The following is a 284,370-nucleotide window of genomic DNA, read 5'->3' on the forward strand; positions in this document are numbered from 1 at the left end:
CTGTGCCTGGAGCTGTGTGCTGCTGTGTTTGCAAAATTTACACAGGATGTTTCCAACTTCAAAATGGACATGCCCACATACAGGCTGAAATATTACTTGTTGCCTGCTGTGTTTGCAAGTCTAAAATAGCCCAGAACAATTTATGTCAACATCTATATTTACTGAACTCAAACATCTGTTTTTCCTTAGTAGCTATGGACACCCACCACTGATGCAAAAGCCACCTGCACAGTGACTCACCTGCACAGCAGTCACTTCAGTCATACCACTGGACTTGGCTCCCATTGCCAAAAATAAGACTCTTACATAGGCAGCTTCACTACCCATGTTATTAGTAATGTATCTGACAAATGCTCTAGCAGCTTTTTCTGTGAAATTTGTACCTTAAAAAGACAGTGAACGTAGAAAGAATTCACTAAGACAAAAGTAAAATGGGAAAGAAACGAGTTTAGTGAAATATGTTTCTGAAATCTCTGTTTTGGTCAGAACTGCAGCTTTTGAAGTGCACAGATTGTTTCCATTCTTTCTACCAGACATTTATGCCCTGACTCTTTGCTGCTGCATCTCCCAAATTTGTGCTGTGTATTCTGACCTTCTATACAAAAAAAAAAAAAAAAAAAAAAAAAAAGCTGAGATAAATCTAAGTAAGTCATGTCTGCCATGGGGAATCTGTGATGTCTGAGAGAGGCCAGGGAGCAAGAGATAGGAGAGTGGATTTGCCAACTGTTCCTGCCCAGCTCTAGCTCCTGGTGGCAGGATTTAGTGAGAAATGGGAACTGAAGCTTCCAGGGAAATGACTGCAAGGGCAAAATGCACCTCTGTTTCTCTACCAGGCATTATGCTATAAGCAGTGAGAAAAGACCCAAATTTTTGTATTTTCTGCATTAACAGTGCTTTCAGCAGAAGAAAACCGGTCTTCATGAGTAAAGAAATGCATTTATAATTTATATTGCTAGGTCCACTAAAAAACATTATCTTAGGAGAGAAATTTAATTCCATTGGCAAATGCAGCAGCAGCAATGCTCCAGAGTCACACTAACAAAAATGCTGATATTACATTAGCAAATAATTGATACATACTTGGGCCCTACTCTTGCAAAAATATTTGTGCAGAACCTCTGTAGAACTGGACTGTTACTGGATTTTGGGACTTCTCAAAATGGGCAGGTGAAAACTTCCTAATTACAATAAATCACCTTATATATTCTTTGCTTTATGCAAGTAAATTCTTTGCACATGATTTTCTGCCTAGTGGGTATTTTTCAGCCATACTAACAAAAGCAAAGCTTTAAATATTCAACTATTTCTAGTTGAATAAACATCTCCTAAACAATGCAGTTGGGTTGTAATTACCTAAAAAACTTGAAAGGATGGTTTGAAATGAAATAGTCCAAAAATTGGCCTTTCTCCTTGATCAGCCTGTTTCCCTTAATCCCACTCTCATCCAGATCCCAGATGGACTCTTATTCCTCCCACACTTGTGTTCCTCACTTCTACCAGTGAGTCAGTCCAGCCCACCCCAGCAGGCAGCTGCACTGTCACCCAGAATCAGCTGTGCAGAGTCCTGCCACCAGCTCTTCTGCTTGACTCACAGCTCTGTTTGGGCTCTGGCTCTAAAGGCCAAGCCAGCGAGGATGAGGCACTGCACAGCCAGCGAGAGCTGTTCTAGCACGTCTGGTGCTCAATTCATGGCACATCTCTGGGGAGCTCAGCTGACAGAGAGAAATCAGAGTGCCCTGAAGATGTCCTAAAACTGTCTAGCTCTTCTTGTTGGCTAATTCCAATTCTCAGGAAGACAAGTAGAGAAATTTTCAGTTACAGTTTTAAAAGCAATGTGGAGGTGTTCTTGCCTCCGGCATGTGAAGTACTCCTCAAACAAAATTGCTCACACAATAGCATCAGTGTGTGCCAGTCCAATTAGTAAGTGTACCACTGAATCCAGAGGTATTTCTGAAGTATTAATGATTAAGGACAAGACTTTGCAGGCAAAAGTAGGTGACAAACAAGTGAGTTTTCCCAGTATTCACCCAGAGTACCCCATGATTCTTTATAGGTGAGGCAAAAAGTGTTAAACCCCTGATTTGCAGTGGGGCTCTGGACAGCCTGTCTAACTCCTGCTTCATTGTCTTTATGTGAGAAGTTGTGCCACTCACAGTAAAGTGCAATGTGATCTCACTAGGAAAGGTAGGCTCCAACTGTAAAATGCTGTTCAGGGATTTCAACTATATAACCTCCCCTACAACAAAAGAAAAAACTTAGTAATAACAGTAATAATCACCACACTTGTGCTTCCTGCAAAGTCATTTCCTTTATTCCCAGCAGGCTGCATAAACAGCAAAGCTGCATGCTGATGAAAAATGAGAGACACAAAATTGCATCACTTGTTTGAGTGCTGTTCTCTTGCTTCTGGCAACGTGATGCTGGAATGAGCGTCATTCCAGTCAGTGCAGGACTTTTAGGGAAGCCAAAGGCTGCGTGCACAGTAGCCTGAGATGTGTTAGACTGCAAAAGCCGTGAGTGGCTGTGGATGTCACCACTATTCCCCAGCTGCTCAGGTCAGAAATGTGCTCAGCGCTGCGCCGGCCACAAGATGGACAGTTCTGCTGTGCTCTGGCAGCGAGCGGGTTTGTGAACCTGGCCGTGTAAGGGGAGCAGGGCTGGGCTGGGCTGGGCTGGGCTGGGCAGGGCAGAGCAGAGCAGGGCTGGGCTGTGAAGGGCAGGGCAAGGCTGGGCAAAGCTGGGCAGGGCTGGGCAAGGCTTGGCAGGGCACGGCTGGGCTGGGCAGGGCTGGGCAGGGCAGGGCTGGGCTGGGCTGGGCAGGGCAGGGCTGGGCTGGGCTGGGCCGAGCCGCAGCAGCGAGCCGCGGGCGCGGAGCTCCGGGCAGCAGCCGGGGCGGGCAGTGCCCACCGAGCGGAGGCAGGACCGAGCGGAGGCAGGACCGAGCGGAGGCAGGGCCGGGCGGGCGGGGCGTGTGTGCAGCATGTGCGAGGTGTGACACGGCTTTGTGCGGCGGCTCCCCCGCCCCGGCCCCGCACTGAGCATGTGCCGGAGCCCCTGCCCGCCCCCCGCCCGCGGGCCCCGCGCCGCGCGCCGAGCGCCGAGCCCCGCGCAGCAGCGCCCGCGCCGCCGCATGGGCTGAGGGTGCCGGCCATGGAGCTCCGCAGGTCCATCTCGGCCAGCGCCGAGGCCGAGAGACCCACGCGGCGCTACGGGGCGGTGGAGGAGACGGAGTGGAAGGCGGAGGCGCTGGGCAGAAGTGAGTGGGGGCCGCGGGTGCGGGTCCGGCCGGCCGGGGAGCCCCGGCTGCGGCGGGGCCGGGCGGTCCCGGGGGCTGCTGGCGGGGCGAGCCCAGCCCGGGCCGCTCGGGGAGCGGGGTCCGTGTGACCGCTTTGCCCTCTGAGCCGGGGCTTGGCCGGGGGCTGTGCGGGGCTCACGGCTCGGCTGTGCCGGGCGCTCCAGCCCCGCCGGGCCGGCTCGGGCTCCAGCCCCGCCGGGCGCTCCAGCCCCGCTCGGGCTCCAGCCTTCCCTCCCTGCGGCACGGGCGGCGCAGAGCCCGGCGGGGAGCGGGTGCCCGAGCCGGGATCACCGGGACCTTTGCTTAGCAGGTGGGATTTAACATAAAGATTTTCATAAACGTTGGTAGTCTTTAACGTGTTTCAGGTTTGGAAGCGCAGATGACGATCACTTTATTCCCTCGTTATCTCGGGCAGAGGGTGCAGCAATACAGCACTTAATTCACACCTTCAGTGGTTGCACTGTATTGACGAGCTCAACAAATGTTCTGTGCTGGGAGAGCTTTCTTGAAATCGTAATTTACCAGGAAGCAGCAATTGACATAACCTGTCCAAAGTGCTGATGGAAAGAGTAGTTGAAACATACATCACTGCCAATTCACATTATCCATGGGACCTCGTTGTCTGTAAGGTACCAGCTATTATTCTTCTACTGGCAGCACTGTCTTCTTTACAACCTAATAAGCTTGCGAACCTGTTATAATTTTCCAGGTAACCACTGAGACAAGAGATCTTGAAAAGCTAGTCACAAAAACTGTATTAGGCAGTATCAAGAAAAATATTTTCTAAGTTTCATCAAGTGTTTGGTTTAGCCACAGGAATTTAAGCTTTGTGTGCTGTTTGTTGTGACACCTTCAACTTGGCTGGTACTGGGGTTGCTGATATCTTTGGTTCCCCACCCATCTTTTGATTTGAATTGTGAAGTCCCACCTGGCTGCTTTTAAACATGGCATAGCTTTGCAGCACCTTGGTAGCAGATTTTAGCCACTGCATCTGCTATGTTTACATTTCAGAGAGTGCTGTGTTCTGGAATGATGCTTCACCTCTAGCTCCAGTTTTCCATGGCTATGTTATTGTCTACCATATGCTGATGACAGGGTGTAATTCTCCAGCTGATGCTTCAGTTGCAGTGTTGGTTTTGTTGCAGTGCCTGGCACAGATTCAGCAGTGAGAAACTCCACACTTTCTAAAATGGACTCAAAGACTGAAATCTCTGTTGACTGAGTTGGTTGAGTCAGACACATGCAACAGTTTTGCAGGTTCCCTGGCACGATACAGACGTGCTTTTCTTGTTCTCATAACTGGGTCTGGTTTTGTTCCAGCACTCAGGAGCTGAGTGCAGTGCAGCATTGTAATAATAACAATAATAAAAACTGCTATCCTGAGGTGCCAGGAAAGGTTATGTCTTGTAAGTTTTGAACAAAAAGTGGTCTGTTTGGAAGAGAGCAATGTGCAGGCTGAGAGGGAGATCTGATCTGCTTAAAAATATGTGCTCAGCCCTGAGCTGCCACCCAAATCACAGCTTGGTACCAGCACCAGAGTGGGCTGTTGGCAGGACTAGGAGCCAGTGTCCAGGTGTGCTCCCTGGCTCTGCTCTGAGCTCCTATTCTGCACACTACTTTCTGTTTAATGAGAGTATTTCTCTGTGTATAACATTTTGGATAGGAATAGGAATTAATCTAGAGATCATGATCTGTTCTTTGAAAAGGAGAAAATTATTATATTATATATTTGAATAATTGATTTCTTTTGTTTGCTCTTAGGCTTCAGCTTTTTAAAAATACTGTGGAAAATGCTATTTATAGTAACTGGTTTAGATGATTCCTGCCTATCTTCCCTATTTAAATACTAACACTGACTTCTGGTCACACTTTTGCATTGATTTAAAATAAATAGATCTTACTATTTACTGTAATGCTTCCTTACAGTCATCCTAAATTGCATGGCATGATGACAGTAGTTGCCAGACTGTCTGTGAAGGAGCTGAAAAACTGTCATCCCCTTTTTTACTGATGTTAACAATTAGCCTTTGGTATTTGCATATTGTTTGAAATATGAAATGCTCGTTAAGAGTATTAACAAAAGCAGAAGTTTATTACTGCATATGAATTTGCCCTTTTTACTCTGAGGATTTGTGGTATTAAATCAGGATGTCTTTGGAGGCAGAACTTGTGTATCTGTGCAGCGCTGCACAGCAGAGTGCTGCTCCCTGTCAGTGCCTGTGATGGGAGGGCAGTCTTATCACACGGGAATGTACATCCTGATTATGTCCATTGCAGGGAGAACGAACGTCATGGAAGTCAGGCAGCTGCTCCTCGGTTTGTCGGATGGATGGGAGCTCTGTGCTGGCTTCTCTGTCCGTGGTGCTGAAAGCATTGCTAGGGGTTGGTTATGAACGAAGATGAGTTACTTCACAGCAATGGAACGTACATCATGTATATTTCTATCCTACCATGGCCTCTTTCAGCCAGGTCATCTGTGGAGTTAAGCTGGTTCAGAGCAGCTGAGGATCTGATGCCCTGTGACCTGACTGTGTCAGGATCTGTGCAAGCTTAAATTACTTAAAGGTGTCTCTTTAACAAGTCCCTGAAGCCTTTCTCTTCACATACAAGAGGAAATTTCCAAGGACTAGAGAACACTAAAAATGGTGGTTTACTATGTACAGGGCAACTCATCTGTTTTCTAGTGCATGCACATAGAATACAAGCTTAGGAATTGTCAGGTTTGTATAATAATAATGTGGTTACAGCCTTCCCAGTAAATGATTTTTACAACATAGACTTTGGGAGCCTGCTCTGAGGCAGAGCACTGGAGCACTTTGGTCAGTCCTTATTAGTGAGTGCACAGCTTCATTTAGAATCATCTGTCTTGCTGCTGGCAGAGGCTCATAAAGCCCTGATTAAATAACTGCATGCACACCAGGCAAAGAGCCACAGAGAAACAAAGCAGTTTTTCACCGTCCTTTTGGACACTGCACTTCTCAGATACATTTCTGCTGAGCTTTTCTGTCCTCTTGCAATTTATATGAGGGCTGGAGCTAAATGCAAAATTTGCCAGGAATCCTCCAGCTTGAATCAGCATAAGGAAGCAGAAATGCCAGAAAACTGCAAAGGTTATGTTTGGATGCAGTTTAGTGCACCATGAAACTTGTGTATTTTATTTGAAAGGTAACTCAGCATTGGAGGTGAGCTGCCACACTCCTGTATTGCAGAGATCCACCTTGTTGACTGTTCTGGGATATGATGTGGAGAATAGAGCAAAGGGACTCTGTTACAGCTCAGTACTACAGAAGGTGGAGATTCCCATCATGAGATTCAGCAGTAGCATGAACCCTTCACAGGTGGCTTTTCTTGCTCTCCCTTCTTGCTGTGGGTGCTGTAGCACAGGTTCTGTCCAGGCAAGGAGCTGTGAGAGCACTCCAGAACAGCACCAGTGGGGTGAATCTAGTTCTGAGATCACTCTGATTTGTTCCAACAGCAGGAAGACAGAACAGGTCCCAGGTTCACTGAGATCCTGGACTGACACATGTGAATACCTATTTCACCATATTCACTTAGTTTGTCTTCAAAATCTTTCTAAATTTGTTAGCCAGAAAGACTCTTGTTTGCATTTACGTGCTCTGCTGCTGAGCGCTGAAAACACAGACTATTTAATATTTTGTTTCTGTCATCTGATAGTTAAATATTCAAACAAATACCTTTGGGCCTTCTTTCTCAACACCCCACATATTGCATAGACATCCACAAACCCATGTTGGTGCTTTGCATAAAAACTTCCTGTTGCTTCAACCCCTCCCCAGTCAGTCAGGGATGCAGTGTGACCCTGCCCATCATACTCTCATAACCCAAGCTCATCATGTTTTAACTCTGATTTAAAATAGAAAAAAAAAAAAAAGCTTCAGAGGCAAAAAGAATTTATGACCCTACCACCCCTGCTGTTCATTCAGTGAGCAGTCATGCCCTTGTGTCACTGTAAATTCCCCATAATTGTTAATTGTATCTATTACAGGCAATAAAAGACACAAAACAAATTAGGCTTATTCAGGCCATCTATTAAATAGGTGGGAAAGAGGCTAACTGAAGGATACACACAGTTATGCTGCTTTTTATAGAAACAGCAAGAATGCTGGCTTTGTGAAGGTCTGAACATGGGCTTCCAACAGAGAATGTAATTAATATTCTTTCCATGTCTCCATTAAAAAAAAACCCTAACTCACAACTGTGTAAAATTTTTGAAAAGAGAGTGACCAAAAACTGGAAAGTGACAATAAAATATTCATAGTGAACTTTGACCTTTTTAGAAAATATCAGGCAAAACATTGTCATCAACAAAGACTGATTGGAAGGATGCTGCCAGTTCTAGGTTTTTACCTTATTCATTATTTTTAATGTTATCATATTTGTATTGTACTTCAAGAGGAAAAGCAGCAGTATCTGATCTGTGAAACCAAGACAGAACTCCCACACTGAAAATCAGAAAGGGTTTTCTGGAAAGGATGGAGGCTGTTTTCTGTAGAACAGTTGTAAAGCTCACCTGCTTTGATGGCAATCAGATGGCTCTAAAATTCCTCTATACAGCTTAGTGTTCTTCTAAGTCAATGGTGATTTTGACTAGCAGTGTGTACCTAAAATGTTCCATTTAATAACCTCCACCAGGTCATTGCTGCATCCCCTGTAGCTCATGAAGGAAAGCTGTAACTTGGGTTTTCATTTGCTTCACAAAGAGCCCAGAGAATGATTGACAGAGTGAGACTAATCCAGTTTATGCTATTATACACATTGTCTCATTTTTCTAATTCCCCCTCCCACAGCTGGTTGCTCCAGGCAGCTACTGAGACAGAGAAAGAAGGAAAAGGGAGAACTGGAAACATTTCAGTGCCTCAGAGTGAATTCCTACTAAAATATTGGTCAACAGTGAGGGGAACTAGGTCTCTTAAAGCAGCTTTTTCCAGGTGATACTTTATGTGAGTGTCTCAGGGCCACAGAACAGAAATATATCAGTTAATGGGCCACCCTTGCTCCCATAGTGTCCCTAAAACATTTCATGAGTTTTGCCCTTCCTTCACTTTTTTTGTCTGGCTTTGTGCGTCCAGGGTTTCTCAACAAAAAAATGCAGCTTATTTACTGCCTAACTTTTCCCAAGGTTCTGCGCAACCAAATCCATCCTGATGTAATCAAAGCCAGAGGGGCTGGGAGGAACAAGAAGAGGCTGAAGGAGCTGGGGCTGCTCAGCCTCCAGAGGAGATGGCTCAGAGGAGCCCTCAGCAGTGCCTGTCAGTGTGAGCGGGGAGGGCTCAGAGCAGGGACCGGGCTCTGCTCCCCGGCCCAGCAATGGCACAGCAGGAACGGGCAGGAGCTGATGCCCGGGCAGTTCCACCTGAGCACCAGGAAGAACTTCCCTGAGAGTGCCCGAGCCCTGGGACAGGTTGTCCAGAGAGGCTGGGGAGTCTCCCTCGCTGCAGATATTCCAGACCCATCTGGACACAATCCTGTGCTGTGCGCTCTGGAACGACCCTGCCTGAGCAGGGAAGCGGCACCAGATGAGCACTGTGCTCCCGACCAGCCTGACCCGTTCCGTGTAATCCTGGATAGGGGCTGCTTTGCCAAAACACGGTGGTTATTATGGATCTAGATCTTACTGCTGCACATGCACTCGCATGTCTCAGCAAAGACATTTCTCTCACCTGAGGCACTCATAAATCTGAAGGTTAATGGCATCCAAAACTCTGTGCCCAAGCAGGAAATGAACACTTAACATGTAATGCAGTGTTTATAGGCAAACCAGTGTCAACAATAATTGCTGAAAGAGTCATAGATGAATCTAAAGTGTCTTATTTGAGACTGTTGCTCATGAATTTTCTCATTTCCTTTAAACATATTTTACAGAAAAAATGTGTTAGGTTTGGAAAGTAGGACACTTTGAACTACACAAATCATCCTTGCTGTTGGTAGCCTGTGGGATTATGGACTCAGTCTGTGTAATTTTTTTTTACTGTGTTTGATAACTGATGTCTTAGTTGCATGGCATGTTTTCATCAGAGAAACCACTTGTGAGAATGTGTGTATGTCTGCCTCAAGGGTGGTTATAAAACAAGAATCAAAACTTACATTTGGGATTGGGCATGCACTGCACAGTACTGTGTATCCTGGGTGAGGTTTCTAGAGTTTTCTTGTAGTTACTGAGCACAAGAAAGTTTGGAACTCAGCACTCTTTATTTTCTTGTAGTTACTGAGTACAGGAAAGTTTGGAACTCGGCACTCTTTAATCCTTATTCCCAGAGGGCTTTTCTTCTGTAGCCAAATATGTTCCATTTTCATAAAAATCTTACTTAATAAAATAGACCCAGAGACAATAAATAATGCTGATTTATTTCCATGAAACATGTTCTGCTGTCTGCCTACTTAAAAGGCACAGTATAAATGGATTCAAAACTCAGAGATGAAAAATGCATGCTTGGAGGGTAAACTATGAGAAATCAGGGGGAGCACCCTTGGATAAATTATGTTAGTTGCCCTTCAGGACCAGAAATGAAACATGAATTATCGAAGTTCTGTCAGCTCATAAAGGGCAAAATATCTGAGAAAATAATTTTAAGAGAGCTTGTTACTAAATGAGGATGAATGATTTCCAGTGACACAAACTGCTCATTGCAAAAGCCTAATGACTGCAAACACTACCAAAATGCAAGAGGGAATTTGTCATTGTAAGAATATCAGCAGTGTTTAAAGATCTTTTTATTGCCCTGAATCCTTCCACCACCCAAACCTTCATTGATTAGGGTTTTTAGTAGTTTTTTACACCCACATTTGGGTTTTCTCATATGCTGGTAAAATTAGAACAAAAGATCTCACTATGAAGTGATTTAACAGATTAGTTCATCTTTTGTAGAAAACAACTCAAACCAAGGAAGGAATCAGCAGTCATTTCTACCACTTGTGTCCTTGCAGTCCAGGAGGCCAAAGTGAGTTTTAGAGTAATGGAGTTGAAGCCAAGAGAGCAGGAGAGTGACCTGACCTCCCTGGGAAGGGATGGAGGAGCCTGATTGACACTTTCTTGGTTGAAAATAGAAAACACAGTGCTGGCTCCATTGGCATGAATGGAAATTTCCTCACTGATCTCAGTAAAAGCAAAACTGGACCATCATCTCCTAGAGCCCTGCTCACCTTGGTTCTCTGCAGAAAGCTCTGGGGAGGGAATCTGGGGCTGTGTCACTGCCAGGAGGGCTCTCCTGGGAATCTGTGTCAGGCTGCCCCATGGGCTTGGTGTCTCTGCCCTCACTTGTCCCTGTGGCAAGCAGGGATGAGCATTTGCTCCCTGGAGAACCATTTGCACTGGCAGGGTAGTGGCACTTCAGTCTCCCTGGCTGAGCAGTGAATAATTAGGAAACACATTGGAGCCCCTACAGCGAGCGCTGCTCCTCAAATTATCCTTTTTCACACCAGAGAAAGTTAGTTATGCATTTGTGTCCCCACCTTCCTTATCCAATCTGTAGTTTCTCTCCTCATCCTCTAGCATGGATTCCCAAACAGCTTCCTCTGGGCATGGTGCCTGGGAGGGGATTGAAGTTCTGCAGTTTGGCAGGTTCTGAGCACACATTTTCCTTCAGGCTGATGTTGTCTGTGGCACAGACAGTGTGTGGGATGTGATAGTGAAGGGCAAGCCATGGTGATTTGAAAGCCAGTAAAATCAGGATCCATTTGTCTCTGCCTTGGCAAGGGGTGAAACATCCTGTGATTATGACATTTCTTTCTTTCTGGTATGCAAAGAGAAGGTGACAGCCAGCTATCGATTTGTCTCAGGTATAGATAAGCTCTGCTTGAATTCCTTCATTTCTCTGCCTCTGAGACCTCAAGCAGCTCAAACTCGTAGCTGCCCAGTGCCAGTTGTGAGGAAGAAAGTATTAGTGTATAAGAAAAGTGAATCAAAAGTCAGTATGCAAAAGCAATTTACTTGGTGCAGACAGAGCTTGCTAGAGAATGACTCCACATCCACAGATGAAAGGCAAGTACAAAACATTTTTTTGCCAGCTGTCATAATTTGTGTGAGTTGAAGAGCCCTGTGCTGTTTCACCTCAGAATTCACTGAGAAAGAACCAGATGGTTTTGGCTTTTCTGCTCTGGCTATTTGATCTTTAAGAAAGGACACAGCTTCTGCCTGTGGCTCCCTGCAGGTATTGTGTGCCTCATACACTGAGGAACAAGATCCCAGTAAGAGTCTCTGCTGTCAGACTGTACACATTGTATGCCCATGGCCTCAAGAATAGCAACATTCATCCCTCTGAGAAATTACTTGTCCCATTAAATGAGAAACACCTTTTTTTCCTTGGCTTCTGAAGAGCATTTTCTCAATATTTATTTACTTGCTGGAGTGGGATCTGTTATGTGAACCGGTTTCTTTGCTGTCTGAAGCAGCTCAGAAAGCACAGGAGGAACGGGCAGGAACTGATGCAGAATCAGTTTTGGTCTTTACTGGATTGGACTTGTATGTCTATAATAATTACCCAGTGGTTCTAAGGTTACCTAAAATTACCTACCAGCTAAGCTGTTTAGATCACTGTTAGAAAACTGTGTTAGAGAATCACATCACATGGTGGGGAGAGACAGAAAAGCAAACTCTCTGGTATGCAGTCAGATAATTTCATAGGAGAATGTCTTAAAGGTGTGAAATCTTGAAATGCCTGTGGCCATTTTACTATTATTTCACTTGCACATATGCTGCTTTTATCAACTGATGCTCATATATTTATTCCTAAAGAGGTTTTACAAGACTCTTTGAGAATGAACATTTTGTTGACTTAGTGTTTTGGAATTAAAAAAAAAAATAATAAGGATAGAAAAAGTCTTTTAAAAATACCAAACTAAATAAATTTTAAATCCCTCAACATTAGCTGTAGCTGGTACTGTCACAGCATTTGAAACATAAGTGCTGAAGCTTTTTGTTAGTATTACAGGATCAGCATCTGACTCTGGTGAGGAATAAAATGGAAATCCACAGGCTGTTTCCTTTGACCACTGAGCAAAATGACAGAAGTAAATGAACAAGTAATCTGTGTTTCTTAATACTGCTTTTTAAATCTCCATGATGTAAAATGAAGTGATGTAGCATGAATTGCTTTCCTTGGAGTGTGGCTCCAGCTCAGCCTTGCTGCAGATGGGAATGTGCAATGGTTTCAGTGGAGATCCACACGAGGGAAGGTACCTGCCACAGCAAGGAACTGCTCCAGTTTCTATTTCCAGCCTCATGCAGGGCTGGGCACAGAAACCCCTTCCAGAGCCTTCCTGGCAGCTTTCCTGAGCCACTCTGAAATAGCTCCTCACAGATAAAGCTCTAACCCAGTGCCACTGAATAAAACTGACAATGAGGGCTCCTGGCTCGACCTTCAAAGGCAATTTTCCCTCATTTTTGTGTCCTGCTTTGGATCCATTTTTTCATAGAAAGAGCTGTCAGATCACATCCACTGTGCAAAGCTCCCCACCAGGCTGCACACAGCTGTATGTTCTCCTCGTTCTCTGAAGGACAAACTGCTGTTTAAAGTGCACTAGGTTGTATTTTCAATTCATAGCATCATGGGGAAAGGTGAAAGGAGTATGGAAATCCAATAGCAGCTGCATTGTCAGCATCATGGTTTATTTAAATGTCAAGCAAGTTTTTGTCTCACACAGGTTTATTTTGAAAAACAAAGTATTCTTTTGAGGTCTGTTGCTCTTGTCCTGCGCACTCCCCACCCTGTGTGAAGGTATCAATGACCAGATACCAAGATCTGGCTACTCTGGGATTTGCAACTCCTGACTCTTTGCATTCTCTTTCAATAATTAGAGAGCTACTAGGAAAGCTAGTGCCTGTTCTCACAAATCAGACCTCTAGAAGGAGGTAACTAATGCAGTTTGATTTCAGGCTGTTATTTTCTATGCCTCTGAGGCACTGGAGGTCACTGGAGCGGGGACAAGTGACTGGTTCTTGTGTGTGAGAAGCACTGAGGTGCCTGCAGGCAGCCAGTGACCAGTGTGGTTCTTTATTTCTTTGCTGATCAAGAGAAAAAAGTATTCAAGAGGGATGTAACAGTGGTACTAGGACAATCATTTGGGAAGAAGGGAATATTAAGGCCTATTTCAAGGTTTACATGTTTTGGAACTATTTCCATATACTCCCTGATCAGGATGGTGCCAGCTCCTGCACTGGCTCCAGCAGCATTTCCCCTGTGTTCAGTCTTGTCTTTGATATACAGACACAGTGTGGTGGAATAAATGAGCTTAATTCATCCCACCTTGATTCCTCCTGGCTTTAATGCAGCTTTCTGCCTCAGCTCCTGTGTTCATTCAGAGAAAGAAGCACAGGGTTCAAACCCTGCTCCAGGGTTTGTTTATGCAGAGCTGCAGGATCTGAGGCTGGACACACCGAATGCACAAAAACATTCTCAGCTTGTGTACTCCAAGTTGTGTCTGCTCAGCAGAGATATCCTGCAAGGGAGCTGAAATTTCAGGGTAATTCCCTATCAGAAACAAAAGAACATGTACAGGAGCTCTTCCAACATCACTCTTACCCAGGCAAAGCATTTTTTAATCATCTTTCTGGTTTTATTTAGTTGCAGTCATTTCATAGTAGCTGATGTGAGCTTTTTCCTCAGTAGCTTTTTTTTAATGGATTTTACCTTTTATGTAGAATAGTCTGGATATAAAATATCTTTGTAAAAGCATTCTTGTAGTGGAGAAAATCATAGCACTTAATTTTATTGTTTTGAAATTATGTGGTTAGCCACAACAGAGTAAATCTGATGTAACTGTTCTCATGCTGGGAAGGTGTTACATCACTGTGTTGCAAGCAAGAAAAAACTGTCTCCTGTGAGTCCTCCACATATGTAGGTATTTACAGCAAAGAAAATATTGTCCTTGTGGCATGTTTGCATTCACTCTGCATGAGGGAGAAGAGACACTTCTCTGTGTGTTCATAAGGAGGTCATCCAGTGCCCTTTGCAGTGATGTAAAATATACAAGGAGCAGGAAACAGGATCCCATCTCATGGAATATCCTTTCAATAATTTCCCCAGGTTTCCTCTTTCTGGAGTGGTAGAAAGACAAAATATCCAAGCTAGAAACCATTTTCTGCCTGCTAGAACAAATGATCAGGGTTCTCATCAGTTTCCAGGTCCTGTGGAACGTCCTCCCCTAATAACAGTGGGGAGGTTTTTGTTTGCTCTCCAAGAAGAATGGACAGCATTCTTACAATGACATTTTTGTGGGCTAACCCAGGGCATTATCAGATGCTGGGTAGGATAAATGAGTGTTTGCTAGTGAGTCAAATAAAGAAACAGGCAGCATGGGAGATGGCTGTTTTGAGATGTGTATCTTTCTAAATGAATCAATATTGCAAACAAACTGAAAAATGTGCAAACAGATGCAAATAAAATAGCATGAACTGTTTATAGCAGTACTTGAGCATTGTTTTATACCCCAGTCTGCACCAGGACAAATTAGGTCAAAGATAATCAATTCAGATAAATGTTTGTAGAAATGAGATTCATCACAAAAGGCTTACTTAATCCAGAAGGTCATTAACTTTGCATAATCAGTTCTGAGGAAATAATTAAATGGAGCTTGTATTTTCCTTTTTACAAATAATTTCCCATTAAATGTAAGAATTAGTACACAGAGCTTAAAACTGCAAGCAAAAGGTGAAATCATTATTTAATCCCGTGGAATTTACTGTATGAACAGTGGTCTGAGGCAGGTTATAGTGAGTGGGTTTTGTCTATTCATTCTGTCTGATAACACTTCCTGAAAAGAGCCAATATTATTTTCTTTGCTGGTTGCAAGTTTTCATATAGCAACAGGGGAGATAAACACCTAATGAAATAGGAAAATCTCATTGTAAATCCAGAAAATCAAATAGGAAAGGTTACCTGAGGGGAAAAGAAGAAGGAAAAAGGAAACAATTTAGCTTAATTAATTTTAAAAACCAACAGATTTTATGCTGGTGGCAGTCCAATATTTCACTGAAAGACAAATTTGTTTCTAGCTCTTCTTAGGCTTATATTTAATTCATAAATAGGGGATTTCAACTTATGAAACAGGATTCTGATCTGTTGGGTTTGTGATGGCTAATTCTTAGGGAAGTGTACGTTCAGCATATGTAAAAAATCTTGATCTCACCCTTTGTAATGTGGAGGTGCACTGAGATGAAATTTGTGGCTCAGATGAAAAAAAAAATCATTTTTCTAACATCTGCCTCATTAGAAAGGTGACTTCTCATGGAGGAGACCTCAAACCTTGCACTTTGCATTTGTGTTTGCATTGATTTTTCATTTTTTAAAAATTTTTTATTTTTTTTGCATTTGTATTTGTATTGATTTTTTCAAAACAGAGTGAGTTCATACATGAGTTATGAGGTCACACATTGCCTTGGTACTGAGAATTTCTCTGAGCAGCATTTTAAATGGAACACATTCCAGACTGGTTGTGTAATTAAGAAAATCTTCTCTAAGTCTGTGGTATGTGATATATGAAACAGTATCTTGAGAACTCAGCTGGTTTGTCTCACTTGCAGAGATTTATTTATTTGTTTATCTGTGTGTAGAGGCAGAGAGAAGAGTGAGGAACCAGAAGAAGAGAACATTAGGGGAAGGTTCTGGTTTTAGTCCTGCTGGGATAATGAGGGCACCCTTCCATGTGGTCAGGTCAGTAGGACAATCCCTGATGAAAACGCAGTGGTGCATCTCCTAGAAAGAGGTGGGAAAATGCCATTCTGTTATTTCAGTTCCAGCAAGACAAATTAGGTTGCTTAGTTCCAGGCTGACATGTAATGTGGTCTGGGGGAAATTGCTTTCACACCTCACCTGAAATCACCAGCCAAATGTGTAAGAAGTCCTGTTGTCAGAGCATCTGGCAACAAGGAATGTGGTACTGGTACCCAAACTAGAGTTTATTTAAAATTGGAAACAACAGTAGGAAGTCTGGAAAATGTCCTTGCACAATTCAATTATAGTACTTTGTGAAGTCTGTCATAAATCTCTGCAGACCTAATTATGTGGACAGCTTTTCTTTAAATCCCACTCAAACCCACTTAATCCTTCTTTATGCCCAACAAAATTGGTTGGATGAGATACCATAGGCTATTTTGCAAATGGACTGAAGTTGTCTTGGAGAGTTTGTGGCTCAGTTCAGGCACTGGAAGCTGGACTCTGCAACGGTGGCACCAATCAAGGGTGACAATGCCCTTCCTGTGTGCTGGAATTGCTCTGAAAATTTCTGTGTGTGAGCAAATCCATTTTGCACTCTGTCAGGATTTCTGAGGCTCCAGAACAGACCCACTGTGCTGCTCAGTATTTGTGTTTAATGTGTGAAAGGACTGCACTGGGATGATCCTGAGCTGGCCTCTGAGCAGACATTTGCAGGCCAGCTTGCATCTGAAGGCATGAGCTGGTGTGACCTTATCACAGCCACCAGAAGGGAAAATAAGTTAAATCTGCCAAATTTAGAATCTAGATATTTGAAAACCGCCTCAACTCAGAGATGCAGCTGGTATTAATACAGAGGATTTGGTTTCAGCTGAGTGGAGAATTGTGTGTGAGTCCATGAATAATGTGTCTGGGGATTGTTAATTCGATAGGACTTGAGTTTAAAAAGGTTTTTATAAAGAGATATTAATTCCAACTCCCTTTGCTGTTTTCATGGTTATGTTTTCCTCACTTTTATGCGTTTGCCCTCTAACCAGCTGGAGAGATGTGTGCACCCTTGTTATCACTGAGTGAATGGAAATTGGCTGGGGCATGCAAATTGCCCAGACAGAGTCTTGGAATCGACTTCAAAGTAGCAAAGTTGAGCCCTGTAATTGGAGTGTCAAGGCCCCTGAGGGTTTTCAAGATCCAACCTGTAAGTGCCATTAGGTAATTTATCTCAGTGGACATCCTTCCGCATATCCTGAATTTATTTACATCCTGCAAATTTCTATCACACAAATAAAATCTGTATTTATTACAATATTATGGCATAATCAAATCAGGCCTGGGGCTTTTATTCATTGTTTATGCACAGATTTTATTAGGAAGCTGCTTTTTCCTTATCTTTTCTAAGAAACTTTAGTTCAATGTTAAGTTCTGACTTCTTGGTCATTTATTGCTGTGAGTACTGAAATCCTGTCTCCTGGTCTGTAAATGTGGTTTTGTATTAGCTCTTAAGCTACTGCAAGAGAGGATACTACTGAGGAAAGTCCTCCCAGAGTATCCAGAGTATTGTGAGTCACGAATCAAAGAATGTAAAAATAGAGAAACTCTCAGGAGTAGAAAACACAACCATGAAAATCATACCGATATTGCTACAAACCAGCACCAAATCAAACACAGATTTACAGCTTGAACTGACTCTAGTTACAGATAATTAAGGAGCAAATTGTCCCACTGTACTGAGTCAGTTCCTTGCACACACAAGCACCCTTAGGAGGGAGGAATATAAAAGCAGAGATGGAGCTCTCTGGTGAAGGGAGAGTTTAATTTGACAGGATGGATCCTTATGGCTTCCTGCATGGAGAAAGAGTCTGCAAACTTTGTAGGGGCTGTGAATGACTGCAGTGGACACTGGACCTCAGACAGCTAAATCCTACCTTAATGAGTAAATCCCCAGATAACAGTAAAATTAATCTTCTCTTCTTCCTGAGCTGTTCTGCTGTGCCTGCAGATACCTGAGCTTGTCCACAGGACCTGTCCCCATCACCATGAGCAGGTGACGCCACAAGGCTGACAGCATCACAAGCCAGGAGAGTGCTGAAATCTGAAAGCTGAAGTGCAAGGTAGAACAAATGGAATTTATAATCCAAACATAGGATAGCAGTATAGATTTTGAGGTTCATTAAGTCTGAATATCACATTGAGACCTATGCCTGACATTAAATTTCTGCAAGAACTCCAGCCTGGTGATGATTCACAGGATCCCATTGTCAGGGCAGGAAGAACAACTGTTGCCAGATGAGCTGTTTTTTCAGGATATCATTACAACCAAGATGAGGCTTTCTATGCACAGAGCAGTTCCTTAAGACTAGAGATATCTTTTTCCTGGGGGAAGTGTAAGATTAAAGGGTTGCATAATTACCCACTTAGGAAACTGAAACTGTCATAAACTGACAAAAAACAAAGCCAAGAATAATTACTGCTTATAAATTTTGCAGGATAACAAACCAGACTTTAATTGATGCTTTTTTTAAGAGGCAAGATCTTTATAGATCTTATCATTATGGATTTGTGCTGATATATATATTTTAATAGGGAGCAAGGGCAGAAAATTGTCCCTAAATTAGAAAGTTGCAACCATCATTTAACTGTAAAACTTCTAGTTAGCAAAGTACTGAAGACCATCCTTAATTAGCAATCACTTTTACCACTGACTGTCTATTTCTGCTGGGGCATTTGTAATTCAGTGAGAAAACTCAAAGCAGGATCTCTTTCAGGTTCAGTTTTTAAACCAGCTGTATTCAGTGCAGTGCAACTCGTTCTACAGAAGCACAGCCTAAAAGATGGAAAGCAGCTGAGAATCTTATCTGGGCAGGGGACAACTGCAGGCACCTCCATCAGATGTGACAGGAGACATTGTGTGCAGGTGTTTGAGTATAATAGCACAGGAAAGGAACCAAAAGGGCTTTCAGAGGAAGGAGTTAACATTCAACACTGTGAATCTGGCATTTGTATTTCGAGAGAAAGCTCAGTGAGACCAAGTATACAAAAGGCTGAAATGGGGAAGAATAGACTGCTGCCAACAGGCTTTCTTGCAAAGGTAAATAATAAAAAATAAAAGGTCAAAGCTTGGAGGTAAGAACAAGAACATACAGGATAAGCAACTGAAAGAATCTTTTTATAACCAGAGGCTCTTAGATGTGGAACAGACAGGGCAGTGATTCTGGAAGTGCAGTGGGCAATTGCGCACAGTGCTTTTTATGTTCTCTGCTCACCTAATTTTAAAATGGGGTCATATGCTAGAGTATGAGTGAAATACTTTGGAAGTAGAAACTTATGTGTGAAGATGTCTATGCTGTAAATCTGTGATAATTAAAGAATTTAATAAACTGGACAAAATAAATCCCAATGTTATAATTGTGCTATTACACCCAGACCAGAGCTGGCTGATGGACAGAGCCATCACCAGTCACAGCAGATGATTTAATAGTTCTTGGGGAGGAGATTATATGGCAAACAGAATGATCTGTGCTGGGTTTTGAATGAGCAGAGATGGATGAATAGAGAAAAGAATTAATCATATGTGTCTCTCTACCTATGAAATTCTGATCTCTTGCCTGAGGAGCTGCAGATGCAAAGAACTGCCTGAGTCCAGCAGTTTGTCCCAGAACATAAATGATCTTTACACAGCACAGCACAGGGCTGAGCTGGCCAGTGCTTTGTGCTTCAGGTCTGCTGGAAGCAAAGATGCACCACAATTCCCCACAAATCAGATAAATCCCCCACTTCTTTTCCCCCTTCTCCAAATGGCAGCTGTGAAGCAGGGATATTGGATGGCCACGACACTCCCACAGATCCTGGTGTTTAATCAGCTTTCAGGAGGCATCTCTGGACCCTTCCTGCCAAAGAGGATCCCTGGAGCTGCCAGCTTTCACAGCTGCCTGTTGCAAAACCAAGCTCTAAGGGGACTCAGCCAGCCCAGAGGTTTATGCTGAGGCATGGAGCACGTGAAACCACCTTTGGGATTTCTGGGTGCCCTGCTGTCTGGCAAAAGTATTTGAAGCCTTGATGCCTGGTTTAAGCCAACATCTCAGGGCTCTAAGGTTACCCCCTCTGCATCTGGGAGCTGCATTGCAGTTGAAACTTCTGATTTTTTTTGAAATGTAACATTTCCAGAAGTGCAAAGCTGTTCTGGATTCTCATGCCCTGAAAGGAAACAAGGGTCTTTGGACAGAATTCTTTCTGTACTGAACGCAATGTGTTATCCCCCAAATACTCTGAATGCCACTTCTCTGGCATTTTCCAGCAGACACAGTTTTGTCAGAAAGTTTGGGCTACCACTGCTTGCAGGGACAAAGCACATCTGGCCAGCTGTGAAGGAGCTGTGCTCCTTTGTCAGCCCAAAGTGCAGTTCATGGCTCTACATGCTAGACGCCCAAAATTTAAATGTGTTGCTCCATTCATGGAGAAGTATCAGTAAGGACTCAAAAATGATAACAGGCACAATAATAAGAAAAAACAAATCAGCTTCCTGCTAGAAGCAAAATTCAGCTGTGTTATCTCCTGCATTCAGTGCCACTGACAGCAGTGCAAGCAAAGGGATTCTGAGAACTTTTGCCATCTGAGTGTGACTGGAGCAGCACATCAACTTTTTGCTCCTCCAGTAACAGCCTCTGCACACTCCTATTGCCTTTAGACATTGCTTTTCCACAGTGCTAAAACTCACCAGGTGTTTGTGCTGCCCACTGAGGCCAGATGAACCAGCAGCACCATCCCAAATTTACTGAATTTGTGCCATCACCAACCTGTTCTTGGTGCTAGAGAAGAAATAGGAGAACAAATTGACAGGCAGAGGGAAGAGATTGCCGTGAGGGGAAAGAGGAGATTACAGCGTTTCTGAAAGAACCCCTGAAATGGCCTGTGGGCTGTATTCTGCAGCAGGATGAGGACATTCCTGGGATGTGTCCCAAAGCCAGACTGCTGCCAATGTCCAAACCAAGTGAGGAATGCAGTGAAAGGAGTGTGAGATGTGCCCGCTGCCACTACAACCAGCTCACTGCCCCTTTTTTCCCTTTCCCCCAGTCTACCCATCTGAAATTGCACAAGGCTGCAGCCTCTCAGGCAATGCAGGAACAAAACACATTGCAGCTGTTTGTATTGTATTTATATGGTAATTCCATCACAAAGCATTGAATAAATACAATGTGCTACACACATGCCAAATTCAGTAGTTGTTAGGATTCACAGCAATAGAATGCTGCAGCAGGCTCGATTAGAAATAAGGAATTAAATGTAGTTTTTCCTGTACAGGTTAGTTATTGGCCACTGCATCCTGCACCAGAAGGATTAAATCAAAAGAAAAAAATCAACTTTGAGGCAACAACAGAAGGTACAGTAAAAGGGCTGGCTGCAAGCTAGCCTCCATTCATGCCTCCAGGTGACATGTTAGTGACCAACTATGAGAACAATCTGATTCTTTTCACATGAATATTTTTATCTGGAATATTTTGAACTATAACAAATTCATTTTTCTGCATTATGCAACTATTTAAATTTCCAAGCATGCTCCTTTGAAGAGGCATTAACTGGTTCTCTGTTCATCCATTTCTGACCTGTGCCTCCTGCTTACTTCTGCTTTGTCTCATCAACTAATAGTGGTCTTGAGAGTCTTAATTTTGATATGTGAAGTAGCATTAGGAGTTTACTTGCTGCAGTCTGCTCTATTAGCACTTAATATATTTCAGTGAAACAGGATTATCTTGAGAATTTCACTGAATTCTTTGAAAAAACCCCAAAAGTTCTGACCCAGATTTGGAGCAAAACTTATGCATTAACATTTTCTTACCAAGGATTAGTTTATTATTGGACAATTTAAGGGAGGGGAAGTAAGCTTCAAAGTGCTCAATTTAAGTCCAGTTCAGAACAATGACTTAAAATAATTTTTAACTGGAGCACCATCATTGGGTGGGCTGAAGAGCAGGTTTGCTGCTGGGTTGTTTCCACATCAGAGAGGTCTCACAGCTGGTCTGTGCCACCATCCTCTGAGGAGCTTCAGCAGCCATGGTTGGACAGTCTCATTTAGGATGGCTCAGCCATGGCCAGGATGGAGAGGAGCAGTGGATGGAGCAGTGGAGCCAGGATGGAGAGCTGGGCCATTGCCCTGTGCTGGAGCTCTCCTCCTGCTGGGTCACTGGGGTGGCTCTGGAAGGTGTGTCTGGGTTCCAGAGCAGCAGAGCCATAAAGAAGAGGATCCAGAGGGTCCTGCTGGAGCAGACCCTGCACTTGCTGTGGATCCCACCCTTGCAGCTCCTCCTGCGTGTCCCTTGCCAGTGCCTGAGCTGTTCTGGAGCTCAGCAGTGACAATGACATCGTTTGGTTCCACAGCAGAGATTTGGGGCCCTCTGTGTCACTGCCAGGCCTCCCCTTCTCTGGTTCACAGTGACAATGACAGCCCCAAGTGACAATTAAAGCACTAATGGCTGCTGAGCACAGGGAGCCTGTCCTGGGGGGCCACCACCAGTGACAGCAGCAGGGTCTGGGCTGGTAATTAATCACAGCATCCCTTCCCAATGGCTCTGAAACTATTGACACCAGGTGTGAGGTGTTCTCTCATTTCTCATTGTGTCAATTCAGGCTTCTTTTAACGTTTTCTTTGCACTTATTGACTTAATAGGCAAATTGGATTTTTGTTGCTTTTAAACACAGCTGGCCGCTGTTCTATTTCTGGCTGCCACACTGAGGATGAAGTGTGATCATTAAGTTAATACCCAGTTTAACTATACCAGTCTGTGTCTAAATTGAACCAAAGTTATGCATTAATAACTTCAGGCTTACTTCTTCAGTCCCTCTCACTGTGTGTAATTGCTTGATAATTTTATTTCCCTGTAGTAATTATTTTCATGCTATCTTTTTGTGCATACAGTAATATCATTTTACTTGTTTCTTTGTCACTGAAAATTATCCTGGAGATTGCAGAACAGACAAAATAGTTTAATCCTGTCACTGGCTGTGACTAATCTCAGTGTTGTCTCCATTTTTGCTTTATGAATTTTGTCCCATTACCAGGAAGAAGCTCAATATATGCTAAAAAATAGTTGACTACTACATACCTGCTTTAAATAAAATAAAATGTTCATTCTTTCTTTTTTGAAAATGTGAGAGACTTCTGTGTGAAGCTGTTCTGAACCATGTCTCAGAGGTGTCATTCCTCACTGGGACAGAGTCAGAGCTTTACTTAAAGGCTCAATAATGTTAACATAATCTTCCCCAGTGGTTCACATCCCAGGAGCTCAAACCATTTTATGAAAAATAATTATCCTTCAGCACAGCTGCTCCAGGTGAGCCAGTTATCTTGATGTTAGAAGAGGAGCTGAGAGCCAGAGGTTGGTGTCTGTGGGGAGTGCTGGGGGCTGGGGTGGCAATTCCTGCCCTGGCCTCTCCAGGTGTCCTCACCTGTGCTCCATTCCAGGGTTCAGCCACATCTGCCAGCTTGCAGACAAGCTGTGAACTGATATCTGATGGTTTCTGTGTTTATTTCCCTCCACTTTGAAGCTTCTGCTGCCTTGCTTGCATTCTTGAGTCTTTTGGAAACACTACAGAATTTTGGGTCGGTTTCAAAAATCTTTTCTCTGGTTCAAGGACACGTTGAGTGGGATGTGAAGGAGAATCTCTGTTCTGCAAGGGGTCAGAGCAGACTTCTGCCTGTCACACTAATTCCCATGCTGCTTTAAGCACATCACAAAAAGCTTGTTTGTTCCTGAATTGTTGAAATCAGAGGGTGGAGGCTGACCTCACACAAGGAGTGACACCAGGGCACTTACAGCTAGAGCTGCAGAGTGCAAGTAAATTAGTTACCTTTTTTTCCCCCTGTTTTCTGAGCTCTTGAGAGCTAATTTTATAATATGTATGTGTAATTTATTTATGGTTTATATTCCTCTTTACCAGTATTATTGGCTTTAATTCATGGTAGCATCAGAATAACTTCCCATCTCCTGCTTATATTTCTGGCAAGCAGTGAAAATGAGAGGTGGGCCTGTGAGAACCTCATGACATTTAGGCTACACATCAACTAAATATACTCCAACAAGCACAATGATTTCTAATAGGGAAATCCATCTTGTACAGGCAGCATTTCTGTGTGTACAAGACACCCTTACTTTACAGACCAGTTTTGCAATTTCAGTGTAAAAACGACTTCTGAAACATGGCTGTTCTGTCATGACAGACATTTCAAAATCTGTCTCACTTTTTTTTCTCAAGATTCTGTTATCTTGAAAAAAAAAAAAGATGTTTTATTTTTGTTTCTCCACTTTCTTAATTAAGAAAGGAAGTCAAAACTTGCAGATAATACTAGCAGGGTAACTTTAAAAAATATTTAATCTATTTTTAAATACAAGGGAAATAGATTTTGTTTATATAGTATAGAATGTTTTTCCTTTGCCTCCATTTTGGGAGAACCATGAACTAAGCTCATACAGGAGCTGTTTCCTGAGATTTTGTAGTTTCATTGCTACTCCAAGTTTTTGTCAGAAATTCTTCTCAGTTGTGCTTAGTCTGTCATGAGAGACTTCAGAATTTGTCTCCTCTTAATTAATTGAACAGCTTATTTTCTGATGCTTTTTGTCTGCTGTTTTCTGCATAATTATGCTGAGTGTGTTTTGACCTCTCTATTTTCCCCTTTTCAAATCAATACAGCTGAAACAGGTTTTTTTTTTTCAGGAATATCTCTCCATTTGGGTACCAAGATATGCAGCCAACCTGTTTTTCAGTGTCTAAATTCTTGTTTAACGTGAAGGCCAAGTATGATGAACCCTTGGAATGGGGTTTTCCAGAGGCCAAGCAGTTTCTTTTCCAAACCCATCTCATATAAATTGGTTGCTTTAGGTTCAGTCCATAGCCCTGTTTCTCTCTGGGTTACAGAGATAACACATCAATTATGGAGAAATAATCACAGAAGCACCCTGGCCTTACCAGCTGCCAAGTTATTACTGCAAAGTGCTTTTTCCCATTTTAATACCCTTGCAGGATGAGCTCCTGCATCATTTCTGAGCCCATCCTTGGCTCCTCTTGGTGGGGCTGGGCTTTAGCTCCAGGGTGAGCAGCAGGGAGAGTTCTAGGGGTTAAATGTGGGGAATATTCATGGGTTTATGTTGCCTGCACCAAGGTAGGACTCTGCAGAGCTGCAGGTAATTGCTCTGAGAGGGTTTTGTGGCAGTGATATCAGTTCAGGAATGGGGCTGTGGCTGTGGATGGGGTTGGGATTCCTCAGAGGGATGACTGAGCCTGACTAACAAAATGATTGTCACTTTGGCTTAGGGAGTATTTCACTTCTAAACTGTTACATTGCAAGTAATCAGAAAAAACAATAGAGAAAGCAGTCAGCACAGCATTCAGCTAGAGTATTTTTTACTGCTTGAATTAATTACTCCATAGTTAGGTAGCTCTGTGATTTAATTTACCTGAAAAACACCATTAAGACAGTCTGACTGCCTTAATTCATTTTCTCTGCTTCCACACACAGATCAACTTGACATCATTTCAATGGCTGAAACAACAATGATGCCTGAGGAAATTGAGCTTGAGATGGCAAAGATCCAGAGACTTCGGGAAGTCTTAGTCAGAAGAGAATCAGAACTCAGGTTTATGTAAGTATCAATCCCTCTGGGAAAACACTATGCAAAATTAATCAAAATAGGAAAGAATGGTATTTAGAAGACTTTTATCTGCTTGACATTTTAAAAGGGAGAAAGATAAAGAGCATCCCAGTTAGGTGAGCACTTACAAAATGCCGTTGGGAAATGATTTTTGTAGTTGCAAAGGAAATTACTGCTTTTTTATTCAGCACCTTTTTTTATTCAGCACGATTTGCAGAATACATAAAATGGATCTCTTACTTACAAAAGGAAACTTTAGCAAAGTACCTGTCTCTGCAGCATCTTTTCCTACCTGATTTCAGTCCTTTGTGGCAAGGATATTTGTCTGAACAAAATATCAACAGGTAGGGGATTTGAAGCTTCCACAGTCTAACCTAGTCACGCTTTATTTCTGCTTCATTAGTGGTCTTAGCTCATGTCACAAGAGAGCTGCACACTGTGCTCTGCCCTAATAGCAGCCAAGACTTGACATTTGTTAAATGGAAGCCATTAAGTTATGAACACAAAACACTTTCTGATATATCAAATTAAATAGCAATATTCCAAGAGGGATTTTCAAAATTGCCAAAAAGGTCAGGCATAGGAGCCTCACTGTAGGTTTGTGAATATTAATTCAATTCTGATGGTGAAGGCAATAGGGTTAATATTCCTAAATCATCAGATTTAGAAGTGTATTATTTTGAAGTATCCTCAGTCTGTGAGTATCTGAGGTCAGAAACAAATGCCTTTGCTGACAGGCCAAGAACTTCAGTAGTTCTAAAACCTGCTGAGCTCAGACCCTTGGCATTAATGAAGCTTCAGTAGCCTGAAAAAACTCACTGGCTTTCTGCTTATGTTCAAGTACAGGGATCTGGTACTTTGACCCTTACACTGGAGGTTAATTTTAGTGCCCTGATTGCATTGCCAGAAGCTGGAAGCCTCACCCCTCTGCAAACAGCACATCTCTGAGTGTTATCCCAGAGACTTCTGCCAGAATCACTGCTTAGACACCTTTGGAGTAAGGACTGGTTATAGTGCCACTGACCTTTAGTAATGCCTTTGTGGTGCAAATAAAGTGAACAGGAAAGGTTTTGTCACTCCTGCTCCTGGTAGTCAAGTCACTACTTGGTTATTGGTTTGTACATAAATTTAATGTGGAAGAAGACTCATCATTGAACCCTGCACTTCTCTTGACATTTTCTCTATCAAACAAAGCACTGAAATAAACTGCCCCAGTGAATGAGAGCAATTGTTCTGTTTGTTCTGGTATCCAGTCTGCTCTTTTCATTTCCCCCACGCTCACACTCTTTACTCTGTATTGCCTGGCAGGTGTTTGAGTAAGGGATTTAACACAGGAGAGCTTCTTATTGAAAAGGGAACAGATCTGGTGTTCACACTGTGCAGCTGCTCTCCTCCTGGGCCAGATCTCATCCTCTCACCCTGCCTGGAGCTGCCCAGGGCACTGCCAGCCTCTCCCTGGCACAGGCAGGGAAGCTCCTCTGAGCTCCAGCCTCCAGGAGGTTGGCCCAGGGTCCTGGCAGAGCAGGCAGGGGACAGAGGGGACCCCAGTTTCTGTCTTTTCTGAGCCATGGAGAGCCACAGACCCTCTCATTCCTTCAGCTGCAGCAGATCTAATGACCACTTTTCCAGGGATATTCACACAGCTTCCAGCCCAGCTGCTCCCTGCAGTGTGGCAAAGTGTTCTGACACTGCTCATTAATCCTTGAGGCATGTGGCAATGTGGCAATCCTTCATTGAGTGAATGCCACTGAATGAAATGGCCAGAGAGAAGCAGTGGTACCCAAGCTAGTGATACCCAAATAATACAGCAGCACCTGCTCTTTCCTGCCTCTCATGCTGGGGATTTGCACTGACAGAAGGGCTTGGCTACATTTGTCTTCAATGACAAATGTATTTTAATGACCTGTTGCTGAGATTAACAGCACGTGTCATGGTTACCTTAGTGGTCCAAATTCTGTATCTGTTTCACTAAGCAAATTACATAAACTAATTCATAGACATATTGTGGAAGACTTTATATGTAGCCATAATCTTTTTTTCATTTGATTTCTGGAGTAATGAATTACCAACATCCAAAGACCAGAAGTCTGTATGTAGGTCATGAATTTTAGTAACTGATTTCTTCTGACAGGACTGGATTCCCCTGGGAATGACCTGTCCAACCAACCACATGCAGCTGAGCCTCCTCAGCCAGGTTTAGGCAGGCTCAGCTTTGAACACTGCTAACGAGCAGCTCTACACCTACACTCAGAGCACAGAGTGCCAGGGCAGCTTTAATGAGAGCCACAGCTCTTTAGCTTTTGCATCTGCTTTAGCCTTTCCTTTAATTAGAGCAAAAGGATAAAACACACACTTAGTATTACAGAAACTGTGTGGTATGTTTGTATTCCCTTCTTTGCCTTTCTTGCTGTTAGCAACAGAATAGAAATTCTCTTGGGTTAAATTGGTATTTTTTCAATAGTTCTTATAAAAGCATGAACACAGTGAAAGGATTCTGTAGCACTTGCACATCCAGGCACAGCTCACATTTCCAGCTACATTTTTTTAAAATAATGGTTCTTTCTGCTCACTGTCTGTCTGATCTTTTTATTCACATGTAGCCAGATCCTAAAGCAGGAAGAGCAGACTGTAGCTGTGCTTAAAGAAAGCAGGGCTCTAAAGCTGTGCTCAGTGTCCCCAGCCCTCAGGGTCACAGCACACACAACCTGGCAGCTCTGCTTGCACATGCCAGCAGGTGCCACAGCTCTTCCCTGCATTTAAAAATACTCACTCAAGAATAAGACAACAAACACTGATAAAAAATACCCCACCCTGTGTTTGAAATACTCAAGAATAAGAAAACAAAACACTGCTAAAAAATACCCCACCCTGTGTTTGAAATACTCACCCAAGAATAAGACAACAACACACTGCAAGCTAGGCCTGCTGCTGGTGGAAACCACAGCAAGCTCTTCCTCTGTCAGGTTTAACCCATGGAGGGAATAGGCTCTAAGGCTGCTAATGGAATTTGCTATTTTCCTTGAAGAAGATGCAAATGTGGCTATGAAATAAGGACATTGGGCAGAGAACTGCTCAAGTTTATCAGCCATTAAAACCCCTTAATAAACCCAATTGAAAAAGAGCCCAGCAAGGTCCAGATGCTCACGGACATGGAGTTGGGTTGCATATTTCACACTTCTGTGTGTGACCAAGGGAAAGCTGTTCCTGTGTGAGGTCCTCAGGAAGGTGAGGCTGTTTCTGGCAGTTCCTCAGCTGTGCTTTGTACAGCACCTGTCTCTTCACACAACACAAACTCTGCAGGAGGAGTCCTTGTCTGTACATGCAATCACAGAACAGCTCGGCTTGGAGGGGACCCACAGACTGGACATGTACTAGTACCCATTAAAATTACTTTAAAATTCAGAAGATACATTTATGAACTTGCTGCAATTTCACTGCCTCTCCATGCCAGGCCCACAAATGCTGTCCCCAGTCCCACAGAGCAGCACATCCTGGTTTTTAGTGACAGACCAAGGATTCACTCTCAGACAATCACAGATATTTCTGTAGCCTGCCTATCACTGTATTAAAAAAAAGACTTCACTAAAATAGAGAAAAAACCATCTGTGAGAGCAGTGGGAACAGGTTTTACCCTGTTTAAAAATGAAACAGCAAACAATTTTAAGTGAAGGCCATAAATATCTGTACAGTTTCAATACATGTGATTTTCCACTCTTTTGTGCTACTTTGCAGTCTTTGTACACTCTCTTTCCTCTGCCTTGCAGAGAGAAGTGGAAGTGGAAGTTCCTTATTGGTGCACTAAACATAATGGAACCCTCATTTCAGTAATTAAAACTAAACCATTTAAAGATGAAGTGTTGTCACACAAAGATACATTTAAAGAGTGTGACTTTCTGGAACTCTGAAGTGAAGCAAAAATATACACAACAGAAACTCTAACTGACATCTCTGTTTTTCAAAATGTAATAATTTTTATTGCAAAACACAGCTTTTTAAATTCTCCTGCATGAAACTCAATAAAATTAAATATGTGACAGCTTATTCTTAGCCTGAGTCCAGAAATTTTTTTATTTGAAAAGTAAGGAAAGCAGATGAACTCTTGTCTATTTGCCATATACTATAGTGAAATATTCATCCTGTAGTGTATGCTTTATAAGAGGTCAGTTTTCTGATAATCCTTTTCTTTTTATTAATAAAAAGAAACAAAGAAAGCAAAATGAGCTGAAGCAATGGACTAACAGGTCATGATGTTTCCCAAACCATTGTGCCAATTGCAAGTCAGGTATTAACCTTTGTAAATGTGTCCTTTGCTTTGCTCCTTATTTTTGTTTCCTCCTTGAAAACAAAGAAAGGAGGGCAGCTGAAAGCAGCTGAGCTCTTCATACCCAGGAAACCCACATCACTTCTAGCTGAATACCTGCTTGCTATGAAGAATTACCTGAAGTTTATAAGGAGACAATTTCCAGATTATAAAATCAAGCCTTCCTCAATTAGGTAATGCCACAATTTATGTTGTACAATCATATTTTAGCTCAGGCAACCTCAGTCACAGCAGAGCAGATGCACTGTGCTTTGGTCTGTAATTACATTATCAAATGCTATTTTTGTCTCAGGACAAAAATAGCCTTGCTTGGTGCCCAGGATGGACCTCCTCAGGATATGTGCAGGTTATGTAGGAATTGTGGCTGTTTGTAGCATCTCTCCTTCAGTGATACTGATACTATCAAATTTCATAAAATTATGCCAGGAGCTGTTGTGACTGTCTCCAGCCAGCCCAGGAAATGAAAATATACCTTGAAGCCATCAGATGCTATCTCCAGCTCTTCCTGGTTTGTTTTTGGAATAGCTGAGAGCTCAGCATATATAGATCTGAATGAGACAATATGTACAGACAAGCATCAGTTTACAGCCTGCCAGCATCCCCCTCCTTCACTTCTCAGGCTTCTCTCAGCTCCTTCCTGAAAACATTCTGGATAAAAAGAGTTTTGGGTCAAGCTGTGAATGTTCAATCTGTCTGTGCTGTTGAGGAAGGCAAACACACCACGTCAGAACATGCACACTCTCTCTTCCTTTCCAGTGCTCCTGTCCCACTTCCTTTATTTTCTTCTTTCCTGGTGAGATGACAGACCCAGGAGCTGAGGGAGCTGCTGGGGCAGCATCCTGTGTGTCACACATTTAATGTGTTGCTGCTGTGGATGTGTTTGGCTTCAGAAGCAGTTTAGGACTGCTGGGGGCATGGAAATCTGCTGGTTGTGAAATCTGACATTGTTGTAAAAATGGATGATGCATGTGTTAGCTCAGTTTAGCTGACAGGGACAGGCAGCAAACCCTCAGACCTCTATGTGATACAGAGCAGATAAAAACTGAACTTCAAAATCATTTGTAGTGCAAAGTTCATGCATTTTAAAATGCATGTTGGGACCCAGAAAATATTATTAGTAAAGGTGAGATCATCTCACCAACAGTTCCTCTGGAAAGAGATGGAATTCTTATAAAACAGAATCCACTGTCCTCATGAAACACAGCCTGTGGGAGATCTGCCAGTGCCTGCCACTGCTGGCTTTCCAGATGGAAAGCAAAGCCTGAAGCCAGCTTTATTGGATGACCTTGAACTAAAACTGTGCAAGTTGCTTCCACCTGTGATAGCTGTCTTGGGATGGTTATTTCTGCCATGCAGGTGGCACTGAATGGCAGTTTTTTAATGTGTAGGGAATAGAAGATATTAAACATAAAGCCCTATTAGGTTGCTTTAAGCAATTACTGAAAACATTTTACTCGTTAAACTTTTTTTTTTTTAAATCTGTAAAAATGCTATAAATGCAGCAGTGTATTTGCTTAATGTCTGAGTGGTTATTGCATCTCTAAACTAATACTGTGAAGAGGCCAAATTCACCTCCACACTGGCTCAGAACTAAAGTTGGTCATTGTACACTCTCACTACCCATTAGTAGATGACTCCCTCCTCTCCAAAGTGCTCATAACATCTACATCATCCAAATTCTGCATAGTTCTAGTCAGGATTTTAGACCATCTTACACTATTATGTTTATTTACTTGAAATCCCAGACCTTTTGTGTAGAAAAGTTTGCTGCAACTTGACTTTGCAATCCTACAGCTTCATTAGCTGTCCAGAGTACATCATTTATCCCTAGTTTGGTTTTTTTTTCTTGCTTCAAATCAGGCTTACTTTTTTTTTACTTGTCTTTTTTAACCTTTATCCTTCTGGTCTGCAAACCCCATGAATCTCAGCTGTCCTGCTGTGGTATTGACGTATCCATTGCTGGGAGCAGCTGAGGTGGGATAGTCAGTAATGATCATTCTGGAGGGTATTGAGTAGAATGGTAGAATCTCAAACTTAGGGCAAATTCATGGGGAAAATGTAAACTCTGTGTTCCTTTGAAGAACAACAGGACATTCACAGAGGTCGGATGAAGTCTCGCCTTTATGTCAGTTCAGTATGCACAGCACATTTTATTTGAAGTACAGAATTATTTTATACATGTATATTATTTAAATATGCAGGTGGTATATACAGGTATATTATTTATACAGGTATATTATTTAAATATACAGGTACTTTAAATATAGAAAGGCCTCTCTGCTGATTGCCTGCCTTAATGCAACCCCTGCAAAGGGAAACAACCCCAAAGTACACAAGAACTGCTGAAGTGAGAGCTTAATTCCCTTGGTGATGGCAACCTTAAATAAACCAACTGAGAAATCCCATGTTTTAATTTAAAATGAGTGCAGTAAATCTAGTAGACACAAAGTGGGAATATGAAACAAACAGTCTTATAACTGGCTGAACTCAGACAGTAATTCTGCAAAGTAACAGAAAAATGTGTTCATGGAGGGTTCCATTCTCAGGTGAGAAAAGGCAGCAGTAATTGCTGTATGAACAAAGTTCATTTCAAATTTTAATTCTTTTTTGAACCAAATACTGTAACACTCCTAAAAGTGTCTCACTAATGTGACATCAACTCTGATTTCTCAGTGGCTTCATGCCTTGTGTGGCAACAGAGCCCCACACTGAGCATCACCCTGGGAAGGGTGGGAGGGAGGGATAATGAGAGGAAGGAGATGAAGCAGGCTGTCAGAAGTGTGAGGAGCAGTGGTAACTCACTGCTTATATTATTGCTAAGCAGGCATTCTGCCTTTTGCTTTCTTGGGTACTTTTGATTCTTTTGCTTTTCCTTTTTTCCTTTGTACTGGATGTTATCTGTTTTCTGTCATCTCAGGCTAAGCAGGAATTCCCTTAGGATTGTTTACTTCTGTGTTCATATCTGCTACTTTTCTCTGAGTTTTGCACCTTGCTGTTACTGCAGTGTAAATAAGTAACACCAGCAAAACCAGGTTTTTGCTCATGAATAGAGCTGTTGTTGTCAGTGTTTTCTGATAAGATCTGTCTTTTCATGGAAAGGAGCAATAAATCTTCTCTCCTTCACAGTTCTGAAATCTTAACAATACAGCATCACTTATTGTGATTTCCTTTCTTTTTTTTTTTTTTTTCTTCCTGATTGCATCTTGCTCTCAGAACATGGGATGGACTTGGGGAGGCTGTAGAGGAGGAGGCAGCTGTGTGATGATATATATTGTTCAATAAATAGAATTGTCAGGTTGTCAGCTTCAGAAGATAAGGCACCAGGAGGAAAAACACCCAGCTCAGCTGTAAGATACTGGTGCAGCCTGGTGTGGCACAGGCTCTCCTGCATGACAGGGTGAGATTGAGGCTGTGTCACACTGAGCACTCCCAAGCACACTGGAAACAACCAGAGCCCTCGAGGAAATAACCAGGGAACTGCAAGCTATGAAATGGCACAAGGTGCTTTTGTAATGTCAGATGGTCAAAGCTCGGGGTCCCTGAGATTAGGAACAGCATTTCCAGGGCACTGCCAAGGGTCTGGGAGCCCCAAGGATGTCACTGTGCCTGCTAAGGTCCAGCTCTGCCAAGCCTCCCAGCTCCTCACAAGCCTGCAAGCCTCAAGAACAAGAGCTCAGGACAGAATTGCAAAGTTCTGCACTGTGCACTTGAAGCTCAAAGTACAGGGATCAGCTCTGCCAGAGGAAGGAAAATCCCTTAGTTCAGTTGGATCTCTCTGCAGCCCCATCTCCTTTGCCCTGTTTGACAGCAAACCATCAACCCCAGAGGAAAACACAACATTATACTTTCAATGTGTGGTTGTAAAAATGGTGCATTAAAATACTCTGAAAGGAAAAGCAATTTTAAATGGTATATATATATATATATGTAAAATATATGAATTTGTAAACTTATACTATACATATGTATAATGATAAACTTATCATTTGGAAAGTATTTAATTAATTGTAAACTTGGTAGTTGAGAGGTTTTTGCCTTAGAAAAGATTTTCATTATTGTCTTTGTTGGATAGCTAGAAAAATAGTTCTTTAATAGAGATTTTTCTTTAAACAGCATTTTCTACATTGAATATGTGTTGTGGCTGTCACAAAATGCTGTTAATAGAAGAAGCAGAAGCTTTGATCTTTGACCTTGTCATTGTTAATGCAGAAATTTAGCACTGTATTTCCAGATGTAACCTTTTATCCCAAACTGTTCTTCATTTCCCAGCTCTTGGCTACCGGTGCTGTGGTTTGCAGGAGTGGAAGGTGCAGGGGTTGTCCCCTGGGACCCCCCAGCCCATCAGGCACTCACAGAGCCTGGCCCCCCTTTTGGGCAGCTGGGCTTGCTCCAGGCCAGGATGTTCTGCAGTAAAATGCCCCCTTACCCTGTGGTATTTCACTGGTCCTTCTCACTTGTCTTCTGCTATAAATAGGAGACTAACCAGTGAATTGAAAAGCCCTGGAAGGGAATGTCAGTGTTTAATTTTATACCAGAAGCCTTTACATTCTTTTCAGCTGGGATAACAAATAGTTGCTTTTCTGTTTTTAAAAATAAGAAAAGGTCAGACATGAAGGCAAATGAAGAAGGAAATGTATCATCGATTCTGCTGGAGACAATGACAATGCACAGCCAGACCTAGAGTTTCCTCCTTCCAGTGCCTAATATCCAAAAATAGAACTACCAGAGCAGGTCAGATGAACCAGGCTCTATGCTTTTGTGTAGAATCTTCTGTATGCTGCTGCAAAGGGCTGATACTTGTGAATTTAAATCTGACTTCTCTACTGTCTAAATGTTTTTAGACAAATTAACTTAGTCAATTTTAGCCACATGGAGAAATATTCCCCTCCACAGTGGGGCAATTTCAGGAAAACTCCTCTTGTTACTATTGATCCATAGCAGAACTTTGTAACTGGCAGAGGAGATGGCCAAGCTCAAGAGAACTGAGCAATGTCAGTGAAAATGAAAAGCAAACAGCCTCTCTAGACACTGTTCTGAATTTATGTGAAATATGCCTTAAATGTGACCCTTCTGGGACTGGGAATTTCAAATGCCATCGTCAATTCTCTGAAACAATAGCTGAATTACATTACTGTACAAGCTGTGGCTCAGCAGCTTCTATGCAGTGTTCCTCCAGCAGAGAGCACTTCCAGCAAGGAAAGTCAGACCCATTTCCTTTGGTAGAGCTCAAACAGGAGCTGTGAAAGTCAGACCCATTTCTTTTGGCAGAGCAGGTGAACCCCAGGAGCTGTGAAAGTCAGACCCATTTCCTTTGGCAGAGCAGGAGCTGTGGATTGGGAGCTGCCCTGCCAAGGCTGGCCAGCAATCTGTTCCCTTCACTGCCACCTCTGTGTCCTGCAGCACCAGCAGCACCAGGTGCTGAGCTGAATATCAGTGACAAACACACACCAAAATGACTCAAACAACCTGTTCTGGATTCATTAAATGTTGCCTGTGATCTCACAGATTTATAATTAGCAGATTTAAGGAACTAAGCCAAGCTGACAGGGACAAAAAGGAGCCAAATGTATCATCAGGTGGAGGTTGGTCTCTTCTCCCACGTAACAAGCAACAAGGCAGGAGGAAAGGAAGGGAATAATTAGACTGGATATAAGGAAAAATGTTTTGACTGAAAGGGTGATCAGGCACTGGAACAGGCTGCCCAGGGCAGTGGGGGAGTCACCATCCCTGGAAGTGTTCAAAAGGCATCTGCACGTGGCACCTGGGGATGTGGTGCTGTGCTGAGGTAACTGCTGAACTCCATTGTCTTAGAGGCATTTTCCAACCTCTAAGAGTTCAGTGATTCTGTACATTTATAGTGCTCTGGTAGTCCCAAGAACGCTTCCACCATTGCAGATCCCCCACAGCTCTGGCAGAGCCATGAACACCTGCAGTACCCAAAGGCAGCCTCCCCTCAAGTCCCTCCAGTCTGCAGCTTGACATCATCCCCATCCCTAAAGCAATTCTCTTTATTTCTACACATCTCTTTCCTTCAATCCCCCAAATTTCTCCATCACTACTGATGGTTCTTAGCTGGTTTCAGCCTGCTCACCACCAAGGAGACCAATTTATCCCTGCATGGAGACCTTTGGTTACATAATCCTGTCAGCTGTGACTTAGCATGACACCTGATTCTCTGGCCAGCTCCTGGACTGGCACTATCAAATCTTCAGAAACTCCAACAACTACAAGCATTTTACTCCTGGGGCAGGAATGTATTAAAACAGAACTAAAAATAATCTAAGTGCCTGCAAGCCCTCCTGGAAGGAGGGAAGGAAACCAGCAAACCTGGTCTACATTCCATTTTTACCTTCAAGCACTTTAATCCAATAACAGAAAACAAAGGAAATCTCAGACCTTCTCTTACAGACATGCTGGAGGGAGCACAGATCTATTTCTAGCTTTGAAAGTCATTCAGCAAAGGCAGAAGCTCTCCAGACACACTGAACTGCTCTGCTCATCCTGAAATCAATGAAAATGATATTTGATGTTTATGTTGGTGTTACTAATAGTTCTTACACTCAAGTATGAAGTATTTGTCAGTCTTGTTGGCCATGTCTTTTTTTTGGCTGACCATTAAGGGGGGTGTTAAGTGATTTTTCTCTGAGCTTCCACTGTAATTTTTCCTTTTTTCCTATGCATGTCTCTAGATGGCACCTAGGTCTTACACTGGGGAATTCAGATTTCTTCCTTGGCTGAGAAGAAGATAGAAAAATTCAGCTGTTGAAGAATAATTTCTACTGAAACAAAACAAAACAATTCTTTTGTGTCTGGTACAGAATATCTCTTTTTAAAGTCCTGTCTCCCATTTTCTTGCAGAGCCTCAGGGGCTTGCCAGGCCCAGCTGGAAGGGAGGGCTCCCTTGCCCTGCTGCCCTGGTGCAGATGGTGCCAGCAGAGGTGACTCATGCTGTCACCTCCCTGCAGCACGGCAGTGACAGTGCTCAGGGCACTCTCCCCTGCTGGCTGGACACAGAAACATGTCATGGGGCTGAGTCACAGTGCCAGGGCTCTGCAGGCTCCCCAGCCCACTTATTTTCCTGTCATTTGGTGCCATGTTTAGAAAATCTTCTGCTCCCGCTGTTTATTCATTATGAGGTTTGGGTTTTTTGTTGTTTCTTTCTGGCAAACAGAGAATCTGCTTGTAGGTCGTGATGATATAGCTTGAAATACCCTGAGAGAAAAGACTAATATGTGCTTGTGTGCTGTCTCCAAGCATGCAGAGGGAGTTCTGCAATGAGCCATCAAGAAAGGGAAGAGCAGAAGTGCAGGCAGTGTCAGGAATCCACAAAAGCACACTGAGAACCCATCCCTAGTTCAGTACTGTTGCAATTACTCCAGAAATGGATCTGGGCTCCTAACCAGAGAAATGTTTTATCATTCTCATAACTCATGTGTTTAGGGTTCCTGAGCAGACATTTAAAGCTCAGCTCTGGAGGAAAAACTGCCATATGTAACTGCTGTTTGCTTCACTGGTGTTTTTTGTACAATGTGAAAAGTGTCTTCACAGGGCCTGAAGAGAATGTACCGACTCTTCCAGAGAAGAGAAAGAACTTCTGTAGGTTAAGGGACCCAAAGAATATTTTCTCCTCTACCCTGCAGATTGCTGCATTCCTTAAGATTTCCAAAAGCACTTTTTACTTCCTAAAGAGGTCTGACAGTAATACTAAGATGCTCTCAGTCAAACCCTGCTGACCATTCACATTCAGTATTATTTTCTGGCAGATGTGGGATGTGCTTTATAGTTACAAGGAACCATAGATCCTGCTTTCATTAAATCAGATGGATGAAGCTTTGGCATGGTCCCATATGTCCTTCAACCCTCTCTTTCATCATTTAACCTCTTTTTTTATTACTTTTTTGTTAATCAGCACTGTGGAGTGGATGAAGCACAAAGATTGTTTGACACAGATGGGAGGAAAGATGTTCCATGTGCTTGAGGGGATTGGTGCAGATGGTAGGTTCAGGTTTTGCCCATCAGCACAATGCACCAGCCTGCAGAACTGGGACTCTGGAGAGGTCATCTGACTTTTTGGAATTCATGTGGTCACAGAGCTGTTACAGACCTAAAGTGCTTTGGCCACGGATTTACTTCTCTGCTGTGTGTTACAAGGCAGGAACAAAGTTTAGGTCTCGGGAGAAAGACATGCTGAGAATATATGTGGAGTACCAGCTACATGCTTTGCAATCAGACTGAAAACCAGCCAAAATAATGGGGAGAAAGTGCAACTGAAGTTGCACCATGTGGCCAGTACTTTATCCACAAGTTAGGGACTCTAGGGAGTGCTGAACATGAATGATCTTGCTCAATTGGAAAATACTGCTGGTGGTATTTTAAATTCCTGAAAATCCTCAGAGAAGAGCAGTGCCATTAGCTTTTTAGAGTTCCCTAGCAAGGGCAGGGAGCCAAAGTGATATAGTAAAGTATTTAATTAGCGTATTTCAGAGCTTCTCAGAATGAAGCCAAATCTTTTGAATCAGAAAAAAATCCTCTCTGTCTATCACAGAGATCTCTTTTGTAGAAACTCACTCTTCTCTTTACTAGTTGAGAGTGTGGCCTGATATCATGTGATTACAGCAGTTCAATATTGAACATTTCTTGCCAAGAAAATGTCATCTTTGCTAGGCATGGTCATCCTAGTCAGATGTACCAACATGCCACCCAAGGTGCTTGAGCACTGAATAGATAAAGAGCTGTGAGCCTTGCTCATATCCCAGCACATTTTGAATTCTCACTCTCCTGGGAGGACAGTTTAACATTAATTGATAAAAGTAATTCCAGCACCATTTAGTGTGATGGATCTCAAGAGTAAAGCAGGCTTTGCTTGGGATGAGAGTGAATAATATGGAGAGCCTAAGTCACAATATTCATCAGTAAAAACATCTCTGCCTCCAAGTGTCCTAAACACCCAGAGCAAAGGACCCTGCTCCAGTCCTGAGGCAAACATGCTGCTCTTCCCACCAAAACCAAGTCTTACAAGACAGATGGGCAGTGGAAGAGCAGATCCTTGTGGAAGTGACAGGGGTACACAGAGAAGGAAAAGAGGTCAGCAATAAAGATTATTAGGAGAGGTATTTCATGGTTGTATTTTGGGAGGAGAGGGGTGAAAGGGCAGCAGGAATAGCTGTCATAGCACAGGGAAAGTAGCAGAACAGGCAAGAGGGAGTTAACCCAAGCAGCAAATAACAGAGGGATCAACATGTTTTACTAACAAGAGCAGAGCAGCTGAAGGACAGCTCCCTGCAGAGACCTGCAATCCTGGCAGAGGCAGCATGGAGAATAAAAGCTCTTGGGGTGTGATTAAAGTCTTATTTGTGCCAGAAACACCTACTTTTCCCACTCCTCACTTAATTCAATGATTTGGCTGCATTGTCCTTTGGGGGCTCTCTCACACACACACAGTGCCAGCCCTGCTCTGATGGCACTTCAGCTGCTCCAGGGGCCCAGGCAGCAGCAAATCCCCTCCTCAGGCACAGGATTGTGCAAAACAGAGCCCAGAGATCCATGGGCAGGGAGGGTGTTGGTGAGATCCAAGCTGAGAATGTACAATTAATCACACAGGCTGTGTTTGTGCTCTTCAGGGGGTGATCTCCAAATGAAAGCCCCAGATGTGCCCTTGGAGCCAACACCTGAGCCCTGGCTGCCCCTGTGGCACTGGGATAAAACCTGTGCCAGGAGGATGATGCTGCTGCCTTCCAGGGCAGCTCTCAGGAGAAGCAGCAGTTTCAATGAGAGCTGAAGGTGCAGTTTCTGCTAATGTTATTTTTCTTTTTTTAAGCTGTCTGCTGTGTCTTAATATTAATGGGCTTTCTGCACATATCAAGGATTTAAAGCATTTAACATCAGCCATGGAGGACATTCACCCAAGGCACAGAACCTCAGATAAATGCCAAATTATGTCAGTTTCCAGATCTCTGCTGTTAGAGCTGAATTATTAATAGGGTCTCAAAGAAAACTGGTGGTAGAATATGAACCTTGCCCTGGCTGTGCCAAATAATCTGTCACCCTCTGCTGCCCGTTCCCAGGCTCCGTGCTGTTCTTGCTCTTTCCCTGGTGAAAACTCTTGCTGCAGTAAGTGCAATGTGGCTCACCTGTCTTTTCCCAGGACATTATGGACACAGGTGCCCACTCCAGAATGTTCTCTGGTGTTCAAGAAAGTAAAATCTGAAATTATCCACAGTGACAGGTATGAACCTACAAATTAGTGCCAGTAAGACAAGTAACCAAGGGCTCAATGGGCATTTAGTATTAAATACCCTTTGCTTTCAGTGAAACTTGGTGAGCCAAGAGTGTCAGGATCCCTTTGAGGCTGGCAGCTCCCAGGCAAGGCCATGGCCAGGTACTCAGATCAGACCTGGCCAATCCCATCAACACAGAGTGGGGTTTGCATGTCTGACCATGCTTTTTCTGTTTCTGCAGGATGGATGACATCCAGCTGTGCAAAGACATTATGAACCTTAAGCAGGAGCTGCAGACTTTGGTAGCAATCCCAGGTAATGGCTGTCTCCACCCAGTGTCAGGATAACACCTAATGTGCTCCTGGCACCATCCCCACCCATGCCCCAACAATCTCCTCACAAGGTGCAGTTTCATATCTTTCTCCTCCAGTCCTCATTTTTAATTCCCATTTTCCTGCCCATCTCTAATCTCTGTCTCTAAATTTCTTTTCATGCTGTATTTCCCTGCTCCCATGGCAGCAACCCTGCAGACATCACTCAAACAAGGAGCACATTCCTTATTTCTTGCACTCCCCTGGCAATCTCAAGGGAACCAAGTGGCACAGAGATTGTCAGGTAAAAAAGACAAGTGCTGAGATATCAGAGATGAAAAAAGGAGAGGAGAAGGATTTATAACCATCACTGTGAATGTGATTGATTTTTCCCTTGCCACACCAATCCATTATCACACCTGTAGTTAAATCTACCTTCTAGGATCAAGAAGAACAGGTTTCTATGAAAAGCAAGGCCCAAAACTTTGCTATAAATCTCTGCAAATTCAGTGTTGGAAGGAGGGACAGAGCTGTGGGCAGCTCTGCAGTCTGTGGCTCAAAACTCCAGCTGCCATCAGTGAGGAATTCCATTTCTCTACAGCTTTCCCATTTCAGATGATCCACAACATCCCCACTCTATTCAAGGAAAAAATAGATCCTGCAAAACACTCAGCAACCGCAGCAGGCCAATACACCACATGTTACTGCACAACCTCCAGCACCCTGCAGAAATAATTTGCTTAACTACTCCTGCTTAAATATTAAGTCCAAGTTTTGACTGTCTTTTGGTTATCCTCATTTTTCCTCCTCTTATTTTTTTGTGCAACTTTGAGGGACAACTTTGTCCTCAGAAAGGAGAGAAAGGGGCATTTGTGACATAGGAAAGAGATCTATTCTGAAACCATCACTTTTAGCTGTGTAAAAACTTTGCCACATTTTGCACCTGACAGAAATAGATTAATAATATTTCTTTCTTTTTCTTTCCTTATACTTAGTAGAGGTCACATTTTAGTTTTTTAATAACAACACTGTTGGTTCATTATTCATTCAAATGGAAAGAATTATAAATCCTAGAAAGTGTCTCTGAATGCTGCCCCTTGCCTCACTTTCCTGATCTGCAGCTTTCCTGCACTTTGAACTAACAGATAGGGTTAATCAGCTTTCATTCTTTTGGTGTTCCTGCTGTTTGGGCTTTTTTTATCTTTGATAAGTGATTTTTCCAGTCTCAAGGCCTCAAGCAGAGACCCACAGAGAGCAGTTTCTCCTTAGAACTTCACAAATCTCAGCTCATTTAGGAGTCCAAGAGGTGCAGCTCCAGCAGCAGCATCTGCAGGCAGGGTCACAGGAGCTTGGTCCTGACAAAGACAAAGCAGCTGCTGGCAGTGAGTTTGTGCTGAGACAGCGTGTGCCTGACCTGGAAAAACACTTTCCAGAAATGGATTCATTCACAGGATCTCCACCATAATTCTCCTGTAAGAATACAGGTTTGTATGGAGAGCTGCTCTTTGGTTTCAGTTTAGCCAATTTCAGTAGGTGTGGAATCAGTCTTTTAGTACATAGAATATGAAATATTTTGCCACATATATTAACATTTTTAGTAGACAGTTTCCTGAAGGATATAATGGGAGAGCACATCTCAATTTAGGAAAAGGATAGATTGAGAGGAAGTTGAAAGGATCTTCTGTCTTCAGAAGGTGAGGAGAGTCCTTGCTCCTTAGCCATAACAGACAAAGCAGGAAAAAGCAGCCACTCCTAAGCATTCTTTTTTTTTTTTTAAACTGTACTAAAACCAATTGTTTCCAAGTGTCTGATTAGTTTGGCTATTTAAAGTGTTATATAACTTAATCAGCAGCCACACCACAGCTCAGATGGTCAGACTGCAGAGCTCACTCTGCCTCCCCCACTCCCACTGAACTGAACTGGGCAGTTCTGCTGCCCAAAATCTTGATTTAATACAAAGCATCTTCATAGCTGTTCGAAATTTTCAGCTTCTCAGAGAAATACATGAGCCTGGATTTGCCTCTGGCTTTCTCATCTCTGCTGCACTTGCAAGGTTTGAAGAGTTCTGTCTTAAATACGTTTGCTTTATAGCCTGAAACGACAGCTCTGTAATCCCTAACATTTATGACTTTTAGTTTGCAACAGGCACATCTTTCATGCCACAAAAATTGTTGTTTACAGACAACCTAGCCATTCCAGGCTGGCCAATTAACAAGGACATATATTAATTACTCAGATTTTTGAAGTACAAGGAAAATAAACTGGCATTTATTTTTCCACATTTTACTATTGATGCTGTTGGTGTGGATTTGCAGCTCACCTGCCTTGTCAGAATAGAAAAAAAGGTGTTGTTTTCAACAGCAAAACTGTCTTGAAACACAGAGAAATAGTTCCTTTTGGTGTGATCTCCTTTCCCCTGAGGTCAGATGGAGTTTGTACATTGGATTTTAACAAAGCATCTGGAACTATTTTCTTGCCAAAGCTCTTAAAAATTTTCCAAGCAATGTCTTGAAGAGTCATTGCAAATTAAAAGCAGGCTTAGCAAACCCCACAGAGCCTCAGCCCATTAAGCTGATCAGAGCCAAGAGCAGCAAGAGAGGAGAGCAGAGGCAGTGACCCAGCTTGCTGGGCTTTGGTGACTCAGGCTGGAAAACCATTGACTTCAATCAGCAGCTGATCCTCAGACATCTGCACCGTCCCACACCACCCCCTCACACTCCCCAGAGCCCAAAGTAACACAGTCCTTTCTCTCCTTTTGACCAGAAAAAGAAAAAACAAAGATGGAGAAGCAGAGAGAGGATGAGCTGATTCAGAAGATTCATCGACTGGTACAAAAAAGAGATTTTCTTGTAGATGATGCAGAGGTGGAGAGATTAAGGTAAGAACCAAGAGCATCTGAACTTATTTAGTGGCATTCCACAAGCTTAATAATACAATCGATTAAGTGACAAAATTTAAATTAACATTAATGGGAGAGAACTGGTCCTTCAAAACAACTTACCAAGTTAAAAGCCTCCTCTCCATTCCATAGGAAAACCATTAAAATCAGATTACTCTAATTCTTTGGCTCTTTATCCCATTAATGATTCAGTAATCTCATGAATAACAGTGGGCTTTGGTCTCTTATTTTCCTCCCAGAAACAATCTGGGCATTTACCATTGAAAAGAAAAGGATTTATGCTGCTACCAGGGAATTCTCTTGGGATAAGAAGGTAGACATGAAATGGAATTCTACAAGGGGCATATTTGTAGACATCTAAAATCCTCCTTTTTAAATTTTTCTCGTTGTCAGGTTGATTACTCCTATTCCCATCTTGTCACAGCAAAACAACCCAAACCAACTAAAAAGGACCCAGCAGTACAACCCTACCTAAGACATGGGCAGGCTCTGAAGGGTTTCATCTCCCAAAGTATTAGCCCAAAGTTGTAGGCTTCCTCAAAAGTTCATTTCCAGCACCCAAATCCAATCTTTGGTTTGAGATCAGCACTCTACAGAGTCAGTTTTGCTCTTACTTCCCCCTCATTCAGCAGTAGAGACTCAATCTATTTATCCAAAATGACAGTATCTCCTCCAACACATTGACATTCTGAGCAAGCCAGGAGAGGATTTGGCAAAGCTTCTGCCAGTGCTGCAGCTGATCAAAGAGAGCTGGCCAGAGGCAGCAGCTGACAAGGAGCCTGAGCTAGAACTGAACCAGAGCTCTCACTGAGCCCTGTGTGCACATCACCAAAGCCTCAGCAGCAGTTTTCATTTAGGCAAATATTTTACTTTTCAATAGTAAAATTAAATTAAAATTTACTTTTCAATAGTAAAATTCAAAATTAAATGTTTCTAAAAATAGCAAAGAAATTAATTGTTTACTAGTGACTTTATCCTAGCTGCTCTAGCTTTTGCTGTCCTGTTTGCAGAGAAAACTCATTCCTCTATTTTCCTTTTTTCCACCAGGGAAAAAGAAGAAGACAGGGAGATGGCTGAGTTCCTTCGCACCAAGTTAAAACCCATTGACAAAGCAACACAGTCTCCTACCAGTGAGTGCCTAATCATTAAGAAAAAAACAAGAGCAAAAGGAAAAACTCCAAAGACAACTGATTATAAGAGCATTTTCACAGGGCAGCCCCTGGCAAAAGCTAGGTGAAGCTAACGAGATCACGTAGGAACAGCTCAGGGTGTCAGCAGCTGCTGGCCACTTAGACTTCAGATAGCAAATTACCCCTTAAACTGAATTTCAGTCATCTATGGCCACTTCAGATTGCTCTGTATGTTTTAAATATGCAAAGTATATTTGTGTACACAGTGCCACAAGCTGCTTTTCTAAGCAGTTTTATTTTTATTAATAATTTTCCTATCTGTTTCTTCAAAAATAATGAAAAAAAAACCACTTCAGGTCCATGCTGGAATATCTGAAACAAAGTTCACCTGTTTTATTGCAGTCAAGATGGAAACTAGAGAAAAAACTGCAAACTTCCACAGCTGACCCAAATTTCTTACATATTACCATCAGAAATAGGCTTTTGAATCACGCCAACCCAAATCACTTGTAGGCAGAATGGAAACACACTGGTTTCTGAAAGACAAAGTGGATTTCGTGGTGCCTCAGAAGCTTTTAGTGCAGCTTTCAAACAGAACAGTCACAGCCACAGCAGGAGCTGTAGCAGCTCACAGATTGATTTTTCCCTGTCTCACGATGAGCTCTCAGGCAGAGTCAAGTGAGAGCAGTGCCCTTCTTAGAGAGGTCCAGCACCTGAAGAGGTTTGAATCAAACATTGTGCCATTTTGCACAGATCAAGATCTTGCTCAAGAGTTCCAGAGGGACTGGGATGACCTTGAAGTTGAGAAGAGACATTTTAAGATGCATCACTAATTATTTATACCCCCTTAGTCACAGGGAGCATGACTCATCTCCCTTGTTTGTTTACTTTCTCATTGCTTTTAAATGCAGTTTTAAAGATGAAAAGATTCTTTTCACCCAGAAAAATGAAAACCTACCTTTATCTTGTTCCCTTAATTACAACATCCAAGCCAACAAGAGAATAAATCCTAGCAATACTTTTGTCCTTCAGCTCCTTTCCTTGCTGGAAATTAAGAAGTGAAATGACTTTGTGAAAGGACCCCTGGCTGTGAAAGGGACACCTGCCTTGAACCAGATAAAAGTTTACCCTCCCTTTGAGATGTATGGATTATTTAGCTCCTCTAAACACTCTTCCCTGAAGAGATGAGACTTTCTGAGCAGTTTCAAACCAGCAAAGTGTGTTGTTCAAACAGGAGCTGAAAAATTCAGGGTGGGTGGAGAGAGGGCAGGAAATGTTTGCACCCTTTAGGGCAGAAGTAGGAAGGAAGGGTTTGAGCAGCTCTTGTTTCTAATGGTGTCCTGTTTTGAACATTGCAGGCAGCCCAGCAGAAAAGAAGGCAGAACCTCCTCCAAGCAAGCCCACCATTGCCAAGGCAGGGCTGGCAATTATCAAAGATTGTTGTGGGGCCACGCAGTGCAACATCATGTAGAGAGAGCCCTGGGCTTCCCAGCCTGCTTGTCTTTTCAGTGTTTCCATTGAGTGGAAGTGGATGGTGAGGGGAGCCAGCAGCATCCTGCTGAGGGCAGCTGCACAGGTGCCACCTATGGACTGCACCACGGCAGGTTCCTCACTGTTGCATGGATCACTCTACACGCATGCCTAAAAACAAAGAAACCTATTTAGTGGCTGTCCAGGGACCAGAAGAGATCAGCAGTAGAGTCAACAAAAACCACCCCTGTGATACAGGCGAATGAAAAGGGGCTGTGTTTAATCCAGAATGGTGTAAAACAGCAATTTTAATGGGCTATAACTTTAGAATAATATGTTGTACACTTTCCCCCCCGTGACAAACTGCACTCAAAAATTGCCAAATTCTCCTATTTTGGCTCTTTTCAGAACAAAAGCCACAAGTAGCAATGCTATATATGGCACAACTGATAGAGGAAGCAACTGTAGGATAACTGATGTTGCATACAAAACCCCAAACTTGTGTGATGTTCAACTACTTTGCTGTGGAGTTTCATTTCAAATTCTTCCTAAAGAATGAGATCAGTGACAAGGATGCTGCAAGTAGCTACAGAATTTTATATCCCATATGATATCTGAGTTACTCAAGTCAAATTAATATTGCTTCCACCAGGGGAAATAAATCCCTGGCAAAGCTTTAGCAAAGCACAGCTACAGTAATCTGCAAGTTGATGATGCAGTCCAAGTTTGTGTCACTTCTGTTTTAGATCTCCAACTCCCAAGAAGTGAGAGAAATATTCACCCAGGGTTTTGTCCATTTTTATAAGCTACATGCAGCAGGAGATTACACATCACTGAGAGATTGCTGGGAGAAGAACAGAAGACAAAATTTAACTAATACTGAAACCGTGCTTAAAACAAGTATTAATTGTATATTTTATGACCACAAGAAATAGAAACTATCCATTGAAAAAGCATAGGAAGACACAAGACACCCAATACAAATTGGCCACAAGACAAATATACAAGTACAGAAGTAGGTATTTGTGGCAGGAAGATCACATTCTGTATAAAATGGGTTTAAAATTAAGGGAAATGCAGAAATACTTGTCTGTGTTTCACCATTAAGTGTGTTTCTGGTCTCTATGCAGATTAAGCTTGTGGAATCTAATATCTTTATATTAGCTGTCAGTAGCTGGTTTGTCTGTGTGATGGTATTCCATATAAATGTACTGTGATAGGTGTAAATAGTAAAATAAACGTACATGGATCTAGTGTGACAATCTCAGGCTTAGAAATTACAAAAGATAGCAACAAGTTCCTAAAGTAACATTTTGCAAAAGGAACTTCCATTTTGTGAAGCCAGCTAAGTGAAGTGTGTGCTTATATACCAAGAAACCACAGTGTAGGAAAGGAGAAAAAATCAACAGCAGTTACCCCAAAAGGATAAAGAGTTATTTTTTTAGATAGAAAAAGTATCTAATTAAGGTTGAAGGCAACAGACACCATCTAAAGTAACTCAGAATATCTTTATAAAACCTAATCCCTAGCACTGACTGATTTGATGAAAACCACTTGCATTTCCAGAATAATTTCAGTATTGCAGACTCACTTGAGACAAAGAACCAACATCACTAAGTACCTTCAGTTTTAAGGATCAAAGAGGAAAAAACACAAAAGATTTCCACTGAGACATGAAGCTCTTTAATTATTTTGACCAAAGATGCAGGAAAGAGAACAAAGGCTGAGTCTCATGTATGATTATTGTGTCTTTGTTGAGACACACACCACCACACTGAGCTCTGTGTCTGTCACAGTCTGTACCTGGTGTGGGCTGGGCTCTGCAGGGCACCTGTGTGCATTTACAGTAATGGGGAAAACTGCTTTTAGGGGAGAAAATACACTGGAGGGAAAGAAACACCCATTGGCTCCTGTAAAATTCCACAGGCTCTTGCTGGTACCCAGTTAAGACATCGGGAACTGTCAGTGTCTAAGGGCAAGGGGCAGATGCTCAGTGTCACTAATAAAGGCAAATGGGAGTCAAGAAAAAAGCTGTGGTGAATGGGATCAGCTGTGAATGGCACCAATAAAGGGTCCAGAAGGACTTTGCACATGGTTTTTAAGGCCTGAGGTGACTCCTGCACATGATGAGTGTTTAACCCAGGCTGTGCTGATGAGAGGAGTGATCCCTACAGGCTGCACAGAATCCACCTGGGGATCAAATAAAGTGAGTGCAATGTTGGTTTCCATGAAAAAATTTCATTAGCAAGAAACAGACATTTCTGTGAAGCAACACTCATGACCAGGCTCCAGAGCAATCTCCTTTAATTAAAACCAAAAAGAAACACAGCAAGTAGGAATGTGCAATATTCTCACAGCTGAGCACTGGCAGCCAGTGCTCCAAAGGGACTTGAACTCCAGCAGTGTTAATGAGAGTGAACTTCATTTTCAGAAGTTCTAGCTTGGCTCAGCTGGAAGGTTTTCTGTATGCCAGTTTTTGGTTTTAATTAGCAAATTTCTTTGTTTATTTGGGTGGGTTTGAAGAGCTTGCCTGCAATGCACAAGTGGTTCCTTCAGAAGTGGGTCAGTGATGCTGCTTAGCAATAAAGCCCTGGATTTTTAAGACTGTAAGGTCCCATTCTCAACTGTGTTCAACACTGGTTTAGTGTTGCCTGTCTAGAACACAGCAGAGCCCTTATGGCTGATGGCAAAGCTAATGGCTGCAATTAAATAAATTAAATTTAGGAAGGAATTAAGTGTAAAAGTCTTGACCCTTATTTTTAAAAAAACAGACTAATCACTGAATATCCCAAGAACAACTAGGGGCTTTGTAACTTCCATGATCCTGTGAGCACAACACATTGTACAATCCCCATATATAAAATCAGCAGAGTATCAGACAAGTATCTTTGGGTGATTATATGGAGTAACTGGCATAATTTCAGAGTTGATTTTCAGCTATCAATCACTGTCAGCAGAGAGGGACATTGATGGAAGCACCCAGTATCTCTTCTGGAAATCCTGGCTATTTATCACTTCAGAAAGAAGGCAAGGCAGTGGAAAAGGAAGAGTGTGTGGAAGAATGTGTAGGGTGGATTTGACACACTCTGGTAAACATGACTTTGTTCAGGAAAGGATCTTGGTCTACTGAGAAAAACAAAAGTGCTGAAGTGCTGTTTGTACAAATCATTGTACAAATCATACAAATTCCACCAGCAAATGGTTCTCTTGTACCTTCCCCAGGCCTACTGAATCTCTTCCAAGTTAAACATATTTCCAAATAAACTAAGCTGCTGTGTTATACTAAGCCTTTGTTTCTTCCTGTTACTGAGGAAAAGTTGGTTGTGGAGTAGAATGGGATGCAGTTCCTGTGTTGCTACACTTCTCAAAAACACTAAGGTTACTACTCTGCACAAAAGGAGTAATGCTGAGGGGTAAGTTTGAGATGCTACTGAAATAAAGGATTTTCTCACTGAAGAAAGAAAACCCACCAAAAAAGCCAATCTCATAATGCACTAAGATGACTTTGGAACCTCACTACAGCCCAGAGCCTGCTCAGTGACAGTTCCCAGCCCTACACTGAGAATAGAAGGGTCCCAACTCATCTGAGAAATGAACAAAAATCCTCCCTCGCCCCAGCATAAATGCTATCATTGTTACTCAAGTGCACCTTGTTTTACATGACCCCATCCAGCCTATAAACAGCCAGGCAGCAGGCCGCTTTCAAACAGGATAATACCAAAAATATTACCTAAAGGCCAAAACTCCCTCTCCCTTCCATGTGCACGCAAGACTTACATGGGATGCTGAGAACAGCTCAGCCCCTGAGCCTGGGTCCTGGGATGCTGAGAACAGCTCAGCCCCTGAGCCTGGGTCCTGGGATGCTGAGAACAGCTCAGCCCCTGAGCCTGGGTCCTGGGATGCTGAGAACAGCTCACATGGGATGCTGAGAACAGCTCAGCCCCTGAGCCTGGGTCCCAACAGCCTCAGCAGCAACTCTGGCTCAGGGAGGAGTAGGGAGGGGGCTCACAGGAGATCTCCCCTCACATTTAATTTTGCTTTCTTGTTTCTCAATGAGGCAGTTTTCTGCAACAACACTTCATGGGAGAGTGGAAGAATTGTGGGAAACACCAAGAGGTGTTTAAACTGATAGCTAAACAGTGAATCTCATCAGTTACAGAGAGCAGTGGACTTTACCAGGCTTGATCACAAAACCAAAGATGACTGCAGCTACTATCAAGTTTCTTACAGCCAGTTACCTCATCCCAGCTACACCAACAGAGAGTTTGTTGTTTTTCTCCTTCATGACACAGGCAGGATGCAATTCCTCACTTTTGAATTCAATAACTGATAGACTGATGTGACACGTGAGCCATGGCATGACATGCAACAGTGCTTTGACAGCCATGTCAAAACATGCTCACATAACATCCTGAAGTGGCATTTCAGGAATTTCTTGTAAAATGGCATTCTCTATTTAGAGAAATCTGCATTCTGTAGCATACATATAGCACTACAAGCCATTCTGATCATCACTTGAATTAGGATTTGTTTCTGTCTTTATCCACCTAAGTAATACTAAACAAAAATAGTCATACAGGAAGGAATACAGCCTTTGAAGTGATGCTTGCTAGGAAAATGCTACTAATAGGAGTTAAACCATGGCTCATATAATGCAACTAGTCTGACCTGTTACACTATGGCAAGCAAAATAAGCCATATTAATTTTAGGAAAAAAATTAAAGCTATTTCCATCACCTCTTTTTTACTAATTTTAAACAGATGGCTTAACATAAAATGAGTGAGAATAAAAGAAGTGGGAATGTTTGCAGCACAGAACCCAATCAGCATTTAAAATCAAACTCATCTTTTGAAGGTAATCACATACCAGGTGCTATGAGGGATTTTACTCATTCATTTACTTAAAAACATTCACCACTACTGAAAAATGAAATTACAGAGTGGTGATTATAGGGTTTGTGGTGCTGCTCTAGGAAGGTTTTATAAAGCACCTGTTTCTCCTTCCAGAGAGGAGAATTCATTATTTCCAAGAGGAATATTTATTACATTGTTTGTGAAGAATTTCCCAGTAAGTTTTTTAGGTAGTTACTTTAAAATTGCTTAGTGAACAAGTACCCTGTAAGGTCAAGTGGTTGCTTATCTGCAATAGGCCTGACATTTATTCCAGCAGACTCCACTTAACAGTTCTGTTGAGTGAGAATATGTCACAAAACAAAACCCAAAAACCCCCCAAAAAAGAGAAAGTCAGGAACAGCTCATCCAGGTCTCTAGTTTTGTCCATGCAGCTGTGAGATGACAAAACACTTCAATTCAGTTGAAGTTTTGTTTTGTTAAGATTCTAAATTTCAAAACCCCTCATTGAAAGAAATTTGCCATATTTGTAGTTCCTGAATAATTACCATCTTCAAGCTGGAAAAAGCCATTATAACTCAAAAGTGACTCATTAACTTTATTACTGCTCACATGACCTTATTTGCAACAATTTTAACATCTCACAGGGAGACACACTGAGGAGGAACACCTGACATCCACCTGCTGGATTTACACCCCTTTCTCCATTTTTCCTCTTTAGCATGATAAATAGCTCCTTTTCAAAGTAAACTCTACACATGACCTTGCACGGAGAGCACTGAGAGAGACTGACTGCATCTGCAAACAGCTCAATTGCAAAATCTGGGAAAAGCTTCAACCTCCACAATTTACATTTCTTTAGTCCTCACTAAACCCCAGCTCTGTTCTGTCTCAATAATTAAATTTACCATGACACAGCAAGTTAAGTATTCTAGAGGTTGGTTTGTTTTTTGTTTGGTTTTTTTCCCCCCCACAGGTTTTGAGACAAGGACAAGAGTTATGCTTGCTTGAAAATTTTATTGACAACTGTTTGGTCCCAACACACAAAACAGCACTTGAGCCACAAAAGAAAGTGTCCAAACAAAGTAGACAGCTAAGAAAAGAAGTCTTTCTTCTCTCTCCCATTCCAAGGAAAAAATAGTGCATAAATTGAGGGCTTCAGTGACATTTTTTCTTTTAAACAAACATGAATCTGAAGTAGTACATTTATTTGCTAAATTAAAGAATTTCATGGTTGCAATGCTTTTAAATCTGTAAGTCACATCATTCATTTAACCCTTTGGATAAAAAAATATATTGCAATTCAATTAGCTATTTTGTTACACTATGAACACAACTTCTCAAAAGTATTATTCTATTACTTTCAAACAGCAATTTCAGCAGAATCACACATGAATCCAGATAAGATATGCTGACCTCCATAGGTGGTATAACCACCACATTACTTGGATAAACACCATATTTTCCTCTGAAGCAAAAACCTGGTTTTCTTTAGTGCTCCAAATGACTTGTAGCTGCACCTCATGAAAATACCATTCCAGGCAGGTCTCTCCTCCAATGCATGCTCTCCTGAAACAAAGATCTAGACTGACCACTGTCAACCTTATCAAAGGTAAGGTGAAAGCAGATTTTCTTGCATTTAACTCACTAAAAACATTCCAAGAAAACTTACTTCTAAATTTCTTCTTCCATAACAGTATGTCTGCAGAGGTTTACTGTGGACTCAAGAATACTGTGCCATAATGCTCAGAAAAACTTCCCAGTGTTCTTTGCACTCACAATGGCTATAAACTCACTACTGGTAATACTTGCCTAAATATAAAAGATTTTATAACAAAATCTGACTAGTAAAAATCTGTCCATAGCCATTGTTCAGTGGCATTTCCTGCTGCTGGCTGAAAAATTAGAGCCTGTGTTCCATCTCCTGCATATTACAATAGAATCCCTCTAAAAAACACTCAGTTGGCCAGTGGAAAACTTCTAGTATAGGTTCTTTCAATACTACAAGCATTTATTTGCTGCCTGGCAAATACAACCCATTGTAAATGCCATGGTTACCCAGAATGGGTAGAAAGTCTCACACCTGGACAGTTCTGCTCACTAGAGTTAAGGTCATCCACTGACTCAGCCTCCCTCCCAAAGCTGGCCCTTGCAAAAGCCAACACAAGATACCACAAATTCAAAAAGCTGCCAACACTAGGAGTAAGTCTCAGAATAAAAACAGACACAGCTAAAAGACAGCACATCATCAAAGGAGCTTCCCATTACTGAACATGCTTAAAAAGAGAAAACAAGGTTAAGCAGAACAACCTTAGCATTTCCACATGTAGCTAGAACTTTCCTTACAGGTGGAAATAGCATCAATGCCTTCCATCACCAGCCATTTTAATAAGACCTGCTCCATTATCTGTAATTTATGCATTAGATGCATATTTCAGAATCTTCCTCACTTCATTTCTAGACACAATGAAAATGTGTGTGTCTGTATCTTACACTCATGACATCAAGACAGTCTTTCCCTTAACCAAACCCATGCCAGACAAACTCAATATGAGGGAAGGGTAAAGCATCAGTGTCCTAGAAAGCTCCAAAATGAACTGAAAGCTACAGCAAAAACACATTTAAAACAAGTTTTACACAAGACCCACAGCCTCCTACAGACATCTTTAACAAGCATTTCCCATGCAGCTACAAGTCACCTGAGAGGTCAGAGAACAAGTTTCCCCTCGGGAGGACAATCAGCTCCCCTCACTCTTGTCATCCCCGGTCAGCGAGTTAAAATTTCTCAACAGGCTTTTGAAAGACAAATCATGCATTTCATTAATACTGTCTGAAACAATACCAGTAAGCAACAGCCTATAGAATACAATATGCTACATGTATGATTACATCACCAACAAGGCTTAAAGAAAATAAAATCTGTTCCGTGTTTGTTGGATTAATATTTTGCTTTTACTGAACACGTTTATGAAAAACTGTAAAATTTAAGAATAATTTAACAAATGCCAGATTTTTTTTCAAAATAATAGAAAAAAATCTGCTCTGCTAACAGCTGTGTTCAGTGTAAAAGGAACAAAATTTTCACAGAATACATTAAATACAAATTAATTCCTCTAGGTTTTCCATTAAAATACACATGGGCTAGCAAACAGCTTTACTTTGTGCACAGTCCATAGGTGTTTGTCCTTCACACTAAAAAGGAAGAGTTAAAGCTTGGTTACAGGTGCAAGTGAGAAGTTTGCTGCCAATTTGACCTTGTTTTTGTGTTGCTTTTTGGCTGGGCTGTCCGTTGCTTCTTTGTTTACTTGGGTTTCAGAGGACTGACAGGGAGGCACTGAAGCATTCTCTGTGGTGTCAGACACCACAGAACCAGAGATCAGCTTTTCTTGAGCTGTGGTAACAATTGTCTGCTTTTCTTCTTCTGTTAAAATCATTATCTCTAAAAGAAAGAAGACAACTCAATTTACTGATGCTGTTTTTTTTTTTTTAAATATAATTTCTCTGCTGTTAGGCAATAAAATACTCAAATAGAATTCATCAGCCTGATTTGAAGCAACAAAGGGAGGCAAAGTCTTACCTGGGAGGGGTGCAGGGCGTTCCTCAAACTGGATGAGGTCTGCAGACTCAAGAACCACAGGGTCAGGTCTCAGCTGGGGGGATGGCAGGCAGGAAGGGACTGGCTCACACAGGAGATCAACAGGAGATGTGTTTGTGAGGCAAAGAAGTTCCTGCTCGGTTTGATTAGAAACTACAGAGACAAGGGAACATCTTTCAGAGCATCTGTAAGCTGTGAAGGCGTCACTACTGTCACAGGTAAATGTAAAGTCTCCAGATGCAAACCCGAGGATTTCAGAACTATGCTCTGTTTGAAATGCTAACACCAATCTAATTTAATTAATTCTAATTAATCTCAGATTTATTTGCTGCATCAAGAGCATCTAAGTAAATTCTCATCAGAATACAGAAAGCAATGCTAGCAGAAGCTGCTGCTGACCCTCATCCCTCATTAGCTTCATGTCCATAGACTTAAATTTCCACCAAATCCCTGGGAAGCAATACCCAGAAGCTCTCTCCCTATATACACATTTATAGACCAGCAGCTCAGAACACAAGCCCAACCACAAACTCAGACAAGTTCAACAAGCTTTCAAGCCAAATTGCATATTTACCCAAGTTCAGATTTACTAACTCACCTTTCCCCGTGCTGCTTCAATTATTCTGCTTATTTCCCCTAAGACAATAAATTCCTTATATAAACCAACTTTGCATTACCATTGCTAGGCCCTCCTAGATTTAGTTCCATTGAGGAAGTGGATCCTTGGGTCTCCATAATATGTCCATTATTGTCAGCAAGTTGATTTCCATGATCATCTACATGATCAGCAGGGGGAAAGCTAGGTGAGCTAAAACGAGCTACAAAAAGGGAAGTTCATTTGGTTAGTTAACTCAAGCTGCCTCTTAAAAAACATAAAAGAAAACCAAGATATTGCTCAAAATGGCAATGGCTTACTTTTCATATCATTCTTCAGGACTACAATTCTCTTATGGCCATGTCCTTTAATCCAGACCACCTGTTAAGAAGGAAGCAGAGTTGAACATCAGCCCATGCTAAGCTCATTTGCTCACTGCCTTTCACCCAGCTTTGCACTGACATGATTTCCAGAGTAACCTAAAGCACATTGCTAATTTGTACTACTCTACTCAAGTAAAGGCTCAAAGTAACTGATACCAAAGGCAAACTATAGTTCCAGAAAGTACACTAAATAAACATAAATGAAACTGAATGTTTAAACATGGAACTGAAAAATTCTTTGTCACTCTTCAGAAAGATTGGCCTACTTGAAGGAAATACTCTAGCCACAAACTATGTCACAGAATTATCCCAGAGCACTTAGGATATGTGGATGACAAGAACATGGCACTTGTGACAAGGTCCCAGAATTCACTCCCAACCAAATAATGCACTCTGATCAAAATGAAGGTTCAGTACTGTACAACCATTCACTCACACAGACAGAAAATCAATTCTCTCACTCAGAGATGCCAGGGATGTTTACAGCCTTACTAGGAACAGTTCTTAAGCACAATTTCTCCAAAACACATGCGCTAGTTGATTTTCTTCTCCTGATTTCTCAGCAGTGTGTTAAAAATACAAGTGGTATAAGCCTCTCTGAAGAAGGTAATTATTCCAGTAAGTCACCCCAACTAACAGAAACTGTGGTTATGTAACTGCTTTTAATTCATACAGAAATCTCAATGTAATAGTGCAAAACTGAGTTCTTCACACCTGTGGAATTGCTCCCAAGAGCTCTTCTAAATTATTGCATCCATATGCTTTAGGCTGCAGCACTTCTCCTGTGTATTTGCTGTATGCTACTGGGAACTCATGAAGAAAAATCTGCTGATAATGGTAGGTGTGAAGTAAGGACCTCACATTCTTTGCAAAAACATACAGATTTGTAAGCTTGACATATTCTTCTGCTGCACCATTGGTAAAAACCTAGCAAAACAGAAAAAGAAAAAAAATGAGAATTAGAGCACACACTTCCAGAGCCTCTAGGCACAATGGCTTTTCAAACATATCAGAAAAGCAAGAGATCACACACCTCAACCAAGTAAGGCAGACTCTTCAGGAGTTCAGTTAAGGTCATAAATCCATATTCACATGGATTAAGTGAAGTACTGTGGACTGCTTCATAATGTTGCTTAAGCTGCTCAACTGAGAGCAAGGATGTTCCATCCCAGGACATCAGCAAGACCAGCAGCTGGGCAGTCAGAGTCCGCAGAGATTTTCTATTTATCAGCTGAATTTGCTTGCCAGATTCTGTGTCAACCACCTGGAAAAATTAATTGGGAAAGAAGTTAAGAACATAGAAGAGACTGAATTAAAAATAAAATGTATAGCTGGGGTTTATTTGAGCATAGCTGTACCTGATATTCCCCTAGCAAAGGGCACACAAAATCAAGCACCCTATTCCATGTAAATATTTACTTTAAATACACAAAACTTGTACAGCTGTGCAGCAGTTTCTGTCCACTGGCAGGTATGATTTTACTCTTTGTTACAAGCCAGCTGGTCCTGACTGAGCTCCAGCCAAACACCAGCTGCTAAGTCAACAAAAGTGGAGCAACTAAAGCAATGTGCCCACACCCATGTAGCTGTAACCTCTCTTTTCCACTGCCACAGAAGACCACTTATGTATTTATGTTCAGAGTCAAAGTCTCAAACCACAGCTAAAAAAGTAAAGGAACTGAAAGCATTAGAAGACTGAAAACTACTACAGTTATCAAAAAACCTTCTCACAGGTAGGAGTCAGGTGGAGGGAAAAAACAATTTGTACTGTTAAAATAAGTGCTAGAATAGAATCTTTTACTTATTTGTTAAAGAAACATCCCAGAAAATGCTGCAAGGTTACAAAGGAGCAAAGAGAACATTGTAAGAATACAGAAACTTCATTAAAAACCCTTTTGGAATTTCCCCTTCCTGACTTTATGCTGTACTCTGGAAACAACGTTTCATTACAGGTACTGAGCCACATCCTGTGAGACAGAGAACTCCTTAAGACAACTGTGGCATTTGTAGGGGTCCCCAGGATGAGGTGAGAGATGAGTGAATATGACTCCATGTTCTTAGAAGGCTAATTTATTATTTTATGATATTATATTTAAGAATACTATACTAAAACTATACTAAAGAATACAGAAAGGATACAGACAGAAGGCAACAAAGAATGATGATGAAAAACTCATGCCTGACTCCTCAGAGTCCGACACAGCTGATGGGGATTGGTCATTAAGTAAAAACAATTCACATGACACCAATCAAACAATGACCAGTTGGCAAACAATCTCCAGACCACATTCCAAAGCAGCAAACACAGGAGCACCAAATGAGATAATATTGGGTTTTTTTTTCTCTGAGGCTTCTCATCTTCCCAGGGGAAGAAATCCTGGCAAAGGGATTTCTCAGAAAATACAACAGTGACAACACAACCCCCCCAGGTTGCAGAGGGACAGCAGCCAGGGCCAAGGGTTACCTTCACCACGTGGCAGAGCTTCTGCATGAGGGCTGGCACGGAGCTGACGTCGAAGTCGTGCAGGCGCAGGGCGTAGCCGAAGGTGCGGCTGTACTCGGGCAGCAGCTCCGCCAGCAGCAGGGCATTGTCCTTCTGTGCCCGCAGCAGCTTCACCAGCTGGGCAGCCACTGCCTTCACCTGCTCCACCTCTGTCAGCGCCAGGATCTTCTCCTCCCCACACTCCAGCACCTACAGAGCACAAGAGACGCTTTGTTCATCCAGACTGCATCAATCACCACAGCAATGTGTGAGCTGTAGTTCAAACTCAGGGCCTGCAGGATTTGATGAGCATCAGGACTCAGCGCCTCAAAAGCTGTTTGTACAGCAAGCAAAACTGTGTATCGTCTGAAATAATAAAACAAGCAGCAAAACTGTTTACTTTTTTAAAGCAAATTGAACACAATTATAATAAAACTTAGCTCCAACTTTGAGACACCAAATTTTGTTTGAATTTGTTAACAAACAGCCTCCTGAATGTGCTCAAAACCATGGACCATTTTAGCAAAATAGCATTAAGATTTTCTTAAAAACAGCTGTCTTAACATGACTGGTGCAGAGTTTATAACTCACACTAAAGTTCATGAGAAATATAACCCCAGCTGAAACAGTTGCACATACTCCAGAAAAATTTTTTAGACCAGCTTATAATTTGGAACTTACAAGTAAGACATCTGGTATGGCTTCAAAGAGTTCAAGTAGTTTTGTAAACCCATAGTAAGCGAGTTTGCACTGGCGCCCAAAGTGGTGGTGGTAACATGGAATAAATTTATTGAAGGGCATTCGGAAATGGGGCTGGTGCCGCAGCAGATCCACCACCTCCTTGGAAAACTGCTTGGTTCTCTCAATTTCCTCCTGGGTACGCTCTAAAATAAAAAAAAAAAAGCAAGAGCTACATTCCAACATGCTTATGAAATGCAACAGAATACAATAAGCAAACAATGGCTGATTTTCAGCATGATCATGTATTATGCCAAGTCACTCTTCTACCACTGAGACCTTTATTAGGATTACATGTTTAAAAGTCCAAAATAATCAGGTTATCAGGCCTTTAGAAGTAGCCTTTTTAAATGGCCAAATATGTCGGCACTTTGTCCTGTATGAAAACAATTCACTGCCTAATCATTCCACAGACAGTACAACTACATGCAGAAGTAGTAGCATTATTTTATGTTTTCTGCCACCTGTTTTCCTGCTCTATTTTAAGTGTTCAAAGAATGACAATCTTGATTTGCTGGAACTTAGCAACTTAGTTATAAAAGTAGAAAAACCATTATACAAAAATCCAAGTCACTCCTACACATTTGAGTTACTAAAGCTTTAGAACAGTCAAAGAACAATCTATTAGAAACTGCACAAGAAACTTTCATGGACATACCTCTTTTAGGAATACAAATCACCATTTCATTGTCTTGCTGTGACAAACAGATGGTTGTGTCTGGAATTTCTGATATAATATCAGCCAGTTCACACACTCCATACTCAGTAACATCCCAATCCTTAGAGAAACACCTGAAAGTTTCAAAAAATTGTGTGTTAATATAAGTATTAATGCATGCTGTGGAGGCAAAAAATATATTTTTCGGTGAGCTGAGAAAGCAAGCGTCAAATCCTAAAAAACATAGGGACAATTTCCACATTGGCAGTACCATCCTGGAAAACAAAGGGAAACTAGAAATCCATTCTAAGATTTACTGTCATGTGAGCAATCAGTGTAACAAAGAGCTGTACACATCAGCCAGTGGTTTTAAGTGCTTTAGGAACATGTAATTGTGCTGTGTATACAGTTCCAGCTGGCTGCACTTCTACAGAGTATTCTCTGTGTTTGCTTAATAGTTACAGCCATATAACATATCTCTTTTAAACAATAACAGGTCTCAAGAGAAGGTAGAGACCATCTCCTGGAAAACATCATATTAAAGCTTCCCAGTACTGTGTAATGTATTAAAATGTGTTTTACTCTTATCACTTCTCTAACCAAAATCTCTCAGAAGCAAGAACACTTCAAACATTCTTATTCAACAAGTGGCCAGTGCTGGCTCTACATTAAGTAGATTTATAAACAACCAATAATGTATTTTTGCCAAGAGTGGAAATAGGGGAGTGCACTCCCAAAAAGGAGCTGTTGGCACATGATTTACAACAGCACACATGTAAAGGTAGATTCACAGGTTCACCCTAAGATGCCATGGTTTGTTTAAAGCACATAACAATTACTTTCTATCTTCCTATTAAAGAAAACATCAATCTTGGTAGTTTAAAAAAGCCAAATAAAACCCTATTTTTCAGGATGCTTGCAGATAGGCACTTCTCCCAATTTTTGCCACTGCTAGATCCAATTCAAGTAGTAAAAGTAACTCCTGGCCGTTAATCTACTCATTTTATATTACCTTCTGAAGAAAGCCTACACTAAGTCTTCCCTTTACTGTTCATGTTAATGTGCCATGACCTACTTGCTTAAATTCAATGCTGCAGTCATGGCTTTGAAGAGAACTAATGAAATACAATAACCCATTTCCAACCCAAATGAAGTCAAATGAACCTAAAGTACTAAAGGAAGAAATAAAATATGGCAGAGAGCTTTTAATTTTTGCTTTCCTTGGAAGTGTGAACTTCCACATCGCAATAAAAAGGTACTGTAATCACCACAGTTTTATTTTGAGATTTTATGTGCTGACTCCTCTTGCACTTGGTATTAAAATCACCATTAACAGACAGGCCCTGCACAGTTTCATTAGGGTAACTTACCAGTGGTAAGCCTGCAAGAATTCCCTCACAATAACTTGCTTGCTGGCCTGGGACTTGAGCAGCTTCAGTAAATCTTGAGTGAAGCGTTTCACCTGAGCTCTGTGTGTCAGCGTTAACAAGCGCTTGGAACCCATGCCCAGAATCTGAAAGAAAACCAGATTTGGTCACTCACATCCAGCACCCTCAGTATTTAAAAGCCAGTATTAGTATAGGTAGGCTAGGAAAAGAACGTAATGGAGACAGCATCTGGAATGGAGCCTCATGAGGCCCCTCACTTTCTGTACCAAGAACTACTTTGAGAAATTCCAAAATTCATCCATTAGTGCTACTGCAACTTCTGCACATTTGTGCTGGTTATTTAAAAATCCTACAACCAACTACTGTTCAAAGTTGTAAGTGAGTGTGACCACAGGGGTTTTGTAATAAGGTTCTGTGAGAATTTCTCACAGAAATCCCTTCAAGCCACAGGCAACAAATCTCAGCCTAAATCATGAACACTCAGCATTTGCAGTGTTCTTATGCTGCACACAGCACAACTGAAAACTTTTACCCAAGCACCAGCCATAGGTCAAAAGCAGCTTCAAACTTTATTCCTGAGGTTTTCCCAGAAGTTGTTTTGAAAGGGTGGGCACAGAAACAGCATCTCAAAAAAGAACACACCCATCAAGGTTGAATCAACCAGCTCCTTCAAAGGGCACTAGGTACTGTCCAGCACCTATTCTACAACAGTAACCAGGAATTCAGATGGCTGCAGCCATAATTCCCCAGGCCAGAGTGGCCAGCAGCACATCACCCACCTGCAGCACATGAGGCACGGCTTCCAGCAGCTCCATTAATTTGGAATAGCCATAGTCAGACACTCTGCATTGCTTGGCAAAGTGGTGATGGTAGGTTGGGATGAACTTGCTGACAGGGATGACACAGGATGGTTGGCTTTTTAGCAGATCTATCACTTCTCGACTGAACTGAATGAGCTGGGGATTACCTACAGGGCTCTTGGAACGCAGGAGCCAAGGATCTACAAACAAAAAAGTCATATTATTGTACCTTCCACAAGTACTCTTCCACTAAACACTTAACTTTACTTACAGATTGAAGCTACAGCATAGGAGAAAAGTATGAACATTCAAGCTGAAAGTTTCTCCTCATAAGAAGTTTAAACACTTATACATGTTTATTTTATTAGCAGAACTTATTAGCTTAATTTTTTAGCATAAAAATAAGTGAAGAGAAAAAGTTTTAAGCAGGAATACTTACCTGCAGTAGGAGGTGGTGGTTTGTTATGTATCCATTTGATAACTTTAATGCCATTTTGGGCAGTAGCAATGTTAACTCCAGGAACACAGGTAATCAGATGTTCTAAGGGAACACCACCTTGACCTTCTGGCACCATTTCAAGATCATTGAACTCTGACATGTAACAATCAGGAAAACTATGGAGGCAAAAAAAAGCTTCCATTATACACTAAAATATCACCATAATAATTGTCATAAAACTTCATGAAATACGTATTTTAAATAAGTGCTGTTTTTGCTAAACAAGATTTTTTACAGTGATCACTTCATAGTGTATTCGTTTGCTCTAAAGAATACCATTTTATGTAAGAACTGAGTGTATATACAACAGGTAATTCCTAAAAAGTTTTATGTCTTCAACCTATCAGACCTTACTTAAAACAGAAATTAAAATACTTTACCTTAGTAAAGGCACAGTACCCTCATGTGTCTGTAAAAGACTGTGAACTTGGGGAGCAAATGTCTTCAGAGACAAAACCACAAAAGGAATTCTATAAGAATCTGGATCAAACTCATGTTCACTGCAAAAATAAGAGGTTCAGGTTTTTATGCTTTAACATAATACCTGTGCTCACATAGATATTAAACATAATACTATATGCACATAATATACTGCTGCTAGTGACAATAGCACTTGTAGTACAGTACAACCAACGTTCATGATTTTTCCCCCAAAAGAATACAGCTACAGCAAATTTCCAGAAGTAACATTTAGAAGACCATATTTTTATTACCTAATAAAACTTTCACACTTATATTTTAGCAGCACATACCAGGCAGTTAACAATAATCACCTAATAACTGCTCTACTAGCACAACCTGGCAGCTGTTGAATTAAACAAAAAACTTAATACATGGCTTTAAGAAACCTGCAACTCCCTATGAATCACTCACTAAATATAGCTGGAGGACAAAATCAGCAACAATTACACAATGAAATTCAGGTAATAGAATTCTCTGGTATATATAACCTTCCTACAAAACCAGAGGAATGCAGGGAACCTTCCAGCTTCCATTAAAGATGTGCTCAATCCTGGCAGCTGTGCTAGAACACAATCATCTTACCTGGACACACCAACCCAAGAGAACTGCCTAGAAAATCCCCTGGCCCATCTCACTGCTTTCTGCCTTATACTTGTAAACATATGAGGAGTGATTAGAGCACATTATGAGAACACACACCTCAACTTTAATAGACAGGTTCACTATAAACACTGTTCAAATATTTGAAATATTTATAATATTTTATACACAGCTTACATAAAGTCTTTATTCAGGCAATGCTGCTTACAAACAGGCTCGTGATATTCCAACTCTTCAAATATTATTGGGCTACAGTTTGCTGAGGAGCCATCGTGTGACTGGGAGGATCCCAGGGGGCTCTGCCTGGCCTGGCTGCTGGGCAGGAGGCACACGAGCCTGCCACTGCCCTGGTCACGGATGGCCACGGTGTCCGTCAGTCTGTACAGGTCTGACACAATCAGCTTACGGCCAAACCTGACAGGGAGACATTGAAAGAAAGGCATTTATAAAGGCAGCTAAGGCAATGCTGTCATCTGCCTTTTAATAAACAGGAATATGCTAAGAAACAATTAAATGCAGAATGTTAAGGTAACTAACCTATTCAATCAGTGCAGAAGAACTGAGCAAAACACTGAAAGTAAACCCCCCTAAAAAAGGCCAGTTTTGTAGGGGGATAGAATATAAGAAAATAAAGATAGCATAGAAAGTAATCTCACCCCTAAGGAGTTGCAGCTGGGCCAATTATCAAAGATTAGGAACAGGCCTGACTTTAACAGGCCACAGCTGTAAGCAATGAGAAGCAGATGCTATAAAAGAGTGGGGTGGCTGGGTGAGAAGGGAACTGGAGTCAGTGGCTGCTGTGTGAAGATGAAAGAGTCAGTGTTCTGAGGAGCAGCCCATGAGAAACACCAAGAAGGTGTGAAACTTTTGTGATAAGGAGACAACAGTGTGGAACCCCTGCAATAAGATCGCAATGCAGTTTTGCCATGATTGTCTCTGGGTACAAAATATGCTGCAGCACCTAAGAACAAAAATTCATAATTCTCCACTTTGCTAATCTAAGTCACTGCAAACAATCATACACGATCACATGCTTTTTTTAGAAGCACTGAAGAGGAAACCACCAGGAACTTACTTTTTTTCATAGATCTCTATGAACTTGAACACAGGCAAGCAACAAGCAGGTGCATCCTGCAGAATGGACATTGCTTCTGAGCTGTAAGAGAAGTTTTGCAGCATTAGCACAAAATTAATGCTGTTATTAGACTCTAGCCTAAATTAGCAAGATATTTACAGAAGCAGTTCATGAACTATACATAAAACAGGACAAAGTGTGTTCTCTTCCACTCCAGCAGTACAAAAGTTGTCATTTTAGATCAGGGAGCACAAGTAGTAACATTTCTGCTAATTCATCAGGTCATGTCTCTGAAGGAGTCGCAGCTTTCATAGGTGGTGCTAAAATCTGAGCATCTATAGAATTCAACAAAGCTGCAGCATTAGCAGTTACAGCCTGGTCATGACATGACAAACTTTGAACAGGCTAGAATGAAATAAAGCTCTAAGTTATACAATGACAAGTAGCACATAAATGTAGAATAGTTTCATTCTATGAAAAAATGATGACAGCTTCTTTCCTAATGCTTTCTTTCAGTAAGAAAAAAAAAAAACCTAAATGTATTCTCACAAGCATCAGCACTCTTAAGTTGTATCACGTTCCAGGTAGCAAATGAAATGCTGTTGGTGTTTCCAACTGTGCACCCACCCTCAAAAACTAAATTCATACACATTTTCTTGGAAGACAGAAGAAATAAAGATGCCCAGTGTAATCTTAACTCAGCTGCACAAATTAAGTTAAAGGTATATCAGTATTAGCAGGAATAGTAGCACAGCTATTAAACCCTCTTAAACAGAGATCTAGAGTCTTCAGATGGAACTTAGAATATAAGCAGTGCAGAAATGCCAAACTAAAAACCAGCCTAGTTGTATTTAACACATGCATCAGGTCACACATCAGATTTTACTTTACTTCCCTATTATCCCTTTAAGCAGTATTTTAAATCATCTCTCAGCTACTACTACATGCTAGGACAATTAAGAAGATGCCAAAGTGCTTATTACCTAAGCAGAGAGAGTGATTTACTAGCAGCTCCCGTTGCTAATGAGACCTGGATCCTCTTGCTGCCAATTTTGTATCTGTGCAGACTGTTGACAGCAGTGATGGCTTCTTGCAGATTCTCCATCTGAACCATAGCCTTCAGCTGGTAGTCTGTGTGGGGACTGAGCTCCACACTTTTTACCTGTGGGGAAGAAAATACCTCATACATTTACACCAAAACATATCACCACCAGAGCAGAGTCTTGCTATGGTCAAGAGCCAACAAGAATAGGGAAGGGAGTGTGATGAACCACAGCCACGAGGGCAATGCAAACAACAGCCAGGCAGTGATCCTGGACTAAGACAAACCCATGGTGTTTCATTAACACAAGCATCATCTTTCAATGTAAAGATTATGCCAGAAAAACGCCATTCACAGATCAGACCAAAATAGGACAACTGACCTCACCTTCCATAATTGCTTTTTACCAATTCACACTTCCCCTGCTTCTGATTGCTTCTGACTCAAAACAGTTTTTACTGTGATTTTTAAGCTGACATTAGGAATTCAGCTCTACAGCTCAAAAAGGTTATCCTGTTAAAGCTTAAGTCTCATCCCTACATACTAATGTGCCACTTAGTAAGAATTTTATATTAAAAACTTCAGAATATCAGATCTATGAAGACCACACACAAATTAAAAACCTAGTACAAGTGGTTATCTGTCTTTAATGAAAAAAAACCAAAACCACAATCCATCCTTTTAACAAAGTTTAAAAGTCCTGCTCCAAAACCTTTCTCTTCCTTCTCACCTGAACCTAAAACCACACCCCTAAATACATATACAGGAACTATATAAACACAGATTTAATAAAAGAACTTGAACCTTTACCTTGCCATGTCTTGAGAAGATTTCTTGTAAGTTTTGCTGCAACTCTTTTCTGGACAATCTGTAATCCATGTTGCTGATCTGAATGTCTGCACCATTTGCAAAGGGATCAGGGCAGTCTGTACCACTGGTATGATTCACTACATTGAATGTGAGTGGAGATGATCTATTTGAAAGGTTGGGAGACATACTCCTGGGTAAAATAAAAATATTTATGAGCTGAAGGAACTGCACAACTCCAATATATACATCTCAAAATCAGATAATAGGCACAAATGCTGTATTTATGCACTTCACCTAAAAGGGATGTTCCCAGTACACATGTGAAGGCAAAACAAATTCCAGCACAAGCAAATAAGCTGTGAATAATCAATGTATACACTGATGAAGTCTCACTTCCCCTCCCAAGACAGACAGACACTTACCGAGATGACCAGCAACTCTGAGACATGAGTAAAGGACTGAGTTGTCTTGAGGCCGTCAACTTACTGAAAGCAGAAGGATAGCTGACCTGAAATACAGTTTCATCTTTATCTTTTTTATCTACAGGGGAATTGGTAATGCTCCTGGAAGCAGAGGTCTCTTTTCTATTACAAATATATATAAGAAAAAGAAAAAACATCATGTTGCAGAATTTACATTAAAAAATTGTGTTACTAATGTCTACATCTTTTTTTATTCCTAAACTTACTTCTGACTATTTTTGGAGGATGATTCTCCTGCTCCCATTTTTTTGGTTGCCAGAGACACAGAAATTGCTGCATTCGAGTTACTCTGAGGAGAAGGAATTTGTTCTCTTAAACGTTCTTGCTGGTTTTCAGTGCTTCTACTGACGTTCTTTGATTCAAGGCGGCACAGCTCCTATGTGAAACAGATAAAAAAGGTCAGCATCAAAGCACCACTCATCCCTTGCCAGAGGCCTTCTTTCTGATGGAAGGCTAGATGGCTGACCATTTTTTCTTTCTTTTCATTGGTATTTCATAAGAAGGAATTTTTGATTTTCTGTGGCAGACGACAGTAAAGTGCTAATTAGTTGAAATGTTTTGCTACACTATAGGTCTAACCCTACCTCTCTTAAAACAACCAAAATGGATCACTCTAGATGTTACCTATCACCACTGCAGAAGTCAAAAGTGGCTAGAACTTGAGAGCAAGTACCAGCAGTATTTCCAAACTGACAAAAACGTGGCAGGGAGGGGGGACAACAACCACCCTCACATAAACTGCCCGTGTTTCCCAAGCAGATGAACACAGCTCTCATTCAGGAATGTCACCACACATTACAGTTATTCATTTATTAGGACAGACAAGTTAAAGCAGTAAGAGAAGCAATCCTCAGAACACAAGGAAAAGCAAGAATAGGGAACAAGGCAGAACAACAATACCTGTAAACTTTTGACATTTGTGGGTTTGATGACAGATCCATGAATCTGGAATCCCCTCCCAGCAGAGCCTTTGGTACCAGCAGACTGATCATTTGAATCTTTGTTGAGGAGGCACAACTTCGTGTTCTTGTTAACTTTTTTGGGAGACTTGACCTTGTCGGTCCCCACAAAGCTGGAGCTTTTTGTTTCATTGAGTTCTTTGTTTTTGGGCGTGAAAGACACTACAATCCTGTTTCCAAAAACATCCTCATTTTCCATTCGCTTCCGCGCCCGCTCCGCACTCTCCTGGTTCAGGAAGCGCAGAATGGCGCTGCTGCCAGAGATGCTCAGCACCTTCCCCCCACAGTTGTCTGACAGACGCCGCAGGCGATTGCTGACACTTTTGCTGTCTCTGTTTGTTGGCAGATTATAGACATATAACAGTGTATGACAGGCCTGTCAAAAGGAAGGAAGGTTTAAATTTGATGATGCCAGAACACCCTCTGGTTCAAAAGCAATAGTTCTAACACTGGTTCTGGTGACCATGCCCTCCTCCCACCACCCCTATCCCATCACCAAGTCATCCCTTTTGCAGCACTCATTTGTTTGAAAATCTCTCAGACCAGGATAGATCCTCAAAATTCCATCTCAAATATAAAGTCAGAATAGACTACAGAGTCCCTATCAATTCTCTAGATGAGAAAGCACCATTGTTAACTATCCAATAACCTATATATTCTATACATGCATGTGAAAGCATGCATAGGTCAGGAAGTTATTTCAAGAAAGAAAAAGTCATGAGTGCTGTACAAAGACACCACAACATATCCAGAGGCAATCACCAAGGAAGGCAAAAACCCAAGAAAAGGCACAATCACTCAAAACTTAATGCATCACTAATATGTCTTAATTCACAACTAAGTTCTTACTTAAACTTTCTGCAAGGTAAAGAAAAGCAAGTAAGATCACTATCTGGTAAAATAGTTATTAGTAAGAATGTGCCTTTATTATTTCACTTTTTAGTTAACTACTTTCACATTTAGTATTTCACTCTTCCTGCCTCAAAGCAGAAAGCAAACATTCACATGGTAGCAACTGACATACAGACAGTGGCCAAATACACAGGAGACATTCCCTATCACAACACGCACGTAATTTCAGCCTGCTCTCCTCCTAAATTACAACAAAAACTGCAATTTGACACTTGAAAATGTCTGCTGCACCAAGAACTAAAATATTTACCGGCATTTTCAGTGGTAACCTCGGTGGCAAGTCTGAAATAAATTCTTCAAAACAAATAAGTTCATGGGCATGATGTAAGAGTGCTTCTGAAGCTTGGTTTTTATGTACCAAAATGATTCGGAAACCATGGCGATGTCTCAGGTCACTCAGCTCCAAAGCAAAGTTCACATCCGCTGGAGGGGGGGGAAATGAAACAGGCAAGGAAACACTTGAAAAATCTAAAACATATAATTGGAGGAAAACCCCATAAATCTCACTCAACAGTTGTATTTCTCATTGGAAATTTCCAATGAAAAAGCACCAACAGCTAAAAGGCTTCTCAGCCATTATTTAAATCAGCAGTTCACATTCAGTCTAAAGACAAGGGCTTCCTTTGAACAGCAGCTTGTAGCAATTCATCAGCAGGGCACTGGACTGGTACTGGGTATTTCTACAGCAAACATTTGTTTAGCTTCAACAGCTGAATGGATTGCAGATTTAACTGATATATAATATAGAATATGCTGCTATGAGAATTAACAACATACATTTTGCTCAGACCATATATATAACTCCATGAGTTTTAATTTATGGGCTTCCTGCTGAAGCTAACTTTAGACAGTAGTCACACACACACCTACTGATATTCAAAAAGGCAGCAAATCATAACAGTGACTGAACTGAGCCAAGTTCTCATCTTACTGTCCCTGCTCTTCCTTTGCTGCCACTGACATTAAGAATTCTTCAACAGGTCAGTTAAAGCTGAAACACCACCCTTGGAAATCAAAATGGTGCCATATGTAAAAATACCATGGAAGAGAGGACCTGAAGCCAGCACTGTAGCTGAGTACCAAAAACACTTACTTGACACAAGAACCACAGTGGCAGGTGCAGTGTGTGTATCAGCAAATCTCCTCAGACTCTGTCTGAGTTTGTCATCAGCAGCATTCTTGGCTGTAGCATTGATGTGTGCAACAGTCACCTGTGGAAATACATAAATACACTGAAAAAAAGCTTCAATATGAACTGTGCTTACTTCAATGGAATTTAAAAAAAAGTTAAAATACAAGCTCTTGCATGCACTCTTAATTTAGGTAAATTAATGCACACATGCACAGAATAGAATACATAGAGGTGTAAGCACTAAACTTCAACCCTAGTTGTTCAGCAATGTCTTTGGGGGGACTTCTGCTGCTCTGCATTAAGGATCACAACTCATACACCTCAAAAACATTCCAAAAAACTGTCAACCTGTTAACATATCTGTAATTTAGAGGGCAGAAATTTCTGGCATAGAAATCAACACAAAAAGTTATAAAAAAATACCAAGAAACAGAATGTATCAATGGAAAATATATGTACTGTAAACAACAGCACTCCAAACAACAGCACTAACCTACAGGTGTCCTTACCAATCAGCACAGTACTCACCAACAAAGTAAAAAAGTTAATTTCACAGAACCATAGCTCTTTTAGGTTAATAATTTGATCACAGATTTGAAGGATAACAAAAACTCCACCACCACATTTTACTGGATGAGATAAACACACTCTAGCAAAAACTAAAACTAAAGCTAAACCAGTTACCTACAGAAAACAGAAGGCAGATTCACTTTTAAAAACTATCACAGCAGCAAAAAGAAATCAGTATTAGAGAGCCCATCCATAAACTGAAGATGCACTAACCCCACAGAAGCAAATAAAGCTCTAATGAACGTGAATCAATCTTGGCACACTCAAAGTACACAAACTCTCAAGCAAGAACACCAAGCTGGTGCTGGCTGGATACCTGGCAGTTGTTTAGCTCCTCAATGACTTCTTTATTTTCTTTACTGATGTCACACACACAGATGAATTCTGCCTCTCTGTGACCTTTAAAAAACTTCTCCCGAATCCTCTGCACAACTGCCACAGCTGAACGGCCACTGGGAACTGAGCAGTTCTCAATGTCCCAGAAGACTCCAATAGGGGGTAAATTTTCCAGAACCTGGCCTGTTACTGCAACTTCTGGGGACCCTGTGCAGGTGTAAGAACACAGCTCATTTTTATTTCCAAACACTGAAAACATTGAACTTAGCACAGTATGATCTTTGCACATGAGAAGTTTTATGAACAACATTCCCAGGAATGCAAGTTCAGTTTTACTCTCTTAAGGAATCCAACAAACAAATCCAATCAGTCTTAAGCAAAAATTTAGTCACTGTCAGATTAGGATAAAGATGCATGACATCTCTGACTTCACTTTTAAGCTCTCAAACAATCAAGTAATGTGTTTTAGAAAAATTACCAAATGTCACAAAAAAACTATCTGAAGTTGTGCAATACTTGGTGCTGTATCAGTAACAGAAGCAAAACATGGAAGCTGTTCAAATTTACATTGTGGATTAGATAAGAAATCTAAACAAAACTGGATGACATGACCAGTACCATGATGGGGATTAGAGAAAAATCAAGGCAATACAGAACTAACAAAGTATACTACAGCTCAGGAGAGTGAGCTATGGAATTTTTGCTACTGCAGGCTAAGCTGGTGTTTCAGCACTCTGAAAATAGATTTAAATTTGAACTAACATTATATAACCATTCCATCCCCACAAAACAACTTGGTAAGAAACATGAGAATCAACACAGAATCCTAACAGTTCAAAAACAAGGTACAAATTAGTGTTAGCTGAGAATTTAAAATAAGGCACACCTGACAATCATTTGTTTGTTGGTTGGTTACCCAAAAGATTCACTGGAATGGCATTTGGTAAAAGACACTTGATTGATGTGTCTCACCTTAAAATGGATGTAGTTTTGAAGTAACAGTAAAACTCTCAATTTCTTAATATTCTATGACTTTAAAGTTTGTAACTTTTATACTAGATATGATTTTGTAGTTGAAGCAGTACTAACATTGCAGAAAGCCCAAGAAATTATTTCACACAGTATTTTCCTCTTAGGAGAACTTGAGAATTATAAATGTTACACCTTTATTGCATGTGGAGTGACAATAGACACTAGACTATGAAAATACTTCACAAATATGGCTGAAGATAATTTCTTTACACATCACCAAAACAAAATAGCTTCCAAGTCAGCAGAATTTCTTTTTCTAGTTCTTAAAACAGTAAAAATAGTAATAGTAAAATCAAAACTCTATGTAAACAATACAGTAAATCAGCTAAGAAGTCAAAATATGTAAAACCAAGTAATGAATTTTCAAAACAGACACAAGGTATTTTTTTACTGCTTAGTCTTCTGTGACTTTATAGAAGTTTCCAGATAATAGTGCAATTTAAGAGAACTCTTGCTGTGTAACAGTAGCTAAAAGGAGACCATCCACTAAATGGAAGTTTCAAACAAATGTGGTTTACCATATTTCTGTGGTGATTTGCCAAGGCTGCTTGCCAGTATCAAACTCTTCTCATTTCCTGCTCCTTTGGTTCCACAGCCATTACAGATTGGGATAGGAACAGGTGCAGTCTGTGCACTTGGAGGAGGAATATTTGGCCAAATTTTAGCAGCATCAACTAGGCTGTTCCTGGTTGGCTGTTGGGACAATTTTTCAGAATACATGTTTATTTAGTATACAATATTAACACATGCTATTCCATGCTACAAACACTTGGTTTCCTTTCTGCTACAAATGCCAGTTCAGACTTCCTTTGCAATGCTAATTAACAACAGTATGATGGCATGAAGGAAGCTTCTATCCCAGCATATTCATCTTTAGATTTCCAAATGCAAGGATAGATTCTACTAAACTCAACATATCAAGACATGCCACCTTTAAGTAGTACTAATATGCATCCTTTAAAAAAACCAACAAAAATCAGAGACCTAGTATACAAAACCTGCACATGGAGAGTAGAGGGTGTGTTAATTCCAAATATATTGAATTGACCAATTAGTTCATTAAAATGAACTAAATATAACTCACTTTTATATTGGAAACTTAAACTTAGAAGTTTAAGTAACAGATATTGCAAAGCTGAGTTTATTATTTCACTAGAAATTCCTAGTAATAGTTCTGAACTTTACTAAATTGGTACTAAAGTATAAATTACAATTTTGGGAAGACGGAACTAAGATCTATCACACCAAACCAAGACTAGAATATCCTTGAGGCATAAGATGCATTGCCTGACTTACAAATGGCTCTTTATTGATCAGCTGCCCAAGGGTACATCTTAACTGCTGTTAGCCTTTTCCCAGAGTCCCTACAATGGAACAGTTTAATTGGAGCTGTAAAGAGGAGATGACTGGATTTGAAAGAAGTAAAAACTCCACTCAAGTACATTACAAGAACATTGTGATAGCTCTTTTGTCTTCCCATTGCGCTGAATGTCACCTCAGGAAAGAGCTCAGCTTTCAAAAGGCTGTCTGCACAACCAAGGGGGATGCAAGCTGCACCCACAGGAGCTGTTGTTTCACTCAAGCTACACACTTTTGACACGAACCACGCAGCAGAGTAAGGAAGGAGGAAGGTGGGGTGTACAAACCTTGCTCAAGCAGTCAGTGCAGTAGTGAGAGCCCTTCAGACACACGGGGGGCACCACGTTTAGGTGCAGAGGGTTGGCGCACACGCGTGGCGGCAGCTCCGGCTGTGACCCGTGCTCGTCCAAGTGCCCCGCAGCCCCCGCGGTGAACTCGGGACAGGGGAAATAGCCAGAGGAGGATGGGCAGCTCGGCAGGGCTGGGAACTGATGCAGCTTGTGCACGTTACCGTGACACGGCTGGAAATGGAGTTTTCCACAACAGGCCAGATGCTGACAGGAAGATACACTGTTTTCTACACACATACCAGAGAACTCACTGGGAATTCCTGCCAAATTGCTTCTAGCTGGAGGGTTCTTCAGTGAAGATGCAGACTGATAAGCAAATCCCGACCCTACTTGACAAGTTATCGTCCCAGTGCTTTTTGAGTCTAATATTGTGCCAGGGTGAATCAGGTTCCCACCTCCACCACCACCACAATGCATTTGTGGAGTGCAAGAAGAGTCAGAGCCATGAGCACAGCAGCTTACTTTGGGGCCAGGGGAAAGCTGAAGTTGCTGTTGCTGAAGAGGATGAACATCGGGAAGCGGCACTGCTGGAAACAATTTAGAGCCGGCATGAGGAGATGGAGCATCCTTCAACTCTACAGCAGCTTTCTTGTTCTCCATGTAATCTTTCTGGAAAATAAAAGCTCAATTACATTCAGGTACATGAATAAAACAATTTTATAGGGTAAGAAGCAGGTATTTTTAGACTATTATGATTTTAGATTTAAAGTGCTATCTTTATGACTACTATTACCTTGCTGACTGAACATGTAAAATGTTAAAGAGAACCATGCCAGTTACATGTGCCAGCCCTAGGAATACTGGTATCAGTGGACTTTGGAAGCAACAAACCCAGAGAGCTATAAACCAAACAGCAAGGAGTCCACAAAACAGAATGAAAAAAGCAGAAAACTGTTATGCTAACTCTAAGAGAGCCACTTCACAAGTTGCAGATCCGTAAGTCATCGTATTTTAGCTCAAATAAAGATGTAAAAATGTTATTCAAATTGTGAAAGTAATGTATTAAAAGAATGACTTCAAAAATTAGAAATAACATCAAGCAGGTAATATAGCAGAGGGCAAAGAAGGCTACAGTCTCACAACAACTAAGTGGTTCTTGTCTACTCTGATTTCAGATATCAAGATGTAAACACAAAGGCACAAACTAGAAGAAAAAGTTTTTTAAAATGCCAGCAGTGAAAACCAAGTAAGGTTAAAAGAAGCACAGAATAGTCAAGGTCAGCAGAGGTAACCTGGATGGAACATTGCTACAAAACTTCTGACCAACTTCTATTTTTCAAATTGAATTTATTGCATTTCCTACTATACATGAATGAATAATTAATTACTCATTCCTCTCAACTTGATGCTACATTTCATGTAGATAAACTCAGCCAAAAATCTGTCTGGAACTGATTTATATCCTAAATTCCAGATTTTATGGCAGCTTCCTTCCTAATCCTCAACACATGAAAACAGCAAATGCTCATCCATTTCTCTTATGTCTTCACTTAGGCAGATTAAATGAGTCTGAAGAGCGTTTCTCAGCAGTTGGAGCTCACTTGCTCAAGTACCTAATTATGTTGTACTACTCCTTCTAATCCACAGCCCTTTGCATCTTAAATGCATAGAATTATGTACATTAAAGGAACATTTAAAGAAATGGAAACAAGGGAAAAGTAGGACCTTGTGAAGAACAGTATCCACAATTGCTGCAGCTACTACATAATAATAATAATTCAGAGAGCTAAATTTGCCTCCAAACTAAACAGATGAATTGGAAGCATGACCTCCCCACTCTGCTCTTCAGCAATAACTTGGCAGAGCTCCCCAGAAGCTCCTCACCCACCTTTTGGGCAGCCAGCTGCATGGCCCCAAACAGCTGTGGAGAGGAAAGCCTGACAAGCACAGCAGCTTGTCCCTTCTCACCACCGCAGCTGTGAGCTGTGAACACAACCCAAGGCCCCAAATCCCCAGGCAGGTTTTGTACTCACCTTGGCAGCTGCTGCCCCCTCCTCCTCCTCCTTCCCTCCCACCCCCTCAGTCAGTAACACCCCTGGAGTCAGCCCCCAGCCCCAGCACTCCCTCAGGGCAGGCAGAAATTACCGTTTTTGCACTACAAGGCAAAGCCTTCTCAGCAGCAGAAAAGCAATCAGAAAGCTTCCAGAGCCATGGCTTAGCATCATTCTCTTGTCTCTGAAGCCATCCCAAGGATCTATTGCAGAGGTTCTCCGTCCTGTTTCCTTCCATCATACATCCAAACAAAAAGGTTCAACATCCTTTCATCCCCCCTTCCTTTCATTCTTCCCACCTGCTAAGAGGAAAAAACAAAAAGCATGCTTTAAATAACCTTTAAAGCAAGGCAGAGAAAAATCAGAGTGGTCTTAAGAATTCCACTACGGCTCTGTTAGTGAACTTGCATTAATTATGTTAAATTTAATTTTGCCTATGGCCAAGGCCTTAACTCCTTTTTAACACAGGAATGCTCCTCGTGACCCACAGCACAGAAGAACCAGTCTGAGGAGAAACACCTTGAAGTCCATGGCATTAGCTGGAGTCACACAGCTGCCCACATAAAACAGTACCCCCAAAACTTTCAGTGCACTCTCCTAGAAAGCAAATCCAGGGGGCAAGAACAGCTCAACTGCAAATACACAACAGGTGCAACTGAACTTGGCTGTGACAATTGAGCTGCATATTCAGCTGTTTTTCTATTGGTTAAGACAACCTATACACGACACACCTGTATTAAGCACACAGTATTTAGCATTTAAACAGAGCTTTGAATTATTAAAATAACTTACTAGCACTTCTGCTAATCCTCAATTTAGCTTTACAGAAACAGAAAGAAACATAAAGCTCAGTAGCAGAAAAACAATAGTTAGCAATGAAGCATTTTACTCTCCAACTCCGTGCTGCATTCATTAGACTCCACTGCTTCGGGTTCTTTTGTACTTAATATTAAGCACAATAACCATAGAACACATTACATGGCACTACATTTACCTCTGCATTGTTTTTAATCTCGAAAGAAGTTTTACTTTTTCCTTTAAGCTGAAATATTTATTCACACGAATTCTAGCTACCCAAAATTTATGCTGCCTACAACATCAAGTTCATCAAGTCTTACAACTCTTGAGTTCGTTACTTTCGCGTGTGGCTGATAGCAGCGGTTTATTCGCAATTAAAACGATAACTGTAAACAGTAAGGGTGACACTATCCACACGTGCCCGCGCTTTGCCCTCCCCGTCCCGAGGCTCCCGGGGCGCTTCCAGCCCGACCCTTCCCTTCCCTCGCCAGGCCGCCCCCCGGCCCCGGAGCGCTGCGGGGCTCCGGCCGTCCCGGGCCGAGGCGGCCGCAGCTCCGGCCGCGGGACGGGCCGTGCCGCGCGGGGCCGGCCCTTGGCTGCCGCAGCAGCCCCGCGCTGCCGGGGGCCCGGCCGTGCCCCCCGAGCCGCCTCACCTGCGCCGGCCCCGCCGCCCCGCGCCCGCCGCCGCCGCGGCCCCTCCGGCCTTTGTTGTCCTCCCTCCTCCCGCTCCGCTCCTTCTGCCGTCAGGCACCGCCGCGCGCCGCAAAGCAGCGCGCTGCCGCAAAGCCGGCTGTCGTAACGCCCCGCGCCCGCCTCCTTTAAAGCAGCTGCCGTGAGGCGGGTCCGGAGCGCTGCCGCGGGTCAAACACGCACTGAGACCCGGGTAAAACACACACAAACCGGGGTAAAACACACAAAAACGGGTAAAACACACAGAAACCCGGATAAAACGCCCACAAGCTGGGGTAAAACACGGACAAAGCGTGAAGGTTCCTTCAGGGAGGGCTCAGAGCAGGGACCGGGCTCTGCTCAGGAACTGATGCCCGGACAGTTCCACCTAAGCACGAGGAAGAACTTCTTCCTTGAGAGAGACCGAGCTCTGGGACTGATTGTCCAGAGAGGCTGTTGGAGTCTCCCTCTCTGGAGATATTTCAGAAATCTGCTGTGTGCTTATTTTAACAGACATGTCTGACCTCTCTGTGCTTTCTCTGGGTGCCTTGGGCATCATTAGCTATTCCCCAAGTCAGATGTACACAGCTTGAAAAAAAAGAAACAACCTTCTAAGAACCCACTGCATTAGGCATTAGTGTGTCCCCACCCCTTGACAAAGCACCTGAAGTCTGGCGCCCAAAGAAACATCAAGAAAGCTTTGGGCATCCGCTCAGGATCGCTGCTCTGTTGATGTGGTGGCACTGCCAACTCACTAGAGGTCACTGGGCTTTGCTCATTTCAGGATTATGTAACTTTCCACTGTGGTATATTTCCTCTTGAATCCTTGTGTTGCTAATAGTGCTTGTCTCAACAACCCTACCCCTATTCCTAATTTTACTGTTCTTGTCTTTCCACAGACGTGGCTCTGTCTCACGGTTTGACAGCTCCCTCGGAAGGCTGGGCCTGGCATCCAGGCTGGGCTTCATCCTCAGCTGGTGGCCGAGCCCCTCAAGGAGGGAGGTTAGTGACAGCACAGGCTGGCATCTTCTTTTTGGTGCCCTAGTATCTTTTGATCATAATTGTGGTATTAGGCTAAGCTGGAATTTACTTGCACCTTGGCCTAAGAGACTGCAGGCAGCAGCAAGGAGAAGCCCTGGTGACACAGCCGAGAGCCACAGCCAGGCTTGCCAGGGTCACTGGGAGTGTCACTGCTGTGTGCCAAGGCTGAGAGAGCTGCTGCGTTCTGCTCTGCTTAAAAAACCAGCGCTGTTAATGAGCATTTGACAGTTTCATAAAAAAGTGTCAGTTTGAGATATCAGAAGGTTTTTAAAGCAGTGAGAATCTGTTGCTTGCTTAAGCATGTGAAAATCTGATTCTGCATATACAGATTGCAGAGAACTATATAACATCTTTAAAGAGACAGAAAAAGGCTTTATTGCTGTTAAATACTTGTTCTTCAGTGACAGCAATATTTCTATATGATATTCTAAAATGTTTGTCACATTTTATGGGTGTCAGTAATTCATTTGAACAAAAAAAGCTGTTCCGTAGTTTGTAATGACAATTGCTGACCAGTTCTTGTTCCATCCATAGAGTGGGTGGTGTGGTGAGTTATTTAATTTTCTAAGAAAAGCAAGTATTTTTTCCCAACAGAAGTTAATTGCCAAAAGATAAGTTGTTACAACCTTACCAAAACTTTCAGTGGATAAATTTTTCCCCACTTAGTTTTCGTGGAAGAATCAGTGTGGCCTTCTCATTGAAATAGCCAGCCCATGAATCCTAGCACCACAAAGATCTGCCAGTTATTAATTATTAATCAGCAAACTAAAAATAAATGCATAAAATAATTTCTCCTTCTCTGCTAATTTTGAAATAGACAAGTGTTCTTGTTCTTCTTGCAAACAAGGCAGTCACAGTGATTAAAGTTTCCTTTTTTAAAGAATATTTATTCTTTGTGTACAGTAGTGCCTCTGGTAGTGCCTCTGAGCCCCTGGCATTTTTTAGAGTGCTGTTTCAGAATTGGATGAAAGGCTCTCAGCTTCCTCTGAAATCGGAGAAATTTTACTGTGTTTTACAAATATTTCAAGATGAGAAATATTAAAGACCTCAGCTGTACCTCTGTCATAATCTGTGTAGTCATACTATCCTCAAAAATTTGCTTAAAGTGTTGAAGTAAAATGTCCTTTGTCCCAAACATGTGAACAATGTATAATTTGTTTTAATTACTGGCAAGATACTACAATAGCATGTGGTTTATTTTCTGCAACTTATCTGATAATAAAAACATTCTTGGGTAATGACAGAACTGCAAATGCTATTAACCCAATTTTTAAATGCCTTATTTAGTTTCCTCTTCATAGTTTTATGATAGTTTGTTTCCATTTACTTCTGTTGAACATCTGAACTGAGAATATAGTTATTTTGCTGAATGCCTGACAAGAAAGTAGAATAGCTTTTGTCACCTTTCTCAGTTAAAGTTATCTGAGTTCTGGACAGATTCCTTCTGGTGCAATATTTATAGAAAAGCACCCATCCTCTCAGTTCCAGCGCCTTTGGGAGAGGTGTATTTCCAGTTCAGACCAGTCTGTTCAGAGCCGGCCGTGCTCCCGGCCCGCTGTTACATCAGAGGTGAACGGAGCTGGGGCCGGGCTCCGCGCGTGGGTGTCCGTCCCACTGCAGTGTGGGGCTGAGCTGGCACCCGGTGACACCCGGTGACACATGGCCCTGCCTGTGCGGGCCGCAGAGACACACGTGCCATAATTTGTGTTTTTGTTTTGGTTCCGCAAACAAATGAGCGAGTGTTTGTGTGCGCGGGAGGCAGGAACACGCCTGGGGCGCTTGAGAAAGTCCCTGCTTGTCCCGGGTCCCTTGCTATCGATCCTGCCCGGGACTCCCGGGCTGCAGCCAGCTCTGCCCCATGCCGCAGTTTCCTGCAATGGTGACATCATGCCGGGAAGGGGATGAGTGGAAGTGTCTAATATTTCATAGACTGCGACACAGAAACCTGACCTTGGCCGGGAAAAGGGCACTTTGGGCTAAAGATGTTGGGCTGGCATTAAAAATAGATACCTGCGCTGTCTCGCTGCTTGCTTTTGCAGCAGAGGTTTTTTGAATTGAGAGAAAAAAAAAAAAAGGATGAATGTAAAACTTTTCCTCTTTTAGACAATTTTAAGGTCAATCACGCCTTTAAAATTAAGGAGCGTGCTGGCTTACACGCTTAACACCTCAGAAGATGCGGAGCCTTGTGCATGTGACTGTAGGTGCTTGAACATGGACAGGGGGGTGTTTAGCAAGGCAGACGGGGAACAGGAATAGGAACAGGACTGGGAACGGGAATAAGAATGAGATCAGGACCGGCAATAAGAACCAGACCGGGACCGGCCGCGGCCGCCGCCCCCCGGCGCCTTTTGAAAGTCACCAAAGTTTTCCGAAGCGCGTTCCGGCGGCGCTGATTGGCCGAGCGCCCCGCCGCACGTGACCGGCAGCCAATGGGGCGCTGGCACCGGCCGGGCCGGGAGCGGCGGTGCGGGCGCGGCGGGAGCGCGGTGAGAGCCCGGCACGGCCCGGGGCAGCGGGACCGGGACGGGACCGGGGGGACACGGGACAAGAGATCAGGGACACGGGAACCTGGCCGGCTGCGGCCCCGCGCGGACCTGAACCTCCTCCTGCTTCGGGAGTTCCTCGTGCGGGCGCAGGTGGGGCGGGTAGTAGAGCGTAGGAGCCGTGCCCGCCGGTTGAGCCCCCGCCCGGGAATGGGACTGGGGAGCGCTGCCCCGCTGAGCTCTTGGCTTGCAGCTGGAAGCACCAAGGTCAGGCGTTCCAGCGCAGAACCGTGTGGGGTTTCCTCAGGAGTCACTGGAAAGTTGGAAGTTTGGGAGGTGGGCTGGTTACTGAGGAGGGGAGGGTTTTGCTGAATTCAGCCTTTTGGTAGAGAAGCCCCGGAGAAGCCGATAACTCTTTTCAGTGCTGGCTGTGGGATTCTGTGGTAATCCTGGTGCTCCCGTGACCTCTCCCTTTTCTTTCTCTTTTGTGGTGATTTTCTTTTGTATGGCTTAAACAAAAGAAAACAGGCCCATGTGTTACAGGAGGACCCTTTCAAGGGGAATATTTTAAGCAAATCTGAATTTCAGAGGATGGGAAAGCTACTTTTCGGGAGCAAAGAGCTGATTTGTTTTGGTTTATATTTAGGCAAATAATGTCTAATAGGAGCTTCATCATCTCTGTCATGGATAATTCAGTAGTATTTGTGGTACTGTTTCACTTTTTTATTACAATACGAATTTCCTTGACTTGGACCATTAGGCATTGCTACATAAGTAGGCCAGCATTGTTCACCGAACAAAATGTTTTGTGAAGGAAAAAGTTCAGTATCGGGGTCGTTTTGAGTCCTTTGTTCTAGGACTGAAACAATCTAGGGGCCCTCATGAGTTTAGGTGAATTCAGACTGATTCCCAAACTGAAGTTCCTTCGATAATTTTGTCTGTTGTTTTTCTTGATGTTTGCTTTTTCCTGAGGAGTTTTGCAATTCTGCTGTCGCTGGTATGAAATTGTTTTCTGCGACGTTTATGCTGCCGTGCTTTATTGCAAAATTCCAGTCCCCACCCATGTTCGCTTCCACTTCCTGCATGATGTGGAGCTCAGTAATGCCTGTGACCGGGCAGGAGGCCTGGCCAGATGTCTGCTCTGGCTTCATGTGTGCGCAAACAAGCAAGGTGCAGCCAGTGCGTGCCTTTTACAGACTCTGACTTTCCTCGTTTTTTTCCACCTTTTCCAGTGTTTAAAAAAGCATTGCTAAAACTTCCTTTACCCCTCTTTGCTCACCCTGCTTTTGTAGTGAGCCCAGACAACGAGGAGTTCCTGATTAATTTCTCTTCAGGCATTTTGCATGGTGTCTCCAAGTTGTTAAAAATCAAGGGGGAAGGCAGCAGGGGAAAACCAGTCATAGCCCTACCCTTTCTAAGGCAGTTTAACAAGACTTACATGATTTTTATTTGCTCTCTTCTTAGACAAATTTCAGAAAAAAAAGTTTGAAAAAGCTTTAATACTTTGTCTCAAACTTGGAAGTTTTCACTTTCAGTTTGTATTTTTCGTCTTTGGTTAGTTTGAAATCCCTTAGTTTGAGGTAAGGTGTAGCACAGGGACGGAAAGTAACAGGTCTTCCTTGAATATTGCAGCAACAAACATGTGCCTGTGGCACAGGACAGGAGCCACGTCGGTGGAATAAGTACAGGTCCACTGTCCTTCTGTGTATTTGCGGTTAAACAATTAATTTTAAATTATAAGTACTATTTAGTAATGGTGACCACGATGGAGAGCAAGCTCTTAATGGATGAATCCTCAGCGGGCCCACACCATAATCTCGTGTTCATAGAGACATCCCTGGCACTGAGGGGTGCCACCCCTTTGTGCTGTCTGAATGTTCACAGGGTTCTCTTGGATTGTGTGTATCAGTTAAGGAAAGTTGTTCTCTATACACCCCTACAATCTCAAAAAATGCCAATTACTACAGTATTTCAGTTCTTCCAAAGTGTAATGCAAAAACACAGGAGCCAGATCTGCGTATTCAAGATTTTGAAGGTGATGGAAGCTGCCTTTTGGTTCCAAAGGGTTGTTTGAGAGCTTTTCAGAACACGATGTCTTGCAGTTCATCTTTATTTTTCCTGAATTATTTTTGTTGTTTGTCCAAACACAGATATTTGATTTATTATCATGCTTGTGTGAGAAAAAATCCTTTTTGGATTTTTTTTCTTGACGAGTGTGCTGCAAAGATCAGTATGTGTGTACACAGTGCCTTGAGCAGAAGGACATGCTTATTAACATCAAAGGCACTTTCAGTTCACTTAGAAATAACAGAGGAGATGTGACATAAACTATCCTAGGTCAAGAATGTTAATTATGCTTGGTCATGATTTTCTTTTTAATGGGCAAGAGTGCTATTTGGAAAATCACTCCTTACTCACACTCCTTTTCCTCTTTTTTTGTTCAGTGTGTTCTTCAGCCTTGAGACCTTATGCTGGAAATGTATCAATACATTATACAGTGCTTTTGTTTGAAGGAACACACAGCTTTGGCTAATGAACATTTTGTGTCAAACTCAGTTATAAAAACTAAGGTTTAGTAACTTTTCTCCTGACCTGGCAACTCCCCTTTTAAATAACATAGTAATTTCTGTGCTTGTGTTGCTGATACTGTGCACTGAGGTATGCAGGCACAGCCCACTCAGCTGTGACGCTGCTTACTCCTTGCTCAATAATCTGATAATTACTTGGGCTGTGAAGAGGAACTGGGCTTTGTGGCATTGCTTGGGTCTGTAGGAATTGGGCTTTAGATTGCCAGACTGCTTTGAGTGCTTTTGTCCATAGTAGAGGTAAGAGCTACTTGGGGTTTTCTCAGTAGTTACTAAGTAGGTGGCTGTTACTCAATCCTATTTATACCTGATAATTTTTTGGAGAGCAAAGTCTTGATGGAGGTTAAAGATATTTTCTTTCATAGAGTTCAATAGATGTGCAGTGTGTGCACATTTTCTTTAGCTAAGACATGCTGCTCAGTGGGTCTACTCCAGCATTTTATGACTATCATAAATAAGAGTAGAAGACAGGGCTGGCATCTAAGTGATGTCTTCAGCCATCCCTTCTTCTTTGTTCCATTAGAATTACCTCTAGGAAATGTTTTGCTCAGCAGAACTGGAATTGAAATTTGGTAGAACTTTGGAACTTGGTGTTTCTTCAGTTACTAGATTTCTGTGATGCAGTTTTGTGACAACTGTCACTGTCCTGAATTGTTCAATTCCACCTCTATTTGCTCTTCTTGATCTTATTTGGTTTCTTATTTGGTATCACCTTGGTTAAATTGATAATGTCAGAGTGGAATCTTTGCCTCACCTAGGGCTGGACATCGGCAGATTATGCAGAACATTAGGTTTGATGTTTCTCCATTGTCAAGACTAACTAGTATGAAATTATATTTGTTACTGACCCTTTAACAGAGAGTGTCATACACATCACAGGGCATTTATTTTATTTAATTGTAGTGTTTAGATACTTAAGTCCTCAAGTGGGAGTGACCAGCTTAAGGGACTTGATTCCCCTGTGGCTCTTTAGTGTGTCATTCCCATTTGGGACTGTGTCCTGTGACTGAGTTTGTGCTGGCACAGGGACAGCTGGATTGTCTGGATTGCTGCTATCTTAACTGCATACCTATCCCAGCCAGTGGTATCCTGCTAAAACCTCTGGGTAGCTTTTACCCTCCCTTCTCCCATGGCTCTCTGAGGTATCCAGATATCTTGTAGCTATACGTGGATTTTGATAGTTCAGGTTTAAAGTTGGGTAGTTTTGTCTGCATTGACCTAGGAAGAAATTTTCCATCTGTCCAGCAGTTAAGTCCATAAAAAACTTATGTGTTCCTTTAAATGTTAACTCAAGAAATAAGAATCTTGAGTACCTAATCTCTGTCTCTTTGAAGTTTCTCTTTAATTTCATGCTAGGTGTCTTCAGGGTTGTTGAATTGCAGCGTGTTTGGAGCTGAAGTTGTGCCTGAGCCTTCCTTCCCTCGTGTTCTCTGTGCACTGGCACAGCTGCAGCTCAGGTTTGGGGTTTGTGTATCCAGAGTGCCAAAGGTGCTCACTGCTGGGAATGTGGTGAAAGCCTGCAGCAGCTTTGGGAGAACTGGGGAGACTTAGCAGGAATTCTGTCACATCTATGGTCTGTGTGACAGAGTCCTATCAAGGCTGGGTTTTAGTTTAGTCTCCAGCAGTGACTGTGTGGGAGGAGGGGTGTTCTGCTCTGCGGCAAGGAGGATGAGGCTGCTCACTGCCTCAGTTCCCACACTTGACCCTGTTATTTTTCAGGGGGGAAAATGAAACAGGAGTTTTAGACTTTGAGGACTCATTATGGAAGACTCAGAAGGACATCACTTCAGCTCAGTGGAAGAGGAAACCAAATACTGGAAGGAGTTGGCAATGAAATACAAGCAGTGGTAAGGCAGTGGCTTCATTCCTCCAAGTGGTTGGATAAGCTTCATAACACTTCATGCAAAGACACAGCTCTTTCATTGCTGCTTGTTTAGCTTGTTGGAGGATTATTTCAATAGAATTGTTCAAGAAAATAAAACACTTCCTTTAATCTTTCTCTCTGTTCCTCACTTTTTGTTATTAATCAATAACAGCTTTCTTTATATTTCCAAATAAATAATAGAATTGAATAATGGAATAAATATGAGATGGCAGTGAACAATTGGCATACTAAAGAGATGCCACATATCCTCAACATCTACAGTGTGAAAACAGACTCTAGGGTTTTTCTGTTTATTTGGACTTATTATTTTGCTATGGGGTGACTTCCCATGCATGGCAGGGGAACATTTGCATGTTTCTCTCTTCCTGTTGAATACAGAGAAGGGCATACAACCTTCTGTACTCAACAGCAGTGTTGTTTTTACCTTGAGTGTGCAAGAGATGTTGTTTCCATGGTTCATGATGATGAGTTCTGTTGCTGAATTTCTCTCCAGTGCCGAGAATACCCAGGAGGAGCTGCGTGAGTTCCAGGAGGGGAGCCGAGAGTACGAAGCTGAGCTGGAGGCCCAGCTGCAGCAAACAGAGTCCAGGAACAGAGACCTCCTGTCAGAGAACAACCGCCTGAGGATGGAGCTGGAGTCAGTGAAGGTCAGAGGGGCTGCTGGTGCACCTGGGGGGCACATCCTCAGGGCAGGGGAGAGCAGGGCAGGTGTTTGCAGACTCTGCCCCATGGTGTCACCTCAGCTTTACAGAAAAATGGACCAGAAGACTGCAGAGAGGAAAGGCTTGAAAATAAAGAAATGTCAGCCTGTTGTGTGCTCTGAGGATTCTGTGTTCCTTGGTAGCGTTCCTGGAGCCCTGTTCACAGGTTGTGGCTCTGTGTCAGGATAGATTTCATTTGGGAGAGAATTGTCCACAGTGGAGTGGAGAGTGAGTGTGAACACAACAGAGCTGCTGTTCTATTCCTTCTTCCATCTATTTAGTGCTTTTGTTCATAGCTTTCTGCTGTCTGCATCATGCAGTCACAGATAATGTTGCAGAGCAATCCAAGTACAAACACTGCAGCTGTGTTTTTGCATTACGTAAGGAAACTCAGTTTAAAACCCTTTTTACATAGTTGTGTATTTATTATCTGACATTTCAGATAAGCTGGGAAGCAGCAGCTGGTGGGTAACACATAGAATTGAGAGTCATAAAACAGTTTCAGTCCTGGTTTTGTTATTGAATCTGTCTGTCCTTAGGGAAAAATGAGTTTTTATTTTTGCACTTGGTTAGCATTCTATGAAAATAACAACCAGCGGAAAGGCATTAACTTCCAGGACTATAAAACATAAAGAATATGAACTTATTGAGATGGGGCTTCTTAACATAGCAGCTTAAGAAACAATGAAGCTATCTAGAGTATGAGGAGTGATGAGATGGTACTGTGCTGATTGACAGGTTCAGGAAATACTGGTAAGTTCTCTTAAGTTTGGAAAAAAATCATCTCTGAAATTGGTGTGACTTTTGAAAGTTTTAATTTAGCCTTTTATTTACAGATGAGTTACAGTCACCCAAGAATACTACACTGTGTTTTGTAGGGCTAGCTCAGTCTCTGTGGAAGCAGAGGTTAATGTAATTACACTTCTTCTATTCAATTGGATGCAATAATGAGCTAATGGGAGTGAAGGTGTGATTAATCACTGGATGAATCCAGATTTGCAATGCCTTTTGTTTAAACTGTTGTCCAAATTACTGTCTTAAGGAAATACTCTTCTGTTCCAGGCAGATGTCCTGTCACTCTAGCACTAGCTTAGCCATTTCCTCCACTCCCTGCTTTTTGATAGCAAGACTTCCAAGACTTGTTTTATTGTATTTATGTTGCTTTAATCCCTGTTCTTGTTGTAGCACCTTAGAATTATTAGGGGTTGTGCATGTTGTATGCAGTATTGGTCTGCTGTTCCAGGTAGCCACATAAACCCATGGAAGTTGATGGGTTTGGCGAGAAGACAAAAATTTTACAAATAAAACCCATAGTTCATTTAACTGAGGAGTGTGTAGATGATTTACTTTATCTAGAGTAGCTGGGATGAGAGGAAAGGACAGTGAACCAGGCAAAACTGTGAGGAATGAAAATAGTAGGAAGCAATACAGAGCCTGAAAAAGTGGAGGGTAGCCATATTTTAGAAAATCTGAAATGATTCTTCACAGTAGATAACTTTCTTAAAATAAATTCTGCTTGAAATAAACCATTCAACAATTGGCTATTCATGCAGCCTGAAAACTGCAGCAACAGCCTGCAGTGAAGGAACAGAGCCACCATTGAGGGCCGGATCAGCTGATAGTTTATTACAATTGGCTAAAAACAAAGACTCAGACCTTGCAGTTCTGGTCTTTTATCTGAATCAATTCAAGAGCAAAGCATTAATCTCATGAAGCTATTGAGCAGCAGTGTTAACTGAGCCCATCAAGGGTTGGGATCTGCATCTAGGTCAGCAGCAGTGAACTTTGCCAGGCCCACACAGCTTGTGGCTCTGAGCTGACCAGCCCAGTGTGTGTGCCTGCTCCCCCTCAGAAATCAGAGCTCACACTATCTAAAACTGATGGGAATGGTGCTTTGCAGAGTTAGAGAGTCCTGAGAAACTAACTGAAAGTAATCTCCCTCTTGGAGCTTAGAGGCTCTTAACTGTGTTTCAGAGATTTGAAATTACAGCAGTGTCACCACACTGCAGTCAAATGAGGATTTCTTAGTTCAGGATGGATATCTCTTCCCCTTCTCCTTGTCTATGCATTTCATGTGCTAAAATAGTTGTCTTCACATTATCATTCACACTAGACTACTTGCCATGGTTTTGAAATTCCAGTGCATGGATTTGTTTCCAGTGACTTCAAGTGTTTTGTACTTGAATTCTGTCTGGAGAGCACTTCAGGAATGTTGCTTACCCAGTAGTCTTGGAGTTTCCAAAAAAACCTGTGGCATATTGAAGTGGTCTGGTAGCAAGGTGGTTGAGTATAAAGCATTGTAATAGTGTGCTCTGGAGCTTTCCCTGTCACATACTGTGGAACTAACTCCACATTTAGTGGCAGTGCAGGAGAAGATGTGGCAGCCAAGTCTTCCTCCCTGCTTATGCCTGTCTTAAATGTACCCTTGTATATGTGGTGTAGAGGAAGACAGAGTTTGGTTCAGGTTCCCAAAAGTGTACCTGTACTTGAAATGTTCTAGAATTCTGAACCTGCTTTGGGCTAATAAAGCCACATGGGCAGTGCAGAATCTTGCTGATTCCACAGCAGCATGTAACAGGATCACACCTGGAATTTTTATTTTATTCTTCTTACTTTGGCTCCTAAATATTGCCTGACTTCATATTAGGGTTGAAAATAAGTGGCTTCTCTTGTGTGCTTTGTGTATTGCTTAGAAACTGTGCTGAGCCAGGCTGTCTGGTAGAGGCAAGGAATGGCCTTGTGCTGTGAATGTTGGGAACTGTTCCCCAGCACTTTTGATTGATAAGGAGTGACAGGAAGAACTCTTGTCTGCTGGCAGCCCAGAGATGTGTGAGCAATTGAATTTATTGGCATTTTACTATACAGAAAATGATGTTTCTCAAAAATTTTCAGAGTGTCTGTCTTTGCCTTTCAAGGAGCTCAGACAATGCTGCAAAAAGAACATGTGTTGCTAAGTACCTGATGTGCTGTTTGATTTGCCTTTGAGTAGGAAAAGATTGAAATGCAGCATTCAGAAGGATACAGGCAGATCTCTGCACTGGAAGATGACTTGGCACAGACAAGAGCTATTAAAGAGCAGCTTCAGAAATACATTCGAGAACTCGAGCAAGAAAATGATGATTTGGAAAGAGCAAAAAGGTGATCTGCTTTTTTTTCCACCTCTATTGTGTCCTGCAAGCGCAGTGATACTGTGCTGTTTGTGACACTACTTGTCAGCATTGCCATTCTGAACTATCACTTGTCTGATGATTGTGTTGAAGAGATTTGTTGTAGATGGCAATGTGATAAATTTTTTTACCTCTTCCACTCCTCTGACTGCACTCTTTGATATAATACAAGCTGGAAAAAAAAAAGAAAGCAAATTAAACAAAAATGCAAGTGTCCATTTTCTTGTGAGAGAGGGAGTCCTTCTACCTCGAGTCCTCTGGTAGTGACACCTAATGCACTCTTTTTCAGAGCCACTATAATGTCCCTGGAGGATTTTGAGCAGCGTTTAAACCAGGCTATTGAAAGAAATGCTTTTCTGGAGAGTGAGCTGGATGAGAAAGAAAACCTTCTGGAGTCTGTGCAGCGCCTGAAAGACGAAGCTAGAGGTTAGACAGAAGTTATTTGTATCTTTTCCTTTCTCTTCCACTGCCTTGTAGCTGTTCAGTCCTCTCCATCTGCCTTAGAGCTGGGCTTTTAACTTTGCTTCTTTAAAACTTGGTATCTGAAATGTAGAAACTAGTAAGGAAACTGAAGAACATTCTGACCCCTCCTTGAACTCCTGACATGATTCCAGAGCACTCACAGAAACAAAAGTCTGTTCCAGCCTTCTCCTAATCAGGGCTTCAGGGAATTGAGCCAGTCCAGCTGGGGCATGTGCTGGTGTCTACGAAGGTCAGCTCTAATACACATTAACCTCATTGTTTCCTGGGCTGTGGGAAATGCAGCCAGTGAAGCACTAATGGGGAAGTAAAACAGGTGGGCTGTGACTGACTTCTGGTTGCCTTGGAATGCACTGACTTTTTGCTATCTGTCAACAAGGCTGGGTGAGAAGAGAGACCCTGGAGCTGGATGAATATCTGTTTTCAGATCTTGGATTCTGTGCCCTTGAGTGGTATCCATAAGCTACAGCCAGGCTGTGGGACAGAAGTGCTCTGTCCCTGGGGTAGATAATGGTGTGGCTTCCACCTGGCCTCAGCTCAATTTCCTTCATGTGGAAACCAGGATAGAAAAGGATAGAACAGGTAGGATCTCAACCTTGCAGGGATCCAGAATGTAGCCAAGGTGTGCCAAGTTCAGATATGCCTGGTGTAAGCTTTTACAAGGATCAGTGACTTTACCTCACCTCCACAAGAAGAAAAATTTTTTGACAAAAGTTTACCTATTTTGGTTTTTATCTTGGTGGCTGCATACTCCAGCACTTGCTTTGTGTTATTTCCTTCACAGATCTACGACAAGAGCTTGCAGTGCAGCAGAAACAGGAGAAGCCCAAAACACCAATGAGAGCTCCCCTGGAAGCAGAAAGAACAGACACTGCAGTTCAGGCCTCCTTATCTGTGCCCTCAACACCCGCAATGCGCCGGACACCCATCAGCATTCCCACCCCTGGGACCTTTAGGAGAGGTGACTGGCAGGGAACCAGCCCACAAACACCATTTGATGCTCTTGTTTTTGCTACAGTTTGCTCCCTTTTTTTCATTCCTCCTTTAGCCACAGAATCCAGTGTGTAGTGTAGTGTCACCTAAATCAAATCACCATGGTCTCAGTATTCATAGACTGGGAATTTTTTGGGTTTATTCTTAGTCTGTTCATTTCCAATTGACTTGAACTGTCTGGTAATAATGAGGGATAAGATGAACAGTTGGGACTTTTTATTAGTTCACAGCTGTGTCAGAGGTGTTGGTCTGATTTAGGGGAAAGGTTTTAAAAACCTGTGTGATCTTTAGTCGTGTTCCTCGAATCATTTTCTCTAAGACAGTAGGGGCAATTTTATTTTTTTCTTTCCATGAGTAACATATCCTTCTTTAACCTGCCCTGCAGGTCTTGAGGACAGTTATGGTGCAACCCCTCTCACACCAGCTGCAAGAATATCTGCACTTAATATTGTGGGAGACTTGCTGCGAAAAGTGGGGGTGAGTGATTTTCCAAAAGCCAGGCAATGCTTTTGGAAAGCTGGAGCTCTTGGAAACTGCAACCAGCACTACTGTTCTGAGAAGACTGAAAAGAGTCTCTTGCCCCCAGGTTAGCTAAGTGTGGCATTGGGCTTGGTCTGGACTTCAAACATTTCTGACCAACTCCCAGATAAAAATGGACCATGCTTGTTTTTTAAGTTCTAATCCAGATGGGGATAAGATCTCCCTCTATGAATTTCTGGAAGTGCATGTGCAGAAAAAATATGTCAGCATGAGTAAATTGAGATAGGATCTGTTCCCATGAAAGGCAGAGAAGTTAGCAGGGTGGTACCTGCTGTCCAAAAGGCTTCTGGTTAAGTTTGCCTTAAGAGTCCAGTGGTCTTTTGAGCAAGGCCTAATGTCCTGCTAAGCTGTAGTTTGACATTTAAGGTACTGCTGATGTTGGGAAGGTTATCTCATGACTTGTGTTACCCTTCTTATGCCTTGGTGCTGTGTTGTTACAAACATTTGTATAGGGCTTTGATGGGAGAGCTGCAGAACTGATACAGCCAGAAAGCAACTCAGTAAAGGTGGAGTGATTTAGAATGGGAGCATGTGATGGAGAATAAGATATCTCTGGCTCATTCCCTCTGGTGTACCACCTGATACATATCTAGGGAAGCTGATATCTCATGAAGTTTTAGTAATCTGTCCTCTACTGGACAGCTCACTCTTAAAGAAAGAAAAATACCCCAAACCCACACACTTCAGTGCCATTTTGGTGTGGCACTGCCATCTTCTGAAAGAGAATGGTCAGTCTGACACTTACCTTGTTTGTTTACTTCAGGCCTTGGAGTCCAAGCTTGCATCCTGCCGAAACTTTGTGTATGACCAGTCTCCAAGCAGACCTTCAGTGTCCATGTACATGAACAGAGATGTCCTGGAAACACGTCTGAGTCCTCATCAGCCTCTGTGTGACACAGGGTGAGTGCTGGGCTCTGCTGGTGTCTTAGTGACAGCTGACAGCTGTTGGTGTTGGATCTTGGGGACTGATATTTATTTGTTTTGGTAGAGACATTTTCAAAGTATGTGAAATTCAGTTATTCAGGATTATGATTTGAATGTTTCAGGTTAGTTTAAAATCTGGAGTCACTAGCTGCTGAAATTTGAAGACTAGCTTCAGTCAAGTTTTGAATACCTCAAATCTGGAGCAAGTGCAAGATGTATTTTATCATAAATCAGTTTAACTGGGACAAAGTACAACAGTTTTTGCTTATTGGTTCAACTTGTTTTATGCTTTATGTTCTTGTACAAGAGATGTCTCAGGAGTGTTATGGCATGTAGGGACACTTCGCTTATCATAGTTAAGATTCTCACATGTGGGAGAACTGGAAAAAAGGCGAATAGTGGGTCCACTGAGAATGAGAGTTGCTAAAGATGCTTTAGCGTTGCTAAGATGTGTTTTTAAATAGCTATTGACAAGAAGTTACCTTACTCAATGTACACATTTCTCTGAATATTTGAACCAGTTGTCTTTTTGTAATCAAATGAAGAAAAACCAGCAAGGTTATTGCAAATTGCCATTCGGTATCTGCTTAAACTCTGCCAATCCTGCACTTCACGTTCTTTAGGTTCTGTGTTTAGGTAAGTGAAGTGCCCATAGTACACTTTGTTTCAGACTTAATTATTTAGCCAGACCCTTGTGCTGGTTTGTCCTGGTACCCAGTGCCCAATGGTGTTGTTTAGAAGGAATGTTCCACGTTGTACTTGCTCTCCTAGAAACTTCATGAAAGCTCCTGCAAGAAAGCCTCAGGGCCATATATTTCCATATGCATGAGCTGATTATCTGTCTGCTGCTGCATTGCTAAACTGAAATTCCAGCACCTGTAAAAGATAGTGTTCATTACTCAGAGTGAAATGGAGCCCTGCGTTACAGTGAAAGCTCAGCCCAGTTAGGCAGTGAGTTCTTGCAGTGCTCAGAGTGCTGTTCACTCATCTCAGCTGAGTGGATTGTTCTGGAGGTGAGCAGTTATTCTGAGCATGGTTACACTGAGTGAGAAATGCCCTGACTTCAGTTTTGCACTTGCAGGTTGGTGAAGCGCCTGGAGTTTGGAACGCGGCCATCACACGTTCCAGGAGCCGTGAGCCATCCCTCACAAAGTGTTGTCAAGATGCTGCTGTGAAAAGCCTGGCTGGCTTTGGGAAAGGAGAAGAAATGTGTATTTCAAACTTTAGTTTTAAAGAGAATATCAGTGAGCAAGCAGACAGCAGTGTCAGGGTAGGTGAGAGCTGAACAAGCAGTCACAATTGGCAGTGGCTTCCAGTGTGGCCTCTGGGCAAGTTCTGTGGGTGACAAGGTGTGACAAAGCAATGCTGACTGTGTGAGTGCAGGACTGGGAATTCCTTCCTGCATCAGCTACTGTAAATAGCTCCTTGAAGGTTGCTTCTTTTGACACTACCAAAGCAATTGTCCTGCCTACAACATAGCAATATTCACTGTGCAGCTCCTCAGGCTTTTACTTTTGGTGTTAATACACCACCAGTTCTGGCTGGAATTCTGCTTTCTACCATGGGTGTTTTGTGCTGCAGTCACCCAAATTAAAGAGATGTTTTTATGTGGTGAAAGGTGTATTTCTGTAGGGAAGCTGCTCAGCTCCCCATGGGGTGCTTGCTGACCAGAATGTTGCTGCACAAAAACCTGCCTGTAGTGGCAAGATGTTTCTGTAAGCAATGATTTCTCATTCAGAACAGGTCATAGTTAAAGGTGAGACATGTCTAGTGCTGAGAGTGCTCAGGAGATCCCAGAGCTAATAGCATGTAGACTTTTTTTTTTAACCCCATAGTGGCTTATAAAGCCTGGTGGTTGTAAGAGTCCAAACTAGATCAAGTTTCTAGTTCTAACATCTTGATAGGTGGGTTTTACTGCTTTATAAACCTCCCTTCACTAAGGTGCCTTGGGTGTTAGTGATTTTTTATTTTTCTATATGAATATGTCAGCTGTTACTAATTTAGAAATGCTTTTTTAACCTGAAAAGCCCTTTATGCTAGAGAACTGTATATGAGTAGAGAATGTTTTTTTAAAATAATTTTACCCCCTGTAGAATATTACTGCATTTGTTTTTTAAATGGAGGAGATTCATTCCCAGTGTTAATGTATTTTATGGGAGCCTTTACTTGCAAAAGTAATCATGACTGAACAATTTTTATGGATTTTTGGTTTTTTTTGTGGCAGGGGATGGGGAGAGCTTACTTGACAAAAGAATACATAAATGGGTTTGATGTTTTTTGGTCTTTTTTTTTTCTTTTTTTTTTTTTTGGTTTGTTTGTTTGTTAACGAAATGCTGTGAAAACAGTCACTGAGGCATCTATTTCTCTAGAATATGTAAATCACAGATGATTTTCATTTCTCAGTCCATCTATGAAGTTGGTTAAACTGGGGAGCAGAATAAAGCTTATTTTGAATTCAAGTTGTTGATGCATTTTGAGTTTTTTGGCAAGTTATTACTGTGGTTTATACATGTTAAATTTGCTGGTTCTGCTCCAAGCATTGGTGCTTAAAACCATTTAATATGGTCTGACTTGCTTGTCTTCTGGTTCCTACCCATGCAGGCTCACAGAGTGGGTTGACAAGCAGCTCTTGAGCATCTTTACAGCTCTGTGCCTGATCAAGCTATGATCAATTCTTATCCAGTAACTCCTAACCCCTGTCTGCTCAGCTTGTCATCTTTATTGCTCTAAATGGTTCTTCCTTTACTCTTTCACGAGGAGAGAGAATTCTCTGGGCTCTGGTTCTGCTGGCTGAATGGTGCCAAGTCTGAATCACCAGTTCTTGATCTCTGCACTTGTGAAACAATGCTTAGATTTAGAAGATGATGGCTTTAGCTGTCAAGGTGGATGTTTGTGCATGATTTGCTCTCCCTGTAGTCACACTGCTTAAGGTTCACTTGCTGTTCAATCAAAGGCATCAAGTAAGCTCTCTGCACTGGATTTAGAGTGATTTAGCATCCTGCTTTGCTGGGCATGGCTCCCTACTGCCCCGGTGTGACCACAGAGCTGCTGCTGTCTGAAAGTGCTTGAGCTGCAAGGGCTTGTGGTAGGTCCTGGTAGCTCCCAAGAGTAGGTTGTGGTCTTGCTGGAGTGCTCCAAAAATAAAAAGTAACTGCATGCTGCTCCCTTAGTGCAGAATAGCTTGGCTTGGATCCCTGCATTCAGTGTAGGCTGCTGTTTCTAATGGTTTCAGCCTGCTCTAGAGGCTTGGCTGGAAATATTTCTGCATGTAACAGACATCAAAGGCTGGGTTCATTGCCCACAGACAGACAGGTAGGGCCCCCACTGCTTTCCAGCTCCTGCACCTGAGTGCTGTGAGTCTCTGCAGGTCCTGTGCCTGTCAGCCCTTGGATGCATCCCAGGGACCTCAGCACTGAGTGTCCCTGAGGGAATCAAACCTGTTCCTGTGGTTTTGCCATTTTACTTCCAGCTCAGACTTCTTTGTATTTCTTCAAAAGCATTACTTTGAAGAAAATCAGGGTTTTGTTCTAAAGATTACAGATGAACTTTTGTAAGAAGTATTTCAGTTTTAGAGAAGCTCTGCTGCATGCCCCCTTCCCTTCAAGTGGCACCTGTACACAAGAATAGTGAAGTCATTTTTATAGCCTTTTATTAGTGTGTAAGCACATCCATGGTGCATATAAAACTGTAACAGTTGACTTAATTTGAACAAATGATATTTTTCAGTAAGTGATTAAAAAGGCACTTCCACCTTGTGAATTGTGCATCAGGGGTGTAGTAACCAGGAGAAAACCCTATATTAATTGAATACTCAAAACAAAATGAAAGTTTAAAAAAGATTAACTGACCAATGCCTTTTTTTTCCCCTGCAACAATCTCACAAATCCTCTGTAGACTGTTAAAAATCCCCACCTTTTCAAATATGCTTCATGGTATGAAGAGTTTTGGAGTACTTTTAGTGTCAATCTATACATTGGAGACAAGGCAGTTGTGCTTTTATCTGTCAGAGGAGTGGGTGTATGTGACCTTGACACTAAGAGTAGACTTATACAGTGCTAAATATCATCCTCCCTCCCCCCCCTTGCTGCAGTGCAATTTTTGAAGCGTGTTTATTCACTGGCTTTTGTTCCATTGAAATCTGCATCTCTTGCATCCATTTCATTATCGATTCCATCTGTTGCATTCTCAATTACTCTTCTGCCTCCAGATCTACGGGGTGGGGCAAAAGATGTTGGCTCATTTCCCCTCCTGCAGTAAGAGGGGAGAAAAATAGAAAAAGAAAATCAGGTGCTTGGTCATTTGGAATCCTCACAAATAAGTAGAATTTTGTAACAGGACCTGTGGGGCTGGTGGTTCTAAATGCAGAAAAGCCAAGAGCTGTGGGCCTCTAATTCCACTTTCTGTCCTGTAACTTGTAATTTGTGAACAGGTTGAGACTTCAATTGCTTGGAAATTAGATTGGTTTCTTGTTCTTGTGCTTGTGTCTTTTTCCTCCTCTAAACATCAGCCCCAAATCACCCCCACTCTTCCCCTCATTTCATTGTTTTCCCCTAAGAGAACTGCAACTGAAGGTACTTGAAAGGAGTGAAGAAGGGAGTGCTCACACACCACAGCAGAGGAGTGTCCCTCCTGTCCCTCTGGAGGAGCAAGCAGGCAAAGCAATTTGTACAGAATTTCTGGCCCCAGTTCCTGCAGGGCCTGGGGCAGTGCTCTGGATGGCAGCAGACATTTCTGAGCCCACAGTGCACAGGCTGCACTGGTCAGAGCACCACAGGTGCTGTGACAGGAGTGACACCCAGGCTCTCAGTCACTCCAATCTTTCCCAGCAGAGAGAGGAAACAGTCATTGCTTTGGAACTGTTGTAACCCAGGGACTGATGCTTAGCAGTGCAAGTGTCCTACAGGAAATGCTTTTCCCACTTTATCCCCTTTTCCTCTCCCATCTCCCTCCCATCCCCATATATTTCACAGGCACATCCCAAGGCAGGGACACTTTGGTCCTCAAGGTTAATTTTTGGGGAGGTGTGAGCAAGTGAGACAGACAATGGGTTTGTCCCATGGCCTCCATTGCTAATGTGCTGTAAAGCATTTCAGTTTTGTGACATGGCCTCTCACTTGCCCCTCATTAAGCAAACCTTTGTAAAGGCTTGAGACCACAGATATAAGCAATAAAATAAATTCATGATTACTGGATATTGTGCCAAAAATACTAATTTGGTGTTAAGTAGATCCGAGACTGCACTTTTGGGTACAGCAATCATGCCTAAATATTTAAAGGCTTGTCTTGTCCTTGCAGAAGACTAAGCCAGTGCCCTTTCTGAAGCAGCTATTCAAGTCCAAAGTTCCCATATGAGGGAAGAGGGTAGGAACATTGGTTGGACTAACTTAGTTCAGAGGCATGAATCTGCATTTCCAAGATGGAAATGTGACATGTAGTCTGTTTTCCATAATTCTGCCATAAAACTTACTTCAGTGTGAGCAGGCAATTAGCTAGCTAATAAAGCTTCGTGTAAGACCTGCTGGTAATTAACCATGGTTGTGTTCTGGTGCTGATGGCATGTGTTGAGCACAGGGGTGTATCATTTCTGTCCTGGTGTGTGCTTGGCACGGTCTAACAGCACAGTCTCTTATTTTACAGCACCAGAGATTTGTCATTATTTAGCAAATAGGTTCTAATTAGGTTAATAGATTTGTTAATTCTTGTTAATAAAGGAAGAGGTCTCCACCCCCTTGGACTTGTTTTGTCTGTGGACTTGGTTACCCACAAGTCATTTGTGCTTCAGTAATTCACTGAAGTGCTGTGAGAGAACATGGGACTGGAGGGAATGACAGCAAGAGTCTCACCAAATTATGCACTACAGTTATGGCTACAAAGTGAACTCTTTATCATATACTAACTACTTATTAAACTGTTGCAGTATGCATAAACTTACCAGTTCTTTAAACTGGTATTGGCCCTGTGGATAAACCATTTTGTTTATATCTGTTCCTCTTCAAGAAGTTTATGTGTTTGATAACATTCAGGTGGTCATTGGTATTAGTACCTTTAGAACAGTGTGTGTATCTGGGATGAGCCTTCAGCACCAGTGTTTGCTCAGCACCTCTGTATTTAGTCTGCCTTTGAACTGGTGCTGCTGGAGTGGTGCTTGAGTAACAGTCTGACTGGAAATATTAGGCTGACTAAAAGGCACATGCAAGGACAAGACATCATCTTTAAATATTTGTGTATTCATAGCAAAATCCAGCATATGTAAAATAGAAAGTATACAAATATTACAAGGCAATAGCTCTTTATTTTTTGCAGTGCAGGTATTATTCCTGTGTCCAAAGAATGTGCTAATAAGTATAACATAATGCTGTGCTAGGTTACAGTGTCAGCTTTAATGTCTGTGTCCGTGCTCTGTGTTTTAATACAGTAAACAAGCAATTCAATGTCTGTAAAACAGCTCTAAAGGCCTCAGTAATAACTCTCTGTAAGCAATACAGGCACAGAGTGCTATGTAATGAAAGGCAAGGCTTTCTCTTTTGTCTGTGATTGTGTGGTGTGTGATAAATCACATGCAAGTACGGTCTTCCCAAATCTCAGGTGCATTAGATGGGCTCTTACCTTAGGTCAGCATTACAGTAGGCACAAGAAATACTGTGAAATTCTAATGACATGCTGTGACACTCCATATTCATTAGTCCTTTTAATCAATTTTACTAATCAATGGTGTATTTTATTTGAAAAAAACTTACTTTTCATGGCAGTGCACAAAGATGATGTGCAAAAAAACCATTCATGCAAAAAGAATCAGAGTACTTGCTTAGGTACTCTGGTGGTAGAGCTTGTGAGAATGCAACGTTGGTAAGTCTATGTCAGTACATAACCTACTTGTAAGAAAGATGTATCACTGATGAACAGCTGATGGTAGCTAAATTATTGTAATATTTGTCTTTTTTGATAAAACAGATTAATGCCAAGATATCCAAGCCTTCACAGTTTGCAGAAACCTCACATAATTTTAACCAGGGCCAAAGAAAATGGAAATTTGTGCAATACAAGCTAGCTGCAAAGTTGAAGGCATGGTACCTGCTTAGTCATGCGAAGGTTCCTGTGTCCCTCTGAAACAGAGATAAAGAGTCCTGGGCAGTTAAACTAGGCACATGGTCATGATCAGAGGTAGGTAATTACTTTTAAATAATTAAACAAAGTACATTACAGCCAATTACATTACATTTAGATAAAACAAAAATGAGCTATATAGTGTTCTATGTAAAAGGGCTGGACACAGCCACTGCTTCATAAAGCAGCCAGGAGCATGTAACTACCCAAGGTGGTGCTAGTGGAAAAGGCTGCTACATCCATAACCCTTCACTTGGAAGGGAATCCACATCCAGGAACACTGAAGCACGTTACTGGTAAGTAGTCTGGCAAACTACTTTGAGAACACAGGTAGCCAGGTTCTTGTGTTTCATCTGATGTACTATTGGTCTTAGGTAGAAGGCAAAATTTTATCGTGTAGTGATGCAGATAGAGCAATTTCTTTATAACTCAAGTCAGCCTCTATTTCAGTGAGCTCATGTTTTCAAACTCAGTGAGTGCAGAACTCAGGGATGTAGCTGACTGATCACAGCTTTATCTTTTTGTCATGTAATTTTAACAAGAAAATGCAAAGGGACGTATTAATCTTTTCCTTGGTCTGATGACACTGAACCCCATAGTGGTGAAGTCCAAAGAGACTTTGGAATAAGAATAATTTAATGTGCTTTGCTTTTTACTGCCTGTGATGTCGAAGACTGTTCACAGTCATTATGTGTGAGTTGTGCATGTGTGAAAGTGTGAAAAGCACAAGCATTTCTACACTTTTGTGACTGCTTCTGTACAAATAGATACAGCCATTATATAAGGGGTGTTTTCAAAAGCAACCAAGCCTAATTCTTTTCCAATTGAAGCCAAAAGGATTTTGATTAGAGCAGAGTAAGGCCTGTGCCATGTTATCACAGTTCATCTCAGCTGAAATCCTGATGCTGCTGCAGTCTATGAAATGCACTCCACTCCTGACTTGGGCCTTTTGTTCTGAGTGCCAAGCTAGCACAAGGAGTGAGTAACTTTGCAGCATTAGCAGTGCCTGTTCCTCACCTCACAGATTTTTTTCCCACTTTTGTAGTTCAGCTCTAAATGTCAAGGCTCTCAGTGAGTGGGAAGGGCTATCCCAAACAAAGGTACTCTACCTGAGCTTGCTCTTTAGTGCTGCAACCTCCCTGCCCAGGGCTTCATTGCTCTCATTGGCTTCGTCCAGCTCCCTCTGCAGCTTCCTGCGGTTGGCGTTGATGCGCTGGGACTCCTCCTCAGCCTCCTCCAGCTGCCTTTTCAGCTGCTTGAGCCGTACGTTGCCCTTCTCGGCCTAAAGGGAGATTTCAGAGTAATGCTTTAATTTGTAATACTTTATATTCCTTGTTTTAATTTCATGCTTCCATTGGGAGTTGTACTGAAGCATGACCCAAATCAAAGATGGAAGCTTATAGCCTGAAAATAACTTGGCTTTGTGGGAGTTCATTTTGCTGATAGCTACTGTATTCAGACACAACCTCATTGTTTCTTTCTCTGCATAGTCCTGCCTCTGATTTTCTGGCTTGCAGATGGATTTGCATTAGTGAAAGCTAAAATTTTAATGTAAAATATGTTCAGCCTCTCTATTCATGTTGCACCAAGAGTGTTGTGCACAGTCCTGTTTGCTGTGCAGTCAGACCGTTGTATCTGGCTGATTACAAGGACTGTGCTTTGGCACTTGATGTAGCATGGAAGAATTATATTGTCCCATCTTTTAGTAATGGACTGTATGGCTCTCCCAGCATAGAATCCAAGCACACAGTCTGCTTTCCAGAAGGGCATTTGCCTGAGGCACAACATGGAATCTTCCTTTCTTAGGGCAAAACCTAAAACCTCCTGTGCCCTTGTGACATGGTCTGTACCTGATCTTTGTACTGCTCTGCTTGCTTCCTCTCGTCCTCCACCTGCAGCAGTGCATCCTTCAGCTTCTTGTCCTTCTGGCGCATCGTCTTGGCCACTGTCTGCTTGTCTCTGCAATGATAGGGCAGTGTTTGGTGATGTGGAAGCTCTGTACTCTCCACCTGCCTTGGCCTTGTGGTTCATGAAATCAGCACCAAGGGCCCCTGTGTTAAAGGTCCTACTGAATTTAACAGGTGAATTTGAATTCTAAGGAAAATTTTAAGGCATATTCTTCTGAGCAAAACAAAACCAAATATATGTCTCTGCTGTATGCTAGAGGTGCTCCAGGAGATGTGTTCTGAAACACAGGGTGATTTCCTGAAGGAATAATCCAACAAGTGGCACAATTTGTTATGGCAATTAATCTACCAGAGTCATAGGGCAGTTACTCTAAAATGTAGGGGAGCAGATCCTTGCCTATGGTACCAGAAGAACTTTTCAGCAATAAAATGGATCTTAATCAGAAACTGTAGCAACTCCAGTTACTTGCCATATGTCTCAGAAATGTTAAGTGAGAGACTTTACCAAGTTTAGTGGCACTGAGAGCCTGCTGACACAAATCCTGCTTGCCTTTGTTTATTTTCTCTCTGGAGACCAGTACCTGGCTTCCTGTTCCAATTGCTCTTCGAGAGAAGAAATTTTGGCCTCCAGAGCAGCAATTGTGGCTTTGAATTTGTTCTTCACAGCTCCCTCCATCTCCTGCAGCTTGCTCTTTAGCTCTTTGTTCTGCCTCTCCAGTTGCTGCCGAGCGTTTTCGTTCTTCTGTGCAGTTGAGCGCTCTGTTGCCAGCTCATTGTTCAGCTGCTCTGCCTGCAAGGAGGAAAAGGATGCTCTCACAAGTGCTGCATGCTTTCAGAAAAATGACAGGTGGCAATTTGGGAAGGCAGTGCTTCAGATACTGAGAACCACAAGCAGCTTTTGCTGGAATATGAACAGAACTGTGTGCTGGAATGAGCTGTACCTGCTGTACTGCTTTCCTCATGCGGTCATTCATTGCCTCTATGTTGCCTTGCTCCTCTTCCAGCTCTTCCTCCAGCTGAGCAATTCTTGCCTCCAGGCGCCGTTTCTCATCCTGAAGGCTTGTCCTGGAAATGTAAATTTGAAAAGTGAGTAGTTCTGGCTCTGACCATATGTTATGATTGTATTATGAACTGCCAATAATTCAGAACAGAACTAGATATTTCAATGGAAGTAGTCGTATGTGTGCATGTTGTCTTGTCAAGGGCAGATGGCTGTTGGGAACAGAGCAAAACTTCTCTTGGCAGCATTAATAGCACATTCAGAGCCTTGTGTGTAATTTGATGTGTTCCTACCTTCCAGAGGCAGCGCTTGCAAGTTCCTCTGCCATCTCATCTTTCTCCTGGTCTGCTTGTTTGCGAGCTCTTTCTGTAGCAGCCAGGTCCTAGAGAAATGGAAAAAGCAGCATAGTAAGGAAATGAGTAAATGTTCAAGTAGTTATAGCATGATTCAGAGGACTGTAAATTTTCTAAAGCTGGTATGAGATGGATTGTCTTTTTAACAGAATAAATTCTTGTCATGTCATAAATCCTAGGGAAGTACCATGAAATGCACTTTATCCAGCCTGTCAGCGGGTTTCTGTTTTATTTGTTTTAGTCACAAGATGGCCATTTAATACAGGTAGGAATAATAGCACTAAGCCCTCAAGAATTTACTGCTATTGAAAACAATTTGTGTTGGATCATACAGTTCATTTCCCTTTAAGGCTGGGGATCTGTACCTTCTTCCAAGGTGATTTTTTTCAGCTCAGTCTGGCTGTGCTCAGATGTAGATCCAACAGCTTTAGTGGAGTGTGTGGAACACATGGAACTTGTTACAAGTTCGGTCCCTAAGACCTGTTAGATTGCTTCACTGCCAGTTCTGTTTTGCTACTGAAGGCCATGTGTAATCTCCTTAATTCTGCTGTAGGTTTCCCACTTTACCTCCTGAAGCTGCAGGAGTTCTGCTTCCAGACTCTTTGCTTTCTTCTCATTTTCTCTGGCTGTAGAAAATATTTCTTCTCTGGCAGCCCGTGCATCATCCAGCTCTCGTTGGTAGTCCTTCATCTGAGCCTTGTTGAAAAGAATAACAAATTTGTTACAATTTCAGTTGAAAGAAATGTGGATGGAACAGAACACATACACAGTTACATTGTCATAATGCTGCTGAAGTTATTTTTTTGTAGAGATCTGTTAGCACATGTTGGAAAGATCTGAAATGCTTTTCCAAGGAGGGCAATGCTGCCACTTGAACACTGCATCTTTTGTAATGCCTATGGTCCTCTGAATATTTGAGTACATGTAGAGTCTTAATGTTTCTGATTAAGAAAATTTTTGTTGTTTAGTTGTTAGCATGTGACAGAACAGTTGATATGGAGGTTTAAAATATAAACAGGAACATGATAATTCAGAGACAACCTGATTTCTGAACAGTCTTTTATGCTCAAGAGTCAAGTGTTAGAGCCCAGATTGAAGCCTTGTAATAGATTTTATCTTACACTCCTTTCTTTTCACGTGAATCTTTGTTTTCCTCCATATGGGTAAGTCAGAAGCATGAAATTCAAGATTTTAATCATTTGCCCTGTGAATTTTTCCACTGTCATTCAAACTGAGCATTCAAATACTGACATTTGAATGTGGCAGTCTAGTTAAAATTCCCCTTCTGACCAATCATCTGTAATGGGCATCAAGCTCACAGATGTCACCCAACTTCTGTATTGTGGCTGTATAAGACACAGCAGTGGCAAAAACTGTCTTTTTGGGGTTACTTACCTGTAATTTGCGAAGCTGTTTGATGGCTTCTTCCCGACCTTTGTTGGCAGAGTCAGCCTGGCTCTCCAGGTCTTTAACATCCATCTCCAGCTTCTTCTTGGCAGCAGCTGCCAGGGCACGTTGCTTCCGCTCATCTTCCAGTTCAGTTTCATATTCATGGAGCTGATCATTAAGGAAAACAAGTTCAGTTTAGCAAAGTCCTTGGGGACTCTTAAACACTCTAAATAGTGGGTACAGACCCCATATCTCTGTTAACTGTGACTTCCCTGGCAGTTAAAACAGATTTCCATTTTGTCCCAAAATTAAAAGCTTTTGAAAGGACTCAGCAGTTTGGGTCCTGTATTCATGGAAATGTGTGTATTATAAGATGATGACTACAGCAGTTGTCCTTGCTGTCACAACACTTCTGTACGAATAAGTTTTATCCAATAAGTTTTATCCAAATAAGTTTTATCTCCAATGCTTTTGTATGCATCCAGTGTACCTTGGGGAAGGCAGATCTATTAGAAGTTGTCTTTATTCACTTGCACTGACAATACAGAGAATGTAGTTCTGACTGCCAGAAATAGTGATTCATATGTTTTATACTATATTGATTGTAAAGTTAAATAGCTACATTTGTTGGTAACTCTGCATCTGCTATTGAAAAAGGAACCCTCCCTGCCTTCTTTAGTACAATAACCCTTTTTTCCTTCTTTTTTTTTTTTTTTTTTTAATCACCATATGTTCAAGGCAACATAATGTTTTGGGTTTTTTTCATTATAGTTAGTGAAGTACTTTAATAATGGCACTAGGTTGGGGCCTTTCAACTGGCTTGGTTATATATTTAAGTTGGGAATGGTACCTGTCTGAGGAGTTGTCTTTTCTTCTCCTCATTCTGTTCATCTCTGGCTTGTAAATCTCTTTCAAACTGGCCTTTCAGAGCCTGCATGTTAACTTCCAACCTGAGTTTGGCATCCTCTGCAGCCTGTAGCTCATCCTCTAGCTCTTCTAATTGTGTCTTCATCTCTTCTACTTGCTGTTCCAGGGTCCGTTTAGATTTCTCCAATTCATGGACCTTTCAAGCAATGAGAATTTAATATATTTGTTATGACAAATAAGAATAATTCTAGTTATACACAGTACATCTGCAGTGTAGGCCACATTTGAAACTATCAGGTATGGACAATGAACCATCTAATTTACACTGAAAATGCTAAATTAGTTTCATTTTGTACTTGCAAAACTATCTTAAAATAATAAGATTCTCTTTATCCCAATCTTTCATTTTTCATCTAGTCAAATATCATAATTTAATTTATTTAGTATTAGAAGTAATATATATTTGTAATAAAAGAAGTGATTGACAATGCAGAAGTGGAAATTTGCTGCAGTTATGTAAGTAAATATAAGCCAGGTGGCAAAGTCAAATATAACTAATAAAATAAGATTTGCAGAGTTTACCATTTCAAAGAAGTGTAATAAACTAATACATTATTTAGAAATCAGTTAGATTCGTCTTCATGCTTGAAGTTATGTTAAAAATAAACATAGCCTACAGTTACTTTGCCAAGTCCCTTGAAAGTTTGGACACAAATGGAAAAACCTTTGAATTTTTTATGAAATATCTGATCTTGCTGAATGGATTTGTGTACTGCAGAGAATTTCCCACACTGGAAACAATTATATTTTCTTTTAGCTGCTATTTTAAGTTATTGTTGTGGAGATTGTTCTAAGGCCAAAACTTACATTCTTGCCAACATCATCTTTGGAGCTAACGAGATCTTCCATTTCAGCTTTCAACATTTTGTTTGTTCTCTCCAGTTCTTCTTTGGCTTCCAAAGCCTCTTCAAGTGCTCGAGCCAAGGACAGAGCCTTTGTTTCCTTTTCTCTAGCTTCAGCTTCTGCTCTGTCCCTTTCATCTGCATATTTTGAGGAGATGTTCTTCTCTTCAGCTAGCATCTGTGAAAAGGTAGTGTGAATACAGGAGGTCATTAATAACAGGCTTTTCTATTGCAGCTGTTTTGTCAGTTGTTAATGACAGAGAAAAATCTCTGGTTTTGATAAAGGCACATAAATACAAAATTAAACATTTCTTGTATAATTAAATTTTAGTTAATTTTTTTGTCCCCTTGTCCCAATAGACTTTCTGTGAGTTCCAGACAGGTGATAACACAGCAAGGGAGAATCTGAAGTCCATACCTGATCAAACTTCTTCTGTTTCTTCTCCAGGTTAGAGACCAGCTGACGCTGGTTGTCCAAGTCCACCACCAGGTCATCCAGCTCTTGCTGGAGTCTGTTCTTGGTTTTTTCCAGTTTGTCATAAGAAGCAGCCTTTTCCTCAAACTGTTGTGTGAGACTTTCAATTTCTTTCTGAAGTTTCTTTTTGCCTTCTTCCATGAACTCTACTGTGGTGGTAAATTCCTGTATCTTCTTCTTAGAGTCAGAGAGCTGAAATTTGAATTCAGAGGACAAATCTTTGTAGCTGTGACAACAAAACTTGGTAGACAGACAAAAGCTTGGCCAGGAGACAGCTAAGACCTGGAGCTTTCCTAGTCTGACCTGTGTGAAGTTGGTGGCAGTTACCCATCACCAGCCTCCATAAAATGAGGCAGAGCACAGACCTAGGATGCACATAGAGGCCTTGTGTGCAAGACTATGTGTGGAGCTACCTTGCATTTGTACCTGTCCTAGGGATGATATTTTAAAGGACAGGGGGACTGCTGCCTGCATTTTGGAGCACCACTGGTGCCATCTGGGCTAACAGCACAAATTCCCTGAAGGTCCGTGTGCTGTGCCAGGATAATTCTACAGATCCTCTGCAACTGCCAACACAGCTCTCAGTGATGGAGCTAATGATTTCATTATGGCACTGATACCTGTATTGTCAGTGTTGAAATATGTCTCTCCACGTTTTGTTTTGCTTCTGTTTCTTCATCCAACTGCTCCTGCAAGCTGTTCTTTTCATCCTCCAACTGGCGGAGCTTGGTGGACACATTGAGCTTCTGCCGCGTTTCTTCCTGAAGCAGCTCCTGCAGTCACCACAGCAATTGGCAAGACAGTCATTAGTTTAGGTCTTTTTATTGTGCACTTTATGAATCTTGTAGGTGAGCTGATCTTGGATGCAAGTTTACCTGTGTATCTTGTAGCTGAGATCCTAAGGCTGCAACATCTTTGGTCAACTTGATATTTTTGCTTTCTGCTTCATTGAGCAAACTGGTGACATTTTCAACCTCCACCTGTGAGATGCCACAGAGAATAAACTCAGTTATTTTGCAAAGCTTCAAAATCTTCCTTAAACTTTAGTTTCCTTGGGTTTGTCTGAAATCTTATCTAATGCCATTTTTTGCCTATTTACCATAGTATTTATTTTTCTATATCTAGTCATATTCATAAAGCAATAGTAGTATGTTGCTTTCAATGAACTGCAAAGGAGAATGGGGTTTTTTGGTGGATTTCCTTCCTCTTCCCAAGTTTGACAGAAGTTGGTGCACTTGATTATATTTTCTTATTTATCCACCAGCTTAAAATAATAAAGCAAAGCTTACTGCAGCTATGAGCAAGATGTAACAATAAGCTTGAGTAGTATATCTGGACATTGAACATCTACCAGAGAACTATTTAAAATGATCTTCAGTTATTTCTTAAACTGTAGCTAAGTGAGCATTCTCCTTTCATTGTCATCTTTAATGAGCACATGTGTTGAATAGCTATCTAATACATTTCCAAAAGCCACACACCTGTCAATCTTCCCCACCAGCCAGAAATGAACAAACAGAAAGAAACTGTCAGATCTGCATCATGGTCAGTGAATCAGTGATGGCATTACAGACTGCAGCACGTACAGAAGGGTGGTGAGACTAAAAGCTCCCAGTTTCATGAGATGGAGTAGTTTTTAGCATGTAGTAGTTTTTAGTTTTAATCAACACAATTAGTTGATTAATTGTGTGGTAATTGAGGTAGGAGTTTAAGGTGACAAAAAATGAGCATTTTGGCTGCAGGGCTATAATTCCTCTAGATAAACTGGGCTTCTCAGTCCCACGATGTCACAGCAAAGCATCAAACTCCTTCCTACCTGTAATTTATGGACTTTTTCATTGAGTTCTGTCCGAACACGCTCTCCCTCAGTGTATTTGGACTGTAAATCCTGCAGCTGTACTTCCAGCTTCTTCTTCTTGTGCTCCACATCTTGTTTGGCCTGATTCAGGCTCCTGACTTCATTAGCCAGATCAGCATTGTCTTTCTCCAGCGACTGTTTGGCCTTATCCAAGTTTGCTTTAGCCTACAAGCATGTGAAGAAGTGAATAAAAAAAGATGCTTTATAAGAGGAAATTGTGTTATCTAGGAGGTGGTTTTCAATGAGATGGATTTCTGTTTACCCGTTTAAATTGTTCCAGCTGGTCTGTGAGCTCTTCCACAGCCTGAGTGTGTTTTTGCCTCATCTCCTGGACCTGGGCTTCATGGGTTCGAGTCTCCTCCTCCAGGGCTCTCTTCAGCACTGTGACCTCCTGCTCACGCTTTGCTCTGGAAGGTGACACACATCAGTGGAGCAGCAGCAGCAAAGAGCATTCCAGCCCTATTGCAATGCCTGTAAACTGAGCTTGGGGACATCCCTTTTTGTCCTTTGTGCTACATATCCATACCTGAGCTCCTGCTGGGCGGCTGTGGTATCCAAAGTGTCCTCAAGCTCTGTCTTAAGAGCCTCCAGCTCTTCACCGAGGTCTCTCTTTTGCTTTTCTGCTTTGTTTCTTGCAGCTTTTTCAGACTCCAAGTCTTCCTGGAGATCAGAAATTACAGATTCCAATTCACGGATCTTCTTCAGGGCGTTGTTCTTGTGAGTAGTTTCATCTTCAAGCCTTTTTAAAAAAAGAACATTTCATTTTAGAAATTTAAAAAAGTAATAACAAACTATTTCACTTTGAGGAAGTCAGTATACACTGAAGATTTATAAGTTCTGTGCAAGAAAGTGCCAAAGAAAGGGAGACTGATGCAAAAAAGATCAGGCAGCTGTACTTCAGCTGGATGCAATGTCTGGAGATGCTAATCAGTTGATTCAGCAAGTTTTGGTGGAGTGTTTTCCCTCTTAAATTTATTTTAAAAATCCACAGAGATTCTGGAGTGGTTCGAGATCAGGCTCTTAATTAATTTTTGCCTATTGCCTATGAATTAGATTGTTACATTTCATCATACTTGACAGCACTGCCCTTGCCTATGGGAAGAGCAGTTTTCATTGATACCTGGAGGTAATTCAATAAAATAGATTATTTGTCTATGGAACAAGCAATAGCATAATTATTTTTCACAAAAGGACATTTGGAAAATGGGGAAGCACATGGAGGGGATGAACTGAGAGATGAGATTGATGGCTGCCCCTTCTCTGGGGAGGGGCAAGATAAGTTCCAGCCTGGGCTTTCCACCGTGTGCAGACCCAGGAGTGAGTACCTGGCCAGAGCAGCCTGCAGCTCCTCCTCCTTCTTGGCCAGTTGTGCCTTCAGGTCAGCAATTTGTGCCTGGAGCTCTGCAATCTGCTCATGCAGATCATTTGCCTCCCCTTCCAGCTTCCTCTTTGCTTTGTCCAGTTCTTGTCTGCTCTTCTCTTCCTTCTTCAGCCGCACTGGAAAAGGAGGGATTTTGGTCACCAGACTGTGGTAGTGCCAGGAGTCCTTAACCTGGTCTCAAACCCAGGCAACAAATGGTTCTGGTCTCCAGTGTGGCCATGCAATTAACTACAGGTCACTGTGTTTTTGGAGCAACATGTAATGCCTTATTTCTAGCCATCCTGAAGAATAATTTCTTTATCTTTCTCCAACATAAGCATTTTTTCCCCTCATTTTCTCTCTACTCTTTTATATATAAGGAATAAAAGATTTCTGTTGTTTGGCAGTGTGGAGATTTGGTGATTATCACCAAACTGGGTTCAGCATAAAAAATTTGGAAATACCCCACACAATTTTAAAAATGTCTCCAGATTGTTGAGGTTTTTTTGTTCTGTGCCAAGGAAAAAGAAGAAATTCTACAAACCCCAATAGACTATTGTTCATATTACCTTCAAGTTCAGAAATCATGGATTCATGTTTGTTCTTGAGCTTTGTAAGATTTTTGGCTTTTTCTTCTTCTTCTGCAAGATTTGTTGTTAGATCACTTATTCTTTCCTCAAGTTGTTTTCTTTCCTTAAGAAAAATAGAATATTTCTGTTAGCAAAAGTGTCTGTCATTGGTGATTATAAATCAACTCTTTGCCAACCAAAAATGTCGAAGAGAGTGTCCTTTTATGCTGTACTTCTTGAGATTGAAGTGATACATTTCAATTTTTCAGTTACAGACGAGCTATGGAGGGGTGTCTATGACTTTTATGTTCTCTAAGCTTCTGTTCTTAGAATCTTGGGCTCTCTCTGATGGCTGCTAAGTACAGGGCCAGCTTACAGGAGCAATCCCTTTTAAAAAGTACTGGAAGACATTCTTATTTTCCAATTTTAATCATGAAGTTTTATTGAAATTAGTTGAAAACCAAGACAATTATTTAGTCTGCTCTTGGATAGAAGATATGTCTTCCACTGATTGTGCATGACTGCTGTAAATATTTTGCTTGAAAATATTGTTGCTACAACAGAGTAGTTTTACACAATTTTGGATTGTTTAAATGGGCACAGAAAAATAATCAGAAATGCATTTGATACAGGCAGGACTGATGGTCTGGTGTAACTGTTTCTCTCAACTGTAAAGTTGAGAGAAAACCTTTTTCTCCACTAGAAAACCTTCTTTTCCATGAGATTAGATAGTCAAGAGTGTTCCTAGTGTTCTAGTGGAAAAGAAGGTTTTCTCTCAACTTCCACTGTTTTCAGAGTAAGAAAGTGGACCTAGAACCCACCTTGCTTAGCTTGTTATTCTGATCTTCCATTACCAGAATATCATCTTCCATTTTCTTTATCTTGCTATCTGCTGCTACTTTTTCAAGTTGCAGTTTCTGCCTTGCTTCCTCTTCTTGTTCCAGCTGTTCCTCAAGGTCCTTTAGGGGGGGAAAAGAAACCCACAAAACATGAATTCTAGAAATCAAATACTACTTCTACAGTTCTTAAAAAATGCTTAATGCTTATTACTGCATGTTGTAAACTGTGTTGTTTTTATAAAGAACTAGACAATCTGTAATACTTGACAACATAGCAGGAAAGATTTGTTAATGTTTTAGAGAAAATGTTAGGGTTGAGATGAGGAAGAAGAGTGCTCTGGAGGAAAGAGCATCAATTGATTGTCCTTCCTTCAGTAGCACAGACATGCATCCTACAGAGGGTTGATGCAGCAAGCACTGTCCTAGGATCTGAGGTTTTTCTGCCTCTGTTGTGTCCCACTGAGGTCCAAGCTACTGTTTGTATTTGTCACTTATCTCTCCTTACCAGCATTTGTTGTTGCATCTTTTTCTTCTCTGCCTGCAGCTGCTGGCTGCGTTCCTCCTCCTCCTCAATCCTGGCTTCCATCTCATGCAGGACCTCTTCCAGCTCTTGTTTCTTAGCAGCTAAACGGACTCTCATCTCCTCAGCCTCAGCATACAGCTCAGTTTCTGCCTGAAGCTTCTCTGCCAGGAGGTTCTTCTCTTCAACAAGCTGCACAAATAAAATGGAGAGGAAGTTAAACTTGGAGTGCAAGTTGGTTGTTTTCCTGGACATTGCTGGGGTACAGGCAGGCAGCTCCACCACACATTCTTGTGTGGATGTTGGGCCTTTACTGAAGGGACTGGGAGCTTGTCTGCACTGACCTTTTGCTCTGCACCATTGCTATGAAGACAATCACAAGTGCAAAGGAGAGAGATACCTTTATTATAACAGCTTCTAGACATGGTCAAAGAACAGCTAGTGGCTCAGAGCTGTAAATCACCTGTGAGTGTTTCTGTTCCAGCTCCTTCAATTCACTCTCTGCTTTTTGTTGTTTTTCCTTAGTTTTTTGTAACTCTTCATCCTTGGCCTGCATTTCTTCCTCTTGGCGGGTGACTTGCAGCAGTGGTTTCACCTGGAAATGGAAAGGTTTTTTAGAATGTTTCCTGTCAGTATTTGTGTTGCTGAGCATGGACTCAAGGACTGACTGGCACTAATGGTAGTGCTGTTATTGCTCAGGACTGGACAGATGCTGTCCAGCCAAGCTTGATGGGAACATCTTTAAAGCCCCAAGCCTTAGAAGTGTTGCTCTTGGCTGTCTCTATTTTAATTCCTGGGGCCTTGTGAGCACCTCTGCCTCTGATAGAGTCACTTTTGAAATGTGTCCAGGTTATTTTCATCCCTTGACAATGTACAAAAGTTACATCTGCATGGGAAGGCAATGTGCACACACAGCTGTGTGTTACTGCCTGTTTCTGGTTGCAGAGGAGATTGTTATCAATCCAAGTAGGAAAAGTTTTCTGAATCCAAACTGAAGGCCATTCTTGAGACACCCAAGCCTCTTTAATAGGAAAATAGACTTAATTTGCATGGGTTCCCAGCAGGAAGATGTTTAGTGTCCCAGTTAGGAATTCCAAGCTACTTGGTTCCCCATAGATACATCACTCTGGATGTTTGGAAAATTCCATTTTACTCGGTATTCTCATTATCCACCCCCGTGAAATTATTTCATGTTGTGGCAATTAAAAAAGTCTCCAAGCATGCAAATGAATTTCTGCCTTTTTATGAATTTCTGCCTAACTAGGTTGTTTTCTTCTCAAGTTAGAACCAGCTTTAATGTTAATGGTATTATAGAACTATCCAGGGTGTCTCTAACCCCAGATTCTGTGAAACTAATGAGGCTCTTGACACCAGCTGCAATGGGCTTTGGAACAAGGAGTGTGCCTGACAAAATGTATTTTGGTATCATGTGCATTTCTTTTGGAAAACTGAGGAGAAATAGCAGTCACTCACTTTAGTAAACAGTCTCCACCACTGCCAGTTCCTCAGCTTCAGGTAGGCAGCACAATTTCTTTGGATAACCTTCATTGCAGTCAACTGTTGCTGTCTCTTGGCAAAGGCTCTGTGATTAAAAACACAAAGCAAATTGGTTCAGTCTGAGAATAGAAGGTGTTTGCAAGGTACAAAGCAAACTCTGGCATGAGACTCTGCTGATGAGCAGAGATTGGGGATGGTTTGGGGAGTCTGGCACAAATTCTTCTGTCGCTTTAACAGTGCCTGTGCTTTCCTGAGGAAGGGTGATAACTGGTTAGCTGTCTGATATTTTATTTTAGTTTTTTGGCTGTTTGCATTCCATGGGGAGGCACAGATGTATAGATCTAGTAGTTCTGGGTGTGAACACCTTTCCAGAGTACACAGGCACTCGGATCTTGCACTGATTATCATTCTTGAGACATATTTCTTTGTCTGGCAATTTGAAAGCCTTGATAGTATGCAGATAAAAAAGGCATTATTGTTGATAGTTTTGTGGTGTACATTAACTCAGATCATGTTAGATAATCAATGCACCACACTAAAGCTGTGGAAGAAATTATGTTTTATAGATGCCAAGGGTGCTGCTACTTGTAGTGCATATGACTCCAGTAACAGCTTAGAATGCTCCTTTCCTGCTGGTAGATGTTTAAATGAGGGGTCATTGTCAGCTTATTGTACAGAGGGGTGTGAGCAGCCTCACAGTGTAACTGCTTCCCTGTCATTACACTGATCAGCCTTTTCCGAGCTGGAGGTGAAACCTTCATTGGCCACAAGTTCCAATGCAATGTAATAATGAAATGTCTCAGTAGCTTCAGTTTGTTCTATGGAACACTAAAGGCCCCTGCAGATTCCCTGCTGCAGAAAATATTCTATCTGTCAGCATATTTTCTTACTTTCTTGCTAGGTAGCCTCGGGACATAGCCTGGAAGGTGATAATAACATCTGTGATCTTCAGATCTCTTTCTTCTTCCAGGTGAGCCAGAACACCAGTTCTGAAGAAGATTTTACTCTGTCCAATTCTGTACAAGTTGGGATCAAGCTCTAGTGCTTTTATCTGCAGGAAAACAGGGATATTTTTAAACTCCAGTGCTGAGGTTTAGGGTACTAAAAATCACTTCTTGTTTCTGTTCAGTCTCAACGCTTTTATATAAAAAGCATAGGCCTGATTATAGTAGGATCAAAAATGCTTTCCTCACCATGAGTATGCAAGCCTGCTTCCCATCCATGAATCCTTTAGGAATGGCATTTGCAGCGAGAATTTCATATCTGCCAAAAGATGCTTATGTTAGGGAGGCTGAAACACACTGGGTGGTTTGGTACAGACAGACAGACAGACGGGTAAAGGCAGAGCTGGGGCTGAGGGCTCGTACCGCTGGCGGAACTCCTGGAAGACGATCCTGTTGGGGAATCCCTGGCGGCAGATGCGGATCCCTTCCAGGACACCATTGCAGCGCAGCTGCTCCAGCACTAAATGGGCATCCAGCTTGCCAGACTGAAAAGGGAACAGAAGGTATTTTTAACACAGATTTACAAAAGTGTTACCATCCATGTGTCTGTGTTTGAAGACATTGTTCAGCTGTGCCACGTGCAGCGAGCAGCTCGATAGGAGTAACATGGCAGGAATCTGAAAACCGAGCATCTGAAACTTACCCTTTTTTCATGATTTGGAACTTACCCTTTTTTCGTGATTTGGAATGATGCAGCGGACAAAGTTGGGGTTGGTGTTCCTTAGGGTGGTCATCAGTTTGGTCAGCTGCTCCTTGTAGAGCTGTCCAACGGTACGGAACATGCCTTTCTTGGTTTTTGAGGCACTGGGGAGTGAGCTTTCACTACTCATCTTGGCCATTTGGTCCAGCCCAACAATGCGGTCCACTGAAATAGAAAAAGAAGAATGGAACAGTTTAAATAAACTCTCCTTGCCTCACATCACACTCGTCACTGCCATGGTTACACTGCAGCTTGCCAAAGAGGACAGGTATATTTTTTATGCAATAGAAGCATTCTGACAAATGTACTAGAAGTCCTTCTGGGTAAATAGTCTACTTCTGTCAAAGATGAAAATGTGGATTTTGTTAAGTAGTGACAGAATGGAGCAACTGAATACCTGGAATATATTTTATTATGTCCATGAATTAAATAGAACTCCACAGATCTTATATGAAATCCTTCATAAAACCTAACAATAACCTCTACTAAGTGAGGTCTACAATTTTACACGTTCAGCAACATTTTAATAGTGTAATGAATAATTTTTATTTTGTTGCTGAATAATATTAAGGAAATTTTTTGATAGTGCTTAAAACTCTCTAATGAATTTTTTCATTAATGATGTCTTTAGAACACATTATTCTTATGTCTTAGCTCAGTCTCTTCTATGCTTATCACGTTCACAGTTGTGTGCTACCAGCAAGGGATGGCTGTCAAAAATTCTGGTAGGAGTTTCTCCCTTTAAACCCCATCAGTGATTTAGATTTGTGATTCATACCATCCTTCCAAAGGTCTGCTACAAATTTGTCTGAAGACTGGTTCAGCAGAGAAGTCACATTGTCATTTAGTGGATCCATGTTCTTTGTCAGCCAGGCAGTTGCATTGTAGGTAACCTGCAGGGAACAGTGAGTGCTACATCAAGAATTTGTTCTTGATAAGAAATCTGGAGTGTCCAAGAACACAGGGCACTCTATTAACACAAAATCAGACAAATAATGTGCAAAGGTTTCTAGGGTTGAGGGCTGAGTATTTATTTCACATGTACTGATGTCTTTAAAAAGTCTGCTTGCTTGAAAATGTTCCAAATTACTTGGATTTTCAATAACCTCAGTGATGGTAATTTTTGTTTTCTTGTGAACTTAGCACAACCATGATTTGCAAATCTTATTTCATGTGTTGTGTAATTAAAACACTTAATAAGCACATTTCATCATTAAAGCCATGTCTCATCAATGCAGATACCAGAATGTTTCTCTTTGATCCTTTGGGTATCAAAGAACAAAAGGTCCCTAAGTCAAAACAGCTCAAGCTGTCCAGTACCTTTCCTGCATAGTGCATTATACAGAATTCTGTTTTGTCCTTGAGTTGCTTGGGCTTCTGGAATTTGGGATGGTTGCCTTGTTCTGCAATTAGTTTCTCCACAAAGGACGTGTCAGTAGCCTTGGGGAACCAGCACTCTTCATCCAGCAGAGCCAGGACACCAGGAGGGTTGGTCTGCAATGGCAGTGGTGTCAGATCAGAATCATCACAAACAGAGGCACAGACAGAGCACCACCTTCCTCACCCCTGAGGTTACAGATCCTTCCAGGCAATAAAGGATCTCATGTTGCACTGACACATAACTGATACCTCTGGAGGATCCCACCCACAGAGAGAGAATCTTACTGGTCTTTCGATCAGCTCAATGCAAGGTTGCAGGTCCAGGCCAAAGTCAATGAAATTCCATTCAATGCCCTCTCGCTGGTATTCCTCTTGCTCCAATATAAACATTGTGTGGTTGAAAAGCTGCTGAAGTTTCTCATTAGTGTAGTTGATGCACAGCTGCTCAAAGGAATTGATCTGTGAAGAATAAAGAGGTGAATTCTTAACATTAGAAAGAGACCTTCAAGTGTGAACTTAAATGACAAGATGGGATTTGCTATTTTGTGTTTCTTTTTGCATATTAAAATAATTAACATTTAAGGATCTATATGGGTTTAATCAGCTTGTGTTCCACAGTACATACCTCAAAAATCTCAAATCCAGCAATGTCAAGGATCCCCAAGAAAGAAGCTCCCTGTCTTTTTGTTTTGTCGAGAGCTTTGTTCACACGAGCCAGGATCCAACGGAACAGACGCTCAAATTTTGCCTTGGCCAGAGCTTCTATGGCAAAGTCTGCCTGGAAAAGGTCAGGGGAGATTTTAAGTGAAAGAAGAAACACACTTAACTGTTAATTTCTGTAGAAATGAGAGAGAAAACAGATATTTCCCTTTAGACAAGATGTAAGGAGAAATAGAAATGGGAAAAGGGAGAAGAGCTTCAGGAGAGCAGAGCAGAGTGCGTGTGGTACCTGCTCTTTGGTCTGAGCTTTCTGGACAACATCTCGTCCGACCTTGATCCTTGGGGTCAGAATAGATCTTGTGAAATCTGTCACATTAATTCCCATCAGGTGGCACACTTTTTGTGCAGCTAGAATAAAAAAGTGAGATTTTATTTCAGACTGAATTGCCTCTTAGCTGATCACTAATATGAGTAGCTCAGCAAGTATGCAGAATTATTTATCTTCCTTAAAATCTTCTCTATTGTATATACAAGAGATGATACCATAAAAGTAACATTTGTTACTTTTATGATCCAAGCAACAAATTCACCATTCATCAATTTATGTATTCAAGATTACCAGAAAAGGTAATGATAACTGAGCTGATTTTAAGCATGGTTTATATTTTAAAGCCTGAGAGCTACACAGATAATAGCAATTAAATAAAAAATATTGATAAAGAGTACTTATTCAGTTACTGTTTTATTAATTTTTTAATATTAACTAAATTTTGAAGTGGAAAGTCATACCAGTATCGTCTGGCATAGAAGCTTGATCAGTATTTCTCTCCTTCTTGAAGACAATATTACCCAGTTGGAGGACAGATGAAACAACTCTCAGAATAGCTGTAAGAGAAACAGATAACATAAATGAGGAACAGATTGGCCATGTTTTGAAAACTCTGTCCTCTGCAATAACATTCTAGTGCCTCTGATAGTCTGTACCTTTTTGGAAAGAGTAAGGCTTGTTTTAAAGGCCTGTGCCATAAAACTTGAGGAGTTTGAGAACTGATTTGAGCAAAAATCTCCACAATCTTTGCAGAGGAGCAAATGGGCCACTCTGGGAACACCAGCACCTCAAGTAAGTTATGCTGGCTCCCCAGGCAGATCCCCACATCTGAGGAATTTGTCTCTCACTCACAGTGTCTGCAGCATCCTCCCTGCTCAGTCACTCAAGAGTCTTTAAAATAAAAAATAAATCTGAATTACCAGCAGCTTCAAAAATGTGTGGCACTTCTGAATGTCCAGTTATTCAGGGACATGGGGATATTTAGTTGTGCAACTAAAATCAAATGTATACATATCTTTAAAAGGATTAATGTCAAAATCCAGAAAATGTATTTATTAATGTTTGATAACTAAAACATACATAAATATGATACCACCTAATCTCAGGTAGTAAAATCTACTGATATGTTCCAGATGAGGTTGTATCAATTTGGGGAGTTCTATTTGTTTATCTGTAAATTTATCTAATTTATACAGGAGAAGAATATTGTCCTAATGGGCTTCTTTTTTAGAGCACGAAATCAGAGGGGCTCAGACAGCAAAGTAATGACTCCTGTTGCTGCAGTGGAGAATGCTGCTGTCCATGGCAGTACTGGCAGGAGAGCAGAGCAGTGTGCACCAGCACCATCATCCAGGCTGAGCAGGGCTGGGGTTCTGCTCAGCACCCCTGGGTCACTGATGCAGGTGAGGGATGTGCTCTGCTGCTGCTGCAGCTGCTGCAAGGCTCAGCAATGGGAGGACGCTGCTTTTGCCACCAGGTGTCACTTGGGACATGGCAATGTGCATCTGAGAGCCCTGCACGCTCCCAGCAGCACTGAGAGGCAAAAGCTGTGCAGGTGGATGTCTCTGTGGAACGTCTCCACAGTTTCAGGACTCTTTAGCTGTTGTTTCATCCTCTTTGTTTTTATTTCTCTTTTTTCTGAATCAGTGAGTACATATGAGCTATTTGAGCCTGTTCTGTTTCGTTCAAAAACAAATCAGATTATTTTGCAACTTTTTCATGCTAGTTGGAAAGTTCTGAAAAATGGCTTTAAATGGTCATTACTGTTGAGCTGGCTTAGTCTCAGTAATCTCTTTTTGGATATGTAGGGGTTTCCAATGGGAAATATTCCCTTTCAGAAACACAAATTAGCTTTGCGAAGTGATTATTCTGGGCAGAACTAACCTCTGCATTTGCATCTCTATGTGGTGTCACTTGCAGATGTAAATGTTGAATACAGTGTTGACAACAATTCTCACCTGTCTGCTCCTCATCAGTAAAGCCCATAATTTTCATGGCTTCCAAGGTCTCCTGGAACATTTCATCATCTTGTTGAGAAGGAATAGGCACGTAGCCACTGGATAGAAAGGTGTAATTGTTGAAGTTTTCCAGCAACAAATCATCTAAAAAGAAGAAGAAAAGCTTTATTTAAGAGCATTTACTTAATGCTCTTGGTTCATGAATTCTCCTAAGGAACAACAGAAAAAATCCCAAAATTATCACCAAAGGAAAAATCTGCTTGTATGAGGAGTTTAGGGTTTTGTCAAATATTTTCAAAATAACTATTTAACAACTGTTTTGATGGCATTAATTTTCTAGTTTTCATTAGTGACTGGAGAACATCTCTGCACTTTGGGGCAATTTTGTTTCGTATGGACTCAAATCTGAGCCATTCTTCCCAAAATGCTTTTATTGAGTGCCATATGTAACCTACTCAGAATTGTGCCTCTCCCTGTGGGGATTCATGTCCTATAATAATAAAAATGGAAAAAGGTAACAACCAAAGTGGGCCAAACTAACAGACTGTTCAACCCTATTCTATGGCCAACAACAGATTCTTAGGTAAGGAACATAAAAGCCAGGGGAAATACAGAGTAACCCATTGCTTTGTACATTCTTTAGCAAAGAGTGATTTAGGGAAATATGTAATATTTGAACCATGTTCCAATACATCTGAAGCTGTGGCTTTCACAATGTAATAACATGCTGTGCCAAAAACATTCTCTTAATTTATATTAAAACTATGAGCTGATATTCTTGTTGGAACCCCCAATCTCTTTTTTTCTAAAGGAGTTAATAACTCTTCCCAATTTATCTTCTTGATATTATTCAGGATGGGATCTGAATGGGTCTACATCTCCTGTAAATTAAAATATCTTGTAAACTACAAACAACCTGCCTCAAACAGGTGGACATGAATCGAGGCTTTCTTGTAATTCACTTGAGAAAATTTTCTCTAGCTAAAATACATAGCTATTTATATTGCATTTATTTATAGTAAGGATTGAATGACATGTAATTACAGAAATTAAATACTTAGGCAAGCCATTGCTCAGACTATTCAATGAGATAAGAGAATCATTAATAAGGAACTTACTTCTCATCTGTTCAGAAGCTCCAGCAATCAAATAGTAAAAGATGTGAAATGTTCTTTCATCTTTAGCCTGACGAATTGCACGGGATTTTTCAAGCAAATCTGTTTGTAAAGTGTGTTAAAAAAAATCAATAACGTGATTCAGTCCTTTCTTAATTGTGCCATCAGCCTCAGAACCATCAATAGCATTGCTGAAATATTTGCCATGTACTTGTGTAACATGAATATGTGTCTAATTCTGTGGCAGGAGCTCTGGTATTGGTATAATGCTTACCACAATAAGCAGATCAATCTCCTACTTGCTGGTGCCGGGTAAATGCTGGTAATCATGCCAGTAAGCAAAATAGACCTAAATTATTCTAAAATCCAAGATCTAAAACTAATAGTCACAATATAACTCATACCACTTTGAAAGTGAAGCACCAGTATAATTCTTCAAACATACGGTGGGGGCTGCTTGAAAAAAGAGTTCTTGAGGTGAGTTTTGTAGGTATAAAAGTAATAAAATCAAGTTATATTTATGGACCATTTTTGTGACTATAAGCTAATAAAAATGAAGTTATCAATAATGTAAGTATTTCGATACCAGTCAGGGACTCACTCTTTAAAAGCTAAAGTGCTGTAGATAAAACTTCAGTTAAGACCAAAAATGTTAAAATGTTAATGATTTTCTCTGAAGATCAGTTGTCAAAATAAGAACAGAATGATAAACTGTTTGTTGCTTGATGCTACACTTAAGGGATAAGGTACTTCTTTATAGCTGCATCATTTTTTCTCATTTATTGGAGCAAGAAGCTCTTTCTATATGCAAAGATGAGCAGTGCAACACTGAGGAAACCACCTGCATATTCATATGTTCATTAAAATATACTAGCTCATAAACATACCTAGGGAACAGGCAACATGCCTGACAAGTGAGGTCAGACTGAGCTGAATTTCTCAGTCCACTTTCCCTGAAAAAATACATTGAGGTTATTATTGATACACAGCTCACTGCTCTCTGGGTGTGTCATTTGACACAGCAGTTAGTATTTAGCATCCTGGCAGGACAAGTCCTCTGGGCACAAAAACATCCCTTGTCACTGCCTTAGGTATGGGCTGTCCAGTTCCTGAAGCTGTATTTGGGGAATAGCTCCCTTTCCTATAGCTGAGAAAACAGCCCTGGAAACAAAACTGAGAGCAGGACAGAAGCTGATATCAGCACAAACGGGGCCACTTCCTTCCCTCTTTGTTTACAGCAGCCTCAGCAGTGTTTGCCTTAGACATGCAGTGAGCTTGTTTATGTGCCTTCTTCGCAGCCTGGGGCAGTCACTGCCAAGGATACAAGTCTCTATGTTTGCTCCCACAATGTAGCCCGTCACGTCGAAGTTGATGCGGATGAATTTGCCCTGTGAATGAAAAGAAGATTTAATTGGGCTGTTCTCTCAGGAAGTGCCAGGTTTTCCAGTATTAGCCAGTATTTAGCCTGTTCCATAAGATGTGTACATCACCCTCCCTGGAGTAACATGCTTGACTCCCTCCTGCTGGGGTGACCTGTGGAACAGCCTGAAAGGAAGTGACCTTCTCTGATATTCCCTCTGTACAGATTTCCCCCACATTCTCTTCAGGCACTTAGAGGGAAAGGGGTTCTCCCTACTGGACTAGGCTTTGGAAGCAGGGGTAGGACAACATCTTTGTTCCACTTTGATTTCCACAAGGTCAGTGAGGGAACAGGGTTGGATCTGTGAAACTCTCTCTGCTAAAGTTGACCCACAGACCACAGCATTTCTCCTACTTACAAATCTGGAGGAGTTGTCATTCTTCACAGTTTTGGCATTTCCAAAAGCTTCCAGAATAGGGTTAGCCTGGAGAAGCTGTTTTTCCAGCTCACCCTAAAATTCATTCAGAAGCAGTTAACACTAAAATTTGTAATTACTTAGTTGAAACTAACACTCGCACACGGCAGAGAAAGGTGAGATCTAATTTAAGTCTCTAATTTAATTTTTTTTTGTTGTTGAATACTGCATTTAATGTGGATTTGTTTTCATTATCTATTAAACTTTGTATTTATCTATTTGTGTAATTAACTGCTTCCCTGTATACATGACCCTTTTCCAGCTTTGTTGCCTATGACAGATCAAACTCTATTAATTGGTTTAGCATCACAACTGGCCTTCCTTAAAAAAGGGTCATTCAATGTCAATTATTTTTTCCAGTTTAATGTAATTTTTTAGAGGGATATTCTGAAAGGAACCTCTAGCATGTCTTTTCCAAGTTAGTTTATTGAGACCCTTTGCTAGCAAATGACAATGTAATTAGAATAACTTGCTGAGAATAATTTTAATGTAATGCAGCACAAAGCTACAAAGCAGATTTTATCAGGTCTATTAATAATGATCCATGCAAGGCTATGTAGGTTAAATATGGGTTTGCATTGATTTATTTCAAATTAGGATAATGAATTCTCATGCAAACACACAATCTTCATATTATATTGTTAATTGTGGTTAGTAATTGCTAAGGAAACAAATCATGCAATGAAACAAGCATGCATTTAATTCTATATATTTACCTAATCCTATTTCTAAGCAAACCAATGAAGTTGAAAAAATACTTTGCATATGTGTACAGCTTGTCAAAACTTTTCATTCAGCTCTGTCCTATGAGATCACTTACATTCACATTTACTTTGCCACACTATTCTTTGAGTATTACTCTGTAGTAATATGAATTATTTCAAATAACTCACCCTGAAAAGGAAAAAGTCCTTGATAGATAATAAGATAATATTTAAATAATTTTAAATAGAAATTAAGGCAGTATTTCATTTGAATCTATGGCATCTACAATAGAACCTTGTCTGTTAAAATGAGACAGACACCACCTGCTTCTACTGAGAACTGAACTATGCCACAGAGCTGGGGATAAAACTTTGGCTCCAGCACTTTGTGCAGCTGTAAGTCCACCAGACTCTACAAAGCTGCCCATGCCAACCATGAAATAATTTTTATTTTCAGAGAGATTGTCAAAGGAAGTACCAAATTAACTAAGGGGCAACACTGTCACAGCTGAAGTCTGAGAGGCAGCAGTCAGAACGGGGCAAAAAAGACTGCATGAAAGAAAATAAATCTCATTTGCCTGGCACAGGAACACCAAGAATGTGCCAGCAAACCTGCCTGTATTCCCAAAGCATTGCTATGTGTATGGCACATGGAGAGGAGGGCCTGTAACACACCTGCAGACAGGCGCTGCAGTGGGAATCGCTCTGGTACACGCCACAGCTGCAAGATGAGAACATGCTAACTCTTGTGGTGGTGAACAATTCTCAACAGTTACATGGAAATGGAAAATTCCAAGCAATAACACATGGAAAGCATGCCGCCAAACAAATCAAACACCGTGAGGTTTAGCAATTATTTCACAACAGTCCTAAAAACTTCAACCTGAAGCACAGAAAGCATTTGGGTATTTCATTGAGAAACCACACTGTTAAATTTCAGGCTGAGTGGCTCTTCCAGGATTGTGGGAAATTGAATTCAAACTATGGCAATTTGAACACACACAGAGATATAGAAGAGAGTGATATTTGAAAGATGACCCTGCCTGTGTCAGACCTCATTCTTTACCATGGGGCCTGACACAGTTAGGGTTGATTTGTGAGAGCATTTGGTGCTATTGTTGCTTTTTATCATATCATACAACGTATTTCAACAAAATCTCAAATTTTTGGGGTGCAACAATAGCATGCAGATCTACACTCAGTGCCTTAAACACACACCAAACAGTCTAAGTTACTCACGTAGGCAAAAGATGGACCTTGCTGTGTTGAATAACATGGTATAAAACAAGTGTCAGTATAATTTCCATTAGACAGATATTTTTATTGTTTTTCCTGTATTAAAATAACCAGTACAGTTTCCATGCAAATAAACCAGGAATACAGATATGAACAATCTATTGCAAACATACCAAGGGTATAAATACCATTAACATACTTAGAGCATATTAACTGAAGAAAATATCCTTAGAGCATATTAACTGAAGTAAAGAGATGGGATTTGGACCCAGTCTCAGGTGAGTCTCTCAGGACCAGACAAGGGCAAATATTTTTATGACATATCTCTAGTTCTTCTCTGGTGCATTTTGTTATTCATTATATTTTAATGACTCAAATTGCAGTGTACATAGTCCCAGTCACTGAATTACTATTTGTCAGCATGATATTGAACAAATTAGACTTTTTCTCAGCTCCTCTCTGATAGGTATTTGCCTTCAGGTCTGTCTCAGAGCAAATTTGGTCCTGAGGCTTACATAATTACCCAGAGCAGTCTGCAGTTAGGGATGGCCTTGGCACCCCAAGTTCATTTTCCTCAGCTACTGAGCAGGGACTCAATAGGAAGAATTTTTTTTTTTTTTTTGCATAAACTTTAAATATTAAACATTAGTCTTGTACTGTTTCCACTAAATTAAATCACAGATTTCTAGAAAATACTACTCAAAAGGACATCTACTCCCTCCCCTACTCCCAGTTAGAATCCACTGTACATAAAAACCCAATTATCTGTGGTGGAAGAGGGAGGGCTGAACACCTCGTGCTCTGCTGACACATGGGCAGGGGCAGCTGTGAGAATTTTACATTATTTCCCACTTCCCTACTAATTACTTATCTTGTACCCAATCTTGTATTTGTGACACAATGAAATGTTGTCCTGAATTAAGCCTGTTTTGTGATGAAACTGAATTGCTTCATTTTTTTTTTGCAGAAGTTTTGAGTCACAATTGAAAGGCTGGAAATGATGTAGGACCTGGAGTTGTATCACTGAGAAGAGCAAAGACAGCTGAGAGCCTCAGCCATGGTAATGATCTCCAGGAACTGAGCAGGTATATGGTTCAAAGTAAGAAAATGAACTTTAGTCTCTCAGGCAAGACTATTCACATTTTGAAGGAACAAAGCACTTAGAAACAATTGTGCCTTTCAGAATTGTTACCTCTGACAGAGCAGTAAAAAAAAAAGACAAGTTTTATACTAGGACTCTTTGCTAGTTGGTAAGAAAACTTACTAACAAATCCAGTTAAAACTTTGGAAGTTTAAATGCTGGCATCCATTTTTGTGATGCAGTTGGACAATGTGTTTGTTACAGGCTTTCCCAAACTTCTCAGTTGGCAGAGGTCAAGGGTAAAACAAGGACTTGAGCCCTTGCAGACTTCAAGGCCTTCATACTGGGATATAAATAGGTACTCTGCCTATGGAAAACTATGAATATTTCTGTTCTCCCTCAGTACATTCTGATTTGATGCCTAAGATGGTGTCAAACAATTTTTTCTTCCATAAACAAAGGGCTGTGACGTAATTGTGTACTCCTAATATGCCAGTGCTTGACAAGCCCCAGTCCCTGAGCTGCAGAGTGACCTCAGCACAGCCCCAGAGGCTGGGGAGAGCTGGGGATGGAGGAGCTCACTTACAGTGACACTGGTGTCCTTCTTGCCCTTGTGTGATGAGGCGACAACAGCCAGGTACTGAATGACCTTCTTGGTGTTCTCTGTCTTGCCAGCACCAGATTCACCTCTGAGGGGAGAGAAAATAACACAAAAGAAGGTAGGTAACCAGTGGAGTCCTTCTGCCATGTACATAGTGTATAAAAACAGGGCTGGAAACTGCCCAGCTCAGTTCTGATTTACCCCAGAGCAGCACCTTCCAAATGCACCTGACTTCAGCCTGCAAAGAATGCATTATCAGAGTTATATCTCTGTCCTCGTAGTATTTTGAGTGCACATTGGGCCATTTAAGGGAATTCTAAAACATGATGCATTTTTGAAGAGCAGTTCATCTTGCTTTGGCAGCATCTGAGAAGTGGAGTTGGCAGGGAGTCTGCTTATATTTTAAGATCAAAAAATACGACATTAACTATGATGTGATACAGCAGTAAAAGAAAACATCAGCAGTAATACAATGGTTTTCTCTTCTGAAACTCTGGCATTAAAGTCTCTGACTTGATCCTGCCTCATCTGAATTTTGTATTGAGATGCTCCTTGAATTCAGTGGGACCAGGAATGGAACTGCCTGAGGTGTCCTTGCTCCCTGGGTAAAGAGGAAAATGGTGGGGATTTGTCTGAGCAGCAGAACTGGCACCCCAGCTCTGCCCATGCAGTGTCCCTTGGGAAGCAGGAAGGCAGTGGTAACTTTTTCTCTCTTGGAAGACTTCCAGGTTAAGTTTATTAACAACTTTTAACCCTCTCTTAAAGTAAAAGAGTGGTTTTCAAACTACAGGTTGACAGAGTCTTTTCTCAGTAGAAATTTCCAGCCAATTTTCCTTTCTAATTGCTACATTACATCATTTTATGCCTTTCAGATACCTCTGGTTCTGATGATTACATGCACAAAAATATTATTATACTGTCCTGCTTAGCAGTCAAAGTGGGTGTGGATCTAACAAACGAGGTCTTTCAACTGAGCTGGTGCTGTGAGGAGGGCAACCATCTAAATTGGACCTATTTTTCTTTGGATCTATAATAAAATGTATTTTAGAATAATAAAAGAAGAATACATTCAAAAATCCCAGAGATATTTATCAGCTTTTTTGAGTCTGAAACTGTTTAGCTGAATCCACTGCAGTTCTGCTTCTTTTCCTAATTAGGAAATACAGAAATTAATTTTCCCTACTAAAGGACCAGTGATAAATGGACATAAAAATATGGAGAAGTGTTGGACAGAACTTTCAATACAGAATGACATTGATATAAACCTTAGAAGACCAGAACCAATTCCTGCCTGAGGTACAACATGATAAGAACTGTTTCTTCTGGCTTTTAGCATTTCAACCACAAATAAGTGAGATTAATAGATTCCTTTTCACAAGACCTGAGTTAATTTGCACAGTTTAGAGATTGGATTCATCTCTGTCTGGACTTCAGTGCTAAAACACTTCTATGTTTTATTGATAAAAATTAAGTGTCCTGGGAACAATTCCAAACCAAGCACACCAATTTGAAGACCTATGCATACAAACTTTTCAAATAAATCTACCTTACATCTTTGTTTCTTTGGAAAAAAAACAACCAAAACAACTTTCTTCAAACAAACCCTGGGCTTTGAACTATTCCATTTTATTAAGGGTTATTTGTAGTTCATCACATCATCATTGCATTTCCTTTCTCCCAGGGCAACAGTGCCCATCTTTTGGCTTTTCCCTGAATCCCTGTGAGTATTACCATATATGGCATCATTTTACTTGTAATTATCCCATCAAACTGTAATGCTCCTTAACTCTTTGCTTCGGCACAGGCTGAGGGCTTTCTTCTTTTCTGCAGACAGATTTTGAGGCTTTAACTTTCTTTTGAAATAAACAATAAAAAAGTTCCTCAGCGTGAAATAGAAAACACACAGAACTGCTTTAGGTTAATTAGGAGGAAAGTCTCCAAGGTCAATAAGTAATGAAGAGTAATGTCTCTAGCTGATATTTTCAACATATCAGATCAGTCATAAACGTCCATGACAACAGACAGGTCTGACAAACAAGTATCCATTTAACATTAGTAGCCCTGAAACTCTGAAGGATGTATCACAGCCATATGGTGTCTGGTTTCCCCTCAGTGATGAAATGCCATGTTTGTAAATGTACCAATGGGGAGGAATGGCTAGGTCAGGGCAATGCCTCTAAATAGCAATAAGTTTACCCAGGGAGACCCAGAGGAGGAGAGCATGTGAATATCTTAGTTCACAGGTGGATAGCTTCCTAGAGCTATTGAGTTGTAACAGAATTGGTCATCCAGAACAGGCTTTCCCTCTGCATCTGCCTTTAAGTACTATCATTTCTGAGGGGGTAGAAACAACTTCCGTTGTGAGATGTATGAGACATCCCACCTGTTTTAAAATCTGCCTTCTCTCTTGAACTCTGTGACTGAATTTTTAAAGATGGGTCTTTCTTCCCGCAGTTCTTTGCACCTAGTTCAGATGGCCAATGCAAAAAAGAAGATCAAAAGCAAGTTGCACAGTTCTGAGCAGCCCAACAGTAGTACTTCAGCTGCTTCCTATGCAAGTTTTCCTCCTAAGAAACTCTTTGGCTTTCCCAGATTAAAGGGCTCCACTAGACTAACAGGCTTGCTCTCTTAAAAATACCACTCTCACAATGTGGGGTATAACTTCAACTTATCCTTCCCTTGTTGCTTGCCAGTCATTGTTTTAGGACCTCAGCAAGGGATTTGAAGCACATAAACTCACATATACAGTGCTCAGCTATAACAGAGTTTTTGTACCTCTTGAGCTACAAAATCCTCCATGACTCCATTACCTTCGCCTAAAGGAAAATTATCCCAGCTAGAATAGGTTTCCAAAGAAGAACAAGGTGACACTAGCAGGTTGGCCCCCTTGTTGGGGTTGAGCCTGCAATGTAACTAGGACTCTTGTACATTTGAGAACAACTGAGAAAAATGAGTTTTAAAAGTGTATTTTCTTTTGTTGTTGTTGTTGAAAATTTGAAAGCTTTCCATGTTAGTATTATGATATGAGACTTAGCTTAATTCCTCTTTTGGAAACATCTGCAAAGCAACAGCAGAATTTATTTTCAGCGTTTGTTCAGTAAGCAATGAACCACAAGAATTGCCCGTTCACACATCCCTTAATCCCAATGTGCTGGCACTGTGGGAAGCCCCTGTGCACAGGGCACTCAACGAGGTGCTCTAAATCACATTAGGGCTTGGCAGCCTTTGTCCTGCAGTATGAGATGTGCAAACATCATGAAAAGCTTTGTCCCAGACCAGCTGTACCCCACTGGAGACTTGTGTCAGAAGCCAGCCCACTGATCCTATGGGTTTACTTACAAAACAATTCCCCAAGGACTCGGAGCAGGGTCAGCAGCTCTGCCTGGGGCTGGAGCTCCACAGATATCTGTGTGGGACAGGGGCCAAGCAGCAGCCACTGCCAGCTCCAGCCTTGGAGATTTACTGAGCTGGGAAAGAGGAGTTCAGCTCTCTTGTGGAGGAGTCTCTTGACTAATGGGGCTTTGCAGTTTGGAGATGTTCTGGGCGATTTTTGCGCGTCAGGGAAGGAAATGGGCTGGAGTCCCATGGCTGGGTGAGGCTCTGGAGGGTTTGTCCAGAGAGAGAGAGGGGAAGAAGGGGAAAAGGGCAGGGCACTGCCCCACTCAATGTTTTGTCTCTTCCCATATCAAATTAAGTGGAAATATGACCCTGCTCCTTTCCTGTTTTTATAGAGACTATTCAAACTGCATGCATGTTTTAAAAACCAGAAAGGTAATGAAAAAGTACTTGATTATAGGTACAGGTGTTTCACAAGTACTTTTTTCCATGGGTTTCATAATACCCCAAACACACAGAACTTTCATCAGATTTTCTCTTTCATTTAAGGTAGCTTTTTTAAAAAACTGAAAGTTGTGTACAGTCCTCTAAGCCACATTTGCTTTCCAGAAAATACTCTACCTTCTCTTTCCAGAAAATGGCTAAAATATGATAACCCCAAGATCAGACAGGTTTATGAGGAAATTGTTGAAACTCTCATGGTTAATTTTTAGTAAAAAACATTTTGAAAACTCCAGGAGAATCCACTTGTGTCTTTAGAAATCAAACAAGAGGCCAGAAGTCTCGTTTGAGGGTTTGTGCCTCTACTATCATGGAAGAAGCTTGAAAAGTCACAAGTCTGGTCACTGGCCATGGCCTAGGTCAAGTCATTGCTGATGCACTGAGCTTGCTCAGGTCTCTGAGTACCTGGACAGATTTCTTGGGACTTTTCCTTCAGCAACATCTGTGTTCTGGTCAGTATGGACTAAGAGTGAGTACAGACTATTCTGTGGCCAGCTCAGAGGTGAAACAGGAGAGAGAGCACAGTGGGGAGGCCTAAGCACAGGCAGGAATTCAGGAAATCCCTACAGCCAGGCAGAGCAGTGAAGGCTGCTCAGAACAGTAGAGACCAAGACACAACAGTGGAAAAGTCTTACTTGTCCTAAGTTTCAGACACATAAAAGAGTAAGATTCATACCTCTAGTGCAATATTACGTATTGTGTATGTATTATATATGTTATGCTACGTTGCGTTATGGTACGACAATGCAACCACAGATATATTAGTAAACACATGGTATAAAGTTTTTTGTGCTGTAAATGTGCATGATAAGATTTGTGGGATTTTGAGGCTGACTGTAAAGGGCCAGAGAGCAACAGGCAGGGAATGACACCAGAGGATGTTCAGTGATGCTACCCATGGGAAAGAGCTAACAGCAAATGGATGTGTGCGCACAGAGGAGAGGAGGCCAAAGGCAGTATGAGTGTGGTTATTAATGAAATGCAGAGAAAATAATGAAATCTGGAAAGACAGGGAATTCTGAGGAAACACTGGAACCCATGAGCATTGAAGACAGATGGAGATTTTAAACATACCATGGTTAATCACACAAATGTAGGGACTATAAAAGAATGCAAACAGTACTTAACCACATGAGGATAGATTTAATGAGGGTAAAGTCCTGAGAATGGGTGTATTTATAGTCAGAAACACAGAATCAGGCTCAGTTCTCAGATCTGCTCCCCTGCCTGTGTCCCAGGAGCATTTCAGGGGTTCCATATGAATCCTTACAGCTATTCTTTTACAATTTAGGTACCAGGCCTTGGAAAGTTCAAGCCTGTAGCTATTTCAAGAAAAAAATCCTGTCAGATCAATGCTATAAAGTCTTCAGTTATTTTTACATATTTTAGGCCAGAAGACAATTTCTTATAATTTCTAACAATTCTATAAAATACTGCAAATTGCTTCCACTTGACAGCTGCCAAGCTGCAAGCCAAGTGAACTTTCTTCTTTCTGCACAAATAAGGCAAACAAGAATGTTAAACCAGTAGTGGTTAAAGTTGTGTACATTGGCTTTAGCTTGGCCAGTCTTTTTGCTTTAGAAGACATGTTAGGACAGTTTTAAGCTATGGGTTATGATGCACATCCAACACACAGTAATTACTCCAACCATCTTGGGGAACCACTTGCTGTGCTGTTTTCAAAATGTGAAAGGCATTTTGTTCTCTCTATTTTAAATATTACTGGATGGAAAAACATTTTATTTTCTCTATTTTACGTATTACTAGTGTGAAACAATTCAGATTTCCAGCAAGATGGTCAGGTAATTTCAATAAATGGTAGCTGCAAGAAGTGGATCCTTTAATGAATTTTCATTAACAAAAAGACATAGATTTGCAAAAGAAAGTCCCTTTCTTGAAAGTACCAATTTTCCAAAGTTAAAAGAAGATTTACTAGTGGAAAAATAAACTAAAGTATAAAAATAGAAGATGGAAATGCATATTGTAAATTAGTCTTAATAACCATGACATGTTTCATCCTGGGAAGAATGTGATGGTCAATTTTTACTTGATCATTGCAGGAATTTTATATTTCTTTGAGTATTAATGCATTTGGGGGCAGATTTTTGATTGGTATACTTACAAATACTGAAGTCTTGTTGGAACAGAGGTTAGAGCTATGGTAGCCCTTGTGATACCAGACACAGGGTACAATTTTTATTTGGTGATAATTTTTTTCCAGTCAGCAGTAGCTGTCAAAAGTAATGTTATGGCTGGTGATCAGTTACAGTGCTTTTTTGAGGGTAAATATATATTCAGCCAGTAGCCACATTTTCTCAGATAACCTAAACCTGACACATTACAGCATCATTGCATGAACCTGCTATAAATAATACACATGCCGGCTCTGCCAATGTGTTAGCATTTACATAGAATCAAATCTAATCTTTTATCAGGAAAACTGGAAAATGCCAAATTTAATAAAGACAAAATTTTGTCAAAAGCATTCTTGATGACATTCAAGCAAATAAAATCAACTAATAAGCAACAGAAGGATGGAAAGAGAATTAAAACTGAGGGTCAAGCAGGACATCCTTGTCCAGTTCAACATTTTGAGTGATTTTTCAAAACAGTCAGGAATGAAAAACCAGTGGGATTTTGTGGAGCACTAACCACACTCCCTAGTAGTTCACTGTAAACTGTTAAATCTCCAAGTTCAGAAAGTCAATTTAAAGAAATAATTTTATGCATAAAAGATTTCCTGTGACACTGATACCTGTTCTTTATCTTATGAACAGATCTATCTAATGAAGTAGGTTTGGGACTGGAGTTCAAGCTTACTGAAGGTGAGGAGAACGTGTCCATTCCATCAGAATTTGAATCAATTTTGAATAAAGATATTGTGACATTGAGATGTACAAAAATAGATGAGTTTGCTTACGTGCACAGGATAGACTGGTCTTCTCTATCTGTGAATAAAGAAAAAAGAATCCATTAATTAAGGAGAATGGCTTTTCTGACAGAAGCACTTATGTTTATAAGGATTTACATTGAACAGCCTAGACCTTCTAAAATCTGGCCAACCATGATTAGTAAAAAGTACTGGGTTCACATCTTATTTAATTTGCCCTTGAATTTAAATAACCATCTCTAATGGAAATATTTTGTACAAAAAATGAACAAAAGGTTAAGAGGTCAAAAATATTTTTTGTAAATTCCATTAGAGATGAACTGTAATGAGGACAGCAAAAAGATCAGGCTCTCTGTAAGAAGATTATAACAAAATTTCAAACCTGAAACTCAAGTTTTTACTATGCTTATGAACTATGGCCAGCAGCCCACTTGAAACAAAGTCTGGACAGATAAGGCATCAACAACTAAAATGTTTTAAGCTGGTCATGCAAAGCTTTGACTTTTGAAAGCAAAGCAGTTCAAATACCTGAATAATTTAGCCTGTTTTTCATTTCAGACTGAGAGACAATTTTTATCAAGAGAACAAGTAATTTCTTTGGGAGATTTTCCAAAGAATAAGACAAAACAAGATGCTTTAGATTATACAAGAGCATGTCAACAATATGTAAGTATTCTTCATGTTTTTTTAGTATGAACAGACCATCAAACACATTTTGGATCAAGATTTATAAAAAGGAGGAGCAAAATTTCCATTTCTGCTAGGTGAGGCATGTGAGAGGTTTCAGCACACCAGTGTCCAGAGTTCTGTAACGCTGCAGGAAGGGTGAGGATTGCAGCCCATCTCCATGACCTGTTCTTGGAGCAATCCTCCCTGCTTATTCATTTGGAGTTGGAGTTTCTCTCTACCTTCAGAACTTTTACACAGATTTTTCTGCCAAAAGGCATGATGAGCATGTTTGCTGAAATCCATTCTAAAGCACAACTGTTTCCTTCACTTGTCAAACACCAGGGCAAGTTTCCCAGAGAGGTGTGGTGTTTCCAGCCCTGGAAATACTCGGAAGCAGACTTAAACAAGGCCTTGAGCAATCAGCCCCAGCCCTGAAATTTGCCCTTCTTTGACTGAGACCCTCAGTTTGCCTTTACAGACTGTTAAAAAAAAATATTCTGACTTAGGAAAATAATTCCCAGGCAGGTCAAATACATTTTTGAAAAGTGTGCTCAGTTTACACATCTGAGACTTGAGGCAGATAATGAGGCAGAATCCAGTGCTTCTGTATGGTCTGGCATTATTTATCCAAAGCAGAGCCAGCACCAATCTTTGCTGAGAGGTTCAGACATGAGCTCCTTTTGCTCAGTGTGTGGGGTCACTTGCAGGAATACCTGTCTGGTTGCTCACCCTTATTGCTGACCCTGAATATCATAAATACCATGAGATTGTTTAAACCTATTTAAACCAATTGATTAAGCTCTCAAGTTGTAACTGCTGCCTGGCCCACAGCCAGTCTAGGAAAAGCATTAGAGGATTCTGCAATGGCCTGGATTGATATTAAACAACTGTTTTACTTCCAGTTCCTCAATAGCTATAACATTAACTGCTTTATTGATCACCACACAACAAATGGTGCCACTTAACTGCTTTGTTTGGTAAATTGGTACAAAATGACTCATTGCTCATTTTTATTGGAGGTATTTGTCAGCAATCAGCACTGCAGAACTCTTCCACATAAACATTTGGGAGGAGAGGAGCTGTGAGCCATGTTTGTTTTTCACTGCAGGGTATCAGCTAGGCTTTCTTTTAAGTTAAAAAAGTGAAAGCATGGAAGAACTTCTGCTAAAAATACATTGTTGGGTAAATAGAAACCATGAGCATATATTGATATTGCATCACTAACCCATAAATATCATAAAGAAAATAAAAGTCACTCTTGATACTGAGTTGCCAGTGGAATTTCTGAGCTCAGGGAACATCAGAAAAAGCTGGTCTCCAAGCCAAGTATTTTCTCACTACTCTTTGCTGCCCATCGCTGCCCTTCTTTTGCTCCTCAGAAGGGGAAGGCTCCCAAAGGTGTCTCACAGACTGGCCCACACAGGGGTTTGTGTGCAGGGGCAGCCTGGGGATGTGTAAAGCAGAGGAAGGATGAGGAAGGTCAGAAGTGGCACCAAATGTCCTCAGGGATAGGTTAATCATGGGAGAAACGCCGTGCTGGCAAACTGTGCTGTGCACACTCACAGAGGGGAAATTCCAGATGTTCTTCTGTCTCCTGCATCAGTTCTAACTGCACCTCTAAGGATGTCCAGTCCAGTCCTATTCTGTTATGGCCTGAGCTGCAGATACTGGCCTCATTTACTTTCAAAGGCTATCCCATTCAATTCATCCTATTTCTGTTCTGGAATGTTTCATTCTGTATAGAAAAGACTGTGACCTATTTGTGAGTCTGCAACTTTATGTGGTCTATCTATCAGAAGAGAAAGAGCTGTAGAAGTAAAACTCCTTAAATATAATTCCTGGGGCTTAAAAAGCAACAGAATAGGTCTTCTATATTCTAATATCTTTTTTGTTAATGCCTTTTAAGAAAATTTGACCCTACCTGGAAGAGTATCATCTACCTCCTATATGTCTATATTAGAAATTGAAACATTTATTTTTAATTTTCTCCTCCATTTTTAATAGAGACCTACACTTACATTATAAATCTCACCAGCTTTCCTAAACATGCAGCAGAGTTGTTTTTTTTTCTTTCTGGAATCTGCTTACTTTTTCACCAAACACCTCCAGTTTGCCTGTAAGATTTCCTGCCCCTCTGTTCTTGATAGACCAGTTAGCTCTGCTTAATCACAAACAAAATCAGATGGTTTATCACAATGAAGCAGCAAGTTGGCAGCTTTACCATAAAAGGAAAAAAATACTGAAACCACGTTCCCCCACTCACTTACTGCTTCTTTACATTTGTTAATAACTGCACTGCCTAAAGGGGACATTTCTGCACAGTCCTGCTGAGGACACAGTAAACAGATGGCTTCTCACAGCAGCCTCCTTTTCTAAGACCTTGGGAACTGTGTTTCCCTCCCATACCTCTGAGTAACTACCAGGTTGTTTGTTTTTCCATTTTTAACTCAAGCTTGCATAAAAGTGGCTCCACAGAAAATAATCTCCTTGAATCTGCAGAAAGCTGTAATATATCTTCTCCATGATGATTTACTGCCAGAAAACTTAATGAAGGCCTAACCACCTACACAAAAACTTTGTTACTACTTCTGCATAACATGACTTTTCACATTTGTATTGTCTACCACTTATTTTTTGTTTCTGCAGGGAAGATGACAGAAGGCAGCAGAATTGCTCCTCCTTACAGAGCAGTGTCTCAGCTTCACCATCACTGGAGGCTGGCAATGCTGCAGGAAGGGCCATCCAGCTGCAGCTCCTCTTCCCTGGAACGGCCTCTTCCTTGCTGCTGTGACCAGCACTCACAGACCTCACTGTGCCCCAGGAGGGGGGACTCACTTCAGCACAGCCAAACCCAGGGGTGGCTTTCACCTGGAGCAGTTTTGCATCATGGCTGCAGAAAGAATCCTGCTGGCAGTGCAAGAGTTGGGATGGGGATCAAGCCCTCTGTATGGAGCTACTTCATCCCAAATACAGAGAGAGCAGAGGGTGCAGGAGCAGGGGGAAATGTTTTGTGATTGCAGTCTCCAAGTGTAGCAGTAATCATCCATAGCTAGTCTGTAAACTCAGCCAGGAGAGCCCAGTTCAGTGTGGTAACTCCTGGGGACACACACACAAATGCTCTTGTAGAATTCTCAGCCTTTGAGATTAAAGAAAATTACAGTTTATTCTCATTTTGGCTGGAAATGAGCATCCATGGCTGTGCCTGGGCACTGATCAAACTGCATTAGTGACATGGAAATCAGCAGATTGAACAAGACACCCAGCACTCCTGGCTGAGCATGAGACAGCATGACTGTGATTTGCAAAAGGGTTTTAGGTGCTCAGAACCACTTGAAACAAGTGGAAATTTTATTTTTGCCCGGCCAACATCTTTGATAATTCCTGTGACCTGTGAGATGTTAGCTTTTCTGCATATTTGGAAGAAAGTCTGATTATCTGATTGCTGATAGCTGTGGCTAAGTGTTTTTATCAGAAGAGCTTTGATGGGCGTTAAACATCATCCCTAATGAATACATTAACCAAGTAAGTCTCTGAAGCAGAGCAGGAATGCAGTGTGCACAGCTCATGTTTTCTGCTGGATGTTTGTGCCAACACAGGGGAGGGTGAGAATGCAGAGGGCTGTGATTCCCAGCTGATGAACCTGCAGTAGGACCAGGGATCTGCAGACACAGAGGCTTGGCTCACCAAGAGATAAAGGATCCCTGAGACATCTGAACAAGCTGATTGCTCTGGGCCAAGTGGCCCTGGTCATGAAATACCAGAATATAATTCCTCAGTCTCATGAATCTACGACATATTTTACTTTGGCAAGCAGAAACTATGCAAGTTTCCAGATAAGGAGCAGTACTGACTTTTCACAGGGAAAACTTTTAGTGCTCTGATTCATGTTTATGGGTAAGAACTTTTGTTTATATTCCATTAGAAAATATGCTCACAACCCCCTGAAGCTCTCTGTGCCTATATGTGTAGCAGGGCTCACTCAGAACCGTGCTGACGCCCACTTTCAGCACCCCAACGTGAACAGAATTTTGGCTGAATAACCAGAGTTATTTTGAGGGTTGGTTTAGTTTCATGCACAAAACACGAGTAGGTTTTTACAAACAAAAGCACAGCTTTAAAAGCAACTGGGGCCCTGTTCAGAGATGGAGAGACTCCAAGATGACATGTGCAAGTGAAACGTGGGTGTCCTGGGCTTGTGCTGGGAGCTCTGCTGGTTCCACTGCTGGCTGCCGTGCCAGCTGTGCGTGGTTGGGGTGGGAAGCAGTGAAAGAGCATCCTCTTAAAGGTTCAGCTCATCACCTACTCCCTCCTTGTTCCTTTGCACTTGCTCTCCCCCTCCTCTCTGCTGCCAGGAAGAATTGCAGTGGGGGCACATGAATAATGAGGAGTAACTTCCCAAAAGCTTGTAGGGCCAGGAAATTATTCTGAGCACCAAAAGAAGTGAATTGATAAAAACCTGCACTCTTGCTGTGTCCTCCCTCCAGCCATCCTGGGAGGTACACCTGAACCCATGCTGTTCTAAGTGCAGTTAATGGCCACAGTGAGGGCAAACCAGATCCAGTGGCTTCCCACTGCTCAGGAGAACATGCTGGGAGGGACAGGAGACAGTCTGGGTGACATCCCTGTGCTGCTTGGGTCAGGCTCATCTGTGCTGAATTAGTTTCACCTTAGGCAGGAAACTCATGGATTGTCAGGACAAGACAATTCTGTTTCAGCATAGGCTGCAGTCAGTTTTTCCCCCTTTCTTACAGATAGCTTATATTCCTTTTCTATTTTTTCCCCCACCTCATTTCTAGAGACAAGTACAGGACCCTGCACAACTGATGGTCTGCAGGAGCCAGGAGCTTCTTCCAGATCTCCCCTCAAGGTTTGCTGCTTAAATAAAGGATCAGAGGGAGGAATGGCTTCAGGAGCCCTGGAAGCAGAGCACGGGGCTCAGGAGGGAAGCTGGAGTGCAGATATGTGACTGTGGCTTAGTGGGATGACCTTCTGCCAAGTAAGTTTTTTATAGCTATGATTATATCACATAGTGTGTAGGAAGGTCTGTTTTCAGGATATTTTTGTTGCTTTATTGGTCCTCCTCTGCTGCACTGTAGGTCTGCTTTCTGGGATCCACTTAAATAAAAAGATTGAAGTAGCTCCAAGAAAGAAATGTCATACAAGCCATAGGAAGGGAAAAAGTCCTAATCCTGGGAAGCCCTAAACTTTAGGGCCAAGCCTGTGAATCTTGCTGAGGCATAGTTGTCAGCCAGAATTTCTGTAGGGTCAGGGTCCTTATGAGGACATATAAATTTAAAAGTATTTTGTAGAGCTCCTGGTTTCCTGTAGCACCCAAGGTCGATGTGAGATGGCACCTGGTCATACCCTATATTCTGGAGGTGTTACAGCCTCCTTTATCCATCACTTTAGCTTTTTGATCCCTGAATGAAAGTTTTTCCTTAGGATGAAATCCCCTCAGTCTGTCAGAAGTGACTGCAGGAGGAGAGCTCTAATTTTGGGGATTTGTTTGCACCCTTTGGGGCCCGACTGCTTTCCCACTGCCCATTGCCATCCCTGTTGGGAAACAGCACATCTCAACTCAGGGTTCAAGACATCAGGCTGTAGGGAAAGTAGCCCCAAAACCCTGTTTGAATTTGCTTTGCAGCAATGCTGACAGATCCAGCAGCGCTCACAGCTAACTTTGGAATAGTCTCCACTAGTGGAGAGGGAGCATTTTCCATGCCCGTATTTGCCAAAACTATTTGCTTGACTTTGAAACCTTCCCACATGCCTCCACACAGATGGGTGAAAGGATTGTTTTTCCTTTTTGAGTCACAGCGTTTGTGGACTGCTGCTCCTGCCAAAGAATTCCTCTGAAACTTCTAGAAAGGCAGCTCTGCTCTGTGTGAGAGCTCTCTCCTGGCTGGCTGCTGGCAGGAGCCCACGTGGAGCTGCCAGGTGTTTGTGGCACCCAGGCAGGGTGGCAGGGCTGTCCTACCTTGCAGCATGCTCCTGTAGGCATTGTCAGCAATGGCGTAGATGTGAGGGGGCATCTCGTGCCTCTTCTTGCCCTTGTACATGTCAATGATCTTCTCTGAGTAGATGGGCAGCTGCTTGTAGGGGTTGATCACAACGCAGAAGAGACCCGAGTAAGTCTGCAAGGGAATTCAAATAAAAGCTGGGCTTAACATCACCATGTGCCATGTCCAGGCTGGGAAACACAGGCAGGGGCTGCAAGGAATTAATGGGATTTCAGCAGCAGTGCTCCTTTGTGTTCTGCCCAGGGTAACAAAGGAAGCAGGTTTTCTGAATGTATGTGCATGGGTGGTTTCTAAGTGCACAAATCATTATTGCTACAAAGTGAGCTGCTGGAAGCAGGTGAATTCTGCAATCTGTACAAACACCATGACCTGATGTTAGAGCTCCTTAACTTCAGTTATTTTCAGTACATAATCCATGCCCTTATCACACGGAAGGGTATGGTGATAACTGTAATAATTAATATTTATATGTGCATTTTCTTATCAGAATATTATATAAATAACTGCTCAGGTAGGCATCAAATTTTGTAAACTGAAATCCTAGGTAAGAAGATTAAAGGGTTTTTTTAGAAAAAGCCTCCGTGAACACCACGTAACACTGATGACTGATGAGAGTCCTTAAATAAAATTGCTCAAGTTCCAAATAGATATCTTGAGAGACTAATCATGCCTTCACTGCATGACTATTTCTGCAGAAAACTTCAGGAAAAATGTGGTTTGTTTAGAATTTAATGGAGGTATTAATATAAAAATAAATACATAAACAAGAATAGTGGCTGCCAGCTGATAGGTGTTCATCCGTTCTGTCTTGGGTTTTTATTTATATATTTTAAATTTTTCTTTATTTCGTAATATTCCAGCTCTTGACCTGGACCAGAAGCAATACCATACGATACCAGATGAAGAGCCATATTTCACAAACAGTTGCTAAAAGAAATTTCTAAGGGTATTTAATTTAATAAAATTTAAACCCACAAAATAAGAAAATAAAACAAAAAAAACCAAACCAACAAACACCCAATTCTCATATTAGGAGAGAGCATCTCACATTAGGCAGGAGTATTGCAATACTTTAACTGGCCTATGGAAAAAAAAGAAATAATGGAACTGTGCTGTTCCTGATATATGCAGAAGTGGGGTTTTTTTGTTTGTTTTTTAAAAGATATTTATTGTTATTAATTTGATTTTGTTGCTGTGTGTGTGAAGCAGAGCCCTGGGGGTGCCACGCTGAGCCCGGGGCTGTGTCCCATCATGGCCGGAGCTGTCGCTGCTCCCCGGGCGCAGGGATTTCCCTGTCCTGACCATAATAGGGCACAGCCCGGCACGGCCCGGCACAGCCAGCACTTTATATGGTATCAGCACCCAGGAACTGAGCCTGGCACGGCACAGTCTGGCTGCTCCGGGGGCTGTGGGGAGTGACAGCACAGCCTGGGCCTGTGGGAGCCTGGCCCAGGAAAACCTGGCTCAAATCCCCCCTCTGGATCTCAGCATGCCCAGCCTGGCCCAGGGAAACTCAGCTCAAATCTCCCCCTCTGGATCTCAGCATCCCCAGGCTGGCCTAGGAAAACCCAGCTCAAATCTCCCCCTCTGGATCTCAGCATCCCCAGGCTGGCCTAGGAAAACCCAGCTCAAATCTCCCCCTCTGGATCTCAGCATCCCCAGGCTGGCCTAGGAAAACCCAGCTCAAATCTCCCCCTCTGGATCTCAGCATCCCCAGGCTGGCCTAGGAAAACCCAGCTCAGGGTGTCAGCACCCCCAGGCTGGTCCAGGAAAACCCAGCTCAAATCCTCTCTGGATCTCAGCATCGCCAGGCTGGCCCAGGGAAACCCAGCTCAGGGTCTCAGCATGCCCAGGCTGGCCCAGGAAAACCCAGCTCAAATCCCTGTCGGGTCTCAGCATCGCCAGGCTGGCCTAGGAAAACCCAGCTCAGGGTCTCAGCATCGCCAGCCCAGCCCAGGAAAACCCAGCTCAAATCCCTGCCGGGTCTCAGAATCCCCAGGCTGAGCCCCTCGGTGGGGAATGGCTCAGCTGGATTTTCATTGGGATGTCAGAATGAACACGTGCTGCTCATGTCAAAATGAGTTTTAGTGTTGCCAGAGTAACACACCTGAAAAGTGACAGTTTTATCCTAGAATGGCCACCAAGGCCCTTAGGGAAAGGACAGCAAGGCATTTTTTAGTAGTAAAAATAGATTTACTGTACACACTTAACTAATTGTCCCCACCCAAGTAAAAAATTAGGAGAGGAAATTAAGGAAATTATTTAGGCCTCCCTTCCCTGAGATTTTGAGGCATTTCCTGCCTTGCCACATGCAGGGCTGTTTGCACACCCAGGCACACAGTAACACAGCTTTAAAGAGCTAATTTTGAGGCACAAGAAGCAGAGTGTTAAGGCAGAGCAAAAGCTGGAGCTGATGCAGTTCAAGAATCCTCATTTCTAACTGGACTGTGATCTCCTCAGCAGATTTAATGAAGCCCTCTTCATTAAATGAAGCCCTCTTCACCTCAGGAAATTTAATGAAGGCCTCTTATATTGGCTGATTGTAGCTCCAGGTGTATGCTTTGCAAGGATTTGGGGGAGCTGGATTAATATAGATGATATTTTGACATGGCCAAGTGTATGATGGAAAGTGGGGCACTGAAGCTTCCATGCCTTAAATCCTTCTCCCTGGGGCACAGCCTGTCTATAGAGGGGCTGAACCTCTCCGCAGAGGGTCTGGAGGAAGAACATAATCTGAAATATCTTAGGGATACTTCCATGGGAGTGCTGAGCTTGGGTGTCCCTCAGATTGCTGCTGCTGGGTATTTACAAGAGATTGGCACAAATACACATCTGCATTGTGAATATCTAGGTTTGGGCAGAAGAGTCCACCTCAGTTCCAACATGCATATTTAGCTCTGGGCACTAAAGACAGCATTTCTCACTGTTAAGTGAAAACTGAACAAGTAGTGCCTATGAATACAAGGAATTTGATTCTACTCTCAAATCCACTGAACTTGCATTGATGTGTTCTTCATGCTTATATAATAATTTTTGGTGTAATTTGTATGTGGATAAAGCAGATTCTTTTTGTTCTGAGCAATGTGAAACATGAGTTAGTGGCTCAGGTTTCTTCTTGCCCTTCTATCTTAATTATCTATGATGAAGCAAAAGGCCAGGGTGTTTTTCTTCACCCTGTGAATTTCTGCACTGAATCCTTTTATTTAATATTATTTAATGTAAATGCAAGGGGGAGATGATTTTTTTTCCAGCTGGATTTATTATTTTTCTTTAGATTTGGGAATCCCCATTTGCATCACTGATGCTCTGGAGAGAAAAATGCTGAGGTCATGTTTTCTTTGAATATGTGGGACTCCAAGAGATGCAAATTAGGCAACACATGGCAAAGTCAGGAGATAGTTGTTTACAGTTAGTCTTGCAAGTGGGAGAGACTCAGATTCTCTTTAGAGGCCCCCTCTGTTTTTAAAAAGTTATGGCAGCATCTAGTAGGGCAGCACTGTGTAAAGCTTGGCAGTTTCAAGCAGGTTTTGCATACTGAAAATACAAATAACTTGTTGCACTACAAGTCAAATTATTGTCTTTGAAACTTTACCATCTTAAAATTTAGTCTCTTGAGAAAGAAACCTTAATTTCAGATGTGCTTCAATTTTTGCCTCCATAAAGAACTCTTTGATTTCTAATTGCATTATCCACTCTTGGAAATTAATTTCCCCTTTCTGTAGAAAATGAAAATTCCATAAAGTAAACATAATGGAAACCCTGGAACAGCTATGCAGAGTGTTGCTGAGAACAACAACAAATACCCAATCCCCCATTTTATCCCACTAACCTTCTACTAATTATTTAAATTCTTGTTACAATGCAGAACACTTTAAGAAAAAGTCTATTTTAATCATTAAGGCTGCATGTTCTGCTATTATAGCACGTGGATCCACATGTTCACCTGCAAACCTAAAATCCAATAAATTCAAATAATGAAAAGATAGGTACTCTAGCTTCTCTCAGGGACTTGATAATGTGCATTTTAGTACATTCCTGAAGGAAAGATCTTGAGCTTAGCTCTTTGAAGTTGCACATAACAAGTAAGCAGTTTCTTTGTTATAGTTCATATAACTATCTTACTTTTTGCTTAATTTCCTACTTTCTAATTCAGTATTTCTCATAACAAGACCTTGACTACTGTTTCTCCTTAAGCTCTGTACTTTCTTTCACTCATCAGTGGTCTGTCATGCAAGTAAAATATTTCATGGATTGTAACTGTAGATAACTTCTGCAGCACAGCAGAGGGATCCTTCATGTAAAATCAAAGATAACAGCTAAATTCCTTGGAAAAGTTTTAGGCTTTCTTACTGTGCTGTTTGCTAACTGTTGATGTGGATAGATTACAGGGTTATCAATATCAAAATATTGTTGTGTTAATGTACTTGTGAAGATTGAAAGACAGAATAAAATAATTTCTCATAAGTCACATGAACATAGACAAATTATAATTTATCCAGCTTGTCTGATCTGTAACTTGATCAACATGAGGGACAATAAGGTTTACTGGATGCCTGACTTTGCTTCAGTGACACACTGGTACATGCAAGTACTCTTGCCTGAATTCCAGTGGGTTTGTCCCTTTATCCACACATAAGGTTTAACTCCAGCATCAACAAACCAGAACTCTTCAGCTGCCTTTCAGTTTTGGCTGAGTTTTGCCTGAGTAAAACTGCATGATTTACCTTTTCTGTATGCTCTTTTTGCAAGCTGCTGGAAAATTGTTTAGGTTTGCATTGGATTAATTTAAAAGTCCCTCTCAAATTTTTTCCCCCAAACAGTAGGACTCAGATTTTGTTCCCCTATCAGAGAGTACCTTCCAAGCCAACAATATTCTTTCAGAATCTGTAAATTTTGTGGAAGAAACCTTCATATGTTTTAATTTAGTTAAGTAATGAAGCAATTATCAAAGAAGCAGGAGAATCATGGGGAATAAAGTGAATTTGGAACATTTTTGGGTTAGGATGCCATTGCTGGGGGTTAGTACTTGCAAGGCAGTGTTACACAAGGCCTTTATCCCAGACAGGGGCTGGGATCCACCTCGCTGTCCATGGGGTGTGGTCACATGCAATGGGAAATGCTCTGTGTGGGTTTGGGTCTACTCACATAAATTAGACCTGAGAAGTATCTCTCCCTTAGATTGTGCAGCACTGAAGCTTCATTGAGGCAAGTCAGCTCTGCCATGTCCTCCACTTTGGAGAACTTTGGAGGGTTCATCTTCTGGACGTCATCCTTGCTCAGTGTCACTTTCTTTCCATTTTCTGCCAGTTCAACCACCACCTCATCCCCTTTCTCTTCCTTGATACTCGCTGCTTCAAATCCATGTTTCTCTGATGGAATCCAAACCAGTTTCTTTGCTGACCAGTCAGCCTGGGCAAGTGGGTTGTTGATGAAGTTTTTGTCCACAAAGAGGAATTTCTCATCATCACTGAGAGGTTTTTGAGCCATTTTGACTCAGCAGACACCTGTTGAGGAAGCAAAATATTCTACTTTAAAGGGATAAAGGAAGGCAAATGTGGAGGTGCTCCAGACAAAACACATTTGTCAAATCTGCCATGCAGTAGGTCCAAATGTGTCATATCTCACATTTCCACGTGGATACTTAGTCCCTGTGCAGTGAGACAGTCAGAACTGCACCAGGGCCACCAGCTGAACTCCTTCCTGCAGCCTCAGCTCTTGCCCATCACAAAGTTAATTGAATTCAGACAAACACAAAATTTCCAATCACCCAAATGCAGTTGGGCGCATACTGAAATATCAGTGCAATAATGAAATAAGCAGTAGAAGGATGATTCCCAGGCTGTGTTCCAGCAAGGACAGAAATGAACCTTTCTTGCAAAGGACTATTTCCAATCACTTAATAATGTTTAATTTGGAGAAGACTATGATTAAGACAAGGTCAACAGAAAAAGCAGAAAAATCATGTTGTTGTCAATACTGCTGGTGAAAAAGAAGTAATTTAGAGGTAGCCCCTCCCCGTGGGTCAGACAGTAGGAGCTGGTCATTTCTGAAGGGTAAATGTCTATCACATGAGAGAGAGAAGAAATGAAACAAGCCTGGAATTGCCGCAGCTAAAAGATACTCTGAACTCTGACTGGAAGGATGATGCAGCTATGCCATGCAGTTGCACAGGGAAAAAGCAGCTGGATGTATCTGCCCATAGGTGAGAGCCAGTGGGGACTTTAGGCTGCTTTGCATGGTGCTGAGACAGCAGGGAGCTGCTCTCCTGCTCTGCCACTAAAATTTGGATGTGCTGATAGTGCTGGAGCTTTGCATGTGCTCTGCTCTATCCCTTGGGAACACAGGTCTAAATGCAGCAAGGAGTACACAGAGGATTTGTGGTTTGCTCCAGGGCAAAAAGAGTGTGCTGGTTGGGAAACCTGCTGTGCAGTGGAGCAGAGAGGAGAGCTAGGGAGGAGCTACAAATAGTGTGTGCCCAAGAAAAACATCTCTAGGAGACAGAGGCTGTTTCATTTCCTTATTGAGAATGAGTTTAATATTTACAGCATTCAAAAAAACATGAATCTGGAGGGAGCTTGGAGAACTGACTGCTAAAGATGTCAGCAGTCAACCCATAAGCAGGACAATATTTGTAAGGACCAAGCTCTGTGGTATGTAGCCAAATGGACACACTGTGCTCTGGGAGTACCAGAGCTTGCTTTCCAAATATTTGTCCCTGAAGCCTTCCCACAGATTAAAGTTTTTTTACAAGGCCACACTGTATGAGGGGTCTGAGAAGGAAACATGTATCATGTGGAAGGTGACATAAAGCTTAAAAACAAAACCAGGATTTTTAGAGGTGCCTAAGAAGGTTAGGTGATATCCCACTGAAATCCAGCGGAAATTAGACGCCCCAGCTCTTTAAAGTCCTGCAACAACAGTTGTCTTAAAAAAAAAGAAAAAAAAAAAAAAAAAAAGGTGCTTGCTCTAGAACCTTGCCTGGAAATCCCAAAGAGGAAAATTTGTCCAGATAATCCATGAAGGTGCAGTCAATGTGTTAGGGAGACCTGCTCTCTGCCACTGGCCCCTGAGCAGTGCTCCCTGTGGTCGAGGCTCTGTGAGGGAGCATCTGTAGGATGTGTCCCTCTGCTCGCTCCCAGGAGATTCTTGGAAGAGAGCAAGAGGAAACTATTTGACCTCTGTGTGGATTAAGGCAGAAAATGCTCTCTGGCTGCCAAGAGGGCTGGTAGAGCTGCACAGTTCCAATAATGGAGATGGTATTCTCTCCTGCTGAGCCCTCCAGCTGGCGGCTGCGGGGGGAAGCTGCTCACAGGGGAGCCATGGAAGCTCTGCTCATCCCAGAGCTGCAGCTCACAGGGCTCAGGGAGCAGCAGGGGCTGCCCTGGCCTCTCCCACTGCTGTGGCAGCAGGCAAGGCATGTTCTCCACCCCACTGCCCCAGCAGCACGGCAGGAACTGCTGCAGCAGTGGAGACAGGGGTTTCAGCCCATCCCATGGCCAGAAGAGAGCTGCATGGCCATGCTGAAGCAGCAGAAAGGTTGGATAGTGCTGCCTGAGGCTAAATGCCAGGTGACAGCACTTTTATATCAATAGGAATTAGGTACTGCTCTCAGAAACACCAAAAGTGAGACTGAACTGCAGAGCTGAGCTTCATGGGGTGAAACCCTGCTATTCACAGACACCCTGCTGCTCACAGAAAATGATGATGGAAATCAAACTGTCAAATCATCCTGACCATCCACCTCAAAAACCCAGCCATAGCTAAAACTACTGGCCTGTTACAAAGCATGTCACAGTGGGACATCCCAGAGGTTTGTCTGTTCTGCTGCCCAAGGACCAAGGAAAAGTTCCTTTCTTTGTTACAGGCTAAGTCAAAAACATCTTCCACAGATTCTAACATGAAACTCAGAGCTGGTCTGTCTGTATTTGACTATGTTCTCCTACTTCTTCCTGTATGTACAGGTGCAAAGTTTTTAATTCAATCTTTTTCAAAGCAAGATCCATTTGGAAGGTATATAAGGTGGAAAGAACTGCAGAACTTGGAAATACAGATTCTTATTCCCTAGATCCAAACACTAGGACTAGTTTGATTATGGCAAGAATAGATCCCCTACAATAACTAGTGAATAGAACTGGATCCCAGAACTACTCTGAAACACAATGAGGAGAAAACATGGATTTATGTGAAAAGAGCTTTTTGTGACTGAACCTCTGGAATCTAAGGATAAAGTTTTAGCAGCTTCTGACTATCACTGTAGTAAAAAAGGATATGCAGTTATGAAGTGTGGATTAATGGCTATTAATAATTGAATTTTTTTATTAATGTGCACTATTAATTTTCATTATAAAGGAAAGTCTTCCATCTGAATGAAAGGGGTAGAATATAAGCTCCATAAACTCAATTAATTTGTCCTGGTGAGGACTAATGAGCTGCTAATGAGATGCTGAAGGTGATTAATAATTGGCACTATATCTTCTGGTCCATCTCTGATCAAGACTGCACTGACTGATACTGGGAGTATGGGCTAAGGGGAGAGAATCCTTGCAGCCTGCTGAGAACATTCCCTGGGAAGGCACAATTGACCCTTTAGCCAGTTCCTGGGTTTCACCCACAGGGCTGGCTGAGAGAAATGCAGACCCCAATCCATGTGCAAGAGTTGGTCGGAGGTTCTCATCCATTTAGCCCAAATCATGTACAAGAGTGTACACTTTATACCCAGAGATGAGTTATCCTGAGAGTGGGAGGAGGAAAAGCAATCACAAAAATACCACTGCTGTGAAGTTTCTTGCCTTAGAATTGTGCCAAATTACACCTAACCTGATCCATTTGTTGTACTTGTTGAAAACACAAACACACATGGATGCTTCCACAGGTATTCCTCTGTCTGCTGTCCCACTATGGAGATATCTGCCTGACCTTCACTGTCCTTTCTCTTTCCACGTTAATGACAGAAGCTGAACGCTGTCTCTATAACTAGTTTGTCCTGAGTATATTATTTCAAGAATGAAATATAAATATTCCCAGGAAGTTCACTTTAATTAAAAGGTTATTGGCCAAGCAGAATTGCCTCCTGAGTCAGAGCTTGGAGGGGCTGCTTTTCCCCTAAGGAAAAGATAAAGGGCACTTCTCCATTCCTCTGCAGGATGTGCATGTCACTATAAAGCCTTATCACATCTGCACAGGGAATAATTATTGCAACACAGGAACATAGAACCTATTATTTAAAAAAACCAAGTCCTGCTCTCAGGAGTAGTTTCTGATGGAAGAGTGTAGCAGTAACCTGCTCTTGACTCAAACTGCATTTCTTGGGCTACAGTAATTCTTGCCTATGATCTTTCCAGTTTCCTTATCTTTTACCTTTCCAGTGCTTAACTGAATCATCCAACTGAGCACTGCTTGGAAAAAAAGATAACCAAAAGATAATCTAGGGGTGAATCCTAACCTTGTGACCTTCATTTAGGAACTGGAATTGCCCAGCACTGACAGCTTTATCATGAGCACTGCTATCAATCCCTCCTGGCCTTTCACCTTTTTTTGGTAATGCATTCTCCATATACTTCAACGTATTTTCTGTGAGTACCTTATTTTATAATAAAGTCATCTCACCTTTTTAATGTGATTTACTACATAACTCTGACTAAACACTTGATTAATTTTCTAATTTTCAAAAGAAATTTGCCCTAGTTATTGCCAGTGTTATAAACTGTAAAAATCAGAAAAGAAGGGGAAAAAAGAGCTAGATTCCCTTTATCTGGAAAATACCAGCTACTTCAAATTCTTGTAATGTCATTCTATTTACTAAATAAAATTCTGTATGTTGATTGTAATTCACAAATAATCCATAATTTTAACTGGATTTTGCACACGCTGGAAAGCTGTCTCTAGCTATTGCCTTCTCCTGACATTAACATACTTAAAAGCCATCAGATTTGCAACTAATAAGTCTCTGTGATTTCCAGAGCATTGGGATCTCTGCATACATCCCCATGCTGCCTTTTAAGGAGATGTTCTGCTCAATACTCTCTGTTCCACAAAAATGTAACGATAACAAATTCAAAACAAATACCTTTTAGGGACTAGTGTGTCAATTGCAAATGAGATAATAAAATTCATTGTTTACATCCAAGTGAACACAGCCAGGGCAGAACTGGGCACTGAACTGAAGTGACAATTTAATCAGAGCTTTGCTCTCGGGGGCTTCATCAACTCAGCCCTGCCTGAGAGGCTGGAGGGAACGGGGGACTTGGGGAGTTGAGCCAGTCAGTCTATCCACACAGTCCTGCTGCAAACTGCCTGCCAGGGCAAGGCTGGGAGTGAAGGACAAGGTGGGCTTGTCTTTCAACAAGTGTAGTTTAGAAAAGGTTTTACTGATATGAATGTATGAGATAGTGACAAGCCTTCTGATTTCTCTTATATTGAAAATATCTCATCATGCTTCTTAATTATGCAAACATATATGCCTTTCACATAAATACCAGCATTTTTATAGGTGTGCATGCACACAGACACAGACACACACACACATAGGTGAAAGAAGCCCGTGAACCTGTGGGATGGCGCTGAAGCTGCTTTCTGCACTGCCATCTACTGTCGCTTTAATTTACTAACGGGAGATTTTCATAAGTTTGTTGCTTTATTTTCCATTTTAAAAAAAGGCATGTCACCTTTGAAATTACTGTAATTCAGTAAATTGTCAGATTAGTTTTGCTTCAAATTTGTTCCCAGCATATTAAAAACATACATATGTACTGCTGGGGCATTTATGTAAAAGTGATTCTAATTTTTAAGCATTTTTCCTCTTTAAAGAATAAGTTACTGATGAACTGATTATTTTATTTGGTTGCAATTTCTTTCAGCAGTGCTTTATTAGGACTGAGAGTTTAGGAACCTCAGCAGCTCAGGTTTTTCATTCCCAAATGCCCGAGTGATGGTTCCCTGCAGCAGCTGCCAGGACCACCTGCGCTGCTCTGCACCTTGTGGGCTCCTTCTCTGCAGCCTTTCTGGTGTCTTTCAGGCTGGACCCAGCAATGGCAGTGCCAGCAGTGACCTGAGGCAGGCTAGAACACCTGTGCCCACTGTCAGCATGCACAGTCCCTATGCATTTTAAGCAGAACCCAAGCAGTAACACAACCCAGGACGAATCGCCCGAGCACATCTGAGAGGTCTGTTCCCATGCCCAGGTTAGGGCTCTGGATGTGTTTGCAGAGCAGAGTAAGAGTTAACTTGGCAGAGTCCCCCTCCCAAAGCGTGTGAGCCCCCAGCCCTGTCCCCAGCAGGGACCTGGCCCCCCGGTACTCACAGGTGTCCAATGGGGGGAGCAGAGTGAGTTGCAGACACAGCCACCAGCCGGGACAGCCCAGTCCTTGCTGCCTTTGCAGCCTCCCTATATAGAGGAGGAGAATCTTGTCAGTGGGGAGGGGCCCTGGAAACCACGTCCTGCTGGAAAATCCTTTTGGTACCTGGCTTGAAAAGCACAGCCTGAGCCAAGGAGCTCGGGGCCTAACCCTGGGCTGTGGCTCCTGCCCCAAGCTACTTTTTAGGGAAGAAAGCTGGTTCTGGCTTTCAAAAAGATGTATGAAAGGGGTGCCCCTAAATCACAAGTTCAGGGTTTCACCCTTTTCCCTGCTGTTTGACAAAGCAGATGGACCTTTAACTCCTTCCTGCCTTGGCAGTATCCCTGCCCCTCATGGCCCTGTGCCTAGAAGGGCAAAGGACAGGTCATGGCCTGTGTGGCACAGGATGTTCCTACCCACTGTCAGTGCATTTTGTTGGAGCTAAGTCTCTGAGTTCAGGGGTTGCTTGGGCAAAGAGGGCTATTCCTAACACAGCAGGACTGTGGCTCTGGGTCTCTCTGTGTTTATGTGACATTTGGAGCCTGGGGCTGGTTTAAGCCTCCTTTGCCCCTGGGAAACAAGAGGATTGTTTGCCACCTTCCCAGCAGATTTGCCAAAGTTTCTTTCCAGTGTGCAGCTCAGTTCTTGAGAAAGAATTGTAAATACTTGTTCATATTTAAGAAATACCTAGAAATACCTCCCTGTGCCCGTAAATGTAGAAGAGAAGTGGTGGAGAGCTGGGGGGGCACACACAGAACAGGGAGCAGCACCGTGTGCTGGCAGCAAGAGCAGGAGAGGCTGCTGGGAGCCAGAGCTGCAGGGGTTAGGGACTGCTCTGGTCCTCATCAAACCTTCCTCACACCCCCCAAACCTGCAGTCCCAGCTGTCCCCCCTCCTTCCTCCCCTAGTAGCCAACAGCCTTGTGCAGTAGGACCTGTGGATGGAGATATCCCAAAAAGGGAAAGCTAGGATCCTCTAGGAATTCCCATGGACGTGCCAAATACAAAATACCGAAACAACCCCCTCTCAGCAACAGACTAAATATGGTGTATACCCAAAGGATCAGAGCACAGGCCTGAGTGAAATTATTTCTCTTAACATCAACAGCTCTGTCTTCTTTGGAAAATAAACCCTCCTGGGGAAGATGGATGGGGCTCATATTGGTCTCATCATCTTAAAAAATACCTATGAGGGGAGGCTGGGCTGAAACCCTCTGCTGTCACTGGGTCAGAAACTTGCAGGTGGGATAGACCTGTAGCCCCTTCTAGTTCTGGCAAGTGGTGAAAAAATCTGGGCAAAGAGGAGAGAGGGAAAGAGCCCTGGGGTTTCTGCTCTGCAACATTTCAGAAATATCAGATGCAGTGTCAAGTTTGGGCCTCAGCTGGAGAAGACCAGATTTGCCAGGGCAGTGACACAGTCCCAGAGGTCACAGACTGTCCTGCCAGAGGAAGGGTTGGTGTCTGCAGAGGTGTGGGGCTGCCACGGAGCCAGGCAGAGCCTTCCAGGACCCAGCAGCGCCATATCAGACCTCTGCATGTGTGACTTTGTTGGAGCAAAGCCAGGGAAATTATCACCACCACATAAATCCAAGAAACTTGTCCTTGTTAGCCAAATGAATGTTCCTCACAGGGCAGGGTAGTTCCCCCATCTTACTTTTTTCCCCTGCAGTTTCTTGATTGCAAACTTAGCTTTTAATTAGAAACACAATGAAATGCAAGGGAATCCTCTGAAAAGTATGATCATTTTAACATTCATCAAAGTTATTCTAAGAAGTTCCTTTTAAACACATGCAGCTGTTTGACAAAAGCAGACACATTATAATAGTAGCTTAAAAAGGAGTGGAAATTATTCTGGCTGCTCTGCAAACCCCTGCACACGCAGGCTTGCTGCCCGAGGAGGGAGTTTAACAGCAGCACTGCTGGAGGGTGATATATGATGTGACATTAAACGGAGCTGGAAAGTCCAAAAAAATATTACTGCTTACTGCTGGGACTGAAAGAGTTTCACTCCCAAGCCATGTGGGGTAGGAATTGATGAGTATAAGCATGGCTTCCACCCTTCACTTAAAAGCTAATGTAAGAATATACTAATCTGACAGCCTGCCTGGGGGTTCCTGAAAGTTGTGGTGTTTGCTTTAAACCAAACTTGCCTCTAAATGAAAACTGTGGATTTCCAGAGGATGATGAATTTGTTACAAGAAAATAAGCTTTGTTTAAACCCCCTTGATTTGTTTATTTATTTGTTTTAATTACTTTTCTAGAAAGAAATAAAGCATTAAGAAGCCTACCCTTAAACATCTCCTTACTGAATTTGCACTGTAAATATTGTACTTGGGGAAAAGAAAAGAGGACCCAAGAAGGAAAGAAGTGAACTTTTAGCTGCCTTACCATGATGTAACCTGAACACAAGAGAGGGGAAAAAAGAAAAGCACAGATAGTGATGTTAGTTTGTTAAATAAAGCATCAGGTAAGCAATTTTTGTTTTGTTTAAAAATGTTTTTACTCAAGTTTTACCAACCATGTTTCTCCAAGATGACAAATGTAATTAGAACAGGTAATTGTACTTGTGGATTATCCCCTGTGTCAAGCTGTGCCCTTGCAGCAGGAGGGACAGTCTGTGTCCAAGCCAGGACAATCAATCTTGAGAACAGCCTGATGAGGGAAAGCACTCACCAACTGCTTGGTGTTTGTGCTTCTCGCTGCTGCAGGTGTCAGGTGAAGTGTGTGAGGTGCACAGAGCAGGTCAGAATCAGCTGCTGCTGAAAGGGTGTGTTTGCAAGAGTGAACAAAGCTTTTGGGGTTTCTTTTCCTAAAGGTGATTACCCAGGGCTAATCAGTCCTCCGGAAAACTGATCCAGTGACACCGAGATTGGGAGCCTGACATGGGGGTGCTCAGGAAGGAAAATGTAACTGACTCCTCAGGGGAAGCTGATAAAGCTTCAAAAAATCTCCTCTGTGCAGGACAGAAACTAAAACCTCTCAAACAGTACGGCTGCCCTGCAGTCAAGAGACACAATTTGCTCTCCTTTGAGGGGAGAGCAAAAATTTGGTCTTGAAGAATTTTTTATTTTTAAAACTTGTAGGTTAAGTTCTTCCAAAATGCTTTCCAGATCTGATATCCACACCAGACTTCACTGGCTCCTTGTCACCTTCACTTGTGATAATGTGCTGAGACAACAAACAGCCTCTTTTAATGGCATTCCCTCCATAATGCTCTTGGTCACTGTTCAATCTCCAACAAAACTCACAAATGCATTTTGCTGTTTAAAGACCCTAAACTTCTTTATGCTTGTATTTTTTTTAAATTTTCTGTTGTCAGCAGAAAGAATAAGGGCAGTTAATACAAGACATCCCAGGCTGCAATTATGCAACTTCTGAAGTTAACAAAATAATTTTTGTGTATGCTCACCTAGGTGGCAATTTCTTCTAAAACCTGAACCTGTGACTCTAGGCCTGTGAAATATTTTGATCTAAATATTGATCTCACCTTAAAAGTTTAAGGAATGCTAAGTGCATTCATTTGGGAAAGATTTGCAATTCCTCTTCACCCAGTAACAAGGCAGGCAGTGTGACATTTAGAGGATTTGCTGTATGTCAGCGTCTTGAAAGATACTCTCATATTTCATGTACTGACAAGATAAGTGCTAGATGATTAATAATATTATTAGACCAGTATACTTTCATAGACATATTTCAAAGCTTTCTTGTAAATAAACATCACTGGAAATATGTTTTAATTTGCCTTTAGTTTGCTTGTACAATGATTATACTTTGAAACAAGAGATTGTTTCTAACCCCCAGATGTGGGCTGTGAGGGTATTGGAGAATTAGATGAAATTCAAGTTACACCCAGAGCAAACAGACCAAATTCACCTAGTGTCCAACAGTGTCTGTACAATGGGTGAATCCCCAGAGAAAACAGTCCAAGGATTCCCTTTGTTTCAAATGCATTTTATCTCTGATTTCAGACATACATCTTTACCTCAAAGCTCAGTGAAGGATGCCTTTGTAGCAGCCTCTGCTTTCCTGACTGTGGAGAGAGAGGAGCCTGCTGAGCTGTGTGCCTGGGAAAGGGCAGGTACCAAACATCCTTTTGTCTTCTTCAGCCTAGGCAATTTTTTAAAATTTCTATCACCAAAAATGAATTTCCCAGGGACCTCCATGGCACCTGGGCAGCATCTGAATGATCTATGGTGGGAAGACAGAAAGCAGTAGCAGTGGCTTTGCTTACACCGAAACATTTGCACAGCAGAGAAGGATTGAGCTTTTGTGTTTTCAGAGCCTTTCTTTGCCCTTGAAAAGACAATTCAGAATCCAAATACACATAACGATTTGATCCACTGTTTCATGGAAAACACGGTCTAGCACTGAACTTCCAGAAAATCAAATGAAAAATTCAGGGATGGCTCTTCAGCCCAGCAGCTGAAGGTGACAGAGGTGTGAGCACAGAGCACACAGACATTGCCTTGTCTGATCCAGTGGTCACTGCCACTGCTGCAGGGGACTTACAGACGGATTTGATTGAGGTTTATTTGCAAACACACGTCCTCCCCTCCTGGCAGCACTCCTGAGACACACACATCAGCCAAGGAGGAGCTGCCAGCACTGCCAGTCACACGGAGGAGATGAGCTCACTGCTGAGGCTTCAGATGGAACTGCAGCCTCTGCAATCCCACATCAGAGTACGGGCTGCTGGGAGAAATAAAAAGTAGCCCTGCAATGCTAACTGGCTCAAATCAAGATAAAGGCAAAATTTCACAGTGTGAAATTCACAGCTTGGGGTCCTTCACAAACTGCAGGTTCTCCTCCTCTCTTCCCCCCTCCCCACTACCATTTATCTAACAACAAAGGTTTCTAAGGACCTGACTCTAGAGATTTATTTATACAAAACTCCTCTCAGTACCACTGGATGTATTTAAAATTTAGGCATTTTGGTAAAATGAGAAGAGAAAAAAATAGATGTTATTTTTTAGGTATCCCTGCAAGTTTGGCTTTTAAAATAAATTACCATTTCAAAACATGTAAATATCTCAGCTAAAAAAGAGTTCTGGGAATCAGTTATCTACTATCAACTTTATTTTTAGCTTTGCCCAACTTAGAGTTTCATGTTGTTTGGGAAAAAACCCCAGAAGTTCCTTCGCCTCCCATATACCCAGTGTTACACTGCACAATTTATAGCAACTCCAGATGGAAAAAACTTACCCTTGTTTGTTTGCTGGAATGAAGATAAATATAGTCCCCATTTCTGGAGAATTAAAAACAACTATCCCTCTAAAGCACTTCAATTCTTCTATTAGAATTTCTTTTCCCTTACTTATCTGAAAGTTACAGCTTCTTTTTAAAAAGAATGATTAAAATGTTTAGTTTGAACACTCTCAAAATACCACACAGAATAAAACTGAAAAATTTTATTCAGAAACACAGGAAAAACACACAAAGATATAAATGTAAGAATTATAAGTTATTATATAAAAATTTATTGGATAAACTCAGTATATTCAGGTGCAATTCTGGACACAGGATTCACTAATGTGAGTTCCTATACAGTCTTCCTTCTATCAGCACTGGGGAAAGAGAGCTTTGCTACCATTTTTAAATTGACAGTAAGCATGACCTTGTCATCCTGTCTCATGAGCAGATGTTACAAGCTAAAATGGTCCCACTGGATTTATTGAAGAAATGTATGAAATGAAGAATGTCCTAAATTAAATCTGACAGACCTTGAAATGAGAAATTAGAAAATGAAAGATATCATCTCTTTATACTTTGTAAAATAAGAGGCTCTTCGATGCTTGTGCCAGCCATCCTTCCTGGTTCTGGAATTCTGTCTGAAAATGAAACACAGACAAAAATACTCTCACGATCTGGAGCTCCAATGCCTGTTATCTTCTACTATTACCAACTTGGATGCACAATATCATTATAGGGGATTTAGGAAATTTTACAGATTACTGTTTCCATACAGCTGTAGGAGATAAACACTGTATTTCACACCTTTTCTCAGGATCCCCAGTCTGCTGGGATACTCATACATCTAAATAAACAAGGTAATTTCTAAAGTGAAAAGCAAGTTAGATGTTAAATAAGAGACTTGGCAGGTTGAGTCTATGAATGGACTTGATTACCTGAATATGCAGCCTAACGAAGAGTAGGATAATTAGTATTTTAAACCCAATGCCTTTAGGTCTCTACTAACATACTCCTCAAACACATGCAGATAGTAATTTCAGAATGTATTTACTTAAAGGTTCAAAGCCTTAAAAATGTAAGTTTTTGCTTAGTTCTAAAAAAGCAATGTGCTGTTGTGTCTCATGATTGATCCTGATTTCTGTAACTAACAGTAACCAATTAAATCTCCACGTGAAGTTATATTGGAGTCAACAGGGCAGGGTGACCCTGCAGAGTCAGCAGAAACAAAAGTTACTTTAAAAACAATTCTCCTATACACTCAGTTTGTTTTAAAAATGAAGAATTTCTGATAGGAATAATTGTTTTCTAACAAAGAGGTAATTTATAGTAGTTTTGCTATGGAAATTTTGTTTCTTCAGCCCCCTCTTCTGGCAGAAGAAAAACATCATTGTCTCAATGAATTAACTGTTAAAAAACTGTTAGTACTTCTCACCCTTTTTAGATGTCAGTAAGATCTCAGGCTTCATACTTTTGAAATTTTTGGATACAAACCAGACAGTTCACAGTATTAACAGGAGAATAATAAATCTGCACAGTAAAAAATGAAGCAATATGCCCAGCAGTCTCTTTGAAGGAAAAAGCTGGGCCAATGAACCTTTTCATTCTCTAGCTTGGGTGGTATTCATTGTAAGCAGTCCAAAAGCAGACCAGAAAAGGCAAGTAAGATTTAGCAGTGTTTACTGTAGAGCAGTGAACTTTGGGCTTAAGCTCTTGTGGCAAATAGGATCTGAATTATGTTCTCAGAAAAGGTTTATGCCCATGTAAAGAACTGACAGCTGAAGAGTTAAAAACTTTCTATAGAAATTGGGTTAGACCAGATAAGAAACAGAGATATGCTCATTTTTAAATATATTTTATTGAGAATTTAGGTTAAAATATTGTGCTGAATTCCCAGTATAGTGAAACTGTCTCTAGCTGACCCTTTTCAAGTTTATAATAATATAAGGGAGCACAATTTGGCCAGCTGAACATTTAGGGAAAAGGCATTTGGTGTCAGATGAAAGCACTCCTTGCACAGAGGAGGAGGCACACAGTGTCCAGCTGCATGGTTATGCTATTATAGACATATCCATGGTCTAGGAAATCTGGTCACAGATAAAAGTTCTGCAAAAGTAACAATGCACACACCTTTTTGATTTCTCTCAGCAAGTGGTTTGCCAAGGTTCTGCTTTGGATAATTCAGCAAGGATGCTTTTGGAAGGATATTCTGGGTACTTTCTTCTTTACCAGCATGTAAGAAATGAGAGAGAATTCCATACAGGAGAGGTCTGCTTAAGGGAGAAATTCAAAAGTAGTCTGTAAAGTCTATGAAATACTGAGCATTAAAAATACACCCTTCCCCCAGGACTTCTTAGATCTTAATATTTACTTCTACAATATGTACATATGTCTTTAATGACTTAAAACCCATCCAAGTACCATTACGTAAATAAGCACAGACCTAAGCTCCTCCTGAGCACCAACACTGCCCTAGAAAGCTCAGACTAAGAGACACTCCCCACTGAACTTCAGCTCCCCTGGCAGGTGAAGAACTGGAGTGTTCAGCACAGATGCACACTCTCACCCATGCATCAGAAGGATCCACACACTCACAACAGATCAGACTTTGGTGGGCCAGTCCACCATGGCACATCTCAAACCTGGCTCTTCCTAAGCACTGACAGGTTCAGACAGCACAAGCACAGAGAGTGCTGAACGTGTCTGAACCTGCCTCAGCCTCAGGTCATTAATGCAGTGTTATTGCAGCACTCTGATTTTATATCTGATCTTGCTATTGCTCCACATAGCAACTCACAGATGTGCAAAGAGCAGATCTGCTTTCTGTAGACTGTACTGGTAAGAGAGATGTGTTTTGGTGCACAAGGGCACTCTGGGGAATGCCACAGTGTTGGCAGAATGCAGTGTTAGTTTGGAGTATGCCTGAACACGGCCCCATGTTTGGCATCCTGAAGCTGAATCCAGCATTTGAGAACATGCGTGGGAGCAGCCACATTTTAATTACTGAGAACATCTATATGTGTTTTATAATTACACTAAAGAGAAAAATATAGTGGCATACAGAATATACTGTGATTCCAAAATTCCTCCTTACACTGATTTTCCGCTTGCATCTTCAACTATATTCAGCTCTTTGGCAAGAAATTGTCTATCCAAGGGCACTTCAGGCTGGCCGGATTCTGGAAAACAAAATCCCTGGATCTTAAGACCGGTAAGAAAAATGTCACCAATTAATAGAAGACTTCAAAAGATCACGAGAGCACACACCTCCCTTTTAGACTATTAATAAGTAACAGTGTATTGTAATTCAGGGAACTCAAGCATTAGTGATTCATACAGGTATGATTTACAATAGCACATTACAGTTTTTATCTTCACTCTTAAAGAATGTAAGAAAAATATTAAAGAAGTTTTACAGTATAAAGATAAATTCATCAGGCAAACAACTCTTTCTCTAAACTACTACTCTCAGGCATGTCAAGAAATTTGAGTTTGCAGGCTGTTATCAAGTTTTCTTGCCTTTGCATCGACTACTGTGCCAAACAATTTACCTCAAGTGTAAAGGAGAAGAGAGTAAGTTTTCTTGAAAACGAATGGAGTGATTTGGCTAAATGCTGCAAATAGAGCTGTGGAGAGGTTGTTTGTACCCCGTTAATTCCCAAGGGAAGACAAGATTATGCAGCTTGTCACACTTACTGATTCCATAATATCAATGGAATTATTTAACCAAACAATCACTGATTATTATTACAGCGATAAGACAAATTCATGGCCAATACCTGCCATCAGAACAGATGCTGAGTATTTATACTTGTTGTACTCCAGGTATTCCCGAATGAGCTCATTGATCAGCAGGTTCTCCCGGGACAGCGTGGGCCGCGGCTCGCTCTGGTCATCCAGGGCATTGAACACCTCAGCTCTGATCCTCGCTTTGATTTGGGCAAGAGCTCCTCTTTTTTCCAGTGTGTCCTTTAGAACTACCACCATAAAAAGGCGCGTTAATTTAAAGCCGAACGCATTCCAGGAGCAGCAGCAGCATTAATTAGCCCCGATACAAACGGAGCTCTGGCGTGTGCCAGCGCCACAGCGATAAGGTATCGGCACCTGTGCACGTGCCAGGACCCACCAGCCAGGCACGTCCCAGATAAAATTCAGCCTTCAGAAAAGTCACAAATACAATTTTTTATTTTTTTAGTCGCAAGCATACATTCTGGCAACTTAACAGGATGTTACTGCACCAATACTGAAATATACGGAAATATACAGCCCGCAGTACATGACGGGGGGGCAGTGCCAAGGGACGGGGCCCCCATGAGCGCCCGCGGCAGCTCTGAGACCCATCCGGGTGGCCGCGAAAGGCCGATCCACGCTCCTGCCCTCCCGGCAGCCCGAGACATCCCCAGCCCCGGCCCCGACCTGCTTTGAGCTCCGCCACCGTCGCCATGGCCGCCGGTACCCGAATGGCGCCGTGCTCACTGCGCAGGCGCGGAGCCGGGCGGCGGGAGCTCCCTGAGGGAGCTGCGCGGGGCCGAGAGATCACTGAGGGAACAGAGCGGGGCCGGGCAGGAGCTCCCTGAGGGAACAGAGCGGGGCCGAGTGGTGGGAGCGCCCTGAGGGAACAGAGCGGGGCCGGGAGCTCCCTCAGGGGACAGCGCAACTCCCGTCCGGCCGCTCAGGGAGCGGAGCCCCGGGGGATCCCTCTGCTGCCAGCGGCCCCCAGGCCGGGTCGTGCAGGGATAGAATAACCAGCATCAGCAGCGCCTCCGTGCTGTCCGTGGAGCTACCGCTCGGTGTCTCCTGCTGTCCAGCTCCGTCAGCTGGGCGCAGTGTCAGGGGTGCCACGCTTTCTCCTTCTGTAATTTCAGAGGTTGGCAGAAATCGGGGAAGGAAGCATGGAAAATGAGCGAGAATTTCTTCCATGTGTGCAGCGGGGGAGTTCTACACGGAGGCCCTGACAGATGTACTGTTGATTAAAAGGACTCGCCAAAGCTGAGCTTCTAATGAGAAGGACTTGCCAAAATGTAACTGTATACGGGGTGTTTTGCAAGCCTGAGGATCCCTGGCGTGACTGGAGGCTTGTGTGTGTGCTCCGTGTTGCTGGGATGAGTCAAGAGTGTTTATTCTGTCAATGCATGAAGCATTTCCCAAAGGAAATGCAGCCGGGGTGGGTGAACAAACTGGATTTGCTATTGTCTGCTGGGGCTTGAAGGAAAATGTGAGTTGTCTTAGGCAGTAAAGGCTAAGACAAGGCTTATGTCTGGGAGTTGGGGAGTTTGTTAGGATTGTTTTGTTTTGTTTGTTTTTACATTTCCTCTCAAAGCAAATATTTATATGACAGTCTTCCAAAGCCTCTCTGGTAGAGGTCAATAAATAAAATTTAGGAAAATCAGAAGTGGTGGTGACGTCATTGTGTTTCCTTAGCCCAGCAGTCGCTGACAACGAGTCAGAGCAGTGCTTGCCCCATGGCCACCCTGAGCCCGCTGCCCGGATCCCCAGGGCGACTCCAGGGACAAACAGCTGCTTATGTTTAATGTTACGGCATTTTCAGTCTAAACATGTTTCTCTGCATCCTTCCAAACTTCTTCATTACTTTATGAGTCACTTTTCCATCACACCTGATTTCTCGTTGATAAGTTCTTGCAGTTTTCCACACTGCTTCAGTTTTGTGTGCTGCTTCAATTTGTATTCTACCAAAAAAATAATATAGAATTTTGTGTAGTTCTTTTTTCTGCTTACAAGGGAATCTCCCTTTTAGACAAGATTTCAGTTTCTATTTGTTGTATTAATCTGTGTGTTAAAAGATACTGTTTACAACAATGGTTTGTGAAATCTATGTTCAGTGACTTTCTGGTACTCTGAGATTTGATTCTGTATTTCTAAAAGTTTGGCCTCGTGTCAGCTCTAGTTTTTCTCCTCCACAAAAAATATTCTGTTACATTTTTTTCCTGAACTCTTTGGCTTCCTCTCACATTAATTATTTACTCTGTATTTTGATCGTGTTCTGGTTTACAAGGAAATAGAATTAATTAGAAGAGAACTAGTTTGATGTGGAAATCCAAGAATAATTTTTTGAGGAGAAACATCATTGACATGAAGCATGGCAATTGTGACATTGGGACAGTCTGGGGCTGAAAGAAAAGTATTTGGAATGCGAAACTTAAATTTTGTTAGTTTTTTAGCTTACAGTAAACATGTGGGTAAAAAATGTATCTTTCTAGACACTCCTTACTTCATGCTTATTTACTTTTGGATATAAAAATAAAGGGAATCATACTTGAACATTTAGCTGTTCTCTTGCAATACTATAAAGATTTTAACATTATATGAATTAAGGTATGGGTTAAACTGACAAACTCCTAGGACTTCTGACACCCAACGTGTGTGGTTTGATCTTTCTGTGAAGATTCTGCTCCGCTCATCAGCGCAGACGGGAGCTGGGCGGGCTGGACTCAGCTGCTGCTGCTCTTCGACCTGACACCCTGAGAATGCAGGATCCAGGGGGACAGAGCAGAAATATTGCAGCCAGATGGACAATCTGGCCACCACTAGCACAGCTCTGAAACTGCAGCTCTGCAAGGGCAGGTGAATAAAGAAGCAGTCTGTGATATATTTTTTGTGTGTGCGATTCCTGCTTTCAAGTTACACATTAAACAAACAAGACCTGTCTCTTATTAACAATTTTGTCTGTTACCATGATTGCTTTGGATGGACAAGAACATTTAAAATTGAGGTTTGTGTGATTAAAGATTTCAGATATTACTGTAGGGTACTATGTAACCACCCTGCTATTTCCTGCAGCATGTAATGCCATTCCTACATATGTACCACCATACTCTAGCTGGGCTATTCTGGTAGTCAGGCGAGCTGACTGCGGATTTAACTGGTGCATTTTAAATAGGATGTAAAGACACCGTGAGAGACAACCCAATGCAACCACACGGCTGTGCAGTCAGCTCAACTACTGCGTATTTTGATGCAAACCTGGTTGTGGACGAAGTTGTTTTGGTTCTGTTCGTGCTAGTCAACTTGAACTAGTCAAGGGCACTGAAACCCGTACAGCTGGTTCACGCTGAGAAGTGAACTATTTGAAGGTGAGCTTAGGCTTTCCCTGGGGCCTTCCCCTGGGATCCTGCGGGGCCGGGGTGCCAGCGGGGCACTGCGGTGCCTCTCCCCGGGGAACACGTGGGGACTCTGTTCCCAGGGACCGGAGCAGCGCTTCGGAGAGGGCGATACCGTCGTGCCCACCGCTGCCTCCGGCCCGGCCCAGCCCAGCGGGCAGGTGCGGGTGCGAGGCGCAGGGCCCTGGAGCCTGCTGGGGCAGCAGAGCCGGGCAGGCGGGCGCGCCCGCGGGGCTCCGGGGGCAGCGATTCCGCCCCGGCTACGCTGCCGGGGGCGCGGGGCATTTCTGCGCTGTACAAAGGCACGCGTCGGGCTCCGGCCGAGGCTCCTGGGCCCGCCGCCCGCCCTGATGCGGAGGCGTTGGTGGCCCCGCGGGCCGCGCCCAGGCCGGCGTTGCGGGCGCACCCGCGGTGCCGCACGCGGCGCTGACGGGCCGGCCCTGCCCGCTCAGGCGGGGCCGCGCAGCGCGGGCGGCGGCGGCCGGGGCTCGGCATCCCCGTGACGCGGAGCCAATCAGGGCCCCGAGCTGCCGCTGCCGGCCCAGCCCCGCCCGCCGCCGCTCGGCCGGAGAGCTGAGGACGGGAAAGCTCTGCCGCGGGAGCCCGCGGTCGCCTCGCCGCGCTCCATGGGGATCGAGAGCTTCTGCAGCGCGGACGCTTCCGAGCCCTTCTGGGTGAGCGGCGCCATGGGGCCGGGTGCGGCTCGGCGGCGGCGGCTGCCGGTGTCGGCACGGAGGGATGGTGGGGAGCCGGGTGGGGCTTGGGTGGTGACGGAGCCCGAGGGGCTGCGCCCGGCAGCGGGGGAGCGGGAGCCGGCGGTGCAGGCGCTCTCCGGCAGAGCGCGGGTGCTGCGGTGCGCCCCGGCCGTGCGGCGTGTGAGCTCCGGCGCGGAGCGGCCGCGGGCCGGCGGGGCCGGGCTGGGCCGTGCTGTGCCGGGCCGTTCCGGGCCGTGCCGGGCCGGCCGCTCGTGGTCTCCGCCTGGGCGCGGTGTCCCCACGGCCGGGTCGCGGAGCGGGCGCGCCTCGTGTGCGGGGCTTCCGGCAGGGGGATGCTTGGAGGGGAACTGGCCAGGGGGTGCCTGCCGGGCGCTGGGAACGAGCTCCGAGTGCCGGGACAGGGCTCTGCCCACGCGTTCGGCCGCTCGCTGCGTTCCTCGGGGCGTGCGGGTAACAACAATAACGGTATCTGACGGCTACTGGCACACGAGAGCGGCTGGAGGAGGCTTCTATCGCACCTTTTACAGCAGTATTTTGGCTCTTCCTTAGCGAAGAGGGGTGAGCGCAGGTGCTGTGCTGTGCTGTGCGTGACCTAGGCACAGGTGAGCGGTGCGGGCACGATGCGGTGCCTCTCGCTCGGCTGAGACTCGGGTTCCTGTGCGGGGACACGCCGGTCCTGGAGCAGCACCGGAGGGAAAATTCATCTCAGGAGCAAACTGGTTGTGTGTAGAAGGAGGTTGCGTGGAGGAAGGGAAGAGCTGGAAGTTAGGAAAATAAATCTGGAGTGAGAGCTACTGAAGTCAACATAAGAAGAGAACTACTTGTGTATTCATCAGATGTTTGCCAAATAGTTTTGAGCTAATGAGCTGCCTTAGTAGTGAAAAAATAAAACAGAATCAGATGTCTCAATAAATACCATTGTACTATTTATCTCAAGAACAATTAGGATATTACTGAGTAGTTATCATCATGTTAAAATCATCATGTTAAAATCAAGACTAAGACAATTAGTTTTTTTCAGCTGATTAGAAGTGACTGCTAACTTGCTTTTATATTGCTTATACTAATATCTCTTTTCTGCTATTTCTCAGGTTTCTCAGAACTGCCTTAATTATGAACTGTCATTATACGTATTTTTTTTCTCTTCCCTAGAATGAGACTTTTCATTTGAAGGGCTTAGGAGAATGCATGTTTCAGAATGAGTTTATGGAGAAACTGACTGGAGAGAGTAGTAGGGTTGTGACAAAGAGTTGCCAGCTCATTCTTTGAGCTGTGAAATTGTAACATCAGGTAGGCACAAGAGAAGTTGTGCCACACATAGGAAGTTGGAAGCAACCAGTTTATATAGGATTTTTCACAGCAGATTCTTTTATTACTAAAACTGTTCTCATGTTTATTATAGCCATTTCTGGTATTTTTGTAAAAAACTACTCCATACGTTTTTTTCCACTAATTGCATTGATTCACAGTGTTTGGGATTTGACATCCTTCTCCAAATCACATGGAGTCTGCCTTTCATTTCTTGCAGCTAAAGATCCTGTGGTTGTTTGATTTCTGGGCTCTTCTGATCCTGCAGAAGAATAATTGTGCATTTGAGTGAGGGTTAGATGTGCCTGGAAAAAACTTCCTTCATGCTGACCTTGTCTTCACAAGTAACACTCTGTTTCCTCTTTGTTGCATCATTCCCAGTAGGGGAGAGTAGAAATGCCAGTTTGGGTGCCTTTGGGTACTCTGGCTGCTGCTTTTTCTGACATTTCCATTATTGCTGCTCTTTAAAGCTGAAGCTGTAGTGGATTTTCAGAAATTGTCTAAGTATATGTAGAGTTTAGTGGGCTTTTAGGTATGTCCTGTGGTTGGGCTGCTGTTCTTCCTGGCTTCTGAACAGCACTCTTGTGCTTCTCAGAGCTGGGTGATAGCTGGATACACAGTGGCACATGTTATTGCATTCTTGTGGTGGCTGCATCTGCTGTTTTGGTCCTGGAGCCTTGTAGTGGAGCTGAGGGATTTCTGGCAAACTCGGCTTCAAGGAGATGATGTGTTTTCTGTCAAAGGTGATCCTGAGTTATGGGCAGGTCAGTTTTAAATTGTGGGGGAGACTGTGGCTGAAAGGACCTAATGGACCCTTAAAACTGTGTGCTAATCTTCTTAGGCTTTGCTGGCCAGGATTTTTCTTGTTTGCACGCCCAAGGAATGTTATTGTTGAAAGTTCTTGTCTGAGAATTAAACAGATTGGTTTTATTTAATACTTACTCTGCAAGGTCAGGAACCCAAGGAAGACTGCCATCTTCATGATGTTTTTTCCTTTCCTTTCTCACTGTCTCACCTCTGTGGCCCTACTTATTGCAGCACAGCAACAAGTTGTCCTGGGATTCCTGTTGGGAAGGGTGGGTACTAACAAATCTTGAAGCTACTGCTTAGCTCTAATTGCAATTCTACTGTTTCTAAGACCTACCTTTTACAACTTTCCCAAAGCCTTCTGAATTTAAGGATTCCCACACTACTCAGTGTGTTAACTGTGCTATCAGATTTTACTGTATATAGTTCTCTTATGGAACTTTACTGCATCTTGCTTCCTTTAGACTCCCTTTTTGGACAAGTACAGTTAATCCTTGCTTGCTCTACCATCACTGAGTGTCTTGGAACGAATATTCCATCCATAATATAAAGAAAGGTACAGCTTGCAAGATGAAGTTACTATTTACTGATAGTTGTTGATGACAATAAAAGCTTGAAAAAAGTAGTGCACTACTAGCATTCCAGTTCAGTGAATTTAAGGGCCCGTTCAAGCTGTAAAACTTTGTGACCTGACACACTGAGATAGCTTTGGCTAGAATATCAGTGCTGTCTGAGCACAGCCTGCCTTGTTTCAATAGCAGCACACAGAGAGGCAGAGGTGAAGCAGGGTGAGGAGCACTGGCTCCAGGTAAGCAGGATAAATGTCCCAGCAGATGTAGAACTCACTGTACACTCTGGCCTCCTGACCTGCCTGTCTGGAGAGAGCAGCACATGCATAGTCTCAGTGCATGTGCATTTTGAAATAATCTGTTTTTTCTTTGAATAAAATCTTGGTTTCATTTTTTTTTCAGAGCTTGTAAACTCTGTGGTATCATGCTTAGGAAGTCTTTTCATGTTTGAAATTGCTAAAGGAAGAGGTTAACAGTTTTTGTGATACTTTGAGATTTCAAACCTCACAGTAGTGTTTTATGAAAAAGAAGTGTGAAATATGCATCTGAAAATTTCGAGTTTCTTGTTAATACTTAGGGGAATGTGACATAAATGGTTTGTATAAATATAAGTTCCTATCGTGTTGTTCACAGGCAGACACTTTGTTTTTTTAAGTTAATTTCAATAGAAGTTCTTTATTTCAGTGGAAATTTAGCAGAATTTTTTTCCAGTTTTTTAGTTGGGCTTTTTGTTGTTGAGAAATGATTAAAAGTGAGTAATTGCATTCACTCCTAGGAGAAAAGCAAGTTTTGAGATTCCCTGTTTTGTTTTGAAAATCCTATAATGATTCGAGCTGTAAATCCTGGCCTGTTTCTTCCCTGTTTGTTCAGAAGCTTTTGTGAAGCTTCTTCACTGTTAGTAAAGACGTGGTATCCATACACTGTGCCAGATTTAGCTCTTTTTGTGTGAAAACAAACTACAGAAGAACAGACTGAGTGAGTGAAGGTGAGGCAGAGCCTCATACACAAAATCTAGGGACCAGCTGGGAGGGGTTGGGCTTTGCTTCCTTTGCCATTGTGCAGAGTTCTGGCTGAGGCTTTTGGGCATGTTTGTCTGCCTAAATAGAAGTGTTTTCTTAGTGTTTGTCAAAGAGGTTTTGTATTTGGTTGACCTTGTTGTAGTGAGAGAGATCCATAATGTAGCTCGATAGAATTTTATTAAGAAAAAAAAAGTATTAATATTCTTTAATGCATTGCGGTTATTAACTGACATTTGTGAAGTGATACTGTGTGACACAAACAGCTGCTGTGCTTATGTTATTTATGAAGACACCGGTAGTTTTACCAAAATAGACTTCTGAAGAAAAACCAGTCTTCTTATGTAAGGAGCAATTTCATGAAGTTCTGAAGATCTGTGGCTGTCACACATCAGATAGGCAGTAAATTGGCACAGCTCTCGGAGCCCTGCAGCTCTTTCTCTGCGATATGTCTTTAGTGCTCTTCTGTGTTCGTGGCAAGCTGGGGAGGGACTTGGAGGTGCTGTGGGAGGGTCCTGGGTGAGCCTGATAAAAGCCATGAGTTTAGTCTCTGCTGAAGAGTGTGCAGGTCACAAAATGCTCATAGTCACTGACACAGGAAGGTCATATGTGCACAGCATTTGGAACAGAGGAGGAGCAGAGTGATAAACAAGGAAGCCTTTACACAAAATGGTGCTTCATTGTGATTAACAGCAGATTGCATGATTCTCATGCCTTGGCTGTTGCGTTTTTTAGCAATGAAAGCCAGAGGGTTATTTGTCAGCTTTCTTCCATTTATGAGCAAGGGTGCATAGAAATGTGCATAGAAAATTTAAATGTGCATAGAAAAATTAAACTTAGGTTTATATTTATTTCAAGATATCCCTTGATCCAGAATAGATCAATTTAAGGGAAAACCAGGGAAATTGAGCCTGATAATCTGTTGTTGATGGGGATTTTCTGAACAGATCACCTGCCATTCTACAGCTGGCAGTTCAGAATTGCTCAGAAAAGTTAAAAAAGGCAAAAAAGGTGGCAAAATGCCTGAGTACCTTGTGCCATTTCATGCAATTGCAATGCAGTTTACATTGAACACTGAGCTATACTGGGAGCGAGTGAAGGTCAGCTGGGGTTGGCTGGAGTCACTCTGGGTCACATCTCTAAAAAGCCTCCTGCCGGGTTCTGACCTTTACTTTTAATAGAGTCAGAATTCCTTGCATTACTGTTTCCTCACTCTTTGCACCTGTGCTGCCTTCACATACAGTTTATCCCAACTTAAGCTGTTACCTTAGTCCCTTGGTAGGATTGTTTCCCAGGTGTGTTCAGACTTCTCAGTGGTCTGAACTCAAGGTACGGCTGTTGCATTATTGAGCAGAAGTTGCTGTGTTTGGTGCAAGAAGGAGATGAGAGCAGGAATCTTTTTCTTGTATCCTTTTAGGTAACAGTGATTTCAGTGAAAAACTTTGCAGAAAGGTAAAAATCATCCTTAGGTTCTGAAACTAGAAGTGGTAAATATTTTGTTGTCAAGTGGCCAAATGTTTTGTCGTGGGACTTGCAGATATGGCAGGGTATGGAAATGCAGTGTCTGTAGACAGAGGCTAAATTTTAATTTTGCAAGTTCTAATATAATCTGTTATATGTTTCTCTGACACAAAAAAATAGCCATAGTTTGGTGGCTTTTAGCTTCTTAGGTTACAAACTCAGCTCCTGTAAATGCCACAGCTGCAGGCACTCCTTTCTTTGGCAATTTGTTAGCACCTGCCTCTTATTTTAGGCTAAAGGGAATAAAAAAGCAAAATATGCTTTTTCTCCTTGGAATTTAACACAGTTCTAGCTGATTCAGTGCTTTCTATAATAAAGGATCTAAACTTTTTGTAAATATTAGGAGATACTCATGTGGGGGTTTGGGGCAAAGAGGTACAGACACCTGATTTAACTTCAGGACCAGTTATTGGAAGATAGAGGCTTTTTCTTGTCTGTGTTAACAAGTCAAATCTGCATTATGTAAGTAATTACTGTTGAGAACTTAAACCAGTAATACCATTTATAACTTGCTAAAACCATTTCTAATAGAAAACATTATGAAAAATTAAGGGCATTTTCTTGTCACTGGAAACACTGGTGTTCCCCCCCCAATATTCTTTATATACATGATAAAAAAATTTAGGACCCTTGTTTATGATATGATTATTGTATTTTGTAACTTTTCTACCTCTTGCTCTAACAATCTTGTCTTTGACAACATTAAGATACTTCAAGAACAAGCTTAGGTCTCAGAATTTGAAGTGAAGGAGAGTCATGGTGTCTTCCCTTTTCTGAGGTCTCAGTCTGCACATGGTATTTTGGGAAGCTGGGCTGGAAAACTTCTGCAGGGATTCTGGAGTACTTTTCTTGTACAAATATCTGTTCTTGTCTTACCAGCTTGTCATTCCCTGTGATGTGGGCTGAGCACAGCAGAGCAGGTCTGATGCTGGTGAGGATTGTGCCATGATCATTGTGATTGTTTAGGCTCCATTCTGAACCTGAGCCTCAGCACCGGTTTCAGATCTGACTCCAAAACATGAATGGCAGAACAAAGATGGCATATCAGGTATCAGGGACTTTTTTAAAGCAAGGTCAGGGCTCCTTTAAAGCAGCCTAAAAGAGAGAGGTCCTGTTCTGCACTTCCCTTACCCCCTCCCCCTTGTGTACTGATGCAGCCTCTCTGAAGATGAAGGCTGAGCCAGATCTGCCAAATCTCCTGTCTGGGGAGAGGCAGGAAATTTGCTGTCCTAGATAGATGCCATGAGGCCACTGCCTTTTAGCCTACACTGAGAGAGAGAGGGGTTCAGTCAGCTCATGGTTTTATAGGTGCTACACTGGGATATTTTTCAATCCCATATCTAGAGCTGGCAGATTGTAAGACTTCCAATTTCAGTGGGAAAGTGATGATCCTATTATAATGAAAGTTGTCAGCTGCAATTACAGTGATAGTGCGTGAGAGAGCTAATTACTTTCAGTCAGCTAAACGTAAACATTGCATTAAACAGAAGTCTTTTTTATTGTTGGGGAGATAAGATTGAGAAACTTTATCTTGGTATTACAAGGGAAGTGGTTCTTCTGTGGGTGATATTGAAGAAGTGGGTACACAGTGTCAGTGTCAAGCTCCATTTGAGGGAGTAAGTGTTTACCATGATGTTAAGATTCCAGTGTGGTTTTGTAATTTCATTTTTTACATAGCTGTGTGCTAATGTTTTAAGTCACTTTTGAGTCACAATTTGGTCCATGCAGGTGGATTTAACACTGCGGCTGGCAGCCTGCATCTCTAGCACACTTGCACACAGCAGGCATGAAACCAAACAATTTGGGTCTCTCCATTTCTGCCAGTGAGAATTCTGAAATGTGCTGTGGGTCAAGTGGGATTATTGGTGTGAGAACAAGCAACCCCTGGCTGTTCATTTTCCAGCCTTTGCTGCTGCCAGGAGAGGCAGCCAGCCCCAAATATTGATATTCCTCAGATTAGCCATCCAGGAGGCATGCAACTATCCTTGGTGTGAATTCTGCCCCAGCAAAGGCACAATAACTGGCCTTTTGTGTTGCAACCTTGTCTTACAGTTCTACTGCCAATGCTTTTATCTTGCCTGTTCCTGAAATTTTAGACAGGAGTTAGTATAGCTCTTAATTTTCCTAGGTTTTATGCACTGTTATGTAAGTGGTTTACCTGTGAATGGATCAGTTTGATTTTGGGAAATGCCAAGCATTTTTGTGCCCTTCTTGTAGACAGAGGGTTTCATTTCAGATGTGATAGGAAGCTTTCTGTGCCATGAGAGAAAAAATGCTACAGGGAACTAGAACTGTGGACTGGTATTTTTGAACCATAGTGCTGATGATAGAAATGAAAACTGAGAAATAGGTCAGGTAAAATTAAAAATACCCATCTGCTGTTCTGGGAAACTTTGAAATTGTTAAGGAATTTTTGAAAAGAAAAGAAAAATGAACCTGAAACTATTTAACATCTGTTATGGTTCTTCTGGACTGCACTTACACTAAGCCAACAGTGTATCTCTCCCAACATCTAGCAAGAAAGGAGCAAGGATCAGAATGATTCTTCTCCAGTGGGTTCCTGCAGTCACAGCTTAAAATAAGGCTGCTTCCAGATTATACAGTCTAATAGCTGTAGACTTTACCTTGTTTTTTCCTTCTCTTCCTCTATGGCAGGAGGCTGCTAGTTTATGTAGGCTTTCAGTAGTTATATCTCTGCTATTTGATGTGACTTTGCAAAGCAGAAGAATTAACTGATGGGTCAGAAGGAAAATGGTTAATCTTTGAGCTGAGAAAAATGGAGTAATTTCATGTTTTAGAACAACTTGCTAAACAGTGTTTCTAAAACTTGACTCAGAAAAAAATGTCATTAATTTGCTAATGAATGTCTGTTAAATACAAAGGTCTGCTTCAGTGAGTGTTTCTGCATTTTGTTTGTGATGGAAAAACCCAAAACTGAATCTGGGTTTATGTAAAGCAGAGAAGTATGTGCTTTCCACTGGCACAACTAGTCTAGACTTGTGTAACTGAACCTATCATTTGAATGTGAATGCATGCTGGTTTCATGATGAGAGTGACACGTTTTCCAGCTGCAGTGGAACCTCCTGAGGCTGTGGTGTCCTCCGTGTAGAACCCATCCTTTTGTAATGGATTGGGTTCCTCTTGATGGTGATCCCAGCTGGGTTCAGGCTGAGAGCTGCTGCTGCTGCTGTGTCCTGCAGACATCTGCCTGCTCGGTGTGTCCCTGCAGTGTGTCCCTGCTGAGCCTGTCCCTGCTCGGTGTGTCCCTGCTGAGCCTGTCCCTGCTCGGTGTGTCCCTGCTGAGCCTGTCACTGCAGTGTGTCCCTGCTCGGTGTGTCCCTGCTGAGCCTGTCACTGCAGTGTGTCCCTGCTCGGTGTGTCCCTGCTGAGCCTGTCACTGCAGTGTGTCCCTGCTCGGTGTGTCCCTGCAGTGCCCCAGTGCCTCTGGGCTGGGGTTAACGGGGACCTTCCCGTGGCTGCTGTCACTGTGGGAGCTGTGACCCCTCACAGGTGGCCCTGTGAGCACATGGGGTGCCCAGAGCAAGGGTGGGTCTGCCCCTCTGCTCCTGTCTGTGCTACACAGCTGAGGGGATCAGCAGGAAAATGCTGCTGTGTCTCTCTTCACGTGTTCCTTGCCTTTTGCCACCTGAAATGAATGTAAAATGGAAGTGGCTTCTGCATCCCACCTGTGTGTTGCCATTTCTTTTGTACAGATAAGTGTTTTTAAAGCTGAGCATGTTCCTATTTGATAGCAACAGCGTCTGGATGAAATCCTGGAAACATATGAAAGAGAGAACTGATGTTGCTGTTAACTTCTAGCAATAGTCTTGCCCAAAATTGTCCATTTGTCCCATCTTTCTGTTCTCAACCGCGAAGTACCATTGCATTGTACACTCTTGCCTTTTATGGGGAAACAAGCACCTCCAGATGATAACTTGTCAAATGGAAGGTTGCATGTTTTTAGAATATCCTCCAGCCAGTGTGCATAGCAGTCATGCATACAGCACTTCTTGCTCTTATTTTGCCACGTGGTAGTGACATGTGTTACCTGCCCTGACTTTGCTGGTATTTGCCAGATTAATTTTATAGAAAACATTTACAAACAGGGAGAAAGAAGTTAACAGCTTTCTAAAGGGTGTGTAGATCTCCTGAAGTTTATTCAATAAAAAGATGTCACTGCTTTTGTTTGTTCCTTGTAAAGCTGATTGCATCTGGTTGGTTTACTTGTATAATCTTATAACTATCTTAATTTGTGAATTGTAAACTGTTCTGCAAAGTCAAGAGCCTTTCTGGCTGTTGTGCTGGAGTAGTGCTGCTGAGACTTAGAAAGCCAAAAGCATTTGTGTGGTGGCTAAATGTAAGGATGACTCAGCTGAAATTGCTGATGAGTTAAGCAGTCAGGAAACTCAGTAAGCTGTGGCTGGCCACAGATCTCACAGCCACTGCCTTGTCACGAACAGCTTGTGACCCCCCCACAGGCACAGTCAAACATAACTGGGCATTCTTGTGTTCTGCCAGTGTTAATGCCCTGGAATTGCCTCAGAGATTTTCTAAAAATGAAAAATTAAAAATTATACATAGTGCGGAGGATTTTTAGAGTGCTGTGGAATTAGAGGAGAAAAATAACACTGAGTGTCCTGTGTATGCTGTCTGTTGTATCAGGTCCTAGATTCTGATAGAAATTGAGGGAAATGGGGAAAGAAAATGTATCTTATATCCCTCTTTAAATCTATGTTCTCTTTGTAATTGTGTTTGAAGCTGTTTATTCAGTGGAACATGGGGACAAACAAGGATCAAAGTGTGGTGATTTGGGCAGTTGGATCTGCTTTCAGCTTTGTTGGAATAGAGGGAACAAGCACTACAGCTCCTTTTGGGTCTGTTTCCTCATCTATAAAATATGGATGATGGCACCTGTTTCAGTGGCCAGCTCAGGCTTTTATAAAGGAGTGGGATTACTGACATGTCCCAGTAGTGGTACTGGTGTTTTGTGTAGTGTAAGCTGTGCAACTGCCTGAAAAAATGCTTTGCCACTGAAAAGTTAACACTACAGTCAACGAGCCTTTGGGCATGGGACTGCTGCTCTTGGCTCAGTGACTTTTAAACAGAAGCCTGGGAGCAATGCTTTGGCTGTTGACTATTGCAGTCCATCTACAGCTGCAATGTTGTGCATTGCATTGTTCTGTTGGAGAGTCAAAAATCTACAGCACTTGAGAGAAAGTGTTGCATGTGGTAAGTTTTCAGGAAGGTCAATGACTTAAAGGTAAAATTTGCTGCAAGAGATTTTCCTAACTTAGAGCAATCTTAAATATGGTATGAAAGCTCATGTTACTACTAAATAGTCTGTCATTGTGAATAGTCCTTGTGCCAGTAATTAAAATGTCATGGTTTTATTACTGTGAGCATCAGTTTTGGTTTGATTGTATGGTGATTTACCTTGGGCTTGAAAATTATGTTGAGAGAAGTAAAAAAACATTGTATCATGTCAATTTCCATCCTCTTCTTATTGAGGAGGAAACAAGCTACAAGGGTGAGCCTTTTACTTGGTTCTATGCCTTGTTGTTGTGGATTCTTTATGCTGAGCCCCTGTTTCTGATTGTCAAATACTGAAGTTCAATATCGGCTTTTTCTGTAACTTAGCCTGTTTTCTTGCCCCAGGATTGGAATCTGACATGGCACACAGAAGATCCAGACTTCACCCCGTGCTTTCAGAACACAGTCCTGGTGTGGATCCCTTGCATTTACCTGTGGCTCTGCTTCCCAGTGTACTCGCTGTACCTTCGCTGGCATGACAGGGGCTACATCCAGGTGTCCAACCTGAACAAAGCCAAAACGGTGAGTGTCCCTGAAACCTCAGCTCAGCAGCCTGCTCTGCAAGTGCAGCCCCTTTTCAGCCCTGTTCTAGCATCAGTCTTGACCTATGTGCACGCTTCAGGGGTAACTTATTTGTTCTGCTTGTGTTTGATTTCCCAGCCTTTCCTGTTTCCTTTGCCCTTTTATCAGACTTTCTGAAAGTTACCCTGGCACAGCAGCAAACATGCAAATCCTTTTAAAGAGCAGTTGGAGAAGACTGTTTTAAGGCAACTCAATCTCAAAGCCCTTATTTCTATCATAGAAAGAATTTATTATCCTGTCAGCTTCTTAAGTTACACACCATACATTTCTAGAGCTGCTGCAGGTGTTCCATTCCACTTCTATTGTCAAATAGGTACTTAATGGTTTTGGTTTTTTTCTTCCCTATAGAATAAGTGCAAAGGTTAAAGAAGGGCTGTAATAACGTGGTATATTGGAGAGGTTTTTTTTTTCTCTGCAGTCTATTATTCAGGAGACCAGCTTTCTGCTTCATAATAGACTGAATTACATGCAATTAAAAACCAGTAAACTTTTTTCTTCTAGTAGGAATTCAATAATTAAAGCCAAATTGCTTTTTTTTGGTGCATGTGGTAGAATTGCCCAAATGATATGATCTGATTATGACTCCTGCTAATACATAAGATCTAGTGTTCATGTAAATATTGTGCTGCATTATCTTTGTGAACTGATGTATTAAAGGCACTTTTTTTTATTGCAGGCTTTGGGCTTAATACTGTGGATAGTCTGCTGGGCAGACCTTTTCTACTCTTTCTGGGAAAGAAGTCAAAATATTTTTCGAGCTCCATTTTTTCTCGTTAGCCCTACACTATTGGGTATAACAATGGTAAGTTCTCCTGCACAGCCCCTGTCCATGCAAAGCTGTAAGCAATAACACAGTCTCTGTGCTATTCACAGTGCTGTAACCCTTTGAGCTGCAGCCTTTATTTACAGACTTACTCTGTAGTTGAGCTGTGAAGTATTGACTCTGAAATACCTGCTTTCTTTTAATAAAAAAAGAGAAAAATCAGACTCTCATCTATCTGTGTTCAGTGTGATGCACATCAGCACAAAAGGCAGTTTCAGTTGTCTTATTTTGGTAGCATCCATTGAATAGTTTGGCACAGGCATTGGGTAGAGGAATCAGCTCAAGAGAGCTGATTCAACCTGGATAATACAAACCCCTGAATCTGGGGGAGGTTGTGGAAGTATCTCCTTACAAACTGTCACATAACATTCTGAGTGTGTTGTCTTTGTTACTCTTGAGGACACAGTGGGAAGCCTTGAAAGCCACAAGTGGCAGGTGTCCCCAGCTGCCTCCTTTGACCTGGATTTTTCTGCTGGGGTTTTCTGCTTTCACACCAATATCTCTGCATTTCAAGGCAGATGCCTTGCTCTTCATTTGCTGTCAGTTGCCTTAGGTTTATTACAGAGTTGGAATGATTAAACATGATGCTCAAGGGGACACCACAACCTCAACAACAACAAAATCCCCAAACAGACCTCAAACATACTGACAAAGGCAAGAGCTGTTAAGTAATTTGTGGTCATTTAGTAATGCAACTGTCAAGCTTTTGTCAGGCTGATTGAAAATGCTTGTTGCAGTAGATAAGTGAGATGTAGAGCTTCCTAAAGGACTCTGAAAACACACACGATACAGAAATAGACTAATACTTGGTTGGTGTTGTGTGGTGTTATGGCTTGTCTGGAAAAAATCTATTTATTTTAAAAAGAGCTAGTCAGGAAATGCCTTAATTTCATGTTGATTTGTGATATAGAACCAGAAAAGTAAAGAAGTAAAGGTTGGCAGTACTTTTGTATATGTAAATGTCTATTTCTATTTAATGCATATTCCTTTTTCCTTTTTTGTCTACTCCTTATCTTTACTGATACAGAGAATTTCCTATTTAAATGTATTTTTTAATTACACTTTAAATTTCAGGGATTTAGAAGGTCTGGGAGATACTGGGTTAGAAATGTTAAATAAGCAGATTTTAGCACAGTACCTTTTACATATGCATACCATTGTAAAACTTAATTTGTGAATATATTTTCATTTTATTTATCTACAGTTGCTGGCCACATTTTTAATACAATATGAAAGAATAAAAGGAGTCCAGTCTTCTGGTGTAATGACAATTTTCTGGTTCATCTCATTGTTATGTGCCACAATGATTTTTATATCCAAAATAAAACATGCCTTAAATTTGGTAAGTGACTTTTAGCCTCATTCAGTTGAAAATGATCCCCAATGCTGCAGTGATAGAATAGTTGCTTGGCAATTACACCAGTCAAATCAGTTAATGATTCATTTAGTGTACCTGCTTTCCTTGGGTTGCAACAGCAAGAGAAGCAGGAATTAATGTCTTCTGTTTTGAAATGCTCACGAAATTCAGAGTGATTTTAACTGCAGCAGCAGTTGCCAAGAGAATTGGGCTGGCTCTTGGGGAAGGCGGATGTGTCTGCTGGAGGGCTCTCAAATTCTCTGTAATCTTTGCTATCAAGCTGCTCGGGCTGGGTGCTTGTCACCTTCCTGTTGACTGAGCAGTGGATTTCCTGAAACGCTTTGTTCAGTGCTGCTGTGGTCTCACCTGCTTGGACAGAATCAAAGTGAAATATTTTTATGACAGTTTGTCCCTGTAGTAAGACCGCCTCAAGTATCAGACTAATTGTGGAGCTGCCTGAAAATGGCATTTTTATTTCTTGAAACCTTTAAGCTGCATTGGCAATTTTGAGAACTTTCACCCAGCTTTTGTCTTTAGCTGCTGGGAATGGGATTTTGCTGGGGGTGTGTCCCCGTCTATACCTGTGCTTTGATTTCTGTGGTTTATGTGTATGCATCAGTCCCAGTCTTAAAAACTGAAAGAACCTCTGAATTTTGCACTCAGTAGAACAAAATGTAATGTAAATTCTGCTCTCTGTAATTTTTTCAATTCTGAGAATTAAAAAATTTGCTTTCAATACTCCTTGCTACCCAGTGCATAAATGTCTTGCCCCTGTAAGGAATACACTTATTTCAGACTGGGGCTGTGTTGGCAGAAACCATGTGTTAAAGAGAACTTTTTACATAAGAAATAATGCTTGTATTTTAATGGTAATGACTGAATAAAAATAAATGTGTCTTTCACAGCCTCTCCCCTCTCATTACCTTCCCTTTAACAAAATAGACATTGACTTTAATTTGCATGGGGGGGTGAGTGGTGTAACACTTAGTTTCAGAACTTACAGTAAGGAGCTGTTTTCTGTTTAATCATAACATGTTAATTAAAACAAATTCCTCAAGCCTTCTAACTGGAATATGTCCTTCCTTTGCAGGAGGATCCATTTCGTTATGCCACCTTCTGTATCTACTTTGTCCTGGTATTAGTAGAGCTCATCCTGTGTTGTTTTCCAGAGCAACCACCTTTGTTTTCTGAAACAGTAAATGATCCTGTGAGTGAGTCTGTACAGGGTGCCAAGTATCATATGTGCAATATTCTGTGTATTGAGCTACAGGGCCATAGTCTCCAAGATGATAAATAATTAAAATTCTGCTTTTTATTTGGTGATGCAAAACAAGCCCATAACATGCAAAACTGGGGGAAGGGAGGGGCTGTATGTAAGAAAAAGCACAAAAATACAGTTGCCCTTGTTGCTGAATAGAATTCCTGAAGGATAAGTTCTATGTATTTATATTCAGTAGTGCTGCTGGCAGTCAGTGGGAAATGGTGATTTGAAATGCTGTGCTCCTGGTTATCTGATATGTTCAGCAGGCAGTAGCATGTGGATTCACTTTCATTTGAACACAGGGAAGAATTTAGACCTGGAACGATTTTCAGCTTGGGCAGATGTGTTTGATTTCTGTTTTTATCACTCTTGTGTCAAGTAAAGATTTAACCAGCTCAGACACAAGAGCAGCTAATGCTAGAGGGTGCATTGGATGTAGATATTTGATTTTTCCTAGACATGATCGGTTTGGCTTGTGTTCTTAACTGTATGTATGAGCTTTATGGCATGAAATTCCAGTTTTATACAAGGTCTGATTCTGGTGTGATGGCAGTTCAGTGGCACTGACTGATGAAGGAAGGTGTGAAATGTCTGAGGAGGGAATAAATACTGCCTTTGTAACTGTGGCAAGGGTCCATGGGCACTTCCTGAGTGCCACAGGAACCTTCCCCAGCAGTGTCCTGGTGCCAGGGTGCTCTGCCTGCCCGTGGCAGTCTGTGTCTCTGTGCCTGGGAGGGGGAGCAGATTGCTGAGTCTTTGGATCCTCTTCATCTTTTGGTTCTTTTCATCTCATTCAGGGGTTAAATATACATGACAGGATACTGTGGGTGTGAGGAAACCTTTTCTTTGATCATGGCTGGAATAATTACAAGGTGCTTTGAGACCACAGTTGTTTTTCTGTCCTGAGTATTTCTAGGAATTTAGAATGTCTTCAGGAAATAGGGTAGACCTCAAATTTTAACCTTTCATTTTGTTGGGAAAACCAGCAAAGAAGTCATGTTAGTTAGCTTTAAATTCTGCTTTATGCTCTTTTACCAAATATTTCCAAACCAGAAATTCCTCTAGCTGTTTGTTGTGCTGTTGATGTGGAGCACTCTTGATTGAGCACTGCTGTTCTGTGTCCCTGGTGCAGCCTGCTGACAGCCCTGAGGCTGGGCTTGTGTTTGCTCTCAGCAGCATGAATGGCAAGTTTTAGTCATGTGAAAAAAAGTACTGTAAAAAAAAAAAGGAATTTCAATAACATCTTTTCTGCTTTGCTTGTTTCTTTTGGCCCTGCAGTCATTTTGTATGTGGATTGATTTCTTTTTCTCTCCTTTAGAATCCATGCCCAGAGTTCAGTGCTTCTTTCCTCTCCAGAATCACATTCTGGTGGATCACTGGGTAAGATCAAGCTGTTGCATAAATCACCAGTTAAAGACAGATGGCACTTTGGGGTCCTGCTTTCAGAGCTAAATTAGCAATAATCATGCAACAATAATTATGGTTGGTTGTTTTGTAGATAGCTTAAATTTTTTAAAAGCTTGATTAATACTTTTTTAACTTCCTTTGTAGGGTCTTTGTATTTTTAAATCTTGCCAGTCTGTATTTAATATGTTTGAAGGAATATAATTTAAAAAATCCTTGGGAAGTATAAGAAAGGAGAAATTGTCTGCTGTATTTAGAAACTAAGGCATTGGAAACTATTACATCTTTTTGTCCAATAGGCTCTTTTTTTTCCCATTAACTTAATTCTACTTATGCTGTATGATTTGTGAGTTAAATCACAGAAGCATGTAAAATAATATTGGTGTATAGTTGTGGCTGGTACTTGGCCAGAGTTCCAACAGAAAGCTAGATGAAAGAAGTTGCTTTGTGAAATTAAAGGCTAGTAAAGATTTTGAAACTTACTAGGCATGGGAATATTAATTGCCTGGCTGATTTTCAAATGAGATCACTTCATCCTTTCTTTTATTTTCCCTGGAATTTGAATTCAGTGGCATATCCTGGCTCCTTAGCTGTTTTGGTGTCTAGTTCTCCCAGTAAAGAAAGGAGGATGTATGTTTTAGCATCTGGACCTGTGTTGCTGCAGGCACTAATACTTCCTTGCATCTTTGTGGAGAGCTGGCTCTGTTCTGGGGCTGGATGCAGCTGTATCTATATATCTGTCTATATAAATACATAAATATTTCTGGTGCTGTTAAATTTATATTGCTGATTCCTTCTCATGCAGGCTGATGATTCAGGGTTATCGGAGCCCTTTGGAAGCCAAGGATTTGTGGTCATTAAATAAAGAGGACAAATCAGAGGAAATAGTGCCAGGTTTGGCTAGAAACTGGGCAAAAGAGTGGTCAAAGACCAAGAGGTAAGTTCAGTTACCCTGGCTTTCAGTTCTGCCAAGACACAGAGGTTTAAGAGCTCAAGTGACTCAGCCTCTGCTTAGAGGTGTTAGTTGTTTGTTACCAAACCTGCTTTTGTAAGGCTGCCCCTGTTTGTCCTTGGGTGCTCAGAGAGCTGGAACCAAGTGGGGCATTTATTTCTTCTTTATGAAGAGCTGCATCGACTTTCCCTTCATATTTCATGATCCAAAACTCATTACTGTGACTTTTGATGTGTGGTTTTCCCCTGGGCAGGGAGTGTTTGCACACAAACTTCTGCTGTGTGATTTAGGAGCTTGGGCTCCCTCTGTAGTTGGCAAAGCCTCGGGAGGGTAGTTCAGGGCGTCAAAGTGAGCAGCTTATTCCCTTCTTTTGACTATATAGGGAGTCTGAGCATCTCAGCCAGATGACTAAAATTAGAAAGCCTGCATGCCTGTGGTCCCCATCCTACTTTCATCATCCTTGGCTGCAGCAAATAGGAGCACCTTTTCATTGAAGGGAAATGGTGTGCTTGCTCACACAGTGTTTTACATCCAGCTTGTCCTCAGAAGTTCAGAGCATGCTGTTTAGCATAAGCCAGATGTGAGAAAAGAGTGTGTTCAGTCCATTGGGGATGTCTTGGCATTAACCTGGCTTCAGTCTCTTAGCTCTGGTGGGACAGTGAAGCGTTGGTTTTGATGAAAGTTCAGCACACTGGGTTCTGGGATAATAATGTCCTCTGCTCTTTAATGAGTTGCAGCTCTATTCCTCATTCCCCAGGGCAGGCTTAAGGGAGAGATTTCCAGGAATGTTACCTATCCAAGCAAAGAACCGTTTCTGAGCAGCCAGTTCATTTAGTTGTTGTATGATTAAATACATTTGACAGTAAAACTCAGTTCAGCTGTTAAGAATCACAATAAGCAGCTCATTTACATGTCATTTGTACAGGGAACCTTTTTCCAGTTGGCTTTATGCTTGAATAAAGGCTACATTCTTTACCTGATTTTTTTTCAGGCAACCACCAAACATGTTATATGCACCCAAAAAGCAGCAAAAGTCAGGGGACTCAAATGGTGATGTGACAGAAGAGGTTGAAGCTTTGATTATAAAACCATCTCAGAAGAGCCCTGAAGCATCTTTATTCAAGGTGTTATATAAAACCTTTGGACCATATTTTCTGATGAGCTTCCTTTTTAAAGCTGCACATGATCTCTTGATGTTTGCAGGCCCAGAAATTCTGAAGTAAGACCTTATATTTTTTATTGTATTAAAAGTATATAAATAGGATTTAAAACATGCTGGTATTTCACTCCCCACACGGCTTTGCCTTCAGCTGATACAATGAGGAAGACATGTCATAAAAGGGAGAAAACATGATTTCAGTCCATTGGTTTTCAAATAACAACATCATGCAATAAAAGTTTAACTTCTTTTCCTTTTCAGCACTGGAGAGGAACACAATCAGCTGTCGCAGGAGAGTTTGCTCAGTGCTAACCTGTAATTATTCTGTGCCTACACATCAGAGTGTGTGGTTCCACAGAGAGCTGAGGAGCTGGGAGGGTTGTGTTGCTTTGAGCTGAGAAGTAAAGGAGCTGCAGGTGGTTGTGTTTCAGCTGCAGGGGCTATGAGGCTTCTCAGTGTAGCCCAAGAGAATGCTGTACATGTGAGCTATGTGATACTTGAGGTTTCACACTGGTACCTTGAGGAGGGATTGATCTATGCTCATACCAGGGGATCTCCAGTTTCTAAGAAGTTTGCTGAAGTGTTTTGTCTAAGTTTGGTACTTCAGGTGCTTGCATGACCTGTGCAATGTTTGGGATAACCCAAGGCTGCAACCATGACATTTGGTTTTGTTTTCCATCTATCAAGAGAACTCATTTCTCTCTCCACAGATTGCTGCTCAACTTTGTAAACAACAAGGCTGCCCCAAACTGGCAGGGCTACTTTTATACAGTACTGCTGTTTGTCTGTGCCTGTCTTCAGACACTGATCCTTCACCAGTATTTTCATATTTGCTTTGTAACTGGAATGAGGCTCAAAACAGCCATTGTTGGTGTAATTTATAGAAAGGTAGGTGTTTCTTTAAATATGTAACAATACTGTGACTACAAATATGCAATATCTGTGACTGTGAGAATGCATCACTTAAGTCTGAGTAATAAGGTAGAGACTCTGGTATGCTGATTCCTAACTCTTAATAGAAATAAGAGCATGTCTGATTTATAAATAAAAGCCTTTAAGCCAGGGCAGTTTTCTAATTTGCTAATTACCATTCTTCTTCTCACTGCCAAATAAGAAAACTTTCCTGATTTAGACTTGGGGTGTGCAGTGCTTCAGTTGGTGCAAAAATTAAAGATGCATCCACATTTACAGCTTCCTTTGGGATTTACCAGCACTGCCATCTTAGAATAAGCTGGAACATTTTAGAAAGCTGTGAACTGATAGATGTGTGTGAGGAAAATGTGTCACAAGAAGTGAAGATTCCACTTAGACTAAAACAAAGTAACAAACCAAGTAAACAATACCCCCAACCAATAAAACCACCAGTCCATACTCCAAAGTTTGCTTATTAGCTTTAATCCTATATTAGCTTAAACCCAGCTGATTGATTCAAACTGTAATACTTGTATTTTGCAGGATGTACAGGTTAAACAGAATATGAAGGAGGACAGTGATTACTTGTGATTTAAAAGATGCAGTTGTGTAAGGCACTTGACTTCTGTGGAGAAAATACAAATGACTAAGTCTGTCCTCATGTTTTAATTGTTTTTTGTTTTTTTACCTTCATGTAGGCTCTTGTTATCACAAATTCTGCTAGGAAGACTTCTACTGTGGGTGAGATAGTGAATCTGATGTCTGTGGATGCTCAGAGATTCATGGACTTGGCTACCTACATCAACATGATCTGGTCTGCCCCTCTGCAGGTGATACTGGCGCTGTACCTGCTGTGGAGGGTGAGCACTGTGTGTTGTTCCTTGTGTTGGCTTTGGCACTGTGCTGCTTCCCTGATTCTGTGCCCACACACACCTGTTGTTCAGACCTTTGTGTGCAGCAGTGAGGAGAAAATGCTGTTTATTAAGAAGCCATTCAGAGCTGCTTTTGTCGCTGCTGTCAGGAGGTTCTGAATTTGCACTTCTGAGTTCATATGGGGAGGATGCAGAGGGGAACTGTTATCTCTGGGGGACTGCAGCACCTGGAGGATCTCACTTGTGCCTTGATTTAAGTAAAAGTGGTCTTGGCTCTGTGCTCAGAGTAGCATTTGAGATGTTGCTGTTTCTGGCTCACACAGCACTGGGCTGACTCTTCAGAAGTCAGACAAATCAGCAAAAAGTGCTAAGTGTTAAAACATGTATGTGTGTGTGTAGAGATACATTTGGAGAGATTGATCTGGATGTACTTCTACATGAGGGCTATATATATGTGTGTGTTTGTTTAAGGAGTCAAAGTATATAGATATTAACCTAAGCCTCCACTTGATCCTTCTCTTCTTCTCCCAAGCTGAAAACCAAATTCAGAATGATTTTCTGTAATGTATGCAGTGATTTGAGCCAATATTTAAAAAAATAGTTTGAATAAATGCTTACAATGATGTACTTTTCAGAATTTAGGTCCTTCAGTACTGGCAGGTGTGGCTGTCATGATCCTTCTGGTTCCAATAAATGCTGTGATGGCAATGAAGACAAAAACCTATCAGGTTAGCATCTCTATAGAGTGCTTTTAAGATACATCTATTCTTTGACTTGTTCCTGGAGGGTTTTCCTTATTTTTTTTCCCATCCCTCTAACTAGCCCTTGAAAATGAAAGGGAAAGAAAGGTCAGAGGGGTTGTGTATTCAGAATAAACAAACTCGTGTAGTTTTCAGCCTTACAGCTTATCTGTATGTAATAGTCTAAAAACCTGCAGTAGTGAAGACCAAGGCAGCACTTCAGACAGCTTCATAGTATGTCCATTGATTGAATTATTAGCAATTACTTCAGTTTTTAACTTGCCTTAAAACTAAAGTGCAAAAGTAAACTGCTGTCTGCCTAATGAACCTAATGGCCATAAATGAAATATTCATGTTTCCAGGATGTGTGGCGTGTTCTGTTTTTTCTTTGTTTCCTGGAGAGATGAAAAAGAAAAAAGCCATTGATAGTGCTGAAAATAAAGCAAAATTAAGTTTGGTCTAAGGTTAGAAGCAAGCTGCACATCTTACACTGGTTTATTTTTTAACTGCATATTGTACCTGAGTCCCAGGGCTCCCTGTTGCAGGGTTAATCACACTTAAACCAGTGCCACACTTGTTTTGATCTTGCTTTGGATTTGTAGTTACATGAAGCATTCTTTTAATTGGTTTAAAACATCTTGTTAATTCTGCATATTTGTTTGTTCAGATAGTATCTCAGATTTCCTGCTTGGGAAGCAAGTAAGCTTTTGATGATAATGAGGTAAATTTGCCATTGCAAAATAGAAAGCTCAGAACTTTGAGGTTCTGCCAAGTATTGTGCTCTGTTAATTATTTTTTGCAATGTTGTTTTTAGGTGGCTCAAATGAAGAGCAAAGACAACAGAATTAAGCTGATGAATGAAATTCTCAATGGGATTAAAGTTCTGAAACTTTATGCTTGGGAATTAGCCTTTAAAGAGAAGGTATTAGAGATCAGACAGAAAGAACTCAAAGTCCTAAAAAAATCTGCTTACCTTGCTGCAATGGCAACCTTCACTTGGGTTTGTGCTCCGTTTTTGGTAAGTGAAACAAATCTGGAAGTCTTCTCTCCTTTTTGGGATTGTGCTTTCCAAGGCAGCACTTGAGGGCTACTTTTGATTTTGTTTTTTTAATGAGTTGAGCCAAAATGCCCTCCAGAATGGGGGGTCCTTGAACACTTAGGGGTCCATTTCTCTGTGGAAAGGCACTACTTTTTTCTTTGAAACTCACTAACAGCCAGGTTGGATGTGTTCTAGAAGTTAATGTCCAAGTATTGGAAATAAAAACCTCCTCTGCATCCCCTCCTATTTTTAGTAGAGTACTTGAGGAATCTAAGATGAAATATATGGTCATATTTAGGAGAATAAAAAAATCCCTTATTTCAGTGTGTTTCTGAGCAGCAGCAGGTCCTTCCATAAGAGCTCCTGGCTGAATGGGGTGTTGGGCTCCAGGAGTGCCTCTGGCTGGGATTCTCCCAGCATCTCTGTAAAACCATGTGCAAAAGGAAAAACCATTGTGTGGCCTGAGATGGCTTCAAATTCTTACTTAAAACAAATAAAAATCCATATGCCAAACATCCCTCCTGTGTTTGTGGTTAGCTTACATTTCAACTAATGCAAGGGAGAGAAGAGTGAGATCACATCAAAATGGCTTCAGGCCCTATTAGAACGAGGGGCCATTGCTCTTGTCTGCAGGAACAATTAAAAGCCATGACTACATTAGGATAAAATATGTGCTGTTCCAGTTGGAGGTGTTTAAGTGTACTTTCCAGTCTCAGATTCCTTCCCTTCAAACATTTTTAGTGTTTACATTATGCTCGGGGCGTGATGAAAGGCAGAGAAGCGTCAGCCACATTCTTGAGTGAATGCTTTTCTAAAAGAAGTCTGGGATTATCTGAATATGAATACATTATTAAATGAAATTTCTAAATAAAACCCTGCAGGTGGACTCCCCAGTGCTGATGGTGGAGCCTGGGGGGGCAGACTGGTGTGATGTCCCAATACACACAGGGGTGGGTGTGTGGCATTGGCTCTGCAGGGGCACAACCCGGAGGGCAGGGCTGCTCTTCAGCATCTTGTTGCTTGGATTTTTGGGGTTTTTTTTGTATGTTGTCCTAAAAAAAAAAAAATTATTGCCTGTTTGGAAGCACTTTTGAACTTGAAAACTTTTATTTCCTCTACTTCTTCCCATTTCCAAGGCCAGGGTTTTTAGTCATTGTTTAGTAACAGTGTCAGGCACTGCTGGTTTTGCAGTGCCTCCCCTGCTGCCCTGTGTGCTGCTGAGGGTGAATTTCAGGCTCATTGCTGCTGACACAAGAGTGCAGACATGCTGCTTGGGAGGTTATTCTTTGGCCCTGTCTTGTTTTTGATCTCCATGGGAGGGCTTTCTCCCTGGGACAGGGTTGTCCAAACTAAGGGCTGTACAAACAAGCTACTGTACAAGGCACAGCTGAGTCAGCTGCTGCACCCAGAACAATCCATGTCTTCACAGCAGCCAGATTTGTTAACAGAAACTCTGATGTCTTCAGTGGATGCTGTGCTTAGATGACACTGTTACTTAGGCAGAGAGCTCATTATTTCAAGTCTTTGAGGAGGGAGGATGCCAGAAGTTTATCTACTTTGATTTCTTGTTTTAATTGGCAGTCTGTGGGAAAAAAACAGCTGGATCTTGTGATATCCTGAGGTGTGAGGGTATTGTCGTGGAAGATAAAACTATGAAGGGAATAGTTGTGAAAACAAACATCTGATTTTACTTAGTTTGCTTTATTTTACTGTAATATTTTCAATGCATTTTAAAAAATAAGTGTATGGATTTTTTGAGTTATTTTTATAGCTTATGATTCATGATAACAGTGGTTCAGTGTAATTTCCTTGTTCAGTATGAAACTGAAACAGTTCACAACAGAAAAGGCTTCATCTTTGTAATGCAATAACATTGCAAGTTTCTTGTCCATGATAAAGTGGGCTGTATTTGGAAATCTAGGGTTGTGGTAGTCTATACAAACTATAAAACAGGTTAGTAGTGGGGTGCTTCTAACCTTCCTGTCAATATATGTTACTGGTCCAACATCTGATACTTTGAGGAGTGTCTTAAAACTGAAAGAGATCAGGAAAAAAGATAATTTCTCTACTTCCCTTCTGCTGCTGTGTGACCTCAGATAGCCTGGGATGTTTGTGATTTCACTTCTGCAGTGTGAGGAAAGTGAGCACTTGGCTCTTTTTAAAGAGGAGCCATCAACTTCTTACGACAGCAGACTTTAATCATATGTTTGTTTTGCAAAAAGTGTTGTCAGGAGCAAAAAGTTATCAGAACATTGCTCTTTCTTTGATTTTTGGTTAGATTGCAGTTGTCACACTGTGGTCCTGACCTGGTGGCTTTGAGACACGACCCTCACTGTGGCCTTTGTCCTTGGTTTCAGGTGGCCCTGTCCACGTTTGCTGTGTATGTCACCATAGACAAGAACAACATCTTGGATGCTCAGAAGGCCTTTGTTTCCCTGGCATTATTCAACATCCTCAGGTTCCCACTGAACATGCTCCCTATGGTCATCAGCAACATAGTAGAAGTAAGATTTCAGTCATTACAGGTGTTCTGTGTGCAGGAGGAGGCCCTGGGTGGAAAGATAACATCCCCCTGCTTGGAGAACGAGCACAGGGGAAATGTGGGCACCTCTGGAAGGGACCTTGGCAGTTCCTGTGTGTGAAGTGCTGTGCTGGTGAAATAATCCCAGTTATGGTGGAAAGTTGTTCCTTCCATCACCCACATTTCTTGTGGGTTGGGCAGTGAAAGTTTGGCTATCCAAGCAACTGTGCAATGGATTTAAGGAGGGATGGGGGTGCATAATAATGGTATAATGTGTATGTGGCACAAGACAGTGAGCACATAAAGGTAATGAGCAGAGTATAAAGAGTTTTGCATCCTTTTCCACGCAGGCCAGTGTCTCCCTGAAGCGCCTCAGGGTGTTCCTGTCCCATGAGGAGTTGGATCCAGACAGCATAGTCAGGGGTCCCATCAAACAGGGTGAGTTTCTTTGCAAATCACTTTGTGCAGGTTTTGGGTGGTTTCTTTTGCTTGCTAAAACAAATTTACTGCATTTTTGGTGGGTTTTGCTGATAAATTTGAGACAGAAAACAGAGAAGAGAGTTTGTAAAATGAAAATTATGTACAGGTTCTTCTTCCTTCTCAGATAGTTTCTTTCCCCTCCACAACTGATTTGGCAGGGCTGGAGATGCAGCTGAATTAGTTGGTATCTGTGTGTGTAGCTGATATTCATGTACCTCCTGATTCCTCAAAGGGTAACCTGGGGACCTCTGCTGTCTTGCCAAATTCAGTAAAAGCAGAACACAAGTTTTTGGCAAGCAGTGTGTTGTTGTTCTTCTGAAAAAGTAACTTTATACCTCTGCCCATGTGTGTTTGGATTGACTTTGGATTGTGAGCACACAGTGTAGCTGCTTGTATTGGTACTTTTATGAGTATGAGTTTTCTCTTTGCAGCTGAAAGATGCATTGTTGTGAAGAATGCAACATTTAGCTGGGCCAAAACTGATCCTCCTTTGCTGAACAGGTAAAGATTGGTGCTCTTTATTCCATTCCATAATCCTGCTGCACCACAGATGATCTATACTTGAATTATAAAGTACATATAGAGAAGAATTTGTTGCCGTAAAGAAAGAGAACAAATAACATCAGTTCTGTGTTTAAATTGGGGCTTTATGAACTGGAGGGATTTACAGTTTATTGCATTTATGTAATGCATGAGGGGAGGTCGCAGGAGAGGTAGGGATCAGGGCAGAGAGAGCTGCAGGGGATTTCAGCTGTGGCTGTTGCTGCAGATGGGCTGAGCTCCATCTAGAGGGTGCAGCCAGCTCAGCCCCTCTCAGCCAGCTCTGCTCCCTCCTGTTGGTGTCCTCAGGCTCCATTTCACAGCTGATTCTCACTGCACTCTGCTGTCCCTCATCCCGGGTTGCAGAAAGCAAACAGTGATACAGCCACAGGCTGTGTCTGCCCTGGCCCTGCTCCCTTCCTTAACTTTGACTGCTTTCACTTGGGCCCTAAATGGCAAATTCTTTGGGACAAAACTTTGCTGTATTGACATTTGTGTTCATAGAACACTTGAGAGAAATTCTGGTGAGATTGGGTCACAGTGCTTTGTTTCTATTTTCTTGCCCTTTAGACTAATTACATATTATGTTCTGTATTCTAAGCTTGAGGAGTGCTTGGTGCTTTCTGAGTGAGAGGTTTGGGTTTTAGGCAGTTACAGTTTCAGTGCTGAGTCAGTGTTTGCAGAGGGTGTTCACATTGCACCTGATGGTTTGTGCTGTAGATGGGCTGTTCAACTGACTGTTTAACTACTGGGGAGTGTCAGCAAGCAAGGCTGAACTGTGTGCACTTTATTTCAGCATTAATTTCACTGTTCCTGAAGGCTCCTTGGTGGCTGTTGTTGGTCAAGTTGGCTGTGGAAAGTCCTCACTGCTGTCTGCATTGCTGGGGGAGATGGACAAGAAGGAAGGCTACGTGGTGGTCAAGGTGTGACACATCTGCAGAGTTGTTCAGCTGTTTGTGGGTATTGCCAGAGGGATTCTCGATTTCCAAGAAAGTGTGAGGAGGGAAGAGACTTGCAAATAAATGCACTTCTTAGCCTGCTTTCCTGGCAAAGCATGTATATCCCTTAGCCTGCACTCTGTGTTATTTACCCAACAGTATCCAAATCTGTTGGTGTCAGATTTAGCCCAATAAAAGAGTGGAGCACTCAAAGGTGAGTGCTCTGGTGAGTCTGGGTATGAGATGGGGAGACCCTGTTACGTATTCTCTGAGGAAGAGCAGTGTTGGGTTCTGCCTTCTCAGACATCAGAGAAATTACGAGGAGAGGGTGCCCCCAGACACCTGAACATGGAAAAGCTGCTGCTGCAGTTTGTTCTTTCCTAGACATCAGTGCTGCACAGAGCTAACAGAGAAAAAAATGACCTGGAAATAAAATTATTTTAAGAACAAAACAAATCTGCTGCATTTAAAAGTCTGTAGGTTTGGCCACCTTCAGAATTATTGTGGAAAAATAAACTAGTTGAGATCTGAGTCACTAATTATGAGTGCAGAAAGAGAAGACAGAGCTGATACACAAAGCAAAATACTCTGCTTTATCTCAGTCTCCTCCTTTGAAGTGACTGTTATATGGAAACCACTTCCTCTGCTTTCTACAGAAATCTCTTGGCAGGGGTGCATTTGTTAAACACTTGCATACCAGATTAAACTCTTTTGTGCACAACATAATTTATAATTATATGAAAGAAGTAATGACTTTTGACATGCAGTGATTGTGCAAACGTCCTCTAAACAAATGTTTCCTCCAGGTTTATGTTAATCGTATTTTGCTTGAAGCCCTTTATTTTCCACCAGTGCACTTTGTTACATTCACTTGTAGAGAGGATTATAAAAATAACATTTTGGAGGAGGCTGGAGCCCAAGAAAGGCTTTGTTTGGAAATGACCGTAGGTAATTTGTGGGGTGATTAGCACTGCCTGCCTCACAAAGCCCTGCTGTGCCTTGACTCTCTGTGCAGACTCTTAGTCTAAAGTATACTGAACTTTATTTTTCTTGCAGGGCTCTGTAGCCTACGTTCCCCAGCAAGCCTGGGTCCAAAATGCAACTCTGGAAGATAACATTATCTTTGGGAGGGAGCTGAGTGAGAGCCGCTACAAGCGTGTGATTGAGGCTTGTGCCCTGCTGCCTGATATAGAGATTCTTCCTTCAGGAGACAAAACAGAAATTGGAGAAAAGGTATTTCAGTGCCCACTGCACCATAACAGTGCTATTGCTTGTGGCTAAGGCTGTGTGACTCTTATTTTACTTTATCTCAAAGTTATATTGAATTTTACAACTTTCAGAGCAGGAATCCTCTAGAATAAGAGGCAGATTTGAACAGGGTGTTTTCCTTCTCCTTAAGCCTGAAAGGGGAGGAATCCTGTGCTCAAATATAAAGCCATCTTGTAGTGACAGTTTCTAAGTTGCCACGGTTATAGAGCAGAAAAAATATACAGAAACAAAAAGACAAAAATCTTCTGAACACTTCAGTTTTGTTCAAAACAAGCAAACAGGTCTCCAACCCCAGCCCTTCTAAAAAATCCAAATCTCAGTCCACAAGAACACCATTACCCCAAATCTGGCCCTTGGTTACCAAAGCAAGCCTGGTGTGGGTTTTGGAAGCATCCATGGATGGTGCAGAGCTGTGGAGCAGGAAGGAGCTGCTGTCCCTGTGCCAGGGGTGCCAGGGGCTGTGGCTGCTGGGGGCTCTGAGCTGCTGCTCTCCTGCTCTGCTCTCCCAGCTGGGCACAGAGCTGACAGCCCCACCTGCAGCCAAGGCTTTACCTTGCTGGTCACCAGGCCAGTCACAGTGTGCAGTGGGAGCAGAGTTTGTTTCTTAAATCAGAGGCAGCACTGCAGAAATACAGCTGAGAAGAAAAGCAGCTCTGAATGTACTGAGCTAGGCAGGCCAGTCAGGGTTAATTGCTTTTCAGGACTAGCAAACAGTATTTTTTGGTTTGGCCAGCCCTTCACTGGCAGTGAGAGCAGAAAAGATGTGCTTCTCTGCAAGAGGATTGTGACTGATTGCTTATGCTATTGTGGTAGTGAAATTATTTGTGAAGATCTGTTTCATGCAATGTTGAATTTCCTCTGATTTAAATAAACCACCTGTGACTTGTGTCTTTTATGAACTGTAGCAAGACATCTTCTTTCACCTGTAAATAAAGGCTCCTGTTTTCTTGTTTCCTCAGGGGGTGAATTTGTCTGGAGGACAGAAGCAGCGAGTCAGTCTGGCTCGGGCAGTTTACTGCAATGCAGATGTCTATTTACTGGATGATCCTTTATCAGCTGTTGATGCTCATGTTGGGAAACATATTTTTGAAAAAGTTATTGGACCAAAAGGACTCCTGAAAAATAAAGTACGTTATAATGTCTCTAGAGAATGCTATTTCTTGGCTGAGTTCAAAGGATTCCAAGTTTGTCAGGTTGCATATTTAGATTTGTTTCTAACAGCTGAAAAATGAAAGGATCCTTTTGCAATTTTTAGAGGACTTTTATAAAGCACTGACATTTTTGTAGTGAAAGGTGCTTTGGTTTCTGTAATTCAAAAATATTTGACGGAAAAATCAAGACAACGTTCTCTTAAAATTCTGCACGCCTGTCCCTCATTACTGTTCTATTATACACACAATTCAAGTAGTAAATAGCAGTAGTCCAACCATGGTATTCACTAATTTGAGATTACAGAAACCCTTTATTTTTCCTTTGCCTTTCAGACCAGGGTTTTGGTAACCCATGCAATCAACTACCTGCCTCAGATGGACACAATTCTGGTAATGACTGATGGAGAAATCTCTGAGATGGGCTCTTACCAGGAGCTGCTGGAGCAGGATGGGGCCTTTGCTGAGTTTCTCCGTACATATGCTAATGCTGAACAAACCATGGAGAGCAGTGGTAAGCTCACAAATAAACTCTCTTGCTGTCTGTCATGTTAGTAAGGGAGTCCTGTTGCAGGAAAAAGAGCAGTACTGATAGGAAAGTTGAATTACTGTTTCTTGTGATTGCCTGTATAGGTAGAGGTGCTTATTTCTTGAGGGTGTTGAAAGTTGTGAGGTTAAACACACATTCTTTCTTAAAATCAGGAAAATGTGTAACAGATCTGTAGTAAAATTTCCTCTCAGTGCAAAATTCAGATGGTAGTGAGACTGCAAAAGGCCAGCTGGGGTTTATACACCCTTCCTGTCTCTGATAACATGTGTCTTCTTTATGCAACTGATTCCTTTGGGGATGGGGAGGAGGAGGAAGCAGCTCAATGTTCTAGCTGCTGTCCTTGACTCCTGCTTCTGCTTTACAGAACAGTTGTAGAGCTGCCCTGGTACAGGAATGCACTTCAGATTTATTTTTCTTTTATCTACAGACAGTTACAGTATTGGATTTTAATAGGGGAACTTAGTCTTTGCCTCCAGCCTGTTTTCTTCATGGCCTGTGGTGATTTCCTGACACTGAGATGTGCCAGGGGTGCCTGCACTCTGCTGGCTGGGGTGAAGTGTGACACGAGTTTGGGGACAGCTTAACTTCTGGGTGTTTTCTGTAGGTGCTTTTGTAGCTGCTTGGGGCACAGTCAGACTTGTTACAGTCTTCAGCCTGTGTGAAATTCATAGGCAAATTAACTTTCTCTGTGCTCCCTTAGGCAGTTAACAAGTTCACTTTAATGTGAAGATTTGCCTCATTTAATAGCCTTGTTCTCTTAGTCTTTGTCTCCTCCCATTTTCAAATGTGGAAAAGTAGGTTTTTTAATCCTTTTCATTAAACTAAATTATTTTTCCATTTAATTACTGAACCTTCTTTTGGAAAGTGAGCCAGTGCTTTAACTTTTGCCATGGTTCTCTGCAGTTTTCTCATAAGAGGCACTTCTGACTTCAGTGCCACCCTGGTGATCTGGAGGGGATTATCACAGGCTTGGCCTCTTTGCAGTGAATTTGTTCATCAGTTCTAGTCAAGTGATCTTCTGCCAGTGGTAAAAAGTGAAAAGCAGAGGCATTGTTTGTCTGATTCATAGGGATAACATGCATGTTTACTGAATGTGTGAAAGGTCACTGCTGCTGGGAGTCCCGGGCTCTTGGAGGAGCCCAGCAGTGTGAGATGGAGCCAGGGTGAGCTGGCTGGAGGGTATCTGCCCTCCCACTGTCCAGGGGAGGCTCCCTGATGTCTGCAGCTCTGTTGGCAGCCTGGGAACACAGTGGCTTGGTGCTTTCTGGCTGCTCCAGGGCTGGGAAAGCCTCTCCTCCCAGCCAGCCCTGGGTCTGGCTGCAGCTCTGGTCCCTCCCAGCCTCCCTCTCCCTTTGGGCTTCCTCAGGGCTCCCCGTGCCTGTGTGCTGCCTTGCCATCCTCACCTTCATGGGGCTCTTCTCTGTGTGGGAAAACTGTGCTTGTGGTTTGGGATTAAAAATAGATCCATTTCAGCAAATTTGGTTCTGCCTTGGGTTCTGTGGTTTAGGTTATTCTGCTTGGATGTGAGGTTGTAAAGATTGAAAATGGTAGAGTGTGTTAAAAAGTTAATTATATGTGCTTTTAGAGTCAGATCCTTCATTAGAAGGAACGATTCAACCTCTGGAAACAGGTAACTGTTTGCCATGTGGGCTTTGTGTTAGTGCTTGCCTTGGAGTAACATGAGTACTGCAGTTTATTTACAAGAGCCTGAGTCATTGTTAGAGGAATTTTATCAGTGCATAGGAGGTATCTGCATGGTTTGCCTGCCCTTGGTTGTGTGGCAGCTTGTAGGTAACTCAGCAGCATCAATTCTGTGTCTGAGGCTTCCATGAGGAAACCTTAAATTAGTTTTATAGGTACACCCTGGACTTAGAAATGTAGTGAGTGTACCAAGAGATGCATCAGTCAGGATTGAGCCCTGAGGGTCCTTTTGTTCTCAAATGTATATTCACTGCTCACTGCTGTTCCCTTTCATCATTTCTGGGTACTTTTTTTCAGCAGAACCCTCACTACTGGGTTTATATCCTGAGTGCATATGTCAGATTTACTGTGGCAGTCTTGAGCATTTTTTTGTTCTCAGAGCTAAATGCAGTGTAAGCAAGAAATCTTCATGGCCTACAACATGAAATCAGATTTGAGCTTTTAGGGGGAGGATGGTTTATTTGTGGTTTTGTTTTCTTCAACAATGTTCTAAAGCAGTATGTTGCTGGAATGCTTGCTGGTTTTCATATGGGAACCTTTCAAAACAAGTGCTGTCAAGGGCTTAAAATAACCAGCAGTCCCATCTAGGTTTGATCTTATTCACATAAATAAGAACTAAATAATTGAACTTTTTCATATGTTCTGCTTTTTGTCTTTTTAAGACCACACTGAACAATTTATTTTTGGGTTTTTAAAGTAATGAACCAATATTCAGTTTCCAGACACAGAAAGGAAAGCGGTCCACAGTTAATGTGTGGATGATCTGTTTTATGCATATATTTTGCTTTTGTATAAAGACATGCAAATGTCAGACTCTAGATTTGCACAAATTTTCCTGAATATCTTTTGAGTATATTTAGGTCAATACCTTTGCATGAACTATACACAGATCCTTCAAAAACACAGAACTCTTTGTTGCAAATTCCAAATTAACTTCCATACATGAAAATAGAGTTCCATTTACTGACAGATAACTTTATAGGAGGCAGGCATTTAGTTTTTACAGGGAAAATTGACATAAGCTGAACCTAGTTTTACTCATGGCACTCTACTACACTGAATTAAATTGCTCAGAAAAAGTTCCTGTTTCAAGCTGACATTTTCTGGAGTGTTTTAGACTCTGGTCTCATGTGTGCTGCATCTTGGTACAAGCAGGATGTTGTGGGATAACAACTCATGGAAAGATTTCTTGCTCAAAGTCATCTGATTCCTACAGTTGCCTGAAACATCAGGATTTTGCCTAAAACACCAGGATTTTGCACATTTCTTCTTGTTCAGCTTTGCAGGAAGACTCAAAGTTACTAGCACATGGCTGCTGTTCTTACAGCTTCACTCCATCATTTATAGAATGTCTTCTCATTGCTTTTTAAAATAAAAATAATTTATAACTAAATGTGTAGAAGCTGTGGTTTGAAAAGGAGTGGCTGGAGTGTTGGGTTTGTTTCCATGGAGTGGGTCACATGTGGGTGGGTATTGCATGTTTGAACATAAAATATGTCCTCATAATTATGTTACATTATTACTGACCTACAATTGCTAGAAAAATAAATGTTCCCTGTCTTGGCAATTAACCTTGTTGGGAGTTTAACTAAACTGATTTGTTCACCTGGTCAATTTTCTGTTATTATCTGTAAATAACTTGTGCTCCCTGCTTTGTTTGCACGTTAAGACTGTAACAGGCAGTCAGGATTGAAATGAAATGCTTGTCTCTTTGCCTAACCCATTTCCATGTTTACTTTTTCACCCTCTCAGATACAAACAGTCCATCTGCAAAGGAAGGCAAACCTATAGAAAATGGAGGCCTTGTGAATGAAGCCCCTGGAAAGCTGATACATAGGTGTGTGGTTTTAGTTTTGCTTTTCCTCTTGCCCCCCATCCATTCAATCCAGTCACTCAGATGTGGATGAACAATAATTTGATGGTGATGGTGTTTGTTAGAGGGAAAGTATATCCTGCTGGATCCAGCAGCCTGAGGAAGGCAAAGCTGTGCTGCTCTGTGGTTCCAGGTCCAGCAGGCACCTGACACCCCACAAACCCAGCACCACCTCTCTGCCTGGGCAGGACCGGGTCTGCTCTGGCATCCATTCTGTGTGTCCATGCAAGGTGCAGCTCTGCAGGGGCTGGGCTCAGTCCCTGCTGTGCCTGGGAGCTGCCCCTGGCTCCTGTGGCATTCCAGGCCCCCTGCAGCTGCACACACCGATGCACACTCGTGTGTGCACACACACAGCTCTTGTGATGTTCTTTCCATGGGAAGAAACTCCTGTGTTGTAGCAGGATATTGTGGGTTTGGCTTGCCTAAAAGGGAGAGTGTTTTATTGGCTGGTGCAGCTTTGGTGTGTGTTCCTAAGGCTTCTGCATTTTACTGCTGTCAGATGGGATGAAGTGCCAAGGGGACCTTTAGTCTGACCTAATGCAGCTGCTATTCTGCTTGCAATCACTCTGATTACACCTTTCCAAAACCATCTCCTGGTCTATGCCTCATTCTCACTGTGCTCTAATAGTGCCTCTGTTCTTATGGTGCCCTAGAGACTCTATTTCTGGAAGCTGATGAGTGCCTGGGAGTTAAATGGCCTGTTTTGAGGGGACTGTGGATACCCTTTTCACTCTCCAGCAGCTACTGAGCTGATGATGGGGTTTGGAAAGGCTGGTCTTGATGGTCACAAAGCATTTTTCATTCTGGAGTGATTGTGCAACCAAGACTTGTTTATCTGGTGACTTACTTGCGCCTGGACATGGGCACTTGGGACCTGAGTGCTATCAGGGAGGGGTGGGACAGTGCCTTGAGGGACAAGGGGGCTTAAGGAACCTCTGGCCCTGTGGTGGGGTTAGGACATCTCCATAGGAATCTAAACCACTGGCTTGGAGCTGTGGAATGTCAAAGCCTAGATGTGAGGTAACACCTGTCCTGTGCCAAGCTAAGATTAAAAATTAAATGTCTTCAAACAGGCAGCTCAGTAACTCTTCAACATACAGCAGAGACACTGGGAAGCCACAGAGCAGCACAGCAGATCTGCAGAAGCCACTTGCTGAGAAGAATTCCTGGAAACTGACAGAGGCTGACACAGCAAAGACTGGGAGGGTAAGGCTCCAGTTCCCACTTCCTGTGGCCTTCTTCAGTTTTGGAAAAATCTATTTCAGAAGAAAATAACTTCTGAAGACCACATAACTGTTGTGAGAACGGGCTGAGTGAGTTCTTGAGCTTGCTGCTTGTTTTGTAATGCTTGATGGAAGTGTTGCTGTGCCCTCTGCTCCCAAACCTGAGCCCCACGTTTGCCTGCAGGAAGAATGCCAACACAAAACTTGTTGGCAAGTGAGATGAGATGATGGGCCTGACCACATCAAAGTGTAGGAGGAGGAATGAAAACCTTGCAGCTATTTCTTGGAGAGAGGTTGTGACAAATGAGGTGACCTAATGAAAACTGCCCTTCAGTGAGGAGCTGCATTGACTCAGATGAATTTAAGCCAAGTTTCCACTGTAGACATAAGTGTCTAATCCCAGGATACCCAGGGCTTTTTGAGAAACCTGAGACTGAGGTTCCTGGGAAAGCGGCAGCTACAGCTCCTAGCAATGTTGCTTGAATCCAAGCTTGGGTTGCTTGCTGTTGGTTAAAGATAGATCACGGGATAGAAGCCATGTGGAGCAAGGGTTGGTTTGAAGGCTTTATAATCTTGTGGTACAGAGAGCCAGAAGCTGGAACTGCTCAGTGAGGTTTTTGGCTCTGCTGCTGATGCTGTGTGGTACTTCAGGCAGGTCCCTCCCTACTCCTCCCTTCCCGTGGATGACAGGGCAGGGATGATGTGTGCCTGCCCTGGGGCAGTGTTGGGTTTGGCATGTCTCCACTGAATGCTTTGCAGCCTGTGTTCCCAGGCTGTGCCTCTCTGGAGTGCAGCTGCTGTGTTTTCATGGCCTCATGGAGGGACACTGGCTTTAAATAGGTGTTGGACAAGGGGGAGTTGCTGCCTTTGAAACCTAGCTGCAAAATGAGTATTTCTTTTTGTCTTCTTTCTTCAGGTAAAGGCATCAGTGTACTGGGAGTACATGAAAGCAATTGGACTCTGTATGTCTTTCTTGGCCATTTTCCTCTTTATGTGCAATCACATAGCCTCCTTGTCTTCCAACTACTGGCTGAGTTTATGGACAGATGATCCTGTTATCAATGGCACACAGCAGAACACAACTCTCAGACTGGGAGTGTATGGAGCATTGGGAATTTCTCAAGGTTTGCCTGGTTTTGTGTATTTTAAGATTTGCTGGTTCAGTGCTTCTAATGCTCTTGGTCTCTGCAGCAGCATTTTGCTAAGGATTTGAGTGTGTGTTTTCATAGAAAAATGAAAAAACTTGAATTTAAAAAAAGCAAGCAAACCAACCTATACAGCTATTCAGTAACAAAATGTGTTTTTCCTTTCATTTGTAACTGAAATTTCTCAAAGTGAGAAGTGTTTTGCTGGCTGATGAGACAGAACTGTTGACAGCATGTCTGATCTGAGCAGAGCCTCCCTGGCCTGTCAGCAGCCTGTGCTGCCCCTGCAGGGCAGTTTGTCACAGGAGGCTGTGGCTGTGCTGCCTCCCTGCAGCCCAGCCTGGCTCAGCGGCCTGTGCCTCCACGCAGGGCACTGTGGGGAGGCTGCTGCAGTGATGTTTTGTTTTGTGTCCTCTTTGTGGTTTAGAGTTTGTTTGCCGTGAAACCCAACACCCCAAGTACCCCGCTTCAGAAGTGCCATGAAAATCCCACAATAAAAAACAAATGCCAAGAGCAAATTTGGTGATTTTTGCTCAGGGAAAATGTTCAAACATTACACAAAATTTTGTAATGGAGAAGCAATGAAAGAAAAGTGATGTCTTTACTGGTTTTATTTTTTTTAACTACTTGACATATTTGCTGAGTCTGGCTGAAGTGTAACCAAGTTTTCAGGATTATTGCACTACAGACATACTGTCACCCTGATTTTTTAAAGATTTTCTAAGCCTTCTGATGTTTACATTCTTGTAATGTACTTTCTCACACACTTTCTGTAAATAACTTATTGGTTTGCATTCTTTTATAGAAGAAGAGAAATTCAATGGACTGTTGGTTTGTCCAGTGTGATTGGAGAGGTGGCACTTTCACCCTCCAATCCACTGTCACTTTTAGAAATCTATAAATGTTAAGAGTCAGAAAACAAACTTCCCTTTTTTCACCTTGAGAGCAGCGGTATGTTGTTCCGTGTCTTATAGTGACAACATGCTAATGCTAAATGATGACAAAATGATGAAAATTATTTATGTGAGAGGTGGCAGCAGTTAATAATGAGTCTCCTTTCCCAGGTATTGCTGTGTTTGGCTACTCCATGGTTGTGTCAATAGGAGGAATCTTTGCATCACGGCACCTGCACCTCAACCTGCTGCACAACGTGCTCCGGTCCCCCATGAGCTTCTTTGAGCGCACGCCCAGCGGGAACCTGGTGAACCGTTTCTCCAAGGAGATCGACACCATCGACTCCACCATCCCACCCATCATCAAGATGTTCATGGGCTCCACTTTCAATGTCATTGGGGCTTGTATCATCATCCTGCTGGCCACACCTATAGCTGCTGTCATCATTCCACCCCTGGGACTTGTCTACTTTTTCGTGCAGGTAAAGGGTGTTCCCTGGGGAGCCAGGACCAGCAGGCACATGCTCTGCTATTTGAGGCTGTTCTTACCCTGCATGAGGAAGGATTTTAATGTGCTGGGTTTGAGTCACGCTTGACTGACTGTGCTTTGCATGGTTTACTGATAATCTGATGTTAGCACAGCATTTCCTTCCTCTGTCAAGTGCAAAATGACTTCTGTGCAGAAGGTAATCCTTTAATACCTACTTGATAAAAATGCCATTAGATTTTGTGGCAAATTTTGCACAGCTTGTTGCTCAGAGCCCAAATATGGAAAGTCTTTTCCAAGACTTCTTTCCAAACCTGAGAGTAGCCTTTAGAGGGGTGTGTGTGTGTGTGTATTGCTCATGTGCCTGTTTCATCAGAATGTTGTTTGCAGAGCAATAGAGTGGGTGTCAGCCTTTCATTCATTCTTACCCTGTGTGGGCAGGGGGTGCTTGCTTCACTCTGCCTTCACTCCTAGAAACTGGAAGAGCCTGCACAGTTCAAAGAGAAGCAGCTGGGGTTGACTTTGGCTCTTGAATTTGTAAATCCTTTTGGCTCCATTAGTGGTGATATGTGTGTTTTATGCTGTTGAATTAAATTTGCTGGTAAAAGAAAGAGGAGAAAATGGCATGAGATGGGTTAGTTGGCAGTTGTTTAAAGGCAGCACAGTGTATGTCATGGTCCTTCAGCCCTGAAAGTGCTGGAGAAGGTCTGTATTCCCACGTGTGAGTTGAATCTCTGTCACTAACAGCCCAGATGGCAGGGAACTGTTTATGATTCCCCTTGTCTTTCCAGACACAATCTGGATGTAACCTGAAGTAGGAGTCTCCTTGAGGCAGGTCTCATAAGCTCTTGGACATGTATTTCACAAGCAAGATAGCTCAGCTACCTTAGAAGGCATAAAATCCGCAGGATGGCTTCTGTGGCAGTGTTGGAAACAAAAAAGGTTTAATAAAAGGCACAATAACAAACTCTTTACAGAGAAAAATTGATCCAGGTGCAGGAGGCCCTCCTGCCCCTGGTAAAAGCCGTTAGTTTCTTTGTTCTCTTCTACTAAATTGCCCAGGTGGGACTTTTTGGCTCCTGTCCAATTAGCTATCCTTAAGTTTGAGGTGAAATCCCCCAGATCTATGAGGTGGCTTTTTCACCTAATCCAGGAGAGAAACTTCTGGGCTTCTTTCCTTCCTAAGGGGACAGAGGACAGTTTTGTCACTCCCTCAGGAGGGGGCACATTCCCACAGTGACCATGGCTCTGGTGCTCTCGCTGGCAGAGGTTCTACGTGGCCACGTCGCGGCAGCTGAAGCGCCTGGAGTCGGTGAGCCGCTCGCCCGTGTACTCGCACTTCAACGAGACCCTGCTGGGCGTCAGCGTCATCCGCGCCTTCCAGGAGCAGAGACGCTTCATCCGCCAGAACGACATCAAGGTGGACGAGAACCAGAAGGCTTATTACCCCAGCATTGTGGCCAACAGGTACCACTGGGGCTGCACAGTTACCGGGGAGGGCATGCTCCTTGTCTGTCACAGCTCTTGGCATGCTTGGCTCCGTTTCAGATATGTTTTGTTCAAACTTCTGTGATGAAATTAAAATTACTTCTGAATCTTTCACCTTTCTGAGAGTTCCTGCCTTGCTTCTGGGTTATATTATTTTAAAAGTTTTTGTTTATCAATCCCTGTGTTCAGAAATAGTTGTAGTTAAGAGAGGAATTTATGCACCCGAAAGACTCATTAATTTGGATGCCTCTAGGTTCACACACGGCTGAAGCAGAACCTCAAATGTCTTGCAATGTCACTAGCAGGACACACGTGCATTATGATTAATCTTACAAAATAAAGATGTGTAACAATTAAAACTACTTTTGAATCTCTTACCTTTCTGACAGTTCCCGCCTTGCTTCTGGGTTATATTATTTTAAAAGTTTTGTTTTATTGATCCCTATGTTCAGAAAGTAGTTGTCGTTAAGACAGGAGTTGATGCACTTGAAAGACTCATTAATTTTGGATGCTTCTAGATTGACACTGCTGAAGGAGAACCTCAAACATCTTGCAGTGTCACTAGCCGGACACACATGCCGTATTATTAATCTTACAGAAAAAGTTGTGTAACAATTAAAATTACTTCTGAATCTCTCACCTTTCCCAGAGTTCCTGCCTTGCTTGTGGTTTATATTATTTTAAAAGTTTTGTTCCATTGATCCCAATGTTCATAAAGCAGTACTAGTTTTAACTACTACTACTGCTTTATGAACATAGGGATCAATAGAAAGGAATTTATGCACCTGAAAGACTAATTTTGGATGCCTCTAGATTCACACACTGCTGAAGCAGAACCTCAGACATCTCGCAGTGCTTGTGTCACTAGCAGGACACACGTGCCATGTCATTAATCTAACAAAAAAAAGATGTGTAACAGCATTTGTTGTCCACATGTCTGATCTCTGTGGGTTAAGCACTGGAGGGATGTGTTTGTGCCTTGCAGGTGGCTGGCAGTCCGTCTGGAGTACGTGGGGAACTGCATTGTCCTGTTTGCAGCACTGTTTGCAGTGATTGCACGCAACAAACTCAGTGCAGGCCTGGTTGGCCTCTCGGTGTCCTACTCACTGCAGGTAATTTTGCCTCTCCTAAAAAGAGCAAAACCTCTGAATCCTTAGACTGAATCAGAAAGTCAGAGCCTTGATAGGGCTTTGGATGGAAAACTAATAATAAAGAACATAGAAAATAATAATTACAAATAGTATCTGAGGAGATGCTGGGAAGTTTCTTCTTTGCTTTCCCTCTGTGAGGGGATATGGCTGAGGTGTCTCATCCTGTGCATCTTAAAGGCATTTAGGCTTTCCTCCTGTCCAGCACTGATTAGCCAAGATCTTGCCTGAAATTGCAGTGCTTTGTTTGTTCCAAATAAATAAGTTTTTCATTTACTGCAGGTAACCTGTTCAGTGTGACCTTCTCTCTGCCTGCTTTCCCCCTTGCAGATCACAGCGTACCTGAACTGGCTGGTTCGCATGTCCTCCGAGCTGGAAACCAACATTGTTGCTGTGGAAAGAGTCAAGGAATATTCTGAAATGGAGAAGGAGGTAGAGTGAGCTCTCCACCACCCTTGTGGGAGCCAGTGCCCTGTTCTGAGGTCTCAGCTGCCGCCGGAGTGGTTGGAGGGTGGGACAGAGCTCAGGGCTGTGGGTGCCTGCCAGGGATGGTCTGGGTCCCACTGGGAAGTTCCTGTTGGTGCTTTTATGGTGTTCCCACTGGTATTTACACAGTGCTGTTTAGGAAATGTGCTCTTATGTTCAAGGCTAAGCAGTAGGGTAGCACAAATATTTTGGTTTCCTAAAACTTCAAACATAATGTTATGTGTTTCTCTTTTTGCACTCAGTGTGGGGAATGGAAAGGTTTTACTTTTTTTTGTTTTGTTTTGATTCAAATCACATTATTCATTTAATGTGTAATTGTTCCCTTTATGATTGTGGAGTTCCCTGGGTTTTCTCTTTGCCTTGCCTGTCACTTGAACCTGATCTAGGTTATTATTTTTGCAACCAGACATTATGAAGACCCTTCCTAGATTTTTTTTCCTTAAGTTCTGGTAGCAGACCAGTGTTTATACATGCAAAAGCCTTTTTATTTGGCAGTGGCAGTGAATGCAGTGTATTCTTTCCTTTCTCACCCCTGTGGGAGGTTGAGGCAGCAGCTTTTTACCAGCTTATGGATGTTTTAGTGCCGTCTCAGCCTAACTGCCTCTAGTTGCACGTGTGGCTGCCCCAGAGGTGTCCTTGCCTCTGGGGTGTGTAGACAGCTTGTCTGAATGTGTGCTGCCTGCATGATTCTGCCATTGGCAAGAGGGAAGTTTATCCAGCAAGTGGGACTTGAGATAGCCAAGCCCTTGGCTACTCACACCATTTCATCTGTCCTGAGACTTCTCACCACAGTTCCTTTTGCAAATGATCCCTGAAGAAGGATTGCTCTTAATTGCAATCTGAGTCCCCTGAGCCTGTGCTGGTTGCAGCAGCTGATCAGGGGTGTCTGTGTGGCTCTTGCAGGCTGAGTGGAGCATTGAGCAGACAGCCCCAGGCAGCAGCTGGCCCCAGGAGGGGAAGGTGGAGTTCCGGGGCTACGGATTGCGCTACCGCGAGGACTTAGACCTGGTCCTGAAAAACATCAACGTCACCATCAACGGGGGGGAAAAGGTAATGCCTGATCCATGGCAGGCTGCTGAGCTCACAGGTCTGCATGAGAGAGGTTAACCCTGTTCTGTTCTGTGTCTGGGGCTCTTAAGAACTAGAAAAGCTTCTGTGGAATCAGCCCTGCAGGTGTTGTGGGCTCTCAGCCTTTGCAAGGTGTGTTCTGCATCAGAGATAAGGAGACACTGTTATGTGGGGCTGCCAAGTATCATTTGGCCTGGTTTCATTGGGAGGTGAGGTTTATCCTGTCTTGTCTCTCCTTCCCAGGGAATTTTGCTAATTTGTTTGCCATAAGCAAAGAGGAGTAGGTTGCAGAGAGATTAAGTTAATTATAATCTCAGGAAAATAGCCTACAGTCAAAGGGGAGGCCTGATCTAGTGAGGCAGAAGTTGCAAGGTGAGACTGCAGGAAAAAATGGGACTTGAGAGCAGGTTCTCTGGATCTGTGTGTTTCTCCTCCTGCTCCCTTGCCCAGTCCTGTGTAGATTCTCTGATGTCTATTAATAGTGTGGCCTTGCACAGCAGCATAAAAGGTAGCTATGAAAGATCTACTACCCAGCTTCCTTATTTGTGGTAGCCAACTGGGCATTTGTTTTCTCCTGAGTGCACACTTTGTACCTACACATATGGGCAGAATGCTACCTCAAGTGGTTAGAATGGACAGATGGCCAGAGGTGTATCAGCCAACCTAAGCAACAATCTTTTATATTTGAAAAGAATTGATCAAGACTTCAGTCTAGCTGGGAAGTAAAACATACAATGTGAAACTGAATGCCTTTGGTGTGTGGATAACTTCAAAAGTTTGACAATGTGTTGATTTCAGGTGGAAATGCTTTGAAATTATTTAACTCTTTCCCAGAGTAAGTTGTTCTTGTATTTCTTCCCAACAGATTGGAATAGTTGGAAGAACAGGAGCTGGAAAATCCTCACTTACTTTGGGTTTGTTTCGGATTAATGAAGCAGCTGAAGGTGAAATTATCATTGATGGGGTTAATATTGCCAAGATAGGACTCCATGACTTGAGGTTCAAGATCACTATTATCCCTCAGGTAGGTGCAAAATCCTGCCACTACCTAAACTTCTTTGCTTTTTGCAGTGCTCCTTCCATAAAGCACTGAGGAGAAAATTGTTATTCCAAATTGTTATTCCTCCTCTGATGTGTGCTAAGAAATTCAGTCACTTCAGCTTGCCCTTTCATGGACTTGGAACCAGGCTTTTTTTCCCTAGGCTGGTTTCAGTTTGCCTGTGCCAGGTAACAAGTAGGAACTTGGCTGAGCCTTGTTGTGAAGCAAAACCTTGGCCTGTGGATTCAGGAGCTGATCACTTACAGACTACAGACAGCTCAGGCTGAGTGGGAAGGGCTGATCCCAGCTCAGCACCTGCTTGGGATCCCCTTGTGCACTGGGCAGTGCTGTCAGTGCTGTTCTTGCACAGAAACCATCCCAGTCTGGCCCAGCCAGCTGTGGGTTGGATAGTCCTAAACATTTGGAAATACAGCTTTATGAGCATTGGATTTAGTCTCAAGTGTTTTTGTTCTTACTCTGTTGCCTTTATTGCCTGTTCTGATTCAAAGTAAGACCATAAAATGTGATGTTTTCAATTACCATTGCAGCACACTGGCAAAAACAAGTGAGCTCACTGTAGAAGGTTTTCTGTATCACCTCTTTTGGAAATCTGGGGGTGGACTTTGCTCTCTCCTTTTGATTGTTTTGCATCAATATTTCCAGAGTAGTATTTTTTCCTGTCCGGGGAAAAAAAAGGAGTAATTTCATTCAAACTGCAGCTGAAGAGTTTTGAAATATTTACAGATGGTTAATTCCCTAAGAACTGAAAAGTTGACCTGGCAGTCCCTGCTGACAGAAGGTTGAGCAGGGAGGGCCTCTATTTTAGCCTAGAGGTCCAGTAAAAACAAAGTTGGCTGGGGTTTGGGTGTTTTGGTTTGTTTGTTTTGTTGGGGTTTTTTTCTGCATTCATGAGTTATTGACTAATGGAAAGGTCTGGACTGCAAGAATCTGTAAAGGGAAGAGGTCAGGCCCCCAAGAAGAATAAGAGTGAGGGAGAATAACTTTTTATTGGAAAAAAATGAGTCTTCACTCCTCAATTCACTATATTAGCTTGCTTGCAACTGCATCTGTACATGTTGTTTCCTTTTGTTTTCTAAGAAATATTTGTGGAGCCTTTGCCATGTTCTGTGTCCATTGTCAGTCTCCTCTCTCCATGGGCAGGATCCAGTATTGTTTTCTAAGAATAATATTTGTGGAGCCCTTGCCATGTTCTGTGTCCATTGTCAGTCTCCTCTCTCCATGGGCAGGATCCAGTATTGTTTTCTGGCTCTCTGCGCATGAATCTCGATCCTTTTGACCGACACTCTGATGAGGACATTTGGAGGTCTTTGGAATTGGCTCACCTGAAGAACTTTGTATCATCCCTTCCTGATAAACTGAATCATGAGTGTGCTGAGGGTGGTGAGAACCTCAGGTGGGTCAAAGTGTGTGCTGAACTGAATAATGGGTGTGCTTGTGCAAGTTGTAATGGCCCAGCCCTGTGTCACAATCTGGGAAGGCAGCTGGAGAATTCTTAATATGTGACCAGGCAATCAGACAACTAGGTTTTATTCAGCATGTTTTCAGCTCTTGAGTTTGAGAATTTAAAATAATTTTAAGAAACACTTTGAGTGCAAGGCAGCTTGGGCAGCCTTGGAAAGCATTTAAGCAGCAGCATTATTCTAAGGAAGCTGTTCACTTGCTATTTGCACCTTATCAGGGTTTTATATGTTCAGCTTGTAGAAACCATTTAAAGTGCAGTCCTCAGCACTGCCCTGATGCAGTGAACCAGCCCGATGCAGTTATGCTGAAACCATTTGTGTTCTCCTACTGCATTGCCAGGACCTCCTTTGAGGGGGTGTAGTTTCAGATGCTGTTAGATATTCTGCAGGGAAATAGTAAGACCCACCTTATCTTCAGAACAAGGAATTGCCAGGTTTCAAAATGAGCACCAATGAATTCTCTGAACTTGTTCTAACTTTCCTCCCCTGCTCCATCCCCTCTGTGCAGTGTGGGGCAGCGCCAGCTGGTGTGCCTGGCACGAGCTCTGCTCAGGAAGTCCAAAATCCTGGTTCTGGATGAAGCCACAGCTGCTGTTGATCTTGAGACAGATAAGCTCATACAGTCCACTATAAAGTCTCAGTTTGAAGAATGTACTGTGTTAACTATAGCACATCGTCTGAACACAATCATGGACTACACCAGGTGAGCTGGTGCTGCTCTTACCTTGCAGACTGTGTGACCTGCACTGTGCTCCACTTAAATGGCAATCTGTGTTTGTTGGGTGGTTACTGGTTCCTTTTTAGCTCCCTATTTTGAGGGCTAGGATGTGTGTGTGTTCTGCCTCATGGTGGCTGTGCTTGCCCTGTGGAGCCCCTCTGGTCCCTCTGTCACTGCTGTTGTGCTGTTCCTGCCTGGGCAAACTGAGAAGGGGAGAAGGCAAGGACAGGAGTCTGTTCCTGTGTCTTGCCCTAATTTAGGCACAGAGAGCATAGGGAGTCCCAAGGGGCAGATCCTGCCCTCTGAAGTTCATTTGGTGTTCCACTTTCCCTCACTTCTGGTTGTAGTTCATAGAGCCTCCCTTGTACTGGCTGCCTTGCTGAGGTGGCCTTGAGGGCCAGGCTGTCTCATATTTCAGTTTTAGGCTCTTGTCCCTTTTATCACAGGATGGCAAAGGGAGTACTGTCACTTTCAGTGTACCTTTGTAAGTACATCTTCTTGTGACTATTTTCCTTTTTTTTTTTTTCCCTTTCCTTGTTTTACAGAGTTTTAGTCCTGGAGAGAGGAGAAGTGGTGGAGTGTGGTACCCCAGACCAACTACTTCAGGAAAAAGGCATTTTCTATAGCATGGCCAAAGATTCAGGCTTGGTGTAGCACTTGGACTTGGCTATTTACTGTGGGGAAGAGGGAGGTGATACAGTTCTTCAAATGTAACTTCCCCTGAGCTGGACTGAACCACACAGCTGAGTTTCAGGCACAGTGAAGTTAGCCAGAGCGTGGCAGTGGAAGCAACATAAAGATGCAATTTTTCCTTATTTTTTACTTCTCCTTAGTATTGATTTTAGCCACCTTTAGGAGAAGCTCCTACACTGTGGAAAACACTTCAGACACTCCTATTTTTTGCCTGAAATCTGTCATTATACACTCAGATGTACAGCCGAGTGACTCATCAGAGAAATTCAGAAAAGCTTTTTCTTCTCATCTCTTTTATGTTCTGAAGTTCCCTCCGTTTTTTTTGTTGAAAACATTTTTGCAAATGCTAGTTATTTGCTTGTTTGTGGATTTCTCATTTCATGAGCCATCTATTGTGGGATGCACTTGGAACATTTTGTGGCATAAAGTACTATAGTCCAAAGATTCTTCTTCTTGTGAAATAAAACATGTGCCAGACTTTCTCCTGATGGCATTTACTGTACATGGTTAATGCTTTATGCATTGTCCTAAAGGTTTCATGTGTTTACAGCACAGAGCAGCAAGTTCACTGTCATGTCAGCAGTGCTGATGTGGAAAAGCACAGTCAACTTCAGAGCAGTGTCCCAGCATGTCTGGGATGACAGTCACTCCAGAACCAAACTGTGCAGCAGCTGGTGTGTTGCTGTGTGCTGATGTCACCCCCAGCTCCCTCAGGAATTCCCACTGGGGTGCCCAGTGCTGGTGACACCTGTGGGGACAGGGCCCTGCAGGGAGGATTTGCCTGACCTTGATTGTAACACCCTTGGCTTTGGTAGTTGTGTGCTTTCACAGCAGCTCTGCCACATCAAGGACCATTAGCCTTATATCAAAGAAACATGCCCTTCATGCTGCTGCTGTTGACTCTTACATTTTTGTGGGGAAATGTTATGTTGCAGTTGTTTAAAAAAAAAAGGCATTTTTAAAGTTTTGTGTCGGAAGGGTCTAACAATTAAAATGGCAATGGAGTCTGGTTTTGAAGATCTATGTTGAATTTTCAGCTTTTTGTGGTAAGAAAAAAGTTACTTTTCTAATGTTCTGATTAGTCTTATTTTAAAGGAAAATGCTGGAAGAAAGCAAACTAAGTCAGATGGATCCAGATACTCAGCACTGAGAATGTGGACTTCTGTGATTGTTATTGCTGACCTTAATACTAGACAATTGTCCTTAGAGTAAAACTATTTATTTTTTTGTAAATTATGACACTCTGAAATTGAATAGACTGAAAATTTGTTTGGTATTTTTTGTAATGACAATGCAAATATTTGCAAAGAACTTGCAGTAAAAAATTGTTTGAAAGAACACGTGTTATTTCTTGCCTTGTGTTTGACAAAGGGTTTGCTTTGTCAGTTCAGATTTTTGCCTTGCAAGTAGAAATTAGTGGTACTGATCAGGTGATAATGAAGGCTGAGCAGAGCAGGAGCCCCAGTGCTGAGGACTCTGTCACCCCCATGGTGTCTATGGGCTGTGGCTGCCACAGCTCCTGAGCTTGTTATGAATTTTCTCTGTGGAAATGGAAGGAGCAGGGGCTGACTGGGGAGCTTGGGGATGAGCTGTGAGTTACAGTTTTCACATCCCCAGACACTGGTGCAGCACTGTGGGGGGCAGAAGGTTGGGATGATGCCTGGAGCACATGGGTTATAGGAGCAGAGCACAGGGGCTCTGTGCCGAGGGCTGGGCTGGGGTGGCACATTCAGGTGGAGATGGAGCTCCCTGCAGAGACCCAGGGAGGAACTGTCAATGCCACTGAGACACCTTTCCTGCCTGGGAACAGTCATCCTCCAGGAACACTGTGATCCTCCCCTTCCACCCCATTGCTGGCAGGGAAGAGGGAGAGGAGCTGCTGTACAGTTGAATTTACTGTATCTGATTTCAGTGCACATTGATGTCTCTGGGCTGACATTATTTACTGCATCGTGGAAGATTTCTCACATCTGGAAAAGCTGATTCTGCCAAAGAAACAGCTCAGAATTTTCAGAAGACCTGCAGAAACCACCCTAATTGATGTGTGTGAGCAGAGCTCCTTCTGTAAGGGCTCCCAGTCCTGACCCACCCAAAGATCCTTTTGCAGTGTGACAGTGATGTGGCACAGCAACAACTGTGCTTGGGGTCACTGACACCTTTAACATTTTGGCATTCCTGTGTGTCTTGTGACCATCTGGGGCACTGGGAGTGTGACTTGCACAGTACATGTATGGCCTGAACTTGGTGTAAATCAGTGCATGACATTTTGATTTGTTTTCTGGCTTTAGCAGTTTCAGTATTGCCTTCAACTTGGAATCGTGGGACAAGGATTTTTTAAGGTAGCATTTCTCTCCTACATGGTATCTCCAGGTGTTAACTCCTTTATATATTTTGCTTTTATCAACTTCCAGATAACTTCTGTGAGACTTGAGCTCTAGATTCATCAAGTACTTGGACAGAGCCCTGGGGACTCCAGCACACCTGAAACATGGATTTTTCATATGTAGTTTGGGGAATTGCTTTTCTTCTGTCTTTGCAGCACAACTTGATGTGTGAAAGCTGATGATATTTTTGCTCGCTCTTACTTTGGGTTAGCTGACAGCAAAACTGTGCCCTTTCAAAGGTTACCAGTGTGAAAGGATGTTTTGATTATTGTCTCCTGTTGCCTTCCCTCTTTACCTTAGGAACAGAAAATGAGCATTTAAAGATGTTTATATTGGAGATTATGGAACGTTAAAAGGTGTCTGATTCAGAATTACCCAGCAACATGGGCAATTCTGTTCCTCTTTGCCTTAGTTAAAAAGGAAAAATACCTGACTTTTATCTCAGTATTTCTAAATGCTCCTGGTTTTGAGATCCATTGATAACCCTTTGGAGTGCTCTTGTATCTGGGTTTGGAATTGTTTTGTGTCCTCAAGTATGAGAGCTGGAGAGAGTAGGGGGGAAATAATTCTCTCCTGATACCTGAGCAGCAGCAGGCACTGGACCTCCAGATCTCTGGCACTTGTCCAGCAGAAACTCTAAACTGTTCTTGACTTGGGTGCAGAAGCCACTGAGCAGCTGCTGGAGAAGGAACTGCTGGGTTTTGCCAGTCTGGGTTGATTCTTGCAGCTAGATCTCTCCCATCCCCTCCCCACTGCCTCTTTCTGTGTTATATTTGCTTTAGTTACTGAAGAGACCCATTTAAATACTTGATTCTGTTTTTATTTCAGCTCTCTAGAAAATGGGTGCTTTAACGAGTCACAGTAAAGAGCAGTATCTGTGTGTGCATTGGACTGTCACATTGTCATCCTGTGATTCCTGAGGAGAGACCTGGGCACAGCTCTGCCACAGACACTGTGGGAAGCCCAGGAAGCTTTTGCTTCTGTTTTGGTTTGTTAAAGCAACACCTGACAGGTGACCATGCCAGAGGCTCTGCAGCACCAGGGTGGCACATGCAGGAGTCAACTTGCACTCAAGAGGAAAACCAGGAATGAACCATCAGGTCAACAGGTGAGATTCTGCTGCTTTCCTCGTGTGCTGCAGGGATCAGAGAGGTGAGCACTTCCAACCTTGCAAATTCCTCATGGCCAAATTCAGTTTGGAAATGTTGGTGTCAATGTTTGGACATGCCCTGATGTGAGCACCTGGCAGTGGGGATGCTCCAAGCCCTGGGCAGGAGTGATGGATGCTCTGCTGCCATTCCCAGCCATGGTCCTGTCCTGCAGTGCTGAGCCCTGCTGGAGCTGGCTCTGCTCTGCAGAGGGAGGGGTGGATCTGATCCCCAGGGTGACAAAGGCAGCCTGTGCTCTCCTGCCCCAGTGTTTGTGCACTTTGGATGATGAGCTCCAGCTGCCTTGGAGTCCACAGCTGTGTAAGAACAGTGCCTGGCTGAGCAGTCCTTAAGACATTGACAAAACACAACACTTGTTCTGCCTGGAGCTTAGCATCAACTGCAAACAGTTAAGTTTCCTTGCTACCGGTTAAATTCTTCCTCGCTGTCCATAAAATCTTTTTGGCTTTTAAAAATAATCTGTGTAATCTTGAAGTATGATAGATATTTGGGCTCCATTTACAGTATAAATCAGGAATGCTGTGGTCCTTCTCTTTTGACTTGTTTGCTTTTATACCAGAAAAGTATTTAAGTCCTGACTGGCTTGTTTTCAGCAATCAAGTGAGGTTTTGGTATCTGGAAACATAATGGATGTGGAATTGCTGAGTTTCCTATGGAAATAACATGTATCCCAAGTTACCCCTTTCCATCTACTCACTGCAGTTCTGGCTCAAACAAGCTCTGGTTGAGTGTCAGGCATTTTTGAGAGAAACCAAAATAACTCAATTATGAGGTCAATTATTCCTGCTGGTGGTGGTGCTATGGGTGAGTCATGCAAGGCCTGATTCTTCCATCAGTCTGTAGAACAGTCCCTTCTGAGCTATTAAGTGTTCTGGAGTATCAAATTCTGCTATCCGGCCATTTTCCAGGACTAAAATCCTGTGAACATTAAAAGAAGTGTAAGTTTGGGATTACACCAGCACCTATAATAAATTTACTAATTTCTAGTTAGTTTTAAAATAAATTCTAGTACTTGCTGGTTATTCAGCCAAGTTTTCCAACAGCTTTTCTAGCTGGGAAACAGTGCTGGAATGGAAAGGGGTTTCTCATGAGTGACTGTTCAAGTGCTGAGTTTGGGAGGAGGGGTTTTTGCAGCTGAGACTGGAGTGAGATTTGTGAAGGGGTATTGGGTGTTTTAGTGTCACATCTTTCAGGTGATCAAGGAGGTGCAGTCATGGTTTTGCTGTCAGTGGGGGGAGAGGGCTGTGACACAGCAGGAAAAGCTCTGTGTGGGAGTAAAGGATCTCTGATTGACCTGCTGCTGCCCTGCTGGCTTAACAGAGATCCTCCAAATGCCAAAGCAAAGCTTGGAGGTTTAAACATGAAGAGGACAGAAATGGAGTTGCTGTTCAGCAGCACAGTAGGGTGTCAGTCACAGCTGCCTGAGTGCTCCCCTGCTCAGAGGTGTCCTCACCTGTCACAGTCCAGGACAGTGTTCACCCTGTGAGCCACTGTCAGCACGGTGCTGTCCCTGAGCTGAGCCCTCAGCATGGACTGAATCTGGGCATCAGTCTCTACATCCACTGCTGCTGTGGCCTCATCCAGAACCAGGATTTTGGCTTTCTGCAGGAGTGCTCTGGCCAGGCAAAGCAGCTGTTTCTGACCAGTGCTGCAAGTAGGAAGAGAGATGGTAAACTGAGGCCAGTAGTCACTTTTCCTTGGGATCAGAACAGATGATTCATTTGAAATCAGCAATGAAAAGGTGATTGTTCCCTTTCTCTGAAAGGGTGATTGAGCTGGTGGCACTGCAGGTAGGGAACAGCATGAAACAGCCTCAGGGAGGGAGGGGAAGGTATTGCTATGGCACCCAGAAGAGCTGCACTTGGAACAGATTGTAGGGTTTTAGGTACTGCACAAATAGAAACCAGCACAATTATTGGGTCTGAAAGGTCTTCCTGAGTGTCTTAGGATTTGATTTCATGCTGCTAAACAGGACAGTAAAGCAGCAGTTTTCAGTCTGGACATCATTAATGATTTTTTTTTTTAGGAATTAGCCTCCTTATCCAACCAGCTCCGTTCTCCTAGCCCAGGGGCTGGCACTGCCCTGCCACTGTCCTTCTGCAGAGAAAGGTACCTTAGGTTTTCCCCTTGGTCAGTGCACTTATATTCCAGCTGCTCTGGCAAATCTGCAACAAAGTTCTTGAGCTGAGTCAGTTCCAAAGCTGTCCAGATGTCTGCATCAGTGTATTGGTTTAATGGGTCGAGATTCATTCTTAGGGAGCCAGAAAACAAAACTGGATCCTGAGCACAGAGACAGTACAAACAACTCCTGAAATGAATTATAAAAATGAGCTTTTGGGTCCTGCCTCCTGGGTGGGAATCTGTGGCTGTTATATTGAATAGCAGATGAACATGGCATAGAGGTTATTTCCAACTTGGGAATTGCTCAATGTCCCTCTTCTCACAGAATCTTTATAAACCCTCCCCAGGTGTTCAAGACACTGTTCAAATATTTTGGAAATGAGTTTCATACCTGAGGAATGACAGTGATCTTGGTCCTGAGGTCATGCAGACCTAGCTGGGCAATGTCCTGTCCATCAATGAGGATGGCTCCTTCTGCAGCTTCCACCAACCTCAGCAAGCCCACAGCAAGGCTGGATTTCCCTGCTCCTGTTCTGCCAGTGATGCCAATCTGAAAGTGCAATGGGAGGACTTTAGTTTGGATGTTGATTGCTTTCTCACAGGTGGACAGACATGTTGTGTAGTTCCTCTTCGCCTTCTGATGGGAGAGAGCTTTGCACAGATCAGATCTTTAGGGCTGTTTGTGATTCACAATCGGGCAATACTTTCTTTAAATGGAATCATTTATAGCTCACAATTGTTTGGTAAGAAAAGAATCACAAAAGCCTTTGAAGGGAAGAATAATTACAAGACTTAGCAATTTGAACAGGGCCTTGATGTGGAACTAGACTGAAAAAGTAGAATTCCTTTGCTGTAATAAGCTGGACCAGGTGTGCAGTGTGGGAGATGGGCTCCTGCTCCCCTGCAGCTGCCAGGCTGCTGTAGCTGGGTGCAGGCAGGGGCTGGATGCCTGGATCTGGTCAGAGCCCAGCTCTGCTCACACTGCTCCAGGAGTGGTTTTTACCTTCTCGTGCCCGTTGATGGTCACACTGACACGCCTCAGTGCTAACTCCAAACCTGGCCTGTAGCACAGGCTGTAGTTCCTAAATTCAATCCTCCCCTCAGTGGGCCAATCTTGCCCTTGAAGTTTGCCATTCAGAGTCCAGGGTGCCTGAAGAGATGGAAGAAAACAGCAGTGTTGAAGGCTGATTTAAATTACCCCATCAAGGTGTCTTCATGAACTTCCCATTCCAGCATTGCCTATCAAGTGTCAATATTGGAATGGGAAGTTCATGAAGACACCTGTGCCAACTGCCCCCCAATCTCTTTGCAGCTTCCAAACCAAAAAAAGGCCTCTAACTTTCATACTGCAGATGTTGTTTGTACTTTATACCAAGTTGCTGGTTGGATTTTCTTTACTGAAAATGGGGATGAACATTTGCTTGCATGTCAGAGTTCTGAAACTGAGTGGTTTGATAAAAAAAATTTATATGCCCCTATAAACAGGGCTGTGAAAGCCTCCTCTCAGGGCAGCATATGGAGATATAATTTTAATGATTACAGAACAAAAATTATTGCACTGGAGACTTTTAGCAGTTAAAAGGCTATCTAGGAGCCATTACTTATTAGTGAGTTGCATCTGAAGTCAATAAATACTCCAAATATGGGCAGGAAATGTCTCATTCCATGAGTGTTAACAAGTGAAGCTATTTTAATGGCAATCTAGTGCATAACTGTCTTAAGGAAATAATGATCTGAGGTTATAAAACAAGTCCAGTCAGTTGGATAAACCCCAAATGCTGCAGTTCTCCAAAGGAAACATGACTGGCCTTTTAGAAGGGGAAAACTGGAGGTTTTTCAGGTGGAACAGAAAAGTTACTCATGAGTTTGCAGAGATTTTTCAGCCCCTTCTGGTAAGGTCAGCAGTGGATTAGGTACCTCCTTAGGAGTCCTCAGGTATTCCCTCACTCTCTCCACAGCAACAGAGTTGTTCTCTACTTCTGTCCAGGAGCGAACCATCCAGTTCAGAACACCAGTTATCTGCCACAGTGGAACACAAGCATTAGGAAGACAAAATGAGCCCTGACCTGTGCTCAGGAGATACCTGGTACTTTGTCTTAGTGTTTATTTCTAAAGATCTCCTCATCAGATAATTATATCAGCAATTAAATTACATCAGAAAGCCTTAAAATGCTAAAGTGAAAGCCAGGTCCTGCCATAGCCCTTTCAGCATGTTTATAGAGAATGAAATGCTACTGACTTGGATGCTCAAAGATGGTGTAGCTATTTCTTAGGCTCTTGTGCAACTAGTCTGCAAGCAGGTAAGACAGGTTCTGAAGACCTTGCTTCAGCTGCCCAGGGCTTGCTTTGACTTATTTTGTGAGTTCAGGTGTAGGAGGAGGAAGATGGCCCATATATGTGTGTATGAGGTTCTTTCCCTAAGGGGCCATGTGCTCCAGATGCTCTGGATTTCAGCTATGACAGCAGGATTTGGTAGGAAAAGGCATCTAAAAAGGCACAGAAATAGTTCCTAACAGAAATTAAAATGCAGTTGCTTTTGATAAAGGCCAGCAGGGTATTATTTCCCCACTGGGTTACCTGGAGAGCAGAGGAAAGGGAGAAGCCAGCAGTTCCTGGGCTGAGCTGTGTCCTGCCCATGGCTGCAAACAGGGCTGCAAACAGCACGATGCCATTGCCCAGGAACTCCAGGTTTGTAGCAAGCCACCTGCAGGAGGGAGCACAGAGCTGTTGCTGGGTACCCTCTCCCTTTCTCCCAAAACAGGATTTCTCTACAGAACACTCATGGAGCAGATTTGTACCTGTCAGCAACAGCTCCAGGGAAGCAAATTCGCTGGTTCTCATCCACTAGGAAATTGCTCTTTGAAATAAACCTGTGCTGGTCTCTGTGAGCACGGATCACACTGCTGCCTTGGACGGTTTCTGAGATGTGGGAGTAGATGGGTGACCTGCTGGCAGCCTCCAGGCGCCTCAGCTGGCAGGAGGTGCTGACATAGAAGTGCTGGGACAAGGGGAAAGGAAGGGACAGTCATTAGAAGGCTTGTGTTTCTATGGAGGTACTCCAGAGGAAATTTGGGAAGGCCTCAACAAGTGCAATAGTACTGTCCTTGTGTTACAAAACCTTATGTGCATGCAGGATGTGCCCCTAAAAGATGAGGCAGTGTTCCTACCTCTGTTATGTCCTGCCTTTATTAGGAATAATCCTAACTATTTCTAATTCCTAATACTCCTAATCTGGTTGGGGCAAAGGAGCCCCAGGGTGCTGTGAACCCACAAAACCTCTACTCTGAGTTCCTCCTGCAGCTGAGCCCTTTGCCCCATGGAGAACAGAGATGCACTTGCCCTTCCCTAATGCTCAGTCTTGGCTGGCAAATGTGGATATATTAAAAAGTAGTGTAAGAATTCTGCAGGAAAGGAAGAATGCTTTTGGTCTTCATGTGATTCATATTAATGGAGATGAGGGATATAGCCTAGGTAGGATTTGTTTTAGACATCAGAAAAGCACAAGCCTGTTTGTGAGGGCTCTGAGGTGATGTGGGAAAGGGACTGACATTAATCTTGTTCAGATGCAACTTGAGACTATGAAACTGATTTCTGCATGCCTTCCCTCCTAAGAACTGGAAGGAGGCTTTCTGCAGGGCTGTGCTGCTTCAGCCTCTCCTGTGTGTACCTGTGAGCTCCTACCTGGAATGCTGCATAAAGAACAGTCAAGGCTACTATGGCCATTGCTGCCCATGGTGTAGCCACCACAATCACCAGGTAGATCTCCAGTAAGTTGAACAAGAATCCCAGCACAGACTTGAGCTTGTCAGGGATGACAGAATCAACAGCATCCATGTCCCTGGAGAAGCGGTTCAGCAGCTGTCCAGTGGGTGTTTGCTCAAAGAAGAGCATTGGGGATCTCATGACATTGCTCAGCAGCTGCAGGAAGAGCTGGTGTGAGGCCAACACACCCCCCAGCAGCACTGCTGCTGTGCAGGCAAACCTGCCAAGGGCTGTAAGAGAAAAGAAATTATTATTTCTAGGTCTGAATAAACCCACCTTGGAGTTCTTAGAAGGATGGTGATTTCCCATTACTCCTGTGAGTGTGCATTCAGGAAGGTGCAATAGGAATGAAACCTCTCTTTAGCAGGAATTAAAGCAAACCTCAGAGTTGCAGGGTAAGCTGCCCTTTCTGTAGGGTAGTTACAGAGTGGCCTTCTAAGACCTTCAAAGACCTTCTAAGCCAGCTTGATGGGGGGCATGGATTCAGGAACTTAAAACATGCAGGACAAATTATTCATTCATCACAAAATAAGCTTGACTGGGATTACTTTAAATTACTCAGTGATATTTTTTTCTTTTTAAATAGAGTGACCAAAAGAATGGTGGCTATTTAAAAAGGAAAAAGATAAATGTAGAAGTCCAGAAGCTTCTCTTCTTTTGTCTCTTTTATGTGAGCTAAGCCAAGATTTCATTCATTGTAGCAGTGTGAGGGGCAACAATTCAGCATGGAGACGAGCCCCACTTGAACTTTGACATGATTAATTTTTGCTGGAAGGATGAAAAGAGATAAAAAAGACAAACCTTTAGGGTTGGGACTAAAAGCCCAGGAAGCTGAAAGCCCAAGGGTATGCACTTGTTTATATTCTGAGAATGCATCCAGATATGGGACAGGGAGCTGGGAATACAGAATTAGCTGAGCAACTTCAACACACCTTGAACCACTCCTAAAGCACCAAAGACTCCAAGTCTGAGCTCTGTGAGCTGCTGTGTCCCATTGTGCACGGGGTCATCTGCCCAGAGGCTGAGCCAGTAGCCCCTGGAGAAGGCCACAGCCTGCTGGCAGGTGAAGGACAGCAGCACATACACACACAGCACCCGGCCTGCTGCCTGCAGGTAGGCTCCATACACCCCAGCCCTGACCTGCAGAGACACGTGGGCAGACAGAGGAGAGGAGGTTGTTAGCTAAAATAGCAGCTCTGAAGCAAGGAGTGATTTATAATGGGATTTCTCAGTGATGTGTCACAGTCACAGCAACCGTGTTGATTCTTGTTTTGTTTTCCTCATGGATGAGTAATGAAGGCATGAAGAAATCACTGATGAATGATTATTATCAACTGGTCAATGTTATGCAATAGGCTCATGTTACTTCTGGAGTACATGCAAGGCTTTCTTTATGTCAGGCAGTGGTTTTCCTGTGTGCTGGTGTGAGAGAGAACTGCCATGTTCACACTAGGTGCTGGTGTGGGGAGAGGAGATCCCAGTCTGGCTAGTGCTGGGGCTCCCTGAAAAAAGCTGCCTCTTTTGGGGTTTCTGAATTCTTGCTCTCATTTCTTCTCAGTATGATATGTCCTTGTCTCCATTACAGGGCACACTGGAACAGCCCAGCTGCCTGCCCTGGCTGTGTTTAGCTGAGGCAGGGAGCTGGCCTGCCTGCCCTGGGTGTGTTATCCCCATGGAATGTGTCCTTGCCTCTGCAGGAAGGTGCTGCTGTGCTTACCCTGCCGTGCTGAGTTCTCTCTGCCTTGGTTAATCCTCCACTGCTGGCTGCAGCACTGGTGCAGGCTGGGCTCACAGGAGTGCTCTCCCTTCCCACAGCAGATTTTACTGAATCACCACTTGATGAAGAAAACAAAAATCCTTTTATATTTTAGCCACCCATCCACCCTTAAATCCATGCCTATTTTGAGGGCTGCAGTTTTCAGGCTCCTCCAGAGTGTCCCCAGCCATGGTCCATGTTTGTCACAAGGACTGGGCTCTGTCAAGCCATTGAGGAGCAGAAAAAAGCATTCACTCTGAGGCTGGTGTGGGATCAGTCTGGCCTTACAGCCCCACAGGGAACCAAATGTATCAAGGAGCCTGTACCTGAGCTCTGTTGTGCCTCCCTGTGAAATACAGAAGAATTGTCAGTCAACTTCTATACTCAAGAGCAGGTTTTTAGCTATTCTTGAGTTTTGCTTGTTTGCTCTTGTTATTTATTTACAGATCAATCCCAAACCTCTATCATACTCAGTAAGACCCTCTATGTAGGCTTTTATGGGCTTTTGGAGTAAGTTCTTCAGTATCTGAGATTGCTTTAAGCTTACCTGAGGGGTTTCTGCTGAGATGGACCATTCCCAGTGGTGACAGTGCCTTTGGTGTCTCCCATAGCTGTGAAATAAGTGTATTTCTAAATGCTTTATAATCCTGTTTTGTCCTATACAGCCTTTGAAAGACTCGTAATATATGGAGGAAAGATTCATTTAAAAATTGTTTCTAAAGGTAGAAATATCAAGGTGAGGCTCAAAGAATAGCACACACAGTGGGTAATAGTTTACTGCTTAATTATTGTCTACTAATATGGATTCATAATCAATTTTGAGGTTTTGAGTCAGCTGATTTGACAGGCATGTTTTTCCCCACACAAAGCAACACCTTACTGTGATTGGATCTCTGTTTTAAATGTCCATAATAAAACAGATGTGATATGAAGGGAACAATTGATTGATAGACCTAGGAAGAATGATTCCAACCCATCTGGGTTACCTGGAAAACCAGCAGGTGCCTTCTCTTCTGCAGTAATGTGTGAACGAAGAAAATCTGCAAAGGCTCCATTTCTCTGTAGAAGTTCTTGGTAGGAACCAGATTCTGAGATCATTCCATCCACCAGAAAAACAATATTGTCCACTTGAGGCAAAATGTTAATTGTGTGAGTCACCAGCACACGAGTCTGCTTGGATAAAGAGGAAGCAGTTACAATTGTTCTGTCAGTACTGGTATTAGTATTTCAGGATCAAATTTAGGCCTCAAAAATTCATCAGCCTGAATGGATTTAAAGGGTATTTCCTTTTGTTTACATTTCTGAGCATATTTGCACACATAATTGGAGGAAAGGATATAAGAAAAGTAATTTTTTCCTAGATAAATTGGCATATTTTGCATTTCTAATATACAGTCAAGCCCTTTGAGTACACCTTATGTCTGGTACATTGTTCTTAGAAAGTCATTCTGTTTCAATACAATAATTATTTTCTGATACTTGCAACTAATCTCATGGAGAGAAAGGTATTTATAATTATATATGTTTGTTTTAATTGGACTTTGTAATGCCATAAATTGCCTTCTTCCTGTTTCCCTTCCATAATAAACACTGAATCAAGTGTTTCTAGGCAATTTATAGTATGAATCCAAAAGAGCTGCCCTAGCATTCCTTCTCATCTAACCATGTTTTGTTTTCCAGATACCTTGACAGCAGAGGAATATCAAGGAAAAACAAAACACAACCAGTGCAAAAAGAATGTAGAAGTGTTTAAGTGATGAGAACTGTAAAGGTGCCACTGAACTATTCAAAAGTAATGAGATTAGACATGATGGTGATAGAGCTTGGAAGAGATCAGGTAGCTCCTCTAAACTGTGCCAGAGGTAAATCTCATAAAGGAGGGAGGATGTGGACAGAAGACCAAAGAACTGTAAACCTGCAGTGAAAGTAAGGCTGGCACCAGGCATGTGGTTTGCATGAGGATAAAGACAGCCTTCCTCCTCCTAAATGAGATTGCCTGCAGAGAGGTTCCCCAGTCCCCTACAAAACAGTGTTTGTGAGCCTTGATAACCTGAGCAACCCACCCTACTGGAAACATTTTATGAGAGACATTGTGCAAGTGTTTACAGTTCAGGTTCATACACACCTTGTCCTTCAGTAAGCCATTGGGTCCAAGAACATGTTCAAAAATGTGCTGCCCAACGTGGGCATCCACAGCTGCCAGGGGATCATCGAGCAGGTAAATGGCAGCCTGCTGGTACACGGCCCGAGCAAGGCTCACTCTCTGCTTCTGCCCCCCAGACAGATTGATTCCCTGGAAAAGACATTGACTCTGCTCATTTCAAAGCTACAGCATGTTTCCCAACTGCTGACTTCCTTTTACACTGATGTTTTATGACTTATTTTTAAATCAGTGCACCTCCCTCCCTCTCTCCCTCCTTCCCTCCCAACAGGGCTCTTGCAGAGGCAGAGTCTCTTGAACAACTCTTTCCTGCAAAACAGCACCCAAGAATGACCTGGATGTGTTGATTTTTCTCTTAAACATCTCTTATGTCTCTTTCTAGGCTGTCAGAAGGTGGGCTTAAATTAAATTAAATCATGGCCTAATTTTCCAGAAATTCCTGGGCACCTGCCTCTTGTGAGTTTAGGTTTTTTGTGCTTTCATCACAGCTCCCAAAGTTGTAGTTACTCAGGGGTAGATGTTTTAAGCAGGACACCTGAAGTTGTAGCTACTCAGGGAAAAGTTGGCCAAAACATAAAGCCAAGGCAGTACCTTTTCTCCTATTTCACTCTTCTGCCCTGCAGGGAAGGTCTCCAAATCAGGGTGCAGTGCACAAGCCTCTGTCACTCTATTGAACCAGGTTTCATCCATCTCTTTCCCAAACAGAATGTTATCTTCCACTGAAGCATTTAGAACCCAAGCTTGCTGGGGCACATAAGCTGCAGTGTCCTATAAAAGTGGAAGAATGTTAAGCAAACTTTTCCATAAGCTCAACTTGACACTGTGAGAACCCATCTTTGAAGAAAAGCTCTCTCAGTTGTGAAATCTGGAATGATCATCAGCACTGACAATTCTCAGAAGGCTTTGCAAAATATGAGTCTGCACTGTTATTACCTTACAGGGGAGGGAACAGAGGTGCAAGTACAGGATGCAATTTACCAGGATGACACTTCAGCTCACTGTCAGAGGGAGAAATAGAACTGGATCTTTGAAGTGTTGTTCCAGTTCCTATTCACAAAGTTCAGGCTCATCTGAGAAGTCTGAAGTGCATTCAGATAACTAAATGTGGACTGATACATACAGCCTGTGTTAAAATTCAGCAGTAAATGGGTTTTCCTGGTAAGTGATGCTGTGGTTCACACCTTCCACTTCCTGAGAACAGCTTGATTAGAAGCAAATGCTGAGGGGAAAATTCACCTTGATGGTCACGCAGCCCTCGGTGGCCTCCAGCTCGCCCAGCAGCGCTGCCAGCAGGGAGGATTTGCCAGCACCCACCTGGCCAACCACAGCCAGCAGAGAGCCCTGGGGCACACTCAGCTCTATGCTGGGGGAAAAGATAATCTCTTACCACATTTAAGATACACTTTCTGAAAGCAAATAATTGTGCTTATTATCAAAATTTGTGCTGTTGTCGGGTATGTATCGAGTAAATCCCCTGATTTCATCCCTTCAGACACCTCCAACCACAAAGTCTTCATCCACATCCCCATCTGAGTTTCATACCCAGATCCTCACTCTGGAGACAGGCTAGCCCAAAGCCCTGGATGTAGAACACTCCTGAACATCAGAACATTTCAAAGCTTTTCTTTCACAAAATGTCAATGCCTTTAGAAATAAGCATGTAGTGATGTCATATACATCTGCATTCCATTTGTTCACTAAGCATGTAGTGATGTCATATATAATATCTGCATTCCATCTGTTCTACTTTTTTTGCCTTAAATCACTGTAATTGCATATTTGGACAAGAAAGCTGTATAAAGAAAACAGTCTCCATAAAAATAAGGCAACAACAACATACAGGTACCTTCCCATTTATGTGCTCCTCAACATAAAAGCAAAATTATGTTTTATCTGATTTTATAATTTTCAGAATTCAACACTGAATGTGAAGCAAACTCAGAAGCCTCTGGATATTCCACCCTGGTTTCACTTAGGCCCCGAGGACTTAGTTCATCCAGGATCCACCCTGACCTACAGTATTGAGGGATGACTAAGGGTAAGTCTGTACCTTCTAAGACAAGGAGAAGTTTCTTTGCTCCAGGAAAAAGTCCCTTTTCTTATGGTGATACTTGCCTGTACTAAAACATGAAGAGAGATAGACCACTTGTAAGTGCAGAGATAGCTACAGAAATGTCCCAATTTATGTGATTTTATGTTTCAGTGTGTATTTATGTTACAGAAAATCAACTTTTATTATGAAAAGAAGGGGTAAATCACCAGATTACATTTCATTGTTAGAAATAATGAGGCCAGAGAGATAAAGTGACAGTAAAGGGCAAATATTTTTCTCTTGACTATGATAGACAGCCTGAGTAGAAGCTGAATAATGGAAATTACTCCTCTTATAAGACAAAAGTGCTAACATAAAAGCTCACCATAGCCAGAAGTGTTTCTGCTTGAGCTCTCAGGATTCAGTTCTTCCAGATTCAGAAAAGCTGCTAAACGGTTTAAGGAAACTTTGGCCTGAAATGAAGCAGCACACAGAAGAAAATAAGATTTAAAGTAGAAAGGGAGCAAAAACCCAAAGTAAAGACTCAGTTTGAAGACCCACTTAGAATATTGACTAGTGCTATGCTGCAGATGGCCAAAGGCAGCTCTTCCTGTTACCTGCCTGTATTTCCACTTAGTTTAGCAAAACCTCCATACCCTTCCCCGTGCTTCTGGTTCAGTGAAATTGGCACTTTTTCTTCCAATTCTTCCTGCAATCTTTCCAGTGATTGCTTTTGTACATGAAAATCTGTGACAGTCTTAGAGTGTAAGAGGGAAATGAATTTCCTAATTTCTTACTGAACAGTGAATTGCTTTTCTCTCTGGCCTGGACTAGCAGGGTCTCCCCTATGGAGATTTTGTTCCACCTGTTCTGATTTCTGTGATTAAAAACAGAACTGGAAGCCCCTCTGAGATCTAATGGTGCTTGTGCTGAACTACTAAAGACGTAGGAATAATTCTTGTTGACTATTTTGTCAATATAAAGGAGACTTTCTGAAAAGCAATGCTACAAAGTACCTTTAGCTGCAAGCCCTTGCACATCACTGTTTCACAGTGGCAATTACACAGCTGATGTGCAGAGCCCTAAGAAATCCCTACCTTTACCTGATAAGGGGGATATGTAAAAACCCCTTATGGCCAAAGGAAGAGGAACAGGGCCTGCAGTTAACCTGGACAGCAGCGTTGATGGAGAAGGGCAGGAAGGAGTGGGCAGTGTTGAGGATGTTGATCAGTGTCAAGGACACAAAGGCCTTCTCAGCATCCAGCACGTGTGTGTTGTCCACCAGGGTGTAGACAGCAAACATGACAAATGTGATCTGAAAGGGAGCAAAGGACAAGCAAAGCACTTGCTTCAGAATGGTTCAGGGGTGACAGGCCCTTCAAGACTCTGGGACCCATCTGGTTAAATCCAGGTTATCCCCTCGAGGGATAAGGTGTGGTCTGGTGTGTTGGTGACAGAGCCAAGTTGGATCACTGGATGTTTGTTCTGCTTTAAGGAGGTTTTGGTGCAGCAGCCACAGCAACTCCTGTGACCTCCAGGCAGATATAATCTTTAGCTGTCCATAGGAAAAGTCTGTCCAGGCAGGAGTACAAAGGAAAAGGGAAGTAACAGCATATGTTTTATTTAGGAAGGTGATTCACTCACCAGGAAAGTTGATGAATGGAAAGAAACTAGGGATGCTGAGAAGAGAATCTGAGATCTTTTTAAGGCCTGAAGTTCTTGCTTTCGGATTCCAAATAATTTCTCCATAAAGGTTTTCTCCCAACCATACAGTTTGATTACTTTAATGTTACTGAGAATTTCATTGGTGAGTTTGGCCCTCTCATCCTTAAGTTTCATCTGGATGTCCTGTAATAAATGTTTGAGTTTTATCATTTAATAGGTTGAATGTTTAATGGTGCAATTATTCTGAAAAAAATACCTTATTCCTGCCTCCAAGTCCTGAATAAATTTCCCTGCAGTTGAGCTGTGTATGCTGTTTTGCTTATGAGTCTTCTAAGCTGGGAAATATTTTACTTATCATCTTGAGAGCTTTGTTTTTACTGGCAGTACATAAAAACAACAGAAAAGTAGGGCAAACATAGTGAAAAGGCTGACCATGGAGGAGCTTATTTTAAATTTCAAGAAATTTTGCAGGCTTCAAATCTTCCTATGTTACTTCAGGCAGTTGTGGTAAGTGTGAATAAATATAAGTCATCTTATAACTCAGTAAACCATTTCATTTTTGTGAAGCAAAATGTACCTGAAACTGACTCCTCTTCTTGGTGATCACGAAATTCAGAGGCAAAAGAAAAAGAAATACAGCAATTGCAGTCAAGGCAGATGGCCCTAGAAGCTGCCAGGAGAGAAAAAAAGAGAAGGAACTTCTGGTGATGACTAGGCAAGATTGCTTTTTGTTCCCTTGCTTACCTTCCCTCTTATTTGAACTTGTGCATAACATCCCTCTGGCTAAGCCTTGACTGTAACCTTGCCTTTGCCTTTCCAGGGAGTTGTGCTCCTAAGCACTGTGGATTGTTAACTCTCCAAGGCGGATAACTCCTGTCATCAGGCTGTGCTGAATTTATTCGCTCCCTTGTTAGGAGCTGGATCGGTGCTGAAGGCGATCCAGAGGCACGCTGGCAATTCAAGCCATGCCCGGCTCTTCTCGTCCCTCCCTGGATGCGCTCAGAAGGACATCGTGTGGCTGCCCTGAGTAAGTGACCCCAGACAACACCAGGTTCTCCTTAAAAACAAACCCAAACCCTCAACCAAGTATTCCTGCAGCATAAATAGCCCAGCTTGTCTGCATGAGATGAAATGGTGGCATTTTGCTGTGCCATTATCTTGGGACAGCTCTTGGATCCCAGGGTTCATAACAATTATGTATCAGCACTTGTTTTTTATGGGTTAGTTACATCTCCCTAGGGATGGCTGGAGAGGGGAGTAACACACAGAGTTACAGGTATTGTCTGCACCAATGATCTGTGAACACCAGCAAAGAAAGTGTAATTATGCTACAAACACATTCAACTTGGCATTAGAAAAGGGATGATGACTTCACCACAGTCTGTACCAGGGCTACTGACTTTCACATTCACAGCATCCTGCCAGGCATGAGGCACAGTCCAGCCTGGGTAGTAAAGGAAGGCCTCAAAGGCCTCTGGAAAGCTCCTGTGAATCACTTGTCTCTGTACTGCTCGTGCTTCCATTGGCCAAGAACAGGGACTAAACAACAGGGCTCTGTACTGCTGAGAAAATACCATACATTGATTAAAAATGGATCTTTTACATTACCATCCATTATTTCTAATTCAGGTTTTGCTCTCTCCTTGCTGAACTCAATACCTATGAAATTCAAAGTATCCAATAGTCTCTCTGAATGGCATGTAACTTTGCTTCAAGCTGTTTCACTGATCTTGTGGTAACCAGGCTTCAGGATGAAGTATGTCAAGTTGCTATTTCAGACCATTCCCCATTATGTTCTGGGACTGTGCCAAGGGGCTGGAACTGGACTTTCAGCCTTCACTGGGCTACCACCCAGTGGTTGTAAAGAGAAGTGACAGGAAAATCTGAAGCAGAAGTTTATCAGTCAGCTCACAATAACCATACTCACAGACTCCTAAAAGGGACTGAATGCTGAATACACAGGGGAGAAGATGAACTGTAGTATCAGACAAGGATTCTGTAGCAATGAAAATATCTTTCAGAAAGAAAAGTGAATCCACTGTGCTACAGAGCTAAGAAAAATATGGCAATTTCATGTAATTCAAATTAGTAAGTATGATTTTGAAACCTCATTTTCCTTTGATATTTAGACTAGAAAGGGAATGATAAATACTGTCATATATTACCTGCCACAAGAAGACAAAGCAGATGATAATCCGAATAGGAGCCAGCCAGGTCCCATTAAAATAGATAATCAGATCCATTAGCTTTTGCACATCAACAGATACCAGATTAACAATTTCACCTGTGGTTGCTGCTTTCCTTGACGCACTTGTCATAACCAGGATCTAGACAGGGCAGAGAAGAAAGAAAAGGCATTATCAAACAACTGCTTTGGTCCAAAAGTCAAACAACATTCTTTTCCTCACAGAGAACAAAATGTCAAATCCCAGGTATTGAAACCATGCTGCTACCTGGGCCATGTGACTTCACTTCAAGATGAAGTATTTACTCCTTTTCCCCAGGCATCACAAGAAATACATGTTTTTTATACATGTACATACAGCATAAGAAAGTCCATGTTGATTTTTGCTCTTTCCTTTTCTCGGCTTTTCCTTCATAGGGAAGCTCTAAACAATGTACCTGCCATGTACTGCTCAGAGATGAATCTACATCCTAAAATGAGTTTCTAATGACATCTCCCCTGATACTGCTATGGACAATGTACATCATTACTGCTAAGGTAGGGCTAGAAAAAAGCAAAGCTACAGAAGGAGCTGCAGGCTCACCTTCCTGTACACAAGGCCTGTCAGGGCAGTTCTGAGCCTCAGCCCCAGCACAAGGCACATGTACATGTAGCGCTGCTCAAACAGAGTCTGCAGACAGCCCAGCAGGAACATGCTGAAGGCATAGAGGTAGCCAAGCCAGCCTGGGGCTGCCTCATCTTCAATGAACTTCAGGAAAAGGCTGCAAGACAGGAGGCAAATGTTGCAGAATCTACACAGTACTGATGAAATATCAGACACAAAAATAAACTGGCAGAAATACTGGTGATTTTTCTGTATTCTCTCTGGCTGAGGTTTATCAGTGAATAGCAGAAGAATTGGAATATATAACATCTTGATTTTTGAAATCTAGCCACTCATGTTTTTGAGGCAATCTCTGATCTCAGCATCATCTCTGGGTAGACCTCATTTTCAGTGTTAAGGATGGCTCCTGATTTTCATGAATTTGTCAGAAATATGCAAAGTGGTAGCTGTAATCTAAGGGAGTCATTGGCATTTCCAAAACTTCTAATCTGGACTAGGAAAGGATTTTGCCCATGAAAATATAATGTAATGCAGAACCCACAAAGCATTTCATCAAGTAACAAAGTTATTTAAGATGTGCAGGATGCACAGGTGTTCTCTTTATTAGCCAGGGAACATGGAGCCTTAAAACTACAGCAAGTGGCAAGTGATGTGATATACAGAACCATCAAATAACTCCTGTTCTAGTGAAGTTGTCCAAGGGCTTGGTGCATCCTGTCCTTCCCACTGCGGGAGCACAGCAGTGCAGACAGTGTGCACAGCTTCACACAGGGGCTTTGTGTCTTTTCCTCCTGACCTGACAGTGGGTTTAGCACAAATGACACCTGAGCTCCCTTCATCAGCAAGAGAGAACTTCAAAATGTCATTGTTTTTATGCTGACATACACATTTCTGGGCTCATGCACACAGCAATCTTGTTCATGTGACAGAAATACATCTTATATGTGCACATACCTCAGTACCTTTGGGGTGGAGAACAAGAAGACATCACAGATAACTAAGCAAAAAGTGCTGAGAAGGAAATAAGTTCCAAACATGCTCCAGAACATTCTCAGTAAGGGCCCGCTCTGACTGTGCTTGGATTGTAGTAGAGCCTCTGTCTCTCCAGCTTCTGCTATACCAGTTTTAGTTTTCTGACCCATTTTAAATGTGGCAGACTCCATTTTCCTGAAGGAAGAAACAATGAGAAAGTTACCTACAAGTGGAGAAAGCTTGGGAATTTTGTGTCTTCAAAAAATCACTAAATATCTCACACTGGATCTCATACCATGTCCAGTATAAAAGCTCATCAAAAACTGACCCCTCTCACAGAAAGTTAGTTCTGTGCTTCCAGGAGGGCAAGGATGTTCTCCAGCAGATTTTAACATTTAAAATCAGATTTTGCACAAAGGGACTCACACAGCAGTACTTGTGAGTGTATTTGCTTAGATCATCTAGAACTGCCCAGCTTAGCTCATGATGTGCTCTCCAGATCAAATACTCACTGCTGGCTTCTGCTGTGACACTTCTTCCACTCTCTTTCTGCCCAGGCAACAATATCTTCAGAGCAGTCCTGTTTCCTCACTGGCCACAAGTCATCCACCCCCAGGGCCTGCTGAGAGCCCTTCCAGAGGAGCCTGGAGGACACAGAGTGCAGTCAGGGGAGCAGAGCAGGATCTGTGCTGTGTGTGACTCTTTCAGAACACAGGGGCAGCAAGGCAGTGCACCACAGAGAGCACTGACATCACACCACCACTCAGGACTGTCCTGTCCCACAATGAATGCCCAGGAACAGCAGCTTTGCTTTAATCCCTAGGCTATCTTCTGTCAGCACAATGGGCATTTGCAAGTCAGCCCTAATTTCTAATCCATACTCAGAGTCTTGGATAGTGGAGAAGAAAGTTCATTTAACTTTCTCTGGGCTCCATGAGAGGCAGATGAGACTAAGGTCTGGCAGGAAGAGAGGGCTGTGGCTGGTGTACAGTGATCTTCTGAGATTGATGAGATCTATTTCAAGATTGGGAGGGCACTGGAGGGGTAGTTGGGAGGCAGAAGAGAATTACCTAGAATCACAAATTTGTGTTTTAAACTATTTGGAGAAAATTAAATTAAATTTTTTTAATTTGATCTTGTGAGAATACCTCACAAGAGAAATAATTCAAAGAAATAATTTAAATCCTCACTCCATGAGCTAACTCAGGGGCTGAGATATTTCTTACTGGCTGCCATCTACACCCTCTCTGATCTCTGATGCTGCTGCTTTTTTCTGCTATTGTAGCAAAAGCACATCTTCTGTTTTCTTACCCAGAGAACCACCAGTATGTGATTTTGGAAAGAAAAGAGCTGCTGGCTTCTGGGCACTGATTCTGATGGGAGAGAAAACACGTGTGATATTTATATGTAGAAAAGGGCATGTGCCAGATGAATGCAGTTCCCTTCTGTGCTTCCCCAGGAAAAGCAAGCAGAGTTATCCCCCTCTCCATCCATCGAACCAGAGTAAGTTATTGTGGAGGCTCAATGGGATTGGAAGATTTTTGAGAATTTGACTTTGCATAATGTCTCAGATGGAAGAACAAAGAATATAATTCTTCATACCCAAAGACATTTATTTTCTTAAGCACTGAGTTTTTCATACTCAATATCACCAACAGAGTACTGCAGCACAGGAGAGCAGCACCAGGGGAAGCAATAGAAGCCCTATCCACTGGTTTCAGTGACAAGAAACATGAGTATGGATAGGCTTTTAGTTTTGAAAAGCTTACATAGAGAGACAGAGCAATGTTATCCCAAATTCTGCCAGTTACTTTTTAAAACTGTCAGCTTTTTTACAGAATGATGCATCTTACATCACCCAGATACTCATGTGCCTGTGGATCCCCATATATTTAAAATCCTGTTTTAGCAATGAAGCAAAGCATTAGGAAAAACTACCTTGTACTTACAGGATTGTTGTCAGCTTTAGAGAAGAAGGGAGGGTGATCAACTAAGCAGAATAACACAAGCTCTCCTAGCACCAGGCCAGCATAAAGGTAAGTGGTAACATGGTGGAAATGGCCTTCCAGGAAGCCCTAAGGAACAGAGCACTCGTGAAAATGAGGTAAGAACCTCCATGTTTGACCAGCAGAGAAAGAGCTTCTCATGTTCTACCCATGCAAATAAACATCCACCACAAATATAAAGTGTCATGAACCATTTTTCTCAGCACAAATTTTAAAAGAAGAATTTGATTCTCCCCCTTGCAGTCAATGAGACAAAATCATCCCTGTTGTTAAGAGACTTTGCAGTCTGCACATTAAAGGTATGGGATCTCACTTACTCTTTCCAGGGCATGCTGAATTTTGGAGCTAAACATCACAAGTGCAGCCACAAATGAGAGCAGCCAGTAAATCAATAGGACCCCTGAAGACTGGATGCCCATCATTCTTTCTGCTTGGGTAAGGAACAAGGCAAGGACCTGTGAGGAAGTACAAATTTGTCCAAATAAATACCTGGTAATGGAATGCCAAACATTGTTATCAAATTAATGAATACAATAGAGAAAAATCACATCTTGCCCAAACATTTCAAGATGTTCAGAGTTGCAGTATTGTTCCTAAGAGGCTAACACTGAAAAGCTTTGTGTGCAATTTTGCACTCAAGAATGTCTACAGAGAAGGCAAGTAATAAAATTACAATTGGGCCAACAGGCTGGAAGGACTGAGGCTATGAGGATGCAATAACAGAAGGGGAGAATAGGCACTGATTTATTGAACAGAAATCACATTTCATTCTAAACCATACTAAATCACATACTGTGGTTATGAGAAATGAAATCTTGTCTCATTGTTGTGAGACCTCTTTCTAAACCTTACTGAAACCTCAGCTCCTGCCAGGTGTGCTCTGCCCCAACTCCAACCCCCTGATGTGTCACACAGCAGAGAGGAACAAAGTGCATCCCACCAGCCAAATTTGTGCTCAGAGACAGCAACAACCATGGGAAACACAAGCTCTGTCCCAGGAGGGCTAAGCTTGGCCAACTGCAGACAAACAAGGGAGGAATTACCGTTGTGATTCCCACCACAGCAGGGCTAATGAAGAGTGCTGGGGTCCGTGGGATTCCTTGGCTTTTCTCCCACACCATGAAGAAGACATTAGAAAAACACAGTATTACCAGGATGAATCCAAGGACCTGGGGCAGAGACAAGAAACACACACTGGGATGAACTGAAATGCTGGGACAATCTACCAAACTGATCCAAGCTGCCTGGGAAGTAAGACTGGAGGGGTGGAAGATCAAGTCTGGGATGGAGAATGTTATGGAAGTGTCAGGGAATCAAATGGAAATACAGGAGAGAAGATCTTATGACATGTCTTCCCAAAACTTTACTTGATTTATACTGGGTATTGATTTATACTGACCTGAGCTGGTAAATGTCAAAAACCCCAGCAGAGATGTATCATCAGGACAGAATTAATAATTTAGGAAAGTTAAGCTCTGCATCACAGTTGAAACAATTTTAGGACCAAACCCCGTGGTTTACCCCTCACCATTTTGGCTTTGAAGATGTGGGACATCCTGATGTAGCCTTTGTTTCCGTGCCGAAGGTACCAGTAGTAGAAAGGAAAACAGATCCAAAGATAGGCACAAGGGATCCAGGCAATGATGGAGCTCTCGAAGCACCAGGGCAGTCCTGGGATGTTTGTATGCCATGTCTGGTTCCAGTCCTGAAACAGAAACAGTGCAGAAGTGAAGGACGTGATGGAAGGCTGGGGACAGGAATCCCATGTCGGAAAGAGGAAGCAGATACTGACTCGCAAACTATTAGGGGAGTTTATCAGCTTTGGGGATGGAAATCTACGCGAGTCCGGATTGATGGACTCGCTAGAGCCCTTTTAAAGGTAAATCTGTGGTGGGTCCGGGCTGGTCCTCATTCGCAGCTCAGCACATTTACTGAAGCCGAGCGGTCTGTGCGGTCTGTCCGGGCGAGCACCGTCCCGGGGAGGCAAAGTTCGCTCCGCGGCCGCCCCTGGCGGAGACAGCGCTGCCCTCATGGCGGAGTGCGGGCCGCGTTCCCTCAGCGCCGCACCCGCTCCGGCCCCGCGGGGCTGCCCGGTGCCGCGGCCTCATCCCTTCACTCCTTCATCCCCTTATTCCCTACCGCTCACTCACCCGGGGCGCGGCGGGGCCGTCCCGGGGCCCGCACAGCGCAGTGTCCGCACCCATGGGCGCTCCTCCCGGGACCTTCGGCCGGTGCCCGGCGCCGTTCCCTCGCTGGGCAGAGCTCCGGTCCCGGCGGGCGTGGGAGCGGCCGCTCAGAGCCCCGTCCGGCCGCGTTTGCCCCGTCCCGCTGCGGCCAAAGTCCGGCAGCAGCAGCAGCAGCGCGCTCCCGGAGCCCCCGGGATCGTCGCTTATAGGAGCTCTCTGAGCACAGACACAGCGTGAATTTTAGAAAGGATTTCGTTTATTCTTTCCACAAATTCAGCACGCCAAGGGGGTAGCACCAACATTTTTTAACACAGTAAAATTTACATGAACACGCCCACCTAAGACATATTCTCCTCCTACCTGATGCATATTTATATTAATGAGATACAACTTTACGCAGTGCTTGAAACACAAATTATTTTCTTTATTGAAAAGAATTTATTTTGTCAAAGTGACCTGGCACCAGCTACGCCTACAAAGGGTGCGAAGGGGCAGCTGGGGACGGATAATCCCGATTGGAGGCATCACCGGGACGGGACCGGGATGGGGCCGGGATTGGGGCCGGGCCGGGGTGGGTCCAGCGGGGCGTCCCCGGGCAGCGCCCGGAGCCCTCCGGACCGGCAGGAGGCGCTGTGGCGGCCCAGCCCGGCCCGGCCCGGCCCTTCCGGCAGCGCTGGCTGCGGGCGGTGGCGGCGCTGAGGGGATGCGGCCCCGGGCTGCGGCCGCGCTGCTCTGCGCGCTGTGCTGCGCCCTGGCGCGGGGCTCCGAGGACATCGTCGTGGGCTGCGGCGGCTTCGTCAAGTCCGACGTGGAGATCAACTACTCCCTGATCGAGGTGGGCCGCCGCCCCGCCGGTCCCGGCTGCCTGCCGGGCGTGCCGGACGCTGCCGCCCGGGCCGCGGTCACCGGTGGCGGTGGAGCTGCGGCTCTTCCCCGCCCTGGCACTCTGCAGCCTGCGTGCCATAAACCGTGTCCTGCTGCCCCCTGGCACGGCTGCTGCTGCTGTGTTACAGCACTGGGTTAGAAAGTGCCTGGTTCCAGCACTCCTCGCCTTTTAAAAAAAATATATCTTTGTGTCTGTTTTGTTTGTTTCTTTTAGATTAAGTTATATACAAAACATGGTACTCTGAAATACCAGACAGACTGTGCTCCGAACAATGGGTATTTCATGATTCCCCTCTATGACAAGGTAAGACACAAATACCCCACAAATATTGCACTGTCCCCTCTGAGCTGGAGGCAGCAGCTGCCTCCACCTCGATCTGCCGGCAGATTCAATCTCAGAGCAACACCCACCCATGAAACATTTGAATCAGGACATCACTTAGTTTGGTTTGGATCAAAGTTTCAGCTGTTTCTTTTTGTAAAGCAACAACTTCGTTTCCCAGTGCTAATTATGAAGAGAAAAGGCTAACTGTGGCTGCAGTATTGGGTTTTTGCTGTTTATTGGAATGACTGCAACATTGGGAACCTGAATTCCTGCCAGCAGCTGTGTGCTGTAACTGTACAAATACTGCACAAAAAGTACAGGTTCCTGCAGAGTACAGATAAAGCTTTCAGATTTTATACCTCTAGAAATGGAAATAAATGTATATGAGAAGGTGTTTTGGTATGACTGAATTGAAACCTGAATGGTTAATTACAGATATTAAAAATGTTTAATGGAAATAATGATCCAGGAGACTCAGGATGTGTCAGTAATTTGATGTCTGCTTAGATTGGAAAGGTGTTTACATTCAAATTAAATAAAATACAAGCCAAGGTGTTTTTGCTCTTTTAAGGAGTTAAGTTAGGCTTCAGAGATAGAAACACAAAACGGTTTGGGTTGGAAGGCATCTTTGAAGGTTATGTAGTCCAGCCAACAAATAATTCCTTCCCTTCCCAATCTAAGAATGTAACATGCTTTCTGATCCTGGTGATTTCATTCTTTGGCCTTTGAGCCTTTCCAGGGATGAACTTCAGAATATGTGTGGCAGAACACATGTGGTGCTCTGTGATATGAATAGGATCCCTGTATTGATCAATACCCTTTTAGATCAGAGCTTTTAAGAGGATTGGAATGTTGATATCCCATGTTTGGGCAGAATGGTCGAGGATGACCCAATGGAAATATCAAAGGCTGATTTAGAGCACATCTGTTGGGGCAGGTGGAGGTAGATTTGAACACTTTCTAGCCCTGAGCTGCTTGACTGTGAGCCAGGTTTGTGCTGGAAGCAGGATAAACATGGTGATACTTAATTTCTGCTCTTGGCTGGATGTGAGCCCAGCATCCCAGCCTGTCTGGGTAGATATGGCAGCTGCTTTGAACATAAGCAGGAGAAAAGGAGAATGGTGGATATTGGTGCACCTGAGTCTTGTGTTCCTCTCTGCAGCATGATGCTTGTGTTCTGACTTTCTTTCTCATTTGTTAGCTAAATTAAATTTAGGTCAATAAAGACAGTTATTGCTTTTTATTTTTTCAGGGGGATTTCATTCTTAAAATTGAGCCTCCCCTAGGGTGGAGTTTTGGTAAGTGGTTGTATGTCTTCTTACAATAGGACTCTGTATCTGCAGTGTGGGACTTATCTCTAACGTGCAGCTGGCAGGAAAAATGGAGCACTTTTCCAAACCTCTAAACCATACTGCATGGTTCAATAACTGACATGTGCTTACTGTACCTGGGGAAGGTAAAGCTGGGTGGTAGACACTGACAAAGTAACCCTTGAACTGATTTGAAGGAATGTGGGCTTTTGACAGAAATGGCTGCAGTGGGAGGAGGGAAGGAGGATTTTCAGAGTCAGGATTTGGGGCTGCTTTACCTGTGCTGAAGAAAGGCTTCCAGAGCAACACTTGCCATGCTGGAATGAATAAACTTCTGTGGCAGTTGTGGAAAGCTGAAGCAGAGTTTCTTTGTGGTTACTCTCTCACTAACTCTCCTGCTGTTTCATCGTTCTTCTCTTCCAGAACCAACCAGTGTAGACATCCATGTGGATGGCATTAATGACATTTGCACAAAGGGAGGTGATATTAACTTTGTGTTCACAGGATTTTCTGTGAATGGAAAGGTGAGACTCCTTTATCTTCATTTATTCCACTTTATGCTAATTCAACCTTCATAAACACATTCAAATTCAGCTCTACATGTTATTTTCATTCATTTATACTTCTGTTTCTTTTTATTTTGACAGGTTCTCAGCAAAGGTCAGACATTAGGTCCTGCTGGAGTTCAGGTTGTACTGAGAAATGCTGGCAGTGACATAAACATACAAACAACTATTACACAACCTGGAGGAAAGTGAGTGTGGGTGGTGCATACTTAATTCATCTGTTCATTTGCACAAAATCCTTTCAATTCTGCCATACTGGCTGGGACTGTAAGAGTTCTGAAGTATTTTTTCTAACATGTGAATAGAGTCTGAATTGTTTTTCTGTGAACAGATGTTTGTGGCTGTTTCTGAAGAGATAATCCCTTTCTTGCCTTGCAGGTTTGCTTTCTTTAAAGTGCTTCCTGGCGAATACGAAATCTTTGCATCACATCCTACCTGGATGCTGAAAGAGGTGAGAACCTACACAAGTTCTGGTTTGCCTGGATAGAGAGGATGGATCTGCTAGACCTTGTCTGGATCAGTTAGAGTGAGGAGGGGGCTTTGTGGGTGGACAGGGTTACTGGAGTTTTTCTACATCTAATTCAGGTAGTCAAGAAACTGCTTCGTACAGACTCAGTTTGGAGATAGTGAAGCCAGCCAGGGAAGGACAAAATGAGCTTTTGCTTTTGCTTTCCATCTTCTATCCCATACATTTTGCCAGAATATTGTAGCTCAAATCGTTCCCTCCCACGCTTCTTGCTTTTCGAGGAGCTCTGATATCCTGACCATTTCCTAAATCAGTGATGCAGGAAAAACAATGTTTTAGAAAGTATCTTTGCTTTAGTTTCTTGAGTAGCCTGGAGACCCTCTTTGAGTTCTGCTGCTCTGGCTTCTGTTCCTGTTGTTGAATGTGCAGTCTCTGATTGTTTTTAGGTGCTGCAAATGAGACCTGATGCCTGCTTTTGATGAAAATGTTTGTTTCTGTATTTCAGGCCAGGACAGTGGTGCGGGTGACAAGTTCCAATGCCTACGCTGCCAGCCCCCTGATTGTTGCAGGCTACAACGTCTCTGGGTCTGTGAGGAGTGATGGAGAACCCATGAAAGGGGTCATGTTTCTCCTTTTCTCCTCTTCAGTCTCCAAAGAGGTAATGGTTGATCAGTACCTTTTCAACATGAGTATGGCTATAAATAAGAACCAAATAGCTTTTAGATTCATATTGCCCTGATACTCATCTCTCCTTCACTGGCTTGTACAGTCTCTTAAACTGTATTTTTGTGTTTGGTTCTTTTGTGTGATTTATTTTTTTTCCCTAACAAGGCCCTTGTAATCCAACATGACCTCCATGGAATTATTTCATAATTCATTGTACAGTAGCTGTAATTTGTCTTCAGAATGACATCTTTATTACTCTTTGCCCTTTTGATGGGAAGACAAAGTTCCACAGCTTCTATTGCCACCTTACAAATACATTAAGAAATGAGTGTGAAACATTTGGCCATGTAGAGCTGAGCTCTGTTCTGCAATGTTAACCCTGTCCACAGCGCTGAAGTCACTTAAGACACATAGTACAGTTTTGGGGATGTTGAATTTTCCAGTTGTCTGTCCTTGTTACCATAAAGTTGATTATTTGCTGTTTTTTCCTGTTTTACCTATACATTAATTTTAAGCCATGTCATCAAACTTTGCCTCTAAAATGTTTTTATACTTCCCATCAGTCTTTCACAGTTGAGTGTTTTGAACCCTCCTGTATCCCTCTTCCTCCCCAATTACTTTCTGTATTCTTCTTTGAGACAGAAGGTTGTATTGCATTTATTACTACAGGATGTTGTGGGCTGCAGTATTTCTCCTGTGGATGGGTTCCAATCAAGAGATGAGTCTTTATCCTATTTGTGCAATGTTGTATCAAAAGAAGATGGATCTTTCAGCTTCCTTTCTCTGCCAAGTGGGAAATACACTGTGGTAAGTAACTAGAAATTCACTGCTTTTCTATTGAGTGGGTTGTTAACTTTAATTTTCTAAACCAGAATGTGCTATTGGTACCTCCTCCCCTTTAAGCTGTTTCCTTTTGTTCCCATTCTCTTTCTTACATCTGGATGTGGTGGGAGCATGTTCTCTGTGCACTGCTTGGAGTGATGCTCCTGCATTCTCAGTCTGTGCTCTACAAATGGGATTCAGGCTTCTCTCATTCCTTTAATCCCTCTAGCAATCATACAGTCTCCTATCTGTAAGCTCTTGCACATCCAAGTATGCTGCATTCTGACTAGAGAGTTACTTTTCCTTCTTTTCTGATAATTTCATGGTTTCCATCAGTCTTGAAATATTGCCCATATTTGTGTCTCCATGCCTCTGAGTAATTTCCAGGAGGTCTACAGCTCATTTGACCCTTGGTAGAGGTGCCTGATGTCAGTAAGAACATGAAGCATTATAGAGGAAAACCATTCTGTCATCACAGCTTGGGAGTCAAAGCCATGTGTCTTCTTTCAGATCCCATTCTACAGGGGAGAGAGAATCACCTTTGATGTTGCTCCATCCAGATTGGACTTCCTTGTAGAACATGACAGTTTACAGATTGAGGTAAGGCCTCCAGAGGGAATAATCATTTTGTGCCACTCATTCCTGTAAAAGCCTAACTGATTTTAGCAGAAAGCAGCTAAATTGTGGAAAAACTTTGTAAGAAGTTGAAGGCACTTGTTTATGCACAGCAGGTAGAACACAGTTTCTAGTACTGTGCTGTGTTTCTGTACTTTGGTCTCTTTTAGCAGGAAGAAACAAAATAGGGCAGAGCTGTCTGCTGTGTTCACTCTCATGTCAGTGTTGCAAACAGGCAGTAATCTTCCAGGCTGCCTGTATTTCCTTGTTGAGATTGTCACATCTCTGGAGAAGGGCCTGTAGGTTTTCCTGGTTTCCAGAGTGCCTTGTGTAATGGCATTATGATCTGTGACTGTGGCCCTCTGGGCTGTACCAGTGCAGATAAATTGAGAATGTGTGTTTTGTACTTAGGGGAGCAGTTTGCCTGGAGATCACTTTGTACTTTCACAGTGATTATCCTGGTACATTTTTTTCCTAGAGCTGTAAATAAGTTTCCTTTATATGTGTGTGGGGAGAAAACGGTGTTGATTGCTGTAGGTGTGTGTTTGCATTTCCTGAGTAAAGAATGATGTTGATTTTTTCCCATTTCAGCCTGTTTTCCATGTGATGGGTTTCTCTGTCACAGGCAGGGTGTTGAATGGTCCTGAAGGAGAAGGAGTTGCTGATGCCACTGTCACTCTGAACAATCAGATTAAAGGTATGCAGTGCTCTTTGTTACTACAGGGAAGCCTTTATAAGACTCAAGTACAGGACTAGTGTATGATGTGGAATTAACCCTTCAAGACAATACACTGCTTTTGTTGCAATTTATTTGAAATATTAAAGTGCATTTCATGCAGTTAATAAATTTTGCATTTTCTGGTTTAGATGAGAGCATTAAATATTCATTTGTTTGGCAGTTGAAAATTTCTTAATTGCTTTCAACCATATGCCAGATTGTACTTTAAAATACAGAAATGAAGGTTCATCTAGTAAAAAAGCATAAAACTATTTTATGTGTAATATGAATTACAAATAGCCTAAAGCAGTGCATGTCCTCTGGATCTGTTGATACATAAGGTTAACATATGCTCTGGTTTTTAACTCTTGTTGTTTGTTACAGTGAAGACAAAAGCTGATGGCTCTTTCCGCCTTGAGAACATCACAACAGGTACATACACAATTCATGCCAGGAAAGAACACCTGTTTTTTGATACCATTACTGTGAAGATTGCACCAAATACACCTCAGCTGGCAAACATCATTGCAACAGGGTAAGGACTGGTGTCAGGATGAAAATGCAGTTTGATGTGTGGATGAGGCTGTGAAGATGGGTGATCATTTCCATGCCATGCCCAGAATTGTGTTGTCAGGAGCTAAATGTTGCTGAAGAAATTAAAGGTAAATAGGGCAGCATGAGTGCATGTTTTGTATGCAGTATTTTGCTCAATAATAGGTCAGGTTTAGAGCATCCTCTTAATAAGCTCTTCCTTGCAAGTGAAGACACTAAGGCATGGGTAAATTAGGAATTTTAGAATGTTATGTGAACCAAGAAAGCAACAGAGAAGATTTCTGCCACTTGACTCTTGCACAGAAGGAGGGTATCTGGAGTCACACAGCTGTCTGGTGCAGTGCTGTACCAAACCTCTGCGTTTTACTGCTCACTCTCAAGGTCATTGTTGCCTTACCTGAATTGTTTTTTTTTTCTTGTTTGATGCCTTGACTGTGTGTCTAAGGCTGTGCAGTGGTGAGAGATACAGCCTGAGCTGAGGAAGATGAAAGGGCTGTGGTTCTGTGTCCAGGACTTCAGAGGAGGAAATAGTGGCACTGTTCTGGAGAAGTGAAAACTTGGAATTTACTGAGTCAAATAGCTGTCAGCTCGTACAGACATAGTCAGCCAATTAGAAAAAACCCTGTGTGCTGCTCAATGATGGGGTACAATTTATTCAGTAATTAAATATGTTGTGCTGTTGAAGGCAATGAACAAAAACTTACCAGCTTCTAATTTGTCATCTTGTCTTGTGCTTTCACAAGTGTAGGTGTACCAAGGTTGTGTTCCAGTGGATTACCTATTGTTGGAATCCATATTTTAAGTTTTTGTCACAGAACATTTGAAACTATTTAAAACCTGAGGGGAGAAATCTGTTGCCTGCCTAACACAAAATCCAGAAATCCATTGCCTGCTTAGCACAAAACAAAAAAAAAAAGGAAAAAGGGCTTGGGTTGGGGGCAGGGAAGATTGAAGCAAGTTGCTTGCAAATCTCTCTTTCAGGAGAAATCCTTTCCAATTCAGGTGTTATTACCTCAACATAGTGAGGTTTACTTTTAAGGAAGTTCTAAAACAAGGGTTTTTTTAATCATCTTTGTCAAATCAAGATACTTGTTCTGATGAGTGGCTTTTATGTAACAGGTTCAGTGTGTGTGGCCGCATCTCAGTTACTCGATTCCCTGACACAGTCAAACAGATCAGTAAATACAAGGTGACCATGATACCTGAAGACAAAGACAAAGCATCACTGGTTACAACAGAAACTGACTCTCATGGAGCATTTTGTTTCAAGGCAAAATCGGGTGCATACAATGTTCAGGTGAGAATGAGCTTTCATTTCTTCATTGTAGGACTGTCATGGTGTTTTAGAAGATTTTGAAATTTTGGAAAGCATGTTGGAGAGGCTGGTTTTGCTTTGCCTGGGATTTACAGTAGATTTCCATTTTTTAATTTCTGATAAATGCATTGAAGACAGCAGAGTGGGTGTTTTTGGACTGGTGTCTGCAAGGTGGTGATGCCTTGATGTCATGTACTCCACAGGTAATTATTCCAGAGGCTGAGACCAGAGCAGGGTTGGCTTTGAAACCCAAAATGTTCCCTGTCACTGTTACTGACAGACCAGTGATGGATGTGACCTTCTCTCAGTTTCTGGCATCTGTCTCAGGGAAGATCTCTTGTTTAGGTAAGTCCATTGTGAAAGTGAAATGGCAATGGAATGGAGAACTTCAGCACTGCATGTGTGAGTGAGTGTTGTTGACATCAAGGCCCTTACTATGGTTGGTCCCATCAGCAGATAAGTAAATGTAACTTGCAGCACATAGAAAAAGCAACTCTCCTTGGGAGATGTTGTGGCCTAGTAAGTTTGGAGTAAAGTTATGTACTTCCTTTTGATACTTGCTAGGGATAAGCAAGTCTTCCTTCCTCAGAAGATGGGTGGGTTCTGGAAGGAAATGGTCCTGACTGCTGCTTGGGATACATCAATCAGGGAAATACTGGAGGGGAAAAAGAAGTTTACAAGAAAAAGAAAAAAGCAGTGCACGTAAAAACTGTAGGATAGATGCTGAAGCTGTTGGTAGAAGCTTTCAACCTCTGTTTCTTTCATAAGCTTTTTGTCTTATTTTAGTCTAAGGTTCCTCTCTCCTGCTATTTTCCTTGATTACCCACTGATTTTAGCAGATGATGATTGGAGCCTGATTTTTGTCATTTTTACCCTTCCTTTTTCCTCTCTGAATCCTCCTGCACTTTGTGTTCTGCCTCTCAGGTGTTTACTCAGCTCTTAAGTCTCTGCAGAGTGAGGTGAACCCAGGGATTTCATGTTGCTCTCAGGTTCATTTTTTCCATTAGATAAAAGAGTATGATTAACAGTCTCAAAATCTACAGAATGCAAAAACCCATGATATATGCCTAAGAAACAAGTTTTAACAGGAAGCATGCTGTGCTGGGAGGGGGCTAACATTTCCTTTGGGTGTGGCTGGCAGTGTTTGGGGTGCACCTGACGGGCTGTGTTCCCTGGCAGACGCGTGCGGGGACCTGACGGTGACGCTGCAGGCCGTGAGCCGCCAGGGGGAGAAGCGCAGCCTGCAGCTGCAGGGGAGCAAGGACTCGGTGCCCTTCACCTTCGAGGGGGTGCTCCCGGGCAAGTACAAAGGTAGGAGCAGGGGAACTGCTTGGGGGCACCTTGGCAGCTCAATTTGTGACCTAATCTGAGCACTTCTGTTATCATGGACACCTTTTGCAGCATGCCCAACACAGTTGTGAGACTTGAGAGAATCTGGAAAATTACCTTACAACAGTGCATCAGGTTTTCTTAATGTTGGATGTTTAACACTGTGTGAGCCCAAAGATTACTGCTCTCCTGAGTTTTAGGGTCTGCATGGCTGGTGTGGGGGAAGTGGGCATTATCATGAACTAGCTTGTCCCAAGCCTAAGAACAGGGACAGACTCTAGTTCTGCTTCCAGAGTGCTGCTCCTGAGAACAATCTGTATTTTGGCCAGCCTGCCTTTGCCTGTGAAAATAAATTGTTTTCCAGGGAAAGGTGTAGAAGGAGTATATAGATTGCACTCTTTGTAAGGAGTGGGAACATCTTTCCATCAGATTAAATTTGAGTTAGGTTGTGATGTCCTCTAGGCTGCTTTGCCTGTCAGAATGGTAGTGCCCATTGAGGAGCCTTCCAGGGTGGCCAGGCTTCATTATTCCTTTTCATAGCACAGCTTTCCTGATAAATGTGTTGGGTTCCTGGTGATGCTGCAGTGCTGAGAGCCAGGTCTGTTACTACAGGCATTGTTGTGTATTTACCTTTGCAGATTATTGCCAGGGAAGCTAGAGAGACACAAATTTCTCATATCCCAAAACCTGCCCCTATTTGCTCGGTTTTACATTTCTGAAATGCTTTGTGTGCTGTATATTCCAGTAAGCATTGCACATGAAGACTGGTGCTGGAAGAATAAATCTTTGGAACTGGAAGTGTTGGAGGAAGATGTGTCAGGAGTAGAATTCAGGCAGACTGGATATATGCTGAGGTGTTCTCTTTCTCATGCAATCACACTGGTATGTAGGAAACAAATGTTCTTGTATGTTTTTAATGACCTTCTGAAGGCAGGTTGGGTTATGTTTGGAATCAAGGCTTTCTCCTGTCTCTAGAGGGTCACAGAGCGTGGAACATTGATGTTTAGAGTGCTTCAAGATTTGTCTTTTAAGTAAAACAATCTTGAGATGTTAGGTGTTACAAAAGAGATGGCATTGATGTATCTTTAGGCAAATACTGTGTTCATTTTGTTGTTTGGTACTTGTTAATAGTGAATTGTGCTGTGGCTTCACAGGAATTTTATCAGGATGGAAATGGACCAGAGAATGTTGGTGTTTATAACCTGTCCAAAGGAGTTAATAGATTCTGTCTTTCAAAGCCAGGTAAAAGCTTAAAAATATTAGTTTTAAAATGAAAAGTAACCAGTTAGCTAATACTACTGGGAACTAAACAAAAAATTTGTTGTGGTTTCTGAAAGGCATTGTTTTAATTATATCTGTATATAAATAATCTGTTCTAAGTTTTTAGAATTCTCCATTTCTTCTGCTATTTAGTCCTTCACCAAATCTAGATTCCAGAAATAAAATGTTACTATTTTTTTTTCTTGGTGATGGAAGTATTTAATCTTTGATAAATGAAGGTCATGTTAAAATAATCTCATTCATATAGGTTCTGTTTGTCAGACACATTATAAGGTGTCTGTGTGAAAGGCAGCAGATACACAGTCAAATTTTGCAGTTGTTTCTATACCTCTGCTCTAAAAATTGACTTTTTCAGTGGTCATTGTTTGCCTTGCTGTTTGTAGGTGTGTATGAGGTGACCCCACGCTCCTGCCACCAGTTTGAGCACGAGTATTACACCTATGACACGTGAGTGTGACTGTTCCTCCCCTTCACCTACAGCATGATTCTCCATAAAGCTCCCTTCTCCTGCTTGCTTTCAGCAGGGCAGCATGTGTAGAGGGAAGCTCTGGCAAGGTGTCTCACACGTGTTCTCTTGCCCTTCCTATCTTAAAAGTAACAAAAATCAACTAATGAGAGAGTTTAAAGAGGCTTTAGTTATTTTAGATGGGTGTTTTTGTCAGCTTTCTGTTTGTTTAGTGTTGGGTTTGCTTTGTAACACAGAAGAGTTATTTCAGTGAAAATTGTTGCTCACTTCTGAGAGCTAAAAGGCAAAATATAGGACAGTAAGATTCTAAGAGGCCCTTGCACTCTTGCATGTCACTGGTGCCATGGCCTTCTGTTGGTGAGATTCTGCTCACCCCATTTTTTGCTGAATAAATGTTCACCCTTATCACAAGTAAGCAGCGCTGATCTTCCTTGGTCAGGCAAATTTATTAGTTATTTATAGATTATGGTCTGGTAATGTGTTTGATGACAGTTTGACATATGAAATCAATCAAATCAGCTTTAGCTTGAGAGGAAGCAGAAAGCTCAAAGGAAGGGATTGCTTTGTGGCTCAAATTAGGAAATGCTCCCTTTCCAAGACATGACCATCCCAGCACTACAGCTTTGCTGTGTAATTTCTGTATCATCTTTTATAAAGCATTTCAGTCTCAGGGGTGAGAGCACAGACTCTGCTAAGTAAGATTTGTTTATTTGGGAAGGAGATTTTGAATTCATGTCTTTGTTCCTTCGATGTGCAGGTCCTCTCCCAGTATCCTGACGCTCACTGCAGTTCGCCACCATGTCCTTGGCACGATTGTAACTGATAAACTGATGGATGTGACTGTCACTATTAAGTAAGGACAAAGAAATCATGGGGCTATAAAAAGTGGAAGAAAAAGACATTTCTCTCATAAAACTTTACTCCAGTTTTAGTGCTGCAGTGGCTGCTTTCTAAGGGGATGGCATCCTAGCCTAGGCTGCAAGAGGTTTTTAATGCTAAGATGTGCTTTGAGTTCTTTGGAGAGAGATAAGTCCAGCCTCATTTTGAGCATTTTCTCATCATTTGAACATTGCTCCTCCCTACATTTGTGTCTTGGTTAAAAGGAATGATTTTTTGAGTTTTTATATACTTCAATGAACTGATGTTTCAGAATTCAGGGAGTATTGTTTTAGCTTAGGTCTGAGCTCTTTAAGACACTGGCATATATTTATTCCCTTTTTTCTTTACTCAGAATGAGAGTCTGCTGCTTTAGAGCATTGTAACTGGTGTGAGGAGGGTTATAAAAGGAAAAACATGCAGAGTGATTGCACACTAATGCACCAATTTATGTTTAGCTGAACAGACAGCTCACTAGGGAGCACTGATTTGTGAACAGCTTTAATTGTATGAGGTGCCAGATCTGCCTGAAAGTGTCTGGTAATGATGAGTGTTTTTATTGATACTCTGCTGGTGTCTACTTGTTCTAGGCTATGGATTCTCAAGCTTTTTTGAGTGCAGAAAACATCTTTTCAGAGAACATTACTTGCAGAGCCTCGAGTTCTCCAACATTAATGACCCCATCACTGCAACTGCTGGGCAACTCCAGCAGCTGCAAAGGAGACAGTGAGACAGCAGAGAGCCATTAGGATTCTAAAAACAACTCAATGAGGAGGTGAATATTGTACCAACCTTCTCAGCTTGTTGGCTTTTTGGAGACTATTGGCCAGTGCTTTGAAGGCAGCTTAGTTGTCACAGATATCTCTGATCAATCCTGCCTCAAGCTTTTCAGCTGAATTCCAGTTTGTGAAGTGCCATCAACATAAAGGGAACAGCTCTGGGTTTAAAAGCAAGCCATGTTTTTACAAGTCTGTGTACCAGATCCATGGCTGTGACTCTTTAACTTTGAGTTAACAAAAAAACCCCAACCAACCTCAACCAAAAGCAAAGCTGATTCTCTTCAGTTCTTGATAATGGCTTGGTATGTTTTAAAAATAAGACTATAGTAATGTATTATGTGTATCTTGAGATTGTGTGTGCCTGTACAAATTTTTAATAGGCTTTCAGACAAAAAAAAATTACATCTTTCTGTATTGTGTCTGGACTGCAGAGAAAGAATATGAAGCCTGGATGAAACTTAGTGTGATAGAGCAATAATAACTATGTCTCTTAAAAAGAAACCCTGTAATATGGGTGAAGGCTGAAGCAGGAGACAGAAATATCCTGGTAATCTAAAGTGCCTGTAGGAAAAGTGATTGTGGTCATTTAGGTTCAGTCCTCACTGAGAATTCAGACTGTTGAAGAGTGTTGATAAGATACAAAGAGTGATTGGAGTCTAGAAGAAAGTGCTAGAAAAGAGAGGATGCAAGATCAGAGAGAGTGAAATAAAATGCATTATTCTGAGCTGATTCCGAGAACTTAGTTGAATTTATCTAGTAATCTCTTCAGTGGACAGTGACAAAATAGCTGGGTAGTTGAAATGAATAGGGCAGATAGGTGATTTTCCTGGGAATTTCTGGCTCTTGGAAGTATTTATGTGTGATAGAAGTTATTGTCTCCTTGTATTCTCTGCTCGTGAGAGGTAGGTTCTGAGACAGAAGTTCCTAGTTCTGGAAAAAAACCAGGCTTAGTAGTATTTTTATTTATTTTGTACTTTCTGTATTAAGCTTGTTCTCAGATTTGACATTCCAGCCTTTCTCTTTTAGTGTAAGTCTTGGTTAAAGGCACTGTTGCAAACTGATCCTTTTGCCTAAAAATTTACCATAGGTTAAATAAACACCCTGGGACTTGTCTGTAGTGGTGTAAAGGCAGTAATTAACAGACACAACAAGCTCTTTAGTCATATAGGGCAGGAGATGATTTTGTTTTCTCCATATTTTCAGGTCCTCCATTGACAGTGAGCCTGCCTTGGTGCTGGGGCCCCTGAGGTCTGTCCAGGAGCTGCGCCGGGAGCAGCAGCTGGCGGAAATCGAGAGCCGCCGGCAGGAGAGGGAAAAGAAGGGGCAGGAGGAGGAGGGAACAAAGCCACCAGTGCAAGAGATGGTGGAGGAGCTCCAAGGACCTTTCTTATATGAATTTTCATATTGGGCAAGGTAATACCAAGCTCCAGTAATGGACAAGGTGTGTTCTTAGTACTGTTGTGTGGTGTTTCTGTCAAACAGGACAGTGACACAATGAGTGCTGCTAATTCAGTTTTCCTCTAATTATATCTTATTTGTGTTTTACAGGTCTGGAGAGAAAATTACTGTAACACCATCATCAAAAGAGCTGCTCTTCTACCCACCTTATGTGGAAGCAGTTGTTAGTGGAGGTAAATAATTTATTGTTTGAAAAGATTGGATTTTTATGATTGAAATGTATGTAGATAAACATATGAATAACTCGAAAAGTAATGTTAGGGAAGTTTCAGTTACAGCTGTTTCTTTGAGCCAGTTTAATTCTGGAATTTGGAAGTTATTTAATAGAGGATGCAAGTACAGTTTTTATCAGCAGAATATTCTTCCAAGTGCTGAAAAACCACCTAGCACTAGAGGAAGGCCAGGATTCTGGGTATTACACCAAATTCTCAGAATTGTTCATAGTACTACCACTTAGAAAAAGAGTTGTGCAAAAACAAGCTTCCTATTTTGAATTTGTTAGCAAATTCAAGTTTCTCTTAAAGTTTTTTTTTTTCCCCTCACTATATTACAGTAATAAAAATATTCACAAAAAAAGATAAACTTCAAAATTGTCAGGGTTATCATCAGTTATTGATGCTGCTTGTTAGGTCAGTGTCCATCATGTCCTCAGGTTCTTAAGTGAACATATTTTGTTTGAAATCACAAGGAAATGTTAAGTGTCTCTTTTCATGTGACTCGACCTTTTTTTTTGTCTTAAATCCCCTTCACAATGACCAAGAGAGTTGTCCTGGGAAGCTGATAGAGATTCATGGAAAAGCAGGCCTATTTCTGGAAGGGCAAATTCATCCTGAATTGGAAGGTGTTGAGATTGTCATTAGTGAGAAGGGAGCAACTTCTGCACTTATCACAGTTTTCACTGATGACAAAGGCACTTACAGGTAATGTGCAGATTGGTTTTGAACCTTGGATTCTTTAGTTAAAATGCAGTGTTACTTGACAATGTGTATGTGATATCCAGGTGTTCTTTCTGAAACAAGTTCTGTTCTCCTTTTATTTGAAGTGTTGGGCCACTCCACAGTGACCTGGAATACACAATCACTGCTCAGAAGGAAGGTTTTGTTTTGACTGCAGTAGAGGGAGCAGTTGGAGACTTCAAAGCTTTTGCTCTTGCTGGGGTGACATTTGAGGTAATGTTCTGAACATTTTGGGTTCTAAATGAATAGTGTGTGCAGTTGGAGCTGGACAGGCAAAAAGTTAATCCATGTCTTCCAAATATAAATAGGTGTGGGATTTTGGGATAATTTATTATTATTTGGATAATAATTTTTGTCATGAGGAGACAAATCTCAGTGGATGAGCTCAGTTGTAGACCATGAGTTGCCATGCAGAAGATACTTTACAAGGTTTATAGATTCCAAATTTGCTTTTATAGAGTTGTACCACCGTGTTTTAATGAGTTTTATCCCTCAAGGTGTAGTCTAGTCCAGCTAGGGCTTGGCTCCAGTGTTTGGGGTGCTTTGTTGTGGCCTCCCTGTGTGTTCTGTGGAGTGGTAGAGAATGGCTGCACGTGGTGTGCCATGGGCTGTGAGTGCCCAGGGCTTGGGAGCAGGGGGTTCTGCAGCCCTGTGGTCTGGCAGGAGGGGCAGCACAGATGTGGTGAGTTCTGCTCACAGCTGAGTGCTCAGAGCCAGCCCACTCTGTGTGCACTCTGCAAGGGGCTTTACACTTAAAATTACTGGTTTTTCAAAAACAGATCAAATCAGAGGATGACCAGGCTCTTGCTGGAGTTCTCTTGTCCCTCAGTGGAGGGGTGTTTCGCTCCAACCTCCTCACACAGGACGATGGCATGCTGACATTTTCCAATCTGGTGAGTTGAAATGATTCTTCTGCCCATGGCTGTGTGTGGGGCTGTGTCACTCTGCCCTCCCAAACAGGGCTCTCCTGAGTGCCAGGTGTCCTTTGAAACTCTAACCACCATGAGAGATGCAGATCCCTGAGAATAAACAGCGCTTAAAATCTTAGCAAGTGAAAGATGTGAAATCTAACATGGCAGGAGGTTTCTCCCCAACAGGTTGTAGATGATGTTGATTGATCTCAGTTACTAATTTGCAGTCTGTAAACATGAAACAAGCCAATTTGTTGAGAATCATTGGAGAGTCTTTAGGGGGAAGGAAATCTGATTACATTATTGATCTATATGTGCATAGACATGCTTGAATGGTTTCTTTGCAGACATCCTTCTTTTGTGGTCACTTTCCTGTCCTTGAGGTCTTGTGGTAACGTTTTAGGGCTGTAGTTTCTCTCTTTACACTTTGTCACCAGGTGGAATTCCACCAGTTTATTGTCCAATGTGCTCCCTGTTTTTGCCTGCTCACATTTTGTGACAGGTTTAACCTGTGGTTGGAACAGAGCACTTCATCTCTCCAGAGAGCTCTTGCAAAGCATATTTGTTTGGAGTTGGTGAGTTTTTACATCACTGTGAGTAAACAGATTGCTTTGTGCCTCTTTGCAGAGCCCAGGGCAATATTACTTTAAACCCATGATGAAAGAATTTCGGTTTGAACCATCATCACAAATGATTGAAGTGCAGGAAGGACAAAATCTCAAAATCCACATAACTGGTTACAGAACAGCTTACAGGTCAGTGGAGCTGGAATCCATGGAAAATCCTATGGGCTGTATCAGGATGTGTTATGCCAAATGTGTTTCCTCCCAGCACACCTCTGTTCTTGCAGGTTTGGAAGAGACTTTCCAAGTCTCAGTTTATCTTAAGTATGCTGTGTATAAGTACTTTTTTGGCCTTTTTTCATGGTTGTGGATATATAGCTAAGCCCAGATGGCAAAGCTATAGGAGGAACTATGGCTATGAAAGCATTGTCTCAGTGGCACTGGGAGTGGTTTGTGCTGCCTCCAGTGGGAGAAGAGAGGACTATTCTGGATATGGTAGACCAATTCAGATATCTGAATCAGGATCCTTGCTTTCCTTACCCTCAGGGGTAAGAAACAACTGCTGTTGATGGAGTCCAGGAAACTTGGATTCTTAAAGTTGTGTTCTGAACTGCAGCAGATTCTGATGATTTAAACTGTTTTACACATACATTATAAATACCCCTTTTCTTCTTCATGCTGTGGTAAATACATTAAGTACTTTTACCATCAATTATAGCACTAAAATATCTTTAAAATATTTATTTAAACCACATCTGCATATCTGTAGCAACTGTTCTCTTTATACCTGCAGCTGTTATGGCACAGTTTCCTCTTTAAATGGAGAGCCTGAGCAGGGAGTGTCAGTGGAAGCTGTGGGACAGAAGGACTGCAGCATCTATGGAGAGGACACAATAACTGATGAGGAGGGCAAATTCAGGCTCCGTGGCCTTCGGGTAAGGAGGAGGAGAGTCTGTCATTTCTTTGTCACTGTGACCATGGAGCAGTGAAATGGGTTCTGTTCAGTAGCCACTGGGTTCTGTTTTCCCCTCATGTTTGCTAGCTCAGACTGCCCTGAGTCTCTCTGTGTGAAGAAACACTGTCAAGTAGTGAACATTTGAGCCTGAGAAAAGGGGAAGAGAAAAGCTTGTGGTGTAAGTCTGTGAACTTGCTGGCAGCATACTGTGCTGGGCTCCACAAACACTGAGCAGTTGGTGTGACAGGACACAGTCCCCTGGTCAGTGCTTGGGTGACCAGCAGGGAATTTTCATAGGCGAAAGAATTTGGGGAGGTGTTTAGTTTCTCCTGTGAAGATACCAACAGCCTGTTTTTAGCAGGACTTTGGGTGTGTGTGTGATGTTGGTTGCACAGCATGTATGTGAAGTAAGCTGTTCTTCAGGGAATGGGGAAGCTGAATTTATGGCACTATTATGGAAAGAACCAACAATTTCCTAAAGTAAAAGGCAATGTTTGATCAGATTTTAATCCTGTGTTTTCCTTCATCACAGCAGATGATTTAACACTGTGATGCAACAAAGTAACGAAAATTCTGTAGAGCATTTTCTTATTTTCTGACAGTAAACACTCCTAATAGTGTTATTGAGCTGAATTTTCTATTTGAGATAAGGAAAACTTTAACTGCATAGAGTAAAATCTGTTTGGGTGGTGTATCTTAAATGGAGTGTCAGAAAATCCTCTTTACTGCTCTCTAAAATTAAAGTATGTATTATTCAGTGTGGGGATTTATCATCTGAATTTTGCTTTCAGCCTGGCTGTGTGTATCATGTCCAACTCAAAGCTGAAGGCAATGATCACATTGAAAGAGCTTTACCACAGCATCGAGCAATTGAGGTAATTTTTTCTCTTTTTTTGTAGCATCACTTAAATATGAAATGGGTCTGTCTAAGGCATTCTGTCTGTTCTGTCAGCAGCAGTGTAGTGAAGGCATTCTGTTTAGACAAGTGCTTTTCAGCAAGTTAGCTGCCTAAAACCAGACCCCATATTGTGTGTCAGCACCATAGCTCAAAACTGAAGTGAGATAAAGCCCAAACAGTAAACAAGTGAAAGGGATTCTTTCACAGTCATGAAAACTGTGCATCTAGAAACAAGAGAATAAATGTATGGAATTCCTTTCAACATTTCTTTTTGATGTGGAACAAAGCAGTGGTAGCTTGAGGATGTCATAAATTGTCATATTGTCCTACAGTTGTATTTAGTTATGGACAGAGAAATATTGTTATGTTTTATTTGGTCCAAATCATGCAGTCTTGATGTAGGTGAAATTATAATTTGGACTAGCACTTTTATCTTTATAAAATGTAGTAGTAACTTTGCATTGAAAACTGGTGGAATCTTGTTAAATACTCCACATGAATCAACTGTATAAACATCTCTGTGCATTTCTCAGCACAGGTGCAAAATACTGAGACCAATGTTCTGAGATCAGGCAGTCCTGCGGATGTACCCCAGCCTTTTCCAGAATAGTTTGTGCTTTTGAGACTTCCATTTTTAGTTTAGCTTAATGTCATGAGCCTCATGCTGCTAATGCCCAAGTCTGCAATTGCAGGCTGTGCACTCTGGAGAGCAGGGACTTGCAGTGAAAAAGCTTTGAGCTTCCATATGGTTAGTATAGAACAAAATCCACTTTTTATTTAAAATGATCAGCAATGTTTGTGCTATGTTAACAGTTGTGTTGCTGTCCTTTGTTAACTGTCCTTCTTTTGGTGAAAACCAAAGTTTTTGGTGAAAACCTGAGTGTGTTTTCTGTTGCAGGTTGGGAACAGTGACATTGATGACGTTAATATTATCGCGTTCCGGCAAATTAATCAGTTTGATTTAAGTGGAAATGTAATTACAGCCTCTGAATATCTCTCCACTTTATGTGTAAGTTCAAGCCTTTCATCTTTGTCAAGTGTATTTGTTACTGCTTTCACAATGATTTTTGTTTTGCAGGGTCACTGGAAATGGTTCAGTAGCCAGAGCACACATTTAATTCAAATTAGAACTAATAGTTTAATGAAGGTGAATTTGAATTCCACATTGAATGAAGATTGCAGTGTTTCTGATGTTTTGCTTTAATGTTTCCATTTTTCATGGGAATATATTTAAGAAATACCTTCTCTGGTTGGCCTGTACATTTTGGGATATATTTCCCTGATTAGGGATGCTCTCTGTAGGGGCATCAAAACAGCAAGGGTTAAATGAGTCCCTTGTATCAGAGAACTGCATTAATTCCTGAAATACCTGAAATTTTTGACCTTTATGTCAAAACCTGAAGATACCATGTGAATTCAGTGATACCACAAGACATGTGAATTTAAAAGTACATTATAATAGGCAGTATGAGACAGATAGGAAAACTGAAATTTTCCAAATTCAGACACTGTGCTGTGGTCTGAAAAAGCTTGCTAATACCTCTGATCCTTTTGGCTTAGGGCACAAATGCTGGAAGTGTCTGCAAGAGGTGTTAGTGGGGTAGGAGTTACAGTATCATTTCTCAGGTTTAAAAGCTCCATAAAATGTTATCTACTAATATAAATGCAGTGCTCGGATTTCTTTCACACTAGTTTGTTATGCATCTCACCTGCCAAGATCTCATTGCTAAGCTGTTGGGTTTTTTGGGAGACATCCAAAGGATCCAACACTCAGAGCAGGTGTGAAGGGAAAATGTGTCACCTTACTGAAAGCCCCTGAGCTTGTGTCCCATCTTCCTGGGGAAGTTTAAAACATTGCAATTCAGCCTAAGCAAGAGGAATTGATGTTAAAATTTGATTATATGGAAGTTATCCAAGCCTGTGCCTTCTTCATATTAGGTGGGGTTTTGTGTTGCATGTACTGCATGTGTGCTGTCGAAGGGTGCATGTCATCACCCTGGCCTCCAGTGCAGGCATTCTTGTCTCTGAAAGTTGTGCTAACACCGGGTCCAGACACAAGTGAGTGAGAGCAGTTTTGTGCTCCACAGCACAGACTGCTTCTCATACACTGGCTGTGTGAAAATGTCAGCAGCTGTTCCGAAATTATTTCAAGTTCTATAAAAAGACTCTTTTGTGACTTTTCACATCCCAGATTAGAACATTTCCAGGTGTTCTTACTTGACAACTTTCTGTTTATAAAAACACATGATGAATTTGGAAATGCTTTTATCCCTGAAAGTGTGGGATGTCTGAAATATCTATTATGGTGCAGGCTTGAAAATGCTTTGTTTGTGCTTCTTCCTTCACTTACAGGTGAAGCTCTACAAAAGTGAAAATCTTGACAACCCAATTCATACAGTCAACTTAGGCCTATCCCTGTTTTTTCATTTCCCACCACTACTCCGAGATGGAGAGGTAAGAATGTTTCTGGAAAATTAGCTGAGATCACTTTATTCTTTTCCCTAAGGACACTGAAGTGTAATTTGTGCCTGCAGAGCTGTATTCATGCTGCACTAATCAGTGTCTTGGAAGATTTGAAGCCTGTTTAACTGTCCTTTGCCTTTAAATGTGATTTTATCTTGGACTGCTCCTGATGCTGTAGCCTGAGTGTATTTTTTACCCACAGAATTATGTGGTGCTCCTGGATTCTACATTGTCTAAATCACAGTATGACTACACTCTGCCTCAGGTTTCTTTCACTGCCATTGGATATCATAAACACATTACACTGGTCTTCAGTCCCACTGTAAGTACTAAATATTTTCATGTTCCAATGTTCACCTTGGGAGCAGTATTTGGTGTTATAACCTGCATGTATTTTGTGCTCTTGGCCAAGCTTAGTGTTAGTGTAACTATAAAGAGGTTTATGAGTGGCACTAATTTAGATTTGCTGTGTGTTCAGTTGCCAGTGGAATGGGAGAGGGATGTGAAACAGCAGCAGGAAATGAAGGGTGCAGATGTGCCTGAAAGGTTCTGTGCTGGCATGGCTGCTGTAGTGGGGTCACAGAGGTGTGGGCAGCATGGGACAGGTAAACCAAAGCACACCAGGCTGACTGTCAGTGGAGACTGACCATCAGTGAACTGGCTTTACGAAGCAGACACCTCAGAAGGGGTAATACATGAGTGACTGATCCAGCGGTGGTTTTGAAGTGGGAAGTAAAGCAAATCCTAGAGCAGCACTTGGAAGGAGGTGAGATAAGAAGGGCTGGATGTGCTTCATGATCCTATTGCTGATGTTTCTTAGAGCTGAGAGATTTCACAGTCAACTTAAAAAAAAAAATAAAATCCATGATCTGCACTGTTTGCAGAGAAAGCTGCCTGAACAAGACATTGCCCAAGGGTCTTACATCGCGTTACCGCTGACGCTGCTGCTGCTGCTGGCTGGGTACAACCACGATAAGGTGGGTCAGGACTGCTCCTGCTCCTGCCCAAATGTTACTGTCCTGTCCATGGATACATGTGCTCAGTGAGGTTTGTTATCCAGACAGAGGTGCAGTCACAGCCCTCTTATGGGATATAAGAAAAGCTGCAATGTAGATTTGGTCCATATTTTTGGACAATTACCTTCCTTTAAAAAAGCTTAGTGTGAAGGTGAGTTCCTGTGTTATGGCTGAATTTTGGTTTCCCATTTGATCACTCTGAGAAAAAAACAATACAGCATCATTAAAATTCAGATAACCAGACTCAGTGATAATAGGAATGAAAATAATTGTTTTACTGGCTTCAGGCACAATCAGACTGGAAGAGGTCTTGCAAGTCTTCAGGTCTGGTCTCTTTAGCTTTATACCCTCCCTGGTTCAAGAGCTCTCAAGAGGAATACAAATACCTGCTATACAACCCCTCTGTCTTCGTTATCAAGCTATCGTTGTCTAGTCTTTTCTGATATGACTGGATTTGTGTTTTACCAAAAAGAGAAATAAAATTTGTCTGTGCACTTTGATTTCCTCTCACTAAGAACCTAAAGTGATTGTTTATCTGAAATTCCTAGAAGTTTGGTTTGATTCCTCCCCAAGATTTGCTGCCATAGATGTGCCATTGATGCAATAGAGTCTGGTTGGGGCTACAAGTCTAGAGAGCCACACCATTCAGCCCTTACATACCATTGTAACCACAACTTGCTTGCCTTTTTCTGTTCCCCAGCTGATTCCCTTGCTGCTGCAGCTGACAGCCAGGTTGCAGGGGGTGCGTGCCCTGGGCCAGGCAGGCTCTGACACCGGCGGCTCCGAGGACGCAAAGCGACAAAGCAAGAAACAGAAAACGCGACGGACGTGAGCTGCAAGGAGGGACTGGCTGAATGGTGCTCTGACAGACTGGAGCCTGAGGAGGCAAAGCCACTAAAACACATCTTTGTTGAGTTTGCAGACTTGACGTTTTCTGGTTTTGCTACATGAGCACCATTTGTCACGTTAGCTCCATTTTGGCTGTAAATTTTATGGAGTCTATAGATGTCCGTGTTGTAAAGTGATTAAATGAATGCCTCTGCTGTCACTGTGAGTGCATCTCTCATACTTGAAGACAATTAATGTTGTTTTTTTTCTTTTCATTGGAACAGGTCATGCTGTCCTTATTAATGATTTATAAAAACAGTGGTAATAGATAATACTTTATTTCAATTTCAGTCTCTAGGTTTTGGAATGATTTTTCCTTACCTTTTGAAATACTCACTTTACAGAAGCAGCACACAGGGATTCTGCTAAATCAGTGTTGCTTGAAACAGAATTTTAGGGGACATAGGTGGGCTGGTGACTTATGTCATTGTCACTTCCAGTTCAGCAGCTTGATTGAAGAGTCTGTCTGATTTCAGTTCTTGTCCAGTGATTATGTTATCTTTGATTAAGTTTTTGCCCAGTGAAGACAAATTCTCCATGTCAGGTAAGGTTAGTTGTTAATATCAGGTAAGTTCTGATGTTCCTACTGCAAAAGCAGTGTTTCAGTTTTAGTTTCCTGTCCAGTGTGATCTCTTTACTCCTCCAGTGTTCCTGAGGTGGCTCCAGCTGGCTGCACTACTCTTGCCAAAGCTGCACTACCCTTCCCAAAGCTGTACTGTGTTCTCTGTGTTGCCATTCACCCTTGGTGGTCACATCTCCTGCTCAGGCCATGCTCAGCCTTTTCCCAATCAATGATTGATATTTTTTTTAACCTTTTTTTACCTTTTGGGTTTTTTAACTATAAGGAATGTGACTTTCTTTGAAATCTCCAATGTGTACAGTCCCAATAATGTAGTCTGTAATAAATAACCTGTTTCTTACAGGTTCTCTTTTGATTCCTGCTTGAAGACATACACAGTTTAAATGTTAATGGGGCTTTTTATTGACAAATACTATAAAGGTTAACAGAGCATTTGAAGATGCACATAAATGCCTGCAAATAGTGCAAAGGCATTGGTACTGCCAGTAAGTGGCAATGTTTCTCTTTTGCAGTACTTGAAATAAAAGTCCCCTTACATTTAAATGTTTAAGCTTACAAACCCTACCTTTCTTAGAAATTTGGATGCTGAAGGTTTTACCCTGATTTTTTTTGCACTTTGTGAGAGTTTGGGGCTAAATAATTAAAACTTCATTTGGTGATGATTCTGTCTCTCAGAGGGAAATTAATCAGGACCATAACAAGAATGTAGAAGGTTGAAAAAGCATTATGTATAGAGCTTGAGATGAAGCTCTAATAAATTGTCATGCTCTCCTTAAAGACTTTGAATTTCATATTGCTGTGATGAAATATACGGGGAAAAGACAAGGTGTTCTAAGACTTATGATAAATTGTACATTTTCAGTACATTTCTATTTTGAGCTGGTGAATGTTAAGAAAGTTATTGCTACTTTGGGGAATGTATGAGGAAGAAATGCACATATCCATGTGCCTCAAAGGAGTTCCAGGTATTCTGATCTCCGAACTGTGAGACTGACTGATGATTGAACTTAAACATTGGAACTGCTGTTAATAAAAAGAAAATAAGAAAAGTGACAGTTCTTGCTAATTTAATGTTTGATTCTAAATGTAGAATTTGCCCAGTGTCTCTTCTCAAAATTGTCTGTTCTTTGCCTTCTGCATCACACTTGTGGCTGACTATGAGTCCCATGTTTTGGGGTTTAATCTGCTGTTGAAATGTTAATTCCTACAAAAACTGTATCTTGAATTTCCTCATTTGGCAGAGAAGTTGTGCTCTGAGAAAACAGGGAAAACTAAAATATGAGATAATTTTCTCAAACAAAACTAAATGCCAAGGAATCAGTATCTTCAATTATTTGTAGAAACCAATAATCAGATGCACAGGCCCAAGCAGAAAGATGAGTGTGGCCTCTGCAATGCCCAGAGCCGGGAGCACGAAGCAGGACAGACAGACAGGTCTGTGTCTGTGGCAGTGCCAGACCCTGGGGGTGCAGGGGCTGTACCTGGCCCCTCTGCAGCGCCCCCAGCCCCTCACCAAGCCCTGGGGAGAGCTCTGGAGCACAGACAGGATCTGCTGTGGGCAGCAGCACTCCGAGCAGCAATGGGGGATTGGGGTCAGCACTGCCTTCTGTCCTCTGCTGCCTGCAATGCTCACATTTGACTCACTCTGCACATCAAGGTTCCAGTTTGTGCTCTTAAGACTCCACTACTTGGCTGGACTGGCCCTGTCCAAATTATTGAAAACATCAGTTAAAGCTGCTTGTTGCATCTTTGATTAATTTATGTGAATGCAAAGAATAAATGCAGGCTGGGACTAACACGGTATGTTGACTTACTGGAAATCTTTCAAGACTTAGTGTTTATTATTCTTTTTTGCAGGAACAGTAGTGAAAAAATGATTAATTTATTTACTTGGTGAGCTAAATATGGGCAAATGGCTGAATTCTGTGGGAAATGAGAGAAAGGCCCTCTGGATAGAGATTGCATATTACTTGTTTTTTCTGTCAAAAGTAACAATGAATATTACATGTATTTGACTGATTCATCAGTGATGCATAAAAATCTATTGTTTAAGATTGAAATGGATCATTAATATTGAATTTTTATAGAATTTCTTTATAGATGGTTCAGCCTAATTTCTATATTTCTTTATTAGATGTCTGTCACACTCCAAGAACAAGTGTTTTTGATTAGCATGAGCATTGCCAGTGTTAAAGATACAGCAATTAAAAAAAAAAACAACAACAATGTGCTTTAAAGGCAAGAAAACAAATACTTAAAATAGAGCTCAGTGCTTCTCTTCCCACTGAGGGCAGAATTTCAGGAGGAAATCTCTCAAATCTGTGTTGCTTCTTTATGTGCTGATAAAGTGACCAAGGCTTCCCCCTTTCTACCCGGTTACTTTTTACTCAGCAGAATAGGAACATTGCCAGCTTCTCTAATCTACCAAGGAGAGAGAGAGATGAAATTTCAGCAAACAGGCCATCCTCTGCCATGGCACTTCAGTGCTGTGGTGTTACCCTTTTGTGTTTTCCTTTGTTATCAGAAAATGTCCATACTGGGAAAATAAATAGGCAAATCTGTGAGCCTTCAACATTGTCCATCTGAGGCAGCACTTTGGTTCCTGCTGCTGTTCATCTTCATGTGAATTTTGTTCCTCAGACAAAGACACTTGAAGTGCAATTGTAGAATTAGCAATTCTATTAAATAATGAGTACCCCTGTGCTGAGGAAATGTGCACTAAGCAGTGAGGCTTTTGAAGGTGAGATGGCTTTAGAAACTCTGCCAGAAATCTGAGTAACTGACTTGTCTAGAAAAGCTGAGTGTGGAATTGAACCCTGAGATTACTGGTGTCTAATTTTCCTGCTATTGAGTATTCCTTGCTTTGTACAGCATCTGTAGTTCTATTTTTGTCCATTCTGAAAGTAATTTAAATTTGGCTTCTTGCAAAGGTAAATGCAGTAAAATGAGTGATGTAGAAAAGGCCTGAAAAGGCAGCAAATTTCCTGAGCTGAGCACAACAGCACTGGCCCACATCACACCCAGTGGTGGGTTCACTTTATGTGTGGCAAGTCATGTTTTCCTTGCAGATAGATTAGTGGCTTTAGAAAAATCTCTGAAACTCCAGTAAATCTATTTCTGGTGCATTATTGACTAATGCCAGAATTCTCTTTTTTTTTTTTTTTTCTTTGAAAAGAACGTCAATGAGTTTAATCTCTGTCATTCAGTCATTTATTTAAACCTGGAATTGGCCCATATGTCCTTGTACAAATGAAGAACAGCTCAAGGATGATTAGTATTCCCTGAGCTTTCATGGATTATTATTAACAACTTTTCCCCCTTGAATGTTTACAGAGCTTTTGTGAGCTTTTTACATCAGTTAGCTTGTCCTTTCAATTTTCTATTATACCTTTTGTAATTGCTTTCTGTCTATATTTGATATGTTGTTGCTTTACTCCAATAACTTCCATTATCACTTTCAGCTTTGCTGTTGCTGGGATCAACCTGATTGCATTATTTACTCTGTTTGCTTTAAATATCACTTCTTCCTTGTTCTCCCCCCTCCTCTCCCACCATCTTTCTGGGAATATTTGAGCTTAGCAACATAATGCTGTCTGAAGTCTAATTTGTTAGCTTCATAGCCTAAGACTGGTGGCTTGAAGCCAAATGATATGTTATCATAAAGCACTAAACACCCACAGACCATTATTGAATTTATCATAGCTACCAGCTCAATACACAGTGAAAGATAAACTTGTTTTTTACTGCCTGTGGAAGTCGCCAGGTTGATTCCTCCTTTAATTCTCATCTTTGTCAATACCAGAATAATTAAACCCCCATCAGTAAGACCAGTTTATTCACAGCTCTCTCACCACAGTGAGTCCAACTACTTTTTTTGAGGATAGGGTTGTGGTAAAACACAACAATCCCCACTCCAAGCCTTCCCATTGTCATAACCATGGAATGAGAGTGATGGTGGAGAATAAACCAGCTCAAGGCACGTTCCCAGCAGTCCCATCCCATTTGTGATTTGTACAGAGACCCAGGCTGGGGATACTCCTGGACAAAGGCTCTGCACGCTCCTTCAAGGAGACAGCCTGGTGCTCCTTGGAAAAAGGGACTGACAGAAAGCATTTCCAGCACTGAAATCCTCAGTTCTGGATCTTCTCCTAAGGCCAGGAGCATGAGCTTTATTGACTGAAGATAGATCAGAGAGGCTTGGTCTTTAAGACACTGTGGCAATGCAGCTCCTGAGCACCTGACAACTTTCTCAGTTTCCTCTCCCCTCTCATGACCCTTTTTAGGTGTATTGGATCAGTTTTGTTCACACCACAAGAGATCATTGAATTACAGAATCACAAGGTTGGAAGAGACCTTCAAGATCATTGAGTCCAGCCCAGCCCTAGCACCTCAACTAAACCCTGGCACCCAGTGCCACGTCCAGTTTTGTGCCACATCCAGTCTTTATTTAAACACATCCAGGGATGGTGACTCCACCACCTCCCTGGGCAGACCATTCCAGTACATCTTCCAGAAGAAGAGCAACAGATGTGCTTCTCCATTTTCTTCAGGGTCTTGCAGACCTTGCCTGGGGATATTTGTTAGTTTCTGGTTCCTTCTAATTTCCTTCTGCTTGAAAGAATAAGACGTAATAGGCCATCTGCATATTTGTACTTCTCAGATGAGGATTATTTCATTTGCAAGGAGCTTAAGAGAATTCTGAAGAGTCAGCTTTGTTTATCATTTTAGGGAATGGGACAACAGTTCTGCTTAAAAATTAATTACTAGGACATAACTCAGTTGTGAGACCTTGTCGGGATTGAGAAAAATCCCACATTCTCAGGAGAGCTGTTGGCCCTTTTGTCATTTGTAAAAGTGACTTTAAAATGATAGCATTAGTGATTAAAGACTGAGAGAAAGAAGTCTCAGAATAACCAATGGATTCTCAGGCATATGTTAATATATTCTGTTGGAAAGGTTACTTCCATTTATATTCCAGATGAAAATACTTGGTGACTTTATTGCATGTAATCACATTTTTTCCTACAGAAGCTGAGTACTCTGGTTAGCACTGGGAATAATAACCCCAAAAATGGTGATGAATTAAATGAATAAAGAAGCATTGGTTTCAATAAAAACACATTTAAAAAGATTAGAAATAGACATACTGATATATTTATTTTTTCTTATGTATAATTTTCTTTTGATTATATATTTATTAATGTAATAATTTAATTTATATATTAATATAAATTAATTTATATTTGCAAACCAATTATATTATATTTATCTATATATAATTTATATTACTGTATATATATTATTTTTATTTATATATTTATAGATAATTATATTTATAAATGAATATACACTAATATATTAATATAAATTAAATAATATTAAATAAGTAAATTTAATACTATAATGTTTTAAAAGGAATAAGAAGTTCCAATTTAATAAAAAAGTCTGTAAATTGCTGATCTAAACTATTTTGATTTTTATGGTTATTTCATTTAATTTGGTGACATTCAAAAAATAAAAAATAAACAGGAAAGACAGGGATCTGTTGAAATGGGCAGAGGAAAGCACTGGGCTGATGCCAGGGCTGGAGCACCTCCCTTTTGAGGACAGCCTGAGAGAGCTGGGGGGCTCAGCCTAGAGAAGAGAAGGCTCTGGGCTGAGCTTGTAGCATCTTCCACTGCCTAAAGGGGCTACAAGAATCCTGGAGAGGGACTTTTGGCAGGGGCATGTAGTGGACAGGCCAAGGAATGACTTTAAACACACAAAGGGTAGATTTAGATTAAATATTAGGAAAAATATTTCTTCCCTGTGACCTTGGGGAGGCCCTGGCACGGTTGCTCAAAGAACCTGTGGCTGCCCCATCCCTGGAATTTTCTAAATCTCTAGAGTGGTTTGAAGCTTAGAATTTTTTCCTCCTTTTTTAGGTTAGGAAATAAATGAGACCTTTCTCAGTTTTCCCTGAAATCTTCTCCACTTCTTTACACTCAGTGCCACCTTTGTCACTTGAAGCCCTCATTTGGAGATAAGACATCATTCAGATTCCAGTCACTCCTCCCTGCTAGACTGGGTGAAGGGATCTCAGCGTCTCGAGAAGGTGTTTTAAACATAGAGATAGGAGATCTGGGCTGTGAATCAGCTGCTGCAGCGTTTAACTCAGCACAGAGAAACCTGAATAAATAAACTGAGGGTGGCAACTTCAAAACACCCTGCTAAAAAGCTGCCAGCACTGGAGGGAAGCAGATTTAGGGAGCTCAGGTGGCTGTGATCCTCCCCAGCTGACAGCAATAACATCTCCTGCAGGTAACAACAATCCCAGCACTATTTGCACCAAGGGGTGGGACCAGCAAAACCCAAATCTCTCAACAGCCCAACTAGCTGGGGCCGCAAGGATGTCTTAGCCAGGGAAAGAAATCAGTGGCCAGACGGATTTATTGCGTTTCAGAACACATAAGTACCTGCCAGGCTGCCCCTGAGAAACTGTGACAGGCATTGCAAGGACAGTGCACCTTCCCTGCTGCAGGAAAGTTTCCCTGATTTTTGATAAATATCTCAGACAGCCATCACCTGTGCCCTCCTCTTCCTCACTTTTAAAAAAAACCTGTTTTTCATGGCTTCTCAGCTTAAACTGGTGCTGGCAGCAGCAGCTTTGCTGGACTGCTGAGGTTTGAGCAGGAGGCTCCCAGGCCTGGCTCATCAGTGGGATGGAGAGCAGGGGCTGGGATAAAAGGGTCAGCTGGTGAGAGGAGCCTGCAGGGGAAGGGCTGGTGAGAGGTGTTGGAGGTTTACAGCAGTGGAGGGACCCAGCCATGACCACAATCCCTGCAGAAAGAGGTGCTGAGGAGCTCCCCTGTTATGGCAGGAGGTTGTGCTGAAACCCCCAGGAATATAAAGCTATGAACAAAAAACCCCTTACAGCCCAGCTGCTAAATGTTGTGAGATGAGATGAGATGTTTTCCATTTGTGTCTCCCAAAGAAAGGCTTCACCCTGGAAGGCTGCAGTGCACCCTGAGTTTGCAGTGAGGACACAACCTACAAACCTTTCTCCTGCTCAACCAGGTAAGCTCTCCCATGAGGAACTTGCTCATTTTTGGGATAGCCCTGAGCCTCAGTGCTCCTGTGTGGCTTCCAGCTGCTGGGATGGTGTTCACTGGTGTTGGTTCTGCCTGCTGTGGCCAGGCAATTACAGACTTGCAGCCTTGCATGTCTTGCCCTGTTCCAGGAGTGTGCTGTGTTTGCCTGGAGGTTTGTTGGAAAGCAGGGAAGAGCCTGCAGCAACCTCCTGGGCTTTGTGAGCCTGGGGAAGCTTGCTCAGATGTGTTCTGAGGGCCCCTCTGCTCAGCCTGGGCTCTGCTGGTGCTGTTTGGCACTGTGTTACAGGTGCTGTAAATGAGTGCTGCTCTGACCACTGCTGCTTCTGACTGGGGATCTAATTATTGCTAAACTGAAAATGCACTTGCAAGGGAAGTGTTTGAGCTTGTAGACTGCTTTGGAGTTTGAAAAATCACTTTTCTCCCCTGATATTTTTTTTTATTTTAATATTCTTGTTCCTCTCCAAGTCTTTGTGCTCCTGGGAGGACTGAGGAATAGATTGTTTTCATTATCATTATTTCAGAATGGGGGGCAGGAGTGGATAATGATCCTATTTCACACTTCCATGAGTTGCCATGTGGTGATGACATATGCCCTCCAGCAGGAAGTACTAACAAGTGGCTCTTAATTTGCATTGAGCCATACTGCCATTCCCAAAACTCAGTGTGTTTTCTGCAGTATGTATAACCTGGTGCTCCCTAGACCTTTGTAAATATTGCTATGCATGAACTTTTTAGTGGATTTTTAGTGACATCTCTCAGGTTTTCTGCCTTCTACTTCCTCCTTCTTCTTTTGGTCTCAAAGCAGAAGAGGTATTCTAATAGACATCCCCAAACAGAAACAAAACTAGGTCTACTTGGTAGTTTAGAGGACTCTTAGCAGGATATAATTATGGATGGATCCCAGGCAGCACACAAGAATTGAAATGTAACTTGGAAATGAAAGTTAATATTTCACCTTGACCTGCTGTGATCTAAAGGAAGATCATCTTCTGTGTGTCATGTGTGATCTGGAGCAACTTTTGCCTCTGCTGTTGCTTTGGATGATCCTCAGTGTGCCCATGTCCCTCTCAGGACTGCAGTCTGAGAAGGTGTGAGCCAAGCAGGATATTTGGGGTTGGATGCTTGCAAGGAAGGAGAGCAAAGCCTTGATGATAGAATGGGAACGGAATTATTAGAACACATCTGAACCTTCCTGAAGCAGGAGGAGGAGCTGTGGGATATTGGAGTGGGACTGTGCTGGAGCACACATTGCTGCTGCACAGACTTTGGAGGGTGTTATGTGTGCAGAGCAGAAAGATGAAGAGCAGTAGATCATGTAATGAGCTACAGTGAAGAGCCAGAGAATGGATTAATTTGGGGGCAAAACCAAAGGTGCATCACCAAATTCCTGTTTAAGGCATCCATTGCAGCAGTAACATGTCTGCAGATAGCTCTGGAAGTGAGATGTACAGATGTTATGTCACACATAAAACAGACTCAGTGTGTGTCCTGGGCATGGGCCAAAGATTTTTCTCTTTCCTTTGTAGTAAGGAGAAAAGGTACCATAAATAAATCAAACCTGAGAGGAGTAATTCCTACTCCTCAAGTGGCTCATCAGATCTGAATATGATAAACATAAAATGACAGCAATTTCAGTATAAATTCAATTGTCTATGCATAGCAAATTAAAATTAGACACATCCTTTAGTCTGGAAATTCATCCTAATGGAGAAACAATTCTCTTTCTCGTGAGGAGTGGAGTTCCTTGGGTACAGCATCAGCTCAGGAGCAGCATTGACATGGGAGGCCCTGGCTCTCCCCTCCCTGATTCTGCTGCAGAACTTTTAAAGGAGTGAGACACCAAGACCTCATTACTCTGGATGTTGACTGAAAGCTCTGAACCTTTACAGGATGATCAATGTGGCTTTTTATTTTTTTCAGAGCTGTTAGAATTTCTCTTACTCATGCACTTTTCAACAAATAGTGCAACCAGAAATAATGCAGAATTACTGGAATGCCTCCTTTTAAATAATGGAAACAAACAGGAAAAGAGTTCAGAACTGCCAGCTGGTGGTGTTTTCCTTCTCTCCTAGAAGCAGAGGAAGGAGTTGGCTTGAAAAAAGGGAGGCAGGTTCATTAAGAGTTCAGAATAGGGACACAGATTTTTGAAAAGATCCTTGGTAATATTTCTGCTCTCCCATATAACCTGAACTGGCACCTTCACTTCTCTCTGCTGTTTTCCCTTGTGCTTTACCTTCTCTGAGTTTTGTGTCACTATGTTGTATAATGTTATTTTTGCTTTATTTTTTTTTTTTTTTACTGCTCTGAGGCACTTGAATATTGCAGTCTCCCATCAAAAGCATAAACAAAAATGTCTTCAGTTTGTTAAAAATAAATTATTAATTGTACAGAAAATTTATGAGAAACCTGGAAATTTGGATGTCCAGTCTATTCCCCCACTCATCATGACCTTCATAATCAGCTGGAAATAAAGTTTGAACCATTTTGAGGATGGGGAATGCTGTGTGGATCAGGTTTTATAAGATATATTCTGGCTCAGAGTGTGAGAACTCCTTCAGAGGTCCCTGCTTGTGATCCTTTGGCTCTAGGTCACTTGTATTTTCAGCTGCTGGTGAGGATGTGGTTTCCATGGCAGGGCCTGGGCAGCAGTGCCTCTGCATGGCTGAGCAGCCCCTCTCTGTGAAAACTGGGGAAAAAATATAAATCTGTCTTGCAGGAGTGGAGCTAATGTGCAAAATTACTGTATTAGTTCACTGATGGATTTGCCTCTGCAGAATGAATAACTGGAGACTAACATCCAATTTATTTAATGGGAACATAGGAAGAGGATAAATCTTGAAGTGGGATCTTAATGACTGTAATAATTAATGGTTCAATCTAAAGCCCTTGGAGGGTGCTCTGTGAATGTCCCAGTGTCACACACTGGGGGTGGCAGCAGGGTGGGGACTGTGGGGACCCACGGGGCAGGATGAGCAGAAGGACAGCCTGGTCTGGCTCCATGTGAGGTTTGCAGGGAGAGGTGAAACCCCTCACTGGATCAACAGGTGAAGCTGGGAGAGGCAGCAGGCTGCAGGGTGTGTGAGCTTTTCCCTCATGAAAACACAGAATATTCTGAGCTGGAGGGACCCACAGGGAACACAGAGCTCTCAGCCCTCCAGAGAACATCCCCAAGCACATTTTCCTCAGGTTTGCACCTTCCCCTGTGTGGGGGCTGCTGCTTCCCATGAGATGCTGGGATGTCTCCTGTTGTCCTTGGGGAGGTGTGGCTGCCACCCTCCTGCACAGTGTACACCCCTGTTAAGGCATTTGGTGACCCTTCAGGCTTTGCAAATACAGCTAGTTATATATTTGTGTGATATTTTCCTTAACCCATTCCCAAAACTATGCTTTTATTGCTAAGAATATTTAAATTGGTTGGGGAATTCCTGTTCTATCCTGACATTTATTCTTCAGCATCCAGTGGCTCCTGCCATTCTCTAAACATTTACCTCAGGTATTGCTTTGCCTGGTGAGTGTTGGTGCTCCTGGGCAACCCACATCCCTCCAAGTGTTTCTATCACATGGATTTTTGCTTAGGATGGGCTGTTCTGCTTGCTGCAAGTTTGTGGTGTTTTTCCTTCCATTCCTTCCCAGTGCAATCTGGTCCCAGCCAGGTTTTCTGTGCTTGCCCACCAAACCTACTCATTATTGAGCAAAACCCTGTACCAAAATGTTTGGTTTTCCTCCCTGCTGCAGGAAGAAAGCTCCTCCAGTGAGCTGAACCTGGGAATCTTGTTCCTGAAAGGTTTCCTGTGCTGGTAGTTCAAAGGGTGCTTGAACAAGGTCACCTCTCCTTTCTGGTGGAGCTCTCCTAGAAGGAAATGCTGCTCAAAACCCAAGGACTTCACCTATGTAAATCTATTTTACTATTGCACATTAAGGAAGCAGTTAACCTTAAGTTGTCCTCCTATTTGGAGAGAGCTGCTGTTAAGCTTTTCTGACCCATGGGCTTTTAGAAGTTTTAAGCACATTTTAACAAAATGCGCTCTCCAGAGGAATGCGAGTCCCCTGCCAGGCTGACAGGGCCCTGTCACTGAGTGACACTTCCTTTGGGGAGGGGAGAGGCAGAGATCAGCAAAGCCTTTCTCCTCCCTGAAGGAGCCCTGCCAGCTGGCAGGGGCTGCTCAGCAATGGGAGGCTTTGGCAGGCAGCAGGGCGAGCTGTGGTTAGTGAAAAACAGGCTGAAGTGGCAGCAGCTGGCAGCTTGAAGAATCCCTGACAGTGTGATGATAACCTGTCTAGTACTGTCATCATCTGAGCTCAGCAGGACCAGAAAAAATCCCGATGGTCTAGGGGGGGATATGGAAAAGCTGTGAGTTTTTTTCTATTTTATCAAGGAGTGTTTTTTTTTTTACAGCATGAAGGATTGTTTTAGCATTTGCAGAAATAAAGCTGGAGCATCTTAACTGGCCTCTAAGGCCCACCTGACCTAAGCTTTACAGTTCCATTTTTAGTGGGAAAATAAAAATGAGTTTGAGCATCAAGTTTCTTTCCTTACTGCTGCAGCACACACCTTTTCCCTTGAAGGGGATGGAGTGGGTGCTGTCCCTCTCCCATTTATTGAGTGATTTCAGCAGTTTCAGCTTGATAAAGTGGGTAGGGGATCTGCAGTGTGACTGGGAGAAGAATAGATGAAATACTAAATGTCAGTGGATGATTTTCCATGATTTCCAGAGGCAGGCAGTGCTCCCCAGTGACAGGGAGCTCTGGAGGCACAGCAGGGACAGCATTTCCCCATGAGCCCACTGCAGGTGCCCAATTGCTGTTTGAAGGAGCACCTTAAGTGCCCAGCAGTGAAGAAATCAGTGTTTTGGTCTGGGCTGAAGGCCTTTCCTCCTGTCTCTGAGAGTGTTTGGCTGACATTTGAGAGAGCAGCATTACCAACTGTCCAAATGAATTATTCCACACAGCCAGACTGAAGCGAAATAGGCCCCAGTTGTCCCTTCTGGAAAGGATTTGTGCTGAAATGAGGGCTGCTGTGGTGGTCATGGGGAGATGAGGATGCCAGACAAACTCATTCCAGTATTTAGTCTGGAGAGAAGGAACAAATTTGTATTGAAAAATGAATGAAGCCTGTCTGTTCCTGGCAAGTGGAAAAGGTGGACCAGAGAGATTGGTATATCCATACACAGAGCACTGATGTGCTTTTGGGGCTAATCCCAAGACAGGGTATTGTCCTAAAAAACCCCCATGTGTATGGCAGAGTTCTTTTATCATGAGAACCTTGACAATCTGCACAAGGTATGGGCTGGAGTGAAAAACACTCCTGGGAATCATGGGCAGCTCTTGAATTCTAGAACAAAGCATTGGATTTCAGCTCAGCCCAATGCTTTGCTCAGGCAACCATTATTTCTCATTAGCAGGTACCTAAAATTGCTCTGGAAGCTGTCTTGTGCAAATGTAATAAAGTATGTTCTGAGTATTTATACAGTGCCAAGTATTAATTAACATGAAAGATACCAGCAATTGACTGAACCCTCTGCAAGTAATTTTATTAATGTTTAATCCTTATTAATGACTTATTATAATTATTTGGGTACATGTTTTCCTAGCACATTTAGCGCTCTCAGGCTCCATCATTTCCTTCACAACAGAGATAAGCTAAAGCTCAGGAACAAAGCTGAGCTCCAGATTTCCAGCCTGCAGCTCAGCCTGCAAGCACTCCACTGAGCAGGAGCTGCTGTGAAGGGATGGCAGCACAGAATCCATCCCTGGGGAGCTTCAGAGTGCAGGTATGGATTTGGTGCTGGGGAGGGAGCCCAGTGCTTTCTAATAAAACCAAATCCTGTGTGAAGGTGTGTGCCTGACTCCTTGGAGCTCTTGAAAATCCCACTGGGAAATCTGCCTCGGGTTGTGTGTAGCCAGATTTGGCGTTCCCAGCAACACGCTCGATTAAATTTGTGTGTTGGAATGAAAGGATTCTCAGCACCAGATGAAAGCTGTGATTGTCTCAGTAAATACCTGAGCTAAAGGGCTGAGATCTGCGGCATACAGGCCAGGCTGGCAATGAATTATGTTTTCAAATGGCACAATTCCTTTTCCAGCCCCTCTCTGCCCCCCAGCCCTGAGATGGAAGCTTCACTGAGGCTGTTATCAGCAGCCTGGCATGCTCTGAATGGTGGATGATAACGATGTGATGACCTTCCAGTGATAAGAGTTGCAAAGAAAAAAACCAAGGGGCAAAGAAGGTAATTTACACTTGCAAGGACAAAATGTACAAATAACACCAGAGATAAAGAAATGCTCAGGTTTCTGATGATGCTGTTTGCTGTATGTGATATTATCACAATATGCTGTAGCTACTTTATCTTGCATCTAATAGGCAGACTAGATGTGACAATTAAAAAAAAATTCCAAATCAAATCAACGGAGCTTGTGGGAATTAGTTTTGCTGTGGGCTTTCTTCTTTTCTTAAATGAAAACAGTAAGGGCCAAATCAGAGTAGTGAACTCTCTGTAGCCTGGTGGCAGCTGGTGCCTTCCTGGTGGTTTTTTGTCCTTCCTGGTTGTTGATGCAGGAGCAGAGAATTTCAAGCAGTTATTAGCAATAAATACCTTTGGAAGTGTGCAGCTCTACAAATGCCTGTTTATCATTTCAGTAAGGGTAAGAGCTGCACACTGATAGAATAATGTTCTGGTTCTAGAATAATGGCTTGTTAATCTGTGGAATGAATAGGAGTGGAGAAAAGAAATGAGCAATGAGTTTGGTTCCTGAAGCAATATTTCGTTAACTGGGGGAAAACCTAACCCTGCATAGCTGCAAAGTTTGCCAGTGCAAGCAAATTATTACTTTGCTTTCTACCAAATATATTTTGATTTTCAATAATTACAGAAAACACAGAAATGTTTCTTCTAGGAATTGTTTTTTTTTTTTTCCCATTGCTGTGTTAGTTGAAAATATTTACTAATGGCAAAATATAATGAACATTACTTTTGACTGTCTTAATTTTCTTTAAATGGAGCTTGCTGAAGGCACTTCTAATTCATCCCAATTACTGCATCACACAGTTCCTGTGAAATTCATAATTAGACATGATGCTTTTCTGAGTGCAGAGCAAGGAGCTTGCTTTGCTAATAAGGTGTGATTTCCCCAGCCACCTTTTTAGTGACAGATGTTTATTAGCACAAGTTGTGAGAGCATGCAGCACGAGAGTTAAAGGAGTTATTTCTGTGGTGCAGGGGGCTCCTGGCAGAGCCCTGATGGGAGGAACTCCTTGGCTGATGCACCAAGGGTGGCTTCTCCATGAAGAATATGAAGGGTGTAAAGCAGTGGATAGTGATCTAAATGAAATTAGCTTAACAACCTGAAATAGTTAGAATAACAAATATCTCCAGCCACAAGAGGCTCATAGTGCTTAATTCAGAAATATTAAGCAGTTTGTGTAACTGTACTTTGAGCACATTACAAAGAATGCATATAGAAATGAGAATAACACCCTTGCTAATCTGCTGAATTAGAGTTAGAAGTGTACATCAATACCTCATATCTGGGTTTTTTTATTAAAACTGCAGCCTTTTGCTGTCTTCAGCTGGAAATTATATTGACCACAAAATGGAATAAGGCACCTAAGTCTGTCAATAAAAGCAAAAGGCAGGATAAAATGAGATATACTGATGAGGGGTATAACAGAGCCTTTCCTGGCTGTGCAGCCATAAATCCACTCCTGCTGCTGCCCATGGGATGGTGTAAAGGGAACTCAACAAAATGTGTGCAGTGTCTCTGGACATGGGATGGTGTGAAAGGAGAGCTTTGCTAATGGCTTGGAATTCTGCTTAGTTACCCTTTCAGCTGCTTGCCATGATGGGGAGGATGTTTCACCTGGGTAGATTACTGGGGCTAGTAGGCTAATTTTGCAAAAAAACCCCATTGTCAAGTATGAGGTGATGACAAAGTTGTTTCTGTGCACAAGTTTGATAAAGAATAGATATTCTTCCTACTAAATAAATAGACCAGGTTGGCTTAGTCTTCACATCTACCAATTTTTCCTTTGTTCTAAAAGCTAGAAAAATAAATTGACACTTATAAAATAAGCATTAATATCCTCTTTTCTCATCTTTAGTGCATTTAGATGTCAAACTCTTCTCTTAGCATATAAATAGTCCCTATGGATTGCATTGTAGTTTTTATGGGGGACTTTAAAAGGTATGGATTAACTATTCACTGATCCCAGTTAAATCTGTTATGGGAATTAAAAGAAGTCATTACTAACTATTCAGTGTGTAAAGGCAGGGAGAGATAAGATCTTCCTAATTAATTGATCCTTGCAGTGTCACTCTCAGCACATGGGATTATCAAGTAAAAAGGAGGGCATGATTTCTTTTTAGGGTACTCATTGGCAGAGTTGACAATAAAAACCCCTCCTGGTCCTCAAAAGGCTCCTGGTGTTTACTGGACAATGTAGGCAGGGCCATCTTACCCCATTCTGGCCACCCACTCACTGTTGTGGGGGGAAGATTCACTTGTTCTGTATCCTGAAATTCCTGATTGCACTGGATTTGTGTGAAACTGGAGTGAAGGAAAGAACAATTTGGATATTTCAGTAGGAAAAATTACATAAGATTCTTAGATCCTGGCTTTTCATATTAATTTTTTTTTTTAGTCTACCCATGTAAAATGTCGTTTTTCCTCTGTTTGGCAGCCCAGAGCACTGTGGCAGTCGGGGACAGACCTGAGCGAAGCCCGGCTGCTCCCCAGATCCTGGGTCCCTGTCACAGCAGTCTCAGCTTTCCCATTTTGGGAGGGGGCTCCGTGTTGAGCCTGTGTGCTGAGGAGCAGGGCTGGAGCTCTGAAAACAGCTTCAGTATTCCAGAAATCCACATGGAAGTTTCCCCTGATACCGAAGCATGCACAGACCCCATGAGCCTTGGCATCAGCAGCAGTGGGCAGGTGCCAGGTGCCATCCCAGTGCCAGGCTGAGAGGAGCTGCTGCTGCAGGGCAATAACACCCACTCCAAAAATCTGAGCCTTTTACTGAGGAAGGAGAGTCCCAAACCATTGTATGAACACAGACTATTCACAGTTTTAACTGGAAGCATACCAAATAATTAGATTTCTTCCACTTATTGACTGCCAGCAATGCTCTGATCCTCCATAAATCATAAACCAATCAATTTAAAATACTTTTATTGTGTTAATCTGTCTCAAACAGGGGTTACCCTGGCAGAAGTTTATACAATGGCTTTAAATGGGAGCTGTGAATGCAGGAGAGGAGGACTGTTAAGAAAAGTAATTAACGTTATTGAAAATAGAATTTGTTCCTGTGAGGTGGGAGTGCTGATAGAACACATGAGCTCCACTTAGGTTTTGTTGTGTGATAGATTACATTTTTTTAATAATACTGCAGGCAAATTGTGATGGAAAACAGAAAATCACTGGAGTAGAGATGTTTTGGAGTGTTTTATTTATAGTATCTTAGGAAAGATGCAGGGTGGGTTCTATGTGAAATACCCGCTCTGCCATACACTTCCAAATTATGGAAGAGAAAACCTCTAAGCTGATGCTGAAATTAAATAATATCTGTTTGGGTCTACCTTTATTTAAAGAAGAGTAAAGTAACCCTCTGCTGTTAGTAAAAGCTGAGTTTTTTTGTTCTGTCAGTGAACCAAAAGAATTAATTTGCTTGTACAGCTTTGCTGTGGAGTGGTGTGCCATTTTTTGAGCACTTGCATTCTTGTTTGGAATGCATTTTAATTCTTTTATTTTAACATTCTTCTGTCTTCCAGGGTTTTTCCTTGCTGCTTTTTATGTACAATAGTTGAATTACATGGGCAAGATAAGGATGCTGCTCATTGAAAAGTGTGACAGGCTGGCATTAACCTGTCCAGAACTGTGCCTGATGGAGCAGATACTGGTTAGATGAATTGTGTATTTAGTCTCTGAAAGCTTTTCAACACTAAACCAAAGCCTTTCACATTTTCTAACAATGATGTAGCTCGAGATCAAGATCCTTGTGCTTTTTCAGTAAACCATGGTCAACAGGAAAGGCACCAGGATTACACAGGGGTTTTGTGCCTTCTCGAGGGATGGAATGAGCGGTTCTTGTTCTTGAGCTCTGGTTTCAGGGCTGTTCCCTCTCCCTTGCTGCCTGGCTGGTGTCCCAGCACTGCTCTGGTGTGTGGCCACATTTACAGAGAAAAGCAAGGCACAACTTCCCAAGGATATTTTCTGGGAATCGCAGTGAGGAACCTCAGAGAAAGAAAAAACCAATTCTTCTCATTTGCTGTGCCTGTGTTTGTGCCAAAGTAGAATGCAATATGGAGATTGTTTACCCACAATGATGGTGTTTTGTTTCCTTGGCCCATCAGGGCCAAGCGTGTGTGCAGAGTGTTGGTCAGCAGTCATGAGATTTTGTTCAGTTGAGTGCTTGTGCAGATTCAGTTTAGATGTAATGTAATATAGTATAGAATTATATAGTAGAATAAAGTAATTAATTAGCATTCTGATATTGATGGAGTGCTCCTCATCATTTCTCCCTGCCACAGGGGTCGCCTTGCTTTCCCACACTGGTGGCTGAGGACAGACTGCATGGAGGATGTTATCCTCTCTGGCCACCCAAGGACCCTGCTCTGGGGGCACCTAGCTGAGGCTTTGCCCTGTCCCCTGGCAGAGGGTGATCTCTGATCCTCACTTCAGTCTGTCTGTCCCTCAAGTAACTGATCCTCCCAGGCAGTGCTCATGATTTTGGTGTGTAGGAAGGAGAATACCCAGAGAAGGCCAGGTCCATTTGGAGATGGGAAGCAGAGCAGGGATGATTTGCAGCAAATGTTGCTGCCAGGGGATGTTTGCTGCTTTTTGGGAAGTATTTTCCCTGGAGCTGCTCTGTGGGACACTGCAGTGAAGGGGATTGCTGGGCTCCCTGCCAGCTCCTGGTTCTGGACATGATGGTCCAGGGGCCTGGGGCAGAGCTGCCCCTCTCCTTGTGCTTTTGGAGAAAACCCAACTGCTGGGCTGAGCTGGGCACCATGAGCTGCCAGCTGGTCCTGCCTGGAGCCTGGAACAGCTTGGTGACCAGCCAGAGCCCCTCTGAGGGCTCAGGATGGGGACAGGACACAGCCCCACCAAAGGGGCAGAATGGTTTGCAAAGTAGATCTAAAAGGCTTTTATAGGTGTTAGTCCAGGGGTCACTTGTGCTCTTTATTGTGTTTTTATTGAAAAATCCTTAGCAGAGGATCACAAGTGATCACTAACTTGTCAATGCATCCTTTGAGCCTCTTAAAAGATATTTGTTTCCAGATCTGACACAGTGGAAACCTACAGATCTGAGTTCAGGTTTTCACTTGCCAATGCCTGCTGGCAGAAGGCCAGGGCTCTGAAGCCAAGACATTTCTCCTGAAGATCTGAGGCCATTTGGTTTGTGATAAATCCATTCTCTTAATTGTTTGCCTTCACCAAATCAAAGTCTTTTTTTCTGCTCTTGATCCCATCAATGGTTGGGACTCCTGGAACCCTGCTGGGTGGCTGAGGTTCTGTCCAGGATGGAGTTTTCAGCAAGGAATTGAATGGGATTGTGGCCTCAACAGCCCAAGGGTGTGAAACTCCACCAGGAGCTGGGAGGGGCAGTGCAAGGAGAGGAGGGTGGGAGTGAATCACAGGAGACAGACGCTGTGTCTCACTCAGGGGTGGGAGAGTGATTAACTGAGACAGAGATGGCAAGTCCCTGCCCTCAGTGGAGCTCTCACAGCTCCTTTGCTGTCTGCTGCCCCTCACCAAGGGTGGGATCTCCCTAATGCAGATGGTGGGGGAGGAGAGGGCTAGACTGGGCTCTTGGTTTGAATCAGAGCTCCAGTTGTTGCTTGCAGAATTAATTTGGCCTGGTGAATGTCATATTAGCACATTCTGAGCACAAACTGCCCTTTCTGAAAATTTCTATTGATTTTTGTGACAAATGAAATATTGCAGAGTATGAACACAAATGTTATTCCTGCTCAGCAGAGACATTACAAAATTCTGTGTCATTCTAGTGAGACCACTGCTACAAAGGGACTGGTGGAGTCTTTTAAGTGTGGAGGGGCCTGATGGTAAATCTCATTCATGGGAGTTTCAGAGTGAAGATATTTCTGTTTGAGCAATCTGAGCTTGGGTGAATCTGCTGAATGCAGACATCACACTGAATGCAGATGTCAGAGGTTTCAGCAGGAGGAAGGGAATTGGGAGGGAATATGTAAAACCCATCTGAGTGATTTGGCTTGAAATGTGAGACAGCTGAAGAGTTCTAGAAAGATCTGGGTAGGAAGGTGATGCTCAGAGAACATCTTGTTCCAAAGCCCTGTCTTGGGCAGGGACACCTCAGGTTTTGTGAAGGTTTTACTTAAATGGAAATTCTGTGCATCTAAATTGCAGCCTCTGATGCAAACTCTGCAGTGTCAGGCTTTGGTGACTGTACATGATTGGATTAATCTTTGCCTACAATAAATTCATGAAAATATATGAAATGTCTGCATCTATCTTGCTGCCACCTCATGGCTCTCTGGAGATTGACATAAATGCCCAGAAAAGATGGGGAGATCAGATGGAGCGTATTGCTGTAATCTGCTGGGATGGTTTCCCAGGAAAACTTGATTATTTTACATAATCCTGTCAAAATGCCTCCTAAGGTAAAGTAGGAATATAGCAAAAGTGAATTTTTTGATGTCAGTCTCTCCCTGTTTAAGCTCTCCTTCCCTTTTTGTACAGCTCTTGAGCTAACATCTACCCCATCTGTTTTTTGACTCAGATGTTGTTTACACTTACACAACTGCATTTTAATTTTGATGTCAGATCTTACTGGCAAGTGCTTATGTGTATGGAATAACTCTAGCCCTTCAAGAGGTGAACTGTAAGATATCAGAGATACTGCCAGGATAAATGCACCTGCAGTGAAGTTTCCTAGCCTCCAGACTGTGATAAATGATGCCTCCTTCTAAATTTTTGATGCTAGAAGAAATCTTGAGGTTATATTAAATTGTGCCTTAAAAAAAAAAAAAAATTAATTACACTTCAAAGGCTGTGTCTCCTGCCAGGAGATGTTTAGAATAAATAATGCTTAGCCTTCTAGCCCTGCCTCATGATTGTCCTGGATGGAGATTAAAGAACCTGAAGTCTGAAAACTCCCCTTGCACCATCCCCTGCTGCCCTCCCTGAGTGTAAATCCCAGGCTTGCTCTGGATGCAGTCTGGACTGAGATAAGTTAAGGGATGTCAGATGCTCAGGATTCCTGTGGCTGCCTTGCAGGAGCAGGGTGTGCAGTGTGGCCGGGAGAGAGCTGTGCTGCCTGCAGTGGCACCTCAGAGGGTGTTCAGCCATCAGATGTCATAATTCAGTGGTGCTTAAATGCCTCAAGCAATTACCTTGTTGTCCCATTTATTTATGATTCTTTTTTCTTTTGTGGAAAAGCAGTTTAATACTCTTCTCTAAATGAAAAACCATGTGAGATCTTTGTGTTGTTTGGGTTACCCAATAAATGTACTCTACCCATAGCAGTTAATTTGCTTTGCTTCCCTACCTGCAGCCAAGTAGGACAGAGGAGGTTGTACAGGGAGCTCCTTGAGAGCAGCATAAACTCCTTAATAAATTCAATTTGTCTGCAGAATTTGTGATTTATGTGTTGCTAGGAAAGCTCAGGAAGTATGAGTCTGTGTTTGACTGACTTTGACAGATATGGCTGTGTAGTGAAAGGGAGGTGTAAGCTGTACTTGCAGAAATATGGATGTGTAAATACGGGGCAATTCATGTTGGGAAACATTCTTGGCTGACCAAGAAAACTCCCTATACGATTTAAATTTCAATTTTGAAGCTGTATTTTTTTAGTTTTTGGTTGAAGCATTGTAAACCAAACGAGGTGGCAGTTGATTTGGAGGACAGCATTGTGAGTTATGTTTCTGTTGGCAAAATGCAATTTCCTGGCAAGAGTGAGATGCTTAAAAATGAATGAAGGCTGCTAAAAGTACTAGCTTTGCAGTCCTCCTTTGTTCATAAATAACCCAAAATAGTATTGTGATTTGTATTGGCAAGACATCAGTTCAAGAGAGCAGTGTTTTGGAATCTGAGTGTTTAGAGGTAGATGGTATAGATAATATTCAAACAGCTTTGTGGCTTTTTTTTCTTTTTAAAATTAAATTTTGGTCACTTTAAATATACTCTTTCAAATCTCTGGCTTAAATATTGGAAGTAAGTGAAAAATATTGTGTTTGCTTTTACAATCCTTACATAATATCCAACAATGATGTTCTGTGATTCATCCCAAGGAAAGCTTTATGAAGAATCCTCTACATTACAGCAAGGTTGGTCAATAGATAACCTGGAATATTTCTGTGCTGTTCTTTTATACCAGGTACAAAGCATTAGAAATGCAGTCTGATCTAGCTGTTTTAGACAGCAATACCTTTAAGCAGGGAGGGTGTATTGTTATTGGTTCCAATATTATGCCCATAAAGTTAAATAAGACAGACCCTTTTTAAAGAAGCCAAACAATAACGCAGAACACCACACACTCAAAGAGCCCACATAATTCATGGTAAACTTTAAAGAAAAAGTATGAGCAGAAAAGCCCCTAATTGTATGGATGAGATTAACTGGTAATTAAAAAGCTAACAAATTTGAGTTGAGAGGTGGATTAATTGGATAAAACACCAGGAAATCTAATTTGCTCAGTTATTTGTTTTTATTCCAAGGAGATTTTATCCTGGCTTTTATGAAGCTCATAGGAGCCCAGTCAGATTTAACTATTCTCCTGTGTAATGAACCACATCTCTTAAATTTTATGTGTTATAATTTATTTTATTTATAAATAAAAATACACTTAAGATCTAAAGAGCGTATCAAGACTGTTCATTGGCAGTTTGGTGCATTAATGCTGAAACTGCAGAAGGAGACAGTTTCAGGTCTCATCCCTGAAATACACCTGGTGACATAAAGCAGTGCATTTTCATAGTTCCCTACTATTTGTAAAAAATTTATTTCTCTGTTTATGAAATTTGAACTGGGTTTTCCCACTGGGCACTTAACTCTTTACATGATGCAAATGCAGCTGCCCTGTCTGGTTAAATATGCTTTGAAAGCTAACTGTTGTTCTAAGCATTTTTCTTAACAGACACCTTAGAAAATCCAAATATCCAAAAGTAAAATTGCATGGACTGAAGTAGGGTACCAGTGAAGGCTCTGCTGATAACCAGATTTGTGTGGGATTGGATGGTGCTGTCAACAGGAGGGAGCTTTGTAACGTGGGTGCACAGGCAGAGTTTTACTGGGTGTCCCTGTGCTGGAAATGGTTTTAATGCTCTGTGTGAACAGTCTGGCATTGATTGAGCTTTATCTTGTTTTATCAAAGTCCATGAGCACTGAGAAGCTGCAGCCCTGTTGCCTGGCTGGCTGCAGGGATGCTCCAGGCTGGATCCTGGGCTGGATCTCTGCTTCCCATCCATCCCACAGGGCACTGCCCAAGGGCAGGCCCACAGCTCCTGCCCACACCTTTTATCATTGATAAACCTATTTCACCTTTTAGCTCTGCCCTGACATTTAAAAGCAGGGACTCAAGCAGACCTATGTGCAATTAGGACTGGGGGATTTTTTTCAGGAGAAGGAATTTGCTGAAATTTTGACGAGACAGATCACTTAAACTTTGGTTGCATCTTTTTCAGACCTAATCCAGTATTCCATAAGTGGCAGAAAACTTTTCAGGAACGTTGGTTGTTAAACTTTTGAAATGGATATTTGCAATTAGGCTGTTCTTAAACTTCTGGTCCTCAAAAATCCTTCAGAAGTTGATCTGAAAAAGGAATTTACATTTGTAGTCCTTTAAAAAGCCTTAACATTTTACTTTTTGCATGAGTCAAATGAACTTCTAATACACATTTGGTTCTGTTACCAGTCCAATACATACATTATTCATGCAGATCTGCATCTCCAGATAATTACAAGGAACATCCTGAGTAACATCAGAGGTTTCTGTGCTGGTGTAGGGAAGTGACTCAGGCAGCAAGAAAAGCTCCTCCTGTTTCAGCCTGTGCAGAATGGTACCCTAGGAAGGGCTTGCATGACCAAAGAAGAAACTGTTGTGAGGGAACTTGGTTGAAAAAGGAAATTCCTGTTCTTCCAGAAAAAGCTGCCTTTGTAGGTCCACTCTCAGATTTTGTTATTGAAACTACAGATAAGACCTGAATGTTCTTATGTACAGCAGATTCAAGCTGATAAATGTAAATTAAAGGTTGAAAAAACTGTTAAAATATTTAAAGGAGAATGTGGAAGGGAAAATAGAAGCAAAAGGGGAGAGTCCTTCAGTGGTGGGTGGTACAAGCAATAATTTTTGTTTCTAGGAAAGGAGGAGTTGTAAGCAAAACCCACACCAGGTTCAGGTACACAAATGATGGCCATGTGCTCTCCAGGTCAGCAGGGCTTGTTGAGTGAATAAAACTGTTTTTTACCCTTCTCATAGTGTTCTGGTCTTTAGCTGAAGTAGTAAATAGCAATCAGGTGTTGAGCTAATAAAAATATTTATCCAGGGTTAGCCAAGTCTATTGATGCAGAATGTCTGCAGTACCTGCTAGTCTGCTCTGTTATATTTGTCCAGTTTGGACCAGAATTTTCCTCTTCCAGCAGATTAGATCCAGCAGCATCCAGAGATTAATTTCCATGCCCTCTCAGCCTCTGACCAGGTGTTACCTTGCTCCTCTTGATTGAAATCCTGACCTTAATGCATCTCCCACCCTCTGTGGAGTTACCTGCTGTTCTACATTTGGAGCTGTGTAACCTTGCTGGTCAATATTTCTATTCCTGTCTGCAGACTTTTAATTGCACCTGTGATCCCTCAGCCTTCCCAGCTGGGTGCCTGCTCTCTGTGCCTCAGATCTGCTCTGTTTTGCCCTTTTGCTCTTCCAGCTCATCAGTTTGCTCCTGCTCAGTGGCCTCTGTGGGTGGCTTTGCTGAGCAGCTACAGCAAAATCCTTTGTTGTGATATCCAGGCATCTCCCTCCTGCCAGCAATCAAGTGTTTGGGTTAGAAGGTATTTTATAATAATGTTTTAGGGTTTTTTTTTTTCCTCCTAATAACCCTCTGATTTACCTGCTAGCATTTCTGTCCTGCTGCTCCTGGTCTGTAAGTGCTGTGTGAGTCAATTATTTTGTGCATCATCAGTATTACAGAGCCTCTTGGCCACACCAAACCTCTCAGGAGCTGCTTGAACCTACATAAACACAAATCCCAGCTGCACCTTTGGCCACAAAGGCACTGAGATTCCTTTTGCCCTTTACCAACAGGGTGCATGTTTTAATCCATCCTCTTCTCTAAACATTTTAGGCACTAAACTTTCTGCTGTAGCCAGAGCTCCTCATTCTTCAGGTTCATTTGGCTACAAGCCTTGTCCTGCCTGGTTGTGGGTGTGAATGTGGATCCTCAAGAGCATGAACTGAGTCAGGTCCTGAAGCCAGCTCAGAAGCTGGTGTGTTTTACTCTGTAGTGATGGATTGCTCTGTGTAATTTTGTATTAAAGGACTGCATGTATTAAGGCAGTTCTGAGGTGGGCAAAGCTGCAAACTGAGGCACCAAGCTTCTTCCCAGCTCTGGCTGGTTTGCTACTAGAATGAATAAGTTCCTTTGCTAATTCTGGTTTCAATTTACTTCACTAATGGCAGAGACTGGATGGAAAATTAATGGATAATTAGCAAGTTTGCTGGTCACTGCAACACATTAATTATTTGTTATTTGTAATTGTAATATTGCTACTGCCATGTACATTTTGGACAAAACCGCATGGAAAGAAGGTTTCTTATGTCACCAGGTAGATTGGATGACTTGGTTTTGTTGTTGGTTTTGGTTTTCGTTTTTTTTTGATTCTGTCTGTGGTGCTTTGGCAACACTTTCAACATTGGCAGTCGGGCTGAATCCAGGAGTTCTGAATGAAGAAACTTTGACTTAATGTCTTCAGTAAACATGCTTGAGCCCCAGGGATTTTTTTGTTATGCAATTGAAATCTAGATTACTTTCTGATAGCTTGCAATTGTTTCAAGTAAGTTTTTTCTAGTTTCAGAGAAGGCTATAACTGACTTAGAACTCCTACCAAACTCTGGCAGAACCTTGCTGGGAGGGAAAGCTCACTTCTATTTACAGTGTGTGGTTTTTTACTTGAATTTAAAGAGAGATCTTTGGTCTTACTCTCCTATCTAAGAATGCTTCTCTGTCTTTACTGGTTCACTAACAAATACTGTCAGTGCTGGAAAATAGGTTAAACTAAATTAAGAACTACCAGTACTTAGGCTTAGCTTATTATGGTAATTCTTTGTTTACTAATTGCCAATATTTCTACAAAACACCTGTGATGGGTATTTCTGTAGCCAGATTGAGAGACAGGATATGCTCAGGAGCCTGTCTGCTGAAATTAAGTAATAATAGCATTTAGCAGCTTTTCTACAGGTTGGCATTTGTGTCCAATATTGACTATTAGGATTTTATAGAAATAGGTGTTAAAAATATTTTAAGTAGTCCTATTTTATCGCTAATGTAGGTAGGGTTAAATCTGTGAAGGGTATGTGGGAGAACATGAGCAAAAACATTTGCCAGGTTAAGTTAAATACAATTTTCTGTTAATTTGCTGTAATTTGATATGAAAGTGGTGCCCAGTGGAAAAGAATTGGATCCATTTAGAGGAATCAAATGTATTCTTCATGGTGGCCTGTGAGACAAAGGAATAATTTTCTTCAAAGGAATAATTTTCTTCAACTTTAGAGAGAAAGCTCTAAAGTTCTGTCAAGTCCTGCACTAAGAATTTAGAACATTCTTGTTCATCTATCCTACTTTTGCTTGAGAGCTGATTTTGGCTTCATGTGCTTGTAATAGAAATTTGATGTTGTTCATATTATAATGTCGTTGGTATGCAAAATGGCACACACTGAATGTTTGATTTGTAAATGGCTGCTTTAAAATGGATGATCTTGAATATTAATGAAGCAGGCTTTCAAACAAATTGCCATTTTCTTCTCCTTCTCCTGTCCCTTTTTTTGATGTAGGTGGAAAGGGTTTGACAGTATGGAAATTATGAAAATAAGCAAATTCATTTCATCAAGTGAACCATTAATTATTCATTAACTGTTTGAAAAGCAGCATCGCAGCTCTGTTTGTGTATATATATATAGTGTCATTCACCATCTACTCTATATAATGTTCTCTGTCTTGGTTTCAGTAGGTGTTCATTATTAATATTTATCATAACATAGCCAAAAGACTCTGGTTCCCTTCATCAGATGCTTTTGGGCTGATAAGACCATTGCTGCTCCTGTTCCAACCACATGGGCATTTTGAGTGATGTATTGTGTGCAGTGCAAGCCTTTCATCAAAGCAGGATGCAACACAGCTTTACAGCTAAATTTAAGTTTCCTTCATACTTAAACTGAACATTCAGCTCATCTTGTGCACCCTGTTCTGTAGAGCAGATTTGTTTCATTTCACATTGATTTATATTCTCAGAAATCTGTATTCCAACCCTGAAGAAGAGGTTAAAAATTGCATTGCAATGAACTTCTTCGAAAAGGCCAAGTTCTCTCATGTAATGAAGTGAAAGAAAAATATGAAGTAGAACTTGTTTAAAAGCAAATTATGAAAGAGTTGTGAAGGTTATCCTGTCATTACTGATAATAAGGTATAAAAATGAAAAAATCAGCACAGCAAATGGCTTTCAACTCCTGGATGGGTTTCAGTAGACAGTCCTAGGCAGAACCAGTGTTGCTTTGACTGTAAATCCATGTGTGAGATCTAATGCTGGGATGTCATTCTGGGAATCTTTGTCAGCTGGTTGGCTTTACTTGGGCACTAAAAGTATTATGTACTTACAAGTGCATACGGGATTTATGGAAGTGGGTTTTCTGACTCTTGCTGGACTTCCAGCATTATGGTTTTGACCTCATCTCACAGAATATAAAACTTCTTACCTGTGGGTTCTGACTGTCATGCAATTAGATTCAATTGAAAATCAATAATATCTGAATAAGTGATGTTGAAAAATTATCAAACATCCAATCAGTGAGACAACGGAATCATGCACTGTGCTAAGCAGGAGGAGGGGAGGCCATTATCAGCAAAAGTTGTGCAGCTTTCAAAGAGAACAGATGCCCAAAGACAAAGTTGATAATAAAATCAGAAGCATCCCAATCTATATAATTTATTCACTTTAGTAAGCTCTTGATCCAATTTGCCATATGCTATGGGATATAAATTTTGAGTATATGTTCTGTTTTCTCTTATGTGCTTATCATTACAGAAAAATATGGAAAAAATCACCAGGAGAATGTTGAGGATCTGGTGGGGGCAAGGACATTCCAGGGGCTCCTCCTTTGGTTGCAGCGTGGTTGTAACGCTCCCACTGAGTGTGGGCTGGGCAGCTGGGGTGGGTGGTGTGCTCCTCTCTGGACTGGGAGTGCTCAGTAATTTGCCAGAAAACGGCACTCTCATGACCCTGAGAGCAGCAAAGGGAAAGGAGGCTGGGATCTGAAGTGAGAATTTGGTTTTCCTGGTGAAAGCTCTATGGGGAGGTCAGAGAAATATTGGCTGCAGTGTTTTGTCCTGGGCTTGCCTGTGTGTGGTTCTGGCTCTGTGGGGCTGGGCTGGGGAGGTGGCAGAGCTGATGCACCCACTGAGCTCTGGGGGGAACTTTGTGGCCATAAATGAACATTTTTGACATAGGAAGTCTGGAATCATGGAAGTAGCAGGATTTTTGGGTAGTATGCTGTTCTGCCAGCTGGAGTCCCCAGACCTTTGCAATCTGTGCTCTGTCCAGATGTGCCCTGCTGCACTGCCAGGGAGGTTTCTATCTGCAAATAAATATTTCTAGATTGTAATTCTCCAAATGCTAACTGGGGACAGCAGAGTTGCTTTGTGTTTTGTGTCCTGGAGGGACCTGCCTGCCATGGGTCTTTGGGAGTATGGGAAAATCATGTAGGAATGGCAGGGAGCTGGAAGCTAATAGTGAAACATGTTTATTTTCAAAGAATAACAGAACACTCAAAGTCAGACAATCTAGAGATGTGTTCAGAATGCATAATTCAGCAAACACTAAGGAATAAGACTTGAAATATGAAGAAACAAAGCCTGCAGTTAAGTTAAATATGCAATTAAGCTATCTGCTTGGCTGCAAAACATCATCCTGACAGACAATTTGTTCTGGGCAAGTCAAACATTTCAGTTATGAATTTATACAGGGCAATTAAAGAAACTAATCTATATTTGATGTGAAGAAGTGGTAAATTGGAAAGCTTCAGAATTAATATGGAAGTTTAGACTGTGTGGACTCCCCTGCAGCCTTGCCCCAGTTTGGGGAAGGAAGCAGTGATTTTCTAGATGACCCTGTAGTGCCATTATTCTCTGTAGAATATCTCCAGCAGGGCAATGTTACTGATTTCTGATTAATACTGGAGGTGCTGAGTGCCAACTCAGCTTTAATAGTCGGACACAAAAGAAGTATGCACAGGGTTACAGATAATGTGGGGAATAGACTTGCAAATTGTTTTCCTAAAATGGAATGATGAAAACTCTTGGCTGAAAGATTTGCTTTGTTGCTGGATCCTGGGAAGGGGTTCTTCCCCTGACTGTCATGCCTTAGGTTTTAGCTTTTATATTTTTCAGATTCTGTTCTGCTTTAATGTGTGGGTCTGGGCTTCATATTAGGAGATAGTGATCTTTCTTCATAGAGTGGGGAGACAAAACAATTCCTTCTCTAGCTGGGGACCAAGGACAAATGATCCAAATCTCAGGCCCAGGAGCACAAACAATG

At 42.3% G+C, this 284,370-nt stretch overlaps 8 protein-coding genes across 18 annotated transcripts; 4 read left to right on the top strand and 4 right to left on the bottom strand.

The window, feature by feature from the left end:
* Positions 1–3,021: 3,021 nt before the first annotated feature.
* Positions 3,022–49,212, top strand: BMERB1 (bMERB domain containing 1). The gene is made up of 6 exons (XM_058815959.1): positions 3,022–3,256; positions 25,469–25,592; positions 40,381–40,454; positions 43,214–43,328; positions 44,397–44,479; positions 45,838–49,212. The coding sequence occupies exons 1-6, from the start codon at positions 3,151–3,153 to the stop codon at positions 45,948–45,950; spliced, it is 615 nt and encodes a 204-aa protein (XP_058671942.1). The 5' UTR covers positions 3,022–3,150; the 3' UTR covers positions 45,951–49,212.
* A 2,600-nt stretch (positions 49,213–51,812) lies between these two features.
* MARF1 (meiosis regulator and mRNA stability factor 1) lies at positions 51,813–75,345 on the bottom strand. 2 transcript variants are annotated; one of them, XM_058816381.1, is made up of 26 exons: positions 75,145–75,345; positions 73,522–73,668; positions 71,869–72,043; positions 70,299–70,525; positions 69,374–69,491; positions 68,531–68,703; positions 67,310–67,744; positions 66,616–66,785; positions 66,350–66,511; positions 65,928–66,117; positions 65,059–65,237; positions 64,076–64,156; positions 63,178–63,414; positions 62,319–62,438; positions 61,879–62,054; positions 61,419–61,639; positions 60,622–60,764; positions 59,252–59,385; positions 58,537–58,739; positions 57,838–58,065; positions 56,407–56,637; positions 56,088–56,300; positions 55,311–55,371; positions 55,073–55,213; positions 54,378–54,548; positions 51,813–54,239 (listed from the first exon to the last, which is right to left on the bottom strand). In XM_058816381.1, the coding sequence occupies exons 1-26, from the start codon at positions 75,289–75,291 to the stop codon at positions 54,007–54,009; spliced, it is 4,716 nt and encodes a 1,571-aa protein (XP_058672364.1). In that variant the 5' UTR covers positions 75,292–75,345; the 3' UTR covers positions 51,813–54,006. The 2 variants fall into 2 exon arrangements, with proteins under 2 accessions (XP_058672364.1, XP_058672363.1); XM_058816380.1 differs by having other exon boundaries at positions 72,997–73,668.
* Positions 75,346–80,051: 4,706 nt separating this feature from the next.
* Positions 80,052–93,775, top strand: NDE1 (nudE neurodevelopment protein 1). Of its 4 annotated transcripts, none has more exons than XM_058815882.1 (9): positions 80,052–80,194; positions 84,346–84,473; positions 85,005–85,158; positions 88,202–88,350; positions 88,669–88,805; positions 89,644–89,820; positions 90,238–90,329; positions 91,156–91,292; positions 92,398–93,775. In XM_058815882.1, the coding sequence occupies exons 2-9, from the start codon at positions 84,388–84,390 to the stop codon at positions 92,489–92,491; spliced, it is 1,026 nt and encodes a 341-aa protein (XP_058671865.1). In that variant the 5' UTR covers positions 80,052–80,194; positions 84,346–84,387; the 3' UTR covers positions 92,492–93,775. The 4 variants fall into 4 exon arrangements, with proteins under 4 accessions (XP_058671865.1, XP_058671866.1, XP_058671867.1 ...); XM_058815883.1 differs by having other exon boundaries at positions 80,075–80,308; XM_058815884.1 differs by having other exon boundaries at positions 80,157–80,377.
* Positions 93,776–94,965: 1,190 nt separating this feature from the next.
* Positions 94,966–149,325, bottom strand: MYH11 (myosin heavy chain 11). Of its 3 annotated transcripts, XM_058815952.1 has the most exons (43): positions 149,274–149,325; positions 143,120–143,478; positions 137,932–138,088; positions 131,316–131,343; positions 124,544–124,646; positions 122,880–122,900; positions 120,880–120,972; positions 120,426–120,489; positions 119,105–119,203; positions 117,987–118,130; positions 116,490–116,585; positions 115,990–116,108; positions 115,666–115,818; positions 115,326–115,499; positions 114,981–115,154; positions 114,439–114,553; positions 113,629–113,825; positions 113,324–113,445; positions 113,150–113,219; positions 112,847–113,007; positions 111,933–112,041; positions 110,923–111,054; positions 110,445–110,651; positions 109,922–110,059; positions 109,101–109,224; positions 108,497–108,668; positions 107,698–107,910; positions 107,434–107,578; positions 107,130–107,336; positions 106,189–106,293; positions 105,934–106,086; positions 105,257–105,505; positions 104,804–105,016; positions 103,920–104,132; positions 103,076–103,237; positions 102,248–102,376; positions 101,621–101,709; positions 101,269–101,392; positions 100,909–101,117; positions 100,271–100,379; positions 99,530–99,702; positions 98,388–98,419; positions 94,966–95,564 (listed from the first exon to the last, which is right to left on the bottom strand). In XM_058815952.1, exons 2-42 carry the CDS (start codon positions 143,459–143,461, stop codon positions 98,392–98,394), a joined length of 5,835 nt encoding a protein of 1,944 aa, XP_058671935.1. In that variant the 5' UTR covers positions 143,462–143,478; positions 149,274–149,325; the 3' UTR covers positions 94,966–95,564; positions 98,388–98,391. The 3 variants fall into 3 exon arrangements, with proteins under 3 accessions (XP_058671935.1, XP_058671933.1, XP_058671934.1); XM_058815950.1 differs by lacking the exon at positions 98,388–98,419; XM_058815951.1 differs by lacking the exons at positions 98,388–98,419; positions 122,880–122,900.
* Positions 149,326–154,699: 5,374 nt separating this feature from the next.
* CEP20 (centrosomal protein 20) lies at positions 154,700–158,956 on the bottom strand. 4 transcript variants are annotated; one of them, XR_009275441.1, is made up of 5 exons: positions 158,910–158,956; positions 158,273–158,470; positions 157,555–157,672; positions 156,624–156,766; positions 154,700–155,134 (listed from the first exon to the last, which is right to left on the bottom strand). XR_009275441.1 is itself a non-coding variant. In XM_058816087.1 (5 exons), the coding sequence occupies exons 1-5, from the start codon at positions 158,935–158,937 to the stop codon at positions 155,058–155,060; spliced, it is 528 nt and encodes a 175-aa protein (XP_058672070.1). In that variant the 5' UTR covers positions 158,938–158,956; the 3' UTR covers positions 154,700–155,057. The 4 variants fall into 4 exon arrangements, 2 of the variants coding, with proteins under 2 accessions (XP_058672070.1, XP_058672069.1); XM_058816087.1 differs by having other exon boundaries at positions 156,624–156,763; positions 157,588–157,672; XM_058816086.1 differs by having other exon boundaries at positions 157,588–157,672.
* A 3,216-nt stretch (positions 158,957–162,172) lies between these two features.
* On the top strand, positions 162,173–208,186 carry ABCC1 (ATP binding cassette subfamily C member 1). Of its 2 annotated transcripts, XM_058816000.1 has the most exons (31): positions 162,173–162,285; positions 173,204–173,380; positions 174,117–174,242; positions 175,468–175,605; positions 176,711–176,827; positions 178,200–178,261; positions 179,091–179,222; positions 180,229–180,456; positions 181,107–181,284; positions 182,007–182,168; positions 182,816–182,908; positions 183,735–183,938; positions 186,317–186,463; positions 186,831–186,918; positions 187,392–187,461; positions 188,297–188,423; positions 189,495–189,671; positions 190,667–190,834; positions 191,192–191,369; positions 194,859–194,943; positions 196,053–196,185; positions 197,119–197,326; positions 198,412–198,722; positions 199,995–200,194; positions 201,201–201,327; positions 201,694–201,795; positions 202,753–202,899; positions 203,783–203,941; positions 205,204–205,370; positions 205,946–206,140; positions 206,701–208,186. In XM_058816000.1, the coding sequence occupies exons 1-31, from the start codon at positions 162,238–162,240 to the stop codon at positions 206,807–206,809; spliced, it is 4,563 nt and encodes a 1,520-aa protein (XP_058671983.1). In that variant the 5' UTR covers positions 162,173–162,237; the 3' UTR covers positions 206,810–208,186. The 2 variants fall into 2 exon arrangements, with proteins under 2 accessions (XP_058671983.1, XP_058671984.1); XM_058816001.1 differs by lacking the exons at positions 162,173–162,285; positions 173,204–173,380; positions 174,117–174,242; ... (8 more) ...; positions 183,735–183,938; positions 186,317–186,463 and having other exon boundaries at positions 186,841–186,918; positions 188,320–188,423.
* A 1,918-nt stretch (positions 208,187–210,104) lies between these two features.
* Positions 210,105–231,876, bottom strand: LOC131565220 (ATP-binding cassette sub-family C member 6-like). The gene is given in 32 exon segments (XM_058816002.1): positions 210,105–211,319; positions 211,855–212,049; positions 212,515–212,681; positions 212,914–213,072; positions 213,526–213,672; positions 214,440–214,541; positions 215,100–215,226; positions 215,321–215,520; positions 216,204–216,514; positions 217,217–217,424; positions 218,002–218,119; positions 218,588–218,668; positions 218,670–218,706; positions 219,027–219,213; positions 220,166–220,333; positions 220,793–220,969; positions 221,438–221,564; positions 222,252–222,321; positions 222,619–222,706; positions 223,402–223,548; positions 223,878–224,081; positions 224,476–224,568; positions 226,064–226,225; positions 226,667–226,844; positions 227,642–227,854; positions 228,172–228,303; positions 228,971–229,032; positions 229,609–229,734; positions 229,983–230,120; positions 230,709–230,834; positions 231,194–231,370; positions 231,816–231,876. Coding segments are annotated over 32 exon segments (4,590 nt in total). The 5' UTR covers positions 231,870–231,876; the 3' UTR covers positions 210,105–211,210.
* A 669-nt stretch (positions 231,877–232,545) lies between these two features.
* Positions 232,546–256,559, top strand: NOMO2 (NODAL modulator 2). The gene is made up of 31 exons (XM_058816345.1): positions 232,546–232,686; positions 232,951–233,040; positions 234,314–234,359; positions 234,795–234,895; positions 235,019–235,125; positions 235,316–235,388; positions 235,909–236,061; positions 236,739–236,876; positions 237,402–237,491; positions 238,098–238,203; positions 238,609–238,759; positions 239,896–240,073; positions 240,295–240,436; positions 241,271–241,402; positions 242,166–242,302; positions 242,575–242,662; positions 243,085–243,148; positions 243,925–244,020; positions 246,026–246,235; positions 246,371–246,453; positions 247,041–247,200; positions 247,323–247,449; positions 248,016–248,129; positions 248,775–248,902; positions 249,504–249,645; positions 250,457–250,540; positions 251,462–251,572; positions 252,916–253,017; positions 253,229–253,348; positions 253,911–254,003; positions 254,743–256,559. Exons 1-31 carry the CDS (start codon positions 232,555–232,557, stop codon positions 254,872–254,874), a joined length of 3,630 nt encoding a protein of 1,209 aa, XP_058672328.1. The 5' UTR covers positions 232,546–232,554; the 3' UTR covers positions 254,875–256,559.
* The last annotated feature ends 27,811 nt before the right edge of the window (positions 256,560–284,370 follow it).

This window comes from Ammospiza caudacuta, chromosome 17 (assembly GCF_027887145.1).
Source record: "Ammospiza caudacuta isolate bAmmCau1 chromosome 17, bAmmCau1.pri, whole genome shotgun sequence".
Lineage (NCBI taxonomy): Eukaryota > Metazoa > Chordata > Aves > Passeriformes > Passerellidae > Ammospiza > Ammospiza caudacuta.

Coding starts and splice junctions, on each gene's coding strand:
- BMERB1 (XM_058815959.1), top strand. CDS start 3,151: ATGGAGCTCCGCAGGTCCATCTCGGCCAGCGCCGAGGCCGAGAGACCC. Junction 3,257..25,468: donor GGCGGAGGCGCTGGGCAGAA/GTGAGTGGGGGC, acceptor TTCCACACACAG/ATCAACTTGACATCATTTCA. Junction 25,593..40,380: donor GAATCAGAACTCAGGTTTAT/GTAAGTATCAAT, acceptor CTGTTTCTGCAG/GATGGATGACATCCAGCTGT.
- MARF1 (XM_058816380.1), bottom strand. CDS start 75,291: ATGATGGAAGGAAACAGGACGGAGAACCTCTGCAATAGATCCTTGGGA. Junction 65,238..65,927: donor TCTTCTCAAGACATGGCAAG/GTAAAGGTTCAA, acceptor TCTTCCCCACAG/GTAAAAAGTGTGGAGCTCAG. Junction 55,214..55,310: donor CCTGAAGAATGATATGAAAA/GTAAGCCATTGC, acceptor CCCTTTTTGTAG/CTCGTTTTAGCTCACCTAGC.
- NDE1 (XM_058815882.1), top strand. CDS start 84,388: ATGGAAGACTCAGAAGGACATCACTTCAGCTCAGTGGAAGAGGAAACC. Junction 85,159..88,201: donor TGGAGCTGGAGTCAGTGAAG/GTCAGAGGGGCT, acceptor GCCTTTGAGTAG/GAAAAGATTGAAATGCAGCA. Junction 89,821..90,237: donor CCCTGGGACCTTTAGGAGAG/GTGACTGGCAGG, acceptor CCTGCCCTGCAG/GTCTTGAGGACAGTTATGGT.
- MYH11 (XM_058815950.1), bottom strand. CDS start 143,461: ATGGCTCAAAAACCTCTCAGTGATGATGAGAAATTCCTCTTTGTGGAC. Junction 124,647..131,315: donor GACCAGTCTATCCTGTGCAC/GTAAGCAAACTC, acceptor CTCTCCCCTCAG/AGGTGAATCTGGTGCTGGCA. Junction 115,819..115,989: donor AAGCTCAGACCAAAGAGCAG/GTACCACACGCA, acceptor GACCTTTTCCAG/GCAGACTTTGCCATAGAAGC.
- CEP20 (XM_058816086.1), bottom strand. CDS start 158,937: ATGGCGACGGTGGCGGAGCTCAAAGCAG. Junction 157,673..158,272: donor AGCATCTGTTCTGATGGCAG/GTATTGGCCATG, acceptor TTTGTTTTCCAG/AATCCGGCCAGCCTGAAGTG. Junction 156,767..157,587: donor GATGCAAGCGGAAAATCAGT/GTAAGGAGGAAT, acceptor TTCTCCCTTAAG/CAGACCTCTCCTGTATGGAA.
- ABCC1 (XM_058816000.1), top strand. CDS start 162,238: ATGGGGATCGAGAGCTTCTGCAGCGCGGACGCTTCCGAGCCCTTCTGG. Junction 176,828..178,199: donor CTGAAACAGTAAATGATCCT/GTGAGTGAGTCT, acceptor TCTCTCCTTTAG/AATCCATGCCCAGAGTTCAG. Junction 196,186..197,118: donor ACACAGCAAAGACTGGGAGG/GTAAGGCTCCAG, acceptor TTCTTTCTTCAG/GTAAAGGCATCAGTGTACTG.
- NOMO2 (XM_058816345.1), top strand. CDS start 232,555: ATGCGGCCCCGGGCTGCGGCCGCGCTGCTCTGCGCGCTGTGCTGCGCC. Junction 250,541..251,461: donor CACAGCATCGAGCAATTGAG/GTAATTTTTTCT, acceptor TTTCTGTTGCAG/GTTGGGAACAGTGACATTGA. Junction 253,018..253,228: donor CACTACTCCGAGATGGAGAG/GTAAGAATGTTT, acceptor TTTTACCCACAG/AATTATGTGGTGCTCCTGGA.